The following is a 221,884-nucleotide window of genomic DNA, read 5'->3' as shown; positions in this document are numbered from 1 at the left end:
CTATCTTATGCTTTATCCACCTGACATGACAGGCATCTTTACACGTCGCAACGCCCTCACGGTAATCATGACGGTTGACCACATCTTGGCTATTTTATTTTGAAAAGATTCATCGGAAGTGCATTGTGCTGCGATATGTGCATTGATTCTAACTTCACTTATTTAATGTGTTGCCGTTCCCCACAGGGGGGGCTTTAAAAACCATGATCGTAAAAACTTTCTTGGGATTTATATATGTTGTTAATAAAGTATATTTTAACAAACAGTCATACAAATAAATATTTATTTTTATTCCCATTTAAGAATGCAGAGTGTCTACTTTAAATGTGACCACAAGAAAAAATAATTATGATATAGTTTTACAACAACTTCCGCTTTGTTCCGGAAGTGACATCAGAGAGTAAACAGCGGCGCTATCCGCGGATCCAGAAATTAAGATAATTGCGGCTAAACGGAGCGATTTTTAAAGGATGTTTTGATTTTAATGCGCACCAAGAGACCTTTGTATGAGGAACGGGCAAAACAAATAACAAGGTAAATCTTTTACGGCGCGTTAATGTTTCTGAACGAGCTAAATTTGCAATTTAACCTGCCAGTAGCCTGACGCACAGTAGCTAGCAGCTAACGAGCGTTAGCAAGCGTTTTTCCTGCTTTTGATTTCCGTCACTAGAGATATATTTTACAGCAATTGTTTTAACCGCACATGTCGATTTATGTAGTTTCACTATCATGCGTATTTAGACATTTAACTGGCAAACATAGGGTGGTTAGCATGCACTGTAAGTTACCAGCTGTTGGTCGCTCTGCTGCAGCAGCTACCGTCTGCTCACTGACTGCTGCTCAGCGAGGCTGCAAAACTTCACAGTATCCTGCTTAAATTTGGGCACAGTGCCATTTGTTAGAAACTGTATAGCTAAATAGAATGAGCTCATTTTAAATCACTTTTTGTTTTATTGGTAGTCCACACTGAAAGAGCTGCTTGATGTTGATATTCAATCTTGAGATACAGTAACAGAATTTAATAAGATAATTTAATGTCACTGGTTTTGTTACGGTCACTCACAGGTTTCACTGGGACAGGAGTGACACTGTCCTGCAATGTTCACAGACATGGACTATGAATTGGAGGAGGACAAACTGTGAGTCACAAATATGTTTTCTTTTTCTATAATCTGCACCATCCAGATGTGTTTCAGTGGATGGGGATGTTTTACAAGGGATTTTTAAAATCTTAAATTCATACATAGGATCAAATATACTGAGAAAAAAAATTACTGATTTGCCACACACTTCTAATCATTATTTTTATTTTTTAAATGTCTCTTTGTTGAAATGATTCAAGCTCTGCTGTTTGAAGGTCCATATTTCTGATATAATTTCACACATGGATTACACTTGTCTAATACCTATAGAAATCCCCCAAAAGAGCATGTCCTTATATGACCTTGATACTCATTACATTGTTTGATTAATTATTTACAATCTTGAAGAGCATTATGCTATAATACTTTACTTTTTAGAAATTTCCAGAACAGATTTGACTAAATGCAACAAATCTCAGTGCATCATGCTTTCTCCTTAACAGGGGGATACCAACGGTTCCTGGTACTGTGTGTCTGAAGAAAGATGCTAACAACCTTATTGGGATCAGTATCGGTGGTGGGGCACAGTACTGTCCATGTCTCTACATTGTCCAGGTAGAACAACTGATCTTAACCATGTTTATGAATCCATAACAGAACATCTCGATCAAGTATAAAGTATAATAAATTGTGTCTGTTTCATTGGTACCTTTTAAATATGTTTCTGTTGTCTCTCAGGTGTTCGATAACACCCCAGCAGCTCTGGATGGGACACTGGCGGCAGGTGATGAGATCACAGGCGTGAATGGGAAACCAGTGAAGGGAAAGACCAAAGTGGAGGTGGCCAAGATGATCCAAGCTGTGCAGGTACACGAATACTGACAACGCAATCATAATCCAGAGATGAGACAAGATAGAACACAAGGATCCACTCAGATGCTTTGTTACTTACTGTTTCTACAATTCTGTGGATATTTTGTCTAAATTTGGGCCAATTCCATGTGGTCCTTTGTGTAAGGGATTAAAGTAGTTGATGACTAAGTTAAAAAATTCAAGCTAAATGCCTGCTAAATGTGAATTATTTGTTTGTGGCTGTTTTTGTCTCATCTTTTTAACAGATATAATTTGGAATTTTAGTGGAAATGGTATCTTTGCATTTCATTTTCACTGAAAATAAAATGAAATGATGGTGATTTTTGCTGGGTTCTTAATTGAACAAGCATGTTTCCTTACATGTGGAATATTATTTGTAGACCGGGTCATTTCTGTTGCGTAACAGTGCTTCCCTTATAATAATATGTTGTGACATATTTTATCTTCATCCAAAAAAAAAAACCCTGCAGCTGCTGTGATTTGGATATTGCATTTGTCCATATTGCAGTTTCAGTAACATTGGCATTGATTGTGCAGACTTATTCAGAGAAGTCGTCTGTGTGTCCTTTTGGTCCGACAGTTGAACATTACACTTAACTAATTCTTACACCACTCGTGTATTTTAAGACGCTCAAAAAAGAAATCAAGCACATATGACATGAATAGAAACTTTAAAAGGATAAAATATTACTTACACTTTTTGTATCCTGCTGTGGCTGCAGATTTATCAGTAAATAGTCCAACAGTTTACTAATGATGTGTGCAAACCCACCGCGAGACTGTCGAGAAAAGGGACTTTGCCGGCTCGTTGAGCTTTTCCACAGAGGTCGGGACAAAAGCCCCGAAGCATTTGGCATAACGTCACCAGTGCAGAGTGGCTGTGTTGTTTTTGGCGCCCATTGTTCACACCCAAAAAATTCCATGACTTCCTGCATGATGGATTAAAGACGAGGTGCAATGTGGGATTTCCAGGATTAGATCGTGTTGCTGCCATTCAGTGCAAATGAATGTGCACGTGAATTTCACCCTCGGCACCATGAAGCTGTTGAAGTTGTAAAGGTTAATACAAGACGATCTAAGCCACCAGTTGTGCTCACTTTTGTTAATCTTAAATCACAGTGCATATTTGATGAGTTTTCATTAAGATTTGAAGATATGGCAGATTATTCAATTTATTTAAAGAACTGCAGGACTAATCCACCCGTTAACTATTTTGTAGCTTGTATTTTTTTTACCTTGTGTGTTTTTTCTTTCAAGATGAACTGTTGAAATGTTTTCACATTATTAATTTTATAACACTCTGTGTTTTTGATTGCTGTTTTACTGATTTTTGGGTTAATGTTCAAGAGATTGTCTACTTTGAGATATATATACTGTTTATTTTTTGTTGTTGATTCACTTGTGTCTCTTGATTATGTTTTCACAGGGAGAAGCAGTAATCCACTACAACAAACTGCAGGCAGACCCCAAACAAGGGAAGTCTCTGGACATAGGTATGTCCTCCATTAGACATACAAATACCCACTATTAAAATTCTCAGTGCATTACTTGTTTGGTAACTTTTATCCAGGACTGTTTGCGTGTGCATTAAAGACATATTTTGTGTTTCAGTGCTGAAAAAAGTCAAACATCGCCTGGTAGAGAATATGAGCTCAGGCACAGCAGATGCTCTCGGACTCAGCAGAGCGATTCTATGCAACGGTGAGATTATTAATATGAGCAATCTGATTTTATTAGTGATTTATATAGAGAATGTGAACGTTAATCATGCTGATGACACATGGACGGCGTCTTTAATCTATGTTGTTTATCATGATTAGTGTGTCCAAATCCCATAACTTGGCCACCCAGCAGGCAAATAACGGCACGGTGAACACAAGGATTTAAAGCTCTACTCATGTGGCTTCCTTTAACTTTACAGATGGTCTGGTCAAAAGACTGGAAGAGCTGGAGAAAACTGCAGAGCTCTACAAAGGTAAAGAATAATCATTACAAAACTGGCCTTCAGTGAACTTAAGTGTTTTAGCACTGATTGTTCAGGAATCTACAGTCTGCTGCTGTGAAAAACAGACCGTTATTATGGTTGGAGTTCTGATTCGAGACACTAGCGAAAGCAAAAAAAAATTAATGAATATTTTCTTTTACATTACACGATAAGTTATGAATCATTATCCCTTACATAATCTGCTGTTTTAATCAGATACACTGTGTTCAGAGTGAGTTACTGGAACATTTCACCCGTTGCTGATTTTTCCAAATCGGTCTCTTATTTTCCTGTTTGCTTGTAGGGCTGATGGAGCACACGAAGAGACTCCTCAGAGCTTTCTTTGAGCTTTCTCAAACTCACAGAGGTGAGTCGCTGTGATCAGAATCAGAAATTATAAATAAAGTATTACTTAATAGCCTTGGTGCACATTTTTTTACCTCTTCATTGACTAGCATGAAAAGGAAGACACAAGATAGATCATAATGTTTAATGTTTCTGATTGTTGTTTGAACGTTTTCTCTCCAGCGTTTGGCGATGTTTTTTCTGTCATCGGGGTGAGAGAGCCCCAGGCTGCAGCCAGCGAGGCTTTTGTGAAGTTTGCTGATGCTCACCGCAACATTGAGAAATACGGTATTCAGCTGCTAAAGACCATCAAACCTGTAAGTACAGATTACAGTTTGACTTTGAAGCACTCGCTGTGCTTCATAAAACTCAGACCTCTAAAAGAGATTTTTAAAATGTTTTTTTAAGACAAGTACAAAACACACACTTGTTTGTTAAAGAGTAAGTTTGATATTTTTCAACCTGGATTCTATTATCCCATGTTTCTGTGACTTAATGACTAATATAAACAACAGTTTTTTAAACTGGTTCAGTATTGAGAGAGAGCTGCAGCCAACAGCCATAAAACAGGCTGCAGTGTAACCACTTGGGGTGTTTGGGCACCGTGACTTTACATCAACTGAAAGTGCTCGTTTCTGCCACTGACGTGATCAGATTATTATTCTAACATTATGGAAGTAATGCCTACAGGGAAGCTTTTTTTTGAAGAAAAAAACCCTTTTGGTTTATCTAGACACAGCCCTGAAATCGCCATTTCCATTTCCCAGGTTGAAAGATACAGAATTTACCCTTTAAACTGTCTGGAGTAAATCCAACACAGCTCTGTTTTATTGTGCCTCTTGTCGTGTGTGGATCTCACGATATGACTGTATGGTTTGTCTGACTCCATATCAAACCTCTCATCTATCATTTCCTGTTTTTCAGATGCTCCATGACCTGAACACATACCTTCATAAGGCCATACCAGACACGAAGCTCACCATCCGCAAGTACCTGGACGTAAAGTTTGAATATCTGGTAAGACAACAGCGCTCGGTGCCTTTTGGTTTTAGTGCAGCGTAGTTTCTTCCCTTGTAAATCAGAAAACAGAGAAACAGCAGGAATTCCTTGTGTGTTTCAGTCGTACTGCCTGAAGGTGAAGGAAATGGATGATGAAGAATACAGCAGTATTGTGAGTAGTCATTTTTTTATGAGATTTACAGGTTTCCAATGGAAAAATAGAAGGATTCTTGTGGTCGTATTATCAGAAGCAGCGATTAATGTTTTTCTTCCTTCAGGCCATGGGAGAGCCCCTGTACCGTGTCAGCACCGGTAACTATGAGTACCGTTTGGTGCTGCGGTGTCGGCAGGAGGCTCGTGCCCGCTTCGCCAAAATGAGGAAGGATGTCTTGGAGAAAATAGAGCTGCTGGATCAGAAACATGGTAAGTTGTTTCTGTCGTTTGTCTCAGGTTCAGTTCCTGCCTGTCATCCCCCGTCTCTCTCCCATGTCTCCTGTCTATCTGAGCTGCCCTGTCAAAAAAGACAAAAAATAATAATAAAAAAGGAACAACTTGAGGAAATTTTCCACAAACAGCACAACGGCTATAACATCCAACTGGAATCAGGGATGAATTGATTCGATTTTGGTGGTCCGAGGCCACTGTAACCTCACGTCTGTCTCCTCATGAACACATCTCAGGAACGCCTGGAGGGAATTTCTTCAAATTTGGCAGGAACGTCCACTTGAACTCAAAGATGTACTGATTAGATTGTTTTGGTCAAAAGTTATTTGCCATGTGCGATTTATCTTACCTGTCACAAAGTTTATTAAAATAGACAGTCCACTCTTTTCCCTCCTCTCTTCACCTGCAGTCCAGGACATCGTGTTCCAGCTGCAGCGCTTCGTCTCAGGCATGTCACATTACTACGACGAGTGCTACGCCGTCCTCAAGGAGGCAGATGTCTTCCCCATCGAAGTGGACCTTTCCCGCACCATGATCAACTACGGTGGCCAGTCGTTCTCTTACACCGGAGACGAGGAGGAGGAAGAGGAGGGAGGAGGCGGAGAGGAGGGAGGGAGCAGCGCAGGGAGACAAGCAGAGAACGGCGCTGAGAAACTGATCGATGATGAATAAGAGTGAGTGAGTGAGTGAGTGAGTGAGTGAGTGTGTGTGTGTGTGTGTGTGTGTGTGTGTGGGGGTGTGTGTGTGAGTGTGAGTGTGTGTGTGTGAGTGTGTGCTGTTAATGTGGAGACGAAGTTCACTCCTCTGACTTCACTGTTCTTCACTTGCATTTAACGTCAGTGCACTCACTAAGCGGTGATCTTTGCAGCGGAGTATCGCGGCTGAAATCGATAACACTATCGTCACAAAGGTGAATACTACTGAAAATTGCTGCTATAATTTAATGCTGTACTGGTGTTTCGGTGGTGTTTTTTTTTCTGGGATTCTCTCAAATCAACAGCTTTGTTTTTATTTTACCATAGCAACTCCTGACCGTCAACTTTCTCTCTGAAAACAGCCTCCTGCTTTTTGACGTGACTGTCCGCCACACGTAAGGTCACTGTTTAATGACTTTGAGAGGGACACATCTAACAGAAGCAATTTTGCTTTAATCTGACTGCTCTAGAGGTTTTAATGTGGCAGAGCAGGATTTATATGCATATGAGGCGTGCCTTCTTAGCTCTTTGTAAAGTGAAATGGTTCTGCGGTGAGTGTTTATGTGCATATTGTGGATTGTTAAAGTTATATTGACATTTTTATTTTGCTTTTTTCTTTGCTGCAAACTTGTCATATTTTAACTTTATTTAGCTACCTAGAAGGATATTTTGTGGTAAATGTTAAAGGTTCGGTGTGTAGGATGAAGGTTGATATATTGGGTAGAGAAGGAATATGATATAATAAGTATGTTTTCTTTAGTGTACAATCACCTGAAAATAATCATTTTTTGGTTACCTTGGAATGAGCTGTTTGTATCTACATGGGGAGCAGGTCCTCATCCACAGAGATTGCCATGTTGCACTGCTATGTTTCTACAGTGGCCCAGAATGGACAAACCAAACTTCTAGATGGGACCATTCGCGTTTTCATGTCGCTACTGTAGTTAGCAGAAGCTTCATGACGAGCAGAAGAAGAAAGCAGATGGTTTTTTTTCATGAAACTGCTTTATTCAGTGTTTTCACTGGTTTAAATCACTGTCTCTGTTTGTTTTAAAGACAAAGAGATCTCTGCGGATATTTCAGCTCCCGGTATAAACCTGCGAAACATCTGGATCTAAAATTCTCAGAGAAAAAAGGTGAGCACACATCAGCAGGTGTCAGACTAATGGCCTATCTGCAACATGCCAAACAGATTTGAAGAAACTCTGATTTGTCACATGAAACTTCATTGAATAGTTTTATCTATTTGAATCAGTGTTTATTTTGGAAAAGAAGATACTCTGCAGATAATTCTGCTCCCGGTAAAAAACCTCCTGAATAATGAACACTGAAGGAATCCTAAAAGGGAGAATATTCATCTAGCTGCAATCTGCAATCCTCACTGGTAGTTTCCCCTAAATCCTCCTAAATCTCTCACACCGGACCTTGAAAAGCGATATTTTCTTCATAGCTTTACCAACAAATTGCAAGTTACACTCGAAGTGTGGTTGAAGATGACTGACTCAGAAATAATTCTGTTCCTACATGAAGAGTTTAAGTGCAGCTGTTACAGTCCTTGTTTCTATGGGGGTTTTGACATTTTGAGTTGTTTCACAAAGGGGAGCTTGTATTTGCAAGTGTCCAAGTTGAAAAAGCTTTACAACCAAAGTTTTGGTTTTTATTTTTATGTCATTTAATCTGTTTCACCAACTCATATTGCACTCTTTGAGTTAAAGGGTTTTTTTTAATCTCTTTTGTAGCACACCTGCAGTGCTCACTTCTTCTCAATACCATATATATTTCATTTCAGCAGTGCCCCTTAATAGTCACAGAGCTTTACCACTGTGTGAAAATGGATTTATAAAATGCAGACAAACAGTACATGTAAATACGTACAAAGGGAAAGGCTATAAAAACTGTAATATTATAACTTTCTTGTCATTCCCCCTTTATTCTTTTTGTCAATGTTTATTTATATATACAAATTTTCATGAGAAAAATCTATTCTATATTATAGTATATATAATTACTAATGTGGCCCTCTGTTGTCTGTCATTGCCTTCAGGGGAATAAGATAATTTGTGCATTTTTTAAGACTTACTCTCGGGAACACTTGGGGGCAGCATCACATTAGAAAACACTGTCCTGCAGTCTGCACCGGGCACTGTTGTTCCAGGTCTTGATTTAAAGTAATTAATTTCTGTTTTTTTTTTTTTAACTACAGTTTTTTTCTAAAAAATAACTGGAATGTAATGAATCAAAAGGATATACTGTATGTTATTTTGTCTTTCTCAGATCTGTTTTGCCTAATTGGACTTAAATGAACTTGTGTACCTTAAAATGACTTAACAGTTATTTTGTACCATTAATAAAATGAGAATAATGCTAACTCAAGTCTTTTTCATATTTACAGGGACATTATAGTTGTCTTTTTTCAGTTGTTGTTAGATTAGATGAAAAAAATTATCTTGTTTTTCCTTTAGCAAGCAAGGTTCTGCATTGTTTTATCTACTGCACTAATGAACTGTCCTTGAAACTAAAATAAAACTAAATAATACAATATAGTTGCACAACAGTGGTGGAATGTAACTAACTACATTTACTTGAGTACAAATTTGAGGAACTTTACTGGAATTTCTTATTTTCATGCCACTTTCTACTTTTATGCCACTACATTTCAGGGGGAATTTTATACTTCACTATATTTATTTCACAGCTTTAGTTACTTTACTTTTTTTAATTTATTTTTTTGCATAAAACATTTGTTTAATTATCTGACAGTTTATACAAGTACAGCTAAAATAATTGATTTTTTGATTAATTGATACTAGCATATTGACAGAAAATTGGCAATTATTTTAATAATCATTTCTTTTACATTTTGTTTTAATAATTTCAAAGATTTGTTGTGTTTTTTGTTTGTTTGTTCAGATATTTCTGCATCGGGTACATTACAAAAAAATTCGCCATACTTATTTAGCTTTACTATTTTTATTAGTCGTTTTAATAAAATAAAGGAGCTGCATACTTCCACCAATGTTCTCCGATCACACTGATGAAATATTAATTTTCGGTAACGATTATTTCACGTGGTAAACTATAAAAAGTCACGTGATACCGATAGGTATTCGTATAGCCCCAGTGGCCTAATGGATAAGGCACTGGCCTCCTAAGCCAGGGATTGTGGGTTCGAGTCCCATCTGGGGTGAACCTGTTTTGCTTCTATTATTTGTCTAAACACTGACAAAAAAACAAACCTGGTTAATTCGATCTACACGTATTTTTGCTAAGGTTGTGACATTTTTGCAGCACAGCTCTTCCTGGTGAAATGGCACGTTGTTCCCTTTTCCCTCAGACTTGCAGCCAATCAGGACACGCTCCACTCCTCTTACACTCAGGTTACATCGGACTTTCCTTTCGCCACAAAACTGGTTTCCTCCTTGCTGGAAGCACGTCTCACCGACCTGCTCTGCAGTTAGTTTAGCTTTTAACGACATTTCCACAGCCATGCTTTTAGTAAATAGGCTTTTTGTATGTCTCTTATGCACTGTGGCTGCGACCTTCGCCTCTGATGACAGTAAGTGGGTCGTGCTTATGTGAATTTACGAGCGAGTGCTTGTTTTGAAGGATCTAATGGCTCTTTTTTTTTCAAAACTCAACAAATACCCACTGGCTGCACGCATGCATGCATGTATATGTATTAATTTTACCCACAGTCTCTGTCAGCTGTTGTGATTTAAGGTGTGTCGGAGATGACCGCTTGAGTTCCTCACTGATATACAGGGTAATCCCCCAACTCACGAGGTGCTCCTGTCACTGAAATGTTTTAGTTTTGGCTTTCAGTTTCGATCATATGCCTTAATCCATGTTAACGTAAGGTAAAACAGAATGAAGAAATACAGAAGAAGTTCAGACATGCACGGGTGGGATATTTTTAGTGAATGGCATATCTAGTCTTGTGACGCCTTAGATGTCATCTGTCACTTAAGCTTTAAAAAAACAACTTTAAAAATGCAATGCTCATTAAAGATGCACGAATATGCAATCATACCTTGAGTGTAGTTTTGAAATGAAATATCAGTATTAGTTGATAGTTAGATTTACATGTATTTAATTATGCTGCATCAAGACGCCTTTCACAAGCATTTAAGCCTTTTTTTCAAAATACAGTGAGCAACTTGGCAAGACATGTGTCACAAATTGCAAAAAGTTAGTAAAAAGTGACAAGAAAATGACAAAATTAGTGAAAAAAATAGTTTTTGAAGAGAAAGAGGGACCGAAATTATAATTAATAATAATAAAGAATAAAGAAAAATGACTAGAAAACTATTATTATTGTTATTTGTTGGTTGTTTTTTGTAGTAGTAGTAGTAGTAGTAGTATTTCTTAATTATCTCATAGTACGTTAAAAAAAAAACGTTTTAAATGTATTTCTATTATTTTATTTATGTATTTATTATACTCAGTTCCAAAGGGTTAAACCTGGAGCAAAATCACTTTTTTGTGCTGCTTACAGATACCTTTCACCAGTATTCAAACCATCAAACCCTGAGAAAACTGATTTGATTTCTTTCAAAAAACATGAGGGGAAAAGGCAATGTGCAACTTTTTTAGAAATATTCCACAAATTGCAAGAAATCAAAAGATTTAGAAAATTATTTGAAAAAAGGCTAGGTAAAATATCAAGGGGAAAAAAGCAAAAAGCTGCTTAAACCTGCTAATTTGGGGTCATTTCTTCTCACGTTGCTCATTGCCTACTTCCCATGTTTTTAAAAGAATTCAAGTCTATTTGCACAGGCTTTAAAGGGTTAAACAGTCACAGAAACATATATGTAACATCAAAATGTTTGCTTTATGGACCTGTCCTCATCTACTTTGTTAAAACATTTAAAAACTTTTTAGTGTGGGAAACTTTCAGTTTTATAGTATTAAAAGTAAAAAAAAGTGATCTATGGACTAAAGGTAATGTTTTTTTATAGCTGAGACCATAACCTTTTATTTGCTGCTGGTTAAAATATTCTAACTTAAGTTCTGCTTGTGAAATACGTAAGAGAGCGAGCCAACCATCTCTGGTCTCCCCTGTTCTAGGGGACAATGTCCCCCAACTTTATTGTTTTTACAGCCTTCAGTCCACATATAGCCATTTTGTTTTGTTTACATCCTCTTACTGCAATGCTGTTTCTTCTCAGAGATGACAGCAGCCACGGTGTACTGGGACGCAGCACACAAGATGGTCCTGCTGAAAGAAGGCGTGCTGGAGACGGGGGGAGATGCATACGGGTATCTGAATGATACCCTGTCCACCACAGGCTGGAGTATCCTAGAGATCCGTGCTGGCTATGGAAAGACCCCTGAAGATGACGAGGTGACTTTCTTCCTGGCCGGCTACCTCGAGGGCTTCCTCACTGCCCAGTAAGTGTCATCAGTGTGTTCGCTGTTGAGTCCTAATGAGTTCAATTTTGTCTGTGTTGGCATGTTCATGCAAATATCTGATAATCAAAACAAAACAAATATCAGAAATCAAATTGGTGGTTGGTTTGACAGTGTGAGTCTGATGAGAAACTCAATAGAGATAATAAGATTTGACCTTTGACACCATCTGTAACAGCCTCCTTCAATGTGTATTACAAAATTTTAAATCAAAACATCATCAAACATCATCAAACACTTTGTTTTATTATTATTAAAAGCTGTAGTTTTGTTATCCTGACTACATTCTTTAAGTATTCTCACATACTCTTATATTACACACACAATCAATGTCTGTAGAAAAAGTGGGACATTTTAAGTACTTGGACACAATTATTGAACAAACCCTAATTGTTAATGAAAATTCGAAGAACATTTTTAAGAGAGACAATCAGCGTCTGTTTTTACAGAAGCCTGGTTGAAAGCATCGTATCATTTAGGCATGGTATGGCATCCTGAGTGCAAAGGGCAAAAACAATCTCTTAAAGATGGTCAACATTGCAGGGAAGGGGACTGGCAAGTCACAGAAACAACTCAGCAATATATTTGCCATTGGTTGCCATTGCCAACTAGTTATAACACTTATTGTGCGTCCTTATTCATCCATACAGGCGATAGACAAGGCCAGAGGCATAATGTTTTGGTATTTTCCATATATACGTCTGTATGTGCTTATGTCCAACACACACTGTGAACGCAATATCTTAAATATGCCTCATGGGAATTCCTTCAAATCTGACACAAACATTCACTTGAGTGCAACAATTTGCTGGTTAGATTGTGGTGGTCAAAGGTCAAGGTTCCTGTGACCATGTCTGTCTCATTTGTGTGAACACAATATCTCAAAAGTCAACTCAAACTTTTTTTTTAATTTAAACATTCAAGCAGATTCAAGGATGAGCTAATTAGATTTTGTCAAAGGTCAAGGTCATGGTGACCTTGCATATGTCTCATTCTTGTGAACCCGATAACTCAAAAACACCTTGAGGAAATGTTTTCAAATTTGACACAAACTAAACAATGAGCTCATTAGAATTTTGTGTTCAAAGGTCAAGGTCACAGTGACCTTGCATTCATCTCATGTTCACAAAGCAATATCTGAAGATTGCCTTAAGGTAGTTTCCTCAAATTTGGCACAGATGTCCAGCTGAATTCAGGAATTAATTGATTTAAATCTAATGGTTGAAGGTCGAAAGTCAATGTCATGGTGACCTCATTAAACCTCTTTTGGCCTATAACTCAAGAACCTTGGCTACTCACCTTGAAATTGTGTTTTTATAGTTCCTCTATGCTGCTGGAGGGATGTAAACTGTAACTGCAATTTGACTGCTGCGTGAAGGCATACAGCCGTGTGACGGTTTATCTATTTAATGGTGTATGCTGTGTGTTTGTGTGTACCTTGGGTGTGTTTAAGGGAAGACAAAGACAACTTTCCACTGAGGTGGACATCTAACACTAATCTAAACTCTAAACTCCTCCTCCCCAGGCAGATGATGGACCACTACGCCAACATGTATCCGCAACTGATCTCCGACCCCAAGGTGGATGTTCTGGTTCAGAGTTTCATGGCGTGAGTCTGTTCTCTTTTCCTTTTAAAAATTAAAACCACAGAAGCAGCACCGTAGTCAAATACACACACACTGAGTCACACAGTCATCATCTTTCATATCCTCTTCTTGTTGTTGTTCACTTTAACTTGAGCTGATATTTACCAAATCTCAATTTCAAAATCTCTGGATTTTTTTTATTTTGAAGTGCAATATTTGAAAGGTTTTAGTGGACTCAGGGTATCTTATTTCTCTCCATGCATGATTCCTCAGTTTAAGTCAGTTTGTTATGTTTGGATCACACGTCTGCAGAGCTTTTGATTGTTTAACAGTGAATTATTATGAAGAATAATGATAACTATAAACTGCATATGTCACCCTTCAACTTGTAGAAAGCAGGACTCATGGACCAGAGAGCAGGTGAAACTGAGCAAGAGCTCTGATCCTCTGTGGAAACATGCAGGCTTTATTGTGGCTCAGATGGACGGACTGCAAGCAGGAGTCGCAGACTGGGCCAAGAAACAAGGGAAAAAGGTCTAACATTATTTTATCATTGCATTTAAAAGGGTAATTTTAGCATTTTTTTAACCTGCACCCTTTTCTCCATTTCTAAGAGACTTATCAGGACATTTTTTTCAGATCCAGTATTTAGCAATTTGCAGTCGACAACTATCAGTTGGTGTCCACTAAAAGTGCTTGTTTTTGCCCGTGACATGCTCCGATTGACATTCTGAGTGTCTGATAACATTATGGAAATGATCCTTACAGAGATAGACTTTTTTTATTGAAGAGTAAGATCTGTTTTGTTCAACCTGAAACAGCCCTGAAATTGCTATTCCCAAACCCATCTCACTCCCTTTAAAATACAGTAATTTTATCATCGGAAAACACTTCATTTAAAGCCAACAGGAAAAAATTAAACTAAGAAAACATCTTGTCTCATCTTTACTCTGTTCCAACTATCACCAACTCTGGTTTGTTTGACATAAACCCTTAATTTATCCACTTATATGTGGAAAAAAAGCTGGTTCTATACACGCTAAAATTGCTGCTTATGTAAATCTGGTAGGTGGGTTTGGCAATGTTGTGGCTGTTTCTGGTTAAAGAAAAAGGATTTTATTCTTAAACAAAAAAGTCTGTCTCTATAGGGATCCTTTCCATAATGTTATAAGACATTAGTGATAACACTCTTTAACATGTCAGTGGCCAAAACAAACACTTTAAGCGGATGTAAATTTACAGTACATAACTGCCTGCAGGGATTACATTGCAGCGTGTCTTGCTCAGTACTGGACCATTAAAAATGTTGCTCCCATTAGTCAGTTAGACATTAAAAAAAAGTGGAGAAATAGGGTTCAGGTTGAAAATGCCGAAGTTACACACTGACACAGGCTTTTTTTTACATGTATGGAAGCCCTGTTGGATATCTTCTCTACAATGAGAAAAAAATGAAGTGTGGAAATTAATGGGGAAAAAAACTCAGAATAAACAACTGCTACTGGTTGAATTCAGATTTACAGTGTACACATACATAGACACAAAAGCTTCCTGATCAATAAATTAATCTTAATATTACTCTTTTAACACAAAAAGGAAATTCCACTTTGAGATCCTTATGATGTTCATAGCCTCTGACTGGTGCACGGCTTTGACTACTGCTCTGCCAAGTTCTTTTTTAAAATGAGGAACCTCCAATGCAAACGAAACTCGTGATGATATATCACTTTTTTTCATTCTTAAATCTAAAAGGGTATTTGATGATATGCCTTATTTAAGCTTTGTAGATGTTAAGTGCATGCATATGTTCCAAAGATTAGGATCCACTCCATGTACAAGACAAAACCACCAATATTACTATCAGTAAAACTACCAATGTTACAGACACTCAAGTGTACCGTATTGCATATATTGGTTTGCACCCTTTTGTTCACGACTGTTTGCACCTCACTGCTAGTTTTTAGATTTTCAACCTTATTGTTAGGCAGGTCTTCTATATTGCACTTTACTGTTATCTGGTTTTATATTAAGTTAATAATTGCTGTATATTTTATTTAATATTTTCTATACATATGCTTTTTATTCTGCTTAATTGCTTTAGTCCTTGTATATTGCACACTTTGTATCTGCACTCCTCTAATGTTATATTGCAAATGCTGCACAGGAATTTCCTTCGGAGTAAATGAAGTTCTTTCTTATCTATCTCATCTTATCATTTCTATATTGCCTTTATACCAAACAAACCATTGTTTCATTTGCATTTAGCACCAAAAAGAGATTCTTTTTGGAACATTAAGTTAAAGTGGAGGTGATAAAAAGTCTTAAAACAGCACACTATTTCAATAATTTTAAGCTCATTAAAGGGATTTATATTTTGCATTTGTGGCTAACTGACTATAAAAGCAACACTACTGTTCATAATAATTTGCTGAGTAACAGCTGTTTATCTGGTGTCCTTCCCACAGCCGCTGTCGCTGTTTGCAGTCCAGTTCCTGAATGCAGTGGGAGACCTGCTGGATCTGATCCCAACACTGGGCCCCACCTCCAATCCTCCGCTCAGAGACCTCAAACTTCCAGGGATGGGACACTGCTCTGCTCTCATCAAGGTCAGAGATCAAAACATGTTCCAGTAAGGCTTATTACATACTCTACACAAGGAATGCACACAGTAACACACACGGACAGTGTTACGTTACTTCAAAGCTCCTGTCTGCAAAATATGTTTAGTAAAGCATAATCAGCTTTGGTCAGCTTATTTATGTAAGCATGCAAAATGAGAAAAACAAGCTACTACCAATTTAAAAAATATTTTTCTTGTGTAAATACATGCACTGGCAAAATGAAAAAAATGATGCCCCGCTGACCTTAAATTGGGTCATTGCGTGAAGAATGGTGCTAAAGTCCTGTGTCAAAATCCAATTTATACTGACACAAATTCCAGTCATTCTGCTGACACAGGAAAACCCTATCAGTTGTGGAGTCCAACTCCAGTTCACTGTTTTCTGTCCTCCTCCTCAGATGCTTCCTGGCTTTGAGAACCTTCTGTTTGCCCACTCTAGCTGGTACACGTATGCTGCTACAATGCGGATCTACAAACACTGGGATTTCCACATCACTGAGCCCAACACGGCCACTGGGAAACTGTCCTTCAGCAGCTACCCTGGTATGTACAGGAGAAAACAAGAATTCCCCATAAAAATAATTGTTCAAAGGGAACAAGGTCAGAGGTGAAATTTTATTTCTCAAAAACAGAGATTTACAGTGAGTGGTTTTTTCATCACATCAAGAGTCCATGAGCAGCACACCACCATAGTAGCTAATGATCAGCTTTTATACACTTTTTATCATAAGTGTTGGCTCTCTTAGCTTCTTTCATTGACACTTATAGTCTTATTCCATGTGATTTTCTGCTTCTATGTGCAAAGGTTTGACACCTGCAGGTTTATTTATCTCTTCTAATCTCCTACAACAAACACTCACAGTTACACACACAAACATTTTTGATGATATCAGCGTTTGGATGAAATATGGTTGAATGTGGCTTCTGTTGTGAGAACTGTCCGAAATGTTCCCAGCTTATCCTTCTCTTCAGGTTTCTTGGTGTCTCTGGATGACTTCTACCTCTTGGGCAGCGGTCTGATGATGACCCAGACCACCAACAGTGTCTTCAACTCCTCCCTTTTTGACACAATCACACCCAACAGCCTGCTGGCATGGCAGAGGGTCAGGCTGGCTAACAGTTTGGCACATACCGGCGAAGAGTGGGCCAAAACCTTCTCTATGCACAACTCTGGTGAGTGATCATATATATAACTGTAAAGCTTTAAGCGCAGTTACAAATACGTTTAAGAGACAGCTGTAACATGAAGAAACATGCAAGTTTGACATAAATCAGTGATTCATTTTAGACAGACGTGAGCGCCTCATCCGAGGAGGCACAAAAACAAGGAGAAGCTTTGGTTCTCTTGTATTGTGGAAAAGGACGTTATAGGGTATTTTGGGGGGAGTTTTTCCCTTCGATGTGAAGGTCTAAAGCCAGGGGGATGTTGTATGTTGTAAAGCCCTCTGAGACAAATTGTGATTTGTGAAAATGGGCTTTATAAATAAAATTTACTTGACTTGAAAGTGGTGGCGATGTGGACTGAACAAGATTCTTTAAATTAGGTGTATATCTGATCCATCAATGAGTACTTATTTTATCTTGTGTTTCTAGAGATATTTGTTTTTGTGAACTCCTAAGGAATTGTTAATATATCAGACTTACAATATATCATTTCTTTAAGGGAGTGGGTTTTATATTTTCCACCAGGGGCAGGATGGAAAATCATCACAAAAGGAACCTATTTGTAGTCTTGCAAATAGTGTCCCTCCATGATCCCGATTCTTTGCAAAAGCCTAGTGTGTGACTAAAAACTCACGTTGTCTTTAGATATGAGAGGGGGTCAGATTTAAGTCTTTTCAAAGTTTTCAGCAGCATTAGCTGCTACTAGCATGCCTGGAATAAAATATCTCTGGCTCTGCTTGTGTAGGTACATACAACAACCAGTACATGGTGTTGGACAGGAGCAAAATAAAGCTGGGACACAGTGTAGATGACGGTGCTCTGACTGTGGTGGAGCAGATCCCTGGACTGGTGGAGTACTCCGACCAGACACAGGCTCTGCGCAGAGGTAACGACAAAATTAAAATTAAATTTGATTTCTACCCAATTGGCTTTATTTGGACTTTTTTTAAAAGACTATCTTGCCTACTGCCTCTGTTTACCACAGGTTACTGGCCATCCTACAATGTCCCCTTCCACCAGAAGATCTACAAGCTGAGTGGTTACAACGAAATGTGGGAGGAGTATGGAGAGGACTTCTCCTATGATCTTTGTCCAAGAGCCAAGATCTTCCGCCGTGATCAGGCCAGTGTCAAGGACCTGGACTCCCTGAAGCACATCATGAGGTTTAATGGTGTGGTGCTCAGTCTCATTGTGTTTAATTTTTAATGACTCATATTCAGCTGTTTCATGATATCAACAAAAACCTGCATTTCTTTTTATTCTGCATTTAATATTTCAGTTTTCTCCCACACAATGAAAGTCCCGCAATTTCTGCAGTTAGTGTCACAACGATCAGTGATCTCTATTTTAACTGACTGACTGGGCTCTGCCAGGATGTTAACATGTTTGCGTCGCATATCACTAAACAGCATTGGAGATATCAGCCACAGAGATATTTGCCTTCTCTTGAATATAATGGAAATAGACTGCACAAACTCCAGCCCGTCAACTGTATCACCTCACAGAAGGAGGCGTGCATCTATCGCTAGCTCATGTTGTACTACGGAGCAAGCAGACATTACAGCTTAGCTGAGGAGGGCACCATTAATGTTTTCATCTCACTCTGTCAAGAGTCGCACATCCATGAGTAGATGCATGCTTCCTTCTGCTGGACAACACAGTTGGTGTGTGTAATTCAGTAGAAAAAATAGTTCCTACATGAAACTGCTCACAACAAGTGGATTATCTTTAGTAACCAAGTCGCGATTTCTGGAAAGAGACATTGCTGTCGAGTTTTTTGATTTTTTTCTTCTTTTTTTTTTTTTTTGCTCCTCAAGCATCACAAGCTTAGCGTCATCTAATTCTATTATATTGGAGAGAAGGCAGACATCTCTACAGCAGATATCTCCAACACTCGGTAAGTCACACCAAAAAAATCTAGATTGATAAATAGCAGGTAAGAGGAAAATAAGTGTGTTCGATTTGGGGAAGAACTGTCCCTTTAAATTATTTATTAGGCAAAAGAAAAGGACTTGTATATCTGCCGGTGGCCACATGTTTATTATAACATTTTTTTGTTTGACTGTTTGCCTTTTTTCAGAATACAAAAATGATCCATACTCTAAGGGTGACCCCTGCAAGACCATCTGTTGCCGTAACGACCTGAGAGCAGAAAGGCCTTCACCAGGAGGTTGCTATGACACTAAGGTAATGCCCTGTCACCACGGTGATCTTGCAATACAGCAATAGAGGTCACTTAGGTTGTGCAAAACCAAATGCCTTTCAGCTCAGATTTACTCTAGTCCCTGTGTTGTTCCTCGTCTAGGTGACAGATTTCCACATGGCTGGGGACTTCCGTGCGGAGGCGGTAAACGGGCCAACGACACAGGATGGACTCCCGCCGTTCTTTTGGGATCAATTCAGCAGCATCGGCCACCAGGGTCTGCCGCCGTACTACAACTTCACCTTCATCAAAATGAAGCCTCTTCTCTTCAAGCCCTGAGGTGTGTGTGTGTGTGTGTGCATTTGACGCTTTCAGAGTAACAAAGGTGCGATCTGCTGTTTCTTTTTGTGGTTCAGACATCTGTTTGCACGCTGATGATTTTTATTTTAATTATTACTTCAGAATTGCGTCCCACCAACAACTGCTTTCTTTTTAAGGTTTTAAATTTTGTTAGCAACAGTATTTCCTTCCTTCTGATTCAATGCACAATGTCAAGCTGCCAATCAGATTTTAATTCAGTTTTTTAACGTGTACATGTCTCATGTATGATTTAATTTGACGTACAGCAGAAATCATTACAGTTTTTTATACCTACAGCCATTTGTGCCTTGAACACTGAGATTAGCTTTAAAAAATGCAGAATCGATGCACTATATCAGTGTCCATGCCGTCTTTAATCCTTTTTTAAATGCTTGAATGTCCTCATACATGCAAAACGCTATAATTTCAGTGGTGAATGAAATCAGTGCAATGTTAAACTCAGGGCTGTTGATCTTTCCTAGTGCTGTGATTTATGTGCATCTATTTCTTATACTGTGCAAAATGAAAATATCTCAGGTTTGTATTTTTATATAAGCCTATGTTTCTTATGTAAAATGATGTGAAATGCTGCACATCTGTATCGCTGCAACATGTTATGTGTTGATTGTTTATTAAAGTTTTACAGTTGTGCAGGCACAGTCATGTTTTGTTTTTGTTCTTGTCTTTTGCAACGATGACTTGTGGTTTTCTGTTTTGGTAGAGATTTACCAAAACAGAAGTTTTTCCAGCTGTTAAGCGTACCCGTTTTGTTATAACCTGCCCCTTACCTTTATCTTCTGCTTGTCAGACTTGTCTGACTTCCTGACTGAACTTGCAAGTGAAGTACTTTTCTGAGCAAGATCCTGTGTTGTGCAACGGTAATGAATCTGTAGTAATGAATCCGTATTGTCACTAAATAACAATGTGTACAAACAGCAAAATAGATTAACAGCCATGTAATATTTATCCAAACTAAGGCTGGGACCTCTTTGTTTCTCTGTCTCTCTCTCTCTGCCCCTGGGGACACATGTAGTGATTCACCCTTTCCTATGAAATGGAGGAACTGAAACGTCTGTTAGGCACTCTGCATTCGTTTCATAAATCCTCCCATCACATCCCTCCTCTGTGTCTCACTAATCAACTTTTTTCAGTTTGTGTCACAAACAAGTTTAGCAGAGGGTAGCAGAGCAGCACATCTCCATATTACTTCAGCCATGGGCAAAGAGTGTCCCCCCGGCGAGAAGTTGGAAAACCTTCTGAATTTATGTTTCCCCAGCAAGACGGAAACAAGACCTGAACCTGAGCCAACAGCAGGTGAGATTTACAGAGCTTTCTTTCTTTGTTTATTTTTTTAAAGAAACCTCCTCACCGGAGTTGTCTTGTCAAAGTTTAGTCTCAAAACCTCTTTCAGTTAGTCTTTGTCTCGTCTATTTGAATTCTTCCTGCCCATCTTAAACTTCATATGTGTTTTTTTAATGTGACTTGTGTGTATATATTTTTTCCTCTGTAATGCAAAACATTCAGGCACCTGTTCACAGCTGCTAAATTGATGCACTGATTAGCCAAAAAACTACATTATTTATTTGCTCCTGAAATACCTCTGCTGGTCTTAAGTCAGCCTATCTGTTTCCCCTCAGAGCCGTCCCTGGCTGATGTGGTCCAGCTGAATGCGAAGACCCCCCCATCGGTGTCACTGAGTCAGTCATCCAAGGTCGACTCAGTGATGCTGCTGGGTCTGGCTCTGTGGATCTTCGTGGTGCTGGCCACAGTGGGCTCCATCTTGGCTCTGGCTCTTTGGTGTATCATATACAAGCGACAGAACAGAAACAGCAACACTGCAGGTAAGAACATTGATGATTCATATGATTTATTTGATTAGATTCTTCAAATAATGGCAATCATATGTGTGTTTCTTTAGCATTCCTGGGGGGAAACACTGAAAAAAAGACATTTTTGCATTAAATAGGATATGTTTTAAAATATTACCACTAAAAATAGCGGCCTTGGTATCGACTTTTAAACACTCAAATTTTCTTCATGTGCCAAGCTTGAACTCCCGTTTAGAATTCCTGCAGTGTTAGTTGTTTTGGAGGTTTACCAGTAGCTGAATTATCTGCAGAAGTCTCTTCGAATCAAACGGACCAGGCGATTTAAACAAGTAAAAACACAGAATAAAGCAGTTTCACATTACTGTCAGTGTTCCTTCAATGCTGTTCAGCATGTCAGAGACGGGCCGCTAACCAAGCACCTGCTGATGTTACCTTTTTGCTTTTGTTGTTTTTAAGTCTTGATCCAGTGGCAGCCATTTCTCTCACTGTAAGCTGAGGATGTGACTTTCAGAGCGTCCATCTAAGAGTCGTGTGAAGGAGATTGCAGGCAGGCAGGTGATGAAGTGTGACGTTCATCACAGTAGAAACTCCACAGTTTCTGTTCTCTTCTCAGGCGTCCCATGGGTCAGCCCCGCTCTCTTACCAGCTATTCTGGTTTCAACACACATCCTTTGGTTAGGCAGGACAAATGAGGTCTCACTCAATGTTGAAAACACATAAACTGACAAAAAGATATGCAGAGAGGCACCAACAGCACAACAGCTCGCACTCTGAATTGTGACGGCTTTCTGTAAGAATGTGACCTGGTTCACAAAGAGGTGTCATAATAATAAAATAAGATCAGACAAGATGAGATAAGATACGATAAGATAAAAATAAAATCATTTTACACATGGATACCATAACTCTGGAGAGAAGTTGCAGATAGGCCAGATATTTGAACATGCTGAGTAAAATATGAATATATAAATAATCCTGACAGTCATGTGATCAACATGCCTTTATATACAGCAATTTCTTTGAATGGTCCTTGTGTGGATAAAAGCCTGGATCTGCTTGAACTTTTGCACTTTATATGATATTTATGCCAACATGATCATGACCATAATTTCAATCTTGAATGCAGCTCTTGTGCAGTCATAACCCAGTTGAATAAAAACAAAACAAAAGAAAATGTTCAAGAATGAGAATAAACTAGAAACTGCTATATTATTAGGTATTTGGCGATTTTTTTAAAATCATGTAATATGACTTGTCTCTATGGGATATAATGTGTTGTTTTCAGACATTTTTTCGGCATGTCAAAATTTGAAAATTTTCAACATACTATACTATGTCGTTTTCTGCCTTTTTTTTCCAGTACTATATTTGAATGTTTTTGGCCTTTCTTTCGATATTAGTTACAAAGAAATGTCTCTACAGGCTATAATATTTTTAATCATTTTCAGTGTTTTTTTTCCAACTTCAAAATTTCGATATACTATACTATATCGCTTTTCGCCATTTTTTCAACATGCTAGATGCATGCTATTTAATGTTGTTTTTGGCTGTTTGCAAAATCCTTTGCTATGGTGTGTCTCAGCACGCTATTTCATTTTTGCCATACTATAGCCTTGCATTTTTGGTGGATTTTTGGACATGCTATTAAATGCTGTTTATGGCTGTTTTTGCAAAATCCTATGCAATGGCGTGTTTTGGAATGCTATTTTATGTGGTTTAAAGTGGTTTTTAGCAGTTTTTTGAAAATGGCATTTTTGACATTTTTGCCATACTATAGCCTTGCATTTTTGGTGGATTTTTGGACATGCTATTAAATGCTGTTTATGGCTGTTTTTGCAAAATCCTATGCAATGGCGTGTTTTGGAATGCTATTTTATGTGGTTTAAAGTGGTTTTCAGCAGTTTTTTGGAAAGGTCATATTTTGACATTTTTGCCATACTATAGCCTTGCATTTTTTGTGGATTTTTCAACATGGTATTTTATTGTGTTTTTGGCTGTTTTTGCAAAATCCGTTGCTATGGCGTGTCTCGGCATGCTATTTTATGTGGTTTAGAGTGGTTTTTAGCAGTTTTTTGAAAACGGCATCTTGTTACATTTTTGCCATAGTATAGCCTTGCATTTTTGGTGGATTTTTGGACATGCTATTTAATGTTGCATTAGGTTGTTTTTATAATATCCTTTCCTATGGCGTGTCTTCAGCACACGTTTAAAATGGTTTTCAGCAGTTCTTTGAAAATGGAATTTTGACATTTTTGCTATACTATAGCCTTGCATTTTTGGTGGATTTTTGGACATGCTATTTAATGTTGTTTATGGCTGTTTTAGCAGTTTTTTGATAATGGCATTTTTTGACATTTTTGCCATAGTATAGCCTTGCTTGCATCTTTGGTGGATTTTTGGACATGTTATTTACTGTTGTTTTTGGCTTTTTTTGCAAAATCTTTTGCTATGGCGTGTCTCAGCACGCTATTTTATGTTGTTTAAAGTGGTTTTCAGCAGTTTTTTGAAATCTTTTGTATAGCCATAGTATAGCCTTGCATTTTTGATGGATTTTTGGACATGCTATTTAATGTGATTTATGGCTGTTTTTGCAAAATCCTTTGCTATGGCCTTTTTAGGCATGCTATTTTATGTGGTTTTCAGCAGTTTTTTGAAAATGGCAATTTTTGACATTTTTTGCCATAATATAGCCTTGCATTTTTGGTGGATTTTTGGACATGCTATTAAATGCTGTTTATGGCTGTTTTTGCAACATCCTTTGCTATGGCGTGTCTCGGCACACTATTTTATGTGGTTTAAAATGATTTTTAGCAGTTTTTTGAAAATGGCATCTTTTGACATTTTTGCCATACTATAGCCTTGCATTTTTGGTGGATTTTTGGACATGCTATTAAATGCTGTTTATGGCCGTTTTTGCAACATCCTTTGCTATGGCGTTTTTAGGCACGCTATTTTATGTGGTTTAAAGTGGTTTTCAGCAGTTTTTTGAAAATGGCATTTTTGACAGTTTTGCCATACTATAGCCTTGCATTTTTGGTGGATTTTACAACATGCTATTAAATGCTGTTTTATGTTTTTTTTTTCTACATTCTTTGCTATGGCGTTTTTAGGCACGCTATTTTATGTAGTTTAAAGTGGTTTTCAGCAGTTTTATGAAAATGGCAGCTTTTGACATTTTTTGCCATACTATAGCCTTGCATTTTTGGTAGATTTTTGGACATGCTATTTAATGTTGTTAATAGCTGTTTTTGCAACATCCTTTGCCATGCCGTTTTTAGGCACGCTATTTTTTGTGGTTTAAAATGGCTTTTAGCAGTTTTTGAAAATGGCATTTTTGACATTTTTGCCATACTATAGGCTTGCATTTTTGGTAGATTTTTGGACATGCTATTTAATGTTGTTTATGGCTGTTTTTTACAACATCCTTTGCTATGGGTGTGCCTCGGCACGCTATTTTATGTTGTTTAAAAGGGTTTTTAGCATTTTTTTGATAATGGCATTTTTTGACATTTTTGCCATAGTATAGCCTTGCATTTTTGGTGGATTTTTGGACATGCTATTAAATGCTGTTTATAGCTGTGTTTCAACATCCTTTGCTATGGTGTGTCTCGGCACACTATTTCATGTGGTTTAAAATGGTTTGTAGCAGTTTTTTGAAAATGGCATCTTTTGACATTTTTGCCATACATACTATAGCCTTGCATTTTTGGTGGATTTTTGGACATGCTATTAAATGCTGTTTATGGCCGTTTTTGCAACATCCTTTGCTATGGCGTTTTTAGGCACGCTATTTTATGTGGTTTAAAGTGGTTTTCAGCAGTTTTTTGAAAATGGCATTTTTGACAGTTTTGCCATACTATAGCCTTGCATTTTTTGGTGGATTTTACAACATGCTATTAAATGCTGTTTATGGTTTTTTTTCTACATTCTTTGCTATGGCGTTTTTAGGCACGCTATTTTATGTAGTTTAAAGTGGTTTTCAGCAGTTTTATGAAAATGGCAGCTTTTGACATTTTTTGCCATACTATAGCCTTGCATTTTTGGTAGATTTTTGGACATGCTATTTAATGTTGTTAATAGCTGTTTTTGCAACATCCTTTGCCATGCCGTTTTTAGGCACGCTATTTTTTGTGGTTTAAAATGGCTTTTAGCAGTTTTTTGAAAATGGCATTTTTGACATTTTTGCCATACTATAGGCTTGCATTTTTGGTAGATTTTTGGACATGCTATTTAATGTTGTTTATGGCTGTTTTTACAACATCCTTTGCTATGGTGTGCCTCGGCACGCTATTTTATGTGTTTTAAAAGGGTTTTTAGCATTTTTTTGATAATGGCATTTTTTGACATTTTTGCCATAGTATAGCCTTACGTTTTTTAGTGGATTTTTGGATATGCTATTTACTGTTGTTTTTGGCTATTTTTGCAAAATCGTTTGCTATGGCGTGTCTCAGCACACTATTTTATGTGGTTTAAAATGGTTTTTAGCCGTTTTTTGAAAATGGCATTTTTGACATTTTTGCCATACTATAGCCTTGCATTTTTGGTGGATTTTTGGACATGCTATTAAATGCTGTTTATAGCTGTGTTTCAACATCCTTTGCTATGGCGTTTTTAGGCACGCTATTTCATGTTGTTTAAAGTGGTTTTCAGCAGCAGTTTTTTGAAAATGACAATTTTGACAGTTTTGCCATACTATAGCCTTGCATTTTTTTGATGGATTTTTGGACATGCTATTTCATGTTGTTTTTAGGCTGTTTTTTCAACATCCTCTGCTATGGTGTGTCTCGGCACGCTATTTTATGTAGTTTAAAGTGTTTTTTTAGCAGTTTTTTGAAAATGGCATTTTTGACAGTTTTTCCATACTATAGCCTTGCATTTTTGGTGGATTTTTGGACATGCTATTAACTGCTGTTTATGGCTGTTTTTGCAACATCCCTTGCTATGGCGTGTCTCGGCACACTATTTCATGTGGTTTAAAATGGTTTGTAGCCGTTTTTTGAAAATGGCATCTTTTGACATTTTTGCCATACTATAGCCTTGCATTTTTGGTGGATTTTTGGACATGCTATTAAATGTTGTTTATGGCTGTTTTTACAACATCCTTTGCTGTGGCGTGTCTCGGCACGCTATTTCAGTGGTTTAAAATGGTTTGTAGCAGTTTTTTGAAAATGGCATCTTTTGACATTTTTGCCATACTATAGCCTTGCATTTTTGGTAGATTTTTGGACATGCTATTTACTGTTGTTTTTGGCTATTTTTGCAAAATCTTTTGCTATGGCGTGTCTCAGCACACTATTTTATGTGGTTTTAAAGTGTTTTTTAGCAGTTTTTTGAAAATGGCATTTTTGACATTTTTGCCATACTATAGCCTTGCATTTTTGGTAGATTTTTGGACATGCTATTTCATGTTGTTTATGGCTGTTTTTGCAACATCCTTTGCCATGGCGTTTTTAGGCACACTATTTCATGTGGTTTAAAATGTTTTTTAGCTGTTTTTTGAAAATGGCATTTTTGACAGTTGTGCCATACTATAGCCTTGCTTTTTTTGGTGGATTTTTGGACATGCTATTTCATGTTGTTTATGGCTGTTTTTGCAACATCCTTTTCTGTGGTGTGTCTCAGCACGCTATTTCATGTGGTTTAAAATGGTTTGTAGCAGTTTTTTGAAAATGGCATCTTTTGACATTTTTGCCATACTATAGCCTTACTTTTTTTTAGTGGATTTTTGGACATGCTATTTACTGTGTTTTTGGCTATTTTTGCAAAATCTTTTTCTATGGCGTGTCTCAGCACGCTATTTTATGTAGTTTAAAGTGGTTTTTTGCAGTTTTTTGAAAATGGCATTTTTGACATTTTTGCCATACTATAGCCTTGCATTTTTGGTGGATTTTTGGACATGCTATTTAAATGCTGTTTATGGCTGTTTTTGCAACATCCTTTGCTATGGCGTGTCTCGGCACACTATTTCATGTGGTTTAAAATGGTTTGTAGCAGTTTTTTGAAAATGGCATTTTTGACAGTTTTGCCATACTATAGCTTGCATTTTTGGTGGATTTTTGGACATGCTATTTAATGTTGTTTATGGCTGTTTTTGCAACATCCTTTGCTATGTGGCATGTCTCGGCACGCGCTATTTCATGTGGTTTAAAATGGTTTGTAGCAGTTTTTTGAAAATGGCATTTTTGACATTTTTGCCATACTATAGCCTTGCGTTTTTAGTGGATTTTTGGACATGCAATTTACTGTTGTTTTTGGCTGTTTTTGCAAAATCTTTTGCTATGGCGTGTCTCAGCACACTATTTTATGTGGTTTAAAGTGGTTTTCAGCAGCCATTTTTTGAAAATGGCATTTTTGACAGTTTTGCCATACTATAGCCTTGCATTTTTGGTGGATTTTTGGACATGCATATTAAATGTTGTTTATGGCTATTTTTGCAACATCCTTTGCTGTGGCGTGTCTCGGCACGCTATTTCATGTGGTTTAAAATGGTTTGTAGCAGTTTTTTGAAAATGGCATCTTTTGACATTTTTGCCATACTATAGCCTTATGTTTTTAGTGGATTTTTTGGACATGCAATTTACTGTTGTTTTTGGCTATTTTTGCAAATCTCCTTTGCTATGGCGTGTCTCAGCACACTATTTTATGTGGTTTAAAGTGGTTTTTTTAGCAGTTTTTTGAAAATGGCATTTTTGACATTTTTGCCATACTATAGCCTTGCATTTTTGGTGGATTTTTGGACATGCTATTAAATGCTGTTTATGGCTTTTTTGCAACATTCTTTGCTATGGCGTTTTAGGCATGCTATTTTATGTGGTTTTAAAATGGTTTTTAGCAGTTTTTTGAAAATGGCATTTTTGACATTTTTGCCATACTATAGGCTTGCATTTTTGGTGGATTTTTGGACATGCTATTAAATGTTGTTTATAGCTGTTTTTCAACATCCTTTGCTATGGCGTTTTTAGGCACGCTATTTTATGTGGTTTAAAGTGGTTTTCAGCAGTTTTTTGAAAATGGCATTTTTTGACATTTTTGCCATACTATAGCCTTGCATTTTTGGTAGATTTTTGGACATGCTATTTAATGTTGTTTATGGCTGTTTTTGCAACATCCTTTGCTATGGCGTGTCTCGGCACGCTATTTTATGTGGTTTAAAAGTGTTTTTAGCAGTTTTTTGAAAATGGCATTTTTGACATTTTTGCCATACTATAGCCTTGCATTTTTGGTGGATTTTTGGACATGCTATTTAATGTTGTTTATGGCTGTTTTTGCAAAATCCTTTTTCTATGGTGTGTCTCGGCACGCTATTTTATGTAGTTTAAAGTGGTTTTTAGCAGTTTTTTGAAAATGGCATTTTTGACATTTTTGCCATACTATAGCCTTGCTTTTTTTGGTGGATTTTTGGACATGCTATTTCATGTTGTTTTAGGCTGTTTTTTTCAACATCCTTTGCTATGGTGTGTCTCGGCACGCTATTTTATGTAGTTTAAAGTGGTTTTTTAGCAGTTTTTTGAAAATGGCATTTTTGACATTTTTGCCATACTATAGCCTTGCATTTTTTTTTTGGTGGATTTTTGGACATGCTATTTAATGTTGTTTTTGGCTGTTTTTGCAAACATCCTTTGCTATGGCGTGTCTCGGCACGCTATTTTATGTGTTTTAAATGGTTTTTAGCAGTTTTTTGAAAATGGCATTTTTGACATTTTTGCCATACTATAGCCTTGCTTTTTTTGGTGGATTTTTGGACATGCTATTAAATGCTGTTTATAGCTGTTTTTCAACATCCTTTGCTATGGCGTTTTTGAGGCACGCTATTTCATGTGGTTTAAAGTGGTTTTTAGCAGTTTTTTGAAAATGGCATTTTTGACATTTTTGCCATACTATAGCCTTGCTTTTTTGGTGGATTTTTGGACATGCTATTAAAATGTTGTTTTTTGGCTGTTTTTGCAACATCCTTTGCTATGGCGTGTCTCGGCACGCTATTTCATGTGGTTTAAAAGTGGTTTGTAGCAGTTTTTTGAAAATGGCATTTTTGACATTTTTGCCATACTATAGCCTTGCATTTTTGGTGGATTTTTGGACATGCTATTTACTGTTTTTTTTGGCTATTTTTGCAAAATCTTTTGCTATGGCGTGTCTCAGCACACTATTTTATGTGGTTTAAAGTGGTTTTTAGCAGTTTTTTGAAAATGGCATTTTTGACATTTTTGCCATACTATAGCCTTGCATTTTTGGTGGATTTTTGGACATGCTATTTCATGTTGTTTATGGCTGTTTTTGCAAACACCCTTTGCTATGGTGTGTCTCGGCACGCTATTTGATGTGGTTTAAAATGGTTTGTAGCAGTTTTTTTGAAAATGGCATCTTTTGACATTTTTGCCATACTATAGCCTTACGTTTTTAGTGGATTTTTGGACATGCTATTTACTGTTGTTTTTGGCTGTTTTTTGCAAAATCTTTTGCTATGGCATGTCTCAGCATGCTATTTTATGTGGTTTAAAGTGTTTTTTAGCAGTTTTTTGAAAATGGCATTTTTGACATTTTTGCCATACTATAGCCTTGCATTTTTGGTGGATTTTTGGACATGCTATTTAATGTTGTTTTTTTTATGGCTGTTTTTGCAACATCCTTTGCTATGGCGTGTCTCAGCACACTATTTTATGTGGTTTAAAATGGTTTTTAGCAGTTTTTTGAAAATGGCATTTTTGACATTTTTGCCATACTATAGCCTTGCATTTTTTTGGTGGATTTTTGGACATGCTATTTAATGTTGTTTTATGGCTGTTTTTGCAAAATCCTTTTCTATGGTGTGTCTCGGCACGCTATTTCATGTGGTTTAAAATGGTTTGTAGCAGTTTTTTTGAAAATGGCATTTTTGACATTTTTGCCATACTATAGCCTTACGTTTTTAGTGGATTTTTGGACATGCTATTTACATGTTGTTTTTGGCTATTTTTGCAAAATCCTTTGCTATGGCATGTGTCTCAGCACTATTATTTTATGTGGTTTAAAGTGGTTTTTAGCAGTTTTTTGAAAATGGCATTTTTGACATTTTTGCCATACTATAGCCTTGCATTTTTGGTGGATTTTTGGACATGCTATTAAATGCTGTTTTTATGGCTATTTTTTCAACATCCTTTGCTATGGCGTTTTTAGGCACGCTATTTTATGTGTGGTTTAAAATGGTTTGTAGCAGTTTTTTGAAAATGGCATTTTTGACATTTTTGCCATACTATAGCTTGCATTTTTGGTGGATTTTTGGACATGCTATTAAATGTTGTTTATTGGCTTTTTTCAACATCCTTTGCTATGGCGTGTTTTAGGCACGCTATTTTATGTGGTTTAAAGTGGTTTTCAGCAGTTTTTTGAAAATGGCATTTTTTGACATTTTTGCCATACTATAGCCTTGCATTTTTGGTGGATTTTTGGACATGCTATTTATGTTGTTTATGGCTGTTTTTGCAAAATCCTTTGCTATGGCGTGTTTACGGCACGCTATTTTATGTGGTTTAAAATGGTTTTTTAGCAGTTTTTTGAAAATGGCATTTTTGACATTTTTGCCATACTATATAGCCTTGCTTTTTTTGGTGGATTTTTGGACATGCTATTTAATGTTGTTTATGGCTATTTTTGCAAAACCCTTTGCTATGGTGTGTCTCGGCACGCTATTTCATGTGGTTTAAAATGGTTTGTAGCAGTTTTTTGAAAATGGCATCTTTTGACATTTTTGCCATACTATAGCCTTACGTTTTTAGTGGATTTTTGGATATGCTATTTTATGTTGTTTTTGGCTATTTTTGCAAAATCTTTTGCTATGGCGTGTCTCAGCACACTATTTTATGTGGTTTAAAGTGGTTTTTAGCAGTTTTTTGAAAATGGCATTTTTGACATTTTTGCCATACTATAGCCTTGCTTTTTTTGATGGATTTGGACATGCTATTTAATGTTGTTTTTTGGCTGTTTTTTTCAACATCCTTTGCTATGGTGTGTCTCGGCACGCTATTTTATGTAGTTTAAAGTGGTTTTTAGCAGTTTTTTGAAAATGGCTTTTTTGACAGTTTGCCACAAAAAATGCAAGGCTATAGTATGGCAAAAATGTCAAAAATGTTGTTTTTGGCTGCTCAAAACCACTTTAAACCACATAAAATGGTGTGCGACGGCACGCATTGCAAAGGATTTTGCAAAAACGGCCAAAAACACAATCAAAAATGGCATGTTGAAAAAATCCCCCAAAAATAGCAAGGCTATAGTATGGAATTTTTGTCAAAATATGACCTCTCCAAAAAAACTGCTGAAAACCACTTTAAAACAAAATAAGATAGCTTGCCGAGACACGCCGTGCAAAGCACGCTATTTTGCAAAAACAGCCAAAAACACATAAAAATAGCATGTTGAAAAATCCACAAAAAATGCAAGCATATAGTATGGCAAAAATGTCAAAATATGACCTTTCCTTTTTTGCTGAAAACCACTTTAAACCACATAAAATAGCGTGCGAAACACGCCATTGCAAAGGATTTTGCAAAAACGTCCAAAAACACAATAAAATTGAAAATGGCATGTTGAAAAATCCACCAAAAATGCAAGGCTATAGTATGGCATTTTTAAAAAATGTCAAAATATGACCTTTCCAAAAAACTGCTGAAAACCACTTTAAATGGCACCACATAAAAAATAGCGTGCGTAAACACGCCATTGCAAAGGATTTTGCAAAAAACAGTCCAAAAACACAATAAAATAGCATGTTTGAAAAAATCCACCAAAATCCTTTGCAAGGCTATAGTATGGCAAAATGTCAAAATATGGCCATTTCCAAAAAACTGCCTGAAAACCACTTTAAACCACATAAAATAGCATGCGTAAACACTCCATTGCAAAGGATTTTGCAAAAAGCCAAAAACACCATAAAATGGCATGTTGAAAAATCCACCAAAATTTTGCAAGGCTATAGTATGGCAAAAATGTCAAAATATGACCTTTCCAAAAAACTGCTGAAAACCACTTTAAACCACATAAAATAGCGTGCGTAAAACACGCCATTGCAAAGGATTTTGCAAAAAACGTTTGCCAAAAAACAAATGGCATGTTGAAAAATCCTTTTTTTGCAAGGCTATAGTATGGCAAAAATGTCAAAATATGCATTTCCAAAAAACTGCTGAAACCACTTTAAACCACAAAAAATAGCGTGCGTAAACACGCCATTGCAAAGAGGATTTTGCAAAAAAGGCCAAAAACACATAAAATGGCATGTTGAAAAATCCACACAAAAAATGCAAGGCTATAGTATGGAAAAAAATGTCAAAAATGACCTCTCCAAAAAACTGCTGAAAACCACTTTAAAAGGGATTTAAAATAGCGTGTGCTTCCGGCACGCTGTTTGCAAAAATTTTGCAAAAGACCCGGGTTTTTCATGAAAATGGCATGTTGAAAAAATCCTGACCAACGTAAAGCAGCTATAGTGATGGCTATTAAAAATGTCAAAAATGACAAAGAAAAACTTTGCTGGAAGAAACTGGAACCTACTCTTTTAAACTTGGACTGTAGACATTTTTGCCAGTAAACTTTTAGCATTTTACAATACGTGAAGAGACAAACGTATCAATGGGGTGGCAGTCCCAAGTGGGGGACTTGTTACCAAAATGTATTTTACATAATGGCAAAACCTTCAAAAATGGCATTTCAAAAAATGCTAAAAAAAAAAAATGGCACTATTTGGCAGTTTTTTGCAAAGCGAGGCTCATTTTTGAGCGTTTTTGCCTGGAAACAGCAAAAACCACATAAAATCCATATTTAACTGTACATGCTCTGGATTTTGCTTTCATAGCGCAAAAATGTCTTTCGCCATTTACTAAAACTTCCGTGGAGAGGAACACCACTGAGTTGAACTATGTTTAAAGGTTTTCCAGCCATTTTTGAGCCTTGTGCATTTTGCAAAAACAGCCAAAAAAGCCGAGACATGTCCAAAAAGCCATACTATACGGGCGGGCTATTTATGGGTGGATTTTCATGCGCAAGCAGCCATTCTCGTGCCCAATGGAGAAACGGCACCGCCAAGTGAGACCGCGCCGAGACACGCAATAGCAAGGTTGCACTGGGCAGCAAGCGCTTGGGGGGGGTCACGCTTCTCGGCCTTTTGGCTAAGATCAAGTGTAGCAATCTGTTCTTATCAGTTTAATATGCAAAAAAAATACGTCCTCTCAAAAAACTGGGAAAACATTTTAAACCACATTTTTTTTGGCAGTGCCGAACAGGGCCATTGCCCCATTTTGCAAATTTTTGCCCTAAAAAACAGCCTTGGCATGTTTCCAAAAGCCAAAAAAAAATGCAAAAAATGCTATCTCATGGCAAAAAATGTCAAAAATGCATTTGAACGAATTCCCAAAAAACTGCCCAGGTGCCATTGCGTCCGGAAACCACATGCAACGCAAATAGCTGGTGCGAGGAGGCCCATGGCAAAAATTTTGCAAATAAGCCGGAAAAAAATCCTGCGGTCAAATGGCATGTCCAAAAATCCCCAAAAAAAGCAAGGCTCGTTTGTCTCAAAAATGTCAAAAATGCCGTCTGGCGAAAAGGTGCAGTGCGATGCAAAGAAACCACTTTAAACCACAAAAATAGCATGTGTAAACATGCCATTGCAAAGGATTTTGCAAAAAAAACGGCCAAAACAACAAATAGCATGTTGAAATGTCCAAAAATCCACCAAAAATGCAAGGCTATAGTATGGCAAAAATGTCAAAAATGACCTTTCCAAAAAACTGCTGAAAACCACTTTAAACCACATAAAATAGCGTGCTAAAACACGCCATAGCAAAGGATTTTGCAAAAAAACGGCCAAAAACACATTTTAGCATGTTGAAAAAATCCACCAAAAAAGCAAGGCTATAGTATGGCAAAAATGTCAAAAAATGACCTCTCCAAAAAAAAACTGCTGAAAACCACTTTAAACCACATAAAATAGCGTGCCGAGACACGCCATGCAAAGGATTTTGCAAAAACAGCCAAAAACACAATAAAATGGCATGTTGAAAAATCCACCAAAAAAAAAATGCAAGGCTATAGTATGGCAAAAATGTCAAAAATGACCTTTCCAAAAATGTGCTGAAAACCACTTTTAAACCACATAAAATAGCGTGCTAACACGCCATTGCAAAGATTTTTTTGCAAAAACGGCCAAAAACACCATAAAATACCATGTTGAAAAATCCAAAAAAAACTGCAAGGCTATTGTATGGCAAAAATGTCAAAAAATGACCTCTCCAAAAAACTGTGCTGAAAACCACTTTAAAACCACATAAAATAGCGTGTGTAAAACATGCCATAGCAAAGGATTTTGCAAAAACGGCCAAAAACACACCAAATAGCATGTTGAAAAATCCACCAAAAAAGCAAGGCTATAGTATGGCTTGGTAAAAATGTCAAAATATGACCTCTCCAAAAAACTGCTGAAAACCACTTTAAACCACATAAAATAGCGTGCTAATAAACGCCATGGCACAAGGATTTTGCAAAAACGGCCCAAAAAACAACATAAATAGCATGTTCCAAAAATCCACCAAAAAAGCAAGGCTATAGTATGGCAAAAATGTCAAAAATGACCATTTTCAAAAAACTGCTGAAAACCACTTTAAACCACATAAAATAGCGTGCAAACACGCCATTGCATAGGATTTTGCAAAAACAGCCAAAAACAACATAAAATGGCATGTTGAAAAATCCACAAAAAAAGCAAGGCTATAGTATGGCAAAAATGTCAAAAATGCCATTTTCAAAAAAAAACTGCTGGAAACCACTTTAAACCACATAAAATAGCGTGGCGACACGCCATGCAAAGGATTTTGCAAAAAGGGGCCAAAAACACACATAAAATGGCATGTTGAAATCCCAAAAAATGCAAGGCTATAGTATGGCAAAAATGTCAAAATATGACATTTCCAAAAAACTGCTGAAAACCACTTTAAACCACATAAATAGCTTGCCGAGACACGCCCATGCAAAGGATTTTGCAAAAAAACAGCCAAAAACAACATCAAAATAGCATGTTGAAAAAAAAATCCAAAAAAAAGCAAGGCTATAGTATGGCAAAAATGTCAAAAATGCCATTTTCAAAAAACTGCTGAAACCACTTTAAAACCACATAAATAGCATGCTAGACATACGCCATTGCAAAGGATTTTGCAAAAAAGGGCCAAAAACACACATAAAATGGCATGTTGAAAAATCCACAAAAAAAAAGCAAGGCTATAGTATGGCAAAAATGTCAAAAATGACCATTTTCCAAAAAACTGCTGAAAACCACTTTAAACCACATAAAATAGCGTGCGAGACACGCCATTGCAAAGGATTTTGCAAAAACAGCCAAAAAACACACAATAAAATAGCATGTTGAAAAATCCACAAAAAATGCAAGGCTATAGTATGCAAAAATGTCAAAATATGCCATTTTCCAAAAAACTGTCTGAAACCACTTTAAACCACATAAAATAGCATGCCGAGATACGCCATTGCAAAGGATTTTGCAAAAAAGGGCCAAAAACACAAATAAAATAGCATGTTGAAAAATCCACCAAAAAAAAGCAAGGCTATAGTATGGCAAAAATGTCAAAATATGACCTTTCCAAAAAACTGCTGAAAACACACTTTAAACCTAAAATAGCGTGCGTAAAACACGCCATTGCAAAGGATTTTGCAAAAACAGCCAAAAACACAATCAAATAGCATGTTGAAAAATCCACAAAAAAAGCAAGGCTATAGTATGGCAAAAATGTCAAAAAATGCCATTTTCCAAAAAACTGCCCGAAACCACTTTAAACCGCATAAAATAGCGCATGCGAGACATGCCATTGCAAAGGATTTTGCAAAAAGGGCCAAAAACACACATAAAATAGCATGTTGAAAAATCCACAAAAAATGCAAGGCTATAGTATGGCAAAAATGTCAAAAATGACATTTCCAAAAAACTGCTGAAAACCACTTTAAACCACATAAAATAGCATGGCGAAACACGCGCCATGCAAAGGATTTTGCAAAAAACGGCCAAAAAAACACAATAAAATAGCATGTTGAAAAATCCACCAAAAAATGCAAGGCTATAGTATGGCAAAAATGTCAAAATATGACCTTTCCAAAAAACTGCTGAAAACCACTTTAAACCACATAAAATAGCGTGCGTAAACACGCCATTGCAAAGGATTTTGCAAAAACAGCCAAAAACAACAATAAAATAGCATGTTGAAAAATCCACAAAAAATGCAAGGCTATAGTATGGCAAAAATGTCAAAATATGGCATTTCCAAAAAACTGCTGAAACCACTTTAAACCACATAAAAAATAGCATGCGAACACGCCATTGCAAAGGATTTTGCAAAAACGGCCAAAAACACATAAAATAGCATGTTGAAAAAATCCACCAAAAAAAGCAAGGCTATAGTATGGCAAAAATGTCAAAATATGCCCTTTCAAAAAACTGCTGAAAACCACTTTAAACCACATAAAATAGCGTGCCGAGACACGCCATGCAAAGGATTTTGCAAAAACAGCCAAAAACACATAAATAGCATGTTGAAAAATCCACAAAAAAATGCAAGGCTATAGTATGGCAAAAATGTCAAAAATGCCATTTTCAAAAAACTGCTGAAACCACTTTAAACCACATAAAATAGCATGCCAGACACACGCCATGCAAAGGATTTTGCAAAAAAGGGCCAAAAACACATAAAATAGCATGTTGAAAAATCCACCAAAAAAAGCAAGGCTATAGTATGGCAAAAATGTCAAAAATGACCATTTTTCAAAAAACTGCTGGAAACCACTTTAAACCACATAAAATAGCGTGGCATGGCGACATATGCCATTGCAAAGGATTTTGCAAAAACAGCCAAAAACACACATAAAATAGCATGTTGAAAAATCCACAAAAAATGCAAGGCTATAGTATGGCAAAAATGTCAAAATATGACCTTTCCAAAAAACTGCTGAAAAACACTTTAAACCACATAAAATAGCGTGCCGAGACGCCATGCAAAGGATTTTGCAAAAACAGCCAAAAACACAATAAAATAGCATGTTGAAAAATCCACCAAAAAATGCAAGGCTATAGTATGGCAAAAATGTCAAAATATGACATTTCCAAAAAACTGCTGAAACCACTTTAAACCACATAAAATAGCGTGCGACACACGCCATTGCAAAGGATTTTGCAAAAAGGGCCAAAAACACATAAAATAGCATGTTGAAAAATCCACCAAAAAAGCAAGGCTATAGTATGGCAAAAATGTCAAAATATGACCTTTCCAAAAAACTGCTGAAAACCACTTTAAACCACATAAAATAGCATGGCGACACACGCCATTGCAAAGGATTTTGCAAAAAGGCCAAAAACACATAAAATAGCATGTTGAAAAATCCACCAAAAAAAGCAAGGCTATAGTATGGCAAAAATGTCAAAAAATGACCTTTCCAAAAAACTGCTGAAAACCACTTTAAACCACATAAAATAGCGTGCGTAAACACGCCATTGCAAAGGATTTTGCAAAAACAGCCAAAAAAACATCAAATAGCATGTTGAAAAATCCACCAAAAAATGCAAGGCTATAGTATGGCAAAAATGTCAAAATATGCCATTTCCAAAAAAAACTGCTGAAACCACTTTAAACCACATAAAATAGCATGGCGACACACGCCATTGCAAAGGATTTTGCAAAAAAGGGCCAAAAACACCATAAAATAGCATGTTGAAAAATCCAAAAAAAAAAGCAAGGCTATAGTATGGCAAAAAATGTCAAAATATGACCATTTTCAAAAAACTGCTGAAAACCACTTTAAACCACATAAAATAGCGTGCCGAGACACGCCATGCAAAGGATTTTGCAAAAACAGCCAAAAACACATCAAATAGCATGTTGAAAAAATCCACCAAAAAAAGCAAGGCTATAGTATGGCAAAAATGTCAAAAATGCCATTTCCAAAAAACTGCTGAAACCACTTTAAACCACATTTAAAATAGCATGCGAGACACATGCCATGCAAAGGATTTTGCAAAAACAGCCAAAAACAACAATAAAATAGCATGTTGAAAAATCCACAAAAAAAAGCAAGGCTATAGTATGGCAAAAATGTCAAAATATGACCATTTCCAAAAAACTGCTGAAACCACTTTAAACCACATAAAATAGCATGCGAGACACGCCATTGCAAAGGATTTTGCAAAAAGGGCCAAAAAAACACATAAAATGGCATGTTGAAAAATCCACCAAAAAATGCAAGGCTATAGTATGGCAAAAATGTCAAAAATGACCTTTCCAAAAAACTGCTGAAAACACTTTAAACCACATAAAAAATAGCGTGCGAAACACGCCATTGCAAAGGATTTTGCAAAAAAGGGCCAAAAACACCATAAAATAGCATGTTGAAAAATCCACCAAAAAAAGCAAGGCTATAGTATGGCAAAAATGTCAAAAATGCCATTTTCCAAAAAACTGCTGAAAACCACTTTAAACCACATAAAATAGCATGGCGACACACGCCATTGCAAAGGATTTTGCAAAAAGGGCCAAAAACACATAAAATAGCATGTTGAAAAATCCACAAAAAATGCAAGGCTATAGTATGGCAAAAAAATGTCAAAAATGACCTTTCAAAAAACTGCTGAAAACCACTTTAAACCACATAAAATAGCGTGCGTAAACACGCCATAGCAAAAGGATTTTGCAAAAACAGCCAAAAACACACATCAAAAATGGCATGTTGAAAAATCCACAAAAAAAGCAGGCTATAGTATGGCAAAAATGTCAAAAATGCATTTCCAAAAAACTGCCCGAAACCACTTTAAACCACATAAAATAGCGTGCGACTAATGACACGCCATGGCAAAGGATTTTGCAAAAAGGGCCCAAAAACACCATAAAATAGCATGTTGAAAAATCCACAAAAAATGCAAGGCTATAGTATAGGCAAAAATGTCAAAAAATGACCTTTCCAAAAAACTGCTGAAAACCACTTTAAATAACATAAAATAGCTTGCCGAGAGACACGCCATGCAAAGGATTTTGCAAAAACAGCCAAAAACAAATAAAATAGCATGTTGAAAAAATCCACAAAAAAAGCAAGGCTATAGTATGGCAAAAATGTCAAAATATGCATTTTCAAAAAACTGCTGAAACCACTTTAAACCACATAAAATGGCATGCGACACACGCCATTGCAAAGGATTTTGCAAAAAGGGCCAAAAAACACATAAAATAGCATGTCCAAAAAAATCACCAAAAAATGCAAGGCTATAGTATGGCAAAAATGTCAAAATATGACCTTTCAAAAAACTGCTGAAAACCACTTTAAACACACATAAAATAGCTTGCCGAGACACGCCGCTGCAAAGGATTTTGCAAAAACAGCCAAAAACACATAAATAGCATGTTGAAAAATCCACAAAAAAAGCAAGGCTATAGTATGGCAAAAATGTCAAAATATGACATTTCCAAAAAACTGCTGAAACCACTTTAAACCACATAAAATAGCATGCTAATACACGCCATGCAAAGGATTTTGCAAAAAGGGCCAAAAACACAATAAAATAGCATGTTGAAAAATCCACAAAAAAAAGCAAGGCTATAGTATGGCAAAAATGTCAAAATATGCATTTTCCAAAAAACTGCCCGAAACCACTTTAAACCACATAAAATAGCATGCGAACACGCCATTGCAAAGGATTTTGCAAAAAAGGGCCAAAACACACATAAAATAGCATGTTGAAAAATCCACAAAAAAATGCAAGGCTATAGTATGGCAAAAAATGTCAAAAATGACCATTTCCAAAAAACTGCTGAAAACCACTTTAAAAACCACATAAAATAGCTTGCCGAGACACGCCATGCATAGGATTTTGCAAAAACAGCCAAAAACACAATAAAATAGCATGTTGAAAAATCCACCAAAAAATGCAAGGCTATAGTATGGCAAAAATGTCAAAATATGCCATTTTCCAAAAAACTGCTGAAAACCACTTTAAACCACATAAAAATAGCATGGCGAGACACGCCATTGCAAAGGATTTTGCAAAAAGGGCCAAAAACACATAAAATAGCATGTTGAAAAATCCACAAAAAAGCAAGGCATAGGCTATAGTATGGCAAAAATGTCAAAATATGACCTTTCCAAAAAACTGCTGAAAACCACTTTAAACCACATAAAATGGCATGCGACACACGCCATTGCAAAGGATTTTGCAAAAAGGGCCAAAAACACAATAAAATAGCATGTTGAAAAATCCACCAAAAAAAGCAAGGCTATAGTATGGCAAAAATGTCAAAATATGACCTTTCCAAAAAACTGCTGAAAACCACTTTAAACCACATAAAATAGCGTGCGTAAACACGCCATGCAAAGGATTTTGCAAAAACAGCCAAAAACACAATAAAATAGCATGTTGAAAAATCCACCAAAAAATGCAAGGCTATAGTATGGCAAAAATGTCAAAATATGACATTTCCAAAAAACTGCTGAAACCACTTTAAACCACATAAAATAGCATGGCGAACACGCCATGCAAAGGATTTTGCAAAAAAAAACAGCCAAAAAACACAATAAAATAGCATGTTGAAAAATCCACCAAAAAAAGCAAGGCTATAGTATGGCAAAAATGTCAAAATATGACCTTTCCAAAAAACTGCTGAAAACCACTTTAAACCACATAAAATGGCAGCGTGCATAAAATAATACGCATATGCCATTGCAAAGGATTTTGCAAAAAAGGGCCAAAAACACAATAAAATAGCATGTTGTTGAAAAATCCACAAAAAGGATTTTGCAAAAAGGGCCAAAAACACAAAAAATAGCATGTTGAAAAATCCACAAAAAATGCAAGGCTATAGTATGGCAAAAATGTCAAAATATGACCATTTCCAAAAAACTGCTGAAAACCACTTTAAACCACATAAAATAGCATGACTAATATGCCATTGCAAAGGATTTTGCAAAAAAGGGCCAAAAACACAATAAAATAGCATGTTGAAAAATCCACAAAAAATGCAAGGCTATAGTATGGCAAAAATGTCAAAATATGACCTTTCCAAAAAAACTGCTGAAAACCACTTTAAACCACATAAAATAGCTTGCCGAGACACGCCATGCATAGGATTTTGCAAAAACAGCCAAAAACACAATCAAATAGCATGTTGAAAAATCCACAAAAAATGCAAGGCTATAGTATGGCAAAAATGTCAAAATATGACCTTTCCAAAAAACTGCTGAAACCACTTTAAAAAAAACACATAAAATAGCATGTGCGAATATGCCATTGCAAAGGATTTTGCAAAAAAGGCCAAAAACACATAAAATAGCATGTTGAAAAATCCACCAAAAAATGCAAGGCTATAGTATGGCAAAAATGTCAAAATATGACCATTTCCAAAAAACTGCTGAAACCACTTTAAACCACATAAAATAGCATGCGACATATGCCATTGCAAAGGATTTTGCAAAAAGGGCCAAAAACACAATAAAATAGCATGTTGAAAAATCCACAAAAAATGCAAGGCTATAGTATGGCAAAAATGTCAAAATATGACCTTTCCAAAAAACTGCTGAAACCACTTTAAACCACATAAAATAGCGTGCGTAAACATGCCATTGCATAGGATTTTGCAAAAACAGCCAAAAACACAATCAAATAGCATGTTGAAAAATCCACAAAAAATGCAAGGCTATAGTATGGCAAAAATGTCAAAATATGACCATTTCCAAAAAACTGCTGAAACCACTTTAAACCACATAAAAAAGCATGCGACACACGCCATTGCAAAGGATTTTGCAAAAAGGGCCAAAAAACACAATAAAATAGCATGTTGAAAAATCCACAAAAAATGCAAGGCTATAGTATGGCAAAAATGTCAAAATATGACCTTTCCAAAAAACTGCTGAAAACCACTTTAAACCACATAAAATGGCATGGCGACATATGCCATTGCAAAGGATTTTGCAAAAAGGGCCAAAAACACAATAAAATAGCATGTTGAAAAATCCACAAAAAATGCAAGGCTATAGTATGGCAAAACTGTCAAAATATGACCTTTCCAAAAAACTGCTGAAAACCACTTTAAACCACATAAAATAGCGTGCGTAAACATGCCATTGCATAGGATTTTGCAAAAACAGCCAAAAAACACAATCAAATAGCATGTTGAAAAATCCACAAAAAATGCAAGGCTATAGTATGGCAAAACTGTCAAAATATGGCATTTCCAAAAAACTGCCCGAAACCACTTTAAAACCACATAAAATATGGCATGGCGACATATGCCATTGCAAAGGATTTTGCAAAAAGGGCCAAAAACACAATAAAATAGCATGTTGAAAAATCCACAAAAAATGCAAGGCTATAGTATGGCAAAACTGTCAAAATATGACCTTTCCAAAAAACTGCTGAAAACCACTTTAAATAACATAAGATAGCTTGCCGAGACACGCCACTGCATAGGATTTTGCAAAAACAGCCAAAAACACAATCAAATAGCATGTTGAAAAATCCACAAAAAATGCAAGGCTATAGTATGGCAAAACTGTCAAAATATGGCATTTCCAAAAAACTGACCGAAACCACTTTAAACCACATAAAATAGCATGGCGACATATGCCATTGCAAAGGATTTTGCAAAAAGGGCCAAAAACACAATAAAATAGCATGTTGAAAAATCCACAAAAAATGCAAGGCTATAGTATGGCAAAACTGTCAAAATATGACCTTTCCAAAAAACTGCTGAAAACCACTTTAAACCACATAAAATAGCGTGCGTAAACACGCCATTGCATAGGATTTTGCAAAAACAGCCAAAAACACAATCAAATAGCATGTTGCAAAATCCACAAAAAATGCAAGGCTATAGTATGGCAAAACTGTCAAAATATGGCATTTCCAAAAAACTGCCCGAAACCACTTTAAACCACATAAAATGGCATGGCGACATATGCCATTGCAAAGGATTTTGCAAAAAGGGCCAAAAACACAATAAAATAGTATGTTGAAAAATCCACAAAAAATAAGGTAAGGCTATAGTATCACAAAAATGTCAAAACATGTCATATCCAAAAAAACAGCTGAAAACCACATTTTTCCACATGAAATTGCGTGCCGAGACACGCCATAGCATAGGATGCTGCAAAAACGGCCCAAAACTTGATTGATATGTGTCACGCCAAAATTATCTGAAATCGTGAAAAAAGGTCATGCTATAGCATGTGGTCCAAAATAATGAAAATGTGTCATAGGATAGTATGTGATCTAAAATCGTGAAAAAATGTTATAGTATAGTATGTGGTCCAAAATTGTTAAAAAACAATTAGTCCAAAATCATGTATACTATGTGGTCCAAAATGCTAAAAAACATCATAATCTACTATGACATTCAAAATCATGAAAAAAACATCATAGCATAGTATGTATGTATGTATACTATGACTTTTCATGAAGAAAGTCATAGCACACATGTTGTAACAACTGAAAAAAAGTCATAGTATAGTATGCTAAAAAAGTCAAAGTGAAAAAAAAGTCATTGTAAACTGAAATGCTTAGGTACACGATGTCGAAAAAAATGTCAGTTTACAACTTAACATGAACCCTCTGCACGCCCTTTGAGATTCACTGCTATAGTGTATTTTGTACTATGGAATCATAATGCTTCCTTTTGTCTCTTGTACGTTGTATATTGAATGGTTTTCTTGACTAAACGTAGTGCTACATGATGAGTGCTGCAGTTCTGGCTTCCACTTATGTTTAAGAAGATCCTATTACACTTACATTGAATTTAATCTTGATATTCAGTTACACGCTAAAATTTCAGTTGTCTGTGTTGCAGAGGATGCAGAACTGCGTCAGGAGCCACGTCATAAAGCAGAGCCATCTGCCAAAATCCATCCACCACCCTCAGAGAGAAACAGCCAGGCAGACATGTTGCTAAGGGCAGCATGGGCCCCTTCACCCTGTCCTCACCTGCACCTCGGGAGCCAAACAGGCTCAAATTGGGAGGAGGGCTCCACCGCTTGCAGGGACACCGCAAAGCATGCTGGGACAGAATGGACCCAAGGTCTGCCTGTCTGCAGCACAATAAGGGAACACAGGATCCCACTTCCTGCCACGGAGCTGGGTGGCACTGCATTAGTCACAACTAAAACAGTGTAGGGTTGTGTTTGTGTGCGCATGTGTGTTTTCAGTGTGGTGAATTTCCTCCATTTTTAAATCCAATTTTAGATTTTTTTTTTTAAACCAGTTTTTAAATTTTCTATCCTGTTGTTATACAAGTCTTAATGGTGTAGATTGGTGTCCAATAATATTATGTTAAACTGTTTGTAGTTTTGTGTACTTTCTGTACAAAAGTGCTGTTAAAAGACAAAAAAAACTGTGCTGAATCTTGTGCCAAATTTTTAATAAAACACAAAACCAAAATCATCACAGAAATATTTCTGATGTTCTGAAAACAAGATAGCATTGTTGTGCTGTGAAAGAGAAATATTCTCAGATCTCCGCTATATTACGACAAGTACTGCTTGGATATAGTTTCACTGTCTTTGCAGCAGAAAAGGCTATTTACATGGTAAATAATTTATCAAACTTTCTCAATCAATGAGCTTCCTGCAGGAAACATCTAAACCTAAACGGAGAACTGTTTAAAGTAAAGTCAAGAAGAGTACTTTCAGTATAATTATATGGATTCCTTCTGGAGAGAACTCACCACATGCTTTTTTAAAAAGATCTCTAGAGAGGACTAAAATCCATGTAGTTGTGACAATAACAACGTGTGACTTACAGTCCTCAGGGCAGGAGTGGGCAAAGGTTGTGTATACAAATTAGAAAAACGAAATAAGAAAAAGACCACCCGAAACATTTACAGCCAATTTTTAAGGAAAAATTTCAGACTATGGCGCCCCCAGCTGACAGTTTCAAAACAAACACTGGCAGATATTGCATTATGTTTGTCACTCTTTCAGCCAGTTTTACTATTTGTTCCTTTCTTCAACATCTTGAATGAAGTGTCTGCGGGTGGAGTTTTCCTTTTCACACACAAATGATGTTTGTCAGTTACTCACATTGAATGCATTGAATTCTGGAGGAAAAGTCTGCTTTTCTCTCAAGCCTCCATAGTGAAAAAGAAATCCAAAACTGGAGAAAATTCTGAATGAAGTGAAGTCGTAGGTGTCCGCGTTTAACAACAAAGCTATACAGCAAAACATTGGTTTTCAAACTCACAACTCATGCAGTATAATACAAGTCTCATTTATCCAGTCATATTTTCAGTACTTCCCAATCACATGCATGTTCGCTAAAACATTCTTATTAAAAACACTTCTCATGTTTGCATGAGGCTGTTTTTTTAAATTTGCCGCCCCTTCTACTTGGAATAACTTACAGAAGGACCTGAAACTGTCTGAGCTGATCACTATGGGGAGAATTTAAGTCACCTAAAAGGTAAAAGAAAATACTTCTCTTAGTCAATGTGGCTGCTACTCTAATGTTAACTGAAATTGATAATTGCACATTTGTTTGTATGTGATTGTTCTGTTTTGCATTTTAACTGGAGGTTATGCTCGCTCTTTGTATTGTGTGATAGTTGTATTTGTTTGTATTTATTGTTGTAACCATGTTTTAAGCTGCCCTCTTGGCCAGGTCACTCTTAGAAAAGAGATTTTAAATCTCAATGAGTCTTTTACCTGGTTAAATAAAGGATATATGTATATGTATTTATACAGAAGTCTTTTAAATAGTAAAGTTTTAGCAAAAGTGCACGTGTCTGGGAAGTACTGAGCAGTATTGGACAGAATGTGTTACGGTAATAATATTACTTTTCCCAGTAACTAGTAGTGTAACAAATAACTGATAAAATAATAATAATATTAGTTACCCAAAAGCCCGTCTACTGATTTAAAAAATCATATCACATATTTGGATTTATTTTCTTAATCACTCTGCATGCAAGACAAAAAGCAGCAAACTAGTTTAGGAGATGAAGATGCTAAAATTAAGCGACGACAAATATTCCAATTACTTTGACTTTGTAATGAGGAAAGATGACGAGAGCATCGTTGTTCTAATTAGTGGTGCTAAGATCCTTTCCTTTGCAAAAAACGTAAACTCAAACCTCCCGAAACACGCACTACGACCAACAGCACAACAACATGAAGCTCATGGAAATACACCCCACCAAAGGTGAGCGCTCCTCACAGCTGTAGCCCTTCACTAACTAAATAACCCAATCTGGATTTGCATCATAGATAGCTGCAGGCGACAAGCAAAGGAACCAGTAAAGCAAGTGGTTGGATATGCTGTGGATGAAATATTGAGTAACCTTTTTTCACACAGATTTGGGGAAAATTTGGGAAAAATACCTCTCACAGGCAACAAAAGAACCCGCCGGTAAGAAATCATTCGTAAGCAATCTAGCCTGAGCTGCACTTACTGGAAATTACCCTGAAATTCACACAGAGGCGCACATTAGAAGTCTGAAATTTGAGGAGAAAGGACGCATTTACCAATTTTCTGCACAGCAACGGAAAGATAATATAACGAGTAGTGTCATGAATACTGTTGGTAGGGAGTAATATGTACAGAAATAATATGACTTTTAAAAAGAGTAACAAAATGAATAACAAATTACATTTTGAGGTAACAAGCCCAACACTGGTCCTGAGAAAAGATGGATAAACAAGACTTGGATTGTACTGCACAAGTGTGAGAGTTTGTAAACAGATGTTTTAGTACAGTTCTGCTGTTAATTGCAGACCCCAAAGATTCAACTAATCAAGAATTTTCTCTAGTTTTGGCTATTTTGTTCACCGTGAAAGCATGCAAGAGAAAGATTTCTCCACACAAATTCAATGAAACACCAGGTGAGTAACTGACGTGCAAATGATCATGTGGGGGGTGAAGTATTCCTTTTTACAAAAAAAAGAAGAAAAGACTGATAAACAGTTCATTTTGTGTGGCAGGCAGATGGGTGTTGAGGGGTGAAGGGTCTCACTTTTAGCACGCCTGGTAGTTCCACCGCTGCTCGACTGTCACTCAAAGAAACCCAGCGCTGCTGATTCAGGCAGGTTCAGGCTGTACACCTCTGCAATGTCTACTTCTTGTAAGGAGAGCTCCTCTTCAGAGATAGGTACCGGGGTTGTCAGTGACAGCCAGGTGGAAGTAGTCTGGCGAACTCTCCCCCTGCAAGCTGCTGTTGGTCTCCCTCCGACGGACTTTGGTGGACAGGGTCTTCCTCTTTTTGAAGCACTCGCTCTCGACTCCACGCTTCTCCAGACTCGACACAATCATCTCTGCCAGGTCCTGCTGGAGCCGCTGGAAGTTCTCTCTGAAACGGTGACGTGACGATTATTTTAGATTACGCATGCAAAGGTGGTATGCATTAGTCTGGCTAATAATCACAGGATTTATTAATACTGATCATATATACATTCATTTATGCACTGAATTACAATAAATTGTGTTATTTTAGGCTTCATACTCCCTGATTTCCTTACAGTACCAGTCCCAACATTTGAACCAAGCTCACAGTTTTTTATGTAGCCGAACATACTGTATTTTACATTAATAGTGAGCTGGAAGGGCATGTTGGGATTCAGGGGCCGGAGAGCGTATCTTTAAGCAATAGTTTCATCATAAAGTGTCAATGTTTACATAAGAGAAGTGTTTAGAGTCAGTCTATCACAAATAATGTGTCACTCACGCTGTTGGTGGTGTTGGCAGGTTGTATTTTCCCCCAGTCACTCCTGTTAACCAGTATGTCATCTCTTTGCCTTTACCCTGTGGGTCAGGTACACATGGACAGACAGACAGACAGACAGACAGACACACACACACACACACACACACACACACACACACACACACACAGAGGAAATGAGAGCAGCAGGCAAAATCTGTACACTTTACATTTTATGTCAATGTCTGAATGGACAAGTACATAAAAAGCCAAAGCAAGCTCAGCTAACCTTGAGGTACGTCTCTCCTCTTTTTTCATATTCAAACTTGCGGTCTGTCCTCAGCAGGATGTTGATGGTGGACCGGCTGGCGTGAATTCTCAGAGCTAGAAAGACGACATTAGAAAGAATCATGAGAGTCAAACCCTTAGCTCTCGTAAGACCAGTAGCAGCGCATAAACTGCAAATATTGTGCCTGTGTGTGTGTGTGTGTGTGTGAGAGAGAGAGTGTGTGTAGTCTCTTACGAAGGCCTGTGGACTCCATGCGTGAAGCAGTGTTGACCGTATCTCCAAAAAGACAGTAGCGTGGCATCTTGTTCCCCACCACTCCTGCTGCACAAGGTCCTACACACAATCACACACAAACAAACATTGAATAAAAATTTATTTTACTCTCCCATGTATCTTTCATTTTTTAACTCCTCCCTCTTTATTTTCTCAGTTCTCACACACGCGATTATTTATTTTCCATGTTTTGCAGGACTCATCAGACAGAATGGGACATTGAAGGAAATATCACAATCATAAAATTGAACATTCTGTATCAACCGTGCACTTTTGAACTCTTACACTAACAATCTCAGATACGACAAACCCCATGAAAAGTAACACTACCAGCACTATCATCCATACTGCTGCCTGTTTTTGGTACTACATGTATTATATATTTAGACTGTACAATCCATTTTTGTTTATTTTGCACCTACTGTTAAGTTATTTTAGTCTTTTGTATATGTTCACTATGTGTTTTGGCACTCTAACAACTATGTATTGCAACTCCTTGACAGCAATTTTCCTTTGGATAAATACGTTTATCTTATCTTAGACATTTATGATAATTTTTTACATTTATGATAATTACAAAGCTTTGTCCTTTGTGGACTAACTTTGGGCAATCACTTTGAGTAATTATTCACAAAATTCAGCCACTAGATGTCAGTATCATTCAACAGACAAGAAGAAAAACTGAGTTAAGAATGATCCTCTGGTCTGGACTCTGGCCCTTTTTCTTGTAGTAAAATTGCTGACATAGTCACAGTGTTTTATGCCATCAACTGTGTTTTCTTTAAAATCATTTTCACATATATAACCATAAAAACTGACCCAGTCCTTTCCAATAAACATTCCACTTGCTGTTTAAATGATCTACTTTATTTGGGTAATTATTTATACGTTTGACTCATCTTTGTAAGTTTGCCGCATATTATTGTGCCTTGAGGACCATATGAATGCTTCCTCTGCAGTTAGCACTGCACCATGTGACAGAAAGGTAATACATTCTTATTTATATAAAGTACATCAATGCTAAATTCAGAGGGAGTTTTATGAGGATTACAAAATACTGACTTTCAGTTACCTGAATGCACACCAATACGGATCCACAGAGGGATACCCGGCAGGTGCTGCAGCTCAAAAGTCCCTACAAATGACAGGATGTCCAGAGCCATGTTGGCGATGTCCACTGCATGCCGGTCGCCGTTACGTTTGGGTAAACCTGATGCAACCATGTATGCATCTCCTATTGTCTCAACCTGAGAGACAGAAAACAGTTTTATTAATAAAAATGTATTTAGTAAGCAGGAAATACAAAGTAAAATAGTCAGTCATAAATACAGTACCAATCAAACTCTTAAAGAAGAGTATTATGGCCAGCGATAAGAACAAAAAATGAGAGGAGAAGGGTGTTTTTTTTGTTTTGTTTAATCATTCAAAAATTAAGTATAGATATTGACATATTGACATAAGTCAAACTTTCAGTATCAGTGCCACACAATGAGAATTATACTGGGAAGTTTTTTTAATAGCATTCACAGAGAAAAGTCTAAATGATGAAAATTAAGTTTGCTAATGCCAGTAGTTCAATTCATTCTCAAAAGTTTAACTTTAATCTCTGAATGCCAAGTTTATTTTTTAACAATTGCACATAACTTTCAACATTTCAACTCAGTTCTCAAAATGCGAATAAAACAAAAATCTTAAGTCTTAAAATTTATCTTAATCTTAAAACTTCTCCTTTTTTGCAAAGTGTGTAGGGGAACTACGGAGGGCGACACAAAATATTCTTATTACATTTTTGCTAATATATCACCCTGAAAACAACACGCTGGGTTAGGTTTAGTTTATATTTGCCATTGACTGACATTTTTCGCCATACTATACTATGTCGTTTTCGGCCATTTTTCAACATAATAAATTTTGACATTTTTGGCCTTTTTTGCAACACTGTATGCCATGATGCGACTCTATGAGCTATAATAAGTCATTTTCAGCCATTTTTTTGACATGTCGAAATTTGACGTTTTTCGACATACTATACTATGCAATTTTTGGCCATTTCTTGGACACGCTAAATTTTGGCCTTTTTTGCGAGACTATAAGGGACTCATAATAAAGTACCTTGTAGACATCATGGTGGTCAAGGATGCTGTCAAAGTTCTTGTAGATGTCGTTGAGCATGTCGACCACCTCCATGGGGGTGCTGTAGTGGCAGAGGGTGGTGAATCCTACGATGTCACTGAAATAGACGGTTACCTCCTCAAACAGCTCTGGTTTCACTTTCCCCGTTTCCTTCAGTGAAAGCACCACTGGCCTGCGGAGGCACAAGGAGAGAGGAAAGTACTGATGTTAAGTGATGGTTTCTAACAAAATTACACTTACAATCAGTTACTTCCATGCTAAATACAGCTTTGCCATGAGCTTGTTGCCTCCACATAGCGGAAAAAGACAATGATCATTATTACCAAGGAAAAAATAAAGAAAGACAATGTTTTCAAATGAATACTTATTGTATATTTTTTGTTTAAAAATGGGAGATATTTCTAAACATCCCTTTTCATAAATAAATACATGAGACACAACAGAGAAAATAAAAATAACTTACAGAAAAGGTAAAGGAATAAAGAAAGATATACATGAGTAAACTCAACAATTCTTTATTGACACATCTAGCAGATAAAGGGGCAAATTTAGCATTTATTCGGAGCTATGTTTTAAGCAGTCTGACAAACTCAAGTCTAGAATTCACCCTTCTTAAAGGTGTTTTTGTCTCCACCAACTCCTGAGGGACATATCAAGTCAAGTCAGGTCAATTTCATTTATTAAGCCCATTATCACAAATCAAAGTGTTGCTCAAACAGACAGTTTTGGTGCGAGTTGCCGAGTATTGGAGATATCTGCCCTGGAGTTCTCTCCAATATAACAGAAATAAATGGCACTCGGCTTGTGGTGTTCAAAGCACCAAAAAGGTACATTTGAAAAACTCAACAGCAATATTTTTGTCCAGGAATCACGACCAACTGAAGATAAAACACAGACCTTGTTGTGAGCAGTTTCATGTGGCAACTATTTCCTTTCTAACAAATAACACCCAACAACAATCCCATTATGCAAAAGGAAGGTTGCAGCTACTGCCAGCTCACCTGGCACAACTGAGCTACTTAAAGCTACAGCAAAGCCGAGCAGATAAGCAGATCCAGAGTCAGGTGAATTCTCTGCAGGATTGTCAGTATGATCGACCCTATGCAAATAAATAATTCGTTTAGGGGTGGTTGTGGCAATAAAGCGAGTTATCCACTAATCAGCAGTTTGATCCCTGAATCCTTCAGTCTGCAAGCCGAAGTATCCTTGGGAAAGATACTCAACACCAAATTGCTTTGGGCGTATGTGAATGCTTTACTATCTGATTTAAAATCCTTTTTAAAAAAGCTTTGAACATATTTCCTCTGCAACATATCAGCTTTTATCAGATATAGTACAACTTTAAACCTACCGAGGAAGTAGCATAAAGTTGAGCCGATCGGCTCTGTCCCTCTCAGCTTTGTACAAATACGTCCTCTCCTCCACCAGATGCTCCAGAGTCCTGGAGTACATCTGCAGGCGACGGATCAGGTTGTCCATGTACGTCTCACTGGCTTGGTTGTGCAGGTTACTGTGTCAAAGGAAAAATACATTACAACACTATCACTGTTAATGTCATTTAATGAATTAAACATCAAGCAAGAGAAAAGTGCAGCAGGAATGATTTCATTGCAAGGAACAGGACTACACAAACCTATATGGCCAAAAGTAAGTGGACACCCCTGTTTTTCATAGTTTTGGCACTGTGCTTCTAATAGAGCACATGTTGATATTTTACTCGTGTTAAGTCAAGTCCATTTGATTTGTACTTCTCCAAATCACAAATTTTACATGAGATTTTGCTTTTTCCAGTTTGGCATGGTAGAACTTGACAAGCCTTTATTACACGTATGTCAAGATGAAACGTGATGAAAGTTTCATATTTTCATTGTTGTGCCCAAAATTATTATATTATCTTGGTAATGTTAAAATCTGCTGAAAATGTTCAAAAAGTACTGATACACACACTGGAAGTTTTATATGAAAACCAACATGGAATTAGCAGCTCTTTGCATATTTTCATAAACTTAGCAACATAACTAACGTCATGTAAAAATATGAGAACTGTATGAGGTGTGCATTGACATTAAAGATGCCAGTATGTGGTCAAGTGTATTGCTAACTTTAGTTGATGCTGCAGAGTATTTACTGTAAGTTTTCAAAGCGTGGTTATCAAACAAGATTTTAATAATAATTAGAAAATGGTAATACTTAGTCAGGAATTTTACCTTGGTTTATCGTAAAACTGGTTACCATTTCATCCCTAAACGTATGAGTGTAATGTTCTGAGGTCTGCATATTTTGTTCAAGTGTTGGTGTGTGGTGATGACATACCTGAAAATCTTACCCAGAGTCATCTCTATTTTCTTAAAATCTGGCCTTCGTTCTGGGTCTTCCTCCCAGCAGGTTTTTATCAGCATGAACAGCTGTATACAAACAGAAGCACACACATGGACAAAGAGAGAAAAAGAAGGAGAAGAGTGTATGGTCTCTTTCATTAAACTTTGATGAGTCCAAGTACTTCACATTATAAACCCTCACACAGTTTGAAGGCTCTCTCACCTCGATGTCCCTCTCAGATGCACCGTCAAAGTTAAGGTCTGGTCTGAAGTAGCTCGTCCCACTGGGATACTGCACTCTGTGGAGCTTCTCTGAGAGATCAAAACACATTAAGAAAATCAACAAGAGCAGGACTAAGAGTTGAAGATGATTATTTAGTCTATGGTAGCTGCATGGTCAAAAAGCATCTGCATTAACATCCAAAGAGGATGCAAACAGCTATGAAAAGTTTTTGTATTTCAATCTGTGGCGTCAAAATTATGGAATAATTTAAAGATTAGGTTGAAGCAATGTTCAAACATGAGCCAATTTAAAAAGATGTACAAGGATATCATTGTCATGAAATACATGAGCACAGAAGGGGATTGACAGTCACTAGGTGTTTGCAGGGATTATTGTTTTGTACTTTTTTGTATTATTTTGTATTTCCTTTCTCTATCTCTTCCTCTTTTTCTGTAAACAACAAGGTAATTATGTTTTCATATAGTTATATATGGTCTGTATGGTGTGTAGTTTATATATAGTTACATATAGTTTATAGTTTAAGGAGATTTAAATTATCTTAAAATGGAAGCCAGTCAATTATTTTTCAATAACTGATGGAGAAGGGGTGGGATTTAATAGGTTTGCACTTCTTCCCACTCATTTCAATTCAATATTTTTGTAAAGTGTCTTGTACTTGCTGTCATTGCTTATCACAGTGTCACAGAGTGCCAAATTATCCAGGCCTACCTGCAGGATCAGAGCAGTACTGTGTGAAGAATGGAGTCCACCTCATTACAATCTCATGAGCAATGATGGCGTAGCTGTAGACATCGCCTTTTTGAGACACCCCGTCTTTCCGAAGATGCTCTGGAGCGGTCCACACGTCTGAGAGGAAAGGAGAGGAGAGGAGGATGACTCTATTCTCAGTGTTCAGATCAATAATCAGCCTTAGGGATAACGAAACACTTAATCTCACCTCTGCCTGGGCTCAGGATGGTGTGACAGCCAAAGTCAGTGATCTTGACCACCATGCGGTTGTCAACCACACAGTTAGTGGACTTAAGGCGACCGTGGACCTCAATGTTACTGGAGTGGAGATATGACATGCCCTGTGGAGGATATAAAGCAGGAAGACAGAAATGAGCAGGACGGTTACACAGAGTTGTTGTATCCCCCTAAACTCCTTTAAATGTACTGTGAGTAAGCTTTAGTAAATACACAGAGGAAACTGATTATCATAATTACACATGAAATAAATCAAGACCGTGACACACTATTGAATTTAAATAAAAATCACAGAAGGAAAATAAATCCTCAATTAAGAGGAGAAAGTGATTGAATAAATGACAAACGCACAAAAACTTTTCTAACACAAACAAATACCTTTGCTATGTCATACATGACTGATATCTTAAACTCCATGTCCATGAAGGTTTCATCAGGGTAAGAGATCCGGTCATTCAGAATGTACTGAGGGGGAAAAACAGATAAAGAAGTTCATGTTTTATTATTTTTACTGCTATGATTACATGCTGTACTCAGTAATGGCACTGTGCAACACTTAGACACGTAAGATGTGTGTGTGTGTGTGTGTGTGTGTGTGTGTGTGTGTGTGTGTGTGTGTGTGTGTGTGCGTGCATGTGTGATTAGGTACATTTATAAGTGCGCTATTAGTGCTCTTTAGACTATGTCCACGACTTATCAAATAAACAGTAAAGTCATCGTTAGCAGTGCAGAAAGGAGGCCAACTCTGTCATAAGCAATATGTTACGTATTTTTGTGTTCTTTATATTTGATTTTTTATTTTATATTTTTACATTGATTCTATATTTTTATTTTCTACATTATTATATTTAAAGTTTTTTTTTTTCTTCCTCTGTATTAATTGTTTTGTTCCAAAACACCAAGTCAAATTCCTTGCATGTGTAAATGTACTTGGCAATAAAACCCGACCCTGATTTGTGTAATATGAAGACATCACACTACCTGAGTGTATAATGTAGTTGAATGCAGTGCAGCATGATTCACCATGGAACTTAAAAAAGCTTTGAAATGCATTTAAAAGGTACTGAGAATAATGTTGAATAAAATACAGATCAAGAGGAAGAAGAAAAAAATAAAGATTGTGAACAAAAAACAGTTACAATGGCAAATAGCCAGGTCTCTATGGGTGTATTTCAGTCTGCCAAGTTTTAAAATGTTACAAGACAAAACAAATGTGTAACATGAAATCGCTCAGAGTCCTTATACCTCAAATAGGGCTGCAAATATATCTAAATTTGTTATCATAATATATTTTGCATGTGGATCGAAATCTGCTTTAAAATACATAGTCTCATAAGAAGGTCCTTTTTGTGACCCAATCACTGGGATCAATGTTGAAATTGTATTTTTCTAAAAAACATGGATATGTTACATTTTAATGTTTCATATGTAGTAGATATGTTACAAGTTTACAGTTCTTTCCGTGTGGATTTCTTAATTTTATGTTGTTTTAACGCTGTAATCAATGTGTTTGTTAGGTTTAGGCACTAAAAACACTTGGTTAGAGTTACGAAAACATCATGTCTGGGCTTAAAATACCAGGTTTTCTTGCCATAGGCATGGCTGGAAAGGTCCCGACCTGTCGTTAAAAAATACCCACTTTGGTTGTTATAAACACGGCTGAAAATTTCTTAACATTTGCAAAAAAAAAATAGCCACTTTGGTTAATACAATAGGGATGAAAATAGTTTTGTCAAAACGTAGTTTTGTCATCACAAACACAGCTGAAAATGACCCAAACTTGTTAACTATTGTGCTGGTCCTAAACAGTGACCCGCTTGACTGTCACTTTATAAATGTTGATATGATAAAAACTGTTAACGTATCCATGGTTCGCAGAAACATACAATGCTGACATTTTCTTCTGGTGACTGTGTTATATCTTACAAAGTTGATCAGATTTGTTTTGGAATTACAGAAAAAAATGAATAACTTATTTACACAGGATCTGATATATATGTAAAGTGTAAGACTGTGAGAGGGTGTCAGTGATGGTGAGCCATTACCCTGAGGGAGCCCCTCTGACAGAGCTCGAACACCCCAAAAACACCGTACTCAAACTTCACCGTGCCGTAGAACTTGGTCAGATTGTAGTAATCTATACGTAGCAGCTGAAACATGAAGAAATGAAGGTGAGGAGGAGGTGACAGAAAAGGTTAGGAGGGTTAAGGAAGATGGACGCAAAGGGTTAAAAAGAGTTGGAAACACTGGTCCTGCGATGCCATTACACATGACAACTGTATGTTATCTAAAACCAGACATGGATGTATTTAAGTGACTCATCCTTTGTATAATGTTAGAGATAAAAATGCTAATTCCTTCAGATTATTTTAATTTTATCGCTTCCTAAAACAAAAGACAAAATCTGATTAATTAGCAGGAGGATTAATTTCTTTATGTGCAGACAGTTAGAAATAACTGTCATGGCTGAGAAATTCCTAAACTAACAGAAAGTTGGACTATAAAAGTATCGCATCATCTATTTCCAAAGTCTGTTGGGAAAGAATGTCTAAATTAAAACAGGCGGAAGAATACGGACACAGTTTGACCAAAAGAGGAATAACACAGTGGTTTCTTACAGTGTTGAGCTCAATCCTCTGGTCCTCAGTGAAGTCTCCGTCTGTGTGCTTCAGCTCTTTTAAGATTACAGGCTGAGGAATACAGAAAAATAAGAGAAACATAAACACTGATACCCGATCTGTTGCTTTTTGTTCTTGTTAAAACTAAATATTGATTTTTGGAAGCTAAAATGTGGGTACCTTTTTGTCATAGCGGCCTCTGTGACTGAAGAAGGTGCTGTCCTTCCTCTTATCTTCATCAATCTGTTACATACATGCAACACACACATATTTATCTGGATGTGATACAAATTTTAATTAATAATACTCAACACCTTTTTATATGATGTAATTGTCCTACTCACCTCTCTTTCAGGTGAGCATAACACTTAATTTGTGTACCACAAATCAGGCAGCTTAGAGTATTTTCTACACCTTGGGATCATTATATGCTATATAATTATATATGTGGATGATTATTATAAGGGGCCAAAACTTCTCACAAACAATATTGAAATAAATTACTGCTGCATTAACAAAGATGCTGGCACACCAATAAATTTTGATCTAAGTATTTGACGCTCATCATGGAAAAGCTTGCTGACTTCTGTCATACAGGAAGGTGTTGACTGATGAGGCAGTTTACCTTCAAAGAGACCTCCTTCTCATCCAGCGGAGCAATCAGATGCGGGTGGATGTGAGACCACCTCTTCTGCATGAGACGCTCCTTCCTGTTCTGCCTAACGTTACACATAAACACACAAACAGAGTAAATACAAACAAAAACAAAGACAGAATGTGAATGTGGAGAAAGCGCTCATTCCTCTGGTCTTTCAATTTCCAGAGCTTCAGTTAAAACTGCCTATCCTAGATCCAGCATCATATACATTTTCTCACTCAAAATAATGTAGCCAGCAATTTACAATCTGGCCAGAACAGTTGGATTTTCTGTTCTTTGAATGCAGCGACTGATGCTTTGTCTTGTCAAAATCAGCTTTACTGATGCTAAAGTGTGATACAGCTGTGATAGCTGTCTGCTGTTTACCTGTAGAAGATGAGAGCGATGACTGTCACCACGACGACACTGAGACTCAGAACAATCACAATCACATCCTGCATATTTAAACCTAGAAGCACACACACAACAAAATCACACTATATTTCTAGATCATATCTTAAGACTTTAATGTTTCATTATCTCTGCAGGAACCCTGCATGGGAAGTCACTTGCACAAACAAAAACTATGCTTTGACGATATAAAACTGTGCTGTAAGGAGTTAACAGTCTTCAGGCTATAGTGAAGCGACAGTGCTGTTCACACCACCTCTACGCTATCTGTGTGTATTTGTGTGTATTACCATCTGACGGCACAGTAGGCACGTCGTTAGGCAGGTGACCATTCCAGAGCAGGGCAGGGTCCGCAGTCATCGATATGGTTGTATTTCTTGAAGTATCAAACACTGACAGGGTTTCGTACTGGAGAGAGACAGAGGCAGAGTATAAAAACCAAGGCTGACATTGACTGTGCAATTAATGAGTGGACAGTCGTCTCACCTTCCCAGTGACAGTCGACGTGTAAATTAAAGAGAAGTTTACATCTCTGTCACCGTACTCATCAAGCACATAGTGTCCTCCCAGACCTGTTTAGAGATAACACACATGAACACAACATTTTTTATTTCCTGGTAACGGAATAATTACAAGGTAATTGTACTGAAATTGTATCTGCCACAAAATGTTTATTGCAAACATTACGTCACCTACAAAGAGAATCAAAATGACCACTGATGAAAATATATCTACAAAAAGACTTCAAAAAGACACAAAACCACTAGAAAGTGATGCCAAGAGACACAAAGAAACTCACAACCACTATGAAAATGGGCAAAACCACCACAGAGACACAAAGTGACAACAAAGACACACAAATCAACCACTGAGTGATTGAAAATGACAACAAAGCAACACAAAAACAGACAGAGATTTGCCAAGACAACAAAGAGACACAAAACAACAACAAAAAGGGGCTAAACAACTGTAACTCCAATGTAGGAGAGGTGGTGGGGCCTTCTCGATGTCTGTCTGGATTTATTTTTCCGTGGAGGTTGCAGCTTTGTTGACCCCAGCCACTGTGTTTGCCTGTGTTGTGGTCTAATGTGTTTTTCTGCTGCACTCAGGCAGGTCACTGCTCTAACCCTTGACATTTGGGCTGGAGTATACAAGAACTGTCCTAAGCAGTCCTTCATTTTGGCATCACTACATCCTCACCTATGCGGGCTGCATCCCACTTATCTGTAACACCTCATGATATCTCTGTTTGGATAAGGTTTAATCAAATTTATTTTTCACTTTAATTATTCCTCCACTTGTTGTGTTGCTTATCTTGAATTGTCAGCGATCATACACACCATCAAAGGAGACGTTTCCAAAAGGGTTGTAACTCAGAGGCACATCGTAGGATCCCCTGTTACGTCGCTGATTGAGGATCGTCTCTCTGAGCACTTTGCCAAACAGCAGAGCCCCATCATGGTACCCAGCCACATAGTCGTTGATCTGCTCATTAGATAGAAACACAGTCAGAAGGGTCAAAGAGTAATGCAGAACCTGTTTCCTTAACAGTCTTTTTGGGGTGTTTGAGGTGCTTCTCACCGTGTCGTTGTATGCTGTGTGTGCTCCATTAGTGTAGTTCCTCGGTGGCAAAGTGACCACCACTACATTCTCCATACCCTTAACAGAGGTTGTGTTGATATAATACTCTGGGCTGGGGAAAGGTAAAGGGTGTCTGCTGTAAACTTTTTGTGAATTGTCAAATCTTTCCAGGTTTTTTTTAGGTATACAGGTATATAAAATCATAGAGAGGCTTACTTGTAAATATCAAGGAGAATGAACATGATGTCCTCGTGGATCTGTCCCGCTTTCTCCTTTATTGCGATGACATCTTTAGGGCTCCCACATAAGATGAAAACTGAAATAAATAAATCAGTTTCACTGTAACATGAAGGAAAATGTTTGAGGTGTACTCTAAAATTAAGCAGTGGTGGAAGGTAACTTGGTATATTTACTTTATTTACTTTTACTTTGGGTATTTTGATCTAATGCCACTTTCTACTTCTACTCCACTACACTTCAGAGGGAAGTATTGTTCTGTTTACAACTACAATTACTGGACAAATTCAGTCACTAGTTACTTTATAAATTGAGATTATTTTGCACAAAAATCATATCAAAATATAAAAGTGCAGCTGAAACAATTAGTTGGTTGATTAGAAAATTATTTGTCAACTATTTTGATGATTGTTTAAGTTATCTTTCATGAAAAAAATGGCTTCAATTTCTAAAAAATGAGAACTTATTTTAATTGTCTTAATAAGTGAAAGTTTTTTTCATTTAAAACTTGAATACATTTTTGTGATCGTAATTTTACTTTAATATTTTCAGTGCAGGAAACAGAGTATCCTAAAGTGTGGTATAACTACATTTAATTAAGTAAATGATCTAAATACTCCCTCCACCACTGCATACAACACAACTCTTTTTTGAAATACTGTTTACAGTATTTCAATGTTAGAATGTACAATGTGATGAGTCAGATACAGACTGGCTGGAGCTGGCATTCATGTCATCATCTAAAACATAGTGGCATCATGAGAAAAACCTGACATTAAAAGGGTTAAAAATATGAAAATTAATCAATATCTGATATTCATGCTTACGACTGTTGTTGGAAGTAGAAAATAATATTAATGTATAATATTTTTTAAAGCTTTATTTTGAAAAGCGCATTTTGTGCACAGAGCGATACGAGGGTGTCCAATATTATGGTACTTCAATGCGCTTCAAGAACAAATACTTATGAGACCACAGAAAATTGCAGATGAGCATTTTATATCCATGAACTCACATTCTAGACACACTTGAGTATCTCTGTAATAATATGGCCACAATTGAGCACACTGACCCTGACATGGTCAAGCCATATTTTAGGTTTTGACCTTGTCTTGTTTTCTGTTTACTCCATGCACACTATTGCTGTGACTGTTCTGATTAGATAAGTGTAAATATTAAGTGATGTTTTTCAGGTCAACATCATTTGGTTTTCAAACTTTGTTGGAGGAATAACACCTCGGAGGAAATACTAAATGCACTGCGATGTAAATTTTAAAAAACTAGGAGAATACTCACTGTTGCTGTATCTTTTCTTAGCTTTGAGCGCATCCTCCAACTCGTCTTCTCCTCGCAGCATCTTTCTGCTTGTAAGTGTGGCAAAATCAGCAGAGGGTGCCTCCAGTGCATTGATGTACCTGTGGCAAAGCAAAGAGATGGAACAAACAGTGACACATGCTGTGATGCTGAATGAAGGTAGAGGTCAGTCAGGTGAATTGCAAGCTGTGTTGTCTCACCAGAAGCAGTCCTCGGGTTCGTTGCCGGACCTCTTGTAGACATAGACCTGCTCCCAAATTTCAGTCTTAAATGGCAAGGTTTCATTCATAAAGTTCACGAGGAAGTCTGCGATCTTGCGTCCAGGAGGCAGCATTCGGGTCAGTTTTGGCTTATAGTCACAAGAGAGGCCGAAGCTCCCAGCAGAGATGACAGGAATGCTCAGGCTCAGGCCAATTTCATCGCTGAGGTAGATAACAGAGGGGTGTTGAAAAGTCAGAAATCAGTCAGTTGTTTGGTGGTTGATACATAGAGAGAAACAGAGCTACACTCACTCCACTAACTGGAAGGTGGCATAAGTGCAGGAAGGCCCAAGCATGACGCATCCAATATCACCACCAGTCTGCAGAAAGATACAGTGTATGCAGTTATTCTGTCATCACAAAGGCATGAAAAGAGTTTCACTTACTGTGTGGAACCACAGCACCACCACAGCAAGGGGTCAGATATCACACTTAAAGAGGGCACTGAAGAAAATAGCATTTTTCTATTGGTGGAGATATTTGCATCTTGGCATCTCGACTACAATGATGGCAACACCTGCAATGGTGATATTGTTGTTGCAACATGGTGAATTTGCAGAGAGTTGGTTGATCATTGTCTGTGAAGCACCTACAGCTAAAATTGACTTTTGCTGTTTTAAAAATGTTTCCTCCCATCAGCATTTTTAAAAAAATATTTAGATGTTTTTCAGTAAATATACACATACACAGGGAAGCACACACAATCAACTCTTCCTGGACACCCTTGAAGATAAAGGTAAAAATAAAGATAACATTTCTTTGATCCAATTTATGAATGATGGGGCTTTTCAGACTTCCAATTGTAGAGAATAAGTCTCCTGGCTAGAAGTGCCTATCAGCATTTTAAACTAGCAATGTTTTGACTGAAAGACTTATGACTGAAAGGTTATTTTTGCACTTAAGTGAGCTAAGATAATCATCCAGTGATTGAGCAATAGACATGCAGCTGTGCCAGCTAAAGGATAACCTAGAGATAATAAACTATCCCACAAAAAGGGGAACTTGTTCTTGCTGTAACCACAGCTTATCAACAAAGCAGCTTGGTCTTACTCCAAGGGCATCAAAATACCTCGCTCGGACAGTGTTTAGCATCTTTGTGAGACGCACCACAATTTCCATCATCTCCCGTGAAAACCCATCCACATCATTATCAGAAACTCAGAGCAATGAGCATAGTTTAAAGAGCATGAAAGTCAGTACATGATGTGTGAGAGTGAAGGTGGAGAGATCAAAGGAATACCAGACTCTGACCAAGGAGATCGGTGTCCGAGACCTTCAGACAACATCTGTTGCTGCATTTGAGTCACTGTTAGCCGGGTGTTTAAAAGTGACGCACCGCTGCCTCTCCAGCTGCGTTTGTGCAAAAGCTGTCTGTTTATTTTTAACAACATATATCCCTAGCCATAGTTTTGTTGCCTAAACCTCACTGCTGACCCCTTTGCATCAAGGCATGATGCAAAAGGCTGCCCCGGTATCATTCTAGCGACACCGAAGCCCTTGCTTTTTCTGTTCTCACCGTATTTCACAATAAAGGAAGTAAAAAATACAGACATCTTTTGACACTCACATGCAGCTCCTTGAGTATTGCCACTCCCTCACAGGTGCTGCTCCCACAGCCCTGCCGGTAGTACATGGTGGTGTTGAACCCATTGTAGGTAGCCTTCAACGTGAAGTTATGAATATCTTGGGTCATGGAAAGAAGATAAGAGTTATTAATATCAAAAAATGAACTCATTAATCTCTTTGGGCTGTCAAGATAAGATATACTGACTTTATTGCGCTCTGTGTGAATTTAGTCTTTGATTTCTTCCACAGAGAATTTCAGGAATTAAATTTAGATTATGCAATAATACAAAACATTACAAAGAGTTACATCTGACAATAAGATGACTGTCCTCTGACTACACTGACTGAGCTCATCGTGGGTTATAATTGTAAATAATACGTCATCTTAACTATGTCTTACAAATAAAAGATTGTAAAGTCACGTGTAAGTTTGGTTAACAGGAAATCAAATTGTAATTTCCAAAAATGCATTCAAGCATTTGAGAAACAGAAGTTTGTTCCAGTGGTTTCCAGCTGGAGGTCAGGAACCCCAGACCTTCTCCACACACACAGACTGCATATGAAGGAGGCTTGTGTTATTTCAACCCAAATGGCAAAAAAAGATTGCATAGTATGTGTCTGCAAACTGGAGCTTTGTTACATTTGCACACGATTATGCAGCGAATTGGTTGAAACAGCATGTAATTTAGCTGTGGTTAGGTTCATTCACAAAGATTACTGTTATGGTGAAGGTGAAAAGATCACATTTGAAAACAATCACTTTGGGGCGTTGGTGGCTGAGTGGATACACCCCATGAATGAAGGCAGTGTCCTTGACGCAGCGGCCCTCAGGTTTGACTCCTGCCTGGGGCCTTTTGCAGCATGTCATCCCCTCTCTCTCCCCTTACTTTTTGTAAGCGCTATTCACAGTAGAAAAACCACACAGTGTCACCCTTGTTAGTGGCCTAAAAAGCTGCTAGAAACACAGCAATGACTCGATAAATCACCCCTGGTTTGGTAGTTTGTTAGTTTCGGACAGTGGTCTGAAGCTTGGCAGGGACGCCATCCACCATCCCTTCCACCTCCCAGTCACAAACTCAGCATATGATACATATAAAATGTGCAAATGTAACATATTTGTGGTTTGCATAAACAAACGATGCCAACATTTTCTTCTGGCTACTGGACTATTTGATACCATCAACAATGTATCCTAAATACTGACTATCAAAAACTGACAAGGACAGAAGAAGAAACCCAGCACACCGGCTATACGTCGTTCAAGCGCTGATAAAATGAAAGTCAATCAATTTGAATTTGAATCAAGAAGCTTAATCATTTTGTGAATCCATTTTTTTTGTTGTTGTTTTTAAATATCTGTAAACATCTTCATCTAGCAAAAGAGGGAAAAAAGTCTAAAATGACCCAAATCGAAAAGACCTCATCCTTAATGATAAAGTGGAAGAAATCCTGGGCTGAATTTAATTTAACATTTAAATTCTTATTATTTTCAGCCTTTTTTTCTATCATTTACACAACAGTGGTGAGGTACTCTTACTCAATGGCAGAGAAACTAGTTCATACATTCATTACCAGCCATTTTGACATGTAGTTGTCCATTTTAAAGGTTTTGTAAGAGCTAGTACTACTTGACTTGCAGATTTCTAAAACTGATGTTCAGTCATATTATTCACCTCATCAAATTTACAGAGGCCCCTTCTGACAGCCAAGACAGATTCTCAAGTTTTTGTTTTGTTAGTGTTTTTTTTCTGCAAAACAATGTGTTTTGTAGCTTATATCAAATTGTTATTCTCTGTAATGTCCATTAAGCCTAATCTTGTCCGTACCATGCCTTTCGTTCTCCTCCTTGTCCTTCGCAATGGCTTGTTCCACTAAATTCCGCACATACGGCATACTCCACTCATAAGTGTTGTCTTCCAGCAGCACCACATTCATGTTGTATTCGCTGTTTGATCTCAAACAGTCTTCCAGCATCTTGTTGGCCACCACCGCCATTATCAGCACTCCCAGGTAAAGTAAACTGTGCAATCTGTACATCTTGCTACTTGAGATTTTCTTGTTTCTCGCAGAATTTTGTCCACAGTTTCTACATGTCAGAAAAAAATATATGACCCTGTTTAGATTAACAAAATGTCTCAAGGCAGGTTTTTATAACAGATCCACTCCGGTGATGACATAAGTCCAAAAAAAGAGAAGTGAACGCAGTTCTTCAGTGACTAAGCAGAAATTCCACTGTCTCTTGATTCGGTGTCCAGCATCCAGATTAGAGAAGGCAATAAACGTTAGTCTGAAATTTTGCACCGAACCACTTACAGTGAGAAAATGCAGGTTGACAAAAAAATGCAGCTTTCACACCAGTCGTTTCCCCTAGTGAAAGCCTGAGATCAATAATCCTCCAGCTTGGTACGGGCAGGTCTACCTGTCCTCCAGACGTTAATGAACAACAGTCAAGTGACAGTCGGTGCACCAGTCAGAGGGAGGGAAGGGCAGGAAAGACTCCCACACTCCATCTGAACTGACACCTCGCTGAGAAACATATTGATATCATAATTCATCATGTTTGTAAACACCAAGTTTGGATTTGCCTCTTCATTTTATATCCTATCTGAATATCATCAAAGATTATTCTTCCATCTCCATTTCTGGAGTGAATAGTCATTTCCGTAATAGCATCACATGTACAAAAAAAAACAATACAGCAGCATATTTTGCTAGCTGTTCATTTGACAGTAGATCAATAGTAGTCATGACCTGTAGACTGGTTACAAAAAATCATAGACAGTGGAATCAGTTTAACTAATATTTTGCCCTCTTTTTAACACAATCTAGTATGTTCTTTAGACTCTTTGTTCGAAGCAGAGGCGGGGGAAAGCTTTCATAGTGAAAGGGGCAAAGGTCACAGGAGGCCATAAAAGTGGCTTGTGAAGCTGATAAATATTGTCTGCTATAAAAGCAGGGTGGATTAAGCCAATAAAAGTCTTTGTCAAACTGCTCGTAAACCAGCGTCACCTCATTTTGAGAAAACCAGATTTAATCCTTACAATACAACACAAAAAAAACATGTTTATTTCATTCGTTTGGATGCAAGAGCCACTGAAGTAGCAGTTAAAGGAATAACTCACCCACAAAATGATCAATATATATTTAACGTATATTCTTACTTGTGTAATTTTGAAGTCTTGAAGTAACCTTTATTTTTGTCGGTGCCTCTAAGAGGAACAAAGTATTGAAAAACAAGGAAAATTTTTGATAAACTGAAGTAAAAGGGGGCTACATTTAACAACAGCAAAACATAACATTGGTTAACAAACCATCACACAACCCGTGTAGTATAATCTAAGTCTCATTTAGCCAGTAGCATGATCAGTACATCCCAAGCACATGCATTTTTTACTAAAACCTTACTTTTAAAACATTTACGCTATTGTCCATGCCAGCTATTTCAGTTTGTGCAGGTGCAGCCACCTCTTCCAACTTTGTGTGGTGTCTCCTTCTGAGCAAATGTAATTTTTGTTGCCTGGTAGTAAAATCCTGTGATTATGTGCTAAAAGAGAGATGAATTCCTTGTTACTAAAACTCTAAAATTGTGAAGTACAATTTCACCAGTTCATCTGTACGAGGTGTTTTGTGGAGGCAGCCATAAGCGCTGACACTGAAGGCTGTTTTTTTTTTTTCCTCCACCATGATTGTGAAATTCTGGATTTGTTCTGGCAGTTTAGACTTCATTTTCAAAGTGATATTCGGCTTTATTTTCAATTTTTTTTAAAAAAAATCCCTCCTTTTATCTTGGAATTTCTGACTGGGAACTTGGAAATTCTGACTTCCCAGTACAAATCAAGTTCAGCCACACAGCTGATAACAGCATCCTGATTTATGGCATTTAAACAGTCACCAACTTATCAAACTGATGTAATATCATGTAATCTTAGATTTTGGATGTAATCATTGATTAGCATACACAAAATAAATACTCTAATCAAACAATTACCTTAATCATTATTAACATAAGTTTTTACATGAGCTTGCTGTGTCATTTACAGGTTTTAAAGTATTTTTATATTTTGATCTGTTGTCTCAGTATCAATCTACTATGTGACACATTGTCTAAAAGGATACTGTTATCCTATTTTCAGTCCTAAATCTTGCTTGTGTGATCTTTTATCACTCCATGATTGGATTGTCTGCCTCACACTGTTTTATGCACTCATCTGATAGGATGAGCTTAAAGAATTATCATTCAGATAAAAACTTTATTTACATGACACCTGTGGAAGCGACAGTTGTGAGCTTGGTTTCTATAGGATGTCACATATCATCACTCTAAGATGAGGTGTTTTCAGGCATCAGACTCTTAAACTGAATTCTCTTAAAGACTTTTTCAAGATAATTTTAACTACACAAATTTAAACTAAACAAATTTAAGACTATATTTCTCTTATTCAAGCATTGCAAGTATATTGCTAAGTATAAGTATATGCATTCCTGTGCTGAGGAGGGTTTTAGGTGGGAGTATGATTATTAGAGTGAGATAGGTTAATTTACATTTTGCAGACAGGTATGTGTAAATAGGTAAAAAAAAAAAAAAAAAAGCCAGTGCTAGGTTCAGTTTTAGGTTTAAAGATTTGAAACAGAAGATAAATGCATTTCCATACAAAAGAGCTTAACTCATTTGAAATAAACGAAATTGGATCAAATGTTTGTGACAATTAAGACATCACATAATTGATTTTAAGACTTTTTAAGTACCTGCAGACACCCTAATACACTGTAAAATCTGTCAAGTTGATCTTTCTTTAAAAAAAAACCTTGGAAACCCATTACCCTGAAAGTAAATATATCTCTAAATGTTAATTTATGTCTACTTTATCTTTATCTAAGTGTTCAGTTTAATTGACATTAATCTGTATTTACTTAATTTTGTAAAGTTGTTGCAACCTAAAACTTCGGTAAACCAAATTAGTCTGACTTAACTTGAACATTACAAAGGGGATTTTGTTAATGATGAAGTAAGAAGATCTGCAAGTTTTATTTTGTTAACATGTTTAAGAAAACTAGTTTGCAACCAGCAGCTTACAGATACATAGCACAATAAAGGAAACTTAACAGATATTTATACATAAATAAACATAAATTAAGATCAATAGTTATATTTAATTTTTCAAGGTTTTGTCTAGTAAAATTAGATTTCACAGCGTAAAAGCTCTGCTGTTTGGACACACAACCTTTTGGACTCAACATTTCCAAACAAAACTTGTGTCTTTCCAGTACAGTGCATCATCACTCAGCTTCCTGTCTGTCGGCCACCTTACAGGGTCGTAAACGTCTTAAACAAACACACACATCTGACGTCGTAATAGCACGGTTGGCTTGGGGCACACAGCCATTTAGTTCCATTACAGCTTCATGTGAAGAAGCTTTCCGTCTCAACACACCGTGGCATTTTATCAGGCAGAGGAAATGATAAAGTGTAAAGAGGAACAGAACTCTGTTTTATTGTCTCATCATGCTGTTTAATAGCAACTCAATGCTGTTAACAGTGGCTGTTATTGTTGATCTGAGAAAATGGACAATGCACTTTCCTCTCCGCATGAAGTAAGATAAGAGGGCCTTTAATGGGGGCCTTCAACTCAACTCACAAAGCACCCAAACAAGTGGGTCAGCAGGTCTGCCACACACATATGCACATTCATACACATGCTCACACATATGAAGGAAAGGGATTGAGGTAAAAAAACATGCATTTATTAGGCATAATTATCCTTATGAGTTGTCTGATGTTGATTTATTATTAATCTCACTAAGTTTGTCACCCCCTTGACCCCATACAAACTCTGACATTTATTATTAAATCCCAATAGAACTGTATTTTAAAGAACAATATATCTGCCAGGATGAATTACAGGTATATAAAAGGTTGCCCATGACGTGTGGAATTTAGCATTTATTGCTGCAATAAAACAACGTCCTTTTGAGTTTGAGTGAATTATTCAATGTACATGTGGTGCATATGGAACAAGGAAATGCAAAACCCCATTGATGCAAACCAGTTAACATTGGTACTGATGCTATTTTAATCCATGGCAAAAATTATTCCCACAATGTAGATTATGTATGGCTGTTTAAGTGAATTTTGTTAAAAACCCCAGTGTCTAGCTATTTCGGGAAATTACTGAACCTTTTCTAAAAATGAAACTATTTATGACCTGTTTTTAAAAACTGACATGGAACAAATGAGCTTGGGGCAAAGTGACAGGTTAGGAAAGTCAAGAATTAAGAGATGGATCACCACACGTTGGTTTTGGCCTTTTCATGGGATTTGTTGACAATAACATTTGTTTTTTTAAATCCCGGCCTTATCCCTAGAATAAAGGTTAAAGCTGTAAGACCCCGTCTGCTGGAACTGGAGGAAACATGTGAATTGAGGTCAAAGTTAGATAAAGAGGCATGTTCATTCTTTCAGGTAATCATTAGTCTGTTTATGATAAGTCAATAAATGCCCTCTGCTGCCTCCTTTCCAGTCCAATCTGACATTATCAATTGGCATCTTACTAATAAATCACACACATAAATAACTGACTGACCTTGATGACACCAAATTCTTTGCTGTTTGCCACACTGAAGGGAACTCTGAAACTCAGACATAAATGCCAAAAGGCCTGTCAGTGAGGTCAAAACACACACATGTATATTCAGGTGCCAAATGCCAAGATATTTAACGTACATGCATGTCCAAAAACCAAAAGGGGTCATATTAATTTGTGTTCTGACACAATCACTTATTTTGAACTTCAGGTCCATGCAGAGGTGATTTATGACTGTTGTGAAATGCGGAAAAGATAAAACATACAAGTAATTTATGGTGCCAGTATTAAGCCTGTCAGCTGTTGCAAAACAGTCCTCGTCAAGATTTCCTGCACACCGTTTCATTGTGTGTAATTTAAGAACTCAATGTTGTTTTAGTTCTGTTCAATTGTGTTTGTTAACATAAAGCGAGGAACGACACCAGATCACACATAATTACAAAAATGCTGAGGATAGCACAATAATGTCTAAGACTTATTTCTATGAAATCCAAATATGAAAGAGTCCAGGTTACTTAACGACAAACAAACCCGTGCATGATAAATAACCTTTTATCAAACACTGAAATAATAAATTCCAAGAATGTTACGTACAAATTTTAGAAGTATAGTAAACTAAACAAAAATGGTGCTAAACAGTACCCAAAAGCAGTTCTTTGTCATGTATAATTTGGGATGTCATGGGGGGGGGACTGGGACTGATCACCCAGGGCCCCATAGAAAGGGGGCTCTTGAAAAGCTTCAAATTAAAAGTTTGGTTTTATTTGCAACTTTATTTATTTATTAATTTATTTATTTTAGTCATTAGCATCATAACTAAATTAAAACTGGCTGCACAAATCTGCTGAAAGACTGAACTTTATATTTAAAAAAAATACTAGAGGCTATCTGAGGCCCCTTTCACCAGTTAAAGGTGCAAAATGGTTTAGTCCACCCCTGCACAAAGATCAGAATCAGAATCAGAATCAGAATCAGAATCACGTTTATTGGCCAAGTTCAACAAATGAGGAACAAGGAATTTTTTCCGGGTTGGCAATGCTCACAGTACAGGGGAGGGAAATAAGTTAGGGATAAGAAAAATAGAAAAAAAGACAGACATAGACATGTAATTGTATTCACAAAAGGAAGAGATAGAGATAGATTCATCTCTAGACACAGCTACTGCAGAGCCAAGTGAGTGACTGCATCAATATGCTTCTAAATGACTAAACAAAACCTCTATAGGCTACACTTTTACCTAAAATATAAATGATTATTAATCATTTCTTATGATATGTTGGCTAGAGAGATTTCTAATTCCTGATATTCCTTATCATGTTCAAACCTAAGTTATATGCCCTCGCACATGGAGGCAAAAATGTTAAGAGCCTTTGCTTTAATGTGTTATGTCCTAATAGTTTGTAGGCTATTTTGATGTAGTGTTTTATTATTTCACTAAACTAAACTTCACCCATGAAGAACCATAGAGGGGCTAAAAAAACTTTTTTGTATGCTAGCAGTGAAATAGCACCTGAACCCACACCAAAAAACTTTCTGTGTGATGAAGCTCCACGTTTCTATATTTTGACCTTCATTCTCATTGTTTCAGTTTTAGATATATCTGAAATAAGGACTCGTGTTTTCTTGCATTGCTGACAAATTCAGAGGTGTTTTTCCAGTTTTGGTTTGTTTGCAAAGTTTGTTTGGAAAGCAAATCTTTGCTTAAACATTCAGACAATCTTGCATAGCAGGTTTATGGACATTTTAGAACTTTCTCACTTAAATTTTTCCTATTTACACATGCAAAAACAAATATTGTCATATATATACTATATATATAATGGAAAAGGTCCAGGGGCTGTTTGGAGTTCATCATCTTAGTCAACAACAGACAGCGACTGACACACTTTAGGTACACAGATAGTGAGAAATGTCAGTATTCTGTTGTTTTGATTTAAACATGACTATGTTAAAACTCACATAACTTCACATCACATCTTTTTTTGTAGATTCTGTCACTATTTGCTCATTAAAATGAAGAAACCTTTCAACAAAACATAAAATATTACTGAGCACAATAGGAGTGGTGCCATCTCTATCTCTCTGACATTGTGCCCTCTTGTGGTTGCGTTGACTCAGTGGAGATGTTGTGCTGCAGAGAATTTTGTTCTTAATACACAACAGTGAAATTTTTGATGTTGTTGAAGGAATTAATTAAAAACCAATTAAGTGCCAAAGACCAAAAAGATGCCAATGTCACATGGACTTTTACACACTTGTATTCCAGATAGGTGCCAAAGATGAGTGAAGCACCACTGACTTTAGGTTTGCTGCGAATTTTAGAATGACCTCCGATAATAACATGGGATTGACTTGATAAATAATTTGAGGAAGATGTTTCTGTTTCTAAATATTTTATTCTCTCTGCATTGTCTTTTAAATTCTCTTTAATTTTTTTTTGTTTTTATTTATTTTATTGATAAGTTAAGTAACTTAGTAACTTAACTTTTTTCTATTTATAGACTCATTTATTCTACTAAACTCCTTGGCTGATTTTTATTTTTATAATTACTCACCTTTTTATTTGTCTACATGGCACTAGAGTGAGTCTGTTATCTGATTTTTTGTTATCTGACCTGTTTCAAAGCTGCACCATGACGACACCAGTAATACACAATGATCTTATCTAATCTGCTTTATCTATCATTGTCATCCAATCTAATGACATACAATCTGCACTAATCTAATCAATCCTATCTAAAATATCTAATCTACCAGTAATCTAATCTATTCTTTCTTTTCCAACCAATCGTAATCTACTCGTTACTTTAGTCTGGTTGAATCATTTCACATGATGTAATGTAATGTCATGTAAAGTAATCAAATCTGAAGTCATCTAATTTTATTTTGTTTTAGATTCTAATCTAAAAGAAACTGAATCCCATCTAACTTCATTTTGACTAATATAGATAATTTTAGACAAATCCAATATTAGACTTTAAAACTATATTAGAATATGAATATGTTGGTATTTTCTAGAAGGTGAGAGAATCATCTAAAGTAAGTCGTAGGTATCTTCTATGTTAAGTATTATGGAAGTTGTCATGCACACATGTAGCCTAAATGAAAAAATGCATACTGAGTTATGTTCTTTTTATGTATTTACTTAGCCTGATAATTTTGGTTAAGACGATGTCTGTTCTGAGGGACTTTGTTCATGGACATTTTCATATTTGTTTGTGTTTCAGTTTCATGGCTCTCGCGGGGTGTTGCGGAGTTTAAAAGTTGTCTGTTTCCATTTAGTCCCATTATAATTGCCCCTCTGGCCTGGGCGTCATGCAGTAATTAAATGAAGATGGAAGTAATTGATGTTATTGTATAGAGCAGGGTGCAGCAGTATGTTGTTGGCCTGGTTTGCTGCAGCAGAACAGGTTGGAACTTTTTCTTTAAACATTAAATATTAGCTCGTCAGTGTCTTGCAGCTATCAGCACAGCCGCGTACTTTACTCACGTCACTTACTACAGGAATAGATGAACTCTACATTTAATGTTTCAAGTTTTACGTTTCTTTATTATCATAGGTGAAACCATTACTTTGGCAGTAAGAATCTTCTAAGGATTCTTCCTAAAAACTCATCTCTCAGTGAATGGTGGGACATCCTGTTAATCCTCAAAGTCGGTTTTGGACTCTAGTTCTCTAAAAGCACTGTATTAGCTGAAGTCTGTCACACATTAATACATCATTATTTACTAGAAATAAAATGTATAAAGTTCTGTCTGTTTGCTGCAAACCTGCTACTAAAGTATAGCAACTGATGTAAATATGAGTAAAAGACGGTAATCATATTAGGAGGAGGTGTTCACGTGATGTCAGCCTGAAGAGGTCTTACCTGGCTCTTAAGCAACCTTGCAAAAGAAGACCATAAAAAGTAATTAGAGGTCTGATGAAAGTTAGACAATTATGGCCTGCCTTTATTGCATAATTGTCTTTGAAAGGTTAGAAAATACTTGACCGTGTAATGAAACCTCTTAACCATCTCAAAATCAGTGATGTAGTTACAGTTACAATTAGATACAGTTTTTCTTCATTTCTAAACATCTTCAATATAAAAGGGACAACCTGCACGACAGGATCTATTTAATGAAGCAGCGAAACAACATAAAAGATATTTCACAAATTACAAAATCTCTTTAAGATAAGACAAAAAAAAAGTTAAGATGAGATAAACCTTTTTTGATCCACTGAGAGGAACCACCAATAAAGACACAGAAATCTTTTCAGATGGCCCAGGTGGCCAATATAAACTGGCCCAGCATCGGCACGAGGAGAGAAACAAGTCTGGCAGCGTCGGGTTGTCCAACTCATTTGAGACTCAGGATGAATGGCGTCCCAAAATCAGGACAAATAAACCAACCCTATTACGCATACCAACACTGCCATCACTCGGCTGTCATTAAAATGACCTGGCCCAACATCCGCTAAATCTCGGCACACTGAAGGTGATAAGTTCTTTTGCCCGACTCCACTGAGACTCACGATGAATCATACAGAAGAATCAGGAAAAAAAAAACTGGCCTTATTAAGGCTGCTGACACTTGCATCACCAGGCCATCATAAATAATAATCTGGCCCAAACTGGGCAAACTGTAAGAAATAAGTCTAGCCACGTTTGGTTGCCCGACTTGGCTGATTAATGTCGCCCCAGAATCAGGGCGGTTTATCGTAATTCAATAATTCATCACTATCAAAAATGGCCTTCACCAGCATCAGCCCAAACTTGGCACGCCAGCAGAAATAAGTGCCACATCTGACTGACTCCAGTGAGACTTGGGATGAATAATGTTCAAGAATCAGGCCAAATAAAGTCGCCCAATTTCAGTTGCTGAGACTGCCATCACTCTGGTAGTTCCCTGAACAACAATCTTATCATAAAGGGGTTCATAACCTATGTGTATCGATTAATGGGTCTTTGGCGCAAAAAAGGTTTAGAACCACTGAATTATGGACGGCAAGAATTAATATTGTGATTGGTTTAATTTAGTTGGGTCTGTAACTGAGTAATTCGAACGAACTTACAAATACACGCAATTTAAAGGCAGTTTTTGTCACCAACATTCAGTGAGCATGGCTAGATATCTCAATATCCATATTACTGCGAAAATGGAGGGTTGACTATTTTTTACTATTGTTGTTGCACAATGAGTTTTTTGGTAGTGATCAGTAATGTGGATATAAAGACTATATAGGTAAAGGTAAGACTGATAATTACATCAATTTACAGCGATGCAGCTCTTTATTTAAAAAAAAGATTTTATTTTAAATTCACTTTGAATATGAAACAAATCTTTAAGTGCTACAAGATAAAAATCATTGGCAAAAAACGATTTAAAAAAAACCCAATATTAAAGCAAAGATACTTTAAAATCAGTTCAAACTTATGATATCCTAAGTCTAGGACTGCACCCACTCTAATATCACACTATCAATATGATATCAATACATTGCTCAACACTAATTCCATTGCTTTTATTTATGTTTATTAATCATGCAGCCATCTGCTGTCATATTGTTCCTCATCATTGATAAATAAGGTGTTATTCGACTCTAACACAAACTATTTACACTATGCATCCTCTGTTGCTTCCTGGTCTTTTTCTGTGCAGCATCCATCACTCCCATCACTCCCACTCCTCCACTTGTAGGTAAAAGGTCAGCTGGCTCTCGAGCTGCATATAAATGAACTGCTCCGCCCACTAGTGGACGTCACGCCGGCCTGGCTGTGATTGGCTGCGGCTGAGTTAGCGTTGGAAAAAGACACCCTGCACGTTCTCGTTGTGTTTTTAGGTGCGAGCTGAACCGTGTGACTGAATCCAACCGAGCCGAGCCGAACCGAGACAGCAGGACTGTAGTAGAAGAAGAGAGGGCTGTCATCGTGCACGAGAAGATACAAAATACCTCCTTTTAAAGCCTAATTTATTTATTGAAATATTTAAACTGACGGTTGGACACGTATTCATTTCTTATGTGAATTATTTTTTGTTTGCACGAGCGTGGACCTGTGACACTTGCAGTTAAAAAGTGCAAATTGTAAACTCCAAGAGAAGAAGAAATGGAGAAATCAAACGGCTTCCCGTCGGACCGAAACATCCTCTGCCTGTTTGACGTGGACGGCACTTTGACACCACCGAGAGAGGTGAGTGCACGTGCATCCATATTTCGATATTATCGGTTATTACAAGCTGTCATAACAGCCCCCTTCTTCTCTGCACCTCCTGCTCCTTATACCCCTCTCCTTCATAATTTGCCACTATTTTTTTTCTATTATTTGACACAGTAGAGCAGACTGTGTCCTTCAAAAGCTTCCCAAAACACTGCTTTTATATATTTTTACACCTTGATATTCTCTATCCTGCGCAAACACCTGGTTACCCCCATTCCTGTTTACCACACACAGTGCTGCTGTGACTCATGGTATGCAGTCTGGTAATGTATAGCTCTGTTTATGTCTGCTGACCTATTTAAGTGCCAAGACACACATGGGAACTGCCCTAACACTGTCACCTCATGTGGGCTTTAATTGTGCTTTTTAAAATGAATACACTGTAAATTTAAATGAAATTTAAATGCATGCCATTTTCCAAAACCCCCTTTTAAATGGTTTTCAACTAGGTATTTGTGCAGAGACTTTGGGAAGAAATCATGTATTTTATTATCCAGTTATTCAGTCATGACTTATGTACTTCCTGTCTTCCCTCCTTTTGTCATTGGGCTTTAACACTTGGGTTTATTTGAGGTAACCGGAGTGAGTGAGTGTGTGTGTGTGTGTCCACACACCCTGATATTACATAATGCGGGCTCCCTTGTGTGCAGCTCTGAGCTTTTTCTGCCATATGTTGGAATACTTGGAAAGCTGTGCCAAATTACAACACCACAAAGGCAAAGATTGCAGTCCTTTGTTCTGTGTCTCTCTATGTAATTACACTTTAATTACACAGCGCAATTCAGAGATTGAGCTTTTTAAGGATGGTACATAATGTGTGTGTGTTCATGCATGTACGTTTTCTTGTATTCTGCAGAAAATCAACCCACAGTTGGATGAATTTTTCCAGACTCTGCGAAAGAAAGTGAAGATCGGCATCGTGGGAGGGTCTGACTACTCCAAGATTGCTGAGCAGCTCGGGGAGGGGGATGATGGTGAGCAATCCTCTCCTCCTGTCTTAGTTTGTAACTGCTGCTGCATTCATTCACCCAGCTGGATCACACTGCATGACCAGCTGTTAGTGAATGGGGACATAGGCCAAACTAAAAGTACACCAAAAACATTTTCCCAAAGATGATTTCTGACACTGAAGGTAGTTCTTATCACTCTGATATTTGTTTAAATGATGGCTTTTATGATAAGTTTGGTTTTAATGAGGGGGGCTGCTCGCGATTGGTCGGACAGGTGTTTTGGCGGGATCTCCCCCACAGCGGAGATCGGTACTGTGCAGACTCCAACTCCGAATGACATCATGGCAGCAGCCATGTTCAGGATATTTTAGCTCCATTTAAGCATAGCTGTGGTAAGTGGGGAGGCGTCGCCGGTCTTAATATACAGTCTGTGACTGTCACAAGCACAAGGCTCTCATCCATGAGTAGATGCGTCTTGTTTGCCGTGATATGGATGGTTTATCACTATAAAGGAGTGCGCTACAATGCGCTCAGCTATGTCTTGGAGCTTGCCTGGTAGGGAGCCGATGAAAGTGAGCTGAAGATAGCTTGTCACTGTACGCTACAGCGTGTTGTTTCACCAACACAAAAGGACCGCCTCTCATTTCATCTGATTAGAAAATGGGATAAAACGCCAAAGACAGCAGGCAAGAATGCAAAGTGCATAAAGCAGAAAAACATAGTTGTTCAGCAATGCAAAAACAGCTAACAAAACACTTGACTCAAAACAGATACAAAAAGCCGCCCCAGGCTGCTAAAACACATTCTGTCAGGGCCTACTTTGGTAAAGAGAAAATAGTTCCTACATGAAATTGCTCACAACAAGGTCCTTGGATTATCTTGAGTAACTGAGTTATGATTTCAGGAAAAATCATTACCAGCCGAGTGCCATTTAGTTCCATAATATATAATATTGGACAGAAGGCAGACATCTATGGCAGATATCGCCAACTCACACCAAAACAACCTAGAATGATAAATAGCACTAGAGGTAAGAGGAAAAATAGGTATTTTTGATTTGGGGGTGGCTTGTACCTTTAATAATGAGCAGCACAGCATCCCACAGTACAGCTATAGAAGGATGTAAATGCAAAAATTTTACTTAGTTCAGCCTGGTCACTTTCCTTTGTCTGTGTTGCAACCCACCAAGCTGGGTTTACTGTGTCTCATGATGACTATCTATTGCATTTCAACTAATAAGGACTGTCTTGATATGATTTCACAACAGCACATTGGGAGCCAAAGGTTGGGCCATTGCTGACATCCGAATGCAAGCGGAACTCCTATGATTCAATATATAATTTACTTTGTTAAACTTGCTGCCAAAACACACTGGCACACTGACCCTCACATTACAGCGCCAACAACCTCTCAGCTGAGTTAACACACGGCTGCATACACAGAATGAAATCTTATCAGTCTCTAAATATTAGGCAACTGGTATGCAGATGTATTGCGCCAAGACGGAGCAATGTGGTTTTATAACCTTGCCAAGTGTGCTCAAGTTGAATCATTTCATACTTCATGATGCACACAGCTGAAAAATGACACGCCAAGTGATGAGTATCTCATGTTGTTTTGGCATTTGTTAAAATCCAGTACAACCTGTACTGGTATGAACTAAATAATCACTTGACACTCCCAATAACATTATTTAATTACACTGTATCTTATCTTATCAAAGCTATACTGTGCAGGATCTGTCAGCTTCTGCTTGTAAACAGTATCACCAGTGCAAGTGAAAGCCATCCCAAAATTTTGGAAAATACAGGCAAAGGGCAGATTAATAGACAGCCACAAACTTGTACTGGGTCATAATTGATGATTGAGAGAAATTACTTTTGTACGAGTCTCTAAATTGTTTTTAACAAAGACCCTGCATAGTATACCTTTTAAATTATAAATGATTTAAGCAGCTTTTTGATCAGGCAAGGTTACAGACTTTTAATACAGTGTTTGCAGATCACTTAAAGGCCAGAGTGAGAGGAAAGGTCAAACAGATTAAACTTGGCTTTTCCAGGCAGTGTTACATACACTGTAATCTGTTTCAAGGTAAATATAGCAGGCTGTTCTATTCTTCAGTGTCCTGACCTTAATGGAAGAGTCACTGCTAATTAAGTTGATTGTGGGGATGGGCAATATATCAATATTATATCAATATTATGAGACCAGGAGCTTGGCACAAAACTGTGGGCCCTGTGCAGAAGTAGTCTATGCATTCTTTCCCTTTGCTTTCTTTTTAAAAATTTTTCAATTTTCCTTTCTTGGGAAAACACAGTATAGGTTGGTGCTCCAACTTATAACTTTAGTGGGTGTCTAGGCAAATCCTAAGGGGGCCTCAGAGAGCTTCCACTATTTTTTTGTTTGTTTGTTAACAACAAGTTCTGCATTCATACAGATTTATTCAGATAATGTCAATTCAGTTATGGCACTATTTATTTTTTTAAAAACTGCAAAAAAGTTTTCTTTAAATGGCTTTCAAAGTTCCCCTCCCATTGGGGCCCTAGGAAATCAGTCCCACTTTTCCTCCCACTACGACGCCCCCGTATAAGACTAGATATCATCTTAGATCTTGGATATAATAATAAATGAGTAGAGTGATGTACAATTTTGTAGGTTTTAAAGAATCTCCTGAACACATTTAGCCAAATTTCACCTGTCTCCTCTGTTGCAGTGATACACAAGTTTGACTATGTATTTGCTGAAAATGGGACAGTGCAATACAAAGATGGGAAACTCCTCTCAAAGCATGTAAGTGAACACTAAAAGTCTCATTTCTTTACAATCTCAGCTGGTGTGCAATACATTATCTGTTTTACTTAGGTCTACATGATTGTGCTACATGTGCTTCGCATCATGTTCACATTTAATGTTTACAAAGAAATGAGAAAAATTAAATAATTAAAGTAACCATTCTTTACAAATTTGGTCTAAAGGACTTCTTTAAAGGAAGTTAAAATACAACAATGAATCTACCTCACTGATCTCTTTTCCTTAATCCTGTCAAACCGTATTGATACACCAGAAAAAAACAAAGCTTAATCATTTTGACCTGTCACAACAATGGGACAGAGCACAGTCTGTAATGTGTTTATGAATTAAGTGCATTTTCGTCTCGTTAGGCCATTCAGAACCAGATCGGGGAGGAGCTGCTGCAGGACCTGATCAACTTCTGCCTCAGCTACATGGGGCTCATCAAGCTGCCAAAGAAAAGGTGAGACTTTTGCCTAATTTCCACTACATGGTTCAAGTCAACTCAACGTAGCACACTTTTGGAATCAGGTCCTTTTCTCTATTGCATTTTTTTACAGCAAAAGTGTACCCCCTCAGTGTGGGTGAGAGTCTTTTTTGAGTATCATAGTAATGCAATGTAAAACTGCCGTCATCTTTAACGCGACACTCACTAAATCCTTTCATCAGCAACCGCACAGAGGAACGTCTGCGCTTCTTCAATGATACAGTGTAGTTTTACCGGCTGCAGTTTTTTAAAATCTGAGTTGCACGACTAAAAAAGCTTCGGTCAAGTAGGAAAAATTGTAGGTTTGTGCAGGATGTCCTGAATCACACTGTCAGCTCAACTCATTTTGGAACCTTGACCAAGAAGGTACGAAAAAATTAACAGCTACAATCAACAACTTTTGGTTATGGAAAACCAAAACCAGAGCAAGTTGAGGTGAAGAGCTGCAACACAATATTCAGTGGACTGACAAACCTACCATAAGAGCCACTTAATCACATATATTCTATTTGGCAGAAGTGTTAATGTTGGTCTACGACATGTATAGGTTTTGATATTCAAGTTTTTACAACAGTTTCTGTATATTTTGAATGGTGTATAGTAGTAGACTAAACCAAGGTTATGTTTATATTTACATTACTTAAATAATATTTCAGTGAGAATATGGGCTAAGTTATGTACTACAGCTATGGGGCCATAATGCAGTTTAGTGCAAGTGACAAAAGAGGGTAGGATGACGTGCTAGAAGACGACGATAAGTCTGCGTAGGTGTGGATCGATATATCGATATATGTTTCCGGCCATGCTTTATTTTGTAGCAACATGTTTTACCATTTTTATGAGAGACACGAATAGGACATCAACTCAGTGGACAAGACAAGATGCAATTATAATAGGACTTTGCCTGCTGTATTTTTTTGTTTTACAAAATAAACCTTGTCAACATTTTTTGATGCCTCGTGAGTACTTTGATTTTAAAAAATGGAGCTGCAAAACGAGTCAAAAGTGAGACACCTCACAGGCTAAGTGATCTGGGAACTATAGTATGTTGAAACAGCCACTAAACCTACCAACCTCACAAGACAGTCAGGCCACTACTTACTCAAACCAGATGGACACACACACACCTTTGACCTGCATTCTTGGTACCCTCTGCTCACTTGACATTCATCAGCACTGACTGGCTGAAGCAGGTAAAAACATGCTCCATTGTGATTTCTTGGTACGAATAAGGTTAAAACACAATGGTTAACATGCTCTGCTAACAGGATCTCTTTTAGACTTGGTGTTCCAACAAACCAAACAATGGTTAAATTAAGGGTTGTCAAGTATTTTCAACAGGCAACATGCACTTAAATCATGCATCCTTTTCCACCTGCAGGGGAACGTTCATTGAGTTCAGAAATGGAATGCTTAACATTTCTCCCATTGGTCGGAGCTGCACGCAAGAGGAGCGAATCGAATTCTCTGAAATCGACAAGGTAAAATACTTCTTTGTAATGAATTTGTTATTAGTGGCCAAAGTTACATTCCTGCTGTAAAACATGTTGGAGGATGATGTCTGGTGTCCTCTGTGGTCACTATTTGCAGTTCATTCTTCTGCTGTCTGTACTGCACTTGTATGTGAATCATTAGCCTTGGATTATGGTTCACTGGATAACATCAAATCATGTGTATAGTTGAAATATTTTTGCACTGCCTGAAGCTTTTCTGCTGCAAGTCAGGCTGTATGGAAGTATTGGCCATTTTGCCGATACTGCAATGAATTTGAAAGCTATTTTATTAAAATGCACTGTAGCACAAATTCAGCAGCTAAGCTAAAGAAAAAAGCGTTACACATCAGGCGCTGAGAGTCACAGACCGCGGTCAAACAATGTCAAGCTTTCAGGGCAGCTTAACAGGCTGTCCATTGATGGATCACAGAGCCGGCCGATATGGAGGAAGCAGATAGCAGCATAGGAGGAGAGTTTAACCCTTTACTTCCCTACTAACATTTATGCAGCTGGATCCTCTGCTGTGTTCATGCGTGAAATAATGTTTACTCATATTAAATGAACAAAAATGACCTGTACACTACAAATTGCCACACATTTGATATGAGGATGACTGAGGGTAGCCAGAGTGTTAAATACACTTCTCGTGTGTCCAGCAAGTCTAACTGTTTCGTCACTTTCTCTACAGAGAGAGAAGATCAGGGAGAAATTTGTTGCTGCCCTAAAAGAGGAGTTTGCTGGAAAGGGACTACGGTTCACCAAAGGTGAGAAAGCCGAAAACTTGTTTACAAGCACGTTCCCTCACAATGCACGCATCTTGTGATATGTCACTCACAAAAAAGGATTGTATCTGGTCTGTCTGCTCATGGTTACATAGAAAGACCAATAGATGCAATGCACGGCAAGATTCACAAGACTGACATATATGCACAGGAAGCTCGCACAGCAACTGTAGGATTTTTTTGTAACCAGGAGAATTGTTCTGTTTCTTCCTTTCATTCAAATTGTAAATATTTACACCTGCTTTGACAAGACAAGAAGGCAGCAAACTTAATTTGCGCAGGCCTAAGCAACTTTCATAATGAGCATATAGGACTGCATGGCTCCAATACAGAGAATACTAGGCTAGGATACTTTAGGCTAGGATCCACTCATCTGTGGTTACAACAGAATGAGATTCTCACGGTACAATAGCCATCTGAGAAAACATCACGATTTCACAGTATTTTTATTATAATTATAATTATAATTATACCTTGTGAGTCATGAATAGGCTACCACACAAAGTCAAGCATAATTTTTTTTGTCTCCCTGCGATTTTTTTCCCTGTGAGCCTTGCAAGCTCTATCAAGTTGTCGGGCCCTGGGATAATTGAAACGTGCATTGCAACGGCCCTGTCTCTGAGTCATAGAGGTCACACCAGCAACAGCATCTTTGTTTGTGTTCTTTGAGCGTGTTCTTTCAGGATCCTTCTGTCTACCAGTAGTTTAATGGCAAACCAGTTTTACAGCATATCTGTCTGTTGATTGTCTCTTATCTCTGTTTAAAAAAAAGACCCCTGGCATTACATATGAAGTACTTTGTGCTGGACATTGGAGCCCTCAGTTAACTATTACACACACTCTCACACACACAGTCTCTCTCTCTGTGGCAATGCAGCGGCCATAAGGTGAAATGGATAATTGATGTTTGCTTACGTGCTCTGCGAGGTGTGAGCCTCTGCTGATGACGCCTACAGGCTGTACACAGTTCAGGCAAACAAAGGAGATAGACAGCTTGTTTTTTTCCTTGATACTTTTCCTGTTTGAACTTTGCATGCCATTTTGTTTCTGCTGACCAAATTCTCAGAGTTTAACATAAAGTAGATTATCAATTATCTTAAGTTTATTAATCAAACCCAGGCTTTTTAATTACTTTCATTGAGTTAATTTTATCAGTCCCAATCATAAATAACAAATATATAATACTATACAACACACAAAGAAGATATTTTGGGGTTTTTCACAGCCTGTGATATGTCACTGATCTGCAGCAACATTGATTATGACAATGCACCTAGTAAAAATTAGCATGCATTTTCTGTGTCCTCAGGTGAAAATAGTAAAAATTACAAATTCCAAGGCAAGAGCCCAGAATGACACCCAGAAATAATGCAATGCATGTTTTTATGAATGGGTTCTAGTGGTGCATTTTTTGCACTTAACAGTCTGAATGTAACAATTTTGTTTTACAGTGTATTTTAAACTTATTGTCAGAGCTGAGCTGGAAATTCCAAGATTAAACAAAAAAACATAATCTTGCTAAAGATGTATGCCATAAGTATGAACACAGCCAAAATTATCAAAAAATGAAGAATGACAAGTGCACAATATGTGGCAAAAAGTCCCTAAGGGTTAAAGCAGGTTTGACTTTTTCCAGAAGGATGATAATGCGCGTGCACACTCAGGCTGCTGAGGTGGAAAACAGGCAACATCCGTACCATTTGCAGATGTTTTACTCTTCACTCTGTTGACTCTGACAATAAGGAAGCAGGCTGATGGCTTCGGAGGATGTTGAGATAAATTTGTTTGCTTTCCTCAGTGTTTATCTGCTTCTGCACAGCTGATCTCTGCAATAGGTGTTATATAAATCTGGCGCTCTTCCCAATCTGCTCTGAGAGTACAAAATATAAGGGAGTTTTCAGGATGGACACTGATTATGTGAGGCAAAAAGCTATTATTCTGTATTGATTTTTCCTTATTAAATGTTAACGATCACAGAGGAGATGTACTTAAAGAGAAGCGAACCCTTTGAGACTTGTAATGTGTATCTATATAAGGAACATTTATTTCCTTCAATTACTTATTCATTTCCACAGTGTCATTCAGGTTTTTCGCCCATATATTCTCTGGAACTTTGTACTTTTTGCACCATTTTGTTTAATATAAACCAAAATGCAAAGTGACCCCTATTTATTAAGGCAGGTTGTGTGATTAATTTAGGTTTATTTGCAGTATTCTGTGTTTAGAAGAAGAGTTGAATAGGATTACACATGCACATATATGCACTGTCAGCAGCCTAGCAGACGTTTTGTGTCTTTGCTCAGGCGTGGGGAAACGGAGGCGGGGGGATGGGTTGTTAGTGGTTGAAGCACTGAGATGTTTATCATGTGGGGTTGATGGTGTTTGGGATGGAGGCGTGTGGAGGGTGTGCGCGTGAACCAGTCCTCTGATTGGCTGAAAACTCCTCAGCTGTGCCTTTGTTGTTGGCCCTTTAAACTCATTCACTGAGACAAGGCAGTGAAAAAGATATATAAGGGGGGAAGGGAGCAAGAGCGGATTAAAAGGGAAGTGCTGCAGAGAACTTTGGAGGCGACGTCACAGCTGCAGTTCACAGTTTAAAGGTTACAACGGTTGTTCAACTCACAGCTAAGAATCAATGGAGATTTTAATGAAAAACTAGCCTGCAATGGGAAAATAAGCTGCAATGCAAACCAGAACTAGACTGACACTTTAGATTTTTTCACACATAGTTCCTGGAAAATTACTGGAATAACCCTTCAGGCACCACCAGTGATCTCCAGTAACCACACATGCACCACATTCAGGAGCATTACCGCCTTTACACACACCAGAATATGCGGGACAAGGAATGCAACTAAACCCCCCCCCCAAAAAAATTGCACATGCACATGTTTTTTTCAAACACAGGTAAACCCACTAAATTTAGGAGATAGACTGCATTCCCACTGCCAGTGAACACGCCACTGCAACAGACGAGTCTGCCTTTCTGTGAGTTTTGTGTGTGTGTGGGGATCTTCTCTTTACATCTCTCTTACCTATTCAGGCTCTCTTTCAAACTGGGTGTATACAAACTTGGAATAATGTTTGAGCACAGCACAGGAGGAGACAGACGGTAATTAGTGACGGCACGTCATTGCATCTCGCTAGTTGACAAGATGACATTACGGTGTTCACCTGGATGTTGCGTTTCCATCAATGCCAACCAGAGCCAGAGGCAATAAATACCCGAGTCTACCGCAGAGTCATTTCACCTGGGTGTAAATGACTTTCGTACACATTCCCACTGCGGTAAAAAGCCAGGTGTTAGTAGGTGCTAGCAGGTTTTTTGTGCAGTGGGATGAGGCTTTACTATTTTTTGGAACATGGCAGGCGAGGAGCTGTTTACACTGCGTAAATCATATTTACATAGCCAGTTCGTCATTCACGCTTGGCATCGTTCAGTCAAAAACTAGCACAGACTGTGTGCAAACCTGTGAAGCATCCCATAAATAGTGCAGTTTGTCTCCCTGCCAACAAGTTCTCTGAACTGTTGAGACGAACAGGTTCGTCCCTGCCGGATAAAAGCCTCCATCAGTCTCAGCCTCTCTTCAGAGTGTAAACAGCTTTTGTTCTGCAGAGCTGTTGACTGTAAATACAGGTGGAAGATTGCAAAAGGGAAAGTATTCACCATCATATCAAATGTACTGATGAATAAAGATTATGTGGAATGTGACATGAACACTGCTTTTCTACTCTTTCCTGGAAAAAAGGCAAATATGTTTTTTCCTCTTTAAAACGCAAGCTATTGTGAAGATATGTATACGAGGAATAGACAGAAGGGGTCGACCGGCACTGGTTTTTCAGTGTCGATACTGATTCTGATTATTACTATTTAATGAGACCAATAACCAATATTTGGAACTGAGATGCATTTACAATAAAAATGAAAATATTTCTGTCAATTTTTAGGATTTGAACTTCAACACAAAACTTTGTTTAAATGTCTTCAGCAAACGTTGTTGAAATGTTCAACATCATATACAGCAAGTTCCCAACAACTTTCTTTTATAAAGTTAAGTGAAAATTTGAATAAAAATAAATACTTCCCCCCATGCTGACACTTTCTTTTCACTTATTAATTAATTAATTTAATGGGCGATCATTAAGGTAAAATGCTGATACAGTTAATTGGCAAATTGCTAACTATGGGCCAGGCCAATAATCTGTCGACCCCGAAATGAGAGTGTACACGATTGAGTAGAATTAAGCTGCTTATCATAATAATAGTGCCCTTTTTGTCATTATCTCTTTTAGGCGGTCTCATCAGCTTTGACATTTTTCCAGAGGGCTGGGACAAGAGACTGTGTTTAGAGCTGCTGGAGAGTGAAGGACTGGACGCCATCTACTTCTTTGGCAACGAAACCTCAGACGTAAGTTAATCTTGGGAAATGTTTACAAGAGGGGGCTTTATTCAGTGAAGTGGATACAGATACTGACAGTTTCCCACTTGTATTCTTTAAACACTACATGGCAGAAAATACTCAGACACCCACACATTACGTTTATTACAGCCTCCACTCTTCCGGGAATGTTTTCCACAAAGATTTAGGAACCTGGCTGCAGGGATTTGCAGCCATTCAGCCACAAGAGCATTAAGCCCCTTTCCCGTTAGACAAAAAGCCCACTAACATGTGGCTTTTGTCTTGAGTGGGAAAGGTTACAATCGGCATTCACTCTTGGGACAAATGACTTTGCAGCAGTCATGAGTATTTTTTTGGCTCCAGCTCAGATCGGCAGTGATGGAAACACAACACTCTATTGGACACGCACATTTTTTTGCCCCATTTCCGGTGCAACAGTCACTTCTGCAAATCTTTTGGATGGCAGCCACAATTTCCATCTCCAACCAAGCAGTGCTCAAACATGGTTTCAAATAAGTCTGAGTTTGAAAGAGAGCCTGAAATTAGAAGTAACTATCATAACATTTTCAGTGGCCTCAGTGCTACTTCTGTTTACTAATCCTGTTTTCCAGCGTGTTTGTGATGTCAAATGTGACACACCAGAAAAAAACAGAAAGGCATACTCATCTACTTGCAACGGCAAAGGAGTCTATCTCCTACTTTTAGCACGTTTCCTACGTTGATTACAAAAAATGCATTCACAGCAGCCCCCAACCTCATCTGGGAAGGCTTTCCAAAGATATAGGAATCTGGCTGCAGAGATTTGCACCCATCCAGCCACAAGAGTATTAAGCCCCTTTTTCACTGGCCAAAAAACCTCACTAACATCTGGCGTTTGTCTTTGGTGGAAAAGTTTGCAATCTGCATTTATTCCTGGGACAAACTACTCTGCTGAGGTCTCTGGTATTTATCAGTTCAAGCCCCAAATGGCTTTCTACTCCTCACTCACCCTGTTTTCCAGCATGTTTGTAATGTTAAACCAGTAAAAAACGAAAAACAGAAAAGCATACTTCGCAATGGAAAAATGGATAAAAGGTATATTACCTTTTATCCACCTTTTTGTGAGGTCAGCCCCTCATGTTGGCTGATAACACATCTGGCTGTTAACATGATCACAGTGATAACGCCATGACTTAGTGCACGGTCTGCCGATGACTGTTTATCCCAGCTCAGAGGTTAAAGTTCAGCTGTCATGACTGCAGATTAGGAAAGCCTCGTCTGAAAGTATGCTTATAATTGCGATGATTCTCTTTTTCAGGGAGGAAACGACTTTGAAATATTCAACGACCCACGGACTATCGGTTTCACAGTCTACTCTCCGGAGGACACGGCCAGGTTCTGTCGAGAGCTTTTCTTTGATACTCCGCCACATGAGCCCTGATGTCCTAAAACGCCCCCGATCACTTTACACAACTCCCTGCCTGTGGGTCTCTGCTGATACGGCAACAAGCAACTCGAACCCGGGCTATTTATGAACTGCTGAAAGGTACTACTACTGATTTTAACTGTATTATTCATATGATTTCTCTAAATGCAAATAGACAGCAGCAGGATGATTTGAATACGTTTGTACAATAAATCCTGCTGTTCTTTTTCGAAACAAAAAAAGGGACAGAAACTGAGGAAGAGTTACATGTTTATGTATGTGAAAGTTTTAAGTACTGTGCCAGAAAATATGCTTGACTGCAGTGTTAACGCAGTGTGATGTGTAGCATGTAACATGAAATTAACCAAAAAGCTTAGAGAGATTTTTTTTTTAAATCTGCAGTGTTGAAAGTTATTACTCCAAATTATTTGAGTAATAGAATGATGTTTTGCACTAATTTTGGCATAATTTCATACCAAACTTTGGTATCATCTTGTTGAACACTGCTGAAGGAGATGATAAAAGTGATACAGAGAGTGATATTTAAACAGGTGAGGAAACATTTACATGTTGTTTTGTGAGCCAAATTTGAAAAGGAAATATGGATGAAGCATTACGGAAAATGTGGGTCTTTATTGTTCTACAGTTGAGGATATATGTATCATTCCAGCTATTTAAATGTCTCTATAGCGCTTTGGGCTAGATGTGATTTATTGTTTATTTACTGTGTGATCTAGGGTTGGGCCAGTGTGAAAAATAAATTAATAAATAAAAAATTAAACCGATTTGATATTAGGCCAAACATCTGACCAAACTGATATACCAAATTTCAGCACTAGGTGTCACACTTGACTCAGGAGTTGCTCCTGAGTAGAACACGAGATCAGGAGTATATTTCCATCCACTGAGGGATAATGCCAAAAAGTTCCAGAAAATGTATTGCAAAAAAAATTACGCTTGGGGGAGCTGAAAAAGTTCAATAAAAAGAAAATGCAACTAGGTGCAATGATAACGATGACAATGATAAGCTACTGCTAGGCTGAAACAAAATACTACAACTGTAAAGCCGTGTTCTACGCAGTTTGGCATGATGCCATTTCGTAGTTTCATTTTGCCAGTTGGTTCAGCCAGTTTGCATAAAATCAAACCAGTTAAAGCTCTTACACCAGACTAGAGTGCCAAAACTGGATAATGACCCAACTCTAGTGTGATCCTATAAATACCAAATGTCTGTTTTAACCTCACAAAGCTGCTTGAAATGGAAGAAGCTTGCACATATTGCCTGTCTTGCATCTTTAAGTTGTTTAAATGCATTAAAGTGAAGATTTGTCTGTTTAAAACTAAACATCACTGACTCCACAAATTCATCCTAACCAGTGAATTAAGCTACTGTGACCAAGTCACTATATAAAGTCTTTTGTCAGTCACAATGACAGTGTTTTATGTAAAATATTTTTACAAGCTGTATCATGGCCTGCACGCAGGGTGAATATATGTATTGGTGCTTATTGCTTGGCTCCTTGTCGCTAACTTTTTTTTCAGATTCATTTTCAACAGCTGCTTAAAGGGTTATCAAAATATCTGTAAAAATCATTAAGACATCATAATTGTAAATACTTTTGATAAATCAGATATATCAGCTGCAGTAAACACTCCCATCTTGAAGACTAAAAGGCATGTAGATGTGACTTTTATGCACACCAGAAAATGACCTTTTATTGTGTCACTGATGCTAACTGAATAGAAGACTGGTCATGTGGTTTTTCATTCATTTATGGATAAAAATGTATTTTGCGTCAAATCATTGTAATAAAACTTTTTTGATATCATGTCACTGACCTCAACTCTTCTGTCGTTCTTTATGCTGTTCAGCCAAACTGGGTTTTGACCCACAAGCTCTTATTATTTATAACTCACTCACAAAACCACAAACTCAAGACTTGCTTATGAAAAAGGCTGCAGGTTCAACATTGTCCACCTCAGCTACTTTTTTAGATTTTACCACTGGGAGTCGCCAAAAACTTTCAAATCATACCTTCACAGATGCTTTGAAATGAAACACAATTCAACATGTGACTGTTTGAATACAACATGTCCACTTCTCTCTTTATGTTACTTAGTAGAGCCTGACATGAAGTTTCAGCAGTGCTGGAGGAAGTATTCAGATCCTTAAGTAAAAGTACTAATAACACACTATAACAATACTCTTTTACTTGTAAATGCTCTGCATTGAATGTATTACTTGAATAAAAATACACAAGTACATTGAGGAAAATGTAATTAAGTATTAAAAGTAAAACTACTGAATTAAGATATCCAACTAATTAAAAGGAAAAGCAGCAAGTCCTTATATTTGAGAAGCTGGAGCCATGAAATGTTTTGCATGAAAAATTACTTACTTAAGATTATTGCCAATTAATTTTCGAATCCACTAATCATTTCAGTTGCATTTGTGTATTTTTAATAGGTTTGTGTGCAAAAATCTTAATTTGTACAGTAATTACTAACTTACATTATCAAATAATTCTAGTGGAGTAAGAAGCACAATATTTCCTTCTGAAGTGTACTGAAGGAAAAGTAGAAAGTGGCACAAGAGTTAAACTAAAAAATAAAGTAAAAGTATTTCAAATTTGCACTTAAGTACAGAACATGAGTAAATATACTTAGTTACATTCCACCACTGGGTTTTGGCAGGCACTCAACCATGATAATTATCAGTAACCCTCAATTACTCAACTGTGCATACAATGCAATATCTCATTTGTAGCATATTCTTTCTTATTTAATTCGTATTTATTCTATTCGTGTATTTATATTTAACACACTGTGTGATGGGATGCATATATTTGTTGTTTGTTTTTTTATATTTTTCTGTTTGTTTTACATGTTCAAAATATCTATCTAGAGTGGTTTTCGTGTTCCCTGCAGTTGGTTTAGTTGATGGACAACACGATAAACGCGGGAACGTACTCGACACCAACACACAACAAAACTGGTTTAACAACACACCTAAAAAGCGGATATTTTAATTCAAAACATGATCATTTCCTGCCCATAACCAAGTGCGTTTGTGCAAAACCTAACCACATGCTAGCCAAAACATCGTTAAACGTAAAATGTCAACATCCGCTACATAATAAGACAAAAAAATACTACTTACATGAGTAGTCCCCAAAATGTGCGTTCTCTGGCCTCAGACATGGCTTGTCTCCGGAGTGCATTTGCCAAAATGTCCAATATTTCCTTTTGAATGTTGTCGGACATCCGGTTGTCTGTTAGCCATAAACATGTCTGTTAGCTAACGTCCCCGAGCAGATAATAACTTTATGTCCATCATCATCCGGCTGTCCTCCCGCAAAGAAAGTCCCGCGCGTCCAACACATTTTATGAATCTAAAACGCAGCTCCAAAACTTTCCAGGTGATTTTCTGGTCTTTGTCTGCCTGTTTGTCTCCTCCGTGCGATTTATTAGCTCCCGCTAGCAAAGCGCTCCCAAATCAAACTTTAGCCAACCCGAGCTGACCCTGACCTTTCCACTTTAACCTGACGTGATGACGTCATTACGTCAGATCGGAGGCGTAAACTTTGCGAATTGGTAATGAAAGAAAAAAAAGTTGTATGTAGTTTGTCCTGCGTGGTTTTGTCTTTGCTACTTGTTTTGTTTTCTTTTGTTTCTGATGTTTGTGCTTTTAATTGTAAAAACTGACTTTGTGAATACGCTTGAACCATGTAAGCTATGGAATAACTGGAAAAATGAATTTGAGAAAGGCCTTGTATATAATTCACACATTTTATACGTCTTTAATTGGTAAATTTAAAAAAAAAAACGAATTTGGTAATAATAATAATTTAATTATCTTGACAAAATATTTTGTCCACAAATGTCATTGTTTTTTCAAGACCTCTCACATATTTATTCATTTTTAAATGAAATAAGAGTATTTAAAAGATAACAAAAAACTGTAAATTGGAAGAAGCCCTGTGTAAATATCTATGTGCCCTAGTTACTGAATGGCCACTTGTTTATTTGTGTTTTGCCTGTTTGTTTGATTGTTTGTTTGTTTTCCTTTCTCCCTATTGATTTTATGCCTTGTGATTTACTCTTTGGTTATATTATTACCTGAGGCTGTCTCAGTTCATGTAAGGGATAAAACACAATAATTTCCAGGTAATTTTCTTGTACTTTTTTGATTTTGTTTGTTTATTACTAATTTAAAAAAAAAAAAAATCAGGTCAGTGCCTTTTTCCCACATTTTCAAAAGAAATCAAGCCAATTATCTCAGGTTTTAATGGGTTCATTCTTATCTTATTACTTATTATTCTCACTTCTATAATTTTCAAAACTTGGCATCAGTATGAGCTACATCTTCCCCTTGGGGATCAATAAAGTATTTCAGATTGTCATTCTGAGTTTTGTTTTCTTTTATTTTTTCAAGAAATCCAAATATAAATGCCATACAGTGAAATTAATTAACACATAACTCAAAAACATGATGTGAAACAAAATGACAATGGAGTCTGATAATCAGGCCCGGGAAACTTTGACAGGATGTGCTGGCTGTTGTCTTTTCTTGCTACAAGCTGACCAGAGTTCATACACTCTTCCTCTTCCTCCTTCAGTCTCACTCCCACACACAACTGAAGAAACAACCTCCATCAGACAAGTGAATCATAAAATGCTTTAATGTTCTTTCAAGGCTCAGTAGAAGAAATCATGGCATCACCGCCACAGTGGCTCGTCCACAAAAGAAAGTGCCCTTTAATGTGACAGAAATTAACCAAATTAAATGTTGAACAAATTCAAGCAGTGACACTGACAGATAGACAAGATGCATAGAAACTCCATGGAACAGATATATAATAGAAAATGACATACAGTACGGTACATAACTGAATCTGAACTACAAACATTTATGTGACAATGATTTCTTTTGGCACCAACTATGATGTTCACCATCACACCGACTACACTTAATAAATCACACACAGATACATTTTTTCTGATAATAGAAAAGAGATTTACAAACACTTTTTTTTTATCAGTAATTCCCGGCTCCAGAAAAAAAACAGAAATTTTAAAACAGAAGATGAAATGAGAAAGACCTGACATTTTTGTCTGGAGCTGTTTTTTCTGGCAGTTTTCAAAGTGGAAGTTCAAATCTCTTGAGTGCAACTTTTGACTGTATTGCCCAAAATATAGAGCTTGCAATCTGAGGACACACAAATCTGAATCAGTCATCAAATAAATAAAATAAATAACTGCAAACAAGACAATACAACCGAGGATATGCACTTTTCAGGAAAATACTTGCAGTCACTTTCCTTTCACAGCAAAATATGTTTTAATATTTTTGAAATATCCATGCTTGGTTTAACGTGATCTGCCTGTTTTAGTTTTCCTTCATGCTTTTATCCGTCTTCTTACTTTTACTCTCATAATGAAACTTCCCCTCTTTTTCTCTGCTAAGTTCATGTTTCTAAACTGGTAACCTCAAACCAAAAAAGGAGGATTACGTGACATCCTGCTGAAGTCAATCTGCCGTTTCAACTTACTTTCACAAAACAACACAATACTTTAAAGGAGCAGTGTGTCTGATTTAGTGCCATCTAGTGATGAGAATTGCAGATTGCAACCAGCTGAGACTTTTCTCATGTACCAAGCATGAACTCCCACTCCCTTCAGTGTTCATTGTTCATGAGGTTTTTATCAGGAGCTAAATTATCCACAGAGGCCTCCTCCTCTCCAAAACAAATGCACCACGGCCAAAATATTCATAAAATGCACTCCAGATCAGAATGATCCAGATTAAAAATTCCTATGTTTTACTATCTAGGATCAGTTAATCCATATTACTATTGTGCTGTTTTTTCAAAGCAACTTTGTCTTGATTCACCGTGTTTCATATACAAACCTTTTAAGATTACTAAATTTGGATAACCGGTGCTCTGGATCTGACTGCATATCAGAATGAAGGCAGTCAGTTAACAAACACATTGCAATTACCAAATATCGCCAACAAAGAGACCAAAAGAGATCCGTGAGATAGTAACTTCATATGATATGTTTTTAATATTGACAAATATTTAAGGGTTTAGTTTTTTGGGCCTCACTTCCTTTTTTTTTTACTTTACTGTACTGACAGTCCTAATAAGAAGCCTAAAGTCTACTTTATCAAAATAACTTAAAAATCAAGTGCAAAATATAAACAAATGTATACATATTTGACCAATTTGAGTCTGGAGTTTTATTACATTTTGTTCCTGAAATCTGCTCTGACGGCCTGCTAACCCAGCCCCTGCTGATGTGTGTTCACCTATTTTCTTCAATAAATTCAAGTCCAGACGTTCAGGCAGTTTTTATCAGGAGCCGAATTATCTGCAGAGGCCTCTCTCTCTCTAAAACAAATAGATAAAATTATTTAAACCAATAGAAAAACTGAATAAAGCAGTTTCACATTTATTTTTTGTTTGTTTTTTTCACGCAATTCATTTCGTCACGGGGGGCTGCTAACTACTACAACTTCTGGGCTTCTGTAGAATCATGGACAAAGACCTGCTCCCCATGTAGATTTTAACGACTCAGTCTAAGGTGACAAAAGCACGACACATTCTTATTTTCAGGTGATTATACATTAAAGAAAACAGTTATTTTTTTATTTCCTTTCTGCCAATTTATCCCCCTAAGTCCTCCACACTGCTCCATTAAATCTCTTCACCTACTTGCTCTTACGTCCATTATCTCTGTATTTAAACTCAGAGTTTCTCCTCATCTTACCATAGTCTGCGCTTGATGTAAAAACAGTGTAGGCTGTAAGAAAAAAGTCATCTGACTGACCCACACTTGCACCCAGCATGTGATCCTGGAAACTTTGGTGAAGTAAACAAGTGCATAACAGCTGCAAAGAAGGGAAGTAAAACTCAATTCAGCCTTTTGTCTGACATCACTCTCTTCCTTGCACATACCCTCAGCTGTCATGCCTCAGTTTGCAGACATGCACCACAGTTGTGTTTGCAGTTTTCCCAGTGTTTACTTTACACAGCTGATCTCTCTGAAAAACGAGGTCCACAAGGGTCTCTCTGATTTAAAAGTTTGATCCCCCACTGATCACTTTACCCACCAATCTCAAATCTGACTTAAGTTACTGCTACCATGGAAAAAATTTAAATAAAGACATTTTTCTTCCAAACAGTGAATAAATGGTCTGTTTTACGTACACAGCAAATCCATCAGTGTAGCAGACAGCTCGAAGTGGACATTAACTACACATTAATTATTATTAACTCTGGACACTTTGCTGTGCAGGTAAAACATGCTTTTCAAAGAGGATTTGAGCACTGAATTATTAGTCCCACAACATCAACCATCCCCCACCCAGCCCTGCCCATCAAGACCCACCAGGCCCCTGGAGTTCAGGCCTACGAGCTGATGATCTGACCAGACCAGGTCTCGTGTTTCGTCCCTGGGTTGAGATGTGTGATCTTTACCTCCACCGCCTGCACCTTCAGGTTCTTGGGCGGGACCCGGCTCACTTTGTACGTGACCTCGTCGCCCTCCACTGGGACGTACTCCCCGTCGATGCTGAAAAAAAAGTAGGGCAATGAAGTGAATGAGCAGTTTTGCTTCATACTTTCTTAGATGAACAGAAGGCTACACACAAAAATGTTAACACAGGAAGTGCCTCACAAATCAAGAAACAGCCCAAGGAACAGTTTCAACATTGTTTTTGTTTGCTTTTTTTTCACTCTAAGGCTCCAAAAATTTGTCATGGCTAAAATGGTAATCCCAGATTTGTGAAACTTTCATGACTCTGTGGTTAAATATAGCTGACTGGAGTATCAGGCACCGGACACCAGCCAGAGCAACTTTCTAGGTTTACAGCCAAACAGTACACAAAAATATGTTTCTGAAAACACTTGAGGAGATAAATAAACAACGAAGTAACAAAATCTTGAGTCATATTTGATCGGCACTGCCTAGTTTGACAGTATGAATGCAGTTTACAACAAGTGCCTGATATGACTGATAGCTGTGTTAGAGACTCCTCCACTCTGATTAGTTGTTTTTGCCATGCAAAGCAGTAGGAAGAGGAGGACGGACATGATATTTTTCACAAACTGTGCCATGTAGCCCTTTCAGAATAATGACAGTTTCAGCAAAAATTACTTATTTTTATAAAAGTTACCAACTGTAGCTTTAATCCACTAGTAGTGACTTAAGACTCATGAGATCTCATTTATTTTCCTCTCCATCATCTATTTAAACTTCCTCCAAACTTCACAATTTTAGCATCAGAAATTGGAAGGAAATCTCAAAATGACACTTGTGTCCCGTAAATCTGCTAATAGCCCTGCGCAGTTAGGCTACACTGCATCCAAATCAGAGGAACCACTGACTTAAAATGTTAGAATAACATTTTAAAGTCACAGTTCACTCCACAGAGTGTGGTCATACACACTCACACAAATTGTAACTACAGACATCTGCAGAAGCTTGATAATGAGGAAATTTGAGCCAAGACCAATGTTGGACTCTCAGACCCACAATGCAGCTGTTGGGAGAAATTTCACAAATTGCTGAGGCTGTAGTAACATTTGGCATCCTGTTCACGGATTGCAGTACTCTCTGTCCACTTACTGCAGGTGCCGCAGAGTCCTAAGAGGGTTGGAAAAAATAGCTTTCCTTTTGAAAATAGCACAAACGTAAACAGTGTTGTTTGCTGAGTTCTTACAGTGCTGTGAGTTGTTGCTGCAGGTTTGCAGTAACTTTGTGTTGCTGTTTGTAATTCAGCAAATGCACGATGTGTTTGTCTGAGACAGTTGTGAAATCTGTATGATGCTGTCCTTAAACAGTGTGTTCAGTGTTATTTCCACTCACTCTGAGATGTGGACAAAGATGTCGTCGCCGCCGTGGGAGGGTCGGATGAAGCCATGACCTTGTGACCTGGAGAAGTTCTTACACACACCTTTAAATGTCGGACCTGCTTGAGCACGTACCGTACTGCAGAGAGACAAACAATAAAGTTCTTACATTAAGCATAAAATTACTCAGCTAAGTATGACCAACTGTGAGCAGATTTAGAAGAATTTAGTTTTTCTTTTATGTGAGACAATTCATGTTTAAAGCCCACACACAAAGGGAGAAGTGTGAAGACAGAGAGGAGGATTCATAAAGGAGGTCAGACGGAAGAATCACTCCCACACACGACCTCATAGTGTCGCAACATAACAGCAGCAGAGACAAAAACACTGATCTGCGTAATGCTAATCTGTGTAAACAGTATTTAACCTTTCTTCAGTACAAATCACAATCCGCAAACCAGCCATGATACAGCAATGTGCCAGATTTATATTAAAAAACAAGCAGCTTTGACGTCAGTGCAGCTGAAATCAGTGTTTTCTTAATGCATTAAAAATGACAAATGATTAATCAGTTATCAGTTCAGTTTGGTTAATGACAAGTTGTGATGAAAATATTCAGATCATCTATGTTAGTAAAAGTACCACAATTTAAAAAATACTCCCTTCCATGTCAAAGTGCTTAATTTAAATGTAAATTTAAATTTTTACAAATATCATGCTAATTTTTGGGCCATTTGTTAAGTTGCTTATTGCATTTTCCCCAGTTTGCTTAGATTTTAAAGGGTTAAGTAAATTTTTTCTACTGCACACTCGTAAATAAAGTGATGATACTCACGCTGAGTAGGTGCGGTTACGTTTGGTTGGCAGCGGGCTGGGCAAATTCCGTGGCAGCGGCGGCTCCTTTCCTTCCTCCCATACGCGGCTCCCCTCCCTCAGGAAGGGGAAGGAGAGGGTGAGAGAGGTATTGGGGGAGCGCAGCGAGGTCCTGGAGGGCGACGTGAGGCTGGGGTCTGCCATGTCAGAAGCGACAAAGATGAGGAGGATGAGGAGGATGAGGAGGATGTAGTGTTGGACGCTGCTGTTGCTGCTGCTGCTCCTGGAGCCGCAGGCTGCTGATGAGCTGCTGACACTGTCGTCTGTCCGCTGGTGTCTCTGTGAGTCCGTCTGCTCGCAGAGGCCTGCCTCAGTGGGGGACTCAGGCTCAGCGGTTATCCAGGTCAGCGTTGTCACTTCAAGTCTGTCAGGAGGACAGGCTGTGAAGAGAGAGAGCACAGGGAGAGAGGAGAGGAAGATGAGAGAGTTGTCATGTGGCTTTAGATCTGATGGAGGAAAGGAAGGATGGGAGGGGTCATCGAGCCAAGAATAAGCCTTTTCAAGTCAGAAACAACAATAAAGACGGGACCTGTGAGGGGAAAATGCCCTGTGTTCTTTCATTGTGTCTAGAAACCTGCTGTCCTAGCATTATATGTGAATTATATTATATAAAAGATGTATATTACAGACAAATTCCTGCTAACAGGAAAACAGATACTGAGGTGACAACTTCTCAGTCAAGACTCAAGTTATTTAAATCAAATCACTTCTTATAATAAATGACTCCAGTGATGTAGTATTACATATCCTAAAGTTGGAGAACTTTGAAGCTAGGGACAAGTTTAACCCTTTAACACCTGGCTCAACATCAAAATTCTTGTGCTGCATTCAGATGCCTCTCACAAGCATTTAACCCTCTGAAACCTGAGAAGATTGATGAGAAGGGTGATTATTTGATATTATCCAAACACATTACATTACACATTCACAGTTTCTATTTTTAATTTATTTTAATGTAGTTAGTTTTGCCATCACTTTTGATTTGTCATTTTGATTTCTGTGTATTAGCTTTTGTGTTTCTTATAACAAATTTTAACCTGTTCTTGGGTGGAGGCTTCAAATAAGCCTACTCAGTGTTTTGCCTCCCCCTGCACTGTTATTTTTCTCATTTTTTTTGTATTTTCAATTGTGGAAAAATTAGAAAACCTAAATTCAGTTTTAATTCACATTTTCAGATTGTTGCAGTTATTACATTATTCATCTAAATGTACATGTTCATCATTCACTAATGCTAAAATCCACAATATAGCCTGTTCAGTCAGGTGACCTTGCCTTTTAATACCTCGTAATCTGATTTCTCTCCACAGTGATATTTCAAGGTTAGGAGATAAATTAAGATGAAAAGAGATATAACATAAAATAAGATTAACCTTTGTTGTCCCCCTTAAAAGAAATTTATCTTAGGGCACTAAAGTAAACAACGGTGATGTAACAGCCTCTGCATATAGGCCACACACTATAGGGTTATAGGCTTATATATACATGCAAACATTATTGCACAGATGCCCTGCACCTGATAAATAACTGATCTCCTGTCAGCAGTCAAGGGTGACTTCACCTCAGAAACACCATTAACGCTGACATACACCGTGTCCCTTCATATATGCAGCCTACATGTTTTTAACGCCCACTCCTCTGATGATGAAGGCAGAGCTGAAGCGCGTCATAACAGCTGCAGAAGACGCCTCCAGTGGTGCGTTCGTGACGTCAGCGCGCCCCCATTCCCAAATGATCAATTACATACAACAGGAGTACTACAGGCATATTATTATAGTGCTAAAACGCATAGACAAAAGTAAAATACAATTCACATTATGATTATTATTATTATTATATTTTTTTTTTTATATTTTTTTAAATAATGAAAAGCTGGATGGAGCCAAACATTGAGAACAAACACTCAGAAACAGACACGAGCAGCAGGAGAACATCTGGATGTGCATAAATGAAGCAACAGAATTAAGAGGGTCACGGCTCCTCTGGTCCGGGTCAGACACAAATCTCTTTCCTGTCCCATGATGATTATGAAAGCCAATGTGTCTATGAACTGCGTGCGTGTGTGTGTGTGTGTGTGTGTGTGTGCGCGGAGTTCCAAGAATTTAACGCACACACTTTACTCTGAGAATCTTCTTTAAAATCGCATATTTTTCAACTTTGCTTCCCGCCTTGTTTTATGTTAGCAGTTTCATTTAGAGCACCAGTATCTGCAATTTCTCAAAAAATGTGTGAAAGGCGGAAGAAGCAATCAATGCGATGTAACTTGCACAAAAGCAGGGTGAGAGGTCCGTTCGGTGAGAGCAGCAGGCGGTCGATTATGGTGGAAATATTACACCGATGAGTCCTCTATGCAATCACAGATAAATGCAAAATATATGAGAAAATCTGTCCCCTTTTTTAGCCGCTTTTCTGTCAAGCATGCAAAGAATACATCGCCCCGATCCCCCAAAACAAAGCCACAGTGACACACTCCCCCCCGCAGCGACTCCAAAACGCACACAAACACAAAAATGTTACTTACTGCATCGGGTGCGCTGGTGGCTCGAGGACGATCAGTGTGAGTGTCTTAACTCGGAGTGTATTATATAACGACTTATTAAATAAATAAGTCGACTAAATCCGTGCAGAGCGACGGAAAACCCTGATGTGACGACGCGAGGGGCTGCTGAGTCTGCGCAGCTGGCGGTGATTCCGATGGCGTGATGCGACTGTGCGCGCAAGCGTGTGTGTGTGCGTGCGCGCGCGCAGAAAATGACTCCTCATTCCTCGTCATGTGTGTAATCGGATGGGGAACAGTGGGCTCAGTGTTGTGAGGTGTTCTTTGTCTTTGCCATGATTTTATGTTGCTTACGGTATTGCAGTTTTTATTTCGGATGTCCTCGTGCTTTTTTTTATTATAATGGTGTATTATGTGGCAGACTGGAATCCAGTAATGTCATAGATTTTACATTATTCATGTTTATCTGTCATCACATAGCAATGTCAGTAAAAACCACCAGAAGCCTTTACAGTCCTCACTAAAAAAATAACTAAATTTTAATTTCCATGGGGCTATAATAACAAAAAACAGTGTTTTCTTTTTTTAAGACCGTATTGTTTCTATTTTACTTTTTGGGCAGACTGGGCTCCATTAATGTGTTTTTACATTTTTCAAGTTTATCTGTCATCGCATACACATGTGTCAGTAAAAAATCACCAGAAACCTTAACAGTCCTCACTAAGAAAAAAACAATATATTTTTCTTTTAAATGTTCATTTCCATGGGGCTATAATAACAAAAAATAATGTTTTTTATTTTTTTATTTAAGATTTCTTTTTTTTTTTTTTTTTGCTTTTATTTAAAAAATGATGGATGTACTGTGTGGGACACTGGACTCCATTAATGTAACAAATTTTAGATTTTTCAAGTTTATCTGTCATCACATAAACATATGTCAGCTAAAAACACCAGAAACTACTTTCACTTCCTTGGGACTATAACAAAAGTCAGTTTTGTTTTGTTTTTAAGACCCTATAGTTTTGTTTTTTTGTTATCGTTTCAAACACCCTTATTCACCATTAAGTGCATTCATAAAACCAATTAAAAAGTCAGCAAAGAAAGAAATATGTTAGTATGCCAACATACATATACATTTGGAATTAACAGTAATACCAGTATCAGTATTATTTGCACACATGTATTCTAGATAGTTATTACAGTCCTTTGAAAACATCTCAGAAATGGTGAAAAAATCATACTGATGATTTCACCGTAAAAAATAATATACGGTATTAACAACAGTGAGTATTCATCCTTTTTTATTTCATTAAAAAATGTAAATTTATTAAATCATTATCCTTATCAAAAGAAAGTGTGGCTTTAAACAATAAAAAAATCATACTTTGAAAATTGTTTCACCAAATGTATATGTATATTTTTAATAAAGATATGGTGATTCAAAATGTGCTCTACCAAACAGCAGAGCAGGATGTTAAAGGGTTAAATGCCTAAAATGAGCTCAGAGAGCACTCCACTGAATCTGCAGTAATAAATCTACAGTCAATTATTTCCTCGTTTGTGTAGGCGCGGTTTCTGCAGGACAGTCACATGCAAACAATCTATTTTTGTCAATAAAAACTCTATAGAGTCTGACCTAGTTTCACAACTGAGACAAACGTGTTCTGGCCATACAGTTGTCACATGAAACGCAGCCCACTGCATTTCTAAAAACACAAGTCTGCCTGTGAGCTGCTGAGCAAACACTAACCAACATTAAAGGGACAGTTTACCCCAAAATCCAAAATACATATTTTCCTCTTTCCTGCTGTGCTGTTTATCAGCCTGGATTGATTTGGTGAGAGTTGCAGAGTGTTGGAGATATCTGAGTATGAATGACCACAAGTGTCAGTTATTTCATAAAGCTTTTAATTAATGAATAACTCATTGTACAATTAAAATACACATTCATAAATGTAGCTGTAAATGCATTTATTAAACTATACATAACTGGAGTAATGTTTAATTTGTACATTATTTTAGCGATTCCTCTTTTTATTGTCCATTAAAACACCAAATGATGAATAAACGGCTGATATCTCCAACACCCTGCAGATCACACCAAAACTATCTAGAGTGATAAATAACTCTACAGGTAAGCAGTAAGTGGCAGTATATGTATTTTTGATTTTAGGGTGGACTGTGCCTTTAAGAGTGCAGCGAGCAGATGTGATGTAAACAAGCAGGACTGTGGCCTTCACTGCCCTTCAGACTGGAGGATTTAGAGGCCGCCCACTAATCCATTTTGATATACTTCCTATAATCACACAAAATGACAAATCACAACCACTCACGCTGATGATACCTTTTTACTGAGAGACAAAACTGGAAATACCAAATGTCACACGGATGTTAAATAAACTGAGGATGTGTGCACAAAAAAACTCAGAGGAGAGGTAACATATTAAATTAAAGGAGATATTTTATGCTTGAAAACTTTTAATCCTACTGAAAAGGTATTTTTTTATTATTGCATGTTACTTTGTTTGGATTTTGATGATACAAATGCCTCATAAAATGATCCTGTGTCGCTACTTTCTATCAACAGAAATGACACTCAGCTTTATTGCTCTCACCTTTAACTCAAGAGTTAAAATATAGCAACATTAGGCACCAAAGTTTTGCAGCAGAAGCAACTTTGAGGTGTTTAGATCAGATTTTGGGACCTGTGTGTGTCCAACTATGATACTACAGTAGTGATGACATGATTTTAAATGAATTTAAATAATCAACGACTTAATTATTACTTTCTTTTGAACTGGAGGTCAAAACATGAATAATACCGAATGAACATAAAAGTCCACTGAATGATTCTGTTAAATATGTGGTCGATGTCACATGTAAACATGAAGCTGGTAATTTAAGGGCAATATTTACAACACAGTCTGAGTGTGACTCATCATCGGTCACTTGACACCGACAGCGTCTTGGCTCAGAGAGCAGCTCGACTTTTAGTCTTTACTTCTGCGTCCAATCACCTGGTTTCTGTGTCTCCAGCCAGCCGTCCTTCGTCTCGATGGCTGATCCGTTTCTAACCGCCAAATGTCCTCGTCCTCCTCTGCAGTGCTAACTGTTCCACCACGACAGCAGCCCCAGCCCCGGGTCACAGATGGTCCCCTGAAACAACATCACAACGGGTCAGAGTGGACATCAAGATGTTTTTTTAACTTTTTGGACACAGTTACAGCCCAAGGTTAACCCACACAGGTGGTTTCAGTCATTTTGGTTAATTAGTCTTATTCTCAGAATTGTTAGTTTTACAACCTTCGAAACTTGCATATAATTGGCTTGATTATTTCAAAAACATGGAAAGAAAGGAAACGAGCAACTGAAGAACTGTACCAAGAAAAGTGCAAGTGCAGGAAAATTTCCTGAAAGTTAGCAAAATGAAAAAACAAAAGCGCATGAACAAAAAAAAATTAAACTTACATATATAAATAAATAAAAATGACCTGAAAAAGCTTAAAAATTACAATAATCCCCTAAAATTATTTTTAAATAGACAATTATTATAATACAAATATAGTTTTCTGGAACCCCCCCTCCCCCCAGGCCTTTAAAAATTTTTTAAAATTTTTTTTTAAGGCTCTTTCAATTTTAAAATAAATCAAACCAATTTGCTCAGGTTTCGAAGATTTAATTACTTGTGAAAGGACACAGGACCCAGTCACACCAGCATTTGAAATTTACATTCACTTACAATCAGAGTGTACGGGGCCTCTTTCTTCTCCACCGTCTCCTCTGCTGGCGGCGCCGTCGACTGTCCAGGTTGTGCCGGCGTCTCTTCCGTCGCAGTGGCCGGACCCGTTGGCGACGTGTCCACAAAGATTTCATCCGTCACCCGAAAACGGATCTCCTCTCCTTGGTCCATGTAGAGGTCGTGGGCCCCCTCGTCCGTCTCGTATTCCCAAAGCCAAACTTGCTCGGCTTCATCACTGAAGCAGCAGCTAAGGAGCTGCAAATACTTAATAATAAATAATAATTATGCGCAAAAAATAATTTTGTTGCTAATCATTGACATATCCTAGGCTGCAAAACCCAAAAAATATATATATACTTCATGTAGTATATTGAAAATTATTCTTCTATTATATCTATGATTAGGACTGATGTTAGTTAAAAAAATCTCAATGACAGTAGAAAATATTCAAATGTCTTATATTGTTAAATCTTGATTCTGAGGAGTGCAGACTGTGTACAGCTCAACACAGGTGTGTCATATCAAAGCTAATATTAACCTAAGGGTTAAACTACAGTTTAGATCAGCATCTAAAATAGCAAGTTCACTGCAAAACTACCTGAGATTAAATCACTTTACTCCATTTATAGAATATTTTCAGTCAGGATACAATTTTGCCGGCTGTTGAAGTGACTCCGGAGGAATGAGAATGTCATCGAAGAAGCCCATCGTCACTGAGAAACAGAGCGGTGACAGCGTCAGTCTTTACATCGCTACATGTGAATCAAATAAAATAAAGCAAAATTAAATGAAATAATATAATACAATACAATAAAAAGGTCATATGGGGTTTAGAAAGCAGCTGAAGGGCAGCTGCTTTAACACCAGAGGTGTGAGGGCCAAATAACTGTAAAAATCTCAATCTAATGTTTGAGAAAACATCAGTTTGAACATTTCTGGAGACTGAATGAAACATGCTGAGATGGAAAGACTGAAGTTACCATGAACTCCTTCTTGACTGCAGTACTTGATCTTGCCGAGCAGGATCTCATCGAGGAAAGGGTGAAAAACGACGTACCTGAAATGGACTGATGGACAAAGAGGGATGTTTAATCATAACTTAAGATCTGAGAACTAACGCTGGTAATAACGATGACGCCTGACATCAACCTCTGACGCTCTGCAAGCCTGAGAACGCGTTTTATTATTGGATATAAAAACAGCAGCAGCATTTTCAGCTCTATCAGTGAGTCCTTCAGGAGCAGTAAAACAAAACTGTGAGACCAAATTTATCATAAACAAATTAAATTTGGCAAAACTTCTAAAATGAAATGAGGCAGTAAAAACACAGAACATGGAATAAATCGTAGGGAAATATGTTTTAGGCTTGTCAAATGGGTGTGTGGGAGTGTAGAGCAGCAGGCATCGTTTTGGGATTCTTTTCCTTCTTTTTTCTTTATATACCATATATATAGTTATGTAATTTCTGAGAATGTATTTTTGTGTATTTACTTATTCAGTTGTGCATTGCTTGTGTAATCTTATTTTTTAGCATTGCTATCAACGCTTTATTTTATTTCTGACAGCAGTAGCCTAACAGGGTCTTTTTACATGCTGATTTTGTATATTATTTTGTACAATTGTATATTTTGAAAACTCAATAATGAGAGTTTTCTTTTTAAAAAACGCACAGAACATGATGCATGATGCAAGTGCGGGAGGAACCAAGGAAGCATCATCATACCTTTGGTGTGTGAGGCTCCGTCTCCTGGAAATATATACGAATCCTCCAGCTTTGTGATGTCATACAAGCAGACGCACAGACCAACATTATAGACCACCTACGGAGAAAGATTTGTCCCAATATTATTTGTGTGAACAGACTGACAACGCATATGTAAATGTGTCAATATAAAACATCTTCAACAAACACAACAAAAAGTAAACTCACAGGAATATTTTGCAAATGTTAAACAGATAAAATTTGTGATAATGCACAAAGAAATTCCACAAATACAAAATCAAATGAATAAATACATATATATATAATGTTCTATTTTAAATTCTTGCATTTTAGATTTCTTTTGAGTCCATTTACATTTATGAATTAACATTTCCCATAAAAAACAATAAAAACAACCAAAATATTTTTTCTATGACTTACATGTTAATCATACAAAAATAAGTCTTCTTCCAGTTGAACTCTTAAACTAGTCCGTTTTTTTAAAAAAAAGAAAAAGTTCTATTTCCATCCAAATTAATTTAACACAAATGCATAAAATAAATAACCAATACTTTCCATGCCATTATTTCAAAAGAGACCATTTTCTCCACATTTTATCTCTAAATTAAGCGATTACCTGGTTGACGGGATAAATTAAATGTGCAATTTTAAAGGATAATTCTTTAATTTTGTTGGTAACACAGTATTTGTTGGTAAAAATCCTGCTTTCTGTGGTTGTGAGAGAAAGCAGGATTTTCATCATTAACGGGGCTCTCACTCACCTTGTTGGCCAGCTTCTTGTTGAGCTCCTCGGCTATGGCCTCGTTGAGTTGCCTCTCGAAGCTCCAGGGAGGAATCCTGACTGTGTCCACCATCTCCACCAACACAAACATGATGCAGCCTGCACACTGTGAGCAGCTACACACTCACACACACTCACACACGTAAACACACACCTGAACACACTCACAGAGCTGCTGCGGTCAAACAACCGCACTGATCTGTCAGCTGTGTCCTCTGAACAGTTTCCTGTTTTTCTCCACAACGAAGAAGAAAAATTAAAAAATGTATCCACAATTGTTTACTATTTAGCCGATGAGACCACTAAAACTATAATAATAATTTACAACAAACTCAAAAGCGTCCATGATGTCTCCATGTGACTCCTCTTCTTCTTCTTCTCTCAGATTACTGGCGCACTGCAAACCGCGAGGTGCATGTCGCCACCTGCTGTACACGCAGGTCACCTCAGCCTGTTTGTTCAATTCTTCTCATCAACCGCGTTTAATTTAACCCTTTAAAACCTGGAGCGACATCACTTTTCTTGTGTTGTTTCCAGGCGCCTTTACAAGTATATAAACCTTGAAAATATAGGAAAAAGAGCAATAAGCAACAAGAAGTGTTCCATATTTTGCAAGAAAGTTGTGGTCAGAAAATTATTTTAATTATCTAAAAGAGCTATAATGTCCAAAAAATATCATTTTAAAAAAATTATATATTTACAAATATTTAAAATTTTTAAGTGCATTTTTCCTAGGTTGCCTTGATTGCTTTTGTTTTTACTTTTTTCTTTGTGTTTTCTTTTCTTTCTTTCTTTCTTTCTTTCTCTTATTTTCTCTTTTTTTGTTGCTAAATTTTATGAGTATTTCTTGTACTTTTTTGGGGTCATTTCTTTCTGACCCAAGTTTTTCATTGCCTTCTTACCATTTTTTTAATTATAAGATATCAAGCCAGTTTGTTCAAAATTCAATGGGTTAGGACAGTCATGTCACAAAAAGGTACAGTGCACATTTTCAGTTGTACATATCATTATGCTGTTGTTTACAGAGGTTTGAAATATATGTGGCCTTATTATTTTTTTATTGATCACAGTCTGTTGGAGTTTACGAGGAACACTTGAGGGCAGCAACTTACTCAGCTGCGAGAAGCCTGTTATGATCTGTAACACTGCAAAATGACAATCATACGATCTCATCACACAAAGAAAAACACAAAAACATTCACTTCAGAATTTTATATTTATTAATTTACCAGTTATTTTTTAAATGTCAAGATAATTTAAATCTCTCAAGCAACAAAACTGTAGGCATTTTAACCATCTGCTTTTACAAAGTCAAGTTTAATGCTGAAAACAGTGTGAGGGGAATCATCACTGCCATAAAACATCGGCTCATAGTATTTATTTGCTGCATCTGAACAAATGAAGCAGGTTTTAAAACTGATTTCAAACACATCAGAGGACCAAATAGATCACACCTGAGTACAAAATGACACAACAGGCATGCCTTCATACACAACATTTGATTTGTCACTTTACAGCAGCGCTTTTAAAACTGAAACACTTCCACCAACACAAAGTGATATCTTACATCACAGTTAACTCACAAGCGGCTGTTTTATATGTGCTGACGGAGGACAAGAGATTATTAAATTCATCAGTATTTTTTAAGCTGTTTATAAATAAACATTGATCCTGGTGAATTCTGTAGGAAAAAAAAGACCCTGTACATAATCAAATATTTATGCACACGGTGATGTTTTTAAAAGATCCCATAATAGTGAATCATTTTTCAAACACAACTTTAAGAAGCCCTGTACGATATTCAGAGTGTATCTATGATTCAGAGGTTGTCTGCACACGGTTCTCAACATGGACGTGGCCGAGCCAAAGTTAGCAGTTAACAGTGCTAACAGCGGCAACGGTCCTGACAGAGCTAACGGTGTTAAGCTTGGAGGGGATGAGAGGCTGGACGCTAAGATTCTGCAACAACGCCATCCTGATATCAGCGATAACCACCGCATGAGTGCAGAGCAGAGCGAGGTTAAGCTAACCAGTTGGACACACTCACAGGGTCTAACATGCTCAGGCAGCAGGATGTAAATACTTCCCACACATTCATTTAGTTGTGGCGGCCCGCTATGATCAAAACATCTATATTTTTTGAAGCTGGACCAATTATCAGAAACGCTGCCGGAATATGCATACTGTTCGGTTATGCATTAAACCACATTCTCAGAGCGCAGAGCACACTCTGGGCACAGGCAGAGCAGCAGAGTGTGAAAGTGAAACATAACTGTTAACTGTGCTGGCGCTAAAAGTCTGCAGCAGCAGCTCCATCGAACTTATTAGCTTTAACTGGATCAACAGATTAATCATTAACTCCTCGACTCAAACTCCTCAAACTGCTGCAGAGGGAAAAAGAACTCTTGATTAGCTCTGCCGGACCCACAAAAACATCCAAATTTTGAGAAGAAAGGGGACACAGAATCATAAAAACACACACAAAATGCCGCCACACATAGATTCTAGTTTTGTGAGCAACAATGTTCTGAATATCGTATGGAGCCCCTTCACAGATAACCATTACATCTCAAGCTCTCTGTATTTGAATTAGGCATCTTTGGCAGTAAATCGATACACTGGTGAGCAGTGTTTAACCATCAGAGTGATGGACTTTAAGGGGACATAAAACATGATGATCTTCAAAGCAGTTGATTATATGAGCAGATTAACCCGACATGGAACCATTAATGTCCAACGCCACTCTAAAAACTGGGCTGCTGCTATTTCAAATCATCTCTGTCCCTAAAAATAATCTGAACATAACTAAAAATTAAGAAAAATACACATCAGGAGTCACCTCCCTTAGAAATAACAAGTTTTTTAACCAACCGCTACAATCAAAAATCTGTGCTTTTACTAAACCCACAATCCAGTACTGGTTTGTGGAACCATTCGGTTAAAGGAGCTTCAGTTTAATGGGGACAATATTTTAGGACATTATGTTACAAGAAATCATTAAAAGAGTTAACAGCTCTCTTTAGACAGGCAGCATACAGCCCATTACTCTCTCCCTTATATATATCTATGTAACGATTTATCATTATGTACACACTCCTATACAAAGTGCAGCATTATCACATCATCTACACACAGGTCCAAACTCAGTGACTTTTTTTAGTACATTGGGATTCACCTCAGGAAGTGTAATTATTAATCCAAACCTCCTAGACTGCAGAATGAAGAAGTGACGGATTTAGAGACTCTCCGGATGACAATGAGCGCTAAACACGGAGGACTTCTACAAAAAAAAGATTGCAGCAATGACCTCAAATATGCCTAAGCCCACAAAAACATATAACCAGAGTGTTTCAGTGGCACACACTGGGTATACATCATGACAAGACTCTGAAAGAAAGATTTTGAATCTACAATTTTGACTATCTGAAAACGTGTGTATCAATAGTGACTATTACGTGTCTTATGTCAGTTTTATGGAGTCACACACACAGAGATGTACGCTAAAGTGAAATGTTTGCAGAAGATACACGAAGCGTGACAAAGCACACCTAAAACTACTTCTAACTCTACAAAGTGCTAGTGTACAGGCATCTGGACACTAGATTGTGCGTTAGTTCGAGTAAGAAGATAGCAGGCCTCTTCTCATGCAACAGAGGTCCGAACCTCAACCTGAAAAAACATTCGATTCCAAGACAAACACAGCTGTCGGCTCCCGTTACAGCTACACCAGGCAATTTCACACACTCGCAGCTCCAGATCATTTAGATCACAGAGAGACAACGACAGAGCTTCCTTTGGACATTACAGTGGACTTTTTACAACACTATTATGCTGCGATGACCTCTGGGCACACAAAAGTTCCTGCGTCTACAGGCCGACATTAAAAATCTAGCAGCTACAATGTGCAGAAACACAAATCTGATTTCAGCCTATTTCCCCAAAACATATCAGGTTGTGGTTTGGACTGCATGAACCAGCCTGGAGAGACGCAGCAAGAGAGACAGGATGTGCAAAGAGGGACGCATAGAAACAGACCGATGTTAACCCAATAAAAACAATAATGCATAACACACACACACACAGAACAAAAGTGCAGATGGAAAGGAAAAAATAGCAAAGCTCACGCTGACACAATGGCAGAATGTGTTTGTTATCCCGAGTTTTCACACAATGGGGTGTTTTATCATGCAAAAAGACAGAAAAAGAGCAAGCAGAGCTGCAATGATCAGTCGATTAATACATTAGATGATCGACAGAGAATCAATCATTTGAGTAACTTTTCCTGATTTAGGGAAAAAAATCTCTTGAAATGTTAAAAGCTGATGCATTTCTTTGTCATACATGATAATAAAGTGAATATTTTGGATTTTTGGACACACAAATTGAAGACATCACCTTGAGCTCTGAGAAAATACAGAGGGCATGTTTCAATATTTTTCACTGTTAATCCATTTTTGGACAAAACAATGAATCGACTTATCGAGAAAGTATTGGGCAGATTAATCACTAATGAGAACAATCGTTAGTTGCAGCCCTACGATTGAGCAGGCAGCGGAGGAGCAGCCGAGGGTGTACACAGATTCAAGGTCAAAATAAAAGTGCAAATACAGCAGCATAAAAACACAAGAACTCAGACGGAGTGACGACAGACTGGGCTGCAGTTGTACTACAACAGTGCAGGGGCTGATGGGATTTCACAGATGTTGCTTACAGTAAATAAGCTGGTGTGCCTGGTGGTTCGTTTACAGTGCGGCTCCAAACTACAATTAGTGAGGAAAACACTTGTTCAAGTCAAAAATGGCAAATCTAGCAGCCTGCTACGGGAGGAACATGGAGCACGACCGGTGGAGCTCGTCACCGTTTGGTGCAATAAAATCACAGAGAACATTTGGCGAAGATGCTCTTCAGGTGAGAGGTTTGGTAATAACGAAGGAAAAGTACATTCATGTGAGTTCAACAACTCAAAGAGCTGATTGAGCTGTTTGGATGGAAACCACTGAGACAAACGTTAAAGGTATGCTATGCAGGATCATCCGAAAAGAGATGACTCATACAGAAGTAATCCCTGATCATCGCTTACGACCCACTGGAAGTGTGTGGCAGTGTTTTTATCTGCAACCTGTATTTTCTTCAAATTTTGCTATTTTGGGGACGTGCCTGAGTATAGTGCACAGACAAGGTGGAGACTTTAGAAAAAGTAACGACCAGGTGCCAGACTGTAAGCAGCACGCATTCAAGAAGAAGCTAGAAAAAAAGAAAATAGACACAGCAACGAAAAAACACAAATAAAGCAAATGAGAGTGAGACTGGGGTTGGCTTCAGGTCTCACTTTTTACAAACAGAAAATGATAATTCCTGCATAGTTTACCTTTAAAGACGGAGAATAATTACAAACAAGAATCGTTTGGTCTTCGGGCGGATTTTGCTGTTTAAGATAATAAAGCAGGAAGCTGTTAACGCGTCACATATATTCAGAAGTTGTTAACTCGCCACTGCTATTTTAATCATAGTCAGTACCTAACCTTATCAATTCAGGGTCTGAATCAGGTTTGTATGCTGCCAGAAACATTCACAAAATTAGGAAAATGCAGCTTTGATCAACTGCCTGTGTGTAAAACAGACAGTTGAACACTGCAGGGTAACACTCAATGAACAACTACGCTTGACAAATGTGATCTTAAACCGAAGAGTGCTGCCAGTACGAACGATGCTGCCTGTTACAGACACACACGCTGCTAAGCTTCGGTTATGTGCGCTTGATTGGAGCGTGTTTGTGAGATTCTGCCTGCTGCGTGGGAGTGCTTTCACAGTAAATCTGTCTGTGCTTGTATGTGCTTGCGTGTATGTGTGTGTGTGCGCTTTTCATCTGTACAGCGACCTTGTGTGTGTGTGTGTTTTCTTTAACATGACTACAGCTGTCCCTAAACCAACTTTGACACCAGCAGGTCTGGTTACCATCCGTTTACATTGTCTCTTCCTCTTTGCGAAGCCCTCTCTCTGCCCACGTCTTTCCCCTTCTTAACCCATGCCAAGGCCCCTCAGTGGGGCCCCTACAGGCCCCTCCTCCTTACTCTCCACCTATTACTGGAGCTCCTTCATCCTGTTGAGAGCGGAGCCGGCCCTGAACCACTCGATCTGCGTCTCGTTGAAGGTGTGGTTTAGAGAGATGGACTCCTGGCTGCCGTCGCTGTGTTTGATCACTGCTGTCAGAGGCTGGAGGGAGCAAACAGGATGTGTCAATCATTCAAGCATTTTTTCGACATCTGACATGACTCTGAATCAATGTTTCACTAAGCTGGGCACACTCAGTACCATTTGAATGAGAAAAGTTGCACTTTAATTCCAACTCTTACCACATGAGTAAATCATCTGCAATGTAAAGCCAAAGCTCATAATTTCTGTGCTCACACTGAGCAGGCTGAACGTCACGCAGCCATCAGTCACGCTCACGGTGTGACTGTAACATAGACTATAAGACATCCCAATGGACAATATTGACCACTGATAATTCTCAATATAGAATTGCTTAAACCTCAGAGGCAGTTAAAGTTTGTCTGCTGGCAGAGATCTGTAACGTTACAGCAGAACGGTTCACAATGATGCATTCATCTTGTTCCATTGAGTCGTGATAGGAGGAACATCAAAAAGGCACATATGCTGTTGCCATAGCTCGATCAACCTGGCTTCTATATTTTGTCGTCGCCATGGCACTCTCTGTCTCTTGCTGTGTGACAAAGCTTGATGCAAGGTTATTAAGCTTAATTAAAACTTAAAATAGTTGTGAAAACATTTTAACATTTTAATAATAAAATGAGGCTTAAGAAAAAAGCAATATTGTGTACTTGCAGAGCTAAAAATTTTTTTAAAAATTACAATATCTTTAGTTTTAGTCTTCATCAATTTGGTCACATTTCTCATCACAACAAGCATGAAGAGCCATTAGTGCATGTTGACATAACTGCGAGTCAACTCCCTCACAAAGTAATGTGTTTGTATGGTAATACCTATTGCGAACTTCTTAAATTTTGCACCTGACAATTACCCCCCTAAAACAAATGCTGGAACTTATACAAACTTAACTAAAACTAAACGTTTGAAAACAAAAAAACTCAACAAATTTAGGCAAATTCACTGTGGAAACTAACTGAAAAACAAAAAAGTTTAAAAACGAATTAAAAATACAAAACTACAACTATTCTGGCCAGATGAAAATTTACAAAAATTACTGAGATGTCAGAAATGCATTCAAATGTCAAACTGACGCTCAAGAGCAGCTGATCGCATCTTAATCGGTCATCACTTGTACGCTGCACGGCAAACAACACCCAACTAAGCTGAGATTCAGTCTGACTCTAAAATGAGTCATGCAGATGAAAAGTCGTGTCACAAATGGGCTCAAATCGTGCAGCGTACGCCAAGCTTGAGAGCAGAGCATTTCTCACCTTGCCGGGAGAAAAGGATTTCAGCCCAGCAATTGAAATCTTGTCGTCAGGGCGAATTTTGTCGTAGTCGTGCGCGTCTGCAAAGGTCAGAGGCAGCAGGCCCTGCTTCTTCAGGTTTGTCTCTGTGAGAAAGAAAAAAAGACGGAAATATGAGACATGACAGCGAGAAACTGACACTCACACTGTGCTTCTATAAGAGGAGGGCTCTTTGAATATCTGTAACACAGAAATACGAGGTCATGGAGAATAACGCATGAGTGAGCCTGTGTGTCTGGTTCTTATTGATTGGTCCGAGTTCTCATTATGAATTAGCTGTTCCATTTGCACAGGATTCAAGCTGTTAGAGATGTATTTTTGAAGACCAAATGACACTGAAAGCTTTCTATATAGTTATTTAAACAGTATAAAGTAAATGCAACAGTATTTATTGTGTGTGTTTCTGGTTCTGTGGAAATCTTTTCACACAAATAAAAGCAACATTCCTGAGATCAGACAGCCTTTCATCTCCTCACTTACCTATATCAAGCCTTTTATAACAAACTGCCACTAATGGACTGTAATTATAACTTGGAGACTCTTTTAGACACTCCTTCCTCTGGCAGACTGTAAACATGCCAAACTAAAAAATCATCAGCTTGCTCTAAAGTCCAACCACACCTGTTAAGATACTGCTCCGCTGCAGCCTCTACCTTTCACAAAGAAAACAAATTAACGGTTTGAGTGTGAAGATAATAAAACTGCAGGGATGCCAAAACATAAATAATGAAATCAAAGACAGAGATTGATTTTGTTTTTTCACTCTGTGCTTTGAAACTTACCGTGAATTCTGGCAAAGCTCTTCACGATGATGGCGCGTCCTCCAAGGTGTCGTGGCTCCAGGGCAGCGTGCTCTCTACTGGACCCTTCTCCGTAGTTCTCGTCTCCAACCACAACCCAGTTCACTCCATTGGCCTAGATTATAAAGTTTATCAAAGAAAAAGGAAACATTTAAAGTGCTGTCAGGGCAAAGACAGAAAGACATGATATGTATAAATGTAGAAAAAATAAACAGACACCGTCCCATTAGGCTCACCTTGTAGTGGCGGGCCACGTCGGGCACACCTCCGTACTCTCCTGTCAGCAGGTTCTTGACCTTGTTGACGGTGTCGTTCTCGATGTTGACTGCACCGATCAGCAGATTGTTGGAGATGTTGTCCAGGTGGCCGCGGAACTTCAGCCAGGGCCCGGCAGCGCTGATGTGGTCGGTGGTGCACTTTCCCTTCACCTACAGCAGCAGAGGAAAAGAAAGGAAGGGAGGAGTGAGAGATCCAGGGGAGAAGGAGAGAAGTAAAGTGACTAAATGTAAACAATGGCTATTTAACACTCCACCAGTTCAATAATTCAGTTTCAGTCACCTTTGTGCAAACGCTTTCGAAATTCAGCTACATTAATATAATTATTCAAAAACAGGGAACACATTCATTATTAGTAAAGCTATTCTCCCTCAGGTGAACTTATTATTTTCCTCCCTCTTTTAAAGGATAAGACTTTTACTCATTGTTAACAAAGCTCATTAATCCCATTAACCTAAACCAACAGTGCATTAGTGTAATTCACAAAACTTTGCTACACTGCCTGTGCGTCTCAGTCCCCATCACATTCTTCCCTACCAAAACACAAAAACCATAAATCTTCAGAAACTGGCCAGGAGTATTCAGAATCAGAAAAATGTTTTATCTGACATGACACATGACGGCTGAGTATTTGCAGCAGCATTATGGTTTATATGGAAACGAATCAAAGTAAACTACAGTACCCACGTTCATTATAATGAAGGAACATATCATCCCGTACATCAGTGTGGCTCACTGATGTGAAAATTCTCCCTGAATCAGACAAGAAGATACTGCAAATCTCTGAGTCGCTGAGCTGCTCAAAGCACAAGCATTTTTTTGTCCCAGACTGTTGTTTTGTTGAAGTGAGCGCAAACAAACTACTCAACTGAGCTCAGAACAGCTGCAGTGACTGCAAGATAATGGGGCAGATTGAGGCAGTTTTTCAAAAATATACTGCCCCTCTACCTCTCTCCTGCTCTTTTCTTGTCTCTGACTTGTTTGCAAGGAGCCTCAACTACAAACGCATCCAGTTTTTGGAAATACCAAGCGTGTCTGAAGCGGACAAAAGTGAACACAAGTCTCTGAACTGTGGACCTGTCCTAAAGGGCACCAGTGCAGATTTTGTGCTGACTTTAACGGTTGCAGCCTCAGATCAAAGAAATATATCTGACACAGACAAACTGTGACTAAAGTCCTGTAATCTGCCACAACCTTCCCTCCATTTCCTGCTCACCTTGATGAGGACCCTCATGTCCTCCAGGTCTTTTCCATGCCACTTGTCGAAGGGCTCCAGCAGCTGCAGACGGTTGCTGGTGGGGCTCACGTCCACCTGAGCAACATCAAAACAGGCTGAGACATAACAGTTCTTCCAAGAATATTTTCAAAGCAAAGTAGACAACTTGAGTTTTATTTGAACACCAAAAAAATCCTTTTCTGTTTAAAAACTATCACGTTACACATTTCTGTCTTAAACAAGCCTTGATCACTCTGTTACTTTACACTCGTTTACTCTTTCATGTGCTGGATCAAACTGTGACAGAGGATGCTCACCTCGCTAACAGTTTTATTAAAGCTCTGCTGTTTTAGAGATTGTTGAGATCAGATGCTGCATTTTAAGACAAAAAATTTAAATCACCTTCACTGAGCTGCCCTCAGACGGGGGGTACTGGTAGGTGTCCTGGCCCGGGTCGAAGTCTCTGGTGGGGAGCTCGTCACCAGTGGGTGGTGTCAGCTTGAACTTCTCTCCGTTAGGAGCGGTCAGATAATCGGTCTCTGGGTTGAAGTTGAGTGTCCCGGCGATGGCCATAGCGGTGACAATCTGTATTGAATGAAATGATATGCATTGAGAGTGTGCAAATATGAACACCACCAAATAATACAGAAATAAGAATTTATCAAGTCCTCCACTGATATACATCCACTACGAGCTATTGTCAGTCTTTTTTTGATGCCCATGTAATTATTAATCTCTGAGCTTGTATTTTGCTCGACCGTCCACCTGCAGTACTTCTCACCTCAGGAGAGGTAACAAACGCATGAGTAGCTGGGTTAGCGTCATTCCTGGCAGTGAAGTTCCTGTTGAAGGACGTGACGATAGTATTCTTCTCTCCTTTTTTCACGTCCTTCCTGGAGAAAGTCAAAACACAGAGCATGTTAGTCTGATGATTTGTGTTCAACAAACATTGCTTAAAAGGATTTTCTATTTGATCTTCAGCCTTTATTGTGAACTTTTTTACTACCTGTTTAAATCAACAAAAGAAATTAAAAGACTTTAGCCCTGATAGTTCTACACCAGGTCGGATACCCGCTGAGTAACCCGAAAAAAAAAAAAAACATAACTGAGCTGGCCATGTAGACGCTCAGCAGCCTGATCTGGCAACTGCACCATGTGGCAGACTGATGCCACATGTCGTGGAACCCATAATAATGGGTCGGAGCACGTCTGGATTTGACTTGGAGATAATTAGGGGTTACTGGTCAGTTGCAGAATTGAGCTTTGAGGTGCAGGTTTAAAAAAACGGACTTGTGCAGGACTCTGGTTAGTGGCTGACGTGTTCATAGCAATAAACTGCTGATCTTCTTACTTCACCAGAGGAAAAGTCATTGAGTCATTAACATCAAAAGGGTTCAGTCTGTTTGAAACATAAATGCGCAAATGTTCATGACAATCTCCCTGTGAGATTTTGGGATATATTGTATGTAAATGTGTGATTTTGACCTGTAATTGATGCAACAATAAAGTTGATTCAAGCGTCCAAAATGGACACGGTTTTGTTTAAATCTGCTTCCCCGGATTAATATTTCTTGTCTAAAGTTTAAAGATTGGCCTGGTGGTAGTGTAGCATCTATTTAAAGGAATTCCAGTCATTTCTTTCATGAACCAGCACTGGTAAAGAGGTAATATTTTAGAGATATTTTTGTGTTTGTCTGCCATGACTGCTGCCACTGAGGCACAATAAACCTTTACAGGTGAGATGCACACCTGTCCCACTGTCCGATGCAGGGTCCACAAGCATTGGCGAGTACGATTCCGCCAACATCATTCAGGATCTTCGCCTGAAAGAGCGACAACAGGAATTTAAAGAAATTCTTTCCTGCATCTTTCAAACACAAACAATTGTACAAATTATGTACATGCTGAAAAGGACAAAATCCCAAAAATGCTTTGTGTGACTTGCTAAATATTGGTGAGATTCTGACTCACATATCCATCCCTTTCGATTGTGGCGCGGATCTGCTCAGAACCAGGGGTGACTGTGAACTGAGCCTTGCACTTCAGACCTTTATCCAGAGCCTGCTTGGCCAGAGAGGCTGCCCTGCCCATGTCCTCGTAGCTCGAGTTGGTGCAGCTGCCGATCAGACCTGCAAGAGACAAAATCAGCGTTTGTAGGAGAACCAGAAAACCAAAGTGCATGAGCTCACTGTTACAGTGGCAGAGTGGAAGTAGACTTATTCATCTATTTTTGCATATGAAATGAGAGGAAATTGTTGAAAAGGAGAAGACTCAAATGACAACCAAGTGTGTAATTATACATTTTTATCATCTTCATCATATTCTGCTCATTCTGTCACTGAGTGGAACTATACTACACTCGGTGCTGTAAGCTGCTGTGGAAGACCACATGACAGGGCTGTAATGCGACCTGATCTTATCTGATCAATAACACAGCGGGTAGGAACAAAGAAATACAGATCACATTTCACTAGACAAAGCATTAAAAATGACGTCTGTAAGATAACACAGCTGTGTTACTGACCAACTTTGACCTCGAGGGGCCAGCCGTTCTTCTTAGCCGTAGCCCCGATGTCGGACACCGGGTGGGCCAGGTCAGGAGTGAACGGCCCGTTGATGTGGGGCTTCAGCTGTTGGAGGAGGAGGGAAACAACACGTAATGAAGAACAGGCATAATTTGGATAATGTGGGACATGTGTGCTCAGGCTATAAATATTGCTTTCTAAATTTGGAAACTTTTAAAAGAGGAACACTAATAATAAGCACTTAGGCTGCCTCATGCACCATCATAACCACATGACACAGAACAAGACGGAGCAAAAGTTATGTGTAAGAGCCACTTCATCACACATTTTATACCTGGTAAAATGTTAATGTTGGTATAAGACAAAAAGGTTTTGATATTAATCAAGTTTTTACAACAGTTCCTGTATATTTTGAATGGTGTATAAAGCAGTAGACTATATTAAAATTATGTTTATATTTGGATTATTTATTACATTATTTCTGTTAGAGTGCAGGATAAGTTATGTACCACAGCTATGGTGCCATCGACATCAGACACTGTAACATTATATGATGAAAAATAAGGAGAAGCATTTATTTTAAGTCACCTTTAATGGTATCTGTTCATTTTTGGTTTACTGCCTTGCATCAGGAACTTGGTCATTTATTAAGCTAATGAATGTTTTACTAAACAGGTTTGTGTTGAAATGCTTGTTGTCACATAAGAAATGTATTCTAACAGCAAGGTGTTCCCAAAAAACTAATAAAATAATGTACTCTGTAACTTAATAATACCGAAACTCCAAGATCTTGTGTATTCACAAACAGACTGATGTCACAATGACAAGACGATAATACAGTCAGATTTGTACCACTATACAATTATAGTGGTGAGACATACGGTATGTCCCAAATCCATAATACACTCTGAATCTAGGTAGTTATGTGGTATATGGGAAAGTGAAAAAACAATTATAGTAAAAACAGGCAGCATGAATACGAAAATACAGTTAATTTTTTAACCATATTTATTATGACAGGGGGTTACTCTAGTATAAGAAAGACATTTTAACATCTTTAACTCACAGTTTGGCTTTTGCATATACTGTATCATTTCCTGTTAGTATAAAATTGTAAAGTATGTTGATTTCGGCAGTGTACTTTGCTGATTTTACGGCAAGAATTAATGTGTAGTATGGATTTCAGTATTTTCCCGATAACTGTACAACGGGAACCCCTGCCAGACCACAAAAAAATAAAGAAAAAAATAACTATCAAAACATTACATGACTCATGAAAATGTTCGAGCTCACCTCACTCAGGTTAATCTCAATGACCTGGTCGTATTCACAGCCTTTATCTGGGACCAAGTCGTCTTTGAACTGATCGGCCACAGACGAAATCTCTGAGAGGGAATGAAGAAATAAAGAAAGTTGTAGGAGAGACACACAGAATGAAGACTAACAGATAGAAACAGTCAGAGACTCACCTCCACGTCCAGTTTTCTCCATGTATGTCTTCATGCGGTGGTTGTAGGGGAAAATGGATGTGGTGGCGCCAATTTCAGCACCCATGTTACAGATAGTCGCCATTCCTGAAAAATCAGCGCACTCAATTACACTAAAGTTGAGAGAAATTATTATTTATTATCTATTCAAGCAAGACATTGAAGCCATCACCGTTCTTCTCTGGTCTGATTTTCACATGTTAACACAGAGAATGTCACAAATGTTTAACTCTTGAAATGTGTCTCATCTCTACCAGTGCAGGAGATGGAGTCGACTCCAGGCCCGTGATACTCCACAATGGCTCCAGTGCCGCCCTTCACAGTCAGGATGCCGGCAACTTTCAGAATGACATCCTTCGGAGAGGTCCAGCCAGACAAGGTTCCTGTCAGCTTCACTCCAATCACCTGACGGCAAAAAAAACAAAAAAAAAAAACAAATGGAGATTTTAGCTGCTGCACAGCAATGGGTCAGGGCTGCCTGTGCATGGAAAGGCAGATTTCAAACTGCTGTCAAAAATTCACTTATCAAGCTAAAATTGCATACTTCATCTAGACAATATGGAGATGTTGATAACTTGTTTATACAAAGATTGATTTGCTCCATATGTGAAAAAACTGATGTTTAAAGACACCATTTTCCCATAGATTGTAATTGTTCACATGAGGGCAGGTTTCAAAATGCTGTCAAAAATTCAGTTTTTGAGATAAAATTCTGAAATGTTACACACTTAATCTACCAGCAAAATGCTGTCTTTTTTCGTGAAAGTTGAAGATTTATTTTGCAAGAATTTTAAGTATATGTTTACAGCACTGTTTACAGTTAACCATTTTGATGCACTGTCAGCTCAATTTTTGATCAATCAAAAATCTCTGTGGGTCGTTTGTGTATGACAGTCTGAAGATGCCCTGTAGCAAATTTGGTGTCAATTGAGCAAAAAATAACAGGAGGAGACAGGTTTCATTAGTTTTATGGTTTTTGATAAAGATGGATTTTATCATTTGTACCAGAGGGAAGTATACTAAAGTCTAATCATTCTGTTGTAAGTTTCAAAGCTGTTGCACATACGAATGATTCATTAGGAATTTTCAAACTTTTGAAATTTAGACGGTCGCTGCAGCGTCACCATCAGGACTATTGGCTTACATTTGCAGCTGAAGAAGTTTGGCATGGGACTCGACCTACTTGCAAAATTTGGTTTATTTTTATGCATGGGAAGTTGGAATTCCCCTGAAGAATAATAATAACATTGAGAAAAAAACAAAAAGATAGAAACATTTGTGGAGACATCCAGTGGTTGAAAATATTAGATGTCAAAAACTCACTTTAGGACACTTGAGCTCCCAAGGAATTCCAGCCATGACATCCACAGCATCAGCACCACCCACTCCGATACAGACGGCCCCCAGGCCACCGCCATTGGGAGTGTGGGAATCTGTACCAATCAGCATCACGCCAGGATAGGCATAATTCTCCAGGATGATCTGTCCAAAAAAGGGGACTCACACTAAGTCATACTTTTCTTCCTGGAGACTTAAAATTCCCAGAAACTTTGTTTTGAAATAAGAATATGCAAAACACATTTTCAAGCATTAGAAAGTCTTTTATAGTATCAGTTAATAGTGTGCTGTACCTGATGGATGATCCCGGATCCAGGTTTCCAGAAGCCAACTCCATATTTGGCAGCGGCAGTGGCGAGAAAGTTGTACACTTCCTCGTTTATCTCCTGCGGTAACAGCAATTATGGAAGAATTATTTTCACATGAGTCTCCTTGATGTAACCATAAAATAATAAACTTTTCTGCAGCACTTAAACCTGAATCCTGCCATTTACCAGACATCTTCATAAAACCAAATCCTTCTCAGTGAAGTTTAAAATGTTCAAACATTTTTACACCATTTGTTTTGTAAATCTTAAGTTAGTTAAAGGCAATATACAACACTGTCAGTTCAAAGAACACTTCAGTATATTGAAACATTATATAAAAGTGCAATTGCACTCTATAAACACAACCCAAAATAGAAATTGGCTCTTGTTGCACACAATGTTGATAAAAACTGGCTCAAAACTGAGCCAAAAACCAGAGGAGAAACTTGAAAAGCTGCTGAGTCTCTCCATAACTGCTTCCTGCCAACACATTAATGAGACCTTATGAGGTTTGTATCGTATACACACTTTGCGAGCGCACAGACTTACTGTTGTAACCTAATGTTGTTGGTATCTACTGTGTGTGTGTGACTGACTGTAGTCACACGAGTCGCCCTAACCTGAAATCAGCATTTCGTGGTGTTGTAATGTTAAGTCATTTTTTGAAACAGACAGACTACCACTTCCTATTATAAATTTTTGTGTTGTAATAAGCAAGTCAGACCATGTCCATTCGGTCAAGACTCGGTCTGATCAGATTACACTGAAAACATGAGGCAGAATGGAGGCCAGTCGCATAGCAAGAAGGCACAAAAACATGCATCTCATTGGTAAAAAGATTTTTTAAATATTATTTTTTTGGCATTTAAAGCCTCTATTGATGTTTTTGATTATTATTAATAATGATAATTATTCCACTGAATGGCTGTTGTCATATTTTATGATAACATCACCCTGAAAAAGGATTTAAAAAATCCTCAATTTGAATAAACTGATTCATCAGATTCAATGAATCATTTTTGAATATTTTTTTTCAATTAATAAATTTGATTTATGATGCTGTTAAATCACACAAGCATTTAAATGCTAATTTAGAGTTTGAATATCTATAAGAGGTCTATAATGCACCTTTCTGTGTTGAGGGCATTAACTTTTAATTACTATTTACTTCGATTAAAAGTACAATTATTTGTTGCCCTTGAAAAAGACCTTAAAAAGTAATTTCTAAAATAATTTTATCAAATTTTACTGGGTTTTTAAGGGGATCAAAAAAAACATGAATGAAGCTTTGAAGATTCTAACTATTCAGTACAGCCCTAAAATTACACGTACAATATTCATATTACTCAGTCCATCTGTCCTCACCTTAGCCCTCTGCAGGTCCTCAGTCCCTCCGATCTGAGCCTCAATCAGGTGATCACAGTGGATGGTGGAGGGAACCGCCACTTTGGGCAGACCGCTGCTGATGAACTGAAGCATGGCCATCTGAGCGGTGGCGTCCTGCATGGCCACGCGGTCTGGACGCAGGCGCAGGTAGGTGCGGCCGCGGTCTATCTCCTGCCCCGCTGGATCATCCAGATGACCGTAGACGATCTTCTCCGACAGAGTGAGAGGCCTGCCGAGCCTGGTGGGGTGGAGCAATGAAAAGTGTTTGTAGCATCAGATACTACGAGATTTTGATTTTAATATCTATACAAAAATATTAAAGTGTTCTTGCAGGGTTATGTGTTTTAGCTCTCAATGCTGAAAGCTAAAATATTTAAATATAACTGAAAACCACTGAACATAAAAAGTAACTCTGGCTCATGAGGACAGCGAACACCTGGGAGCTAACTGTAATTATTTAATCTTTAAAAGCAAACTCAAGACCTACCTTTTTAGTTTGGCTTGTAATTTAACTTAACTAACTGTGTGTATTTATTTATATATTTTTGTCTATTTTACTGGATGGTATGTCATTATTTTTAATATTTGAATCTATTATTATTTGGGCTGTTATCCTTTCATTTACCATTTATTTCGAGTATTTTATTTATTTACTGACTTATCATTAATATCACATTTATTTATTTATTTTATCTACAGGTTTTGTTCTGCCTCCGGTGTTTATTTTAGTTCTTTAATTAATTACCAAGACTTGCTTTTTTTTAACCCATGTGTCTGTGTACTTGTGTGTGTGTGTGTGTGTGTGTGTGTGTGTGTGTGTGTGTGTGTGTGTGTGTGTGTGTGTGTGTGTGTGTGTGCGTGTGTGCGTGTAAGGGGGATTGGACTCCTGGCTTTTATCCTATTAAGCACTTGTGTTACAATTTTGCTCGTATGAAAAGTGCCATACAAATAAAGTCTGATACAGTGGTCATATAACAGCCACACAAAAGGCTTTTCCTATTCCTGGATTACAGCATGTGGTAAACCAGGCAAGAGGGAATGCCAGGACACCCAAATTTAGCTCTGTGGGCCCTGCTGACCCTGACAAGTCAACACTGTAAATGCCACAAGATTAACTGTGCAGCTGTAATAAACACCGGCCATTCCCCGCGAGCCAAACCGTAATCAACAAACACTCTGTGTGTGTTCACGTGTGTTTCTAAGAAGGGCAACTGCTGACCTTCTGCGCACAATGTTGATATTCTCGTGCATCTTCTCATAGTTAATGCTGGAGCCGGGCTCAAAGCGACTCATGGCCACCTTGGCCTTGGCGCTGAAGGCTGCAGAGACATGGAGACGCCTTGCCCCGGTTCCAAGGGCCAGCTAGACAAGAGGAAACAGAGAAAAGTTTTGTGAAAGAAAAAAGTTTTATTGCGCAGATCAGGACTAACACATTAAGTTATATAATAACTACGCAGAAGAAAGAGAGGTCAATAAATTATTCAAGAATGGGTCCACATGTGATGATAGTTAAAACATAATCTTCCAAGTAGCACCAGTAAAAATGTTGTTGAGAAAGACTGAAGAATCTCCAATTTCGGACATAAAAGGCTCAGTCAGTTTGGTTAAACATTGATCGGATCAGATAGTGAACTTGGTGTGTCCCATGCCAACCTACATGATCAGAACTGGAGCCAAACAAATTATATTTTAACTGGTCAGTCATTGTTGATTCTATTTATTCTATTCCCCTTTACTCCAGCTGATAAAAATGCCCCACTGGACTCTGTTTAAATACCAGAACTCAATTCTAACAGATGGCTTTGCCAAGTGAATAAAAGCCAGCTGATTTTAAAAAAATATCTAAGCAGACAGCGTGCTTCAGCAAAAGCAAAGCCAGTGGAGACGCAATGGATTCAAAACTTAAATTTTAGCAGTCTTTTTTAGCGATTTTTTTCAGGGCTAAATTGTCAAGACTTAATTTGAAAATCAAGTTTTTATTAATGCTGGAAGTCAAAACAGGTTATCAAAATATTGTCCAATATTTCTTCCACCGCAATATAAGACTGACTTTCTATCTGTAGACAGTATATAAACATTTCAAGAGGTTTCTTTTCAAAACTTTAATGTCCTTTAAGTGTGCATGGTTTCATCATGGAATAGAAGAGATATAGATACAACTACTGCTTCAAAACTCTGACAAAATCCCAATATTTGACTGAATATTAGAAAACAATTCAAACTGCTTCATGTTTCTGGGAAGTTTTTATTTGTTGATGTCATTTGCATCTGTCAGCTATATTATATAATGGGATTTAAATCCATTCCAGTGAGTGACAGGCGCTACATGAGGGAGACTATGTTAGCTTTCTTTAGACCTGATCCGCACTCAGCATTGCTATTCAGTGGAAAATCACTGTGTTCAGAGAGAATTGGGTGAAAGTTTACACAGCTCATATTTCAGGAGTCAGCCTCATCCGCTTGGAGATTACTAACAGTCTGACACACTACACAGTTAAGTTAACGATAACTTCACTATGAACACTTGATGAGACAATGCTCCTCTTTTTCGCAGAGCAAAAAAGAGCGAAAAAGAGGAGCATTGTTGACTACAAACAAAATCACGAGGAATAAATCTGAAGCAGGGGAGGATTTGCTCAGATGCCCTTTCTCATAGCTCCAGAAGATGTTGATTTCTGGTTGCCAATATTAACCAGTAATTAAAAATATGTAAAATACAGCCAGTTTTGTCTTTTTTCAAGGTATTTCACACGAAGAAAATGTATTTTGGGATGTCCGGGGTCTTGATGGAGGACTCTCTGACATTGCAATGTTGAAACACTTTAACAGACTGACACACTACTGCGCAGCAGAGTCAGTGTTTTGGTTATTATTGTTATTTTAGTTATTTAGTTTAACAGTAACGGGTTTGATATAATGTCAATGCAAAAACATTACAATTATGTTTGAACATCTGCTCGATTGTTTGGTATATATATTGCATGGTATTTTTACTCTTCATATTTTGAATCTTTACAAATCCGAGTCTTGCAAATTAATTGTATGCAATGCAAATGTATTAACTTACTTTGCAATTAAAGTGGATGCTGATTCTGATCCAAATAATAACCTACATATGTAATAAATAAATGATTAAAAGCAACGATGAGGCCATGTTGTCATTGCTTGAATGTCAAGTGATACTCTTTAAACAGAAAAAAACTGTTATGGCACCAGCTCATAAACCTGAAGGAGGTAAATAGCACATTGCATTCAGACAACTCAAGCGAACTTCTCTGGCAACAATTTTCGTCATACTTTCACAAGAAATCTCCATTACAGTGCTCCATATAACAGGTATATTCTCATATTATCCCTATATTATTTTCTCCTTCTTACCATTTTATATGAGTGGAGTAACGCATGCAGGCTTATGTAAACGTTTATTAGTGTGACGAAGTAATCTGTGAGAATTGTTTAATTTCACTGACAATTTTCAATGACATTATTTAGATAATAAATTGGTGAATCACAACGAAAAGCAAAACCTCACTTCGTTTCTTTGCACTATATTGATATTATTGTAATAATGTGATATAACAGCAGCTATTATCTTGTATTTTGGACATTGAAACACTGCAAATGTATTTTCTTGGTTTTAAAGGCTGTATTACTTTAAAGAAATGTAATTTAAATAACTCATTATGTACTCACAATATCATCCCAATATCGATATTGACGCACTTAGTCAAAAGCATCATATTTTATTTTCTCCATATCGTTTTCATTATTTGGAAGACATAAACTACAGGTGAAAGTTACTTCGTAAGCAGCCGACATACATATATAAATCCTATAATAAACAGATGCTCGTCGAAGGCCCTGTGATATTTAAAATAAACATTTAATGTGAGATTTCATGCTCACATCAGCAGAGCAGCAGAAAGACGCGCGCAGGAGCGGACTGTTATTAAAGTGCGTATCATGAAAACTCCGTAACCTTGCGATCACCTTGCAAACATGGAGCCGCTTGGGACCATTTGCAGCCACTTTCAGTTAATGTTGACTTAATTTAATACTGGTATTAGCACAAAAACGCTAAAATAGTGGCATATATGTGGGGGGATGTGGTATATAACCGTTACATGCGTCGCTGTCAAGAGTCAAACGAGGACACGGTGACCCGACTGGCGGCGGCTCGATACGCACTTTACTCTGCGTTAACCCGCCGTCCGTCAGACTGGAGCAATGGCGGCTGCGCTACACGACACGACATACATGCTGCCACATACGTGGTCGATATCAAGGCACTTAAAAAGTCTGTGAGAGTAAATTAACGTTTTCTTACCCGCAGCCTAGTGACAGTCAAACAGTAAGACGCCATTTTGTTCACTGACAAAGATGAGTGTCGCCCTCGTGTGACGTCACCGGCTTAAGGAGTCCGTTATTTGTTAAAAAAATAAAAACATTAAATATGTTAAAGTACACTGTATTTATACTGTTATTGTCTTATTCGAATAAATTACACCATATATTATCAATAGCAATAATACATATTGTATTAATAATTATATTATTAGCATTACATTATTACTATTATGTTTCGACAAGTGCAATAACCAAAAAACTAAATTATTATTATTATTATTATTATTATTATTATTATTATTATTATTATTGTTATTATTATTATTATTATTATTATAATAATAATAATAATAATACAAATGTGTATATTTTATGTGTATTTTTAGTAGTATTATTATAGGTACATATTATCATTAATAAGACATAAAAAGCCGTTATTATTTTCCTTCATACAGTACTTCCCTAGAGTCTTAGTATGTTAAAGTACACTATATTAATATATGTTTTTGTCTTATACGAATAAATTACAACATCTGTTAATTACTAATAATACATATTGAATGAATAATTATATTATTAACATGGCATTATTATTATTATTTTTATTATTATTATTATTATTATTATTAAAAAATTATTATATTAACGTATATGCTTTACAGTCCCATTTTCAGTGACTTTATATTCCAGCTCATTTCAGGGGAAACAGTGTGCTCTTTCAGTTTCAGATTTTGATTTAGGCCAATAGGACATAGGATTATCTAAAAAAAAAATGTACTTCTGCTTAAACAACACAGGACTTAAATGAAGATATTTCATAAATGTATTATTATTTACTTATTTTGTTTAAAATACTTCTTCAGTGGAACCATTTCATAGAAAATAATATTCAGTAATGTAGCATTTCAGGGGAAAAACAGTGTGCTCTTTCAGTTTCAGATTTTGATTTAGGCCAATGGATAGGACAAAAAAAAAAATGTACTTCTGCTTAATACAGGACTCAAAAAGATATTTCAAAAGTTTTGCTTGTCCAGTTTTTTTTTTTATCTGCTAGCTTTCTATAATCTTTTCCTTTGACATGCTTGTGTTTTTAAAATCATGTTATTTTGAAAATGTTCTCTCCCCGAAATGCATCTAACAATACCAAAATTTACTTTTTCGTTTTTTTAAAAAAAGGCAATAATCTATTTAAAAATGCCCATTTAAGTTTCTAAATGTAATTTGACATTTGACCTCTACAGTCAAAGAGTAAAGTAATGAAGTGAAAATCCTTAAATGTGTTCAAGGGACATACATGTTCATGTAAACCTTTGTAAAAAGATTTGGAGATGTTTGGATGTTAATTAGACTTAGACACGTTTATGTATCCCACTTGTGGGAAAATTCACTTGTCACAGTAGCCGTGTGTACAGAAAAAAAAAAAAAAAATTATATATATATATATATATATATATATATATATATATATATATAAATATAATATATATATATAAAATATAATATATAATAATAACAAAATATAAAATATAAAATATACAATAGTGCAAAAATAGTAAAATAGTAAATTATATTAATATAATTCACATTCATTTATTTTGTAAATAAATAGGCTATTCTATAATCACAGTCCAACTCACAAGATACCCGCAGTTAAGAAAACTGTAAAATAGTGTGAATGCATAATAAACCAACAAAAAGCCATGGCAAGTGTTTTTTTTAACGCTCTCATCACCGCACATCAGTTAATGATGAGAAGAACACCATTTCCCATAATCCCCTGGTAAAAGTCAGGTTGCTTTAGCTGCTCAATGGAGGCTGCAGCCCAATAATGTGTGGGTCCTCCCCCATCTCAGCCAATAGCAGCTCTGTTGCTATCACCGCTTATATTTTTAGCAAATTGCTCAGCACCGTGGGGAACTACAAATATCCCTCCGCCGGTTAAAATAGATCCCTCAATGTAAACATAGACTAAAAACGACATTATTTTTGCTTGTTTTTGGCGTCATTCTTTCAAAATAAGACTACAAATCCACATCTTGTGCAGAAAGTTAAAAGTATAATGTCTATCATTTTTTATTTTTTCAAAACAGATCTGCTGGATCACATTAATATAGGTAATATACACAGAGATGGCATTAATTATTTGCTGACAGGTGGGTAGATGCATTCGTGTCGTTATATTGAATTATAAAGCAGCAGATATTTTATTATGCAAAAAGTAGTCCCTGCCGTCACGGGCGTGTGGGCGAGTCACACTGTATAAATACGCCGGGTTGTCAAACAGTAAAGTTTCTCTGGACCCTCCATGCAAACTGTCAGCAGAAGACAAACTGGGAAAACCTTTGGCCATTTGAAAATCGGGGCAGTAGTTAAAAAAAAAAATCAACAATATCAAGGTGAAAAATATCTAGTGGTCAACATCCGATCTGGACAAAAACGCCTTGAAATCCGAGACAAAACAAGGGAATAAAAACAGGAGTACAAGTGCAGCTAGGGCATCAGAGACCGTAGGTGAGTAATTAAATGTCCTCCGGTGCATGAAATATGTTGATTTTATTTAAATACACATAAAGTCGTGTTCAATGACAACAGCATGTCGCTGTGTGTTGCTGTTTGTCCTGCATATCCATCTAAACGCGCTGACTGTAATGAATGAAAGCTGGTTCAGCCATTAAATGGAGATTTTTTTCATATCTTACTCTGTCATTTATCAGCTGAAGTGACCCTCTCAAAATCCGTGCAGCTGTCATTTTTATTCGCACACGTTGTTTAGAGGTGTTGTTTATGCTGAGGAGGGACTCTTCTCCATTGCTCAGTGAGCACATAGTCGCTCGATAGGCTGTTCACCACTTAATTAGCCTTATAATTTAATTTACAGCGACAATTTGGCTTGTGGGGGCCTCTTCACTTGCATGTCAGCTAAACCTGTGTCCTTTCTGCTTCAGAGCCTTTTGACTGACATATGGCAGTAATCCCCGAGGTAGACCCTGCTCCCTTATTGTCTGAGCTTGTCATCAAGCATGCAAACCTTGATGACATTTCGCCAAATTTCGCCTTCTTCTGCAAATTGATCCATTGTTGTGAAGAATATTTCTAATGCAAAAAGGTCAATAAAAATCAATCGTCATCATGCATGCAAACCTGGATAAAATGTCTCCAATTCAAACCCTCGTCTTGCATATTTATCCATTGTTTTGCAACATATTCTCAATGCAAAGAGGTCTATAAATATGAATTGTGATCAGAGATGCAAACTTGGATGATATTTCTCCCAAATCTCACCTTCCTACATGTGAATCCTTTGTTTTTAAGCATATTCACAATGCAAAAAGGTCTTTAAATATCAATTGTCTCGATGTCTCCAATTTAAACCCTCTTCTTCATATTTATCCACTGTTGTGCAACATACTCTCAATGCAAAGAGGTCTATAAATATAAGTTGTGATTATAGAGGCAAACTTGGATGATATTTCTCAAAATCTCACCTTCTTCTTGCATATTTAGCCATTGTTTTATTACATATTCCCAATACAAATAGGTCTATGAATATCAATCTATTTAAAGTTCCCGTAGGAGAAATTTGGGGTATTCAACAAATTGAAAAATCACAATAATATTCTGTTGTGCTGACATGTCATGTGTGTGGTGACCACTTAGTTTGAGCAGGCCTCTACATGCTGCTCTAAACCCTCAATTATAATGTCTTTTAAAGGTGCTCTCATATATTTATTATATAAATTGCACATTAGCTTGTGCTACTTAAAAGCTCACTCGAGATTTTCTTTGTGCTCAATAGATCAAACCTGGCATGGATGCTTTGCAGCGCACTGTTCCACACATTTGCAGCTCTGATAATGAGTCCATGTAAACAAAAATAGCACTATAGAACCTGCTGCTGCTCTGACCCGCAACAACAAACCAGTAAAAAAATTAATCTTCAAGCTGTGTGACAAATCTGCAGGTGCTGAACACAACAAGGGGATTCATAAACATGAAATATTTGGATGTTTTTATTAAAATTGCAAGCCGTAGTTAATGATTAAGAGCATTTCTTGCACTCCTGAAGCCTCACATCTGCACATATTAACCAAGCTGTCTCTCTAATGTCATTGGATGACATTGTGTATCATGCCTTTTTATAACGAGAGGTACAAAATGCAGAGGATGCTGTAGGTAGCTTAGCCGTGTGTGCACTCAGGGATTTTTAGAGATGATGGCTTTTGCAGGTGGACCGGTGGATTCTCTCAAAATGTCCTTTTCTACAGAAAACTCATGTTTAATAACTCGGGTGATGGGGAGGAATTTGCACCATAGATGATGCAAAATGGGGCCCTATTTATAGCTCATTCGAACCAACCCCCATCTTCTCCTTCAATGTCACCTTTTTCATGCGATAGGGGGAAATGTAAATCTTGAACTGTCACTCCTGCAGCCCTGCATCCAGCCTGTGCAGCTTTATCCGTAATAACATTAGAATTGTCTTTAATCGGAGGCGTCTTTCTAATCTTAGCTGCCGAATCCCCATCTGGCAGGGAAGTGAATGTGAGTGAATTGTTTGTGTGTGTTTGGGGGAGGAGGGGAGGAGGGGTGATCGTGCACGCTGCATGATGGGAAATGGTGTTCTGTGAAGTCGGCTAACTGTCCTGCCATTTTACACCTCTTCCTTTGGTAAATCCTCTGCTGTTTGCATGTAATCTTTCATTCAGTTTGACCGTGCAGGGTGATGAATGGACTCTGTGTGACTGTGCTGAGGCATTAAGCAGGAGGCAGTCCATGGGATCGGATTCAGATTATAAAGGATTTATGAGGCCCACAACACAGCATCTGTTACATCCATCAGTAGATCCTGCAGCTGATAAAACCAAAATATAAAATGTGTATAAGTACTGCGTGATACTGAAGAAGAATAGTGGTGATGTTCGTTAATTTGCTCACCTTTCCTAATGTAGATTCTGTAAAACAAGGATGTTTTCCCCTCAACAAATACACTGCATTTTTGCTGTACTGTATAATGTGATTCCTAGAGGCATTATGGTGGTTTTCACATAGTTTCCCTGAGCTGTTTGGATCTATTTTTGACATCTTCAAAGCCATTTCACAACACATCATCCAGTTTTTCCATTTGAATCAATGTTTGTCCTCACAGGTCAATACAGAAATGTCTCAGTACATAATGTATCAAGCAGTGGCACTTCCACTGCTCTCATGCAGACGTGTATTTTTCTTGCTTTCATTAGAGCAGTGACCTATATGGAGGCTGGAGGGTGCCACTCAAATAATTATGTAAATCGATGAAGTGTTCACTTAAAGAAGAATTTCACTGCTGGAAGGATGGACTTTAAATATCACTAATATGTCTGTGCAGTAGAGCAACGCAAATACTTTTGAAATTGGTACTACATGACCAGAGAAAACCTACAACTCCCAGAATGCACTGCACCACATCATACTAATAAACTCTCCTGCTGGTGGGTGTCGTAATGCAAACTCGTGCATTGAAACAACGGCAGTAGGTCGGCAAGAAATGATCTCATATTGCAGTTAATCGATGGAAAAATGTGCAACTTAGTAACAGATTCTTGGTTTATATTTGATCAGCGCTGCTAAGTTTTTACATTTTTTTAGCCTCCATTTGTGCAGGAAGCAGTATGGCGCCCACTTCCTGTTCACAAACTGTTCAAAAACTTCATCTCACTTTTTGTTTTATTTGGCTGGTTGAAAATCAGCAAAGTATCCATGTAAAGGGATTTTCAACCAGCTTTGTATCATGAGAGTACAGGTAGATGAACTGTGGTAAACTTCCCTCCATCGAAACTGTGCTCAGACCTCCCGGCTCGTCTCGCTGGCTGTTGGGCTTTTTCTCCAACTACATTTGTCCTATTGCCACTGCCATGGACACAAAAAGTATAGAAATTGATTGAGACAGAGAGAGAAGGCCCTTCCCTCTCATTACACATAACTAAGCAGTGCTGATCAAATATAAACCAAGACTCTGTTTCTTTATTGCCTATATCTCGCTGAAAATGTCTTCAGAAACATGTTTTGGTGTACTGTTTGGCTGCAGTATGAGAATTTGTGAATAGAAAGCACAATTAAGGCCATGATTCTGCTTCTGTGTTACTAATTTCTCACTTAAAGTGTCCTCAAAAACATGTTTTATCTCACTGTTCAACTGTAATATGAGGCTGTTACCATCATGTTTCCTGTGTCAGAACTGACAGGCATTACGTCAGCCACTGGTGGAGTGTTTACTGGTCCGGTGTGGCGCAGTGCATTCTGGTAATTGAAGGTTTTCTACCTCTTGATCAAAAGCAAATGACCTTTCTTCTCCGTTTTCTCGTTACGTAGCTCCAGCTTAGACAGCCCATAGACAGCCCAGTTTTATGAAAAAAGAATCTTTCCCGCAGTGAAATATTGCATTAACTGATACATTTTCTGAACCATCAGGATTTCTGCTCATGTATTCAGAGCAAAAGTGGCTTATTTCGCAGCATTTTTTCACTGTGATGCAGATTGTGTGGGTTTGAAAAATTGCCATTGTTAAAAGAATTGGCAGACAAAGATAAAATGCAAGTTTCAGTTTGTTTTACTGCTGTTTATGGTGTTAAGACAAAAATTAAACACATGAAAAACATTTTCTAAAATGTGTGTTATGACAAGCTATAGTTGATTTCTGAAAGTCTGTTAATTCTGCCGGCACACGGTACAGATGTTCGGCTTTCTATGTCCATAAAATATAACCATGATTAATGTTTTACAGCTGGGTAAAAGTATCCTTCTCCCTCTTTGCTTTTGATGAATCTCTTTTGATCTCCTCTTGAATAATCCTCTGGTTCTTTCCTGGTAAAATGACACCTTTCTTCTGTCTTCTTCTTCACAGTTGGGACCTGAAACGTTGCTACATATTTGTGACGACAAAAGACAGCTTGCAACCTGCTGCCCCGGCCTTCAAGGTGCCTTTACCATGGTGACACTAAAAGAATCATACACTTTACACTAAGCCAGAGGGAAAAACTCCATGTTATAGTTGCATTACCTCAGTTTCAGCATCATCTTGATCACTTTGTTCCCACGACGGCGCTGACCCGGTGCAGCCATGCATCTAGAAGTGAAGGTCGCCCTCAACTTCATCGTGTCCTACCTGTACAACAAGCTGCCTCGGCGTCGAGCCGATCTGTTCGGCGAGGAGCTGGAGAGGATACTGATGTCACGTTTTGAGGGTCACTGGTACCCTGAGGCCCCTCTGAGGGGCTCCGCCTTCCGCTGCATTCACCTGGGAGCGCCAAGGGACCCTGTGGTGGAGTTGGCCGCCAAGAGAAGCGGTCTGGACACGGAGGAAGTGCGTGCAAACGTTCCTGCAGAGCTCAGTGTGTGGATTGACCCTTACGAGGTATCCTACCAGATTGGAGAGAAGGGGGCAGTGAAGGTTCTCTACCTGGAGGATCCTCCTGGCCTCGGCTGTGACAGCGAGCGGGCTGAAGGGGTGATCAGAGAGGGGAAAGGGGATGCAGAGACGGAGGAGGCCAAGAGTTTGGGCTTTAACCCAGATGCTCAGGTGTTTGTGCCAATTGGAAGCCAAGCGTCTCCCGCCCTCATGCCGTCGCTCTCCAGCTCTCCCACACCGCTGTCTGCCCAGTCGTGCCCGGGCCTCTTCAGCTACCCCAGCTCCAGCACGCCCACCGACCCTGCCGCCCACTCCTCAAACACCTCCACCCCCTCTCCTCCCAGCGGCGGACTGCCCTACCTCTCCACTCAGCAGCCGCCCTCCGCTCTCCCCGCTGCCCGTCCTCAACCCATCACCTTCACCACCGCCAGCTTCGCCGCCACTAAATTCGGCTCGACCAAGATGAAGAAGTGCAGCGGGGCCGGGTCGGCAGCCAGCTCTGCAGTCGTCATACCGCCCGCTCAGAGGATGCTCACCCGCTCTCCCACCACCATCTCGGCTCCGGAGCTGCTCAAGCACAAGCCCCTGTCTCTCTCCTTGCACTCCCTCGGAGGTCCCATCGGCAGCCAGCTCTCCCCCAACGCCAAAGAGTTTGTCTACCCAGGATCCCCGGGCCCACTTTACTTTGATGCCGACACCCAGCCCATGCAGCCCCACGCCAGCCCGTTCCAGCCCCCCCACACCGTCAACACCCACCCGTCCTTTGACCCCTCCTCCAGCCCCCCCCCCGCCCCGAACGTGGGCATCATCGGCAGCAACGGAGGAATCTCCTACATGGAGAAGCCGCCGTTTGTTGAGGGTTTAGGAAGCTACAACCTGCAATATCCTAGCCAGTCCTTCCAGCCCGTCGTGCTGGCCAACTAAGCCTTCATTTGTAACGATGAGAATTGTTGTTGGAGGAGGTGGGTTTGGACAATGATGCTCCAGATATTTTCAGTTTTTCTAACAAATTGTTCTAATACTAATACAAGTTAAGAATTAGTTTTACTACAAAGATTTAAAACACCACGTCCACTGAATAATTCATGTGATGTGTTTTGGTCCTCCAACCCCACCCTGCCCTTTTGTCCGTAGCTGTTACTCATCATGTTGTGTGTGTTGGCTCTGATGACAGGAGTGGGTGTGTACCTTGAGTCGTTGCCAATCTCTTTATGTTTATTATTTAGTATTGAATGTTTGAGGGGCTTTTTTTCCCCCTCTTGACTTGTAGTTAAATGGACCCGGCTCTAGTATAGCTCTGTTTTTGCACTGCACTGTCATGCTGTGAAAAAGGACCTCGCCAAGTCCTGCAGGGAACGACGGCTGTGGAAAGCTCAGCACTTTGCTCTGCAATCTGCTCTGCCCTACTTGCCACAAATACAGAGAGGGGGGGCTCTGCTGTCTCCGCGTGTTTGTAGTCCTGTTCTGTTTTGTTGTGGCTCAGCGTGATGGAGAGACTCATTGTTTGTACGGTGGGCCCCCGTTACCCTTGAAACGCACTCGTGCGCGGGCACAATTTGACTCTTGTCACGGGGCGCGTATTGGAAGCAGTTTATCGTCAGCTGGAACGCGTACATGACACGGGTTTAAATGAAGTGGGAGCAGCGGAGGGAGCAGAGGGAGCAGAGCGGGAGCGTCGGGGTGGTAAAGCAGTGATGTAGTAGAATGTATCTGTCAGGGGAGATTGCAGCTGGGAAGGTCAGGGGAACCTTGTGCAAAAGCAAGTGAATCTTTGCATTTTAAGACAGTAACGATGCACTGATACCTCAATTATACACACTGGGATGTAAATGACGGTGTATTTAAATGAACATACGCAGGAACATGCACACAGTTCCAGTCAGCGGTGTGTGAAGGTGAAGAGGCGTAGGGGATGCAGCAGGGATTGTGATAAATGGCTTAGCATGACTTTGACTATGAAGGAGAGGTTTTCCTCTGCATGGGGAGCAGAGAGAGAGAGAGGGAGAGGGAGAGAGAGGGGAAGACCAAAGGAAAGAGAGAGAGAGAGGCAGCTCGAGGGTTGTGTTGCCTCGGTGGCGTCCAGGCTGTATTGGCTTAGAGAGCAACGCTTTAAAACCCAGAACACGTTTCTGGTGAGCTTAAATGGTATTGAAGCCAAAGGCTCACACTGTTCTCTCCCTCCTCTTGAAATTCTTCACTGATCTCTTCTCTTCTGGCTGTTAACAAAGAAAAACCAGAATCATACAGTTCAGGTTGTCTCTTTTTCCGCAGTTTTGTGGGCAAACATGAAACGTGCTTCATTGGCGTGTGGCTTTAGCTCGTCAGATCTGTGGAAGTCTCTCGTTCCCTAACAATGGTTTTGTTTACCAGCCGGGTCCTCGTGATTGTTGGTTAGTCACTACAGGGAAGGGTAACTCTCAGATGTATGTTTGAGCTGTGCGGCACTTTATTACTGAGCTCCTGATGCTGCGTGTCGCCCACAGACACGAGCGCTTCGCCATTCCTTTGCCCTCTGTTTGGTAACATTTAATTCAGCTGTCATGAAATGCTTTAGAGATTCAAACAGGAGCTTAATTTGTATTCATCGCACTGGTGAGGAGATGCTGTTAGTCTCATCCGTTTATTTGAATGTTTGCAAGAACCCATAAATGTTTTTGTATAAGACGACCCAAGGACCCTTGACTTGAGCTCACGCTGGTTTTTGCAATGTGACAGCTTGTCATATGCATGCTAGATTTTATTTCTTTTTTTTCTTTTCAAGGGAATGGGGTGGGGAGGTAACACATCTCTGTAAACGATTGTGAGGGAAAGATGCATTTATAATTTTTTTTGTTTTGTAATTTATTTCCAATATTTCTATATATTTTTGTTTTTGCAAAAGGATCACTTAACATTTGTATGAGTAAGACATGATGAGTCCAGGAATATGTATATACAAAGTTCTTATGTTCAGATTCTTTGTTTAGTTTCTTACATGCTGAGGTTATTTTTTCAGAAAATAACGTGAATATATGCAAACCGAGACAAAAATAAAAGATGTACAGAATAAAAGTATTGAATGTGTATTGTACCTTGTACAGCATTTGTCTAATAAGACGGGTAAATGTATTCATTCTTCAAGTTGGAGTTGAAGTTTCAGATGTGAATGTTTACAGTGGGTTTGTGTAGGAAAAGATGGCTGATATCACTTTTTTCTCTGTGCTCCCAGGGCAGTCTGACAACACTACCCCCATAGGCAGTACATTTAAAACCAAAAAATCCCCACATTTCAGACTTGTTCATGTTGTTCATCTTCCCTTTTTATAAAAATTCACCTCATATTATGTAGACACTCAGCCTGTTTTTTTCCCTGAAAAACTGTCCCATCATTCATTTTTTCAGTCTTATTTTTAAAGGAGCAGTGTGTAAGATTTAGGGGGATTTAGTGAGAGGATTACAGATTGCAACCAGTTGAAATTTAGAATTACTTAAGTGAGCATTGTTAAGGCAGTTTTTACTGGGAATTATCCACAAGGGTCTCTTCAAACAAACACACTAGGTGATTAGAACCAGTGAAAACACTGAATAAAGCCGTTTCACGTCACAAATCAGTGTGTTTGGCACATTGCAGACGGGCTGTTAACCCACTACCTGCTAATGCGTGCACACCTTTTATATGCCATAACTGTAGATTCAGACATTCAGGAGGTTTTTACCAGGAGCCGAAATATCCACAGAGGTCTCCACCTCTCCAAAACAAACACACCCAGTGATTTAAACCAGTAAAAACGCTGAATGAAACAGTTTCAAAGTACGAATAATTATTTTACCTTTGCAGTTAAGCGGACCTGCTAATGTATACTAACATTTCTACTCTAAGACTTAAGGCTCAGACATTCAGGAGGTTTTCATCGGGAGCCAAATTACCTGCGGAGGTGCCTTGCTCTCCAAAGCAAACTGACCCATTTAGACTGATAAAAACACAAAATAAAGGAGTTTCACGTTAATAAAGTACTGTTTTAACTATGTTTTTATTGTGAAGGGGCTTGTAACGACTGTTAATGACATGAAAACACTAATGTCCCTATAAAGAGCCAATGTTTACCGTTAAAACATCGCAATCTCCGTAGACGCAGATCTGCTCCCTGTGAGGATAGAAACAGCTCATTCTAATGTAATGAAATCATGACAATTCTTATTTTCATGTGATTAGAAACTAAAAAAAACAATAATATTATATTCAATTTCGGTCAATATATCTACCCAAATCCTACACACTGGACCATTAAGGATTTTCACATCAGCCCTAACACTCCTCCTTTTGCCTGTGTGCGACAACAGAACCTAAATCCAGATTTATATGAACAAAATGTTCTTTAAACTTCCTCATATTATATATCCCATCAAATTTTCCTTTTTCTCACCTCATTCTTTTCTCTCCATCAGCCTGGTCCTTTGGTCCTGATACTATAGCCATATCCCAGACTGTCTTTGCTTACACAGATGCTCACCCTTCTCCAGTGCAATGTAATGCCATAATTTAAATTACCCTGAAGGATTCAAGGGGTTTCTACCTCTCTGCACCCGAAAAAAAAGAAAAAAAAGAAAGAAATTATAGTATATCTCCTCAATAGATCAACAGTGTTACAGCAGGCTTGGAAAGGATGAAGGAAATGAATGTGCTGTGAATGTTATCCGATGTTAATCAACCCTGGTTGAGATGGCCTGCGGGAAATAGATGAGAAAACTGCACATTATTGTGTGAGTGTGTTTAAAAGTCACAGAGAGACTTTTAGTCACGTGCATGTCCAAAATGTCCAAGTGACTCCTTTTTTTCTTTTCTCACATCTGTCAGATTTTTCAGCGCAAACGAGGTGAGTTATTAGATTTCTTCTGCATACAAATCAGGCTCCTGAGGTGAGAGATCTGAGGATGTTGAGCCATTACTCTAAAAGCTGTTTTGCCCTCACATCTTTTAAGAGCGAATGCTGGTTTGTGTTTCACACTTGAAAAGAACGCATTTGATTTTTATTTAAACATCAACTCCAAACGCAGGCTATTCTACAATCAGGGTTGAACACTGATGAAGAGGAAAAACAAGAATTTTGTATTCTGATGTCCTTTGCTTATATCGACGTGTGCGTTTTATTTTGCACTTTGGAATATTTCATTGTCATAAAAGAAGTTTATTTTCTATGTAAAATTTAACATTTAAGAGTCGAATAGATATAATTAAAAGTTCAGATGATGTATAAATATAGTGCTTTCTTTCCTGCCTGTATTTTATTATTTTTTTCCTATTTTGTATCTGATCTGTACACCCTGTAGATGTGTAATGAATCTTTCACTACTGAAATGCAATGACCTGTTTTCTGTGCTGCCCCTCGGGAATGGGGAGTTACTACTGCAGTTTCTTATTGTATCAGATTCTTTTTTAAGTTTGTAATAAAAAAGAAACAGATTGGCAAAAATAAGCATGGAAAATAAGCTAATTGTGTCATCCTGGTTGTTTGTGTGCGTGCAGCGCCGCGTGACTAAATGGAGATGTAATGCAGATATGTTTAGTGTGACATGGATTTTCAGCTTGGTCATAGATACATCGGGGCCATGGGCGTAGATCTGGGGTGCTACACAGGGGACATGTCCCCCTCAATATTTAGTATCTGTTCATTTTTCACCCACAAGAAGAACATAAAAGTAACAGAGGACTTCTATTTTGAGGAAGCTAAGGAGAATTGATGCAGAAAAGTTAAAGGCAACATTTGCATCACAAAACGTAAAAATTTCACCACCTGTAAAAGGATACCCAGCTAGTCATTTTGAATGCAATATTTTAGTAATGTTTTCGGCGGCAAGTTTTCTTTTAGTCCCCAGAATGTTCTTCTTAAAGTTCTGGTAACATTCTTTATAAACATCATCAAAATGTCAATAACATACAACATTTTCTGAATGTTGTTTTGAAAATGCTCTGAATGTAACATTGTGGAAACATTTTATAGAAGAATATTGTGTGATCTGTCACCTCTCAACATCACCAAATCATCCCCAAAATGTTGTCGTTACGTCTCGTTTAGCATTTAACATCATAGGAGCATTATTTGAAATTACAAACATCTTTAAAAGAATAAAATACAGCTTGTAAGTAACTTTAGCCAATGTTGTTGAAATTGTTATAATGTAGCAGTTCTTAGGACCCACAATTCAGACGCAGGAGACAGGTGGTGATTTACACAGTTTAATGCTCAGATAGAGATAATAATAATGTGTAGCAACAGAGTTTTATCCTCTGAGTGTGAGAGTGGAGAGGATCCGGGTGGCGGGAAAATGGCTGGACAGGGTCGGTGGGTTGTGCAGATCTTGAGACATAAAGAAAGACCAGGTTCAGCAGGTTTCCAAAATATAATCCAAAATCTCACACAGAACAAACACAACAAACTGGCTGGTTTTTCTCAGGTTGCTTGCAATCAGAGTGGATGAGCTGCAGGTGTGTGAGGAGCTGCAGGTGTGTGAGGAGCTGCAGGTGTGTGAGTTCAGCTTGAGCAGAATGTAGGTCAGTGACACCCAGCCTGAGACACAAAGACAGGGGAAACAAACTGGGGACAAACATTCAACAAGAAGGGAAGAAGGGAACTGGAGACACAAGTGGAAAAAAGACAAGAGCGGCAGATCCCAGCAGTAACGATCCCTGCTCGCTGCGTGACCCCTTGAAACACAGTGCTAAAGCTCACTTAGTCAATGGGACGCCAGACAAGGCCTCTTGTTTAATGGGTGTTGGGCTATCAAAACTGACATCCCTACACCAAAATGCAGAAATTATTAATGGTTATTATTAAGAATCTGATGCTCAACATTTCCCGGGCGAGGATCCCAGACCCATCACTTTACATGTATCCTCCCAAACACTGAAACAAAACCTACGCCCCTGCATCCAGCTATACCTCTCAGCTCTTAGTGTGTCATACTTTCCTAATATCTAACACATTTCAGATCAAAGATTATGAAAAGTAGATCCCCGTGTTCCTGTGAGGAGCTGCAGATTGAAATGCTGGAGCTCTTATTGCAGTAAACAAATTCAAGTGATGTTTGATCAATAATTCAAAGCAAAGATGAAATCCTCAAATGGTGAGGAGCCAGATTGCTCACCACCCACCTCAGCTGGACCCATCCCAACAGATATTACTTTAAATTTCATCATCCAGCCCTCTATGTCTGTCTGTCTGTCCTGTGCTCGTGTGCGTGTCTGTGTGTGTGTGTGTGTGTGTGTGCGTGTGTGTGTGTGTGTGTCGGATGCGGCCAGCTGTGAGGCTGGCTTTCTCATGTGAACACTCTGGGCTGAGCTCTCTATATTAACATGTTGTGGTGTGACATTAACATGCATGGCTGAGCTCCTCCTTGGCTCTCCTCCACGTCTTCATCGCCCACTCGCTGCATCTCATCCTCCCTCCCTCCCTCTCTCCGCTCACATGTTTTTGACTGCATCCCTGCTCTCCATCTTTCTCCGTCCATCCCCTTGCCATCTTGTTTGCAACCCCCCGTTCTCCTTCACCCGCTGCTCTTCCCTCCTCAGCATCCTTCCCTCTCCTCCCTCCTTCCAACCACCTGATCCTCTCCTCACCCCTCCTCCCCTATTCCCAGAGCCCCTCCTATGTTTCCTCGCGTTCCTTTCTCCACACATACACACACGCCCATCCCGCTGGTCTTTGAGGCTGCTGCTGTTACGCAACGCTGCTCCCCAGCGTGTCGATGTGATCATTACGCAACATCTCCTACTCCTCTGGAATACTGATGAGCAGCAGGACGGAGGCAATGAAGGGACAATGAAAAACAACAAGGCATAATCACGTTGTGTGTGTGTGTGTGTGCGTGCATGTGAACGTGTGCATGAAGGAGGAGGTGAACGATGAGAAACACGTCTCCATTCGTCCACCTCTTTTGTTATCTATTGTTTCTTTGTCTCTCAGCACCAGTGTGCCTCCCATTAGAGCTGCTGCAGCTGCTCGATGACTCAGACAAGGTCAAGCAAAGAGCCCACATGTCATTAAATCCCAATTTATTTCAATTGCATGATACAAGATACAGTTAGGACATGGTACTGCAGTTGCATGTATCCTATACATGGTTAAGGACGATACAAAAACACCTAACAAAAACATATATGTTTATATAAAAAGAGAAAATAAGGCAAAACACCACAAAACAAACAAAACTTTAAAAATCAACAGAGTTTACTTTTTTTTTTCTCTCAGGAGTATTGTAGCTACTTTGAATAGCAAACAAGGACGTTGTGTCATTGATGCGCAGCACCCAAAGCCAGTGCCAACAGCTGAAAACAGCAGTTCAGACTAGTGTTGTCACGATACTGGAATAACTAACTTCAATAGAATACCTTAAAAAATGCTGATATTGAATACCATTTTTGATACAATAGGGAAAGTTGACATTGAGATCCTAAAATGGATTATTTTAGTACAAGATAAACATAATAAGTCTATAACAAAGCTTTTCTTTTCTTGTTTAGTAGCGCGGAATGACTGAACATTAACAATAAGAGAGAGCAAGAAAGCCCAGCTGGTTTTGGTGTATTGATACTGCAAAAATAACTATTGAAACGGTTTTAAATATTCAAAATCAACATGTATTGAAAAAAACGTATTTTTGTAGGGGTGGGGAAATCGATACAGCATAATATTTTGATATCTTGCGTGCCATTATTGTATCGATACATCCACAGCAAGTACTGATTTATTTTTAATTATGATATAAATTATTCATATCGCAAAAACAAAATAAATTTTTGTTAGCCAATTAGAATAGTAAAATAAATTGCTGTCGGTCCACAATACATTTTGCTGCAATAAAATGATTGAAGTGAATAAAAACTTAATCCTATTAGATCAAACAGATGTTGACACAAAGTTTTCCTCTGGGTACATAATTTGCAGTTTAAAAAAAGGTATTAAATTGCAATATATCACAATATATGTCGTTGCTTTAATCAGCATATCACAAAACTTTTAAAATCACAATATTATTGTATCGATACTGAAGAATCGTGATAATATTGTATCGTGGAACACTAGCTCAGGCCTCCAGATGTAGATGCTATTTCGCACCATCTACAGGTAAAGAAAACAATAGCACTTTCACACTTGCGCCACCTGCAGGCACAGTTTTCAAACTACACTTTTTCATATGCATTTTGTGTCTTACAGTTAACATTTCACATCTTAAACCTTAATCAGATTTGTTAAATTTTATTTTTCCCCACGAATTTTTGTTAATTAATACAATGTCTCATTCTGGGCAGGTAAATTAATACTTTCATGCTCATTTCCCTCATGATGAAATGCCTGACAAAGCATTATTTTAAGTCATACATGGAGGTTACAGATACTGATGTTTGCAGTGAAACAATCACGTTTATTTATTTTGTTAATAACAGCAGATTAAGTGTTAAATAAAAAAAAACAAACACAATGAAAACAGGTGCATGGCATTAAAAAGAGATTGCTACTGTGTGCAGTACTATAAACAATCTTGATTTCTGTCTTCCTAAAGACTCCCTTGGCCATTACCTTTTGTCAGCCTTTTGCAGAACATTTTAAATTTAGTTAAAAAAATAACTAAGTTTGCAAACGCCGACCACATTGATGTTTCAACATCATAATGCAGTCAACGCTAAATTTGAATGTCAATGCAACATAAAACACTTTGCTAAGTAATGCGTCACGCTACGCCGTCAGGACACTGGAACAAACACAGAATCTATCAAGAAAAACACAAAATCACTGACTGATCCAGTGTACTGTATCTAGATATAGATCAATCTTATTTAGTAAATAGAAAACAATCCACACAGTGATCAAAAGATGCTGTTTTCAGCTGACGATCGCCTCAAGGTCAAGCACTGGCTGCACAAGGATAGGTGGCGCCATTATGCAAGTCATAAACACAGGACATCATTGCAAAGATGCTCCGCTTTTTCTCTTTTTGACAGGACTGTACATTAGACCACCAACCTGCCCTTCCAAAAACATATCTAGTTTTCAGTGATGGTTTACAGACATAAGTACACTTCGTGTAAAAATATTCAAGAAAAAAAAAGGACAAGTTTACTGGGTTTCATGCATTAGGATCCTAGACTACAGAGGATCTGAACTGGAAGCACAAATGACTTTGGGGGCATTTCTATTTAGTACATCATAGCAATTTTACATACAACATCATCACTGAAATAAAACGAGCATTATATAACAGATTATTATTGCCACATTTATTTTTCTTTCCAAGATTACGGCGATTATGAGCACAAGCTGACCGATCGCAAAGTATGCATCAGCCAAAGACACTTGAGATATAGAGTCCCGTAACAGTCTGTAATGTGTTTACTAATTCAGACACAGCCAGTTTAGCAAAAAAGAACGACCGACTCGAAGGTTTTGCCAAATGAACTGCTGTTTATGTGCTCTCTGCGTCAACCAACACCACTTTGTAGCCCTACTAAACTCTCAACCATTAAAAATAGGAAGTGTTGGATGAGGTAAATAAGAGTGTGCCCTGTCCTCTGTGTTGGACACATGCTGTATGTATATAGAGAGGAAAAAAAATCCCATAAAACTATAGAAATCTGTTTTTAAAACAAACATCCAAAAGCACAGTTTACCCATTGATTTCCCTGCATTGGTTTCATTACAAGTATTGTTCCTTAAAGGAAATAATTATCTGACATATTGTTGTACATCACAATCAACAGATGCATTATTACCATCAGAATAAATACAGCACTCATTGACTATTTGGCAAATATAAGGAATAGTATTGGGTTAATAAAGACACGGTCAGAATCCCTGTCTTGGGGGAATAAAGACCATGAGACAATCATTTATTTACAAGGTTTAGAAGCAGTCACCTTTGGGCCTGGCTAATTTTTAAAACAAAAATCAATCCAGCCATCACTACACCGTGACCGGGCAGGCAGTGGCTTTAGCGCCCTCTACCTGCGGTGTGCAGTAAAATAAACATCCCTACGCATTAACATACCCCTCCACCAGTGAGGGCCCTGGAGATCATCAGACGTTACGCCTTCTAAAGACAGAAAAAAACTCTCTTTATTTGTAAAATATCTTTAAGAAAATCTTGTGTGAGGCTCTGGAAGCTGATCTGAGGTTAGTAGAAAAGGAAACTACATCACAGTAGCTTTTAATTGTAGGTCATGCATGTTTTTCCCCTTATAAGCTACCGCCTTTTCCATCACGGTGGTGAATAAGCCACCAATTTAATGTGTTTTTTAAGTGCAAATATGGATTACACACAGATACACGCACATCTCTATGTGGTGCAGGGAGATGACTATATATACAAACAGTGTGTTGTGTGCGCAGAGGCGTGCATGTGGGTTACAAGAAGGAAGAACTGTGACTGAATCACGCCACTAATCCTTTTCTCTGCTGCCGACCTGAGGTCTTCGCTTCCTTTCTCTTCAGGCTGGAAGTACCGCTGTGAGTCTGTCCTTTGTCCCATCTGTCCCTCTCCTACTCTGCCGTGAGTTGATCAACCTCCTTCGTCTGAGCCTCGGCCGGAGCATTTTTAAAGGAAGTACAGACACAAACAAAAGTGCAACACAAGGAAATGTGAGGGGCGGCGGGTGTGCACCGTTCTAAATACAGGACTTCTAACTTACTCTATCATGCTTTGGTCCACTAACAAGAAGTGCTGTGCAGTGATAAAAACTGATTTGTGTTGTATTTAAAATTATTTTATACCAGTCTGCTCTTTTCATATTTCCTGACTTTCTTGAGACCGTCTTAAGACGGATCAGATTTGTCCATGTGTGTTTGACCATGGGAGTGTCCACAATCGTTCCCTTCCTCTCTGAGTGTAGGAGCCAGGCGCTCTCCACAGGCCTTCCTGTGACCACCGCTCCCATCATGCCTCGCCGCCTGCCAGTTTGCATCCGAAACTCCAGCGCCGAAACAACGGCTGGAGCTCGACACAGTGACTGGAGGTCAGCGAAGACAACAGTGCAAATTTAGATTCCCTTGGTGTTTGTGTCTGTGTTGAATTCTGCGGGGAAGGGAGTTCTGCTTTTTGTCTCATTGATACTTCGTGTTTTATTCGGAGTTCTTTACAGCGGCCCGTACTTCGCCTCATACCGGGTCAGGATGTTCTTGCACCGACCGCAGTCTTTCCGCAGCTCGGCCACTTGCTGCCGCAGCGCCGCGTTCTCCCGTTCCAGGAAGGAGGCGCGCACCGTGATCTGGTTCTCCTTCAGCCGCCGCGCGTCGCGCGAACGCTTCGCTGCCACGTTGTTCTTCTTTCTCCTGGACCAGTATTTGTCGTCCTGAAGGAATGAGAGTGACAGTGAATGAAAAACGCAGAATATGAGAGTTACAGTTGAACATAACCAACATCAGTAAGGGATTTGAAACAAAGGAACATCTGTGTTGTGAAAACATCCCCCTCATCTCTGATCTCTAATCCACAGGCCAGCACTCTGTTTGCAAATACTTTAATCTTCACCAGGACCGACCAGAGCACTGGCTTCAACTGCAATCACACTTAGTCGATATTTAAGTCAGAAATAATGTCAAAATACTTGTTTAATGTTTTTACTTTTATACAAACTGTAAAGCAAGAATGTCATTAATATGTTTATTAAATAGTAACTTATGTATTTTTAAGCCTGGACCCTATTTTCCCATGTTTTTTGTGTCTAAGTGATAAATGGGAACAACACTTAAATGCATTTGCGCATCATCATTTACATCCACTAAAAGTGTTTGTTTTTCTCACATATCTGACATCATTATAGAGAGGATCTCTATGTTACAGAGTAAGATCTATTATTTTAAAAAACTGGAAAAAGCATCAAAATCAATGTTGCAAAATGCACCAGACTCCGTTCAAACAAAGTCTTTTATGTGTGTTGAGGCGGCATATTTTCACATCTAACTGAATTTAGGGTATATTTCAACCAAACCAGAGTTGGCGATTGTTTGAACATTGGACAGATGAATCGAGACAGGTTTTGTGAGTTTTATTTTGTGTCTGTCAACTTTGAATGGAGCGTCTTTATGATGATAAAATTACTGTTTATTTAAAAGGAGTCTGGTGGGTTTGGTGAATTCAAGGCTGTTTCTCTTTTACTCCTTAACAAAATGGTCCATCTCTCCAGGAATCCTTTTCATAATGTTGTCTGACACTTGCCTCGAGTGTTCACAATACAGCCGCAGCTGTTGTCTCCAGCAGTTTCACTCAATACTGGACCAATTTCAAAAATTGTTGTTCCCATTAGTCACTTAGACACAAAAACATGACAAAACAGGGCCCAGGGTGAGGAACACAAAAGAAACCCTTTAATAGTATGAACCAAAATATCATTAATTTTAAAATAAGAAGTCAACCAGTCAAAAATTGCTGACAATTTGCAGTTTTGTAACGAGCAAATGTGTTTCTTTGGTGTCTAATAGACACTGCACGTGTTTAATTTAACACACCTTCTGTTCATCAGGAACAAACACCTTCTTGGCTTTCTTGATCATCGGCTGCGGTTTAAGCTCCTCTTCAGAGAACTTGTGTTTGCGCGGGTTGAACAGCTCTCCTCCCGGCACACTGGACAGGACAAGGTCTGTGGGATCCGGCTGGAAATTAATGTCCACCTCAATGGCATCTGGGTCGATGGGGGAGGGAGTGTTACGCTCTGCGGGGCTACGATCTGAAGGTACGGAGAGACAAAGTCAGCCAAGATTTAAGAGAGGCCGCTCCAAAAATACTAAACTAACAACAGCTATCATTCAGTGAAGTTCAGTGTGTGTAAGAATTGACAAGTTCCGTTTTTTTCTTGCTGATATTAGCATTGTACATACAATTTGTGTGCTTTATATTCTGTTTTTTCATTTTATATTTTTAAATTGCTTCTATATTTTTTTATCTCTTATACTATTTAAGTTCAATGTTTTTTATTCTTCCTTTATGTTAATTGTTTTGCACCAAAACACTAAGTCAAATTCCTTGTATATGTAAATGTAATTGGCAATAAAACTGGATTCTGATTCTGATTAGCCACAGTGGAGATGAAGTGACATTAGGATGCATGTTACACATGTTTAAATGCAGTTTTGTGATTATAACACACAATGTCAAATCACTTTTTAACCTCATTTAATTACTTAAAACACATCTTAGTGCTAAAACTTACTGTTTAACTGAAAATATCAGACATTTGCTGATAACTGTAGGTCAAACAAAGTTAGTAGCTCGATGACATTACTTTGGATTCATTGAAAACTAAGAAGATGTTTTTCATTAGAACCAAACAATAATACATAAACTGCTAAAAATGATCTTGCAGCCCTATATATGAAAATAACTAAAACAAAGTGAGATTTTCTGTCCAGTCAAATATGCAGATATACACGGTATGATAACTGTAAACTTTTGCTGCAACTCTATTTCTGTCATTATGCCAGAGTAGCTCATGTTAAAAATATCTAATTTTCTCAGACCGTGGAAATAACATGATGGAAGTCTTAATTTAGGCGGTGTTCCCCTTTAAGACTTGTATGGGAAAACGCTATATATACTTTTTTCTCTTCAGTTTGGGTTCTAACATAATTAAATGTCATCCCACCTGTTCATTTTCTTATGGAACTTTATTTTTTTTCTTTTGATTTGTTTTATTAAATGCAGAAACGGAAAACTAAACTAACTAAACAGAGATACGAGGTTTTCACAGGTCACACTGGTGTGTAATAGACCACAACACTGACAGTGTGCCACACATGTAACAGTTACAACATGGGCTCAAAGGTCAGGTTTTCTCTGTGAGTCTACGTGTGCAAAGTTAGTTGATGTTACGCTAATTCAGCTCAAAGTGCACCCATACAACTACAGGTGGTGTCCAGTTTTTAGTTATAATTCTATTTTTTTCAAAAATAATTCGGTCTATAAGTAATAGAAATTTAAAATCAAACAGGAAAGCATTATGAAAACCAATAAACGTTTTCTGACATATCATAAAGAGGAACTGTGTATGTTAAAAACATCCACGAAGAACATGTTTAACAAAGATAAATCTATATTTCTGACCTGCTTTCTTCTCTTTCACTTCTGCTGCCGTCTCCTCAGACAAAGATCCCTCCTCTTGTCCTTCTTCCTCTTCCTCCTCCTCCTCCTCCTCCTCCTCTTCCTCTTCTTCCTCCTCTTCTAGCTTGGCTGGTTGTAACGTGGTGACAGTCACCGCCTCCTCTGGATCTGAGGTGACCGTAGACGTGGCGGCGGATGAGGGGGACGATGCTGAGGCGGGGACAGGAGCCGCAGCAGCGGGAGTAGTAGTAGTAGTAGTAGTAGGAGTAACCTTGGGGATGGATTTGCCTTTGACTCCCACTGAGGCCAGCGTCTTCTGCAGCTCCTCCTCCTCCAGGCTCACAGGGATCCCGTTCTCCAGCAGGAACTCATCCAGGTCCATGTACTCCAGGTGGAAGGTTTCCCCATCGTAGGGAATGGTCTTCTCCCAAATGGCAGGAGTCAGGGAGGCTGACACCCCTCCACCGGCACCGCCGCCACTTCCTCCTCTGGAACCTCCACCAGCACTGGCTGCTCCGGCCCCGCCTCCCTCCACATCCTCAGACGAGCACAGCTTCTCCTTCTCTATTTCTGCAGTAAAGACACGAGGGAACGACAGTTAACCCTCTAAAACCCAAGCAAATTGGTTTGATTTCTTTCTAAAACATGGGAATAAAGCAATGTATCAATGCATGGCAAAAAAGCAAGAAATTAGTAAAAAGTTATTAAAAAGAAAAGTAAAAAACAAAAATAATAAAATGGCCAGAGACAAAAGCAGAGAAATAAATAATATATGTGCAGCTTTTTTTCTGTAACATAAATCTAAACATATTTCTAAAGATAATAAATATAGCTTTCTTTCATTTTTTCTAATAATAATATATATGATTTTTTTAGTATAATATTAAATCCACAACTATAGTGATTATAAATATAGCTTACTGGAATTTTTTTATATAGATTTTTGATCATTTTGTAATAATTGTCACCCCTTTTTAAACATCAAAAGAAAAGTAAAAAAACAAAAACAAACAAGAAAATTACCTGAAAAAGGTAATTTTTTCTGTATAATTTTCAACACATCATTATAATGGTCATTTTCTTTGTCACCTTTGACTAATTTCTTGCAATTTGTGTGACATTTCTTGCCTAGTTGTGCACTGCATTTCCCATGCTTTTGAAAGAAAATCAATTTTCAAGGGGTTAAAAGCTTGTGAAAAACATCTGAACAAGAAAACTGATGTCCAACCAGGTTTTAAAGGGTTAAAATGTGCTGTGCCTTGTGCACACTTGACAACAGGGGGGCATTCAGAGAGTCAGGTGCAGACAGGAAAAGCTTATTACTGGTAGTAAAGATGCATAGTGGGAAAAGGGGGGTGTGGTGGTGGTGTGAGGGACATCTCCAAAAATATTTTTTAAAAATCCTCAAAATATGATCATTAATACGTCTGAGAAAATGGATAGAAATATCGAAAAAATGCAGAATGAGGCTTCAAGGAAACCAGAAAGTGAACGAGGAAATGCAAAGGAGCGCCTGCTTGTTCCACACATGCACCAACCAAAACACAAAACGCCGCCACACAAACTAGGCACCAAATATCACGAGAAAAACGTGTGCAATGAAAAGACAAGAGCCGTCTTTGTCTCCGAGTGTCTTTGCTGTGCGTGTGCGCTGTTTGGACATCACCAAAGAGGAGTTGGAACTTTTTGTTCTTTTTTTGTTTCCTCGCAGCCTCGGATGAAAACTGAGTCCGTGCAACATATGGCACATCCGTCTCAATCTGCTCTGATTAACGACTATAGTTCAATCATAATGCAATCAACCGCTTTTGGCATAATTTTGAGGATTATGCACAGTTAGTTTAATAAACTTGTAGCGTTTTTTCAACAAAACGGAAGCGCTTTGTTTACAATCTTACCGTCGTCGCCTTCCTCCAGGATGTTCGGAGGAGGGATGTCCATGATCTTCTTTAAAACAAAAGGAAAGGACTTCTGCGGAGCCGCTGTGACGGCGTTACCGATGGGCTTAAGCGCCACTGCCACCGCGGCTTTGCCTGACATTGTTCCCCCGTGAAGCTCCGCGCACACCGCGGCGATGTTCCTGACGGTACCGAGAGCTGCCTCCTCCTGCACCGGGAAGCAACAGGGTCTCACAGACGCGGATGTTTGTTTGTTTTCACCGACAGTGCTGCTGTTTACGGCCTGTTTGTCAATATATTTAGGAAGCAAAAACAACACTACACAAGCCCCTTGTTCTGTGTGCCCACCGTGCGCGCTTGTTGGATATTCATGAGCCGCGTGCCCCGCCCATCCGTGGAATAGTAGACGCTGATTGGCTGATAGTGCTGTCGATGTGAACATGTACGGGCTTACAGCGCTCCTCTTTGTCTGTGTAGTGATTCTCGGAGTGCTCATTGGCTGCAAATTCTCCACATGGAGATCAATTCTTCACATAGAGAAGACTGTATAGTGCATATGTTTTGCGCGTGAGCCGCAAAATGAACATGCAGTCTCGCGCAGACATCATATAAATACACTTTGAGTGGAAAGCGTCACTACGCGAGCATGCAACCTGCAAAAAGCATCCACACGGGGTAACATATTTGGACGTTTTCATCATGACCGCAGATTAACCTTCTCCTCTGCATCCACACACGCTTCTCATACACACCCCAAAATCACAATGCAGTGCGCGCGTGCAAAGAATTTTGGTTGCTCGCTCGCATGTAGCCCAACCTCCTCCTCCACTAGGAGATACTCGTGGCAAAACACGTGCCCCCGCCTCCATCCTGCTCACGTGAAAGTACAATCTGTCGAGGGGCGTAGCTTTAAATATGCAGCACGTGTGAGCCAAGGCGAGCTGGAGCGGGCACGCGCACAACGCTCGAACAGCTGTCACGGGGATCCAAAGCTAACAGAGTGCACCGTCTTCACCAGACAATAACACTACTGCGGGACTTTATGATAAATGACCAAACTTTGTTTCTACTTCGAAACAAAAACAAGAATGTTTCTTTGAGGTTTATAGTCCCACAATTCAATTTTTAACCATTTAATTAAAAAGTGTGTTTATTTTGAATGCTTTACTTGCACGTCGTCCTTAGTGTTGAACTGTTTCACACAACCGTAACTGTCAAGAAAGGACATTTTCTACAAGCTAATGAATCCACATCAGCAGTGCAACAAGAACAAGGAAATAGGAAATCTCACGTTTCCGTGCACGCGCTGCTACATTGCGCGCGACACTGAGCGCGCGAGCATCCCTCGCTCTCTTCAGCAGGATGTTTAGTTTCAGGAACACGATGTTCAAACCACAAAAGCACCCCTCCTTCACCACTAATCTCTATTTTTCTCACAGCTTCACCCCAGTGGCCACACAGTAAACAAAGTGCCCTGAGTGTTTCTGCCCAGCAAAGAGCCCAGTTACATCCCTGCTGCTGCAGCCTGAACACAGTCACTGTTACATTCTCATCTTATCTCTTAATGACTGGTGCAACAGGCAGAAAAGACCAGTGTCTTAACATTTGCCTCCACATTACAGTGACCACATGTGCAAACAGTCACACACCATGCAAACATCTGCTTTTTTAAGCAATTTTAGCATGATTTGATAATAAAGAAGTGTCCATGATTGAGGAATATATCCTGCATATACTGCATATACAGAGCAGGTGACCTGCAAACATCCCCTTTGATTCAGCCATGTTGTACCACACAATACTGTGTGACACCCAATGACTGCATGGTAACGCCCTGTTACACCCAAGGTCAGGATTTTAGAAATACTGAGTCATGAGTCTGAGCAGCAGCACCAAACACATAAGAACATATTGAGTTGGCACCACCAAACTCTATAATAGTATTTAAAGAAAACAAAAGAAGTAGGGATGAGCTGAAATTTCTCTGATGATATTTTACTCCAGAGCAGTGGCTCCCAACTGGTCCAGCCACAGGCTCCCAGTTTCTCCTTAGTCTAGTTGGTAAATTAGCTCAAATTCAATTTTATTTCATGAAATGTCAAAAATCCAAGTTTGTTGGGGGCAAAGTAGCTCATCTGGTAGAGTGGGCCCCCCATATACAAAAGGCTATGCCCTTGCTGCAGCAGCCGTGGGTTCGATTCCACCCTCGGCCCAAAAATCCCCCAAAATAATCTTAAAAAAAAAAACAATTTTGCTTAGAATACAAATGAATAATATGTATTGTAAGAGTAAATAGAAATGCTTCAAGGTAACAGCTCTGATGGAAATTTACTGTACCTCAAAATTAAACGTTTTATTTTTTTTTTTTACAAACCTTTTTACAAAGCATTTACACTGCAATCTACACGTTATTTAGTTTGCATATGGACTTTTTTTAGTTTAATTTGTCAATGTTCAAGTATAAACACAATGCAGACTCTAAATTATGAAGCATAATAGCTTGAGACTCCCTTCTTGTCAGGATGATGAATATCGAGGTGGTCATGTGGCGGGGTAACTGGGTCAGTGTGGCTCTGTGTGTGTGGCACAATAACCACAACATTAATTAAATCAGGTGTAGTATCTCACCTGTACTTTTGCAAAAACCTCACAGTATACAGAGTATTTATTCCTTTTTGCATGTTAAATATGCTGCAGAGCTTGTTGGAAAAAAAGGGGAAAAACAGCCTTGGGCTCAAGTCTACTCTGTGCAAAACATGCAAACGTCCTCTGGTCTACAATTATAATATGTTAGCATAAATACTTCTCAGTGCCCTCTACTGTCGGTTCACGCTGCTGGAGACAGTGTGTTCACTGTCATGAAGCAGCTGACAGGAGGAGGCCTCGTGGTCCGACACAAAGCTTTACCTCCTGCATTGAGGCTCAATTTATCGAAGCAGAATGCAAACATTGTGACAGAAACTCTGATGATTTCAGTGTCTTCTGCACAGCCAGAGGGGCTTAGCTGTGTTGCATGTGGCATGGCAAGAAAATTCAGTGTTTGAAGCTTCTCTCCTCAACTTTATTCCGTGTTAAACACTGTAAGCACAGGAGGGCAAATAATCTAATAAAAAGTCTGCTGGTGCTGGTTATATAATTGATCGATTGCTCTTTATTAGAGTCATAAAGTTAAAAAAAAATAATGATGCTGAGTGAAAAGAAATTGATTATTCCTTTTTTCTGCATTATAGTGTTTAGTTGTTAAAGAATCTGCACTAATAATGCTGCTTAAAGATAAGAAATACACAAGGAAAAGGTGAGAAAAAACTATGCAATCAGTATTACAAAGCGATTCCACAGTCATATTGTTCCCTGCACAAACATACAAAACATGCAGACTGTCGATCCAGAGATGCATTCATCAGTTTTTCATGCATGAAACACACATGTAAACTGTCTTCTGCCCTACATTGTATTATATTTACTGCAAAAACTCTGGACATTGTGTGCATGTCTTATTAATAATGTTATCAGAAGTAGCAAAGCTGCCGTTGCATTTAAAAAATAATGTAATCCGTATTTGATTTCAAGTCTTAATTGTTTTTTGCAAACACAAAATGTGCATTCTTACTACTGGGGTCATATCTGTGACCCCGCTGAAGGCTCCTTCAAGGGTTTATACAGCCATGTCCAAGGTCTTAATTTGCATGTCAACTACTTATAGGCAAATTAAATCAGTGAAAGCAACTTTTTTTTTTTAATTAATGAAAAAAAAATGTTGGCAGCACAGTAAAAAAGCATAATATCAAAGTAATTTTTCCAATGCTACCAATAATTACTTTCATTAGGATGTCAAAGTCTGATCATATGCAATAAATGTACCAACAACGCTGGTATTCAATCACAGCTGGTGACCTTTGTTGCAAGTCATCCCCCCTCACTCTCACCTCCTGTCTCCTTTCTGTCTCTACTGTCAACAGTTGAATAAAATGCCAAAAAAAGTATCTAAAGAAAAAAAGCAAGCAAGCAAGAAGGTCTGCAAGAGGAGTGGAGTGCACAAAGAGACTAATGATGTGATGAAACTGTGAGTGAGGACTGTTTCAGTGGTGTTGCATCAGGCCTCTGTGTCGGGACTGAATGGTGAAACAGCAGCACACAGTCGGCTGACTTAACGCAAGTCATCGTCTTTGGTCACTTGTGCCGCACTTTGAGTCATCAGAGCAGCTGGACACAATATCACATCAGCCTGAACCTGCAACAGGGTTAACTGCAGCCGTGACCACCTTTTACTACAATAATCAATACAATGATGAGTTCCTGATTGCAGCAGCATTTTTGTATGGAAGCATTTAGTATAGATTGTATTAGAATGTTAAGATCCAATTAATACGTCTTATTGAAATGTAAACACAACTGTATTTATAGTATTGACATTTTTTTATCTTTGAAAACCATGCATCTGTTCTGGACTCCCCTGTTTGAAACAATTAATTTGATTTTTTATTCCTCTACCAAAGTTTCAAAATTTCTGAATCAGACTTTGAAATTCTGAAACTTGAAATTTTAAATCTTAAATTTTTCAACATTGTAGGTTAAATATATATTTATTTCAGCTTTTGAAATATCAAAAAATTGCTTTTAAAATAAACAAGTTCAGAGACATGGTTTTAACAAAGTAATTCTATAAATTCAGCAGTGTTTAAACTTTAATATTTAGTGTCCTCAAATACTCATGTCAAATATTTGCTTCCATCATGGGGTATATATATGAAACCAGACAACATTTAATCTCATTGTGAAGTGTTTTACCGTCAAGTTTTCCACTAATAATAATAACTTTACACCAATGGTGGAAGAAATACTTGGATTGTTTACTTAAAAAGAAGCTACGCCTCAATGTAAATACATAGTCAAGAATTCTTAATTTTAGTAAAATAGTTCAGACAACAAAATTCGAAGAACATCAAAAGTAAAAATACTCATTTGGCAGCTGAATGGCAACTGATTGGATTAATATTACTGGTGATTTTGTGAATGCAAGTTGAAAGAGGTTTTAGGTATTTAACATGCTGTTGGGTAGTTAAACTCAGTGATGCTAAATCTTTTCTGTATCAAGAACCCCAAAATTGATACACATTACATCTACAGATCTACAGATTTCACTTCAGGAACCTCCATCTGAAATGACTTTGGTTGTCAGATATAATAAAGACCAGAGGTCTTCAGCTGAGGAGATAAATGAGGAGGAAGTGAAACTTGTGAGCAGAGCAGTTTGGCTGGGGTGTGACTTTGTTTGTGTTTTGTTTTTGTCTTTCATCACGACTCTCCCTGGTGATACAAATATTTGTCCTCAAACTTCCCCGAGTGACGGGGGGAAAATGCATGACCCTTCTATCATAAATAACCATATTTCACATTTCTTGGCTGAGTTAAATTGTGTGATTTTGGAGATATTCAAAGAAAAAAAAAGCATTTAAAGCCCATGTTTGGGGTTCTGAGAGCATTCATTAAAAAAAATATAACCATTTAAAGTTGAATGTCAGCCCCCTAAGCCAAATTTAAAAAAAAAATCAAACCTTGGTGCTTAAAAATATTTTAAGTGCCTCCCCCATTTTGCATTACCCCCTCCCCTCTCATAAATAACCAAACAGTCCCTTACACATATTGGGCTAAATTTTAAAGTGTATTAAATAGAGACATTTTTTTCTAATTTTTCCGAGGACCCCCTGAAACTCTTACAAGGGCCCTTTAGGGTCCCCGAGCCCCTGGTTGAGAGCCATTTGTATAATCTATAAAACACAAATGTGGCTCATATGTTTTGCCACATAAATGCTATGTAGTAAATAGTACATTTCTCTCTAAAATAATATTTACAATAATATTCAAATAAAGCACAAGAACCTTAAACGTGTGATGTTGTAAATACTTAACAATATATCACAACAACTGCAACGCGTGGACAAGCTTCAAATCTGTAATCCTGTATCAAAAAACGACAAAAAAAGGTCTTACCTGTGTCGTCAAACGCAGGAAAAGAGAAAGGATAGTCAGCCAAGGACCTGAGGAGATCAGGGACGTCGCTCCTGTCTCCAAAAAAGATTTGGTTAGCCGTTGACATGATGACCGACCCGTTGAAAGTGTCTCCTGGTGCCTGAAAGACGAGTGAAAATGCTCAAACTGTGACTCAGCAGCTCACTTCAGCTACTTTTAACCAACTTTGCAGCAACTCGCATCACGGGGACGCCTGCGTGTGTCCAAACAACTCTTATGATAATGAGGAGGCGGGGTCACGCCCCCATGGAACCCGCTGATTCGATAACAGCAGGGCACGCGCCTGTCAGTCACAGCGCAGAGCCAATGAGAAGGCAGGGGGCGGGCTGTACCGGTGAGAACAACAACAACCCGGTTCAGCAGAGCACATTTCTCTCCACGCATGGCAGCACGTGCAGACCAGAGCGGGCTCGAGGCCAAGGACACCAAAGCTCCCCGCGCCATCTAGTGACGTGTTTGAGTAGTGCAATAAATAGAAAGACTTATAGTGCAGATAGTATAGAGGAGGAAGTTTCAGCAAGGAAACCACACTTCAAAAATATTCTGTAAATTACAAGTAAATACTTCACATGTATCACTAGATTACAACTATTTACATATTAATATGCTAGATTTTTTTAAAAAAAAAGTTTTTTTTTTGGGGGTTTTTTTGCTTTTAATTTCATTTTTAATTTTTGGTTTCAATTAAGTATCAGTTTCCTGAGTTTTTTACTGGTTTGTTTATTTTTTATTAACAAGAAAATATTATTTTTTAAATTATTTAAAAAGTTTTAGTTTCAGTGTGTTTATAATAATAATAATAATAATAATAATAATAATAATAATTATTATTATTTATTATTATTTATTATTATTATTATTATATGAGAGGTATATTATGCACCTATGGCTCCTCTTGCTTGTTGTGTAGACAGATTTGACCAAACTGACAAAAACTAAAAATATTCCCTGTACATCTTTTTTTATGTTAGCTAGTTTGTAAGGTACACAATTGTGTTAGTGAGTTTTCTTTTTTTTTAAGTCTATTTTTTTGTTTTTCAACTGTTTCATTTAGTTTCCGAAGTGTTTTATCATTTAAATTTATTTTTTATTGTTTATAAATGTTAATTTTAAAAAAAATCCTGAAAGTCTAGTTTAGATTTTTACTTCTGTTTACTTTTTTCACACCTAGTTTTAGTTTAATTTTAGTCAACTATAAAAACCTTGAGATATATATATATACACACACACATGCATATACATTTACTGCATTCCTGTTGACATTTAGTTGATATTACCATCTACCATAAATTTATATTACTTAATATCATATTTTAACTTGCTTTTTTTTATGTAATAGATTCTCATTATACAGAGGCCGTGTCCTCATCGCAGCGGCCGCAGGTTCAACTCCCACCTGCTGCCCTTTGCTGCATGTCATCCCCTCTCTCTCTCCCGCTTTCACACTTTAGCGGGCTGATCTTAATAAAAGGCAAAAAGCCACAAAACTCTCTTAAAATAAAAGGAAAAAAAAGACTTGTTTTTTAAATAAAACAAGTGCCATAAAAATACAAAAACCCACTGCATCTTTGCTTGAGTATAAATCAGTACTGAACGTGACAGCCTTTATTGAGTCTTTGAGAAATCATTTGTGAGGAGAATTTCAATTCACATTTAAGGCAACGAACATCCACATCTTTCTCGCTGAACTGTGGTGTAATTAAAGCGGTTAAAGTTACTCCCTGCTCAAACATGACACAAACAGAAAAGAACAAAATTTAATGCAACAGAATTCTTATGGCTTAACGTTATGTTAGATATGAACCTTTTATGAATTTCTTGTGATGAACGGTGTGTCTTTCGTAACACAAAGTACTTTTTTCTGATTTTTAGGCTGGACAGAAATGAGAAATACAAGAGGCTCTGAAAACAATCCAAACAGCGCAAAGATAAACACATATCTTAGAATTGAAAGTCGAGTATATGGCAAATTTGAGAATGCAAATACATTTGTTCATGTATTAATTCAAGTGCATTTTTGGCAGGAAAAGCAAATTTGATCATGTCAACTGCTGACTTTGGTCATGACTTTAGTTTAAAAATAAACTTAAATGCTAGTTTGGCAGTTATTTGCGCACAAAGTAAAAAAAAATATCTCAGTCCTGAAGTAAAAAGTTGTACTTCCCAAAGTCAACCTCGTCAGGCATGATCAGCATGTCGTCCCTGGCTTTGGCCAGCTTCCGTCGCAGGAGATCCCGTCTCTCGGTCCACTCCTGCAGCTCCTCTAAGCTGTGGGCGAAGTCGCAGCTCACACCGTCAGGACAGCCACCATCCAACCTGTCGAACATTTACATCATGCAAAACAAGCTGAAAACAACAACGGCATGTTGTATCCTTCTGGAGTTGATATCGTGTGAGCAGACAGTTGCTCATTTCCACATCCAGCAGACACAGATCTGTTTTAATCTCCACCACCTCTAGATAAAAATATTTGGCTCTGAAGCTGCTAAATGCTCCTCTCTGTTTACCAGCTAGATGCCAACTTTGTCTGCCTGCTGTTTTGTGTAGAGCAAGTGTTACATAAGAAGTTTATATGAATGTTTTAATTAAAAACAACTAAAAGTGAACCAAAATAGTACATTTTGTAGGCTGTAAAACCAAAACAATGAAAGATGCTCTTCAGATTTGGTGATAAATCTGTCTGTTTGTCACTATGAGTGACTCCATTCACATTACACACGTCTAACCCAACATTAAAGGGACAGTTCATCCAAACCAAAAATACATATTTAATGCATCTTTTTAAACTTGCATATACAGCTTGATCCGGACACACTAAACCTTTATACATAATGTTTTTTGTACACTGTAAATTTGTCTTGTTAATTTAATTAATCTGTTGTTACACTGTTGTTTTTTAACTCATAAGGTGCCCTTGAGTGTTTTGAAAAGTGCCTTCAAAAAAATATATCATTACTATTATAGTGTTTATAGTTGCCCTGTGGTGCTCAAAGTGGACTTTGGCATTAATTATTTTGACAGCGACTGAATCCAAAAACGGATCCAGGTAAATGTCTTACTTTGGGCAGAGTTCAAAGCACGGGCCCGGGAAGCGGTAGCTCCACGTCAGAGCTTCGTCCTCCCCCTCGCAGCTGAACACTCGGTCCTTGTGCTTCTCCGTGGAAATGTGCTGCTGCCACTGCCGCTCGCTGTTACTGTGCCTACCACACAGACGGCAGTGGAAACTACTCTGAAACACAACGAGGAAGCATCGGCGTGATTTTAGTCAGGAAACACAACATGTGAAAGTTTTACTTTGTGCCATTGCATCTGTTTTTGGTCTTTGAAAGCAAAGGTGTACCCACCATCAGTTCAGCATAGTCAGTTGGCATGCAGATGTATTTTTCCTCTGGAACGGGCTGCGTGAGCGTGGCTCCATCTGTTTGGCGGTTTTGGGCGGTTATTGTCAGCCACATGTCGTATATCTGCTGCATCTCCCGCACTAAAGGCATGAATACAAATTTATTAACACTCTGACAATAGTCACAGCGCTTTAGGTGAGATTTATTATTACACATTTACAGATTGTCATCTAGATTTTTTTGCCTTTTTAGCAACATTTCAAAACTCTGTAGCACTCTGCTAGATGCTACAGCTCGAGGCTTCATTAGCCACTTCATGCAAAACATCTCTAAACTCTCAGTGGGTGAGTTGAGTTATGGGTAATGTAGGCGGTAAGTTTGGACAAAACAGAGGAATGCATTTATTAAAAAAAAAACAAAAAAACTGACTACATTTACATGCACACAACTTTTTACTATTATTGTGAATAATGAAATATTTCGAATTTGATATTGTTCATGTAAACAGCATATTTCATATTACGATATTCCAAATTTGACCTTTTTCCAGCTGTATCATTGTCCGAATAAGTCGTGCAATACGCCAATATTTTTTTGTTTTGAGTAACATTCTTTGTGCATACATACAAAGCATTTGGAATATACATCTTAATAGGGTTTTTACGCCAGTTTGCGACACACAGTCTCGTGCCTGTTCAAAGTCAGCTCTGTGCGTTGTCATGGGCGCCTTGTACATAAACAAACTAGCCAACAGTTTGCAAAGTCGTGTAGAGATGCATGCTCAAAAGAAAAGCTCTCATTTCTGCTCAGATGACAAAACAATCCTGCTTTTAAATATTATAAAAGACTTAAACATCAACAGTCTTTTGAATATGTGCAAATATTGTAACGCTAACATTTTTAGGACAGTGTTTACAGAAATGAAACACACAGCCAAAAAAGTCCACCACTGGTGGAAAACTCTTGAAAAATTATATTTTGATGCAAAAAAGCAAAATAGCACAAGTGGCTCCGAACTGCTCCACTTTTCCTTTTTTGGATGTGATGCACATGTTAGGACACGTTAATCAGAGTGTGCACAGCTGCTCCTAAACACAAGTATTAGTGGAATAATCACTTTCATGAGCCCTGTAAATACCCTTGTAAGAATACTGTCTTTTTCAGAATATGGACAAAAAAACTGCACATCAACATAGTCATTGTTTACGGAGTATGACACTCAAATCAGTGGAATACTGATAAGCAAATATTTAATTAACTTACAGTCATTATTCTTCATATACATCCACATCTCCTTCTCCTCCTGGCTGTGAGCAAAAGTGCAGTTTCCAGAGTAGTTACATTTCCTTTTCTCCAAAATTTGGGTACATATCTGCCGAGAGAAAACACAACGCTGCTAAAGATGCGTCACATGGTGCAGCGCAAACTTTCAACAGTACAACAACAGGTTAACCTACACGTTCCATCTTTAAAAACACCAGAAATACAAATATTATAGTATAGTAAACATAAAAGACATGAAATGCATGATGGGTTGGGGCAGAAGGTTGCTCATCAATGTGGGATTGTTTGTTATGCACTTGGTTGAAATTATTTGCTTAAGAGGAAGAACGCGTACATCATACTGCAGAGGAAAGTTCTTGGCATGTGGCAGCGGTCGGACCTTAACCCATTTACTTCTCTCCAAGGACTTGACCAGCAGGACCCATTTCTCTTTAGTCCACCTGAATATGACGACACGAAAATGAGACGGGTATCAAGTGGAAAACAGAGGAATCATTTTGGCTCATTGTGTTTTACCAGCTTTATGCCTAAAAATTTTTCTTTTAAAATCTGCATATGTTCATACAGTTGAGGAACTATGCATTACATATTTTTTTAACTCACGTGTGCCTGGCCTTTGCACTGCAGTATTTGAGGGCTTTGTCTGGATCACTGATCAGGCCGTCCCGCCAGCAATTTGAACAGACAAACTTCATCTTCATATTCAGACTTTTCCCAGCTGCTCCTCCTTTTGATTTGATCCCACCACCTCCAGAGGACACCTGCAAAACAAACACAGGAGTGATAGATATCTCTTCTTCATCTTCCACTTTTCATCTGCCAAAATCCACATTAAAATGATAAAATAATTTCAAATAACATTTTTAAAAAGAGTCTGTCTGACTACAACAACAGATTTTTAATTAATTAATATTTATGATTGCTCTATAATTTCAAAATTTGGAAAAACAAGCTTTTTTTGATACTGTTGAAGAAAATTATTACTTTTAAATTTAAAAAAAATTAAATTCAAAAATAACATTAATAAACGATTAAAATAAGCTGAAATGATAAAACACACTCTCTATTAATTTTAATCTCAATGTAAGAAGAATGATCGTACTATGTTGGAAAAATATAGAACCACCATCACTGATTACATGTCTTAGGCTGGAGAGGTTGACATATATTATTTGTTTATTATATTACTTAGTATTCTATTTCAATTTCGTTTAATTTATTTTTTTATTATATTTTTTCTTTATTTCTTATCTAATTAATTTATGTATTTTGGTTTATTTGTTATCTGTTATTGTTATTATAATTATTGTTGTTTCATTTTATTTTCTTTGTGGGATGTCTGACTGTGTGAGGGGATGCATATTTGTACATTGATGTGCTTTTTTATGTGCAGTTGAAACTTCAATAAAAAATATTGTTTAAAAAAAAAAAAAGAAAGGTGCTGGACAAGCTCACCAACACTGAAATGAAGAAACATTGTCTTGTTTCTATAAACCTATGAAAATGACAGAAAATGGTTTCTTACTCTATTTCCTTTCTGTTTGCTTGCATTTTGATCCTGCTTGTCATGATACTTTGTTGATATCTTTACAATCTCATCAGGGCTGATACCTGAAAACAACACGGAAATAAAGTCAACAAAAACACAAAGACAAACAGAAAGTGTAGAAAGAAAATCCAAATACTCTTCATACAATTATTCCACTGTGTGTGTGTGTGTGTGTGTGTGTGTGTGTGTGTGTGTGAGAGACAGACTGCACCTGTGTCTCGCTGCACCCTCCAGGTTTTCAGCTCTATGGGGGAGTGGGCATAAAAGCAGCTGTCTTCTCTCTGGCAGCCGTAACGGATGGCTTGGCGGCACAAATCCAGCTGGCACAGGGCGCTTAGCGGTCGCACCTTTCTGTAGCTCACACTGTGGGTCCGCACCACAAATGCCAAGCACCTGAGAGGGAGAAATCAAAGTGTGCTTAAGATGAAATGAAGAGGGAAACAGCTAGTGTATGAGTGGAACGAGCAAGGGTCAGAGGACGAGGACTCTCAGTGACAAATATGTTGTAAACACGCTCACTTATTGGCATCGAAGGTGTGGCGAGCAGCCAAGTTAGAGCAGATGGTGTGACTTTCTTTACAGCGATTACTGATGATTCTAGGTTTACTGTCGTAGCATTCCTACAAAAATAAAAGAAGGACAAACAAACAAAAACAGGAAAGAGAGGTACACAAAAACAGACATGTTGAAATGACTGAACAAATTACGCATTTATATATGTGTTTTTTTTTACTGATGAGTAAGTGCATTTATTTATTTAATTTTTTTTTTTATCCATTTATTTTTTTATTGTTAAATAAGTCATCTTTTGCACCCTACAAATATATACCATGCAACAACTGTGGATTTTTTTGCTTTTCAAAATATATTACAGTATACAGAAAAAACTAACATATTGAAAGTTATTTCAGTTTAGATATTTTAGTCAGAATTATACTTTACAGATTTATAAAACAAATTCTTAATCATTAAATAACAGAAAAGACAATAATCAAATAATACTACACGTGATTAGTGTATAACGGACAGATCACTAACCTGACAGAGGAACATGAACATGCCCCTGTGCTCCTGCAGAAGGCGGAGGATGCTGTGTACAGGATCTAGTTTGAACTCTGCATTTTTAAACAACAGGTTTCGGTCCAACGTCCCCTTCCTCTCTTCTGTCCAAACGTCAATCTCCAGCTGGTTGTAGGCAAACGTGCATTTCTCTCCGTACTTACACACACCCAAATCCCCAGACTTCAGCAGCTCTGACAAATAAGAACATACACAGCTCACTCTGTCACACATTCATGGACATAAACAGGTTAATCACTTATTTTTATTACAGGTTCCCTCTTTCAATCGTTCCAGTATTACAGTCCAGAAGGATGTGTGCATCTACTCATGAATGAAAGGCTCGTGACAGCACGAGATGTAAACATTAATGGCGTCCTCCTCAAAATCTGCTCACAACTGTGATTATCTTGAGTAACCGGGTCATTTATGGAAAGACACATTGCTGTTGAGTTTTTCAAAGTATTTTTAGGCGTTTTCAGCACAACAAGCTGCTATCTAGTTCCATTATACTGAAAGAAGACGGACATTGCTACGGCCGATATCTCAAACACTTGGCCACTCACACCAAAACAATCTAGATTGATAAAAAGCACTACAGTTAGGGGGAGAAATGTATATTTTTTGATTTGGGGGTCAATAGTTACTGTCCATGTAACTACAATAATCAGAAAACACAACATTTACAAGATGAGATCTTGATATGATTCGTGAAATTGATTTTGAGATCCTTACCTCTGCAAAGTACAAACGGCCCAGTAAAGGTAGTCCAATTGGGGATCTTTCGCACTCTGGTCCACTCCGTGGGAGGATCTGTCTTTCTTCTACATAACAGAATGTCTCGCTGACAGCTGTGGACTAGATCTGGCTTATGCACAAATGTGTATATCCCTTGACCTGCAACATTTAAAGGTGGGATACAGGATGCAGGAGTTATTTTCAGGATAAGCTTCACACAGAGGAGATCAAAGGGCGTTAACCTGCCTGGCCTTTGTGGTTTATTGCGACACTGAAGTTAGTGTACGACGGACCTGGAGTGCCTACGTACCTCTACGAGGGAAACAGGAAGCGCAGGCCTGCAGGAACTCATGGGTGGAGGACAGTGGGTTAGAGACAGCAGCTGACATTTGGTTATTCCTCTCCTTTTCCTGTTGGCGGTAAGAATGAGATTCCAATTAATGCCAAATACAACAGACATCAACCGAGCAGGTAACAAGCCAGATAGTCAGTCTTACTTTGTAGTTGTTCTTTGGTGGTCGCAGCACTGGAGCTGCAGCAGCTTGAGAGCCTGTACTACCTGAGAGAAAATAAATAACAAATTATGTATACATGTAGTAAGTACACACTTCACACATGTTTAGCCCATTTAACACAAACACTGGTAAGACATATTGGAAAAAAGAGAGAACTGCAAGGTCCAGTGTGTACGATTTAAGGGGATATACTGGCAGAAATGAAAAAAAAAATACACATATATAGTCATGTACCTTAGAATTAGCTGTTTATATCTATTTAAGGAGTAGGTCCTTGTCTAAAAAATATCAGTCTTTCATTGATCTGCTGTTGGCTGTAAAGAACAAAAAAGATCAGGCTTTGCCAATAATATAATAAGTCACCGAGAACTCATTATCACCTGTTAAGCTGAAATTGTAGCGCGAGTCCAGGCCTGTTTCCCCGCAAGACACTGGTGGCAAAACTGCGCCAACACCTTCAACCGGTGAAAACGAGTCCAGGGCATCGAGGGAGTCGAGCGGATTCAGAGCTTTCACACCAATTTTAGGGATTTCACCTCCACCTGGATCAGAGGGAGTCTCCAGGGGATCTAATTCATCCAGCAGATCATCGAGGGACTTTTCACCTGTGTCAAGTTTGGTTTTGGACTCATTCGCAGCAGCAGCACTTGGAGTCGTATCCAAGAAGTCATCCAGGGAATCAAGACCATCCAGAGCATCCAACGCCACAGAGGTCGAGTTTAAAGCACCATCACCAGCTCCAGGGGTCAAGAGGTCGTCTAGGGTATCCAGAGTCGAACCTGTGGTGCTGCAGCCAACACCTGGAAAGGAGTCCAGGGCGTTGAGCTGGCTGACGGCCGAGCTGAAGAAGGCCGGGGGAAGCTGGGGAGTTGGGGCGGGCAGGACCAAGGGGACTGTTTGTTGGCAGGTGGGTGTCCTGCTGGGGACCGAGAATGCTGCCTGGGTGGGGCTCTGAAAAACATGGAGAAGGTAACTGGAGTGAAAATGGATGAAGTAATGCAGCACATGTAGAGGTCAAGGCTGATACCGGTACTAATTATTAGTAGTTTATGAGACAAATAACCAATATTTGGAAACTATAGGCACTTCCGATAAATATAAAAATCTTTCTGTCAATAGAGTTTGAAATGTAACAAACTCCAACACACCTTTAGCAAATGTTTAATCAAAACTAAATCTTTCATCATCAAATACAGCAAGTTCCCAGCAACCCAAATAAACTTTATTAACTAAAAATGACTAAATAAAAATAGCTCCCGAAGGTTTTACAAAGTAAAAGTTCCTCCCATGCTGACACGTTCTTTGCACTTTTTAATTAATTTATTCATTAATTTTTATCAGTGATCATAAAAAAATACGCTGCTACAATCAGCAAAGTGCTAAACATTGGCCCTGATGATCTGTCGACCACTAATCACATGCTCTTCCTGTTAAGTTATCCTCTATAACCAAGAACTCCTTCTTTCCTTTATCAGGGACAGAAGATTATTCGTGCAGTGTTTTTCCTTGAAGACTAGTAAACACAGATTTTTACCTCAGTTGGCTCCGGCTCATTAGGGACACAGTCAAGCAGGTTGTCCAAGTCATCTCCCATCAGCTCCGTGTTCTCGATTGCGTCCAGCGAGTCAAGTGCTAAGGGGACGGCAGGAGTTGGGGAGGGACTGGAGGACTGAGGCATGCAGGGAAAACTGACTGAAGAGAAGCAGGAGGGAGTTTATTTAGATCATATGTAATCAGTTTAGTACAAAATTTGAGAACTTAATCATGAAACAAATGTGGGAAACAGTGAATGCACTTGTATAGCATCTTTCTACTCTTCCAAGCACTCAAAGCACTTTAAAACTAAATCCATTCACACACACGCTCACACACACACACACACACACACACACACACTGGTGTCTGAGGCTACCATACAGGATTACAGCAAACATACACAATCACACATCAACGGCAGCCATCAGGAGCAATTTGGGGTTTGGTATCTTATCCAAGCACACTTAAAAAAGGCTGATTAGAGGAGTTTGGGTCTGAATCACCAATCTTCCAATTAGTGGATGACCTGCTCGACCTCCTGAGCCACAAACGCTCCAGAAATACATGCTATTGTTAAAAACACACAATTCTGATCAGGTTAAAGTGAAAAATATTTCACACCTGGTGCGAGGCCACTCAGAGGATTCATACCATTTCCTACATGAGCAGCAGACACCTGGAAGTAAGACAGGGAAAAAAAGCTTAAATACAACAAATGAGGACATGAGAAATGAAAAACAGGAGAAAAATGCATAATCACTGATGCTAAATCACTGTCAGCTAAGAGGATTTAATATTTAAGGAATCAAAATGTTTTTGTTAGTAAATGTTGTGATGTAGAACTTTGTAGGAATCATATATTTACATTTTTCTAATGCACAGTGGTAAATGTAAAGAGATATTGTGGAACTCGCCTGGATGGTTTCAGCAGTCGTGTTTCCATTTGTGACAGCTCTCCTGATAAGTGCTCCCTCCTGGGAAAGACACAATAGACAGGACATCTGAGACACAACAAACTCAGGATCAAATGGGGACAAATCTGCACCATGTTTGGCAGTATCACAACATACGCCATGAAAAGACAAAATTAATCAATGATTAAAGATTTTTCTTTACTGAATCTAATGTGGTAGACATTTCTTTAATATACCTGGGTGCTATAAACCCATTGCTTCTGTATTTTCAAGGATTTTATCATCTGTAAGCCTAAAGGAATTTAATTTACTTGATGATAAAAAAAAATCATTTAATTCAAATAATTTCTATGACAAATACATTGAAATTACAAGATGTTAGCATTGCCCACTCCTAAACTGAGCTCTATTTGGCCATCACAGAGCTGAAGACTGAGAAAATCCATTCACATTATTCACTTGTACTACTCTGTGAATAAATTCTTAACAATAATAATTTTACTGACATTTGAAACAACATAGGGCTTCCGGTTTTTTAGTCCCAGATGGACGGCCAGCTCCTGTGCGAGCTCGTTCACCTGTTTGTCCTGTCAGGAGTTAAAACACAGAAAGAACAAATCAATTTACTGCACAAAAAAAATAAAATAAAAAATACAACACTGTGTTATTTACCATGTGGTGCAACCAACGTATTGACAAAAAATGTAAAAAAAAAAAAAAAAAAAAAAAAAAGCATAAGAGCTTATTATCTCTTTGGCTTTTGACATTTTTTTTTTTTTTTTTAAGCGTGAATTTGCTATAGCTTAATTGTGCATGCATCAATCCATTTTTGTTTGCTCCTTGGAAGAGCTCAGTTTGTAAAATTTGTGCAGCATGATCGTGCACGTGTTTATTCTGGTACAAAAAAGAGTTTCAGCCAGGCTCCGCCATCTGATTTTAAAGGTGATAAATGTCAGACTAAGTTTACATTTTCATCCTCTCCTTTTTTTACCAGACGAGAGATGAGCAGACAGTCTGTAGTGCAGTTGTAGGCCTCCTTGTATTTCCCGAGCTCCTTCAAACAAAGTGCCTTCCTGTACAGGGCCCTGCGGCTCTCCTTACACACCGTCAGAGCTGCGTCGCAGTCCTGCACGCCTCGATTATAATCCCCCTGTGGAGGACATCAGACATGAAAATAAAGGACATGTTTTCGAGGTCATCATCAGATCCGTATTGTTTTTTAGAAGCAGCTTCAGAGCTCAGCTGTAAAGGGGTGAAGAGGAGAAAGTAAGAAGGGAGAAGAAGAAGAAGGGGAGGAAGAAAGATCAGAAAAAAGAGAAAGGAAGAGTGAAGAAGAAGTTGTGGATGGAGTTTCAGAAATCCTAAAAAGGAGTTGTACAAAAGGTTCATTTTTGGTGACCTAAAGCGCCATTTGCATGTCGACAAAAAGCCAACAAAAAGTCTGCAAATCCAGACGACAAAAAGAGACGAGATAAAACAAGAGAAAATAACAGGGTCTGCACACTAAACTACACTCTCATAAATATTAAATTAAATCACCACCAAGGTAATATTTCGAGCTACATGCGTTTTATTTAGACTGTTTAATTTTTCCCCAATTATAGGAATTTTTTGAGGATGTTTTTCCTTAGTCGCTGTGAGGGACAGAGGACAGAGGACAGAGGGATGTTGTATTCTGTAAAGCCCTCTGAGGCAAATTGTGATTTGTAATAATATGATTTACAAATAAAACTGAACTGAATCCGACTGAAAGGCCAAAACTGAAAGAAAAATGCCTTATTTTCAAAAATCCCTGTATACGTGTGGACTGAGCCTTCGATTGACTCTCAGGTTCTCCCAGATGTGCCTCGGCCTCCCCTTGAACTCTAAAAACCTCCCTGTGACTCTTATCATGTTGATGAATGTCTCCCCCGCTTTGACAACTTTCATATATTGCCTTGGTGTTGGTGCTTCAGTCTGCACTGTATAATGTTTGGGTTTTCACCTGCTGCAGCATAAATATAGAATTTATTTAGCCAATAAACATTATGATTGGACGCTCAAGTATACTAACCAATGGACTGTTATCTAAGAGATATTGTACAGTTAGCGGGTCATTTTTGGGTTATTATTGTGACATGAAACTCATCCAGATGATTCAACACCCCTCTGCTTCACCTCAGGGTCTTACATCAGCCTGTCAGGTTTCACTTCCCAAAAATGATCCGGTCACTGAACATTATCCCACTTATTATAAAGCTACCTCCTAAAGACTTCATTATTTTTAAAGAGGGCTTCCACGCATTCTCATGGACAAAATTTCAAAACTTTTCCATTACTTTTCAAGGACTTACAATTCATTTTTTTCCTGTCTAATTTGCTTAGCGATTTGTTAACCATATCAGATTCAAACTCTATTCAAACATCTTTTCAGATAGCTACAGCACATGGACTGAGTGAGGGCGGGGAGAAATTTCGGAAACGTACGAGATGTTAAACAAAACATCAAATCGACACATATTGAAGCTAAATTACATCAACAGCTACAAAAAAAAAAGAATTTTCTGTTACATTTCATTACATGAAAGGTTTATGGAGGACAATTTCATTACAACGTCCATTACTTTCCCAAAACTTTCAATCATTTTCAATAATTCCATGACTTTTCCCTGCTTTAAAAATGTGATTGTGAAATTTCATATTTGATTTTTTATTGATTGAAAAGTTGATTTTACTGCTTCGGCTATGCGTCTACGATCATAAATGCGCACGTTGCAACGGTCTGTTATGGATAGCAGCGGACTGCCGTTCAGAAATAACACACTGTAGAATGATTGACCAATCACAACCGAATGATCAATAATAATGTTTATTTAGGTTGAAACAGGTGGAAGATGACTCTAACCTGTCATTATTGTGGGCTGATCCACTTCTATCTGGTTCCACAACTGACTGACTCACGCTCAGACCAGGTTTGGGTGTGAAGAGGTGTTTACAAAATGCCTTTACTACTTAGTCACAGCAAGCAATTATATACAAACAAATTTTCTTATTTTTGCTCATATTTGGGATTTGTTATGTTTTAATTGTGCCCATTGGTTTTTGGGATTCAACAATGTTTTCTAATTTCTGCTTTTCTCTTAGGTAAGAGAGAATTTTACGAGCGGTCGAGAGCACTTTTACCAAAATAAGAGAAAAAGATCTTGCTTCCACAATCCATAAATTGTTGCACAACACAAAGAAAAATAAGTTTTACATTTGGGGAATGTTTAAAAAAATCTAATTTATATGAGGTTTTAGAGTATTTAAAATATCCAGATAATTCAATTTCAGGGATAAGAGATGCTACTATACATGGTGCATTTATTTCAGTTATTGTAATTTTAGTTACTGTGCATCCCTCTGCTGACCAGAGCTGTAATGCAACTAAGTACATTTACTAAAGTTCTGTACTTAACTACAAATCTGAGGAACTTTACTTAAGTACAAATCTGAGGAACTTTTCCTCTACTTTGGTATTTTAATCTCATGCCACTTCTACTCCACTACACTTCAGAGGGAAATATTCTGCTTTTTACTACACTACTAGTATTCACTACCTACTTTACAAATATATTTTTGTGCACAACCAGAAGTATGATAATATAAAAGTGCAGCAATTAAGATAATAATTAGAAAATGATTTGGCAATTATTTATTTTGTTTGTGTAAGGCAGAAAGTAGTTAAAAGGTTATGAGAAAATTACGTGAATATAAGCACACAAAAAAAACAAAAGAAATCAACAAGAAATTAGTTAAAAGGTGACAAGAAAAATACCTAAAAATAAGTTAAAAAACAAACAAATAAATAAGAAAATAATCATCTAATATCTAATCCCAACAATTATAAATGAGTGTTTCTGGACATTCTTCACCTATTTTTTATTTATAATATCTAATATAATTTTCCAGTCATTTTTTGGTCACCTTGTAATTTTTAGCATTTTGTAGGACATTTCTTGCTAAGTTGTAGATTCTGTGTTTTTCCCCATGTTTTTGAAATCAATCAAACCCATTTTCTCAGGTTTCAGAGGTTTAAACGCTTGTGAAAAGTGTCTGAACGCAGCACAAAAAAACTGACGTCCATCCAGGATTTAAGGGGTGAAGAGCGTTTAGTGCACCTGGAGTTGACTTATATTTGAGCTGTATCTCACCATACTGTGGTGGGCAGCTGCCCGGTTCACAAACAGGCTCTCCAGTAAAACTTCGGGGATCTGGATCTCCTCGGCTGCAGCGTAGCGGGACACATTCAGACCCTCAGTGAACTCTCTCACCGCCTGCTCCCACTCTCCGTCCTTGAATAAAGCGTTGCCCTCTTCGAGCAGGTTGCACACTAACCGGGTCAGGAAGTCCTGGGAGGAAGACAGAAAGAGTAGTGAGATATGATAGTGTGGTGGTGTATCCCAAAAACTGTGGCGCCTGTTGTTACTGAAGTAGTCACACTTCACAGTGTAGATTTGTATCATTCATATCTAAATGTCTGCAGCCAAAAGCTGTCATACTTTTTTATGATTTTATTATGGTCCCAGTCAAATTACTCATGCACATGGACAGGAAGCACAATGGCTTTAAAAATACTGTCAAATGCTCAACTGTGTAAACACTTGCCTTGAGCTCTGGAGTTTTGTTAGTATGTATTTTAGGATTATGCATCCTCCACAGTTAGTTTGAGACTCTATGTCTACCTCAAGTAAAGAACTACCCATATATAGTGAAGCCTTAGTGCCTGTAAGTTGACCAAAGATGCCTGAGATGGACCAGTGCCAACAGATTTAGCAACACAAACACATTCCTCACTTCTCAAAAGAACCTCAGTTTCTGACATGTTAGAATTTGTTGGCAATTATTTATTTTTTATTTAGTTTCCTGATTGAAGCTTCAATAGTTGTCTCTGCTCCTCAACGGCACCACAGAATATCGTCCTATCAACTTTATAACTTGTTTTTAATTTTACTTGTGTGTAGCAATTTATTCTGTGTTTTGTAAGTTTTTTTGTAGTTTTAAGTTGTATTGTTTGTCATCTTCTTTGTATCACTTTATATCATGTGCTGTTGTGTGTTATTTGTCTTGCATGTGTCTTTTTTTTTCTCTTCTTCTCGTACAACTTTGTATTATCACGTCGTTGTGTTGTGTCTTTGTTCTGCCATGCCGAGTGATTACAGATACGAACTGGCTCTAAGTTATAATCTGGTATGGTGCATCAGCATTTATGTTTTAAACTGTACACAGTGCCTTTTAAATAAAACAAATAAGTAAAAAGCAAGACAGAGTTTGAAAGAAACTGAAGCTTAACACTGTCTCTGAGAATAGAATTGCAAAATATGTTAAGTACTTGATTTTACATGCAGCCAGAAATTGAAAAAAGAAAACTGTAAGAAAAGACAGATGAATTTCAAAAGAAAGACAACTGAAAGTGCAGAGGGATATCTGAGCAGCTCATCATAGTGTACATCATGCATAAATCTCACAGGACAGTGGAGACAGACATAACATTGTGTTTGTAATAACAGCGTGTACCTGGTAGGCTGCTGGTTCTGGATAAGCCAAGGAAGACCTAAAAGACAAGATGTATACTAACTTAAAAAAGTACTGACAGTTTTGAATATCAAGGATATGAGTCATTCGAGGACAGCGCAGGTTTCACTCTCTATCAGGGTGCACTCAACTATAAAAGAGCAACTCACTGTATAAAAATCAGAGATTTGCTTATCTCTTCTTTGCGTTTCTGTCTGGCAGGGTCCATGCTTCCCTGAGAAAAATAAACGAATAAACAAACAAACAGTAAATGTTGTGTTGATAGTGACCATAAAATGTAGCTGGTGAACGCCCACTTCCTCCATAAAAGAAAGCAAGAAAGCAACCACTTTTGTCACATCGTCTTAAGACACTCACCGAGCCTGTTCGTGTCAAATACATATATTATACAGAGACAAATAAACAGCATGTAAGCCATCACCCCGCATGTTTCTCTGGCTATAATGGCGCGAGTGGGCTAACTTCACACACACACATACACACTTACCGTATGAGGTGAGGAAGTTCATTGAACCGAGGCAATGTTCAGTGTCCACAAGGGGACAAAGACGGAAAAACTTTGGACAGCTGAGAGGTCGAGGCGACGAGGAAGAGACCCGCCGAGGCGTCGTGCCTCACTTCACATTTCCCAGTTAAGTTTCGATTCCGTGCAGCCCCAGTCCACCCATGAGCCAGCTGCTAACCTCCACACTGGCCCTTTAAAAAGTCTCATTTAACTTTCCTCGGTTTAATCTTTCAGGCACAACTTTTTGCATAAAGTCAATAAATACTATCTGCTCCCTCTTGCTGTGCAATTAATTCATACCAAGTTTTTTAGTCTTTCAGTTGACTTTATGATAAAATATATTTTGGGGAAAATAACTGCGCAGTCCTCATTAATAAGACCGAAGTAGTGCCTGACAGACTATACCCAGGGATAAATTTAGGTCACTAAAGAAGAAAGGAAATAGGTTTATTTTCTTATTTATTAATTGATTTTGTTCCCTGGGTATGTAATTTTAATTATTATTACATATTTGTTACTATGTTATGTACATCCATTAAAAGTACATTTTAAAGTAATTTTATATTTTATAATTTTAAAATATTGAATTTTTTATAAATATATATTCAGTAAATAAAGTTCCCATTTAGATAGTGATTTAAAAAAAAATCTAGAACTGATTCTTGTTGCGTAAATTGTTACGATATTTAGAAAGTTGCCATCCTTAAAAAAGTTCACCTTATTTTTTTGTTTTTTTTTTATAAATCAAGTTAAGTAAGGTTTCTATTTTTTATTTATATGAATACATGTGGTATTTACCCACAGTGATGATAATTTTAACCATATCAGGTATTCATTTTAGGAGATTATTAATTCAAGTTTTGAGTGAGTGTAATGGTTGTATTTTGGTCGTTTAATAGACTAAATCAAAGCTGTGATGACCAAACATGAATAAAAAAATATCAAGTTGGCACTTTTTTTATTTTTTATTTTATTTTTTTAAAAACATACCCGGTTAAGTTTGAGTTTTAAACAACAAATAAATGATAGCAATATTAATTTTTAAATGACCTATTAATTTTTTTTTACAGACAGTAGGCTAATGAACGTGAACACTGCCATTGTAGTCCTATTGAACTACAACTCCCTTGTCTCCCTGCTCTGTGGCCGTCAGATCGTGTAGTGTGGTGCTGGATCTGGTTTTGAACGCCAGGAGCGAGCGGGAGTGTGTGACTTGCCTGGATTCAATCAGCACAGCGGTGTTGTGGTAATTGTTATCTATTTTCTATTGGGAGTAGAGTAAATTATGGATTAGAGATTTTGTTTTTTTAAAGAATTTAAACCGGGGAGTCGAGGGGTCAGAGTAACGGTTTTCAGATGGCCGACTGGAGAGGCCGTGTAACAGCCACGCTCTGTCTACATACCCTTTAGCCGTGTTAGCTAGCTCACCAAATGTTCCGTTGTACAATCCTTTAACCACCGGACTACGTTTTTCAAGTGTCCAGCGGTGAAGGAGCCCGGTGTTGAACCGACAGATTTCAATATCGGTCACACCAGCTACAATGTCATCAAACCGTTTTGTTGTTAGCATATAGTTAGCAGCACTCGGCTAATGCTAGCCACCGGCTATTTACCGGGGAAAATCTACCTCAAAACAACATTCATCTCTGATAACCGCAACTCGTGAAATCAGTAATTTTAATATACGTCTTACACGTGTGTATACAGGTCAGCTTACAGCCATAAAATCCAATCCATAAATTAAATCTGAACTACAGATTTATATCGTACAGCAGATGTAAATATTGTTTTAGGGTGGATTTCCCCTCCATTGAAAACAGCGCTTTCAGCAGTTTTGGTGCAGTGGAAAGGTGGGCTAATGTTTCTAGAAAAAACAGGGGATTTAACGCCAGATTGGCCACACATAACTGTATATTTAGGGATAAATTACTTATATTAGGTGGCAGGTATTTGGTGCTTTATTACCAATAAAGCACCAAAACAGAGGAAACCAACTCTGTCAATCAATCAGGCTGAAAATGATACTTTAATGATCCCGAGTGAAATTCAGACATCCAGTACTTTATAGGACACATAAAAAGCACAGATACCCTCAGTAATATAGAATTTAAATATGAGAGTAAAAACACAGCAGTGAAATGATAGTCTAGCCACCACAACTACTGCAGAGATCTGTTAGTATAATAGAGTATGTGCTGATTAATGAAGTGCAAATGTAAGGTGGTCAACAGAAGAGCTGCAACGACTAATCAAATAGTTATAAACGATTAAATGGATCACCAACTAATTTGATAGTCAATTAACCAGTTCAGTATTGTTTTGGGGGGAAAACATTAAAAAAATTCAGATTCCATCTATTTAAATGTGAATATTTTTTGGTTTCTTCAGGCCTCTGTGACAGTAAACCAAATATCCGTGTAATATGAACAAACATGAACTGTATTTTTTTACAACTTTTATGAACACTGCACTGACATTTTTCATCATTTTCAGACCTCTCTTAGAACAAACAACTAATTGATTAATTGAGAGTTTGACTGGCAATCAAAATGATCATTATTTGTAGATTTAGTTAACAGTGCAGCTGTTGCAAATGTAGGGTAATAAAAAAAGCAAAAACTGCAAAAATAATGATTATTATGGATAGTATAAAATACAAACTAAAGATTCGTATATTAAGAAATGCAGACTGTACATAGGGCTAACACAACCAGTAATTTACACTTTAGGAAAAGGTGATTAAAAACAAAACATTTTAAAAAATACCAATGATGACTGTGAAAAATATGAAATCAAAACAAAAGGTACAAATACAAATTATGCATAAGGTTATAACCAGTAACTAACAGATAGTCCAGCAGCTTAATGACAGATTGCAGGTGATCATTCAATCAGTTTCATTTTCAGAATAGTGAATCGTGTTTGTCCCGCAGGCGTCACGATGGCGACAGACATTGTATCGCAGTTGGCCGATTCTCTGGCCAAAACCGTCGTAGAGGAAGGAGAGCTGAGCTACAAAGGCCAGGGAAGAAAGCTGGATGATGCCAAATCGGGTAAGTGTCACATGTCACGGTGTGTGCTCAGCATGCTGAAACTCTGACAACAAGACACTGAGGCTTTATCACTGAAACACACATTAGTCTAATGATTTTTAAACACATCATACCAACTCTCCCATCCCTCCTTCTCACTGTCCCCCCTCTGCAGCGGAGGACATGGTGAAAGAGATCCAGGATTTTGAGGATTTACAGGCTCTGAGGTTGGAGGGAAACACTGTGGGTGTGGAGGCAGCACAGGCCATCGCCAAGGCACTAGAGACAAAGAGCAAGTTCAAGGTTTGGAGTGTTTTTCTGGACCGTTTTGGTCGTTCTCATTTTGAATCTTGCCACTGATTTCATCTTCATTTTGACCCTGTAATCAGGAAATGTTTGGCATTTTTACTTGATGAATACAAAGTGGTCTGATAAGCATCAGAGCAAAGTGAAAGATTCCCGTCATAGTTTACTTAAACCTATTGGGAGGTCAACCTTTCGGTTATTTTAGTCCCCCAACACTCCAAAAGCTGGAGCATTTACTATACTAAAATAAACAATAAATACTTATCTTCGAAAATCTGTAACAAGAACAAGAGTTTATGACTGCAACTTTATTTTAGTTATAAATTAATCTGTCAATAATTTTTCTCAATTAATGATAATTAATGATTAATGAATGTCAATAAAATGGCTGAAAATAAAAACATTAAACTCACCCTGCATAATATCCCAGAGTCCAAAGTGACCTCTTAAAATGTTTTGTTTGATTTGACTAACAGGTCAAAAGTCCAAAGCCATTCTCAACTTTTCAAAAGCATGAAACCAGCAAATATTTGGCTTTAGCTTTAAAAAAAACCAAACAATTATTCAGTAATCAAAATTGTCTCAAATTAATTTCCTTTGATCAATTAATCCCTTTGTCTACTAATATCTACAGCGCCGGTACAACACACTGAACATGATTGTCATATATTCAAGATGATGTCTCATCTGACACTTTCTTTCTTTATTCTTTCAGCGCTGTTTTTGGAGTGACATGTTCACAGGTCGTCTGCGCTCTGAGATCCCGCCTGCTCTGGTAACGCACTTCTTCCTTTTCTCTGTTGTCCTGTCAAAGAAAGTGAGGGCTCCCGGTCAGAAATATTGCCCTCTTACAGCCATTACAGAGCTTTAACAGTCGTCTTTGTTTTTGATACACTGCTCTTCTTCTCCCGCCTTTAATTTAGTTTTTCTCTACCTTGTGCTGTAGAATTCGCTGGGTGACGCTCTGATGCTGGCGGGTGCCAGGCTGACTGTTTTAGACCTCAGTGATAACGCCTTTGGACCAGACGGGGTGAAAGGCATCGAGAAGCTGCTCAAGAGCACCGCCTGCTACACGCTGCAGGAGCTGCGGCTCAACAACTGCGGCATGGGCATCGGAGGGGGGAAGGTAAGTCACGCTAACATCTTTTTTTTTGTCTTTTTTTTTTCATAGTTAGATTTTTATTTTGGAAAAGCATCCATTCACATAGTTACTGTATTATTGCAAATGGATTCACAAAGCATAATGTGAACTCAAAACAAGATAAAAGAAATTGCAGTGCGTCAGATATTCATTAAACAGTCCAGCTCATCCAAAGGTTTTTCTTTTCTAACATTAATCCAAGTTTTTAAACAATTAAAACATGGGAAGCTTTCATATTAGAAAGGTACACCTGTACGATCTAATGCAGTCCAATACAACTGTTTTTGCTTTGGTTTACTATTATGATTCATAGAAACTTCTTATAATGCAGAACGTACTGCAAAAATATTGCAACAGATACCAACGGACCAATATTAACCAGCATACTACCGTCAGCTTGGTCTGTTAACCCTTTGAAACCTGGAGCAACTTTTCTTGTGCTGCTCTCAGATGCCTTTCACAAGTGTTGTAACCTTTGAATCCTGAGAAAATCGAGCAAAGCAGTTTCTTTCAGAAACATCTGAAAAAAGCAATGAGCAACTTGACAATAAAGGTTTCACACATTGCAAGAAATTAGAGGATTTGGAAAATTAATATTTTCCAATAATTTATTTTTGGGTTGACGGGAGATCACCTCTCTTGCCTGTACTGATTTAATTAAGTTCCACTGGATATCAGGACAGAGAGATATTTTTCTAAGTTTCTGATTTATTGATAGTATCTTTAATAAAAAGAAAATTTTCCAAAACAACAATGGTTGTAAAAAATCACACCTGTGTTTTTGGACTCCTCAGATCTTGGCTGCTTCATTGATACAGTGCCATAAAAAATCCAGCACAGAGGGCGCCGCTCTTGGCCTGAAGGTGTTCGTTGCAGGGAGGAACCGCCTGGAGAACGATGGAGCCACCGCCCTCGCTCAGGCCTTCCAGGTACACGGCTCACTGCTCCTCAAGTTTGAGCTCTGACAGAGAAACACAGCAAAGTCTATTCTGATGAAGCATTACCTGATGAAAACGGAGGGATTTTACCACAGCCTACCTCCTTGGAGCACCTTCATGATTCATTTAAAGCAGCAGAGCTCATATTGTCATTCAACCACTCGACCATTCTTGTTCAAAGTTGTGAGAGTCTGTTACTGTAGACAAACAGTTGTGTTGTCCGACTAATCGTACAGTTGCCATTTGTGTTCCCAGTTGATGGGCAGCCTGGAGGAGGTTCACATGCCGCAGAATGGCATCAATCATCCCGGGGTGACAGCTTTGGCCACGGCCATGCAGCACAACGCAGGCCTCCGCATCCTCAACCTCAACGACAACACCTTCACCGAGAAGGGGGCTATCGCCATGGCGCAGGTACTGACGCAGCAGACATTTATTATTATTGAGACAGTTGACAGTTGAGGGGACAGCTGCTGATGGTCCTGGTTAGTTTTTAGCGTGGACTCTGAAACAGATAAAAGACCTCTGACTGGATCTCTAAGTATGAACTGGAGCGTATTGTATGGTCTTGTTAGTCTTTGATTTGTGTCTTTTACAGGCCCTGAAACACCTGCGCAACATCCAGGTGATAAACTTTGGAGACTGTCTGGTGCGTCCAGCAGGCGCCAGCGCTATCGCAGAAACTGTGTCAGAGGGACTCCCAATCCTCAAGGTGAGAGAGTCATAAACTTAACTACTGTCCCCCGATCCAGCCTGAGCTCTCACTGCGTCTCACAATGATAATTTCTTGGATTAATGTGTTCTTAGCACAACAGTTTATTGTGAAAGATCTTGCTCTAAGCTTTTTTTTTTGACATTTTTTTCCCCTGTTATTTAAAAGAGACACACAATTTTCTGTTTATGTGCTAAACAGGAGCTCAATCTGTCATTTGGCGAGATTACGGAGGAAGCTGCTCTGGCTGTGGCACAAGCAGTAAAGGACAAAGACCAGTTGGAGAAACTGGACCTAAATGGTAAAAACATAAAAAGAGTTAACTGCAATTCACACATGTACATTTATTATTACTTTTTTTTAGTATATTTAGCTGTAAAACGGTACAACAATCTGGTTTAAAGTTTCTCTGCCAATGGTTTTTAGAATAGAAGCAAACTTACATTTGTAGAGGCGTTATTTAGAGATTTTCTTTTTGTTAAATTTCCCAAACTCTGTGGTTTTCAGGTAACTGTCTCGGAGAGGACGGCTGCAAAGCTCTGAAAGACGCCATGGAAGGCATGAACATCGGAGATATTCTAGGATCACTCAGGTAACCACGTTGTTTTTAAGCTCGTGAGGTGTTTTTATGAAATTCATATATATTTTTTCTATTAATGTCTATCCTGTTGTGGGTCATTGGGGCCTAGAAACTAACCCAGCATGCACTGGGTGAGAAGGACGGGCTGCTAGTCTTTGACAGTCTGTGATAGGTGAGCTCACCTGTTTGTTTGGACTGTGAGAGGAAACCAGAGACTGTTACTCACTCCTCTGTGAGGTGACGGTGCTAAACACTGAGCCATCGTGTCACCCTCATACATTTTTAAATGATGTGTTTGTAAAACATTTTGGCCTTTATAACAAGATAATTGAACAGAAGCTGCTTTTAATCTGATATTTGCGCTGGATGTGATTTTAATTTTGTAAAATATCATCGATTATTCAAAGAGATTCATCTAATCTCAAAATCCTCATTAATGGTTGGTGTTTTATATTTGCCTCAGTGACGATGAGGGAGAGCCAGAGGATGATGACGAGGACGAAGATGAAGATGAGGAAGAGGAGGAAGATGACGAGGATGTGGAGGAGGAGGAATTAGAGGAGGAGGAAGAAGAAGAGGAGGAGGAGGAAAGCAGTGGCATCAAGGTAAGTTAAATGTGTGATGATGATGTGAGACGTCAAAGCAAAATTAACACAAAAAAATCATCATCACCTGAGTTTACATGAGCTGAGTGACATTTAAATTCCCTCCTAACAAACAACTTGTTTGATGCTGTGCAGCTGACGTGTGTCAGTAGATGAAAATGACAAAGATCTTACTTTTGCATTTAAATATTTCTTGACAAAAGCTGAAAAGCTGCATCTGATAGGACAGTTCTCATGAACAGTTTCCTTCACAGTTTAACACGAGCATTGACCCTGAAAAGAGGCCAAAACAGCAGTGAATGTGAACGGGAAAGAGATTTCTCCTATTAAGAGCATATGTCGCTATATTAATAATGCTGACATGTCCACATAACTGTTGATTTTTTTCACCATAATAATAATATTTATTATTATTAATTTGTCTATTTACTTATTGATTTTATTTTTATTGTTTATTTCTTTATGATTTAAATACATATGATAAATTACTGTAATTCTGTGCCCTAAAAATGTTGGCGCCCTGAAGCCTCCATGTGGCAATAAAAAAGTTATAATTGGAGTGCTGTCCTGATCTTGTAGCACGACAGCATCAGTTTTCACTATATGGATGACATGAAGTCCCATTTAAAGGCTTCGCTAGCTGCATGTACGTTTTTGTTTGGGTTTGTCTTTCCATCGACTTTCTTGTCTCTCTCTCTCTCATAGTTATCGACCCCTGCATCAGCACCACGGCCGCCAGACGTCTCCTCCTTCCTCAGTTTCCCGTCCCCGGACAAACTGCTCAAACTGGGGGCCAAGAGAGCGATGCTGATCGAGCAGCAGGTAAACACAGAAGAGACTCCACATGCACATGCGCATCAGCCAAAGTTTCCACACAAAGAACTGCATCTTTCTATTGATGAGAGGCACCACAGGCCAACAGAAATGTCTTTGGGGTTGCATTTCTTGGAAATTGATGCCGCATTTCCACTGCATGGTACAGCTCAGCTCTGTTCAACTGGCCTCGCTCTTTCTCGATGGCCGTCAATGAATGTTTTCCTGTCTCTGTGTTTAGGTGGATGTGACAGACGCTACAAAAACAGCTGAAGCCTTCCTGAAGATTGCATCTGTGTACAAGGAGGAGAATAATGATGTTAAAAATGCAGTTTTGGACAGCGTTGGTGAGACTCTTTGTCTGCATCAGTTGATTTGATTGTTGCTGTACATGTTCTTGTTGACAGATACACAAACGCAGACACATTCAAGCGCCTTTCTACATATAATGACTTTAAAAATTATTTTGTTTTTATCAGCTGCCAGAAGATTGATAAAAATAGACAGTTACAAAAACTTTACTTCAAGCCTGTTTTGGCGATAATACATCACAACAAAATTATGTGCTTAAAAGTAATTAATAAAAGTACAAGCCAAAAGATTAGTTAGCACATAAACAAGTGACAGAACACGAGGATAGATACATTTTAAAATGTATATTAATAAAATAAATTAATAAATAACAAGAGGAGGAAAAATGGGGGGGGGGATTCCATTTCCATTAGATTACTTATCAAGGCAGCAATCTCTATTATTTGAAGGATATTTTAATAAGGTCTCAAATAAAGAGACAATAAATTAGTTAAATAAAATAACAGGACAAGTGACAAAAGAATATGCACTTTGTGACTTGTTAATGACATCAATGCCTATGAGTTATATACGAATACTGACGCCACTCTCATGTCTCATGATAAATATAAAGTCAGAGTCAAACAGCTATTAGGAAAAACAGCCAGCAGGGTGCCAAAAGGCAAAAACAAAGTCTCCAGATAGGAGACTGGATGTCAGTCTCTTTATGTAACTCAGAAACAAAGCAAAAAGTGAATTTCCCAAAATGTTCCTTTTACTTTGTCCATAAATAACTTTGGATTGTAACAGTGACATACATTTTCTATATTATTTTGATGTTTTGTGGACAGTGTAATCATTTTTTTTTTTTTAAATCACAGATGCCCTTCTGAAGAAAGCTTTTGCCACTCCTTCCTTCCAAGGCTACAGCTTTGTATCATCTTTGTTAGTGCTGCTCGGACTTCTCAAGGTATAATCATGTAAATATGATTTTCCTCGCTGTCACTTTCTGGTATCTGTTGCTTCCTTTACAGCTCTAGTTTTGGTCTCATCACCTTAATTTCCCATTATTTCTAACGCTCCTTTCATCCCCGTCCTCCGTCCCTCTGTCCTGTCCTCCTGGCTGCTCAGAGTGAGGACAAAGTGAAGCCTGTGCTCGTGGTTCCCGGCCACCTCCACGCCTTGGAGCACGTTGTTCGGCAGGACTACTTCCCCAAAGAGAACGTGGCGGTGCTGGAGGCCTTCATGTCCCGGTAAGGGCGTGAGAGAGTGAGCCAATCAGCAGGCAGCTTCCAGGTACTAAATACTAAATAAATAATGTTAGCAGTAGACACACACTTCCCTCTGTGCTATGATACAGCTGACGTGTTTAGTTCATTAGAGAGAAAATAGTTTCTACACGCTTCCTTCACTTTTTCCCAGCAGCTGACACGGGAACTTCTTGAGTTTTTGAGGAGCTTTGGTGTTTATTCACGGTCAAACTAAATGGTACATTTACTGCCGTTAGACAACTTTACTACTAACCTTTCTGTCTCCTGCCGGGAATTTCTTTTGTGTTATTACTCATTATATTCTCTGCTTATTTTATTATATTGGCAGTAAAGTGCCAAACTGTGTGGATACCTTAATGTTTCACCACGGTAAGGAAAACGCCAAACTAAAGATTGTACATAAAGATGAAAAAAACACGGTCCCACTCACTTCTGTTGTACAAAACTAAAAGCTGAATTATCCCGGTTATACAGCAACACCACAGCAACCATCTTGCTCTGGTGGCGCCATTTGGAGCCAGAGTCTGGCGCTACGGCAGCTACCACGGTATCAAGTTCCCGTCCAGCCAATCACAAGCAGCGCCATTGATCCTTAGCACACCATTTGGCAAACACAGCTGTCAATCATGTTGTCAAATCCACTTTTCATAGCGTAGAATAACTAATTAAATTCATTCTTATTAAAAAATTAACTAGCAGTTGAACCATCACCAGCGTGATGACCTAAAATGTCAGAATCCATCTTTGGGAAAAAATGTATTTGACCTGAAAGGGACATGACCCATGTCCTTTTCACTAACATGGAGGGGGTGGGGTTTATGACCTTTACTGCAGCGAGCCACCAGGGGGCGATCAATATGTTTTCTATCTTTATTTAAAGTCTACACTCCATACCATCTCAGCACTGTTAATTAGAGGATTTTTGTGTGTGTGTGTGTGTGTGTGTGTGGTGTGTGTGTGTGTGTGTGTGTGTGTGTGTGTGTGTGGACTTGATCTTCTGACTGTGTTTTATCTTTAACAGAAACAACAAGGCTTTGGAGTCATGTGGAAACGCCAGAAACAGCCTCCAGTTGACGCTGCAGAGAGTCAGGTCTGAGGGCTGAGGACACATGCATACACACACACACACACACACACACACACACACACACACACCTTTACACAGACTGAACTCTGACTGATCACTGATGGACCTCTGGAAGCACACAAACCCAAATCTGAAGCAGATAAATCAGTTCAGCACTTGAGAAGAACAGACTCCACTCAGACACACTTCACTGTGTCGCCGCTGTCCTTCATCAACAAACCTCTCTCTGGACTCTGGACTGGACTTGAACGCTCTGTGTTTTGGAGCAGACGATGCTCTTAATGTGTGGACTGACTGCAGTGCTTTGTGTACGCTCATATAACCACAGGACAGCACTGACAACCTCGTGCTCTTTGTATTCTGTTTCCTCACGGTTATTGAAGCACAGATTACACTTTGGTGCAAACTAGAAAAGCTCTGACCAGAACTGATCCTGGCGTGGAGGCTTTAGCTCGTGTACATTCTCCATTTCATATCTAACTTTTACTATTCTGTTGTTTTATATTAAATGTTTATTGAATTCCATAATATGGTCAAACAATGGTGTTATTAAATTATATACTCACTGATAAATATTATCAAAATAAGACTGTAAAGTAAAATAGAGCAATCAAAAGGGATGAAATGTGTCTTTATGTATTTTCTGCCTTTAGCGAGGCACATGAATTTGTGTTGCAGAAATAAAGCTGGTTTGAGTGTCTATCACAGTCTTTGCATATTAACTGCAGAGAATTTTTATTGAACAAAACAGATACTCTTTAACCCTTTGCAACCTTGAAACAAACTTAAAGACGCTGAGAGGCTGAGGCGGGGCCTGGTCTATTGTCTAACGCGCCAACAAAAGATTCACTGAGAGTCAAAAATACCTCCAAAAAATGTATTAAAGAAAAGGAATAAACATATTATAACGTGCAAAAACTTGAAAATGAAATAATCACAATGATCAAAGGAAAAGGTTTTTTTTTTGAAGATTGGAAAAAATTGAAAAATATGTTTATAATTATCGTAAATATATATTTAAAAAATATTTTTATTGAATAACTATTGTTTTTTTAAGGTTTTTTTTCAGGTCGTTCCCTTTTGTTTGTATATTTTTTTCTAATTTTCATGTTATTTTCTTGTATTTGCTACTTTTTGAGTCATTTCTTCTTAAATTTGTCATTACATTCTTTCTATGTTTCTGAAAGAAATCAAGACAATTTGCTCAGGGTTAAATACGTACAATGTACAAGTAGAAAATAGTAGATATTAGCCTTTAACAGTGGGTTCAGAGAATAAGTTCAGACTTTCTACATAATTTTTCCTGAACCGATCTGTTTTGTGGCGCTGGGGGTCACAAACCAAGAATAATAACTTTATCTCTTACATATGTACCAAATGTGGTCAACCTGACCAACAAACACAGTTTCTCCTTGTGTTTCAGCCTCCTGACTGCACAGAAAATGTAAAGCCAAGGTGTTAATTTGCAGTGAGGGGGCTCAGGGATCAGGGGTCGCCCGAAAAGAATTTGCCAAAGCCCTGTTTGTCAGACAGCCTGACCGCTGACAGTAAGTGCTGGACACACTCAGAGGGAAATTAAAAAGTCACTAACTGGAGCTTAAACGGGCAGATTCACATATAAAGCGCCTTTAATTCATGTTATCAAACAGGCTGTGACAGCGTGGCATTCGGCTCGAAGGTAAGACTGTTTTTTTTACTTTGGTGAGAGTTTGGCTTTCGAGGTTAGACTTTAGATTTTCTTGGAATGATTTTTCACATGATGAGCTGATACTTGTGTTGGTTCTAGTGCAGATTTAAAATATTGAGCATTTGAAAACTAGAAATAGTCGTTTTTTTTGTTTTATCCCAAAATATTTTCTTTGTATTCCATAGAAAATGACAAAAAATAGAATGTAATCACACAAGAAGTTACCATAATAGTTTAGCATTCATTATCTATTTTTTGTTTAAAGGGCTGTTTAGTTCTCTAACCACCCAACTTTGGTGAAGCTTGTGCCAAGTGTGTACAGACACCAAACGGTGAAGAGCTTTGACTATAGGTTTGATTTTGTTTTAATTCTTTACAGTTTTGTTGAAATTTTTAAGGCATTCATGAATCAGTAAGTCAGTGTCATAAGTTTTAATGCCAAGTAAATACATATAAATATCTACAGAAAAAGAGATAGTAATAGTGATAACAAAAATTAAGTAAAAAGGACCTAATCGAATAAATTCATGAATAAAAATTAAGATAATAATACATACATATAAAAATAACAAAATTTAAAATAAAGATTAAATGAAATAGAGATGTAATAGATACAAAGAAATTGAACACAAATGATTGATAGTAAATAAAAATACAATTTACAGAAAAATTATTAATGATAAAGGATTGGAGAGAGAGATTGTAATTGTGAAAAAAAAAAACTAAGTACGTAAGACTTAATAACAAGGAAAATTTTTAAAAAAGGATAATACTAACCAAGTTTGACATAAAAATAAAAAATAATAAAATAAATGTAATGAAGCTATAAAAAAGATTAAATTAAAAAAACAGAATAAAATACAATTTGCAGAAAAATAAGGATGACAGCGAAAATTAAACGTCACACTTTTTCTTAAAGAAAATGTATATTTAATAAATTTTTACAGCTTTGACTTTTTAATCATATTTCTAACATGTTTTACCGGCACAGATGCATTCCTTCTCTCCTGCGGCCCTCCTGCTGGTTTTATCGCTGAGTTTACCCGTTGAAGCAGGCAAATGTCCCAGAGTGTGCAGCTGTGACAGCACCAAACTCACAGTCGCCTGCGTTGGCAAGAACTAACGGAGATTCCCCCGACAATAGAGGAGGTGAGGAGTTCAAGTGGCAGCTTTTAAATTTTTTTTTGTACATTATACAGCACAGCAATAATTTCCTGTTATTAACCTTACAGTGGCACAGAGATGAAAAACAGCCATACTAATATGTTTTCCTGAGGAAAATACATTTTAAAAAACAACAAAAAACAGTCTGCCTCTTGGTAGAGTTGTTAATATTTGGCAAAAAAGGTCCCATATTATCCATTTACTCAAGTCAAGATAGAACCCAAATAAATAATAATAATTTTTGCTGTATTTCTGATGTTTCTTAAATTTGAATCTATCCATTCAAAAGGACTAATTTTAAGACTTTATGCATGCCATTCATACTGTTGCACAGCTGGAGCAGCAAGCAGGAGATAAGAGTTTCTCAGATACATCCTCTGATCTGCTGCTCTCACAGATTACAGTGAAACTCGACCTGAAGAACAACAACCTGCAGGAGCTGTCCAGGGGAGCGTTCGTCCTCACGCCCTACCTCACCCACCTCAACCTGCAGCGCTGCAACATCATCAAGGTGAGGGAGGGCGCTTTCCGGACCCTCGGGCGCCTGGTCTCCTTAAACCTGGCCTACAACAAAATTGACATCCTTTACCAGGTAAGAGGAGGAGGCAACAACAAAGAGACAGAATGAGATTTTTAACTATATTATTATTATTATTATTATTGTTGTTATTTTATTCTATTTCGTTCTATGTTAAGGGCCTTCCTTTGTATCTATATATTTGCATTATTTTGACCTTTTTAATCAATACTTCATTCAGTTGCTGTTCTCTTATTTGCTGCTGTAACAAAACAGTTTCCCTCAGGGGATTAATTAATTATTTCTATTCTATTCTATTCTAACTTTTGGTCACTTTTACACATTTCACAACACATTTGAAGGTGTCTAATTTTATCTTTGTTGCAGGAGTCCTTTGACGGCCTCTCCTCCTTGAAGGAGCTGCACCTGGACCACAACCGTGTGGAGGAGGTCCAGCCCGGAGCCTTCACACAGCTGGGTTTCCTCAACATGCTGGCCCTCACTCACAACCAGCTGGTTTACATCCCCAACATGGCCTTCCAGGTACTCGCACTTATGGGATTAGAGACTTTTTATTGTCAAATACAAGAACACCCACATGCCGTGCACATGCTCCACAGTGAATTATTATGTTTGGCATCTGACTCGTCTTCCAGGGCCTGCACAACATCAAGTGGCTCCGTCTCAGCCATAACTCTCTGAACAACTTGGCCCCTGAAGCCTTCGCTGGACTGTTCACCCTCAGCCGGCTCAGCCTGGACCATAACGAGCTGCAGTTCTTCCCCACTCAGACCATGACCAGGTGGGACCACCTGCAGGCGTCAGATCCTAAAACTGATGGTTAGGGGAGATGCTGGAGTGTGTTGGAGAACGATGGAGGAGACAAGAGTCTGAGTTCAGAGTTTAGAGGCACAGCAGTTTTATTTTTATTTTCATTTCTTGGTCATTTTTTGTGCTTTTTCATGCATTTGTGGTTTTAGCTCTGGAAAGAAAAAACTAAGTATTAATATGACATCAAAAATCTAAAAAAAATAGTGTGTATTGTTAGGTAAACAAATTAAAACACATATCAAATGAAGAATTCAACTTAAAGGACTCAAACAGTATCGCTGAGGTTAAAAAGACAGAACAAAAGGAGGACGGCAGTGTTTAACGCCTCTGATTAGGCTGAAGTTATTCCACCTGAGAGGGGCGTGTCCTTCCCAGGCAGGAGCGCTTGATCTGTCTTTACCTTTCTCAGGTGAAGTCTTATGATCCCTGGATGGGGACCTCTGACAGAAGGATTTTTTTGGGCAACATACACATGTTGTTTTAATATATAACCAGTGCTCATGACTTCTCAGCAGTGACATTGCAAGAACAAATGCAGAAAATAATTAGGAGTAAAGTATTATTGACAAACAAACCTGACTGAATCATCACTGAACGAGTCTTTTTTTATTCTTTAATATTTTTTAAGTTGAATAAATGTACATATATATATATATATATATATATATATATATATATATATATATATATATATATAAAACATATAAATTGACAGAAACAAAGAAGGAAAAATAGAAGAAATAGATATTACATAATGAAATATCCAATAACAGTGAATCTGTCCGATCTGAATCTGTCGTTTCTCATTCAGTTTTTCACTTTACTCTCTTTTTAAAGACTCCCTGAGGTCACGCGCCTGGACATGAGCCACAACCCAATGACCTACCTCGGGGAAGAATCCGTCTCCATGGCGAAGCTTACACACCTCTACCTCGACCACATGTCCCTCCAGGACCTGTCAGATCAGGCCTTGTCCCGCGCTCCCCTCCTGTCCCACCTGGACCTCAGCCACAATCAGCTCCGTTACCTGGAGCCTCTTTCAGGCCCCAAAGATCTGACCAGCCTCAACCTGACCGGTACAACTATGTTCTGACATTTCTAATTTAAACATGGAGGATAATAACAAACCACACGTCATCTTTGATGCATCAATTACTCATTTTCTTAAAGGCAACCCAGTGTACTGTAACTGCTACATGCGGCCCCTGAGGGAGTGGGCCAGTGCCGGTGGTGTGAAGCTGCTGGGAGCCTGCGCTGGACCAGCTCACCTGTCGGAGGAGCCGCTGCAGGCCGTGGCTCCTCTGGATCTGCGCTGCCGCAGCCGAGGGGAGACGCTGCAGGACGAGTTTGAGGAGAAGGACGAGAGCGCAGGAAGCGCTCCACCCACAGCCAAACCCAAACTGAGAGCCAAGTGTCCAGCTAACTGCGACTGTGACGTGAGTAAAGTCCACCTCCGACATCGCCTGCTTCCTGTAAAAATGGCATATTTATAGATTGAGTTATTAGAATTAATGTCAACATTAAAGGACATCAAAACGTTTGGAAGGATGAAAGCCACTGTGTTTTTTCAATTTTCAGAAAGTCAAGCAAACAGATGTCAGTACACATCTGTTTACTTCACTTCCTGATGAAGGCTTGATGCCGAAACACGTCTAAGTCTGTTTTTTAAGGTTTGCATGACCATGCCGTGATATTAAAGGTAATTTATTGTTTGAAGAGAGTGCCTTGGAGTTTTTCTTGTTTTTCTCTACCAATTTTTGAATCCCATCCCAAAGAGCACCTCAAACATACTCTTTTTTGAGTCCTGGAAGCACTCCTTTCTACAGTTTTTATATTTTTAGATTAGTTACCATATTTATCAGCAACTGAGTACTTATACTTAAGTACAATGTTATGCTACCGTACACTGCTTCCCTATATTTCAAAAGGAGATATTGTGTTTTCATTCCGTTTTTTTCAGATTTTCATCCCATGTTGCATTGAATTCATCATAGTAATCTTGAACAACAACAAAAATCGAAACATCTGTTTATAAACTCTCACACGACTTCTGCAGTATAATCCAAGTCTGGTTTATTCATGTGTCCTCAGTAACTCCCAAACATTTTTGTTAAAACTGTAATATTTAGAACGCTTCTGCATAAACAGCGCAGTCACACTACTGGTCTGTGCTTGAGACTGGAATATATATTGACATATTTGCTCATAATAGACTTCTGCACATTTACTTAAAGGTCCAGTGTGTAAGATTTAAGGGGAATATATTTGCAGAAATGGAATATCGCAAGGATGTTTCCTTTTGTGTATAATCACCTTAAATATTTTTTTTAACTTTAGAATGAGCCGTTTATATCTATGTAGGGAGTGAATCCTCATCTATGGAGATCGCCATGTTGTAGCGCCATGATTCTACAGTAGCCCAGAATGGACAAAACAAACACTGGCTCTAGATAGGGTTATTTGCATTTTCATGTTTTAATGTTTTCATGTAGAACACCTTAGTAAGCAGGAGTCAAAACACTTTGTTTTTACATGAAACTGCTTTATTCAGTGTCTTTACTGTCCTTTTGTTTTGGAGAGAAAGAGAAACTTCTCAACACTGAGCAATGAAGGAATCGTAACGAGGAGAAATTTCAGCTGTAATCTGCAGTTCTCGCTGCAAGATCCCCCTAATTCTTACACACAGGGTCATTTAATGTAAAATAAGCATTGTTCTGTTGCTACTTTTACTTAAATTTTAAAAAATCAACATTTTTATAATAACAGTGTATCACATTGTGAATTAGGTTGAGCAGTTTTAATGGCAATTAGCTGCTTAGAAATAACATTTTAAGTAAAACATCTGAATAATTTGTTCACCGTGGTTTATAAATGAATTATCATAATATTCCCCTCTGCAGATTGAAGCCCAGCATGCATCATGTGAAGGTCGGGGTCACACCAAAGTCCCGCGGGGCTTCCCCACCAAAACGCAGCTGCTCGACCTCCGCAGTAACCACTTCCACTACCTCCCCGCCAGCAGCTTCCAGGGCACCAGCCAAGTGGTTTCTCTCCACCTGGAGCTCTGCAAAATCCACGAAATTGAAGGCGGTGCCTTTCGAGGAATGAAAAACCTGTTTTATTTGTATCTTTCTGACAATGATCTCACATCTTTGGACCCGGGAGCCTTCGCCGGAGCCCCCGAGCTCGCCTACCTTCACCTGGAGGGGAACAGACTGGTACAGTTCCCCGGGTCAGGTGAGTCTGTCAGGTCAAGTCTGGTCATAAATTCGAGTTACAGATATTTACATTTGTAAAAAACACACGTTATACTCATCCACTGTCCTGGGAGCTGACGTGGTCAGCCTGATCAGGCAGCGAGGGTTTTAAATTACCTGAAAATAAGAAAAAAAGAAAAGTGGAAAAAATGCCCAACAAAAAATCCTAAAAAATGTTAAAAAAAAAAAAAAAAAAAAAGTATACATTTTTTTAGATTTTCTGTTTCTTTGTGTCTCTCCTGCAGCTCTGACTCTCTTACCAAATCTGTTTGTGTTACACCTGGAGCGAAATGCCATCTCCAAACTGGAGCCCACTGGTCTGCTGTCCTCAGTCACCCCTAAACTTCGGGAGCTTTATTTAACCAATAACACCATAACGACTATTGCTACGGGGGCTCTGGACTCTGCTCTCCTCGGCACACTTCACCTGGATTCAAACCAGCTGACGGAGATGCCTGCTAACGCTCTGTCCGACGCCTCTAACCTGGAGGAGCTCAACCTGTCTCAGAATATGATCCGCTGGGTGGGACCAAACACATTCAAGCCCGTATCCCAAAGTCTGACGAGGCTTCACATGGATCACATGGGCATGGAGAAGGTATGAGAAGTCTTTTTTCCCATATCTAAATTGTCCTGTGCATTAAATACTTTATTTCTCTCTTTTTTTTAATTTATCATGTTATTATCCCCTGTATTTTCACCAATAAGATGCTGAACGTCTAAGTGTAGATGTCACTATATTTGAAATTAATTACATACAACTGTCTAGTCTTGATATTTTTGATGAATAATGCAATCTTTGGGTTTATGTTTTATCTTTCTATTAATGATTATTTAACCATTTGAAACCTGGAAAAATTGCTTAATTTATTCTAAAAACATACAACATACAACAACTTAAGAAATGGCCCCAAAATAAGCAATAAATAAATAAATAAATAAAACAAAAACAGGGAATCTGCATTGAAATAAAAAGGTCTAATACAAAAAAAATTGTAATAAATCTGAAATAACTTTAAATATATAGCCATGACAATTAAATATATTGTTTTCTGGACTTTTTATATAATTTAAAAAAAAAAGAAAATCTAATTTCTTGTCATTTGAGAGATATTTCATGTCAAATCTCTTATCGTCTTTTTCCTCATGTTTTTGAAAGAAAATCAAACCAGTTTGCTCAGGAGTCAAAGGTTTAAATACTTGTGAAAGGAGTCTGAACGTAGCACAAGAAAAGTGATGTTGATCCAGGTTTCAAAGGGTTAACTGGGGAGGTATCTCAGTAAGGCATTTTTGGCTTCTAACCTCTCCTGCAAAGGGCTTCAACTATTAATATTCTTTTTCTGTCTTTTCTATACACGTGTACATGCATATAAAGAAATAAAAAGTAGTGGGTTGACATTTTTCATTACATTAGACCATGTCCATGCTGACAGTTAAAAAAAGGACTTATTGCAGATTTTTAAATTATCATCATCCAGATGTCCAGGGACGCTCTGGCGGGTTTGGGTCCGGGGCTGAAGGCTCTGACTCTGAGAGGAAACCAGCTGGAGGAGCTTCCTGACCTGAGCCCGCTCACCGGTCTGGAGGTGGTCGACCTGCAGGACAACCCGCTGCTGTGTGACTGTCCTCTGCTGCCGCTACGCAGGTCAGAGCAGTTTTTGGAAGTTGCCATTTTGTAAATAATTTTAAGGAGAAAGTACTCTAGATATTGCCGTTTCGGATTTAAGTTGACCTGTTATGTGTGTGTGACTTTGGTGTTTTAAAGTGTTAGTTTGGAGTTACCAAAATCACACAGTAACACAAACAAACTACTGATAGAGGCAGCTGTAGATGATCAGCTCCCGTGTTCAGTGAGGTAAAATTACTATTTTTGTCAATGGAGTCTGGCTGTGAAGAGAGCATAAATAAGTTTGACTTTGAGTTCAGTTTTAAATATAGCTGTTTTAGCAAAAATACATGTTTTTTTTTCCAGTATTGAGCATATGAATGCATAAATTAGACCTGAATTATACTGTATTAGTTTTGTGAGAGTTTGTAAATGGATATTTTGGTATAGTTTTGCGGTTGTTAAAGGTGGGGTCCTGATGACTGCAATAAATTAATCAAGAATTTTCCGTTTTGGGATCTCTTGTTCACTGTGGAGGCATGCGAGAAAAAGTTTTCTTTTATGCAAAAGGTGGCTACTTTCGAGCTTAGCCAGAGGAGAGAGGAAAACAAATGTGTTGCTATGGGGATTAAGATAACATAGTAATCAGTTTACCTGATCATAACAATTATTTAAAGCTACATTGCTCACAATGATTGTTTGACTGTCCCTGTCTCCCTTCGTCTCTGTCTCTCAGGTGGATGGAGAATGTAAGTTTGGAGGTGATCGCCACCTGTGGCCACCCTCCTGAGATCAGAGGTCAGAGAGTCAGGGACGTCGATCTATTCACGTCCTGCACAGAAAACAGCTCTCCTCCAGAGAAGAGGGTCGTGGCTCCCAGACCTGCAAAAGTGATGAAACCCAAACCGAGCCTGTTGAAGCCCTCTGGAGTCAAAGCCAGGCCCACAAAGCCCAAAACTAAACCACCCAAATCAACCAAGAACAAGCCTCAGAGGAAACCTGTAGCACCAAAAGTGACAAAGAACAAGAAGACACTAAAATAAATGAATCTATCAAACTGGATTTTTCAGTCTGACAGCCGAGTGTGAAGATTGTTTCTTTTTTTCTTTATTAAAATGCTTAAGATTACAACTCTGTCAAATTTATATGCTTTTTTTTTTTTACTATCTAAGTATAATAAACAGCAAAGCAAAAAATGATTCACTTCCCAATTCTCAAGACCAAATACATGTTACACTGAAAAGATTTGTCTGGCGGGTGGAGACATAATCATATCTTTAATACACCGTCAATATAGTCCCATTGAACATTTATTTTCAGACTACTAAGGCTATCTAAAAAAACTACAGTGAATAATGGATAGTAAGAAACTGTTTATTTATCAGAGGCCTGAGGATATCTGGAGTGTGATCCTCTGTCCACCATAAATTAGTTGTTAGATATTTTTTGAAAAACCCACCTTTTGATTTTGAAAGTTAAAATTGAAGATGAAATACTAGAGTTGGAAAAGTCATTTTCACTCTTATTGCGCATGCTAGTTAGTTAGTTTAAACTGTTTATTTTTGCCAGAAGTCTATATAAAACAAGTGAAATAGTTGTTTTGCTGAAATGTCACTATTTTAAGCTCTGATTTGGTTATGTTGTTTTTTTGTTTTTTTTATGGGAGCATTCATCCCACATAGTTTGTTCAAGAACTGTTGGAAATTTGAAAAATCCAGCGATAATTTCAGTTTTTACAGTTTCTGGCTATGATAAATGGTATGATTTTGATTTTTAAGTTTAAAAAAATCACAATTATTTGAAGAAAACATACCTTCAGAGGCGTGTATCTTTTAAAAACCGGCATTTAAATAAATGCAAAAATCATTTGACATGCCTTCCCCTTTTTGCACCATCCTCCTGTCTCTCATAAATAAGAAATAGTCCCTAAATAAACTAATATGTACTAATATGCACACAGAGGGTGAACTGCTTGTTTTCGTGCAAGCATGAGACGTATTATCAGAAGCCTATGATAACTATATATTGCAAAAATTGGCCGTGTTTATGTGAGTGGTTCCATGGTGTAATGGTTAGCACTCTGGACTCTGAATCCAGCGATCCGAGTTCAAATCTCGGTGGAACCTGAATTTTTCTTTTTTACTTTTAATGCACTCTGAATATCATATTAATAGCAAATGATACCACGATAATACTACAGAGAGTGTTTACATTGTGAAAAGGGGACTACAATCTCGGGGTTAACTTTAAAACCGTTTAAGACACTGACGGAAATCGCTGTGTTTTTTTCCGGGTAACTTCGTCATCACGCCTAACTTCTCCTTTCAAGATGGCAGCAGCTATGGATGTAGATACGCCGAGCGGCACAAACAGTGGCGCTAGCAAGAAGCGGTTTGAAGTAAAAAAGGTATGGTTGTAGACGGAAAGTTGGTTTTATGTTGTTCCTAAAATGTATAACCTGCCAGCAGCCACAAATAACCGTAAACACATCTCACTGCTGCTAACGAGCTAGCACACCTGCCGTTAGCATTCTAGCGCTAACTCCCTGTAGCTAAGATAGTAGCTAGTTAGCCGTTAGCCTGCCTCAAACAGGGCATGAATTTGCACTTCTCTTTATGGGAATAGCAAATATCAATAAATAGAACCTATAGTTATACAATTGAGATCATTAACCATTATTAAGGTGTAATTCACAAAACAGAAAAGTCATTTCAACGTTAACATTAAACCTGAAATTACGTCAAACAACAAAGCTCTTAACTCTGTGAGCTAAGTTAGCTTAGCTAAACCGCATTTCCGGAGAATGACAACCAATTCAAAGAGGCAAAACATAATGTTGTTAGATATTCAGTGATTAAAAATGGGACCAATGTTATATGCTCGACGTACAACAAGGTACCGTTGTACTTTGTGCTAACTTTCTAACGAATTAATCGCTAACGGCACCAATTTATTCAACGTATTAAAACATTTTTGTGAACCCGGCTTTCAAGGAATAAGGTTCAATTAATTATTGTTAGTTAATTATCTATGAATTACAGCTACAGTATATGACTATTACACAATGTTATGACACAGATAGGCAAGGAAAGGCAACTTTATTTGTATAGCACATTTCATACAACAGGGCAATTCAAAGTGCTTTACAGAGGAATAAAATATAAAAACATAAAAGATTTACGATAAAAGAGAAAAGATATAAAAGGTAAATTCATTCACAAAATGATTAAAAAAGTAGATAAAAATCACTAAAAATTTGACTGCAGACAAAAGTTGCAGTGATTAAAAAAAGATTTAAAAAAATATAATATAATAATATAAAAAAATGATTTATAATAAAGTTTAAAATAAGTTTGTAGTCTTTAGCACGTGTAAAAAAGAAATGTTTTCAGCTTTGACTTAAAAGTAGTCAGATTTGAGCTTAGATAAGGAGGAGTTATGTTACACTGACAGCGCTTATCATTTATTGGTTTTGGGAGGACTGTGTCTCAAATGCAAAATTGCAACTCTTATTTTACAGCAGTAGATAGATAGTAAATTCAAACATGTAAAACAAACAATAAAATATGCTTTAGTCAGAGAAAGTTTCTAACTTTATTTATAAACACCCAAGTAAAATCTTGAGCAATATATTTTTTTTTGGCATTAATAAAGATGTTCATCAGGTCACTGTACTGTCGTTCACTCAGTATTTCCATAATGTAAAAAAAAAAAAGTATATAAAATTTAATGTACTGTGAAGCTATGATCAAATCTCTGTATATCCACGTTAGTAAATAACTTGCTGTGAATGTGTTGATCTGATCATTTTCGTGATTGTGATTTCCCACCAGTGGAATGCTGTGGCGCTGTGGGCCTGGGACATCGTGGTGGATAACTGTGCTATCTGTAGGAACCACATCATGGATCTCTGTGAGTTCACTTTCACACAGCTTTAGACTGTGATACACACTGAACTGTGAATATTGAATGACTTGGTTATGGGCAGCAGCTGTGAGAGTCAGCAACAAGTTGTTAGGCTCTAAATGACATTCAGCCTGTTTTTGATACAGCATTGTTGACACTTTTCTCCCTCCCTCATCAGGTATAGAGTGCCAGGCCAACCAAGCCTCTGCAACCTCTGAAGAGTGCACTGTAGCCTGGGGTGTCTGCAATGTGAGTTTCCATACTGGTCTCCAACATGTGTCACTGATCAGGTTGATTACGTCTGCGTTATTCTTTTAGTCACAATTGTTGGCCAATTACAAAAAATTTAGTAGTGGATTTCACTTTAATAATTTCCCTGTGCTGTATAAACATGGACAAATTTGAATTGTTCTCAAGTATATACAGTCTTAATCTATGATGAAAGTACATTTAATACATTTTACATTACATATTGGCTCATTTATCCCCTATATATACATTGCTGTTGCGCACAAACTGGTATAAGTACAAATGAGAATTACCAACAAATGATTTAAACTTTTAGGTTTTTAGCACAATTAAGCTTTCACATTTTGTGTCAAGTTAAACAGTGCCTTTATTCTCATATATTCTCTCCCGCAGCATGCTTTTCATTTCCACTGTATTTCCCGCTGGCTGAAAACCCGACAGGTGTGCCCTCTGGACAACAGGGAGTGGGAGTTTCAGAAGTGAGTATCAGTACCTGTAGATTCAAGTTTAACTTTTGAAAGTAACTCTTGAAAGTACAGAGCAGAATTGTGACTTTGCAGAAATGTCTGTGGATTATTATAACAGTGCATTAGTTTAGTTTATTTGTTTCACATAATACAAAGTACGTAAAAAGTACATGTGAGGATGTGGTAAAAAACCTCTACAGACCTAAATGAGAACCCAGAAAACATATGAATAGTGAAAAACAATCAAAACATCAGTACATTTAGTTGCTAATAAATCAAAACCTCACAGTGTAAGTATTACGTTAAAAAATTAAAGTGCAAATAATCAAATTAAATGTGTGAACATCAGTTTATAGAGGGATCATTCTTGACCCAAATAAGATGTTTATGAAAGCAGTACTTTTCAGAGTCTCTTTTTTTGTGTCCAGACACAGAATAATCCAGTAAATTACATTTTCGTGCCATAAGATAACGATATTTGATAGAAAAGTAACCACGGGAACTGTTAAACAAAGGAATATGAAGAATCTGAATCTGTCAAATTCCGTAATTATGGACTTTTAACAAAATAGTATCTGACACTATGGGATACATCTGTAGCCTTAAAACTCACTTTAAAGACAAATGTAGAGATTTGAAGAATATTTATGTCAGAAATAGTCAACAACTGCAATTTTAAAAAAAGATTTAGAAATCTCAGTTTAGCTGCAGCTCATTCTTTTAGCCAGATATTGGGGAAATTGTGGGCTTTCCTTGAAATGAACATCTATATTGACAGTATGTCCTCGCTCTCTCTCTCTTTCTCTCTGTCTTTCTCTCTCGGTTGTGTTTTTAGATACGGACACTAGCTGTATTATTGCTGACCTTTTTTCTTGGCTACTACAAGCATCACCCTTAGCGTTTCCCGTTCTCCCTGCTTGTAAGCAGAGTTATTTTACGCCCGTGTCTTTGTTTTCGTATGTTGTAAGTACACAAATAAACAAAAAAATGTTGTCACAAAACTAATCTTGTTTCACTGAAGCTGGTAGTCATTTCTGACAGTTCAGTGTGTCTGTGAATTGGAAATGTCGGCTGCTGAAAATTACATGGGTCATCATTTACTTTGGTTGTTTACGAACGAGCATTCACGACTTGGATTAAGGGTAAAATAAGTATTCTTTTTATTGGACGTTATTTTTCTCGCTCATTTGTATCCAAGTGACTGAGGGAAACTAACAGTCAAATTCCATTTTGTTGAACAAAAAGGCGTCGTCAGTGAGCGGCATTTGCTCGTTGAGATCAGCTGTGACGCAGTGATTCAGGTCAGTAATCCTGCGGTTGAAAGACAGATGCTCTGTGCGGATTAAGTGGCCTGGTGACCCACTCTCCCTCTGGGCTTCATTTATCCTGCAGCACCTGCAGGACGCGCTGGTACATGCGGAGTATGTAACAGCCAGACAAAGGAAGTAATGTGGCGACTCGCCTCAGCCTGCATGAAATCACAAGCTGATTTTACTTTTTAATAAACAAAACAATCGAGGTGAAAAATTGGCAGAAAAATAAATAATGAAAAAATATGTTGGTTTTCAGCCCTAATAATGATTAAATCAAAAAGTGATTGGCAGATTAGTCTTTAATGTTCATAAATATTGAAAAACATTTATCATTTTCCCATGGTGGTGGCATTAAATTGCTTATTTTGTCCAATCAAAGTCAGATACTTAAATGACATTTGTGCATAATGGGAAATTTGCACAGATGATAATGTCATATTTGGAAGCTTTTCTTGATAAAGGTATGAAGAAACTAGTACAACAATACTATCAATTTATACTAAATACACCAATTTACTATGGATTTGACCAGGACTGCCAACAGAAACAAATTTGCCTGCCCAAATCTGCTTCATGACCACCTACAATTTTTGTTTTTATTTTTTTGCAATGGTTGTATACAACAAAAAAAACAAAAAAACTAGTCCACTTTTTAGCCAACTAGGTTTTCATTATGAAACAGATATTGTACTAAGACTAATAATTACTCATAATTGTACCATTTTTTTATTTTTTATTAAGTAATGATAAATATTTGGTTAAAGATAAAACATGGTCACCATTGCCAAAAATTCAGACGAACATGATTGTTGCTGACCTCCACGGGCCTCCGCTAGCAGCTGGGCCTCAGGAAGCTTTCCCCTTTTCCCACCTGGACTTTACTACAAACCCACATATACGGTTCTGCTATCAAAGTGTTGCTTTTAGATAATTCAGGACAACAACCGCTCCACCCAGCAATGTTTTGGTTGTAAAACTTGAAAATCTAACATGTCAGAGAGCCAGAGGTTTGAATTGGATGTTTATGTACTTAAAAATAAAACAATCTGAATAAGTTTTCTTGGTTAAAAAGATGAGAAACAGCAGTAAAAAGTTGTTTTTGTGAGCCGTCATTCTGTAAAATCAGTCTAGTTTGTAAAGGATGTGGTGTAAAAGTAACATAATTGAACTAGAAATGAATGTCAAACCTGTTTTGCAGCAACATAAGTTTTATTATTGTGATTTTTTTTTCAACAGGGTCAGACATCAAGATCAGTGATTTCTTTTTTTGCATTTTTAATAACCGATCTGATAACAAAAAGCGCTGACAGTTGTGAGTGAGAGTTCGGCTCTGTTCGGAGAAAGAAAAGACCGGAAGCTAAACCATCACACCACGTATTAAATGGCTGTAAAAATATTTTTGCGCTGGCGTCTTAATGCAGGAGCTCCCAGTTTAGCTTTTCCAGATACAGGTTAAGAAATGTCAACCTGCGGTTTAGTAAAGTCCCAGCTGAGACGAGTCAGGCGAAGTTGTCACGCCTGACTCCTAACCATCGGGTGGCTTAGTCGGGACGCTGCTAAGTTCTAAGTACATTTAAAAAGTTGCCCCACGTTCTCTACACGACACCAAATAACCCGCTCCCCGTTTGATCTGCACACAGTGGAATAATTGTTGAAAAGCGTTGTGGCTCTCCAGATTGTTTCACCACGTATCCACTCTCCGCTCGTCTTTGGTCCTCTCCTCTCTACGGCTGTGGTGAAGCTCCAAATTTGGTACTCAGCTTGGTGACCAGGGCCATGATTTTGGGGTTGTTCTGGTACTTGGCGATGTTGGCCGGGTTTTGTGCCACATCTTGGAAGGCAACCATCACCTCGGGGTCCTGGAGATTAATAAGAAGTGCAAACAGGGTTATTTTTTATTCACATGGTGCATTTCAAAATCCGTTTTAAAGACTGAAACGAAAAGTACATTTATAAGTTCTAATGAGTGTAAAAGTCTACGGCTCCGTTTCTCTCCTCAGCTCCATATCGTACTGTGTTATTGATAAATCAGTTATTTTTATCAATCCCAATGGATCAAATCCCCACAATAATAATAATAAACTCTATTTATACAGCACCTTTAATATAAGAAATGTAACACAAAGTGTTTTGCCATAAAAAAACAGGCCAGCAAAGCAATAGAGCATAAAAAGGCCATTTAAAAACAGTTTAAAACAAAAATTTAAATTATTAGATAAAATCATAAACATATAAGTGTCTGTGAGAGCACACTGGCTGTTGTGTGTAGACAGGACCAAATAATTATTTTAAAAAAAAAATTAAGAAAATTAAAAAAGAAAAACTAAAATTAAATTAAAAAAGAAAGTTACCAATAAATAACTAAAAAAAAAAAATAAAAAAGTGCTGCAAACTAAAAAAAAAAAAGTTTTTTTTAAATATATTGTATAATTTTTTTCTGTAACATAAATTTACTATAAAATAATTATAATTATATAGTTTTCTTGACATTTTGTCTTGCTGGATTATTTCAAGTGCTCTTCCACTATTTTTATTACAATTTTTAGGTAAAATGTTTTGGATTTTGGGGACATTTCTTGCCTTTTTCCCCATGTTTTCAAAAGAAATCAACCAATTTTCTCAGTTTTTAAAAGGTCATATAGCTTGTAAAAGGCGTCTGAACGCCCTATAAGAAAACTGATGTGGGTCCAGATTTTAAAGGGTTAAGATCTGAATGACATAAGTAATGGGACGTGGCAGTGAATGTGGTGGGATGTGTCTGAGTCACCTTCAATGCGTTGAGCACCTCTGGATCCTTCAGGAGGTCACGAGACCAGGTATGCCAGGAGGGGCTCCGCCTGGGAATCCAGCGGGTCCTGCAGAAAAACGCCGACTCATCAGCTGCAGCAGCAACGTTACCTGCACTTACAGCTGCCGTCACATCTGTCCGATGAATTAATGATGAATCCCAACAGCACGGAGAGACACGCTGCTGCATGGAGCTGTGAGTATGATGCTCAAATGAAACTAAATAAAAAACTTAAAATTAATATTAACCTGTAACTCATAAAGACTTGAGACTAACAATCATCCATTGTGCAAAACTATGAAGCTGATGGATAACAAAGTGTGTAAATGAGTAGTAGTTATTTTCCACTGGGTATTTTCTTTTTGTTTGCATTTCCTATAAGTAACATGTGGACTCTTCCTCTGATCCCATCATGCAATGAGGCGGCTTGTTTTTCCTTCTCCTACCTGGGAAGAATCCTCCTCCAAACTGCCGAGCTTCCTCCTCCTGTTGAGACAGAAGACTGAGGTGAGTTCATCACTGCTTTCAGTAGGTTTTTTTCTGATGTTCAGGCTGCAGATACAGAAAAGCACTCAGCCATTACTGCTTTAAACAGCCTGGGCACTCTGTGAGAGACTTGTGCTGTGTTTATTGTGATACTCTTGTGTGTTTATATCCCGTCTTTGCTGTTCTGAGTGTTAATATATGTAAAAACTGTGAAAAAAAATCCTCTATTGAAGATAATGTGAATCTGAATCAGACTTGATGTAGACTCACTCCCATAACTGTCATAGTTTGCCTTGTGCATATTTATCTAAGTTATGTCTCTGGTGTTAATTTTTTTTATGATTTATTTAATTTTGTTGATTTGACTTTGCTGACATGGTTGGCAAGTTCAATCTGTAATAGAGGAGAAGGGAATGGTTTTGTATTGTTATTTTTTTTCTTAAATCTGAAAATGAAAAATTATTTTTTTTAAAAAAGAATGAATGTGCTGCGTGAATTTAAACTGCAAAAGCTGTCAAATCAACCTCATTCCTTAAAAAATAAAAATAAATAATCGTCCATTTTCGCTGCTTAGTATTCCCGTTCAGCAGTTTGAAAAAAATATGTTGACATGTAAAATTAAACACACACACACACACACACACACACACACACACACACACACACACACACACACACACACACACACACACACAGTCCTGGTGTGTAGAGGCCTTCAGTCAAACAGAGACGGTCACAGTAACTCACCCTCTGAGCCCGCGCATGCTCCTCTCTGGCTTTCTTTATCCGGTCTTGTTTCTCCCTCACTGCCTTCTCTTCTCTCTTGCGCTCGTATTTGCGTCTGTGCTCCATGATTTTGTTGGCCTGAAAAGCAAAAAAGGGATAAAAAGATGAGAATAACAAACTGCAAACTCACAGCTGGGAGCATCAGCTTTCTGAGTCTGCCTTCAGGGGCCTCTGTAGCTCCTCTCTGATCAGACTTTATCTGCATCAGGATCATGTGAACACTGAAACGGATCACACCAGATTCTGAGCGTGCGTGCATTAACATAACATCTGAATTACAGTCGCTACAAACAGATTTTAACAGCAGAACAGTGTTTTAAATTTCCTCTGTTCGCTGACGGTATACCTTAGGCTGAACCTCCTTCAGTAACGCACTGGCGTCCTCGTCATAGTCCAGTTTGCAGGCTGTGGCCAGATCCCTGGCTGCCTCCTCCCAGTGTCCCAGCAGCCTGCAGCACAGCACAGCACACACAAACACACACACACACACACACACACACACACACACACACACACACACACACACACACACACACACACACACACACACACGCACACACACACACGGCAGTCAACAAAATGTAGTCTCATCAGATGGCAGAAAAATTGCATGAATTCACTGACAATTGAGGACTCAGTTCACCCGTCCTCAAACATACGTCATATAACACCCTTTAAACTAACAGCGAGCTCGCAGGTTCATCAAATTTCGTGCTGTGAGATCAGCCTAACAAAATCTCATTTGAAATCTTTGTCAGACTGTGATATCACCAAAAACATGTTGAAAATCTCTTTAAAAAAGGTGCTCATCATGTGAATGGTTTCGTTTCATGCTGGACTCTCATTGGCTGGCTTGTACGTGTGTTGTGGCTGTCACATTGTGAGAATCTGGTCCTTCAGCACAGTCAAGATTTCAGTTCAGGTCGTCTAAAATCATCTGTTTGCGCCTCAGAGTGCAGATTAGCGTAAAGCTGTAAAATGGAAACGTACCTGTGAGCTTTTCCCCTCCACTTGTACGGCTGTGCAGAGTCTGGGTTGATGCTGATGGCTCTGTCGCAGTCTCTTATGGCTGCGTTGGGTTTCTTCATCTGGATAAAGACGCTAACACAAAGAGGACAACTGATCATGACCATTCTTAACAGGAGTGGACAAAAAGACAGCCCTTAAATATCTGTTGTTTTGAGGACTCACCTCGCCCTCTTGGCGTACATGATGGCTACGCAGGGGTTCAGCTTGATGGCTTCAGTAAAAAGATCCAGAGCTTTCTGCAGATCTCCTGCAAGAGAAAACAAGATCATAAATATATTTAATTTGGAGTGCCTTTTTTCCTAATCAATACAGAAACTGCACGCACGGCTCAGTCTGTGAACGGAGTACCAACCCACCTTCTCCCAGAGCGTCAATAGCCGCCATCTTCTTCTCACTGGCCTGGTCCATCATCTCCTCTGTGACCTGAGGGAACGATAGCACCAGCTTAGTTATATTCCACAGCGCGAGTTTTTTTTATTTAAGTAAATGTTTGCATGATAATCAATATTTTACCTCAATGTTTTCATACTCTCCCATCTCCTGCGGTTCATCGGCGTCAGGTTCGATCACTCCCTCTGTGTCAATTTCTGAAAAAGATCCAACATTTACACGAGCTCTTGTTGGGACACACGAACAATATCCTTATTTTGAAAAGCACAGTAAGAGAATAGCTTTTGTTAGCTATGCTGCAAAATTATGGAATACATTTTCTTTTTTTTATTATCCCCCCCCTCACTCTTTTTCTTTACTTTCTTTTTTGTTACTTATTTTCAGATGATTTTCATGTAACGTTTTAATAATTTCTTACTTATTTTGGGGCAATTTTTGTCCTCTTTCCGTGTTTTTAAAAGAAACCAGGCCAATTTGCTCAGATCGCAAAGGGTTACGTAAATGTTGCGTACCTATATCACTCTCCTCGCTCTCGGAGAGTACGGGAGGCTCTGGTTCGGGAGGTGGAGCTGATGTAGGAGGAGGACCGCAGGGACAGCCACCCTACAAGTCAGAGAGAACTTTGTTTACATCATGATGAGACAAGTGTGGAAAAAAAAAACATCAGAAGTTTTCAATAACTGGCATAATGATAATCTGAATGTGTCACCTGGCACGACTCTTTTTTCTTGGGTGGTGGTGGAGGAATAGTTGCACCCATGCTGCAGGATAAAATTATGGAGAACAATTCAGCGAGGAAACAACAGAACCCTTATTTTTCAGGCATTTTGTTTGCTGAGTAGGCCAAAACAGATATTTCTATGTGGTTATTTCGTCTATGAACATTTTCTTGATAAAATATCCCAATAAATGTACTTAATATCACAGAAAATACATGCATCAATATTACAATACAACGATACTGTGACAGGGTCAAGGTTTAGTCCCCTTTCCTTGTTGCCTTTTCACCAATCTCAATTATATATGTTTCCTCAATCTCTATCTCTATACATCTGAATTTCCCTTTTGGAGATTACTAAGGCCTTTAGATTTATTCGTATTTAGTATGCCTTTCTTTTATTAGGTCTATAAATTAACAACCAATAGTTTTCCAGAATATGTAGTAATGTTTTAAAATCTTTTGTCTAATCAACAGATCCTAAATATGGTCACAACATATTATAACAGGAGAAACTGGTCAGTAAATTACTCCGATTTACTGCTAATCAACTGGTTAGGTATTGTTCTCTTTAATTAAAACTGGCTAATTGTTTCAGCTCTACTCTATTTAAGTTTGTAGTTCACTTGATGGCAGGAAAAATAAACCACATTAAGCTTTTCACACACAAACATTAACTTTTTAATCCAATTTTTCCTGTTTCATCATTTCGGCGCTTTTATTTTGAAGCCATCTAAGCGGAAACATTATTACGGCACGAACGTCTGAGGAAAAATGGAGGGAAACACCGAAATGACTGTTTGCACTGAAGTTTCTACGTGTTTCTTGATGAAATCAGCACCGGCTGGCATGGGAACAAGGTGCGGTATGTTTAAACGTGTTTTCTTTGTTTCTGGGTGTGTGGTTTTAACTAACGTTGCGATAAATCCGTGAAAATTTAAGTGTATCGCTGTAGCAGCGTTCATGCTAATGCTAGCTGCTGACGTACACCGCTAACGTAAACATCAGTTACGCTTATTTTATTCATGTAAATGGTGGTGTATTTATAAGCTTTATGTTTATGTTTAACTTATGTGGGCTGATTTCATTAATTTGTGTGTGTTTCAGCTTTTCCGGTGTTTTGGAAGTTGTGTTTTGGATATGGTCATGATGGTTCTCGCGGGTCCTTAAAAATCATCCATCAGTGGTAAAGTATGACCTTAATTCGCATTAAATTCCCTTAATCAATCTTTCAAATGGCTTTAAAGTCTTAAGACATTGGAGATGGGATTTTTTATGACATTGCATTGCAAAGGCTCAAAATCATTTTTCATTTTTTTATGTTACAATAAATATTTAAAAAATAAAATCAAATTCCCTAACCTTGAGTAATTTATGCTGGTAAATGGTTTATTTTTTATTCAATACTGGCTTCTGTTAAATCGGTCATAAATTTAATTCCAAGTGGTATTAAAAAGTCTTTAAGAGTTAAATCCCCTTTTTCTTAAGCTGCATGAACCCTGTATGAGGGATACGGTGACGAAAAGCAAAATAAAATCCGTTTAAAACCATCATTACACGCGCCCACGCCCTTTGGGGCATGGTTTGTAATAGTCTGTACTAGGAGGTGGGCGGAACTGAGCACGTGGTAACAGCAGTCTGTTTGAAACATGATCTATGTACTGTGGTGTTGTAATGTAATCACTTAAAAAGAATTAACTACATCATTTACTCCACATTATGAGGAATGCTTGTTTGTTTTTCTGAGAATAAATCAGACAGTAACCTCTTTTACATAACTATTCTGCACTTTAGTGTAATATAATAACAGAATAAATTCGCCATGAATCCATTTTGCATAAACACATGCACAGTGCATTTGCAGTTTGGATAGACAGTTATAAGTGGACTGACCCCTGCAGCCAGGTCCGGAAGAAGCCCATCTCTGGAAGGTGCAGGATCTCGGGACTGGACTCGCACATGTTCACGAAGCCCTTTAATTCTGTCACTTTTGCTGGGTCCATGTTGCCCTGTCACGTCCAGCACACACCGTGCGCTGCATGTGTTGGGAAAAAACAGAGAGAAAAACGGGGAACAACTTAGTAAAGTGTGGCTTTGTTTACGTACGTGCTCATCAGTTAACGTCAAGCGATAAGCTAGTCATGCTAACGCGAAGAGGCTGAATGAGTGCGCGCTTCAACCTCACTTTAATCACTTAACATTCAAAAATCAGGATTTAGCAATAAAGAGGAAGTGCTAAAATGGTATTGAAGGCAACAGTGATGGTCGCAAACCAGAAGTTTCTGGAAATGTGCATCCGTCCGTGACGCGATAACTGTTTGACGCATGATAACGTCGTTAGCTATGTTAGCTGCAATACGGGCCGTGAATAACGAAACACACTACGGAACTGCAGCTGTTACAGTTAGTGATCGATGTTAGAGCACCTGATCGATGATGTACGCCGATCACACCCGTGAAGAGAACCCGCAGAGGACGGTTTCGGGGGATTTTGTCGCCACAACAGAGCGTCAGTGGTGGTGGCGTCGCTCCTGTGTTTTCATTCAGGCGAGCTGTCGGACAGACTGACGCAGCAGCGCGGCTATAACTTCCTGGGTTCGGACTGTCAGGCAGCATTAAAGCTGCACATAATCAACATGTTCGCTTGGGGGCCACTTTTGCAATAATTACTGGAGGCCAGGGGTCAGTTGCAGCAGCTCCATACATGCTCCAAAGATTTTAGGATATTTTGCGGATTTTAGGAAATTTCAAAGATTTTTGGATGTGTTAAGGATTGTAGGACATTTCTCAGATTTTAGGATGTCTCGTCTATAAATAATAATATACTATTATAATTAAACTTTGATAAAACATTTATTGATACTAGTGCTTGCATAAACCTGTAGCCTCACAGAACAATTTGATCAGTGAAATTTGCTGTGAAGTGTAGGCTTATCGTAACTACAGCGATCCCTGATAGCCTGTGTTCAGGGAACAAATGTATTTAAATCTTATTCGTATCCCACTGTGGCATGAGGGTTTTGCTCCCTGAATTTGAGCTTCCAGGAAATATACACATATATATATATTATATATATATATATATATATATATATATATATATATATACACACACACGCACACAGACACACACAGCAATAGACAATTAACACTAGTGTGAATATATAAGTTATGTTATGGATAATGTGTGTTTAGTGTGTACAATACATAACTGCCTAATGCTACATTAAATTATAATAAAATATAATATAATGTTAAAAATGATTTTTTTAAAATTTTTTCAAAGAACCGTTTGGCCCTGACCATGGTAGCAAAGGGGCGTGATCATGGGCAGGCATCTCCGCCTGACGGGCAAAACGCAGGGCACGAAGTTCTCATGCTCTTGAAATGAACACAGTTAGCTAACACGAGAGCATCGAGCTCGCGAGGCTAAAACTGTCAACCAAAGACAGATTTAACTATTATATGACATCATTTTAACGTCGGTAAGTGTAAACAACAGACTGTCACGTGTCTACGTAAATATACAGCGTTGGTTGATCACTTTACTAAACTGGCTGTCCCCTCATGTCCACAGCGGGACGACATGCTGTGACTGGTCGGTGTCCTCCAGCTGCAGCAACAATGTTGCCCTCGACCAGCAGCTTGGTCCGGTCTGCTGTCCGGCTGCTGCCGCGGAGAAGCTGGAGCCGAGGTGAGTCCAGATACGTTTGTTTGTAACGTTAGTACGATTCTAACGTACTTTTACTTTGTTTGTGTATTTTATATTTTCGCCACATTGTACTCCAAACAACACATTTCAGAGCTAAATATTATCCGTTTCTCCACTTTATTTACAAGAAATGTAGGGACTGTTCATTATTTATGAGAGAGGTGGGGGTTGTGTGAAAAGGGGGAGAAATGTCAATTTTTTTAAGCACTCGGGAGAGACTTATGTGTTATTATTTTGGCTCAGGGGAGGGGTATTCAACTATAAATGGCTGTATTTTTATTCTGTTTATCCTATTTTATATTGCAAACACTTTTTCTTTAAATATGCCAAAGTGGAGTACCCCAGGAATGAGTCCCAAAACCTGTTAACATTTTTGCACCTGCGGTTCACTTGTCTCAAAGTCATTTGTTTTTTTGAATAGGTCTTTGGTAGGGGTTGACAGATTATCGGCCTGGATGATTATTGGGGCTGATATTTGGCATTTTGCAGATTATCTGTATCTGTGTTTTATTTAAATGATCACAGATTAAATTAATTAATTTAAAAAGTGTAAAGAAAGTGTCAACATGGGAAGAACTTTTACTCTGTTAAACCACAGGGAGCTACTTTTATTTATTCATTTTAATTTTTATTTAATTTTTATTTTGCTGGAAACCTAAAAGTAAATTATATTTACTAGGAACAAAATAAAGAAATATACATTTTTTACCATCAATTGTTGACACTGTTTCCATGCTTTCTGCCGTTTCTGTTGCTCTGAAACGTCATGCAAACATCATTATCATCAAAACTTTCCACCTGAAATAACGACTTTGGAGAGCTGCTCATGTGCTTGTAACTCGTAAAGATGATATTTCTTAGAAGCACACGAAGGTAGCACATATTTGCTGGTGACTTCATGTGGAGAAATAAACTTGTCATCTTTGGCATTTCTATGCTGTAATATCTTATCAGGTGACATATCTGAGATAAAGCTAAAATCATCCAGTTGTGAAGCTCTGCTTTGTAAAACATGTTTTGTTATTTTTTTAACCATCTGTGCTGTCTGTGTTGTGTTTCTGTCTGTAGGATGTATTTGGTGCCCGTGCAGAAACATTTCTGTGAAACCCGGAGATTTAAAACCAAAGACGGTTCCACCTCGGTACCTGGGCCAGCCCAGCCCTTTCACTCATCCACACCTCCTCAAACATGGTGAGTACTGCTCACGATGAATGCTGGAGCAGTGCATTTACAGATTTCATTTATTTTAAGGGTTTTCTTTGATCCTTAAAAAGTCATTCATCTGAAAATAAGGCTGTAATTCATATTAAAATGTCTAACATCAGTATTTCAGAAGTCTTAAACTTGCCAAAGACTTGGGATGTACGATTTTATGAATCATGTTTTCTGATTTTGCATTGTAAAATCCTTAATTAATTAAAATTTAGAGAGTGCTTCTCAGATTAACCCTTCAAACCTGAGCTAATTGGCTTGATTTTTTTTTTTTTAAATGTGAGAGAAAGACAATGAGCTACTTAACAAGAGAAGTCCCAAAAAATTAACAAGAAAGCTGTGAAAAATCACAAGAAAATTACATTTAAAAAGCAAAAATTTAAAAGTAAACTACAAAAAGAACCAAGAAAATTACCCTAAGAAAGTGTGAAAGATAAAATGATTTTTTTTTTTCAGTAACTTTACTTTTAATATGTATTTATAAGAAAACAAACAGTTTTCTGGACAGTTTCCTTTTTTTGGAGAATGTCTAATAATCTCCCCTCAGCTAATTTTCAAGTCACTTTCTTCTTTCTTCACTTTTTTCTTTTGCAATTTTTCCAGAATTTCTTGCCAAGTTGCTCCTTGCCTTTTCCTCATGTTTTCAGAACATATCAAACTGATTTTCCCAGGTTTCCCAGGTTTAAATGCTTGTGAAAGGCATCTGAACGCAACAAAATAGATGTCAATTTACTTTTTTAAAAGGATTAAAGACACAAAAAAACTATACAATACTATAAATATTTTGGGAAAATTCTCCCCAACCCTAAGTAATTGATGTAGGTTGTTTTTCTTGCATGTGTTTTGTAAAATTTGTCTTAAGTTTCATTCTGTCTGGCATCAATAAAGTCATAAAAACGCTTAGATTCCACTTGCCTTAAACTGTAGGAACTCTGTATTTAGGGTTTTGGGATTCATACTCTGGTGACACAGTAACCGTAGTAGATCACAGACAACTCAAGGCTCTTGTGGTTTACACATTTTAGTTCAGTCATCACTCTTCACTGCATGTGACATGAAGAAATAATAAAAATACATGAAGGAAATAGGATGAAACACTGAAACACCGTGTGTGTGATCTCTGCTGCTCAGGTGAGGTGACCCCAGGCCTCAGCCAGACCGAGTACGAGCTCCGCAGACACCGGCTGGCCTCACTTATCGAGGCCCAGTCAGACCGGCTGGGACCCTCCACCCCCTCCAGCACCCATGTGGTCGTCGTTTTGTCCCATCCGACCCGCTACATGACCAACGACATCCCTTATCCCTTCCACCAGAACCAGGTGCATGTTTACCCTCAAGCTGTTTTTCTTTATATGCAGTTTTTTTTTTCAATTGTGCTTTTTATTGTTACTTTAAGAAAAATAATGTTTACGGAAACTTCATCTGACAAGTAGAATTACATGTACATATCATAATATATGACAAGATAGTAAAAGTATATATGAACACAAATTATTTATAAACAAGAAGGAAAATAAAACTAAAAAAATTAACAAAGTGAATAAACAACATACATCCATACAGATCACCTACATATGCACCTGTGATCCCACCCTCACATTAGTTCATATATACAGTGTACATACAGTGTACAAGGTGACTTTAAGACACAATTTACACAAAAGAGTAAATAGAAAAAAAAAGTAAAATAGAAATAATTTAATGATAAATAAATATAATAAATAATATTGATAGGAATAAATAATTTAAAATGAACCCCTCCTCCAAATAATTTAATATATAAATAATGAGAATAATAATAAATACAATTAAAATAATAATCATATATAACAACAATGAATATGTATGTAAAAATAATAATAAATTGTTGTTCAATACATATAAATAAATCCAAAAACTAATCTAAAATATATTAAATATTGTACAACATTAGGATATTTAGGGGCACCCAGTGGCTCAGTTGGTGGGGCGGGCGTCCCATGTCCAAAGGCTGCATCCTTCCGGCAGCAGCTTCAGGTTTGTTTCTGGCTTCTTGGCCCTTTGCTGCATGTCGTCCCCTCTCTCTCCCCCTTTCACACTTAAACTATTGTATTACATGGAGGCAAAAAGCCCCCAAAAGTCATCTTAAAAAACAAATAAATTAACATGAATGTTAGTACTAGCATACTTACACACAAGGAAATGTGAATGTCTTTTACCTTGCAGTCTTATGTTTTTAATTTGTTGTGAATTGTTTTCATTAATTAACCTGGAGCTAAATGTTCCTCAGGATTTTCTCTACCTCAGTGGCATCCTCGAGCCTGACAGCGCCCTGGTCCTTTATGGCAAAAGGCGACCAGACCAGGCCATCTTGTTCGTTCCCCGCAGAGACCCTGGGAGAGAGCTGTGGGACGGGCCCCGGTCAGGAAAGGACGGGGCGGCTGCTCTGACCGGCATAGAGAGAGTTCATAGCACAGAAGAACTGGGTCTTGTGCTTAAGAGCCTTAAAGGTGAGAGAGCCACAGTTTGTTATATATAATAAAGGGTTAATGTCTAATAACTTTTCATTTAGGGGTTGACATTTGACTGCTAACTGATTAGGACTTTAACTTCACTGCTGCCATTATCTGTCTGCTCCAATCCTCGGTCAGGTAATGTGCTGTGGTACGACAGCTCTCAGCCAGCCCACCCTCGCCTCCACCAGGCTCACGTGGGTCCCGTGTTGGAGGCGGGGCCGATGCCGCACTCTGTCAGGCCCCTCATACACTCTCTTCGGGCCCTCAAGAGCTCAGCAGAGGTGGCGCTCATGCAGGAGGCAGGTCACATCACAGCACAGGTTGGTGTTTAGCTGATTTCATAATAACTTATGATTATCATTAAATTCTGGAAACAAGGGCAACGGTTTTTTTTTAGTTGTTTGTGTTTCAATTCTCTTTTTATTGAGTTATGACAAGGTCCAAACAGATAGTCCTCCTACTGCTCAGTAGGCTTATTTCTCCAAGCCTTCTGTAATCACAGATCCATCAGGAGATGCTACAAAAGTGCATTCAAGTGGAAAAATACAGAAGACAAAAAGGACCAATTAAGTACAAATAAGTACAGATATGAACCTAGAAAAACAATTTTTAAAAAGGGAAAAATGAACTTCATAAATATTAAGGGGAATGTTAGGGTTTGAATATCATTTAAAAAAGAAAAATCACTTTAAATAAATGAAGAATGCACAGGTGTAAAATGCTCCATCCACCTTTCCCATCGTTTTAAAAACTTCCTGTTGTAGTCTAATATCAAAACGGCATTGGATTTATTGTGTTATGTCACAGTGTCTCTTTACGCCTTTTGAGATGGATGCACAGTGATGTCACTCTAACTCAAATTCTTATCTTTCAGGCATTTAGGAGGACGATGGCTCTGTCCCAAGGAGACGTGGATGAAGCTGTGCTCTTTGCTAAGGTACTTAATATATTTATTGAACATCTGTTAAGTGTAGGTAAGATATTTTTTGTCTTCATCATAATGGAATCTCCAATAGTTAATGCATATAATCAATAACTAATTGTCTTATCATGATGTCAGTTTATCAACATAATATTTTTATGTACAGACAATAAGTATCAGTTATTTGTTAACAGCTAACAGCTTTTAGAGTTTAGGGATTACAGAAACAGAGTATATCGCTGTTTTCATAGAAATTACACATTATTATACCATAATGGGGTTTTTAATACATAGTTAAAGTTTAGGCTTAAAATTTTAAACCCTGAGAAAGAAATTGGTTTGATCTTTTTCAAAAAACATTGGAAAAAAGGCAATCAGCAACATGGCATGAAATGTGCTGCAAACTGCCAAGAAATTCAATGATCTAGAAAATCATTTAGAAAAAAACTTAAATGTATTTTAAAATTTTTTTTACTCATGTCTTGCTAGTTTGAGGATTATTTCTTCTTAAGCTGCTCGTGGCCTTTCTCCCATGTCTTTGAAAGAAATCTAGCCAATTTGCTCAGGTTTCAAAGTGTTTTAAAAAAACAAAACAAAACAAAAATGTTCTGTTATTATTCCAGTTTGATTTTGAGAATCGGATCCATGGCGCCAACTTCCTGGCCTATCCCCCTGTTGTTGCTGGAGGGAACCGAGCCAATACTCTGCACTACATAAACAACAACCAGATTATCAAGGTACGGGAGGTGTTGAATGTGCAAACAGATCCGTCCTGTCACATAAGGTGCATCTGCATTAAGTATTCTGGTGGTTACGTGAGTAAAATACTGACTGAAAGCTTGAATGACTGATGATACTTTCTTCTCTCAGGATGGTGAAATGGTGCTGCTTGATGGTGGTTGTGAATACTTTGGGTACGTCAGTGACATCACTCGAACTTGGCCAGTGAATGGAAAGTAAGTTAGCAGTAAGCTGTGCTGCTTAAAGAATTATAATGTTAGTAAAGAACAATGTGTTTGTGCATTTTTATCACATCATTTTTTAAATTTTGATTTTCCATACTGTCAAATACATCTTTTAGCAGTTGTGTAACACATATATAATTATATCTTAATACGTATTAAAAGACAGAGAGATTCAAAAATGCATCCAATAAAAAAAAAAAGATGCTCCTCGTATTTTAAAATATGGTAATCTATACAAAACGAAGTATAATAATTACAATAAATGCTAAATATAAGAAGTATTTAAAAGACAAGAAATAAGTGAATCATTTATACAGGCTGAGAATTTGCATGGACCACAAAAATTAGTCATTCACTTAATCATGTGATATGACGACAATTCATCAAGACTTTTCTCTGTTTTTGGATTCCTCATTCACTGTGGAGGCATGCGAGAAAAACAAGTTTTCCTCACAAATTCAATCCACAAATGATCGTGTGGAGGTAAATAATTCCTCCAACTGTCTGCTGATTCTGCGTCCCTCCTGCCAGGTTCAGCCCTGCACAGGCTGAGCTGTACGAAGCCGTCCTGGAGGTCCAGCGCTCCTGTTTGTCTCTGTGCTCCCCGGGTGTCAGTCTGGATCACATCTACAGCACCATGCTGGCTCTGTTGGGACGACAGCTCCGGCAGCTGGGCGTCATCAAGTCCAGCACCACTGATGCTGATGCACTGAAGGTAATAATGAGAGAAACAGACGTAGAGTGAATTCTGGCTGGTGGACATTTCGGTGCTTTTTTCCCTCATGAGGAGCACTCTGGTATTTGGAAAAACAAAGTTGCTGCAGGTAGAATTTCTCAAGATGAGTTTCAAATTATTTTCACTAAAAGTTGTTTTACACATTTAAATATTCAGCTGCTCCCTTTGAATCCTGGAACGACATCATTTTCCTTGTGCTGCTTTCAGGTGTCTTTCACAAGTATTTAAACCTTTGAACACTGAGCAGATATCCTTCAAAAACATGGGGGGAAAGGCAGTGAGCAACTTGGTAAGAAATGTTCTTCAAATTGCAAGAAATTAGAACATTTAGAAAAATCTCTTTAAAGAGTAGGGAGGGGACTGTGTAGGGAAAAAAGAAAAAAGCTAGAGAAAAGCCTTTTTTAAATTATTATTATGACGTTCAAATTTTGTTATTATTATTAGTTTAATTATTTATTTTTGCTAATTTTCAAATAATATTCTTGTACTGTTCACTCATTCACTTAAAAACTGTATAGGGGAAAAGGAAAAAAAAGCTAGGGAAAACTACATTTAAAATGATCACAATTACATATTTAAAATTATGTTACAGAATTATCATAATTTTCAAGTACATGTTCCTGGTCATTTTCTTGTTTTTTTATGTTTAATCATTTTTTAAACTTTTTTTAAAAATATCATTTTCAAGTAATTTTCTTCTACTGTTTGCTAATGCTTGCAAATTTTCGGATCAGTTGTTTGTTGTTGCTTAGTCCCTTCTTTCCATGTTTTAAAAGAAATCACGCCAACTTGCTTAAGTTTCAAAGTGTTAAGTTAAGATCAATAAAGGGTCTCTAATAAAGACACCCAAGATCATATTTCCCTCTGTTATTAACATGCATTCTGATTACAGACTCATGCAAACAGAATTTTGTATTTTTACATTGCCAAAGTAAACTGAAATCTAGCCCTGCCTGTTGAACGTCAGTAAACCGCACCAGAAGGGGACATAATATTAGATTATCGCCATTACCATGTAAGCTGGGCATTTGAATTTAAACATTTTTGGTGGAGTTTACTTGTGTCCTCAGTAGTGGTTTTGCGGTAAGGAAATAGCCGTGAGCTCCTCTGGCCAATGTAAATTATGAAATTACCAAATTACAGCCTCTATGAAATGCAATATGTTCAGTAAATTTTGTATAATGAGGTATTCCTTTTGTGCTGTGGTTCTTTCCAGAGAAGTAAAACAAGAAGGCCAAACCAAAGCTGGCTGTAAATTTATTCAGCTGGTCTTTTTAAAAAAAAAAAAAAAAAGAAAAGAAAATAAAAACACAAAAGAAGTCCTGGAGCATGTTCAATCTGAAAACGGTGTGCATCGTTTCGCTGCAGTTGCGGGTTTGAACAAAATGTGTCCTCTAAACAGTGTGTAACAGGCTGTGAGGGTTATTTTCAGCAGTGATGTTTATATAAACCCCGCTGATTAAAATGGCAGAACGGATCCAACCAAGTCTTTTAAATGTGTCCACTGCAGCTTGGTGTAAGCAACAAATGAAGACAATAGAAGCCGATGTCCAAAGCGAATGTTTTTAACAGAATAAGCCGCCTCTGATTTGCTGATTTGCTCTGATTTTCCATTAATATTTTTCTACGTTTTGTTGGGGCTGAATGAGCCCCTCGAAAGCCTGTCGCCTTGTCTTTTGCCTTAAACACAAATGAAATCCAGGCTCTCCAAAACTGTGAAAAATGAGGAGGAATTACATTAAAAAAGCCTTTTTTTGTAATGGTTAAATTATTCTTTAAGAGACAGGCAGTAAAACAGAGTTTTTTCACACAGCTGGTAAATACAGGTGTATTTAGTCAGACATGACAAAATGTACCTGTATGAGAAATCATTTGGTTTTTTTAGCATTATAATGTGAACATATTCTGGTGGAAATATAAATACAAGCATTAGCCTGAGCGTAAAAGGTTCTCTTTAAGGTCTGGGACTGCTGCTAGACGACAGCAAACTTTGATACAACTTCTGAAAACTTCATTTTTTTATGCTCATCCCAGGCTGCACGGCGGTTCTGCCCCCACCACGTTGGCCATTACCTGGGCATGGACGTCCACGACACTCCTGAGCTGTCCCGCTCACAGCCTCTACAGCCAGGGATGGCCATCACCATCGAACCAGGTATATGCTAATTAGCCTTTTGAATATGCTGTTACCACGGTTCCTGCAGATCCTTAAAGAGTCTTAAAAGGCATTAAATTAATTCTACAAATAAGGCCTTAATTGACATTAAAATGTTAAAAATCGATCTTTCAAGAGTATGGATCATTTTGTTAGATGGTTGCATTGTAAAACCTAAAAAAAGATAATATCTCATTTTTACATAATTTACACACCTCTTACATTTACACGCAGATCAGGATGTAAGAAGAGTTTTTTGTTTTTTCCCCAGAATTTGAAATAGATCGTCTGACTTTTTAACTTGACCAAAAATGTCATGCTTTATGTTAAACATTTGGGTAAAATTGTCCCTGACCCTAAATCATTTCTGTCAGTTCAAGCTCTGTTTTTATTCTCCTTCATTTTTGGTTATCTTGAAATTGGTCTTGACTTAGATTTCGAGTGGCATTAAAAATGTCTTTTAAAAGACTTCAGTCTAGCTTACCTTAATCTGAAGGGACCCTGTGTTACAGTTTTGATTTTGTTTGGTCGTATCATCATCAATCTGGGTGAAATCATGTTAGAAAAATCCGAAACTGCTTTCATACATTTCTAAATTTCTCCTTTTATTGTCACAGGTTTGTACATATGCGAAGACAATGTCCAGGTGCCGGAGCGTTTCCGCGGCCTGGGCGTCAGGATAGAGGACGATGTGGTCATCCGGGACAAGGGAGGCCCTCTGATTCTGTCCTGTGGTGCACCAAAGACCATCGCTGATGTAGAGAAGGCCTGCGCCCAGAGATAGGACAGGGAGAGACAGACGAGTGACCAGTGGAGCATCGATGGCAGGCAGTGTGCTGTGACATCATCAGGCTGAGGGCCCAGGTACATGAAAGGTGGGAGCACACAGAAAGACTCTGGTTTTAGTCTCAGCGAGGCCTCAAAAATGTAGAAATCTGGCGTTAAAGATCATAGATTTTGTGGACACTGTTTATGTCTACCTAAATATTTAAAGAAACTTTCATGTTTGTTGTCTTCATCAGTGAATAATTATGAAGAGCTCATCAAGAGGTGGGTTCAGTTGAGCGTGAAGGGGTTATGGTTTAGTTTTGGAGCACCGCAACTGATGTAGTCCTCAAAAATTTATTTAAACATCAGGGTTACAACAAAACCACACGGAGACCAATCTTGATCATGCATAATATATCCATCTAGTGTTGTGATGGTGCTATCAGTGTATGAAATCTGATGCTGAACTATAAATAAAAAGCCACGAAACAACAGTTAACCCTTTGAAACCTAGGCAAACTGGCTTAATATCTTTCAAAAACATGGGAAAACGGCAGTGAGCAACTTCAGAGGAAATGGCCCAGAAATAAGCGAGATTTTTGTAAAATAAATAAATAAAAATTACTTAAAAATGAGCACTAAATAAATCCTCCCCTCTGAAAATTATAAGAAAAATAAGTAAAAGTACAAAAAAGAACTAAAAACATTGTAATAATTCTATAAATAGAAATATATATATATATATATATATAATTATGATCATTTTAAATATAGTTTTTTCCCTAGACATTTTCCCTAGCTTTTTCAAAAATAATTTTCTAAATTTGGCAATTTGTGGGACATTTCTTGCCATGCTTTGAAAAAAATATGCTCAGGGTTCAATGGTTTGATTTAAAAGTAATAATGATCCAGGTTTCAAAGGGTTAACATCAAGTATTCAGATGAAGACTCAATGGGAGCATTTTCATTCTCTGCTCCACACCATGTTCTTTACAAATGCCACCATGATGCCACACAAGGATATTATTGGTTGTTTGTAGTCACTCAAAAAAAAATTTTTTTTTTTTTTTTACATGCACACACTTTTATTTGTTTTTCACAATCAGAGAGAGCATAATTGCTCCTCAGCTCATGCTACAGTGCAGAAAATCAAAACACCAAAATGTTTAACATTCGCTCACTGAGCTGTAGAAAAATCCAGAGCATGTCCAATAAACACACCACAAGTGGAGAATAAAAATGTCTTAAACAGCTGCTCCTGATAAACCTGGAATGATGGTAATGGTTACACCAATACACTGAAAAAGCTTATAAAGTGTTCACTGAAGAATTTGTGTTTTATTGTGTGTCTTTTCAGCAGACAAAATGTGATCTCTTTTAAAGAAAAAAGTGTTCATGTGTATTAAAAAGATCTTATCTAACTTTTAATGTAAATACATGTTTCTCTTTTTGCTTAGAAAACTTTTCTCTGCTCAAGCACAAATTTGAGTTATTTATACTTGCTAAAAAGGTTTTTAAAAATGCCAAAGCTTCTTGAAGTATAGAAAAATTGCCAAAAAGTTTTCAAAAATCATAAGAACATTTAAAGGGAAAAAAATGTCAAAAGGGTTTTTTTTTTTTTCAATCAACATTTTTTCCAGGCTCTGCCCCCCAATGTCTTCAAATCCTAGAAACGCCCTTGATTTCATGTGTCATTAATAATGTCATAGTAAATCTTGAATTCCACTTGCCTCGAGCTGTAGAAATTCTTATAAAGTATATTAAAAAAATAAAGCGCAAGTACCTCAAAATTCTACTTTTATATA

At 38.0% G+C, this 221,884-nt stretch overlaps 15 protein-coding genes, 2 non-coding genes and 2 pseudogenes across 19 annotated transcripts; 12 read left to right on the top strand and 7 right to left on the bottom strand.

The window, feature by feature from the left end:
• Window positions 1–400: 400 nt before the first annotated feature.
• Window positions 401–6,439, top strand: pick1 (protein interacting with prkca 1). The gene is made up of 13 exons (XM_042504841.1): window positions 401–534; window positions 1,066–1,139; window positions 1,586–1,697; window positions 1,821–1,949; window positions 3,382–3,448; window positions 3,567–3,656; window positions 3,877–3,930; window positions 4,244–4,306; window positions 4,468–4,601; window positions 5,209–5,301; window positions 5,405–5,455; window positions 5,562–5,706; window positions 6,137–6,439. The coding sequence occupies exons 2-13, from the start codon at window positions 1,099–1,101 to the stop codon at window positions 6,397–6,399; spliced, it is 1,242 nt and encodes a 413-aa protein (XP_042360775.1). The 5' UTR covers window positions 401–534; window positions 1,066–1,098; the 3' UTR covers window positions 6,400–6,439.
• On the top strand, window positions 6,427–44,947 carry LOC121956567. Its single transcript, XM_042504842.1, has 4 exons — window positions 6,427–6,441; window positions 19,682–21,015; window positions 21,339–21,542; window positions 44,372–44,947. The coding sequence occupies exons 2-4, from the start codon at window positions 20,916–20,918 to the stop codon at window positions 44,692–44,694; spliced, it is 627 nt and encodes a 208-aa protein (XP_042360776.1). The 5' UTR covers window positions 6,427–6,441; window positions 19,682–20,915; the 3' UTR covers window positions 44,695–44,947.
• On the top strand, window positions 9,537–9,609 carry trnar-ccu. Its single transcript has one exon. It is a non-coding gene; the product is annotated as a tRNA-Arg (tRNA).
• plbd1a (phospholipase B domain containing 1a) lies at window positions 9,804–20,360 on the top strand. Its single transcript, XM_042504840.1, has 11 exons — window positions 9,804–9,978; window positions 11,591–11,813; window positions 13,357–13,440; window positions 13,810–13,951; window positions 15,880–16,020; window positions 16,433–16,577; window positions 17,007–17,207; window positions 17,944–18,084; window positions 18,184–18,369; window positions 19,279–19,385; window positions 19,504–20,360. Exons 1-11 carry the CDS (start codon window positions 9,909–9,911, stop codon window positions 19,678–19,680), a joined length of 1,617 nt encoding a protein of 538 aa, XP_042360774.1. The 5' UTR covers window positions 9,804–9,908; the 3' UTR covers window positions 19,681–20,360.
• Window positions 33,645–33,822, top strand: LOC121957328 (annotated as a pseudogene).
• Window positions 44,948–47,434: 2,487 nt separating the features above from the next.
• gucy2ca (guanylate cyclase 2Ca) lies at window positions 47,435–65,095 on the bottom strand. The gene is made up of 27 exons (XM_042505477.1): window positions 64,885–65,095; window positions 63,060–63,175; window positions 61,745–61,812; window positions 61,433–61,654; window positions 61,215–61,333; window positions 59,898–59,997; window positions 59,682–59,793; window positions 59,441–59,585; window positions 58,587–58,672; window positions 58,391–58,508; window positions 58,077–58,158; window positions 57,678–57,771; window positions 57,233–57,295; window positions 57,053–57,124; window positions 56,480–56,584; window positions 54,813–54,899; window positions 54,406–54,538; window positions 54,177–54,314; window positions 53,448–53,536; window positions 53,220–53,311; window positions 52,258–52,416; window positions 50,886–51,078; window positions 49,846–50,020; window positions 48,735–48,833; window positions 48,501–48,595; window positions 48,236–48,312; window positions 47,435–47,860 (listed from the first exon to the last, which is right to left on the bottom strand). Exons 1-27 carry the CDS (start codon window positions 65,093–65,095, stop codon window positions 47,653–47,655), a joined length of 3,258 nt encoding a protein of 1,085 aa, XP_042361411.1. The 3' UTR covers window positions 47,435–47,652.
• Window positions 65,096–75,456: 10,361 nt separating this feature from the next.
• On the top strand, window positions 75,457–89,975 carry LOC121957184 (phosphomannomutase 1). The gene is made up of 8 exons (XM_042505710.1): window positions 75,457–75,812; window positions 76,696–76,813; window positions 79,503–79,579; window positions 79,951–80,042; window positions 81,448–81,547; window positions 82,248–82,323; window positions 86,635–86,750; window positions 88,039–89,975. Exons 1-8 carry the CDS (start codon window positions 75,729–75,731, stop codon window positions 88,159–88,161), a joined length of 786 nt encoding a protein of 261 aa, XP_042361644.1. The 5' UTR covers window positions 75,457–75,728; the 3' UTR covers window positions 88,162–89,975.
• A 2,835-nt stretch (window positions 89,976–92,810) lies between these two features.
• Window positions 92,811–100,556, bottom strand: csdc2b (cold shock domain containing C2, RNA binding b). The gene is made up of 4 exons (XM_042505640.1): window positions 100,396–100,556; window positions 97,840–98,257; window positions 97,021–97,143; window positions 92,811–95,724 (listed from the first exon to the last, which is right to left on the bottom strand). The coding sequence occupies exons 2-4, from the start codon at window positions 98,019–98,021 to the stop codon at window positions 95,562–95,564; spliced, it is 468 nt and encodes a 155-aa protein (XP_042361574.1). The 5' UTR covers window positions 98,022–98,257; window positions 100,396–100,556; the 3' UTR covers window positions 92,811–95,561.
• Window positions 100,557–102,700: 2,144 nt separating this feature from the next.
• Window positions 102,701–106,968, bottom strand: polr3h (polymerase (RNA) III (DNA directed) polypeptide H). Its single transcript, XM_042505400.1, has 6 exons — window positions 106,595–106,968; window positions 105,834–105,930; window positions 105,091–105,177; window positions 104,760–104,823; window positions 104,111–104,345; window positions 102,701–103,527 (listed from the first exon to the last, which is right to left on the bottom strand). The coding sequence occupies exons 1-6, from the start codon at window positions 106,703–106,705 to the stop codon at window positions 103,477–103,479; spliced, it is 645 nt and encodes a 214-aa protein (XP_042361334.1). The 5' UTR covers window positions 106,706–106,968; the 3' UTR covers window positions 102,701–103,476.
• Window positions 106,969–112,458: 5,490 nt separating this feature from the next.
• LOC121956104 (aconitate hydratase, mitochondrial-like) lies at window positions 112,459–127,806 on the bottom strand. Its single transcript, XM_042504210.1, has 18 exons — window positions 127,756–127,806; window positions 124,648–124,790; window positions 123,408–123,666; window positions 122,028–122,120; window positions 121,720–121,878; window positions 120,651–120,801; window positions 120,379–120,483; window positions 120,203–120,294; window positions 118,909–119,014; window positions 118,356–118,513; window positions 118,134–118,207; window positions 117,166–117,277; window positions 116,787–116,969; window positions 116,385–116,480; window positions 115,129–115,320; window positions 114,875–115,007; window positions 114,057–114,178; window positions 112,459–112,827 (listed from the first exon to the last, which is right to left on the bottom strand). Exons 1-18 carry the CDS (start codon window positions 127,789–127,791, stop codon window positions 112,696–112,698), a joined length of 2,346 nt encoding a protein of 781 aa, XP_042360144.1. The 5' UTR covers window positions 127,792–127,806; the 3' UTR covers window positions 112,459–112,695.
• A 2,274-nt stretch (window positions 127,807–130,080) lies between these two features.
• LOC121956655 (protein Tob2) lies at window positions 130,081–140,601 on the top strand. 2 transcript variants are annotated; one of them, XM_042505000.1, is made up of 3 exons: window positions 130,081–130,286; window positions 133,988–134,054; window positions 134,656–140,601. In XM_042505000.1, the coding sequence occupies exon 3, from the start codon at window positions 134,872–134,874 to the stop codon at window positions 136,081–136,083; it is 1,212 nt and encodes a 403-aa protein (XP_042360934.1). In that variant the 5' UTR covers window positions 130,081–130,286; window positions 133,988–134,054; window positions 134,656–134,871; the 3' UTR covers window positions 136,084–140,601. The 2 variants fall into 2 exon arrangements, with proteins under 2 accessions (XP_042360934.1, XP_042360933.1); XM_042504999.1 differs by lacking the exon at window positions 133,988–134,054.
• A 2,570-nt stretch (window positions 140,602–143,171) lies between these two features.
• On the bottom strand, window positions 143,172–158,311 carry tefb (TEF transcription factor, PAR bZIP family member b). Of its 2 annotated transcripts, none has more exons than XM_042504308.1 (4): window positions 158,112–158,311; window positions 150,226–150,792; window positions 148,635–148,852; window positions 143,172–147,478 (listed from the first exon to the last, which is right to left on the bottom strand). In XM_042504308.1, exons 1-4 carry the CDS (start codon window positions 158,215–158,217, stop codon window positions 147,263–147,265), a joined length of 1,107 nt encoding a protein of 368 aa, XP_042360242.1. In that variant the 5' UTR covers window positions 158,218–158,311; the 3' UTR covers window positions 143,172–147,262. The 2 variants fall into 2 exon arrangements, with proteins under 2 accessions (XP_042360242.1, XP_042360241.1); XM_042504307.1 differs by lacking the exon at window positions 158,112–158,311 and adding an exon at window positions 152,121–152,490.
• Window positions 158,312–159,722: 1,411 nt separating this feature from the next.
• zc3h7ba (zinc finger CCCH-type containing 7Ba) lies at window positions 159,723–175,307 on the bottom strand. The gene is made up of 23 exons (XM_042504333.1): window positions 175,127–175,307; window positions 174,789–174,853; window positions 174,622–174,658; window positions 173,259–173,456; window positions 170,078–170,236; window positions 169,593–169,673; window positions 169,087–169,146; window positions 168,794–168,848; window positions 168,171–168,328; window positions 167,017–167,587; window positions 166,619–166,680; window positions 166,432–166,531; window positions 166,119–166,280; window positions 165,363–165,577; window positions 164,844–164,944; window positions 164,536–164,717; window positions 164,301–164,386; window positions 163,379–163,536; window positions 163,110–163,215; window positions 162,755–162,863; window positions 161,495–161,631; window positions 161,210–161,379; window positions 159,723–160,466 (listed from the first exon to the last, which is right to left on the bottom strand). Exons 2-23 carry the CDS (start codon window positions 174,845–174,847, stop codon window positions 160,286–160,288), a joined length of 3,147 nt encoding a protein of 1,048 aa, XP_042360267.1. The 5' UTR covers window positions 174,848–174,853; window positions 175,127–175,307; the 3' UTR covers window positions 159,723–160,285.
• A 998-nt stretch (window positions 175,308–176,305) lies between these two features.
• On the top strand, window positions 176,306–186,620 carry rangap1a (RAN GTPase activating protein 1a). Its single transcript, XM_042504332.1, has 16 exons — window positions 176,306–176,390; window positions 178,078–178,197; window positions 178,352–178,479; window positions 179,198–179,257; window positions 179,429–179,608; window positions 180,418–180,552; window positions 180,817–180,975; window positions 181,160–181,273; window positions 181,475–181,574; window positions 181,781–181,865; window positions 182,317–182,458; window positions 183,164–183,280; window positions 183,513–183,618; window positions 184,444–184,532; window positions 184,694–184,815; window positions 185,855–186,620. Exons 2-16 carry the CDS (start codon window positions 178,086–178,088, stop codon window positions 185,934–185,936), a joined length of 1,731 nt encoding a protein of 576 aa, XP_042360266.1. The 5' UTR covers window positions 176,306–176,390; window positions 178,078–178,085; the 3' UTR covers window positions 185,937–186,620.
• Window positions 186,621–188,598: 1,978 nt separating this feature from the next.
• Window positions 188,599–196,113, top strand: LOC121957108 (annotated as a pseudogene).
• A 923-nt stretch (window positions 196,114–197,036) lies between these two features.
• On the top strand, window positions 197,037–197,108 carry trnaq-cug. Its single transcript has one exon. It is a non-coding gene; the product is annotated as a tRNA-Gln (tRNA).
• A 174-nt stretch (window positions 197,109–197,282) lies between these two features.
• rbx1 (ring-box 1, E3 ubiquitin protein ligase) lies at window positions 197,283–200,609 on the top strand. The gene is made up of 5 exons (XM_042505426.1): window positions 197,283–197,389; window positions 198,816–198,894; window positions 199,067–199,137; window positions 199,531–199,616; window positions 200,440–200,609. Exons 1-5 carry the CDS (start codon window positions 197,312–197,314, stop codon window positions 200,450–200,452), a joined length of 327 nt encoding a protein of 108 aa, XP_042361360.1. The 5' UTR covers window positions 197,283–197,311; the 3' UTR covers window positions 200,453–200,609.
• Window positions 200,610–202,125: 1,516 nt separating this feature from the next.
• Window positions 202,126–209,138, bottom strand: st13 (ST13 Hsp70 interacting protein). Its single transcript, XM_042504142.1, is given in 13 exon segments — window positions 202,126–202,776; window positions 203,685–203,725; window positions 203,728–203,772; window positions 204,152–204,191; window positions 204,939–205,055; window positions 205,324–205,426; window positions 205,968–206,078; window positions 206,169–206,253; window positions 206,363–206,429; window positions 206,520–206,593; window positions 206,909–206,999; window positions 207,106–207,157; window positions 209,008–209,138. Coding segments are annotated over 13 exon segments (1,071 nt in total). The 5' UTR covers window positions 209,118–209,138; the 3' UTR covers window positions 202,126–202,641.
• Window positions 209,139–210,506: 1,368 nt separating this feature from the next.
• Window positions 210,507–220,728, top strand: xpnpep3 (X-prolyl aminopeptidase 3, mitochondrial). The gene is made up of 12 exons (XM_042505086.1): window positions 210,507–210,599; window positions 210,692–210,808; window positions 211,895–212,017; window positions 213,170–213,357; window positions 214,308–214,527; window positions 214,669–214,853; window positions 215,408–215,470; window positions 216,079–216,192; window positions 216,326–216,411; window positions 216,952–217,135; window positions 219,191–219,311; window positions 219,929–220,728. The coding sequence occupies exons 2-12, from the start codon at window positions 210,739–210,741 to the stop codon at window positions 220,093–220,095; spliced, it is 1,521 nt and encodes a 506-aa protein (XP_042361020.1). The 5' UTR covers window positions 210,507–210,599; window positions 210,692–210,738; the 3' UTR covers window positions 220,096–220,728.
• Window positions 220,729–221,884: the final 1,156 nt, after the last annotated feature.

This window comes from Plectropomus leopardus, chromosome 17 (assembly GCF_008729295.1).
Source record: "Plectropomus leopardus isolate mb chromosome 17, YSFRI_Pleo_2.0, whole genome shotgun sequence".
In the NCBI taxonomy this organism is placed as follows: domain Eukaryota; kingdom Metazoa; phylum Chordata; class Actinopteri; order Perciformes; family Serranidae; genus Plectropomus; species Plectropomus leopardus.
The sequence above is the reverse complement of the archived record's forward strand: the minus strand, read 5'-3'. Positions and strand labels throughout refer to the sequence as shown.

Excerpts from the sequence above, each read along its gene's own strand:
- pick1 (XM_042504841.1), top strand. The coding sequence starts at position 1,099 with ATGTTCACAGACATGGACTATGAATTGGAGGAGGACAAACT. Across the intron at positions 1,140-1,585 it reads GAATTGGAGGAGGACAAACT|GGGGATACCAACGGTTCCTG; the intron begins GTGAGTCACAAA and ends TCTCCTTAACAG. Across the intron at positions 5,456-5,561 it reads ATGAAGAATACAGCAGTATT|GCCATGGGAGAGCCCCTGTA; the intron begins GTGAGTAGTCAT and ends TTCTTCCTTCAG.
- plbd1a (XM_042504840.1), top strand. The coding sequence starts at position 9,909 with ATGCTTTTAGTAAATAGGCTTTTTGTATGTCTCTTATGCACTGTGGCT. Across the intron at positions 16,021-16,432 it reads ACTGCTCTGCTCTCATCAAG|ATGCTTCCTGGCTTTGAGAA; the intron begins GTCAGAGATCAA and ends CCTCCTCCTCAG. Across the intron at positions 16,578-17,006 it reads GTCCTTCAGCAGCTACCCTG|GTTTCTTGGTGTCTCTGGAT; the intron begins GTATGTACAGGA and ends CCTTCTCTTCAG.
- LOC121956567 (XM_042504842.1), top strand. The coding sequence starts at position 20,916 with ATGGGCAAAGAGTGTCCCCCCGGCGAGAAGTTGGAAAACCTTCTGAAT. Across the intron at positions 21,016-21,338 it reads TGAACCTGAGCCAACAGCAG|AGCCGTCCCTGGCTGATGTG; the intron begins GTGAGATTTACA and ends GTTTCCCCTCAG. Across the intron at positions 21,543-44,371 it reads CAGAAACAGCAACACTGCAG|AGGATGCAGAACTGCGTCAG; the intron begins GTAAGAACATTG and ends TCTGTGTTGCAG.
- gucy2ca (XM_042505477.1), bottom strand. The coding sequence starts at position 65,095 with ATGTACAGATTGCACAGTTTACTTTACCTGGGAGTGCTGATAATGGCG. Across the intron at positions 61,334-61,432 it reads GAACCCGAGGACTGCTTCTG|GTACATCAATGCACTGGAGG; the intron begins GTGAGACAACAC and ends GCTTTGCCACAG. Across the intron at positions 47,861-48,235 it reads CTGCCAACACCACCAACAGC|AGAGAACTTCCAGCGGCTCC; the intron begins GTGAGTGACACA and ends TCACCGTTTCAG.
- LOC121957184 (XM_042505710.1), top strand. The coding sequence starts at position 75,729 with ATGGAGAAATCAAACGGCTTCCCGTCGGACCGAAACATCCTCTGCCTG. Across the intron at positions 81,548-82,247 it reads AATTCTCTGAAATCGACAAG|AGAGAGAAGATCAGGGAGAA; the intron begins GTAAAATACTTC and ends CTTTCTCTACAG. Across the intron at positions 86,751-88,038 it reads TTGGCAACGAAACCTCAGAC|GGAGGAAACGACTTTGAAAT; the intron begins GTAAGTTAATCT and ends TCTCTTTTTCAG.
- csdc2b (XM_042505640.1), bottom strand. The coding sequence starts at position 98,021 with ATGGCAGACCCCAGCCTCACGTCGCCCTCCAGGACCTCGCTGCGCTCC. Across the intron at positions 97,144-97,839 it reads CGTAACCGCACCTACTCAGC|TACGGTACGTGCTCAAGCAG; the intron begins GTGAGTATCATC and ends GTCTCTCTGCAG. Across the intron at positions 95,725-97,020 it reads ATCTTTGTCCACATCTCAGA|CATCGACGGGGAGTACGTCC; the intron begins GTGAGTGGAAAT and ends CTTTTTTTTCAG.
- polr3h (XM_042505400.1), bottom strand. The coding sequence starts at position 106,705 with ATGTTTGTGTTGGTGGAGATGGTGGACACAGTCAGGATTCCTCCCTGG. Across the intron at positions 104,346-104,759 it reads CTTCAACAGCCGGCAAAATT|TGATGAAGCCGAGCAAGTTT; the intron begins GTATCCTGACTG and ends CTGCTGCTTCAG. Across the intron at positions 103,528-104,110 it reads AGGCCCCGTACACTCTGATT|GGGACCATCTGTGACCCGGG; the intron begins GTAAGTGAATGT and ends ATGTTGTTTCAG.
- LOC121956104 (XM_042504210.1), bottom strand. The coding sequence starts at position 127,791 with ATGGCGTCTTACTGTTTGACTGTCACTAGGCTGCGG. Across the intron at positions 120,484-120,650 it reads CGACTCCATCTCCTGCACTG|GAATGGCGACTATCTGTAAC; the intron begins GTAGAGATGAGA and ends CTGATTTTTCAG. Across the intron at positions 120,295-120,378 it reads GGAGAAAACTGGACGTGGAG|AGATTTCGTCTGTGGCCGAT; the intron begins GTGAGTCTCTGA and ends ATTCCCTCTCAG.
- LOC121956655 (XM_042504999.1), top strand. The coding sequence starts at position 134,872 with ATGCATCTAGAAGTGAAGGTCGCCCTCAACTTCATCGTGTCCTACCTG.
- tefb (XM_042504307.1), bottom strand. The coding sequence starts at position 152,262 with ATGTCAGGCAAAGCCGCGGTGGCAGTGGCGCTTAAGCCCATCGGTAAC. Across the intron at positions 150,793-152,120 it reads CCTGGAGGAAGGCGACGACG|AAATAGAGAAGGAGAAGCTG; the intron begins GTAAGATTGTAA and ends TCTTTACTGCAG. Across the intron at positions 148,853-150,225 it reads AGTGAAAGAGAAGAAAGCAG|ATCGTAGCCCCGCAGAGCGT; the intron begins GTCAGAAATATA and ends CCGTACCTTCAG.
- zc3h7ba (XM_042504333.1), bottom strand. The coding sequence starts at position 174,847 with ATGGACCCTGCCAGACAGAAACGCAAAGAAGAGATAAGCAAATCTCTG. Across the intron at positions 169,147-169,592 it reads AGCCCTATGTTGTTTCAAAT|GAGGGAGCACTTATCAGGAG; the intron begins GTCAGTAAAATT and ends TGTCTTTCCCAG. Across the intron at positions 161,380-161,494 it reads CTGACTATGCTGAACTGATG|AGTAGTTTCCACTGCCGTCT; the intron begins GTGGGTACACCT and ends GTTGTGTTTCAG.
- rangap1a (XM_042504332.1), top strand. The coding sequence starts at position 178,086 with ATGGCGACAGACATTGTATCGCAGTTGGCCGATTCTCTGGCCAAAACC. Across the intron at positions 180,553-180,816 it reads CCCTCGCTCAGGCCTTCCAG|TTGATGGGCAGCCTGGAGGA; the intron begins GTACACGGCTCA and ends TTGTGTTCCCAG. Across the intron at positions 181,866-182,316 it reads GATATTCTAGGATCACTCAG|TGACGATGAGGGAGAGCCAG; the intron begins GTAACCACGTTG and ends TATTTGCCTCAG.
- rbx1 (XM_042505426.1), top strand. The coding sequence starts at position 197,312 with ATGGCAGCAGCTATGGATGTAGATACGCCGAGCGGCACAAACAGTGGC. Across the intron at positions 197,390-198,815 it reads AGCGGTTTGAAGTAAAAAAG|TGGAATGCTGTGGCGCTGTG; the intron begins GTATGGTTGTAG and ends ATTTCCCACCAG. Across the intron at positions 198,895-199,066 it reads GAACCACATCATGGATCTCT|GTATAGAGTGCCAGGCCAAC; the intron begins GTGAGTTCACTT and ends CTCCCTCATCAG.
- xpnpep3 (XM_042505086.1), top strand. The coding sequence starts at position 210,739 with ATGTTGCCCTCGACCAGCAGCTTGGTCCGGTCTGCTGTCCGGCTGCTG. Across the intron at positions 212,018-213,169 it reads TCCACACCTCCTCAAACATG|GTGAGGTGACCCCAGGCCTC; the intron begins GTGAGTACTGCT and ends TCTGCTGCTCAG. Across the intron at positions 217,136-219,190 it reads CTGATGCTGATGCACTGAAG|GCTGCACGGCGGTTCTGCCC; the intron begins GTAATAATGAGA and ends TGCTCATCCCAG.